Source organism: Eretmochelys imbricata, chromosome 4, assembly GCF_965152235.1.
Source record: "Eretmochelys imbricata isolate rEreImb1 chromosome 4, rEreImb1.hap1, whole genome shotgun sequence".
Classification (NCBI taxonomy): Eukaryota; Metazoa; Chordata; order Testudines; family Cheloniidae; genus Eretmochelys; species Eretmochelys imbricata.
This window is the reverse complement of record NC_135575.1, coordinates 97,489,575-97,749,589: the sequence shown is the minus strand read 5'-3', so window position 1 is coordinate 97,749,589 and position 260,015 is coordinate 97,489,575. Positions and strand designations below refer to the sequence as shown.

Genomic DNA, 260,015 nt, shown 5'->3' with positions numbered 1-260,015 from the left:
CAAATTAAAATCTGTCAGGTCTTCAATTCCCAACAGGTCAGGGAAGTTCCAGTATCTAATTGACTAGAAGGAGTACAGTTCAGAGGAGTGATCCTTGGAACCAGAAGAAAATTTTCATACTCCTGATCTCCTGAGGAAATTTCACCAAAGATACCTTGACAAACCAGGGCCATTGGACCCCTAGGAAGAGTCCTCAAGCGTGGTACTGTCAGGAACTCATCTGGTTCCGGGCATAGTAACCTAGTAACCCAGTGAGCTCAGCTGGGCCCAATAAATCCTCACTAAGTGACTGTGCTCCCCGATTGGATAGAAGGGCCAGAAGATCCTTATTTAAGCCTGGTAGAAACAGCAGCAGAGTGCTGCTCAAAGCATTCCATGCTGTACAGCTGCACAGACCTACTTCCTGTCCAGCCCTTGCACCATCCCTTGACTGATCTGCTCCAGACCTAGTCCCCATCTACCTCTGAAGCCCTTATTCCTGACTCCAGGATCTGATCACTGGTCAGCTTGTCTCCCGCTCTGCCCTTTGGTTCTGTTCTGACTCCTCACTCCAATTGGCTTGGCTCATGGTCATTCCTCCAGTTCTGCTCTGACCACTAGGTTACACCACCTACACATTGGTGCGTGATACCCATATGATAAAATGAATGATCAAGTAATACTTCTGGAGTGTTTATGAAAAACGGCCATTGCGGGAGATGTGGTCATGATGAGAGAAATACAGTTCTTTCAGTAATGAAACACAGCCATGCTGTGTGCACATGTGCCATTTTACATATAACCACCAAGGACAGCTGGGGTAGAGTCAACAGCAATGTAGGTGTTATATGCCCCAGAAAACAGTTTTGCTATTTTCTGCATTTAGCATAAAAAAAACTGATGCTCTGAAGGACACTCCTGTGCATTGTGTCTTTGCCTTTTCACTTTGGGAAACCCTTGAGCGACAACTCACTGCTTGAGACGTAATCTATTCATGGGGGCATTTCTGGACAATTGCTCTTATAGGCCGATCTCTAACTCTACTCCAGCAGGAGCCACTGAATAACTTAACCGGCAACCTGGAAAGCAGCAGTGCTAATGCAGAGCCAGCTTGTAAGTAAGTGACCACATTAAGGGACTCAGAGTGGTGTTTAGTGTAGCAACCTGTGAAGTAGTAGACAAAAAAATATATAACCTTCATTGTTGCTCTCATGAATTTGCTATCCTTTAAGATGTACTTATTTTTTTTCAGACAGGTGGTCCTCACATAGCGCGGGAAGCCTCAGGGGCATTCCAATTTCAGTCATGGGACTACTTATGCAGTGCCAACGATTATTCAGTACACACCTTACTATGGAATTTTAATGCAGGTGGAACGTATCACTGTGTTGTTACTCTGCAATGCTTTGCAGATTTATATGCACCATTTGCACAAAGATTGAAAAGTAAACAGATGTATACTGTACTCATCCTTTATTGTAGATTAGTGTTATTTAGTAATACCTTCCTCTGGTAAATTGACTCTCTGTGCAAAATGCACAAGAGCATTTTAGAGAAGATCACATTATCGCTCCTATTTCTGAAAACCAAAGTGCTATTCCTGCTTTTCATAAGGGACAACTGCCTGTAGCATTTTCCATTCTGCAGCGTGTCAAAAGTGGACTCCCACCATTAGGTTGGCAATTCAGAAGAGCTAATGAATGTTAATGCATGAACACATACAATCTAGTGCATCAATTTATGACCCCAAATTTTCAGGATATTGTTTCCTGGGACTGTTTCACTTTAATATGCCATTGTACACATCCTGTACAATAGGGGTCCCGATTCTCTTTGGCACCTTTAAGCACTACTGAAATACAAATAGTACTTGTATTCATATTTACAGCTGGGTGAAATTTTTCAACCAACATTTTTTGGTTAAAAATTTTAAATTCAGCATCACAAACATTTTGTGAATTTGGGTCAATTTCAAATTATTTTGGTCAAAAATTCTGAAAAAAAAATCAAATTTCTGTGACAGATATGGCAATTTCCTACAATATCCTTGAAAAACCTTAATCAATTAAGTTTAATTATCTTTGATGTCCACTGTAATAAATGAATAGTTTTGTATTATTGTGAGCAGGGAGTCCATGTAATCTTTCTGTAGGGGAGAGATTGATGTGAACCCTGGGAAGTATTATGAACTTCAAAAGACTATAAAGGAACAAAGTGCCAGACAATAATGGACTTTTAGGACAAACAGTGTCAAGTCATTTTCCTGGGGAAACTCTAGGGGGAATATGAATGCAAAATTTCCTACATCTAGTTATGCACAAACTCTGTCTTTTGAAGCTATGTACTGAGGAGAGGACCATTGTCTGTTGATTACCTGTTCCCAGCATCTGAGTATCAAAGGCCTCACCTGAATAAAGGAAAGACCGAACTACTCATGGAGGTGTGAGTTCTGAGTGTAGGTAGGGTTGCCAACTTTCTACTTGCACAAAACTTAACACCCTTCCCCCACCCCCTTCTCTGAGGCCCCGCCCTCGCTCACTCCATCCCCCTCCCTCTGTCGCTTGCTCTCCCCACCCTCACTCAATCATTTTCACTGGGCTGGGGGTTGGAGTGCGGGAGGGGGAGAGTGCTCTGGCTGGGGTGTGGACTCTGGGGTGGGACCAGAAAGGATGGTTTCGGAGGCTCTGGGCTGGGGCACCGAGGGCATGAGGGCTCTGGATGGGGGTACAGGCTCTGGTGTGGGGACAGTGATGAGGGATTTGGAGTGAAGGAGGGGGCTCCAGGCTGGGGCTGCGGGGGTTCAGACTGTGAGAGGAGGCTCTGGGCTGGAGTAGGGGCTTGGGAGGGGAGTGTGAGGGCTCTGGCTGGAGGTCCAGACTCTGGGGTGGGGCTGGGGATGAAGGGTTTGGGGGGTAGGAGGGTACTCTGGGCTGGGACCAAGGGGTTTGGAGGGTAGGTGGAGGATCTGGGCTGGGGCCTCCAGCTGGGGGTGCTGGCTCTCATGTGGGGCTGGGGATGAGGGGTTTGGAGCATAGGAGGGTGCTCTGGACTGGGACTGAGGGCAGGAGGGGGATCAGGGCTCTGGGGTGGGGCTGGGGATGAGAGGTTTGGGGTACAGGAGGGGGCTCTGGGCTAAGATGGGGATGGGAGGGGGTTAGGGGTGCAGGCTCCAGGTGGCACTTACCTCTGGCAGTTCCCAGAAGCAGTAGCATATCCCTTCTCCAGCTCCTATGCAGAGGCACAGCCAGGCAGCTCTGCACACTCCCCCATCCACAGGCACCACCCCTGCAGCTCCCATTGACTGCAGTTCCTGGCCAATGGGAGCTGCAGAGCTGAGGCTTGGGGCAGGTGCGGTGTGCAGAGCCCTGTGGCTTCCCCTACCTGTAGTAGCTGGAGTGGGGACATGCTGCTGCTTCCGGGAACCGTATGGAGCCAGGGCAGGTAGAGACTAGCCTCCCATAGCCCTGCTCTGCTGCTGACTGGACTTTTAATGGCCCGGTAAAGGCTGATGAGACCTGCTAGGGTCCCTTTTTGACTGAGCATTCCAGTAAAAAACTGTACACCTGACAACCCTAAGCATAGGCTGTTATGAACATGCAGCCATAGAGGAAAAATAGCCAGCACACACATACCCCTTTGCAGTGTTTGAAGAGCCGATTCCTACCAGACCCTTCGTTGGAGGTTGATCTCCGATAAACTCATTACTGTGCATGCAGGTTCTTTTACTATTTAATAGGTTCTCTCTAATGTTTTCACTTTAAGAATAAATGTGCATGTTTATAAGTTACCACACAGCCCTTTATAACTGCTGGCTATTACAGCTGTTCAAAGCCTTCAAAGATAGGCTAGTGTCTGTGCTTTGCCCTGTTTAGGCTGACTGGCTTGCTGAGGAGATCAGAGTGTTGGCATGGAATTCTGTTAGCTGCACACTGATCAGGTGTTTTCAGAGAACTATCCACGATGATGCCAAGATCTTTCTTGAGTTGTAAGAGCTAATTTAGACCCCATTATTTGGTGTGTATAGTTGGGATTATTTTTTGAACTCTGAATTTCCCAGTTTGTTGCCGGTTTTATGAGATCCCTTTTAACTATGCAGTCAGCTTTGGACTTAAGCATCCCAAGTAATTTTGAATAGTCTGCAAATTTTGCCACCTCACTGTTTATGTCATTTTCCAGATTATCCATGAATATGTTGAACAGCACTGGTTCTAGTACAGATCCTTGGGGAACCCTATTATTTGCCTCTTTCTATTACGACATCTCTCCCTACTGATGGGTTTTGCCAGATCTTGGCTTCAGTACTCAGAATTTCCCTTCAAGTCAATAGGTCTCCTTCTTCCCCTTGGGCAGGAGGCTGTCTCCTGTTCCCTCTCCTCAGCTATATAGGGAGATAATTTGATTCCTCTTGGATACTGTGAGTAGACACACACATCCTCTCCCTATCAAATACTACATTACAAACTGGTAACCAGAGAAAAAGCCCTTGGAGGGATTTGAAGGACTGACTGTGACCAGAGCCCTTGCTGGAGTTAGGAGGTGATCTCTGGTAAGCTAATGCACGTAGGTTTTTATGGTCTTTAATATGTTCTCTCTGTAATGGTTTCACCTTATGAATATATGTGCTTGCTTACAAGGAGTTGTGTGATAACTTAACTAGGGGCAGTTACAGCTTCATAGCCTTCAAAACGAGAGCAAAGGATAGACCGTGGCCAGTATTGGCAGTCTAGCTTGCTGGGGATAGCAGTATAAGAATGAAACTGTATAGCCTGGAAGAAATCACAGTTCGTAGGGAGACAGACATAAGTCTCTAGCCAAGAGAGACTACCCATAAGGAGCCAGGAATCTCAAAAGAGTGCCCACTTGGTGGACCTCGGAAGGTGAAAATATAGGTGCAGCTGCCCTGAATTGTGACATTTTCATTTTGATATTTTCAAAACAAAACATTAGAAACCCTTTAACTCTGAAGTTTCCCTTAATTTTAAAAAAATTAAATATTCAAAATAAAAATGTTTAGCTTCAGTTTTAACAAAAACATTTCATTCAACTGAAGCTTTTTGATTTGCCAAAACTTAACTTTTGGGAAAATGTGTTTGACAAACATTTTTCCAGAAATCCCAGGGAACTGAAAAATCCATTATTCACCCAGCTGTCTTCAGAGCACCCTTTAGAGGCTCTCCAGACCAGTGCTATTTGAAACAGTGGTCCACGGACCAGTGCCAGTCTGCAAGCCATCGGCTGCCGGTCTGCATGCACATGTGGGGGAACTGGCAATTTTTTTCCCCACATCAGATAGCTTGAGAAGCGCTGCTCTAGAGCACTCCTGCTGGTCCCCTCTGCATTCCTAAGTGTACTATCTGACTAGAAGAACAGCCTCTCTGCCAGCCTCAGGATCAATTGAAAACTAAGAGATGCAACTGCTAAGCATTGGCAGGGATTTTCATTTGATAACAATGTCTATTTCTCTGAATATTAGCTTTGCTACAAATTAGCAGAGGTGTATTAAAAAGCTCAGAGGCATTACAGTCCCACCTCCCAGCAGCTCTCACTAGTATTTAGGCACTTAGCTGCCCTGTGCCTTTGAAAATCTGCCCTTGGCTGCTACAAAAAACTTGATTTACTGCCACTCTTATTGTGTTTTAAAAGTGTGTTTTGTTTTTCTGTGTTCACTTCTTGCTCAATATCATTATATTTGGAATTATGGCAAAATAAGTGATTGTTTTCTTTAATTACAGATAAAGTCTTTCTGTTGCAGTGTGTGTTGTTCACAATTTTTTATTACTGCAACAGTGTAGCAATCACTATGAATTGCATTGTTCATTTGGTTCAGTGATGCAGCACCAAGGTCACTGGGTTTCTTTAAGCTAATGATGGACTATAACTCTAGAAAATGTGCATGGAAATCACAGGGTCACAGTGAGCATATTGTCATGGTCACAGATGTTATTCTTCTGAAATCACTTAGGGGCATCCAATATAGATAAACTACAACCATTGTGCACCTCACTGACTTCTAAAGATGGGCTAGCAGGAATCTCATGCAGGTAGACTATTGTTTAAACAGTTAAATCAAGGCTTGTAAGTAGAAAATCAATTATTGGCCATTGTTGGCTCTCCCTTCCTGCACAGCATTTCTAGCACCGTTTATCTAGCATCACTGGTGAGAACCTGTACATCACTGATGCTAAAGAGGTAACAGGAGCTCCTGTGAGCCTTCAGTTAGAAGGCAAGAAAGTGGGAGAAGTCAGCACATCAGCAGTCATTTAGCATTAGTTATCTGAGATTATAGCTATTTAGGGTAGCAAACAGTTATAGAATATGTTAGTGTAGCCAGGTTGCTACTCACTGCTAATATAACTCCTTGTGTTTCAGGCTAGGAATGCAGCTCTTGTTGCATTAGGTGCCCCCAGCAGCTCACTCTGCAATTGTCTTTTTTCTGGTAACTTGGCCCTCCAGCCAGGTTACCACATAGTTCACCCCTTCTGGTATTACAAAAGTGCTGTTGCCAGACAGCATTCACCCCCTCAGGCTGTGTAACACTATACCAGTGCTTGGCAGGGGAATCCAGGCCTACCTGCTACATCAGGCCTTAGCCCAGGGACCCTACAGCCAGCAATCCATGCCCTCAGTCCCCATGTAAGCGGGGGAATAGTCCCGCTACTGTGGGGAACTTTCCTGGCTTCTGCACTACCCCGGTGAAGTAGGCTAGCGAAAGGATCAGAGTCCTTGCTCCTCCTTCCTTTACCCAGTGGCCTCCCTGCCCTTGAGGGCTCCCCTTCCACTCTGTCTGGCAGAGTCCTCATAACCCCAACAAGGCTGGGCCCAGGATTCCTGGGGGGCTTGACCCCCAACCCTGCTGTGGACACCTAGGACAGGGGCTAGGGTGTCCCCACTCCAGGGTACTCTCTCTGCACTGGGCACTTCTCTGATCCACTGACCATTACATACAATTTAAAGCAAATGTCCGTTATTTAATCAATTAATTTTAAAAATAAGGAAAAATGGAAGAGGTTAAAGGAGACATCAACCTGCTCTGTGGCAGGGAACATCACAAACAGCGTCTCTGGAATGTCAGGGCAGTTCATAGTCTGTTCCTTGTAAGTCCCAGGCCTTCTTCTCAGGCCCTGGCTGTGCTACAGGTTGGACACTTGCTCTGGTGGTGGCCACATGCTCTCAGTGGTAGGACCCTTCTTCCCAGTGTCGCCCCTGCCCTGTTGGGGTTACGATCCAAGCCTGGCCGCAGAGCCTCTTGGCTGAGGCATCTCCCTGTGCTGGGCCCACTGCCCAGGGTCCCCCTCGCTCTCCGCAACTGCTTACTGCACCCAGCTCTGGACTGCTAAAGCCCCAGCTCCACCACTCTGTCTCAGCACTGCTGCTGCTCTGCCTCCAGCTCCCTGGGCTCCTTCTTTGGCTCCTCTGCTTCTGGTTGCTACAGCTCTGCTCCCAAGACAGGTCTGCTCTGCAGGCTGCTTCTATGACTCTGCTCCCAGCACTGACCTGCTTCCTGGGCTGCTTTTCTGGCCCCTCTGGATCTGGTTGCTGCAGCTCTGCGCCCAGGGCAAGTCATAGAATATCAGGGTTGGAAGGGACCTCAGGAGGTCATCTAGTCCAACCCCCTGCTCAAAGCAGGACCAATCCCCAATTAAAGTCCACTCTCTCTGGGCTGTGCCTCTAGCTTTAAGGCTGCAGCTCTGCTCCGAGGACAGGGTCTGCTCTCTGGGCTGCTTTTCTGGTCCCTCTGGATCTGGCACAGCTCTGTTCCCCAGCTTAGCTCAGGCCCCTGCTTGCTCCTTAGCTCAGCCCCACTCTGACTCAGGCAATTCCAGCTCACAGGGAGGACGGGACCCCCCTGGCCTCTTGACTCCCCAATTAGCCTGCCTGCCCTGTCATTCAGGCTCACCTGAAGCACTGGCCTCTCCCCATTGTTCCAAGGGACTGGAAGTCTCAGTGTCCCAATTCCCCATTGACCCTTCCCCCTTTTAGTACTGGCAGCTAGCAACTAAAACACCCCCACTGAATGTTAGTAAGGGGCAACAGTCCCCTTACATCCATCCCTGTTGCTATTTCTCTGTGCTCCTTCTTTCCATCCCTCCCTAGCTTCTCTCTCCTGGCTCTGGGTTTACCATTGGAGCCTATGGTGCTCCCTGTGGCTACTTCACTTCTCCTCGTCTCTTGCCAGACTCCATACTGCAGGGAACGATTCCAGTGCTTACGTTCCCCTGGGCTTGTTCCTGACAACCACTCTCCTTCCAGGTTTCAGAGTAACAGCCGTGTTAGTCTGTATTCGCAAAAAGAAAAGGAGTACTTGTGGCACCTTAGAGACTAACCAATTTATTTGAGCATGAGCTTTCATGAGCTACAGCTCTGATGAAGTGAGCTGTAGCTCACGAAAGCTCATGCTCAAATAAATTGGTTAGTCTCTAAGGTGCCACAAGTACTCCTTTTCTCCTTCCAGGGACTCACCATAGACTCCTTCCTCTATAGCCCCCTTCAACTGTCAGTCTCTTGGCTTGACAGTGCTGGCCCAGCTCTCCCCAGATGGGCAGCACTCTCAATTAACTCTAGCCCTCCTCTCAGGTGATGCTGGGTGACCTAATTGGCCTCTCAGGCCCTCATTACCCACATCAGGGCTGGCCAGAGTGGTGCACACCCCATCACAGCTAAGTCAAGTATTTAACATATATTTAACACAGTACAGTGGTGATCTGGGCTGGCTGCTTTCTGATAAGCATAAATGCTCTAGTTTTGCAGTTATGTCAACAACATTCATATTTTTCCATATATAATGTGTGCTTTACAAACTCAATAATTAGAAAACAAATGCAGTTTTCTTGGAAGAGACATGCAAGAGGTCGAATTAGCATGGAGTAAATGGGAGATTTGCAATGCACTTTGCCCTACTAGTCAGTGTATGCTGATCCAGGACATTTAACAGGATACTTTATCTTTTGTAACCCTGATGCATGTAAGGTGACTTAAGTGTGTGACATACAGGTGCTCATTACAAAGGACCATGGTACTACCAGAGATTTCCACAGACCTGTTTTCAGAGCATCATTCTTGCACCAATGCTTCCCCTTTTGCGTGGAACAGCCACATATGCTTAGACCACCACAATACAGTATTTAGGCCAGGATTGTTTTGAACAAGAGGGCAAAGGGTGCCCGTACAAACTTAACTTTGGCATGTTTTGATTTTGGGGTTCTTAACTTTGCAACCTTAGCATTTCCTTAATGTAGATTTCTTTGTATCTCTATTCAGGGCTTTTGCTAGAGCCTTTACACTTTTTTTAATGCCCTTCAGTAGATAATCTGGCTAGACAGCCCTGGGAAGTCAAAACTGGAACTGGCTTTATTTACCATCACACTGAAAATATTATCTGTTTTATGCTCAAAACTGATAGCAGTGCCAGGCTCCCATTACTTCATGTGGAAAACTTTGTGAAGGAAGCAAGGGCTCCTCCTTTAGAGAGTGTGCACCTAACTACACAGTGCAAGAGATAAAGGCCTGGATTTGCAAAGGTACTTACGCACTTAAAACTGAAACTTAGGGACCTAACTCACAGACTTAGGTGTCACGGTGACTTGCCCAACTCCCACTTGGCTGCCTCTTAAGACTGTAGGCACCTAAACTCACTCAGCACCTATATTTTTGAAGTAAAAGTTTCATCACCACCCTGGGCATGTGCACTCTAGGTATCCAGGCACCTATCTTCTGCCTAAGGCCCAGGGCAATCCACAAAGCATGGGGAAGAGAGGTGTTCATCTGCATAACTCATGTGTGGGACCCAACCCAGTAGGGGTGGTCAGAGGCCACCGAACTCCACACAAAATAGCCAGAGGGTGAAAGCCCTCCCTTATAAACTTTAGTCAAGCGATTAGCACCTTCCTACAGGAGGTGGGAGACCCCTAGTTCAATTTCCCCCTCTTCCTGAGGAGTAGAAAGGGATTGGACTAAGGGGTCTCCCACCCTTTAAGCAAGTGTCCTAATCACTTGGCTATGGAATGCTCTGATATGCGGTTCCCCCAATCTCTCCTATTGAGGTTGTTGCATTGTAATCAAATAATTGAATAATTAAATCATAATTTGATCAGACAAAGACTGAGAACGACTTTATAGTTCTCTGGTTAGGGAGCTCACTTTAGAGGTAGCAGATTAGATTCTGATCATCAAGAAGGGGGGCTTGAAATGGGGGTCTCCCACATCCTGGGTAAGTGCCCTTACTGCTGAGAAAGATTGTTATTAAATCCTTGCCCTCCTCCAGCTGTGTTGCATGGAGTTAGATGGCCTCTAAGCACACCTACTGTATTGGTCCTAGCGCATGACATAGGTAGCAGAATGCCCAGCTTCTCCCAGTTTGTGGGTTGCTAGCAGAGACAGGTGCCTCCCTGTAGCCTGGGCATAAGCCCCTATCTCTAGGGAGGGGATGGAGCTTAAGACACACCCCTCTCCTCTGCATCTCTCATTGGCTAGCATGCTGGCTTTGTGGATCACATTCTAAGATGCCCTTCTCTCCCTATTCACTTTACCTGGAGTGAAGGCACCTTACTTAGGCTTTGTGGTTTGCAGTGTTGTTCCTGTGGTTTTGCTAAGCACTTAAACATTAGACACGGTAACATCTAAGCCTCTTTTGTGGAGCTGGGCCAATGGCTACTGCAGAGCTCTTGCCTCATTCACAGAGTGCACTTATTGTGCATTTAAAAGTCCTAGAAATATGTAGTGAGTAGTATGGAGCAATTACTGATCCACACCTGCACAGTAACCAAAAGTTGCACTTATCCAGATTTTTTTAATATGCAAAAAAGATCTGACATGCTCATTGCAACACTGTTGGTATTGGCAGTTATTAAAAAGTGCTATTATCTTTAATCTACTGCAGATGTGCCATTCAAACCCTCCTAATTTGGCAAAGTCAAATGGGTTTTCTTTATAAAATGAAAGGCATCTCTCTCCTTAAGGGTTATCTTCCACCTCATTTCAACTTTTTGTCCCCAACTGGTTCAAAGCTAGAAGTATTAAAAAGGTTGCAAATTTGTTTTCAAGTGAGAAGAGTGTGCTTTTTTACTCTGTGTGCTCCAAAAAAGCCGAACAGTTCGTCAAACTTGGAAAAAGTAAGATCACACGACACCAAGGACCTTTTTTCCTACCACCAGTCTGGTAGTATTTTACACTCACTTTGCTATCCTCACTTTACACAGGTGTAATTAACCACACAAGACTCAAGACAGTGGAGAAGCAGGCCCAAAGCCTGGACAATTCAGCACAACAGGTAAAGTTTCAGAAAATTATAAGCAACTGAAAAAGGGGTCTTAGAATGAAAATGCTTAGGCAACCTTAGCTAAACCTGTTGCTCCAACTGTTATTTTTATCTCTCTCTCCATTACATACACACACACCCCCCAATAAACAAACAGGTCAATAAGAATGAAGGGCATGTTCTATTGGAGAAGCAATTAGAACACAGAAGCTTAGGACTTCAATTTAAGAGCTAATTACAGAGGCACAGTAAAACCTCTATATTATTTAAAAACTAATTATGCTTTATGAGTTTGCAGAAGTTCACTGAGAGTATGCAGGCAAATTAACATTACCTATACAGTAAAATATTATGGGCCAGATTTTGTGCTGGTGTAAGCTGACAGATTCTTTGAAGTCAGTGATGTTTTCTCAAGTTACAAAAGCAGAGAATTTGGCTCTCTATACAGAAGGACTAGAAAACAATTCAGGTCAATATCAGCAGATCTCACTCTCTCTACTGTCGGCAAGTAGTCTGACTTTCATTAGCCTCTTGTAAATAAAGCCATAGTCACTGTGATCTTAAACAGGATGAGACAAACTTCTTCTGTCAGGGGCTTCCCTTGTTCACTCTCTGAGCTGTTCTCTGGATTCTCTTTACACTCCATTCTATTTTAGAGGAGTCTCCGACTCATTGAGGGGAAAAGTAAATCAACATGCGCTTTTTGGACAGCAGGACACTCCAAAACATTCTTGGGCAGCATCAGCTGTAACAAACCTTTCAGTTTCTGGCAACAGCATCATTCACTTAATAGTCTAGTCTGAAGCCTCACAAGTACATGATAATTTCTCAGTCTAGTTGACCATACCTTCTACAGAATCTTCTGGAACCTTTCCTCCATATCCCTGTAACGTGACTGCCAATTTGCCTCTTGTACACCATATGTGCCCTGTTGAAATCATTGTTTGAAATGAGAGAAGAGAGGCTAAATAACCATGCTTTTTGTGTGTGCAGTTTGTAAATGTAGCAGGGTGGCCACCGCTCCTGCCTCTAAGGGCCTAAAACAGCCCTGGGAGAGGGCTGGGGCAAAGCTGGGCTGATTGGCAGAGCAGCCACAGCTGGGGGCCACACCCTAAACAGACCTAGCAGGCCTTATAAAAGCCAGGAGTAGAAGAACTCTCTCTAGCCCTGAGAGGGAGGGACCTGGCTGCAGAGACCTGAATACAGGCTCCAGTTTGGAGCAGGGCTGGGGAAAGGCCTAGGGAGCTCCAGCTTCGGAAAGCCCGAGGCTGCAGGCCTGGGAAGGCCTATTAGGTACAGGGGTTGCAGGGGCAGCCATGGATAGGCAGAGGTAGCAGTCCCTTGCCTGTGATGAGTGGCTTATACTGCAGTATGCCCCAGGGAGTGGAGGCTAGTTGGTGCCTCAGTCTTAGGCTACTGCCAGTCAAGGTGAGGCTAGTTAGTGCAGCGGTTCCCCTGGGAAGGGGGAGACCCAGAACTGTGGGGTACTGCCAGGGGGAAGCACCCAGTTAAAGGGGCACCAGGGTCCTGGGAGGGACACAGGAGCCAGCAGCAAGGTGAGACACCAGCCAACAGAGGGCACTCCAGAGGCTGGAAAGTTAATTCCCTGAGACAGCCAGCAGGAGGCACTGCCAGACAGTCTGTGCCCAGTTACAGTAAATATTCAAGCTTGAATTTTTACATTCATAGTGAGGTGTGGCAGGTCTGGCACCACAGCACCCCTTTGTGGCAGGGGTGGGTGAGGTGTCGGTACCTCACCACTCGAGTTCCCACACCCACCCTTAAAAGGGTATCCTGTTGTGGTCTAATAGCCAGTCTCCCCACATTCATCCCTTGGTCAGGGTGGTGGGCCCCAACAGCCAGAATCCATACTACTTCCCTGAGTCATAGGGCAGTGAGTCCCAACAGCCAGAGTCCATACAACTCACCCCACATGTCAGGGAGGTTAGTAGGGGGACCCAGACCCATCCTCTCTACCAGGTCCCACTAGTAGCAGTGTTTCCCTTGCCCCAGCTTAGTGGGGATCCACCCACAACACACCAAGCATCCTTACAGCACCAACACTATTCATCTCTAGAGTTCTCTTGGGGCACTTCTTACCAGAACCACTGGGTTCTCCACTTCAGGGGGTCCTCCAGTCTGCTCTCCTCCTGTGGCATCCTCCATCCGGGCTTCAGGGTGCATCCTGGCTACTGGATCCAAGAGTACTAGCAGTCTCCTCTCAAGGGCCAGCCACATGCCTCCTTCCCCTCCAGTGGTCAGCCTTGACTGAGGCAGCTCTGCAGGCTTTTATACCTGTTCTCCAGTTGGAGCATGCCCTGCAGGGCTTCCGGGGCATGGCTTCCTCTGCATGGAGGGAAGGGTTAACACCTGCGGTACCAGTGTGGGGCCACTCTGCCCCATCACATGAGGGTAGCGCAGAAATCAGAAGATAGACCATAAAAATGATTTTTGCTACTTTTTAAAAGTTAATGATTTTTAAGCTAATCTAATGAGTGGCTGGGTTCTGACTCATGATTATTGAACTATTAGTGGCAACGCTAAAAAAAACAGTTAAAAATTTGTGTGTGTGAATATGAGGAGAGGAGAAAACATGAATTAAAAATCACAGCGTGACCAATTATTATTTTATAATCTTCTCTTTAGCAAGTTGAAACTAATGGCCTACCACACTTTTCTTTAATCTTTCATGCAGGGATGTGGGGAAATGAAATAGCCTGGTACAAATAGTCCAGGGGGGGAAGAGTATGGTGCTGTTGGGTTGGTTTTGGGAGAAGCATGTCCAAAACAAAGCAATGTGATGGTGATATCCTGCCGTCACACATGCGTGTTTTGTAGTGATTTCACTTGAGGCCTGATCATTTTCAACCTATTGTCTCTTTACATTTCTGTTCCACTACCGTTACATATTGGAGAGTAGCACAGTGATGTTGTTACTAACTAAAGGCCCTTTAGAAGTCACCTTGGTAAAACTGACTAGAGAACCAAAGAAGATAAGAGACTAGAGGAATGCTAGCACCTTATAATGCTTCTTTCAGGTGGAAAAGATCTGAGGTATCATGAGTAAATTAGGGGGGTGGTCACCAATTCATGTGTTTTCAGTCCCAGCCTGTCTCAATCTGTAGGAGCCCCCACATCCATGGACTAGTGGCAAAGAAGCTTTTGCAGGTTCAGAGGAAGGGGAGGATTCTACAGTCACTGCCCCTACAACACACATTCACTGGCTTCTGGTCACACTGGTAAAGAGGAATATAGACCTAAATCTGCAAAACTTTGAAGCACACTGAGATGTGTAAGAATGAGACACTGCGTTATAGACACACTAACTCCTCTAACAACACACTATTTCACGTGCTTAGCCAACTGTGATAACACACACAAGTACAAGCAAATGCCAAGTTATTCTTTCCTTGGGTTCCGATTGTCATCTTCTGCAGGTTTTTCTCTTGGAATTAAGCTATTTGGGGTATGTTTTGTCTTCATTTTGACAAGCACATATTGGCGCTTAATAAGTAGAATCAAATAACAACAATAGTTGTATCACTTCGCATCACACATTTTCTCTTCTCGTTTGCATTTGTTCTGTCAATGGCCCTTTGATGGCAAAGTTGCAAGGTGTCCTTTATTTCCTTAAGTTATGCTTGTTGTTTATTAACATAAAAACATAATATGGAGGGCTTGTTTCACTGCTGCCCTGTACCTTCTGTAGTCATTTACCCTAATGCAGAGTGAGTGGAAAGTGGGTATAAAATGCTGCCAGGTCAGAATAAAAGCATTTTACACCTCTTTTGCATTGGTGGAAATGGCTATACAATGTGAATCAGGCTTTGATTGTTTAATTTTTTAAAATGGAAAACCTCTAAAACTCTCTCAAAACATAAACGCAGCCCTTAATAATTTATTTGAGTTGTCTTCTTGTTGCTGTGTTATGAAAAGTAAGTGAAGCTCTATGTGTATCTTTCCCTCTTGGTGGAGGTGGATGAATACAGCAAATATTTTTCCATAAATAATCAGTGGAATTTTTAAAAGAATTTGGTCAGTTCATGCTTGTGCCCCTTTTGTGTTTGTTCCATGACAACACTAGTGTGATCAAGGTGTGCTGAAGTTCAGCAAAACCAGATTTCAAAGTTGCCCTCACAAGCATTCACAGCAATCAGCTATTAAATTTTCAAAGGCAAGTATTTGTGCCAGAAGTGGTTGTGGGCTCCTTCAATAAGGAAGTAGAAACACATAGCATGTGGCTCATCTGAGCAATCACTACTAAGCCGGGCCCCAATCCTGCAAAGACCTACAAAGGTGATTAGTTTTACACACTCTGAATAGTTTCACTAAGGTCAGAGGGACTACTCACCCAGCACAGAGTTAAACGTGTGCATAACTCTTTGCAGGATCGGGGCCCTAGTCAATTCAGATAGTGAACACTGAATACCTACACACAACTCTTCGCTATCAATCCACAGAGGTAAAATACTTAACAGAAAATTCACTGAATAGTTTTCAATAATGAATACACTGGAAAAAATCAATGAATATTCCTCAAAGAGAAAAATGGGTAAAAACATTTATTACAATCTAGTTTATCATTATGTTTATTATTCAGTTCTGCCTTTACAGTGTTGTTTCTGGAGCCTTTTTATGACTGCATTCTTCAGTTTTTTTCACTAATAGAGGATTCTGCCTCTTAAAATGTTAAAACATACCCAAACATTTTATTCTCTTCTGATGGCTTGATACTCCCAATAGTACTTTTTGAAATATTTTATGCATTTTGTGCTCCAGCATTGTTACAAAATTGTTGGGTTGCTGTAATACTAACAGCAGTGAATAGATTTTTTTTTCCTGTATACAAAATGGGTGAGATCTGTACTTTGCTGGCACAAATGCAGTTCTGCCTTTCAGGAGACATATTTAGTAGTTACCTTTGCTTTGAGCAGTGTTTTTTTCTGCAGTGACAGCAGGCAGTGGTTTAGTGGCAATTTTAGACTCTAGCATTACTGTACATTATGTACAGTACAATGAGGCTTTGCAGAGCCACATTTATTTAAAAAAAGAAACCAAACAGAATGAGGTTTCTAGTTTGCTTACTTTGTATTGTAACAACTTTGCTCTTGCTGTCCATCTTTGGCAATTCTTCAACATTATAAACAAAGGCTGTTCAACCTCTTAAGAAAAAGGAAAGACTTTTTCTAATGTTCATGTAAAATGCCAAATTGAACATTACTTACATTAAAACAATGACTTTAAACTTTTCACTTGAGTTAGTATGCCTATAAAATACTGCATTGTTATTGCTTTTCACTTACCCCTTCCACAATACATATTATCCCCATCGAAACACTGCAAGTACACAATCATTTTTTAAAATGACATTTTATTTTGCAGATTTCCTCCCTAAAATACCTTATTTTTATTAGTATCGGAGCAAAATGTTTAAGATTTGAGACTTTTAGAATGTCATTATTAAAGTTATCATCCTGTTTCTATTTCTTTATCCATCATCGATTAAGAAAATAAAAGGTAAATCACAATCTATTTTTTGTTAATGGAGTTTAATGTGAATCTAGGAGGACTAAAAGTAAAAACACCCACACAAATAGAGTATAATCAGGCTGCCACAAAGTACATTTCAGAAAACAGTCAGAAGTGCAAAGAGTCCATAAAGTAGAGCACAGGGATAAGCCACGAGAAGCTGCTGGCCTTCCATGGCTAATGCAGAGATAAAAATTTTGGAAGCTGACAGACTGCACCATCCAATAATAATCAGAGCTAAGGAAGTTCCAAGTATCCCCCTATGAAGCAAAAATAAAACAAGGGGAATCCACTGGTTAACATGTGCAGAATGAAATCTTATCAGAGTCTAGTTCATGTCTAAGATCTTGTTAATACGGCAGTAGTCACTGGTACAAACAAGGAATGACTTATGTAATGAAAGTCAAGGTTGAGCAGTGAATTAAAACAATAAAACATCAAGCAAAATGGCATTGATCCATTTCAGATGGAAACAACAGCTCTGTCAATGGTATTACTTGGAAGACTAGCAAGCTTCCAACTACTTTGTCCAGGTCTGTAAGCAAAACTGGGTTCTGAGCTTTTAAATTTCAAAGTGAACAGAAGTCCCCAGCAGCTAAAAACAACATGCACAATATGTTATGATTTAAATGGAGCTATATGGATTTGCACTTTTTACCAAGGCAGCCTTATGGTCTAGAGGCCATGTGTGGTAGGGAATATGAGCTTGAGAAAAGACAATGTCTTGTATCACACACTTGTGATCACTCACACTGGCTCTTACATAATTCCTTCTCTGCCCCACTGGCATAGAGCACATACTAGAAGCATGTCAGGAGAAGGAAAGGATGTAGCAGGTGCATGCTGTGCAGTAGAAATTCCCATCTAGCATAATAGCACTTTGGGGGGCTGTCATAAATATAAAGGGAAGGGTAAACCCCTTTGAAATCCCTCCTGGCCAGGGGAAAGCTCCTCTCACCTGTAAAGGGTTAAGAAGCTAAAGGTAACCTCGCTGGCACCTGACCAAAATGACCAATGAGGAGACAAGATACTTTCAAAAGCTGGGAGGAGGGAGAGAAACAAAGGGTCTGTGTCTGTCTGTATGCTGGTCTTTGCCAGGGATAGACCAGGAATGGAGTCTTAGAACTTTTAGTAAGTAATCTAGCTACGTATTTGTTAGATTATGATTTCTTTAAATGGCTGAGAAAAGAATTGTGCTGAATAGAGTAACTATTTCTGTCTGTGTATCTTTTTTGTAACTTAAGGTTTTGCCTAGAGGGGTTCTCTATGTTTTTGAATCTAATTACCCTGTAAGATATCTACCATCCTGATTTTACAGGGGGGATTTCTTTATTTCTATTTACTTCTATTTTTTATTAAAAGTCTTCTTGTAAAAAACTGAATGCTTTTTCATTGTTCTCAGATCCAAGGGTTTGGGTCTGTGGTCACCTATGCAAATTGGTGAGGCTTTTTATCCAACATTTCCCAGGAAAGGGGGGGTGCAAGTGTTGGGAGGATTATTCATTGTTCTTAAGATCCAAGGGTCTGGGTCTGTAGTCACCTAGGCAAATTGGTGAGGCTTTTTACCAAACCTTGTCCAGGAAGTAAGGTGGAAGGTTTTGGGAAGTATTTTGGGGGGAAGGACACGTCCAAACAGCTCTTCCCCAGTAACCAGTATTAGTTTGGTGGTGGTAGCGGCCAGTCCAAGGACAATGGGTGGAATATTTTGTACCTTGGGGAAGTTTTGACCTAAGCTGGTAAAGATAAGCTTAGGAGGTTTTTCATGCAGGTCCCCACATCTGTACCCTAGAGTTCAGAGTGGGGGAGGAACCTTGACAGGGGCATTGAGAAAATGGTGCAATTTAGAGTAGAACTGTGGCTGCTCTGCTTTGCATTGGGGGCCAAATTGTCCACTCCAGTCTGGCTCCAGGATTGATAGTGATGGAAAGATGACATAAAGTCACCTTTTCCCCAGTCAGCCAAGAGCTGCTTAGCTGCACTTAAAGATTCAGTTCTCAGTCTCACAGCACATTTCTGCTGGAATAAATGGTTTAGCACCAGTATGGCCCTGGTGCCAGTGGTGTCTATGAAGGCCAAATCCTCAGGCACCTTCCAGGAGCACAAAAGTCTCAAAATGCAAGGAAAATGCTGTGCTTATGATGCATTGAAGGACTGGACAACAGAGCCTATTCAGGCAGGCTGCATTTGTGTGCCACGGAGCCAAACTCGGAGGTAGCAATTTGCACAGGAACATGGAACGTGGTTAGTACCAGGATAGGTGCTTGGGATCTGCACACAGCATGGAGCTACTGACCAGAGCACAAAGTTGGAGAATAATTGCTGACCACGTCTTCACATAGCCTGTAGATGGGCCCACATCTGTGCACCAGTTGCTGCAGACTGGGCCCGAGGATTCCATTCTTCAGCCTCATGCTCACTTACCTTAGCACACAGCCCAAATAAATGGGATATTCGCTCTGTTCAAGGATTTTGTCTAAAGAAGGGTTTTCGGGGTGGGGATGAGGAAGGGAGATCAGCAAACTGCTTATTTAAATCTATTCTTATCAGACACTATTACCCCTAGAAAATGTAATCAGCTTGTGATTAGGCACATTGCCATCTTAGATTGACATGAGTAGCCCTGTGAAAAACTGAATTTTGTTTCACAAATATTTCCATGAAAATTTTGGCCATTTCTTTTGTGCCATTTTGCACCCTCCTTATCCCAAATTTTATTTCATTCAAAGATAAAATGAAATTGCTAATTTTGCATCAAAAATATGAAAAAATGACAATTTTCATGTTTATGACCTAACAGCTATCTTTGCTAAGAGAATGAGCTCGGTTCCAATTACAGAATTCTCTCTGTAACTTATCTTAGGTAAATTTTCTGTGAAAAAGAGACTAAACTAAAGCTATTCACAAAATTTAAAATTAGAAATTGACAAAATGCTTAATCAAAATTTCAAACTTTGACCAAAGAAGAAAAAAAAAATCACAAAACAATATTATGTTTTCTCTGATGATTTTGATCAGCTGTATTTAAAAAACAAATAAACGCTTCCTTGAAAACTGCCAGTTGCCTTTAATAGCTTGCAGTTAGATGACCTCAGTATTTGTAGTATTGAAGGCATTTCCTATTGTAAGTAAGGACGCACAAGGGAACATTGCAGATACTGATGTAATCTTATCTATTTCTGATAAAATTGGCAAGCTTTAAGAGCTACCACTGTAAATATTTTTGGATTTCTAAAGATAGACTTTTAGTAGGTTTACAGCGTATTACAAATATACTGTATGTGCTTGGGGATTTTCTGAAGCAGACACCAGCACCCTGATCAACTGTAACAGCTGCTTTGGAGTTAGCCCCATCTGTACTGTAAATACATATGTGCACCTTTTATAAATCCAGATTATTAAACAGGTTAATCAAGTAAATATATAGTTGAGTCAACAGAGGGTTCCCTGACTGTCCATCATGTCAGGGAGAACATAGAAACTCTTGAATACATGGATTATGGCCAGGATAGACCATAACAGATCCATGGAAATGTGAGGCAAGGACACTGTCAGTGTGCTAAAAATGCTTATGCCAACAAAAACATTTGCTGAAAAACAATATTTACACTTAATTGGTGCTTTTCTAAATAAAGTAACTGAGAGCAGATTTACATTTTCTAGCTACCGTCTTCTAACTATGCAAGGCACATTCCATATTTTTTGGTGTTAAAAACAAAATAGAAATAAAATAGATCGGCTTTAAGTTTAATAAGTGGGGAGATACTATTTATTATCTATTTTGCTGTGGTGCCCAGAGGTTCCGGTCAGGGCCCTGACCTCCTTGTTCTTGGCACTGTACAGAGGCAGATACAGACCCTGTCTCAAAGAGCTTACAGTCCAACAGGCAGTCCAATATATGTATAGTCATACTATTTTTTTTAAACCTTGCAATTAGTTTTTTAATTATAGTACTTTTTTGCTGAGTTGCCTCAACTACCCCTCAGTCACCTGCTCTATTGCACCTTAGGCTAATCGTTAAGGGTTTGCTGATTTCTCATAGGTGTAACAACAGAGCTGGGTCATGACAAGGGATGGCAATGAGAGGATGTGATGCTGTCTGGAGTGGTTCACAACCATGAGTGTGCACTTCAGGGCAATATGTGTGAGGTAATATCTTTTATTGGACTAACTTCTGTTGGGGAGACAGATAAGCTTTCGAGCTTACACAGAGCTCTTCTTCAGGTCTGGGGATCATACTGTGGCACTGTAAGTACTTTTCCCAGACCTGAAGAAGAGCTCTGTGTAAGATCGAAAGCTTATCTGTCTCCCCAACAGAAGTTAGTCCAATAAAAGATATTACCTCACCCACCTTGTCTTTCTAATATCCTGCGATCGACAGAGATACAACAACACTACTGACCTCAGGGCAGACTGTTAAAACACAAGGCAGAGACCCCAAACTGGTTGTATAATCTATAATTAGATTTCACGAACCCAGTAACAAGTGTGAACTCCTAAAGCAGTATAACAATCTTACCATGGAGTCAGAGACAGTCCCCTTGGGCACTCCAATCTATCTTGCCACCCAGGAAAGATGGACTTAGTGATAGATGGTTGCTCTACACCAAAGATTACAAAATATTCAGATTATTCCCAGTCCCAAATGACTAGTCACTCACCCCAGGTCAGGTTGTACCTTAGATCTCACACCAAAGACAATGTTTGTTGCCAATCCTATAGTAAACTATCAAAGGATTTATTAACTAAGAAAAGAAATGAGGATCATTACAAGGTTAAAGCAGGCAAGCATAAATACACAAATGAGTTAGTCTTATGGTTTTAAAAGGTGAGAGAGTTACAGTAATCTGTCAGCTCGGAATGTCTTTTAGGGCTAACACAGACTGACCCTAGGGATTTCTGCTTCAGTTTTATAGCTCCAGCCTTGTGAGAGTCGAAACAGAAAAAAAGATTAAAATTTTTCTTTATCAGTTATTTTTATTTCCTTCTTCCAGAATTCAAGCTGATGGGATGAGCCCTTTTGCATATAGTCTTTGCATGGGTGCAAAAGGGCAATTAACAAAGTTTTTGTATTTTGATGGCCCATTTAGTTTTGATAGGCAGGAGACAATCCCTCCTGACTGGGTTCACAGTTTAAGAGCAAACATTTTTTACAGTTACAAAGCAAAAACTTAAATATTACCTTATAGCAGGTGATGAAGAAGTTATAAGCGAGGTTAATGTATGCAGCAACTTAATAAATTCTAAATACATTGTTATAAGGCCAATATCCATCTTAACCATACTAACACATAGGTGAAACAGGCTAGTTTCCAGCAATGAATTTGTCAGTGCTTGGCTGAGGCCTATAGCCTTGGCAAGAGTTGGCACCTGGTCTGCCGGTGTCACAGAGGATAGTAGATTTATGTTGCTGAAGGCAGTTGAAATTAGAGATGGGCCAGTACTAAAACTATTTACCCAAACCCACCCAAATACGGAGGGTTAGTACAAAAAAGTTGAAACCTGGATTTGAACCAGTAGTGGTGTGGTTTTACAAAACAAAAAACAGAGTAAAGGAGATCTGTCAAATCAAAGCCAGCCTCGGTTTTGAGCACAAATTTATTTTAAATAAAGATAGTTCCAAACTGGAACTATTTATCCAAATTCACCAAACTTTGGGGCTCATATAAAGTGGGACAGATCTCTGAACCATTCTAGAACTAAAAGTACACACACACACCCTCTCTCTCACACACACAATTTGCCCATTTCCACCTGAAAATACTAACATTCTTTTTCGTTCCTTCATGTACTGATATTTTCCTTCCAATTTTTAGCGATATAAAGTATCCTCTAGTCTTAGTATTAAAAACCTTTGTATAACGCTAGTCTAAATTATAGTAATCCTTATGGGTTCTGCCATAATACTCTGATACTTACTGTAGTGAGAAGAAGACTGCACAGCTGGACAGGACCACCATGGGTAGCAGGCAGTAGCCCAGTACACTGGCAACACAGCCATACGAGACACCTGCTATGCTCATCAGGTTCAGTAAAGCATGTATTCCTAGGCACCCAACAGCACTGATGCCATATACATAGCCAAAGTGAACTTTTCCTGCCTGAAATAAATATGAGTAAGTACAAAACAGCACACATGTACCATAAATCATGAAACACTGGGAGGAAACAGAATGAAAGCATGAGGTGTGATCCTCTTTCTGCTTATACATATTTTACACTTACTTCAGTTATGCCATTTTATGTGTGATCAGAATCAAGGCCAGTATTTTGGGATTTTTTCTCCCCTCAAATCAAAATATCCTAAGATAAATGTTTCATTAATAATTTATATTTTAATTTGCATTGAATGGATAGAAATACAGAACTCAATTCTCCATTTCCTTGTACTAATCAGGCTCCAATGAAGGACAGGAAATGGTTAGGGAGACTCAGGAAGGTGTTAGGAGTCCGAAGATAAAAACAACTAAATTAAACTTTTGGTTAAATATCAGGAAAATCTGTCGGATTAGGAGATGTGAGGCTGTGGGCCTCCCAAGAAAAGTGGTGGGAGGCCCGTCACTTCAGACATTTCATACTAGATTGGTTAGTGGGGATGCCGTACTACTTTTTTGTAATTATGTATCATTGTTTTCTTAAAAATTACCAAGGACACAATCTGTTTAGTAGATAGCAACACTTCTGTTTTCCTTTGTGCATTGGGGACATCATGTACCCTTTCATTACAGCAGTTTGAATCTTTCATAACAAAACACCATACTTGGCAAGACTTGGAGTCTCTTTCCCCTACAAACCCTAAACTCTGACCAGGCTTGATAAGTTTGTGAACCTTTGGGGGATGTATGTTGAATTTCAGGGTGAATTTATCCCTTCCTTCCCTTGGCTACGATAGGAAAGTCACTGTTTGCTTCTGAACCCAACCCTAGCATGTATAGCACAAAGTATTGTGACTCCGCTTCTTCATGGTATATGTTCTCTGCCACATTAATCTTTCCAGTAACCATCAGCAAATCTTTTTTTGCTCCATTTGGAGAGTGATTCTCCAGCTCTTTTTCAGAATTTCTTTTTAGTGAATGTAATGCTTGTGAAAGGTACCTGGCCTGACAGCTCTGGAGACATATCTTCTAATTTATCCACAAAGCAAGTACAATACAGGCAGCAGCCACAGCACAAATTTACTCATGACGTTCCAATTCTAATTTTGATGAATCACCTCTAGCTGTGAGAGAGTAGCTCAGTACCCATTCCACATGAAATGTTTGACCTCTCAGGCTGCTAACAAGTGGACTGAATGCTAACAGTTGGGGTGGTATTGAGATTTTGACACCTGTTTTTTTAGGAATTAGAGTTCTGGGTTGTAACCCAAGGTCATCAACTTTGCGCCTCTGGCACAATGGAACTTCTTACCATAAGGATAAAGCTTGTCTACGCAGGAGGCAGAACTTTCTCAGAGGCTGGCTCAAGATTGTAGAACTAACTCCTCAAGGAACTAAGGGCCATCACAAACCACACCACCTTCCACTCCAAGTGAAAGGCACATTTCTTTGACCTTGCTTTCTAAACATAAACATACTCCAACATGAGTATACTATATATATATATATATATAAATAAAATACATTTGTATAGATCGTAAAAAAATCCCAAATAAGATATTCTACTGAACACACAGTTCTCCCCCTGGAGAGACGATGAAAGAACAAACATGAGAGATGTTAGTCATTTTGCTTAACACATTCCGGGAATGTGCTCAGATACTACGGTGATGAGCATGGTATAAGTACCTATATGGATTAGATTAGAATAGAAATTGCACTGACCTCACCACCATCATTTCCAATAGTCCAATCAACAGTCTTTAGATTAGGTAGCAACAAGCTGCAGGCACCACTGATCTGTGCCAGATTTGAAACAGTGACCAAGAAGTAAAAAGCTCTATATCTCATTACTGACAGTATATCTACATGGGAGATGGAAGGTATAGTTTCCAGTTCAATTAGACATACCCAGATTAGCTCGCATCAAGCTAGTGTGCTAAAAGTAGAAGTGTAGCTGCAGTATCACAGGCAGCTAGCCTTCTGAAGTATGAGTCTATCCAAGAACTAACCCAACTCACCACCGCGGCTACACTGTTATTTTTAGTGCGATAGCTTGATCAGAACTAGCGCAGTTACGTCTACACCAGCTGGAAATTACACCTCTGGCTCAAGTGTAGAATACTGTATCTTTCTCCATCCTGATATAGACCATGCTGATACTGGTTAGGGCACCTTACCTCTTCTCAAGCTTCTGTTATAGCCCTTTCATATTAACCTAAAAGATATGCATATTTTTAAAACCCTAATTGTTACATCAGATTACTAACAACTACCATTGGAGTCATTGCAGGTTTTTAATAGGTTTAACATTTCCAATTGGTTTGGGCAATAGTTTTTAGAGATCAACTGATACATGCTGTATTGCAGACAGATGCAACAACAATCATCAACTAATATTTTATATTGTTTCAGAGTATTTAATTAATTGACACAGCCCTACTTGGAAGCTTAATCTAAGATTAACAAATTACTATGACAGAGACAAAAGAAGGGAGGTTAGCAGCTAAATGAAAATTCCACTTCGAGCACTGTTTGATTTACAGAGAATTTATGTCTGGTGCAGTAGAAAGGAGGGAAAAAAAGAGGATATAACTGAAGGTGATGGCCCTGATTTTCTTCTCACACCATTTTTGCACCAGTGTAGCTCCCCTGACTTCAATGGGGATAGTCCCAAAGTACATGAGATCAGAATCAGGCCCTACTAGTTTGGCAGAATTTGAACTGGGATGTGTTAAATTTAGTGCACTCAGTCTCGTAGAAGGAACAAAATTAAAATAAAATAAAAATCTTGGGCCTGGATTCTCCACTGCCTTTCATCTTGTGTTCTCAGACCTGTGTAAAGTGAGTATAAAATGCTACCACTTGTGCAAGTGAATGCAGAAGTTTGATTTGGTGGCATTTTATACCCACTCTCCACGAATGTGAGTACGCACGGTGCAGAGCAGTGGAGACCCAAGGCCTCTGGGTCCGATTCTGCTGTCTGTCACCTCTAACTGTAATGGAGTTGCCTGCAGGACAGGAGAATCAGGCATTACTCCCACTCTCACAATCCTTACTAGTGTCCTTCCTTTTTTACTAATCTTCAAAAGAAAGGCTATCATTTGAAGAACTTTTGCATAGCAATAAGCTTAAAACAAAATGTAATTTATAAATTATTTTCTGGAACAAGCCTTCAGTTAAATTATGTTACTATTCCTATTATAAGAGAATTATTTCATTCAGAGGTATACCACAGCTTGCAAGGCTGAAAAGCCAGTTCAGCATTCAAATATATCAGAGATAAAACCAAACAACTTGAAATTGTTAGATGGCATATGAAATCCTGCATTCTTACAGGTCAGAAGTTTTGACAATAGTCTGGCACAGCCATATGGGTTTGAACCATTTTTTGTTTACTGAACCTTATCATTAGCATGACTGTAATTCCTAGGAGCCCTAGTCATTGACTAGGGCCCCATTGTCCTACACACTTTACACAGAACAAAAGGATGGTTCGTGCCTCAATCTGCCCATTGGCCCTGATTCACTATCGCATTATTACAGTTTCACTCATTCATTGGAGTCACAGCAGGGGTGAAAGTAAGTTAAAGGACTTACCGGTACGCCAGAGTCCTGAGCAGGGGGCGTGGCCTCAACCGGAAGAGGCAGGACTTTAAATCCCTGGGCCCTTTAAATCTTGATTTAAAGGGCCTGGGGCTCCAGCTGGGAGCCCTGGGGTCAGGGGCAATTTAAAGGGCCCAGGGCTCCAGCTGCTGCTACCGCAGCAGAACCCTGGGCCCTTTAAATCACTGAGGAGCCCTGGGGGATCCCGGCTGCCACTACCCCAGGGCTCTGGGCTATGGCAGAGCTTTAAAGGGCCTGGGGCTCCACTGAGGTAGCAGCTGTTGGAGCCCCGAGCCCTTTAAATCCCCGCCTGAGCCCAGTTGCCCAAGCCCTGGGGTAGGGTCGGCTGGGCTCCATCAGGGATTTAAAGTGCCCCGGAGCTCCAGCCGCCGCTACTGCCCCAGCCCTTTAAATCCCCGCCGGAGCCCCGCCGCCGCTACCCCAGAGCTTTAAATTGCCATCTGGGAAAGCCGGTCCCGGTACGGCGCACCGGTATGCCGTACCAGGGCATACCAGCTTACTTTCACCTCTGAGTCACACTGGCCTAAAACTGGGGTAACAGGTGAATCAGGCCTCGTATTTCTACACCTCAGGATGAGCAGTCTCAGTGCTTACATTTCTAATGATGTTTTAGAATATAGTATTTTAGTAACATTTGCTATAAAAAAAGGTGGGGATGCAATAACTGAAAAAACAACAAAATAACGAATATTTTCTTTCCTCCTCTCCTTTTTTCTGGCATTTCCCACCAGTTTTCTGGGTGTAATCATAGGATTTAATAGCATTTCTCCTATGGCCTTCTTCTACCTGGCCTCCACTCTCTTTTCCTGTTGTTTCCTTACTTTCCCTCCTCACTCTTCTGCCTCCTTCCCTTCAGCTTTTTCATTGATATAAATAACAATACTCGCTATTTATACTGAAGTTTGCATGTTCAAGGCACTCCACAAATATTCCTAGGATCTGTAAGAGTGTTCTGATTCAGCAGTTTATCATAGAGGAAATAGAGAATTAGAGCCTCCCTGCCACCCCCTGAATTAGAGTGCCCCATTGCTAGGGAAGCACTCCATTCCTCAAAATTGCCACGCATTTTCACTCCCTTTCTGATATACAGTTGCCAACAACCAGTGCAATGCTTTAGTAGCAAAGGGGATCCCCATTGTCTCTGATCAATGGTTGAATTAGGAGTCTTTGGTAGCTTCTTGTTCAGCTTTCTACTAACTAGCTGTTTGATAGCAGGAGAGGGGTAAGGCAGGAGATGGGGGACGGGAAATAAGAAAGAAGGGAAGAAGTTTAAATACAGCCCATTTTTTACGCTTGCAAGGACATCTGAAAAAAAGTACTACCAACATTAATTGACAAGTATGGCGAATTTTGAAAACTAAGATATTTTGAAGATTGTTCACATTTTCATATTGACTGACTGCTAGCTGCACAAGGAGAGATTTTCAAGAATTCTTTCCTTCCCCACAATAATAGTGACAGAGGTCCATTTTGCAATAGCAACAAAACTGAGGGTGTGTGTCATGCTGGAATATCTTCCTAGTCTCATTCCAATTTCAGTGTGGCCCAAACCCCACAGATCGAAAATCATGAGTCAGATTCTCAAAAATCATGAGACTGGCCCCAAAAAAGCATGAAATTGTAAAATAACCATTATCAAATCACATTTTTCAGCTGTCTTTTGGCTTTAACTCTCCTCTATTCCTCTGCCAATGTGTGTGTGATAACTGCAGGCTGAAAAGCCAACCTTTAATGCACACAAAATTGCATGCCTCTCTGGCTGCTCAGATATAGACTTCACTTACCCTCTCCTCACCCCTAAGATAAGGGAACTGCCATCTGTTTCCTATTGCTGCCTCTTGCTGCCCCCTGACTTCTCTACCTGGGACCCAGCAGCACCCCTTCTCTGACTTCACCCTTCCCTGCCTCCTTCTGCCACAGGACCCTTTCTTTGCTATAAGCTCACACAGGAAGGCAGGACTCAGTGGTAGGACAAGTCTGTGTCCTTAGCTCCAAGGCTTTTACACACAACTCTGCCCAGCTCTGAAAATCACGGGATCAGAGGAGTTTCTCACATCATCCCTCCAAAATCCTGTGATTCGCGAACAATCTACATGAGTTGGCAATGCTGACTTCCCCTGGCTGCTCAGAGGGGACTCCTCTTACCTCTTACTCCTCTTACCCTGCCCTGAGGCTGGGGGAGCTAACATTCTATCCCCTCAATCTTCCACTCCATCACTGTCCTCTGCACCTCCCCCAGCCTCCCTCTTCCCCCCAAACCCCTCTTTACCCTATTCCCTTGCAACTCCTAAACCTTCTTCCTGTTTTCCGCAGTGCTCTGCCTCTCCTCACTCTCCCCATCCAACTTTCACAGTGTCTCTGCTGCTCCTCACAGTCCCTGGGTCTTGTTTAGCTTCTTGAACCACAAAGTGGCAGCTATTTTGCCTGTGGGGATGGCTTCAATCTCACTGGAAACAGGGGGAGGTGGCAGCAAACCTTGTTGAGAGAAGTCTCACTTCCACATGCAGACAGACTGTAGGGAAATGGTGGCCATCTTCCTTTTTTCAGCCCCTTTGACAATAATAGGAGATGGTGCCATTTTGAATAAGGGGGAATTCGTGACTTGGCACCTTTCATCATGTTTTCATGAGACAGGTAAAAAACCCCAATATCGCTAGAGTCACGTTAAAATTGCTAGAGTTGGCAGTATTGCAACTTAGGTCTTGATCCTGCAAACTGCTCCATGTGGTGGATTCCTTGTGAGTGAGTGGAGTCTCCTTGACACATACATTGTATAAAATCTCTCTCTCTCTCGGTGTATATCAAGCCTCCAGAAAATGTGCCCTGCTCTTATACTTTTATTGAAAGCATTTTACCTGTGTTACATCAAAGTGTAATTTTATATTTAAATACTGTATATACAAACTGTACAGCAAAAAGATGTTCTTATATCCACTCTCAATAGACGCTGAAGAAACATTTCATAGAATCATAGAATAGAATCATAGAATATCAGGGTTGGAAGGGACCTCAGGAGGTCATCTAGTCCAACCCCGTGCTCAAAGCACGACCGATCCCCAATTAAATCATCCCAGCCAGGGCTTTGTCAAGCCTGACCTTAAAAACTTCTAAGGAAGGAAATTCCACCACCTCCCTAGGTAACGCATTCCAGTGCTTCACCACCCTCCTAGTGAAATAGTTTTTCCTAATATCCAACCTAAATCTCCCCCACTGCAACTTGAGACCATTACTCCTTGTTCTGTCATCTGCTACCACTGAGAACAGTCTAGAGCCATCCTCTTTGGAACCCCCTTTCCGGTAGTTGAAAGCAGCTATCAAATCCCCCCTCATTCTTCTCTTCTGAAGACTAAACATCCCCAGTTCCCTCAGCCTCTCCTCATAAGTCATGTGTTCCAATCCCCTAATCATTTTTGTTGCCCTCCGCTGGACTTTCTCCAATTTTTCCACATCCTTCTTGTAGTGTGGGGCCCAAAACTGGACACAGTACTCCAAATGAGGCCTCACCAGTGTCGAACGATCATGTCCCTCGATCTGCTGGCAATGCCCCTACTTATACATCCCAAAATGCCATTGGCCTTCTTGGCAACAAGGGCACACTGTTGACTCATATCCAGCTTCTCGTCCACTGTAACCCCAAGGTCCTTTTCTGCAGAACTGCTGCCGAGCCATTTGGTCCCTAGTCTGTAGCAGTGCATGGGATTCTTCTGTCCTAAGTGCAGGACTCTGCACTTGTCCTTGTTGAACCTCATCAGATTTCTTTCGGCCCAATCCTCCAATTTGTCTAGGTCCCTCTGTATCCTATCCCTACCCTCCAGTGTATTTACCTCTCCTCCCAGTTTAGCGTCACCTGCAAACTTGCTGAGGGTGCAATCCATACCATCCTCCAGATCATTTATGAAGATATTGAACAAAACCGGCCCCAGGACTGACCCTTGGGGCACTCCACTTGATACCGGCTGCCAACTAGACATGGAGTCATTGATCATTACCCTGTTGAGCCTGACAATCTAGCCAGCTTTCTATCCACCTTATAGTCCATTCATCCAGCCCATACTACTTTAACTTGCTGGCAAGAATAGTGTGGGAGACCGTGTCAAAAGCTTTGCTAAAGTCAAGGAACAACATGTCCACTGCTTTCCCTTCATCCACAGAGCCAGTTATCTCGTCATAACTTTTTCATTTTGTACCTGCTCAGCATCTTCCAAAACTGCACATAGTTGTTATTTTACAGTTATGAACTTTACAATCTCATGACTTCTGCCTTACTGTACCAGTAGCAGTGTCGCTCCAAGGGCCAAACAGAAAACCATGGGCCCAGTCAGGTCTGTCTCATTCATAATGCTGCCATCCACTGGTTTTATTGGGTTTAGAACTGTTAATGTTTTCTGCCATATGTGATCAAAATTAATCCCAAGTTCTGCAAAAGGAAAGTTCCATAATTATCCATGATTTTTAGAAGCCTTTATATACAAATCCACTAGATACCACAAGTCCAAAGTAACAAAATGAGCCGCTTTTTTTTTTTTTCCACAAGGAAATAAGAGTGCAGTAAAATGTATTCTGATTCCAGCTTCTCGTACAGTGTCTTTAGGACTGAATTCTGACTTCAAGCTGGGATAATTTATTAAATTGAATCTTACGTGATAGACCAAAAATACTGACAACACTGTCCACATAATGTTTGGTTTTCCTATTTTTACAATATATATGTTTCTAAAATCTTATTAATGGAGACCTCAAATAATATGCTGATCAGCAGTAACTGCAGAATTCAAGGCTTTTTAGAACATCAAGGACATCAGAGATACATGCTTTAATTGTGGAAATCTGACAAGAGAAGTGTCTTAATGCTGTATTGCTAGAGGCATTTAAAAACATGACACACTTCCCTTGGAGGAAAAGCAAAAATAACTTATGTATGGTTTTATGGGTTTTTTGCACTTACACAATTATTCCTGTGGATTACTCAATATTGGATGAAATCCTTCCCCGTTGAAATCAATGGGAGTTTTGTCATTGACTTCAGTGGGGCCAGGATTTCATCCTTAATCTCTGCAGAAATATTCAAACTCTCAGGAATAACTTTTTTCCTGTAATGCTCCAGTGCGGGTTAGGACAATATTGGAATTGGATAGCCAGCATTTGTGGGACCAACACCCAATTCAAAAAGCAGATGTCCAAGTCTTGCACTCTGCCAGCCCATTGTTTTTGAGAGAGAACACTGAGACCAGATATACGGTCTATACTCTTTCTAATTATGCTACTGTAAATATAAATTTTAACTGGAAATGGGCCTGACCCACACCCCAGATCTGAACACCTCTGGAACTTTGTGGATCAAAACAGCCTTGTTAACTGCGTGTGGTGCTTGCTGCTTGCAGGTTTGGGACATCTACATTCTATTTACAATAGGCACAACAATCTGGCTCTTACGGAAGTCAATGGTAAAAATCCCATTAACCTCAATGGTGCAGGATCAGGCTGAATGTGCCTAGAATTTACTTTGCTTCATTATGTTGAATCAGTGACAAACAAGTCCAGTTTTACCCTTATCTATTTGTTACTTATAAAGCAGCAATATTTCTGTAAATAGAAAGAAATCTTCACCTGTTCATTAGCTAAAAGTATTAAGACTTGAACATACCTTGTTTATAATAAACAGCACCTCTTTTACAGTCTAATGGTCAACTAGCTGAAGGTATGCAGGGTGCACAAACTTTCTCCAGTTTTCCACTGAAATAAGCATCCTTAAGTCTTCTTAACTAGTAAATTTATTACTAGGTATGCAAACTATATTATAATACATGTTTATTAATTATAAGTACCCTCACATGATGTCTTATTGTGGGATATAAATACAGAGGGGGAAAATTGCTATGAAGCCTGAATACAAAATTTATTGTTATGCTGTCACCTAGTGGTAGTAAAGTATATGATCTATGGGCCATAAAAATGAATTAATACTTTTGTTTTCTATGCAAATTGTGGCACTGCCCTTCCAATCATAAACATGTGTCTATGTTAGAAATACAAGATAACAAATCAACAGTAAATTTTTCTGATTTGACAGTCTAGGATTGATTATTATTTCTTAAAATGCACAAGTAAGGATTTTGATTGTGTGTTGTCAACTAGCCAAAAGTTACAGTTCTTATACAAAAGCTTACCAAGTGAATTTGTAAAAAGTCTGGTTTTGAGACAAGGTATGCTAATACAAATGTAAATGAGGTGAGGTTTGGTTGTTTGTATTTATTTTGAAGAGGCTAGGGGATTTAATATTACTTCCAGTTTAGGACAATACCTAATACCTATTAATATGTGGCTCGGATCTGGGCCCTGGTACAAAGATCTGCCTGCATGGATGCAATGCAAGACCTTGGACACACTCTCCCTTTTTACTTCTCTAAACCTGATCCTGAAATCCCCACTAATGGGTATTTGGAGTGTGCAAGAACTGCAGGATCCAGCTTCTGGCAGATGTCCATCCTGCAGGATTCAGGGATCTTGGTTGAAGTGATGGAGAGGTACAGGCTAATATCAAGTCTAACAATTGGGGGCGGTGGCTCTGCTGGATATTAATATTTCTCTAGTGACTTTCATGAGTTAACAAAGAGAATGATATATATATATATATATATATGCAGCCACACAAAGTTAATATTTTAATTCTTTACCTTCTAGCAAAGGAGGTTCTTCATCAAAACTGTCAGCATAACTAGAGTGAGATAAAAACTCTGGATTGTATGTTGGGTGCAAAATCTGGCCTATGTAACTTTGAGAAGACGAAAGCATTTCTAGAGGGACAAAAGCACCAGGTTGAGGTGAATCCTGTGCCTGGCACCTACAACAATAAGTACAGTTAGACATCTGGGTAAGTACTAGTCAGTCAAACAGGCAACTTGTGACAATCAACCTCACAATAACCCAAAGCTGTCCACTGGTGTATTTCCTTTGTGATCAGACTACCAGCTCCCTCCCTACCTAAATACACTGCACTCCTTCCTCTTTCATTGTACCTTGCACACTGAATAAGGAAGGGGTCCCCAGGATAAAATTATCTTTAATTTCATGATTACAAATGATCATAATACAGGCACACACTAGGGCATTTAAGGTTGCAAGGTCAACCTGATTTTTTTTTTAAACTTTATAGCCTCAATGACACCTTCAATTTATTTATCTATTTTAATGGAATATATATAATTATATCTGAATGTATGTTTTTCTTAAACACCTGTAAAAAGTTCTAGCAATGTGTGATTAAAAATCAGTATTAATAACATGAAGCCTAATTATTTCCTAATTATTATTATGTAGTGTACTTGTATTCCTGTAATGCCTAGAGGCCCCAGCTAAAACTAAGCCCTCATTGGGCTTATATATAGCACTGCACATATATATATAGTGTCCCCAGAGACCTTACACTCTAGATAGTGAAGATAGACAAAAGGTGGGGAAAAGCCATGTTGCTCATGTGGCATGAGGTATAGAGAGAATAAAGTGATTAGCTCAAGGTCACCCAGGAGGTAAGTGGCAGAGTTGGGAGTTGATCACAGATCCCCTGATCCCCAGTCTTAACCCACAAACCATTCTTATTCCCTGTGAATTTCAACATAGATTCATAGATATTAAGGTCAGAAGGGACCATTATGATCATCTAGTCTGACCTCCCGCACAATGCAGGTCACAGAATCTTACCCACCCACTCCTGCAATAAACCTCTCACCTATGTCTGAGCTATTGAAGTCCTCAAATCAAGGTAGAGGGGGCCTGATCCTTGGATCACTTGTGCAGACTGGGGGACTTAATTGTTTCCCTGGCATCATTCCATTTAGCTGCAATAGTGTTGGGGATATGGAGATGGGAAAATGATTGGCTGAAGGCAGCAGGGAAAGGGCTTGTGGGGTGTGTCCCATAAACAGTGGCGGCTAGGGGAATCCAAAGGAGTTGTGCTGTCAGGGAGCCCAAAGGGAATGGGGGAGAGTGATTAACCTGGCTTTTAGTGGATCACCTTGCCTCTACAAACTCTCTGATTAAGGGGGAACATGGGCAAAAATCCCATCTGCTATGACAGCATCATTTTTGGAAAACTTGGTGATGGGAACCTCCCAGAGTTTTCCTTTCATCAGAGCCTCTCTCTCTAGGAAAGACTAAATAGTCCCACCTGTGCGGGAGGAGCGCGGGTGGGAAGGAGGAGGGAAATGTTCTCTGTCTTTCTATTGCTACTGCATCCATTTGGCTAGTCACATGAGACCTTAAATGCCATTGAACATTTTGACATCATTTCTGGCAATTAGACATTGTACTTTGTTGCTAAATGAAAACCCCCTTTTTTAAAATAAATCAATATTTTCTTCTTACATGGAGTACTTACTTTTGGCTTCCATAAAGATTTTCATGGGCCCCTGAATTGCTATAACCTTGATCTTGAATATCAGTGGCATAGACAGACTGGTAAAAGTCTGATTCAGATTGCTCAAAGTTTGACATTCTGGGGAAAAAAAGATTTATAATATTGATTAAAGTAAATCTCTATTTTTTTTTTGTTAGAAGTACTAAATTGAAATAACGAATGGTAAACTCTAGAGCCTCAAACTTAGATGCGTAGTTTCTCAAGGTGAACTAACATTAATTTGAAGTGACAGAAATAAATACAATTTGAGCTCACTTTTGGTATCACCATAGAAATAATTTCTTACCTGCCAGCTCTCATGTGTGCTAGTGTGTATTACTTTAAAAACTTAAGGAGATTTAAAAAATTATTAACTCTGAAGAAATCTCACATGACTGCCTGCCTGGCAGCATTATCAAAAGTGACTTCAGAGGCAACGTCTCAGTCAACAGTGGTTTAGAAGGATTCATTTTCCTATTTTAAAACAAAATGATGACCATGTCTGAGACTTAGTGAGATGAGCTATTACTTTTTTAAAAAGAGTGGTTTGGGAATTGAAGACAATAACTCATTGACTTTCAGGCCAGAAGGGATCATCATGATAATCTAGTCTGACCTCCTGCATATCTCAGGCCATATAACCTGACCCCCATACACACTCCTGTAGTAGGCCCAGAACCTGTGGCTGAGTTAGTGAAGTCCTCAAATCTTGATTTAAAGACTTCAAGTTACAGAGAATCCATCATTTACTCTAGTTCAGTGGTTCTCAACTGTAGGCCACTGCGTGTTCAGGGAAAGCCCCTGGTGCGCCGGGCTGGTTAGTTTACCTGCCGCATCTGCAGTTTCGGCCGATCGCAGCTCCCACTGGCCGCAGTTCGCCGCTCCAAGCCAATGGGGGCTGCGGGAAGTAGTGCGGGCCGAGGGATGTGCTGGCCGCCCTTCCCGCAGCCCCCATTGGCCTGGAGTGGCGAACCGTGGCCAGTGGGAGCTGCGATTGGTTGAACCTGCAGACACAGCAGGTAAACAAACTGGCCCATCCTGCCAGGGGCTTTTCCTGAAGAAGCAGTGGACCACAGTGGAGAACCACTGCTCCAGTTCAAACCAGCAAGTAACCCACACTCCTTGCTGCTGAGGGGGGCGAAACCCCCCAGCGTCTCTTACAATCTGATCTGGGATAGGATTCCTTCCTGATCCCAAATATGATGATCATGTGGACAAGACAGCTGGGAAAGAATTCTCTGTAATACCTCAGAGCCCTCCCCATTTCCTGTCCCATCTCCAGCCATTGGAGATATTTGCTAATAGTTCATGGATGGGCCATATGCCATTATAGGCAATCTCATTATACCATTCCTTCCATAAATTTATCAAGCTCAGTCTTAAAACAAATTAGGCTTTTACCCCCACTGCTCCCTTTGGAAGGCCTTCATCTAATTTCTAGCTTTAACTTATTGATGTCCAGTGTGTATATATAACTATTTTCTAAGTATTGCTTTTTTTAATATACTGCATGAGTATCATAAAATAATGGGCTGCTTAAAATTGGGAAATGGAAATTTTACAGAACTTGGTTATAGGATTTCTATATATCAGCATTCCAATTGGAGTATTGAAGTTGCAGGAGATGTACTTATTTTAATTGGTGATCTAAAAAGGGATGAAATATTGTATAATTTGAGTAATAAACTAGATATACAAAACCATTTACACTGGTTTTACACTAGTTCTCCTACCAGCCACTGCAGATGTGGCACAGGCCAAGCAGAGGACAGCAGGCTGCCTGGGACACTTTGTCGGAGAAAGATTTTGTTACATCACCCCAGGAAGGAGAATACATATGGTGACCCACTCGGAGGGCCGAGTCATGGAGAAGGCTGAAGTTCCTGGAGTGAGGGGGCAGCAGGACAAAAGGACAATGAGAGAGATACCGCCAGAGGAGGATGCAGCAGCTGGAAGAGCTAATCTCAAGGATCGCCAGGAAGAGGCACAACCAGCAGTGAGTTGACCCCAAGACAGGGGCCAGCCATGTCTTATTTGTTCTGTAAAGTGTCATACATGTTTATGGCATTATAGAAATTAATAAAATATTCTACACACTGTATACATCTTGCATTAGTAAGTCAGTAGCACTCCCAAATTTGACTGAGGTGCCTCTCTTATTCTAATTACAGGTAACTATGGTCCAATATACTGGTTCCAAACCTGCCACTCTTACTCACATATGGAATCCCTTTTTCTTTAATGGGGCCACCACAAGATTAAAGACTGAGTCTCTTATGTACAATTAGTACAAATATGCTGATACCCCATGATTGGCAAAGATGTTGACCCTTGTGCAGCCTCTCAAAATCTTGCAGTTCCTGCTCAGAAGAACTGCATTAGTTCATCTGCATCCAGGGACTTAGGCAATGCAGAGCCAGTGGGTGAGCAGAATTTGCCCCAAATGTGTAAATGAATATTCATTTGGCAAGCAGTCTAGAAAATGCCAGCATTTAAAAGGTTAAACTCTTTAAAATATTTATAGAAGTTAAGCAGCCTGACTTATAACCATGACTATGTCCGATTTGACTTCTTGCTGGATTTTAATATTTGACTTAGGATTCTGTATTATTTCTGCATTCCTTACCTCGCCCTGCTTTCTGTTGTCATCCCACATTCCTGATTCAAAATATGCTTTTCACCTAGACTACTGTACAATTGCTGCCTAGCCTTTACATGTCTCAAGCACATCCTGCTCACAGAAAAACTCTTTGCCAAAACAACTTATTAAAGTTAAAAATATCAGTAATTCCTTGGGGTGCATATGAACTGTATATTCAAAAGTTTCATATTACATCCCATAATCAGACTAATCTGCTAGAACCTGATCCCTTCATTTATCAGAAAAGTTTAAAGTAACAGACACATCATATATCAGTGTTTTCTTAACAGTAAACAAATCATATAGGTTTCCCTAATTTAGGAAAAACTGATTTATGTTTGCTAAATTGAGTAACACATGGTTTATTAGAAACCTGACACTAGTTCTGAGTTATGCACAATAAAAAATTAGGAGCTCAAGTGTAATAAATCTTAGAACACAATCTAAATCTTTTAAAGTTTAATTTCTAGCACATCTTATGCACTGAGGTGCTTTTCACATTGCTCTAAAGTACGAAACAACATCACAAGCCATTATTTTTCAAAGTATACTAAAATTCATGTATTATAGAAGATGTAAACTCAATTTCTTAAATGGTTAGGAACTAAATGTAGGTAACATACCTCTCATTATATTAAGTAAAAAATCCTCCTGTACATTGAACTTATATGTTGGAAAAACAACTACGATATCCTGTTGCATTAACAGAGATGAGCTTGTGCTATTTATAATGTTCTAAATTTGTCCTTTGAACAGATGCAAATGACTGAAAAGAACCTGTCAGTATCATGGACGACATTTAATACCACATGCAAGAGTTTACTAACAACAATACTAAGCAATCACTGGTGGTGGGGGGGGAGGGGGCGGAAGTTCTAGGATTTTTAAAACCCAATTTTAACTTAGATTGTAAAATCTTCAGGGGTAAAGTCTCTGGTTTTTTTACTACATGATTATATAAAACGCAGTAAAATGAAGTCCTCAACTAAGCCTCTAGGCGCTACTGTAATAGTAATAATATATAGCATGCATATAACATTCATAAATGCTGCATAAATGAATATACATATGGATGCGTGTTCTATAATCTGGGTTGCTACAAAATGTCTAGTATGGTAAGGATTTACAAATAGGGTACTTTAGCAATCCCCAAAGATAACTCTCGATTGGCATGCATTTTAGCACCAGATATTTAGCCAATCATAACAATCTCTGCCTTTCTTGAACCATTTACCTGATTGTGTCTTGATAAGCACTCGGGCGGATTAAGGAACAGGACATTAAATGGGATGTATTACTGGGTCATTAATCTATGCCTCAGGTGCATTTTAAACTATTCAAGGTTAAAAGCCAGATTACTTCAATTTCACATGAGATGTATTAATGGACCATTAATACATGCCCTACAGTGCTTTAAAACTAGCATAATATAGGTTCCATTTCATTTGAACAAGAAAGGAAAATACTGACATATTACACTTTCGCTGTATATACACCTCCAGAAAAATAGCTGAGAAGTGAAGGATAGGAGAAAGTAGGAGAAAAATATAATGTCAGTTTCAGCTAATTAAAAGGGTTTTCAAAAGTAATTTAAACTGTAATATTTATTAGAGCTGCTATTCAGGGCTTGTCTACATTGCCCCATGGTTCTGATCATGGGAGTGTGAACAGCAGTGTGCACCAAAGTACAGTGCTGTAACTCCATTGTGTGGATGCTGCAGGTGTGGTTCCTAGTTTGCATTTATGTAATCCTCTTCAAACAGGATTACTGTGGGTGAACTAGGAACCTTTTATTTTGTGCCTCCACATCCTTGTGGGGGAGTTACAGCACACTGCTATTCACACTCCCATAGTCTGAACTGTGGGGCAGTGTGGACATAGTCTTCTTAGACTTCCTCTTGTGATGCTAGGCTCCTTTTCTGCCATTGGTGCACTAATAGCATTCACTAGTGCTTCATCGGTCAGCTAAGTGCCTTTTCAGTTTCAATACGGAGTAAAGCAGTAAAAAATCTAATTGGAATGGTCCCAGCTTTGGTAACATGGACTTGATCCTGTTCCTGTTCAAGTCAATGAAAAAACTGCAATTTACATGAATGGGGCAGAAAGGAGTCCTATATTTTTAAGATGGTGAAAGTTTGAAAAATAGACATGGTCCTATTATGGGATGATATTGAAAGCCATGGTCCCACCTCCAAATCTTTGTTTAAATAAGAGTTTGTGTTTTCAAACTATTTCTTTCCTCATTTTCTTATTGGTGTGCCCAAACTTTTTTACCTGCGTACCTTAAAACGGTGTTGAGACTTGTATTAGAGAAATCCCAAATTTTACCTTATCTTATTGAATCCCACCATAACTAGAGCTTGCCAAAGCTCTACAATTTTGTGGTTAAAATTAATCTCACAATGACAGTATTTTTATGAGGAAACCTTCCAAGTTCTGGGAAGCCAAGTGGAATTTCACATTGGACATCATCAATAGAAACTTCATTATTACATGACTAAATAGGCACACAAGCACTGTACTAATTCATGGGAACAGTGCTTGCTTGGTTAACATTGTCAGTTTGAGGTTGAAAAAGATGACAAATTCCAGAATGGAATCAGCAGATTACAGCAGGACTCTTATGCACTTATACCAAGTCACCTGATGTTGAAACTCTAGAAGTCAGTTTATGCTGAAAAGTTGAAAAAATAATTTGTGTCAATCAAAATGGGACATTCCCTTCCCCCCCTCCCCCCAAAACAAACAAACAAACAAACCCACCAACAACCAACCTTCAAGTTAGGAGTAAGGATTGACGTTGATATAGGCTGAGAGACTTTGCCACATTGAGGAGTAACTTACGACCTGCTGAGAAGTGCTGAGCACCCATAACTCCCATTAAAATCCACTGGAGAGGCAGGTGCTCAGCACCACTCGGGACCTGTAACTGTGAGAATTGGGCCTCAGCTATGAAGGATTAAGGGGAGTGGTAAATAATGAAGGGGACAGGATGCAATCAAACAATATGCATTCAAATGCACTCACCTCTGAAATAAAACCTCTAGGAACAAACAGTGCAGGCCATACTTACAGGAAGAGAAACACTATCCTAGGAAACAGTGACTGAAAAAAAAAAATAGGAGTCATGCTGGATGATCAGCTGAACATGAGCTCCCAGTGAGACACTGCAGGTAAAAAGGCTAAAGCAATCCTTGGATATATAAACAATATCAAGTAGTAATATCAAGTAGGAATAGGGACATTATACTTGGTATTTGGCACCAGTGCGCTCACCAACAGAATACCGTATCCAATTCTGGTGCCCGCTCTTCAAGAAGGATGTTGAAAAATTGGAGAGGGTTCAGCGTAGAGCAATGAGGATGATTAAAGGATTAAAAACATGCCTTACAGTGATAAACTAAATAGATTGAGCTCCTTGAGTCTATCAAAGAGAAGGTTAAGGGGTCACTTGGTCACAATCTATACATATGTAAATGGGCAACAGCAGTTTGGTAACAGAGGGCTCTTCAGTCTAGCAGAGAAACGTATGACAAGATCCTGACTAGAAATAAAGTGCAAATTTTTAACAGTGAAGGCAATTAATCATGGGAACAATTTACCAAGAGTTATGGTGGATTCTCCATCACTGGACATTATAAATCAAGATATGCTCTACAACCACAGCTACCGGATATGAAGCAGGAATTAAATCAGGGAAATGCTATGTCCTGTGTTACGCAGGAGGTCAGATTAGATGATCACAGTGGTCCCTTCTGGCTTTAAAATCTAAGAAAAAGAAATTAGAATACTCAAAGAGGTTAGAAGACATGGAGAACCATTCTTGAAAGAATAATCTTAGACGAAGAAAGGGATCAGAGAGAAGTATTAATCAGAAGATGGGAGTCAGAGGTAAAATGAATACAATATGTTATCTTGTTACAAATGGCTCCAAAGCAATGAGCCTGAGTGATGGGACGACTGTACCCAGCAGTTATACAAATATTAGATGAATCACTAGCTGACTTGCCACAACAAAGGAGACCATGATACAACTGGATGAATTTGAAAACAGAAGTAATTACCTGTGTAGGCCTCATAACAGAATACCTATCTAATCTCGAGACTTCTATTCACAAGTATGAAAAATGTTAATAACTTGGGAACAGACTGTCATGTATAAGGATGAAAATTTTATTGTCTGTTCCAAGGGAAGGTGACAACTGGAACCACTAGAAAATGGTAAGCATGTTTTGTGGGGGAAAAAAAAAAGATTTTTTTTCTAAGGGAAAATCAAATTGGTTTTCAAAATCAAAATTTGTTTTTGTTTTCTACCTTCTCTCCTCCCCCAACCCTTTCATAAGTGACAAAGTTAAAAAGAGAAAGGGGAAAAAACAAAGTATTTTCAGTTTTCAAAAACAGACATTTTAAATTTTCAGCTTTTTGTGGGGGGCAAAGGGCAAAACAGGGAAATTTTCAAAATGAAAATGTTTGGTAAAAATATCTGTTTTTGAAAATTTTTAATTAAAAACATTTCTATTTGCTCTAGTGAGAACAAGAGAGAGCGATGACAGAAATGGATTGTTTTGGTTATAAAGCTGCTACATTATACTATATTCAATATTTTTCTTTGTTAGCACAGAGAATCAGTTATGATTATCAGAGCAGTTATTCTGTAGGTTTTTCAAATGTTTTGTGGGGGAAAAAAAAAAGATTTTTTTTCTAAGGGAAAATCAAATTGGTTTTCAAAATCAAAATTTGTTTTTGTTTTCTACCTTCTCTCCTCCCCCAACCCTTTCATAAGTGACAAAGTTAAAAAGAGAAAGGGGAAAAAACAAAGTATTTTCAGTTTTCAAAAACAGACATTTTAAATTTTCAGCTTTTTGTGGGGGCAAAGGGCAAAACAGGGAAATTTTCAAAATGAAAATGTTTGGTAAAAATATCTGTTTTTGAAAATTTTTAATTAAAAACATTTCTATTTGCTCTAGTGAGAACAAGAGAGAGCGATGACAGAAATGGATTGTTTTGGTTATAAAGCTGCTACATTATACTATATTCAATATTTTTCTTTGTTAGCACAGAGAATCAGTTATGATTATCAGAGCAGTTATTCTGTAGGTTTTTCAAATGATTCAATTCATCATATTAAGGAATAATTCAATAGTGAAAAGTAAGCTTAATTACTTACATTTACAGGCAAAATTGTAATTTTATAAATGAAGCATTATGAAAATATGTCACCATAGAAAATAGGGTAATTTAATTATTTAATAGTTATATAGTTTAATACTGCTATTAAATAATTATTTTCCTGAATTATTGATTTATCATATAAAGTGCACACTGAATTATTATTATTTATTCCCAGGATATGCCAGTTAACTGGGTATATGCTAAGGGTCAAAAAATTATTGCAGAAATACCCAAACTAATAACTTCACACTTATGGATATCTACAGAGCACAAACAGTTTGATAGACTTTGAACACACAAGTAGAAGATATGGGTTCCTGCCCCAAAGATCTTATAAAGCAAGGCAGACGTATACACAAAGGATAGGGGAAGTTATGGAACAAAAATTAGATGATTGACTAGCGATGCTTAGCAAGCCTCTTAATGTACATCTACACTGTGATAAAAGGCCCGCGGCACGGCTGCCGTTGGCCTGGGTCAGCTGTCTCAGGCTGGCAGGGTTTGGGCTGTGGGGCTAAAAATTGCAGAGGAACCACCTGTTGTTAGTGCTGCTGTGTGCCTTGTGTTGCTCCTCTGCTGTTCATGTTAGCTGCACCAGCGTAGCTTGCAGCTTGTTGATTCAGCAGACCTTGATGTTACTCCTAGAGAAAGACCTCAGGCTCAGTTCAGTGGCAAAGGTACTCGACCATGTTTATTGTCGTCAAAGCATGGTCATAGCGCTCCATAGAAGCTACACTAATACATGTATGCCTGTGACAAGATACCAGCTCAATCAGCATAATATGATGTTGTCCCCTAGGCCAATACAAAAATTACTTCTTTTATACATTGATACAAACAAGTTACATATTACACTCCAGATGTTGTTACCATCTTGTACCTCATAGTTCTCAAAAAATAGCCTCATCCCTTATCCTGTCATCCCATCCTTATCTTTGCGAGGGGTTGTGTGTTCTTGTACCATCCTCTCCTATCAGGAATTTTGTGGTTAGCCAATATCTGGATGTTACTATTCTGACAAGGCCTATTTTGGTTCACTCAGGGCATGCAGAGGAATAAAAATTTGGCCACTTTTGGGGGGGCACTTTCTATTCCCCTGAAGTGGAGAAGCTGGCTTTCCCCCCATCCCTTCCCCAGCAGCCACAGGAGATGGATCTCACCCCACAGCTCCATGGTCAGAGGAACTGTCATCTGCTGCCTTGGTCTGGGGCCAGAGGAGTTTGCTCTTCTCACCACAGTCCCAGAGGAGTTCTGTGCCCCCTCTGATTGGGATGCCTGTGCCCCTGCTTGCCCCCCCTTGCACATACCTCTGGTTCACTGCCTTTGGTTCATAGTGTTAACCATGCCTAGGGCTCCAGCAAAGCCTAATACAACCATTAACAACTTCAATTAAATTGGTGATGAAGACTTTTCTGCTGGATTCTTTTCCTTGTGCTACCCCCTTAGTGTCTACCCCTTTTGGCTCGCTGAGAATGTATTTCTTTCTGTGTTTTGTAGATGTGTGATCCATACCAGCCTCTACATTTGAGGAAATTAAATGACAAAATGATCACATACATCAGTTTGTAAGCATATAAAGGAGAAAGTGAATATAAACCCCAGAAGAACTTGAATGCTTCAAGGCTTCAACCAGCTACTTGCAAGAGTTGGGAGGAGATTCCCTCCTCCCCCCCACTATAAAAATTTATTCTGTTTTGGGTTTTTTTGGTGGGGGGCAGGGAGCTTGGTCTCTTTCCTATGAGCACCAGGGATGGCCACAGCTGGAGATGGGACACTGGGTGGGGAGGACTGGGAAAGTCTCCCCACCCAGTCTGAGGCAGCACTGAGCATTCTCTGTCTGTCTCAACTGTTTACCTGGCTGGTTCTTGCCCACATGCTCAGGGTCTAATTGATCACCTTATGAGAGGTTGGGAAGGAATTTTCCCCCAGGTCAAATTGACAGAGACCTTAAGGGGTGGTTTCCCCTTGCTGTCTAATGTGTGACTGTGGGTTGCTGGCCCATATTATTTGGCTATATCTCACTTAAACATTTCCCTGCCATTGCATAGGCCTCAGGCATTGGTGCGCCTCAGTCCCGCCTATTCTTTGCCTGTGGCACATAATAGTATCATCTCCTATGTGCTTGTAATTCTTTGGTCTACTTTTGGTTGTTGGGTTTAGTGTGCAGGTGCTGGGTGCTGTTGGTGGCCTTTAATATACAGGAGGTCAAAGTAGATGATCCCTTCTGGCCCTAGGACACTCTATGAATGTAAAACAGAGATTTATATCTAGGGAAGAAAAGAAGAGCATGGTTAATATTTGAAGTGTATTTGTTTCCATTGTAATTGTTTTCTCTTTATGTTGTATATACATGTATATTAAAATAATCAGTAATAAAAGGAATATTTCAAATAGATTCATAATAAAAGTAATAAGGGCTTTTCATCCATAGATCTCAACGTGCTTTCCAAATGAAGTAAGTATCCTCTCTGTTTTACAGATGGGGGAACTGAGGCACAGAGAAGTGAAGTGAAGTGCCCAAGGTCACTCAGCAAGCTAGTGGCAGAGTGGGAACAGAACCCAGGTCTTTTGAGTCCCAGTGCAGTGCTCTCTCCACTATTAAAAGGGGTATGGTGTTTTACTAAATAATCTATGACTGTTTCTAGAAGAAACCTTGAACAAACTCCTGGGACTGTTTGCAGGCAAAGCTGTGACATTATTTTGAAAAACACTATTAAGAGACTCAAGTTAATGTTTGAAAAATAGGCTGCATAGTATTTTTGCTTTTCACGACATTCTTAGTGGATCCACAACTGCTCGAATCACACATCCTACATAATCATCATGGTCCCACTGAAATTGTATTGGGATCAAGAGACTTGGCAGCATTTTAATGAAAGTTTCTTATACCCTTCCACTGAGGTTAAGACTTCTAAGGTAGCACTGTAATGATTTCTTTACAATAGCATGCACAAACACTATATACTACATTAGCTAGAAAAGAGCAGGTACAGGATTCTGTGTTAATAATCAGTGGATTAAGAGTTGCCTAAAGGGAGTGTAAACTACAGAAGGTTTGTTCTAATTTTTGGAAAAAACAACACATACCCAGGCCTCATACCCCTAAGGGGAGGCACAGCAGCATGGCAATTTTGGAATAAAATCTCAGCTTCCTACCTGAACTTAAGTAGGGGCAGATGAGCATAGTTGGGCTCAGAGCCTCATAAAGGAGGTGGACTGCTTTCAAGGGAAAAAGACAAACTGGCTGTTTGTAAATGAGGACAAGGAACTCTGGAGACATAAGTTGCTTTGTATATATTGTATTGCTTTGGGTTTGTATTGCTTGCTTAGAATTTAAACAATGTTACACTTTGTGAACCAAATATGGCTAGAGACTGTTGGTTGGTGTTGTTTTGGTTCCACCTGGTGGGGGAAATGAGGAACCCAAACCTTGTGAATAAACCTAAAACACCAGAGACAGTTTTCACTGATTAATCTGGGACTCCTGGTGAATTTCTGTTTAGCTGAGTGGATCCTGACCTTGTCAAAAATTGGAACACACAGATACAATGCAGGTTACAGTGGAAGGAAAACAGTCAGCCAAAACTGAATCACTGGTAGGAGAAATATGAACCAGGGAAGGCCCATGAGCTGCACATATGTAGTTCATGGCTACTTTGTCAACTAGTCACTAGAAAGAATATGTCAGCTGGGGTGAAGTCTTCAAGCGAACAAAGACATATGCTGTGTTCCTCCCTTCCAACCAAAGGAGTAAGAGAGGGCCAGTAGGACTGTGTAAGGAGTTACATGGACAAGCACTATGGACATGAAAAGAAATGGAACCACATACCAATCAAGAACCAAAGTCTTTAACCATTATTGCACAGTAGGGTACCAAAACAGACACCAAGGAGAGCAGAGAGCAATGAAAGCAGGAATCTGACCCTCCAGGATCGTGATGGAAAGGGCACGGCCTTATCAGAAGTAACATAGGTCATAGAGTGTATACCCATCAATCACATTCCAAATAACAGATTGGCATTGAAGCAGGACACACTGTCAGTAAAGGCATAGTTGGTAGCACCATCTATAGTTAAAGTTGACCAACACTCTCCATTATAAGAGCTGGTTTTCTGTTACTTTTAACTTTGCCAAATCTTAAATGCTCAGGTTGAAACTTTCCATACCAGGAGTCTGCCTCAAGGTGAATATTTTTTTTAAGCTTCAGCAAGAATAATTCACCCATTACTGAGAATGGGTTTAGGGAAAAATATGTTGTGGAAAAAACGGTATGTGATCTTGCAATACAGGCTATATTACAATGCATACTCACAATTATTGTTATTTATTATTTGTTTTTATTATTTGTTCAAATTAAGGTTGCATGGAGAAACGTAAATTCTGACATTTCCTAACTTTTGAATACTTAACATGCAATCTTAACATTTTTTATGTAGTTTCTTGTGTGTATTTATCAATCATTTATATTACAGTAGCACACGTAATTTGTTAGATGATATCCATACCGTTAGGATCACACCAATTGGCCAAAAGTCAATAGCAAAAGTTTGACAGACAATTTTGTCAGAGCACCTACAGAGCAGAGACGAAGTTATCTGCAGCAAAGGACAAATACCAGGTTTGTTGTGTGAATATCCAGAGGCAAAACTGGCAGCGGGAAAAATGCACTTAGGAGTGTTTATTATAATGATCATTGTTCAATGTAAACTTTGCTAGAGTTGGTTCCAAATGAGAGAGAAATCAGTCTGAGTTTAAACTTTGCCTGGCAATTAAAAGAAGAGGAAGAGGTAAGAAAGCTCAATTTATGGTCCAATTTGTATCAGTTTACCACTTCCAAAACAGGTATATCTGCTAAAACATAGTTATTTTAAGAAAACATGTCATGATCTATTATGTTAAACAGTTCTTGATTATTATCATTTAGGGCTCCAGCAATGCCCCCAAAATGTGCTGTTTCCCAAAACTGTGGCAGACAGAGTACCTGCCCTGAAAATCATGCAATCTAACCAAAACAGATATTGCCCTCTTGTAGGAAAGTCACCAATCATAGGCCAACCATCATAAACTTAAGAGAGACTGAGTGAGGGAAATCTTTGCTTAAACTTTCTCTGGAAAAAAAAACAAACAGTGTATTGCAATAATCATCCACAAGATGGTAGGATTTTTAGAATCAAACCACTCTGGACAGAAAGGATCCTTCAAGCCATTCCTTTGGGATATCTTTAATATTTATATCTCTTAGAAGCAATCCTCCCTCTTCAGAATGCTCAAAAGCATTTGGTTTACTTGCAACTCATATCTGAGATTACCAGCAATACAAGATTATAACTGACCGCCTCTCCTCCATTGGCTAAATCTAGCTGTGTAACACAGACAATTTACTCTGAGAGAAAAGCAATTAAAATAGGGATTAATTAGCTTGACCTGATCTGTGTCTGGAGGGAATTAAATCGAAATAGCAGGGAACATGGATTTTATTCCTTCAGACATGGATCATATGCACCCATAGATTACTGATTTGATCCTCCCAAATGTCCCACATAATGTGACCTCATGTACAAGCAACAAAATGAAAATCTCTGATCATGTCATAATGTGTCATTTATGTTTCCATTTCAGGCACAGAAGACCTAAAGAAAAGAAGGTGTGACAATACTTTCCTCTTCAGTAACTTTGGCTGGTGAATTACTTTAAAGATATATTTAATTAATAGAAGCATAGTGACTATATTACAGGAACCAAATTGTGTTATACCATGTGACTATTGCACTAAAGGACATTCCCCAGTATGGGAAACTTTCTTATGTGGATGGGCTCTTGGGCACAGTAATGAAATCCGAAGGCCATGGTTTTTCAAACTTGAATATTTAAATTTAATTGCCTAAATCCATATTTAGGTACCCAAATAATTAGCCTGATTTTTCAGAGACAATGGAGCTCCCACTGATTTCAATATGTCCTGACACCAATGCATGTTGTGTTCATGGTTGTAACATTTATTTTGCTGTCTCTTGACAAGCCCTCCTCAAAATCAACCACCCCTGGCTTAACAAATGGTTGAGTGTAAAAGCCTGTTGAAACGATATATTTGCAAGAGGGTAGATGAGAAAGCTGGATTCCTTTGTGGGCTTGAAACCTGCATCTGTACTGCACAAAATAAACACCTATATTCTGCATGGGCCACCATAATGCCAAGTGTCATGCACAGGCCTGGGATTGTGGTTGACTTCCCCACTCTCTTCATTCAAATACTTCTTATAGACCCACTTCCTCTGTGAGGCCCATGTATTTAAAAAAATTAATATACAGATTACATGAAACCTTCTTGTGGCCATTCAGTGCATTTTTTTCTATGTCTGTGTCTCAGATGGTGGTATCTCTTGGGCTGTAAACTGGGACACAACTTCCGTACAAGATTCAAAGTCCTTGAGTCTCAGTGGTGTCATAAAACATGGCATGCTTGCTGTGTATGTGCCAAAGGGTCAAAGTACCACATCAGCAACAGTGATCGAAGGACCACCCTTTAATGCCACCAAAATATTCTGTGCAAAATGACAGAAAATAAGGACATTACCATACCCAGAAGCTTTGCAGAATGACAGGTGTGTGCGCTACATCACTGCTGTGGGATTGTCAAGGTTCCTTCCCCACTCTGAACTCTAGGGTACAGATGTGGGGACCTGCATGAAAGACCCCCTAAGCTTATTCTTACTAGCTTAGGTTAAAAACTTCCTCAAGGTACAAACTTTGCCTTGTCCTTGAACCCTATGCTGCCACCACCAAGTGTGTTAAACAAAGAACAGGGAAGGAGCCCACTTCGAGAGGTCTTCCCCCCAAAATATCCTCCCAAGCCCTACACCCCCTTTCCTGTGGAAGGCTTGATAAAAATCCTCACCAATTTGCATAGGTGAACACAGACCCAAACCCTTGGATCTTAAGAACAATGAAAAAGCAATCAGGATCTTAAAAGAAGAATTTTAATTAAAGAAAAAGTAAAAGAATCACCTCTGTAAAATAAGGATGGTAAATACCTTACAGGGTAATCAAATTCAAAACATAGAGAATCCCTCTAGGCAAAACCTTAAGTTACAAAAAGACACAAAAACAGGAATATACATTCCATTCAGCACAGCTTATTTACCAGCCATTTAAACAAAAGGAAATCACATTTCTAGCTAGATTACTTACTAACAAGTTCTAATACTCCATTCCTGTTCTGTTCCCAGCAAAAGCATCACACAGACAGACAGACAGACCCTTTGTTCTCCCCCCCTCCCCCCGCCTCCAGCTTTGAAAGTATCTTGTCTCCTCATTGGTCATTTTGGTCAGGTGCCAGCGAGGTTATCTTAGCTTCTTAACCCTTTACAAGTGAAAGGGTTTTGCCTCTTGCCAGGAGGATTTTATAGTTCTGTATACAGAAAGGTGGTTACCCTTCCCTTTATATTTATGTCAGGGACTGTGTGCCTTTATTCATACCTTACATTACAAAGCCTTCAACTGTCATGATAGTCAGACACTGATTAGTTAGTTTATGTTGTTTTTCCAATACAGACATAGGAGGGTCACAGAGAGAGAGAGAGAGAGAGAGAGAAGCACAATATAGTTTGGGGAGAAATGCTCCTGGGACCAACAAGCAAAAATGCTGTTAACAATTTTCTGCACCACGGGTGTCGAGTAGGTAGGGTGTTAATAATTGTATGAGTATGCAGTCACCAAGGATGGCTCTCTCTGAACTAACTACCATCAACCAACCCAACAATTATAGACTTCCATGTAAAAAATGACTGGCCTCTTGTCATTGGCTACTCCATATGAACGTATCTCAGTTCCTTTGTCCTTTCCCTTCACTGCTACCAACTAAATTAAGGTAGCTGTTCCCAGTGGATCAGGAGAAATTGCTGCCATGGGCCACCATCTGTGGCATGTATGGCTTTGTAATGGTTCCCAGTCCACTTCTTTATGGCATCATTTATGTTGTATCTCACTGACTGATAGAAGTCCTTCCTGTAGCATTCATAGCTGGCGAGCGAGCTCTCCAAATGGCTCTCTTCACATATTGTGAGACACTGCTCAAACCTGCGCAGAACAGAGTACTCGTTTTGTTTATCACCTTCCCCATGATGATGTTATGTCTCATGACTCATGTCTAAAATTGAGGTTTGTACACTCTCCTTCTCTGCATTCTCCCCAGTTTGGCCAAACACAACTGGTATAGAACCATTCTGGATTGTGCTTGGAATTTCTGCGGGGAGAGTATTGTACACTCCCAACAATGGATTCTTTGAGAGGCCAAGTGCCTGTGGAGCCATGGATGTCTGTTCCATAGGCTCTTCCACTTACTATAGCCTGACACAACTAGGTGATGCAAAACTGTGGGATCTGAACATAGAGTTTGCAACAGCAGAAAGTAATGTTTTTACATCTTTCACGAGGAAATTGCATCACTTTTTCTCAGATAAGGACCTAGACATTGTCATACAAACTTTGATGTACATCTTAGACCAGTGGCTCTCAACCTTTCCAGACTACTGTATCCCTTTCAGGAATCTGGTTTGTCTTGCATACCCCAAGTTTCACCTCACTTAAAAACTACTTGCTTACAAAATCAGACATAAAAATACAAAAGTGTCACAGGTCACTATTACTGAAAAATTGCTTACTTTCTCATTTTTATCATATAATTATAAAATAAATCAATTGGAATATAAATATTGCACTTACATTTCAGCGTATAGTATATAGAGCAGCACAAACAAGTCATTGTCTGACTTCGGTAGTGCTTTTTATGTAGCCTGTTGTAAAACTAGGCAAATATCTAGATGAGTATCCCCTGGAAGACCTCCGAGTACCCCCAGGGACATGTACCCCTGGTTGAGAACCACTGGTTTAGACTACTGCAATTCTCTCTACCTGATGTTGAACAACCCCCCACACAAAAGTTGAAGTTGGAATAGCATATACACCTCTACCCCGATATAACGCTGTCCTCGGGAGCCAAAAAATCTTACCGTGTTATAGGTGAAACCGTGTTATATTGAACTTGTTTTGATCCACCCGCCCCTCTTTCCCCTCGGAGCGCTGCTTTACCGCGTTATATCTGAATTCGTGTTATATTGGGTCACGTTATATCATGGTAGAGGTGTAGTAGCATACTTCATATGAAACAAAGGCAGGTGCCAACACATTACACGTGTGCTTCACAAACTCCGCTGGTTCCCCTTTCTCTTCAGGGCAGATTTCAAAGTCCTGGCCTTAATTAATAAAGATCTTAAATGGATTATGATTGATTACCTGTGGGCCTGTCTCACCCTGCAAGACAAATACAGTTCACAGGACAATTCAGATTGAAAGTCCAAGCTTAGACTATCGGGGTCTATGGGCATGGTCGGATAATGCACTTTATGGGGTGTGATTTCTAAAGCACACTAACGTGCATTAATTGGTCTGTGTAGAACCTGCTGGTGTGTATTAAAGGCTCCCTACTGTACTTTAATATAGTACTACTTCAAATATCGCTATGTTAAAGAACACCAGCAAGGTGGACCAATTAACACACAACATGTTTGTGCACTTTAGAGATCACACCCCGTACAGCTCATTACTCCATGTAGACAAGCCCCAAGTGGCAGGACAATGGCTATGGAACTTCTTGCCAGTAGATGTCAAATTGATATCAAGTCTGACTGTATTTATGTCTACACCTTTTAAAGAAAGAATAGCACCTGTAATAGGGCCCAAAGAATAGTGTCTATACATGATGTTCCCAAAAAAACCCACCACCACCAAAATAACATAAAACCTTACCATTTAAAATCACACACTCCTGTTCATTGGAAAGAAGGAAAGAACATCATTTTCTCTATAGACTCTGACACTTCTTAATCTTAGATATTGGGAACCATAGTGACAGGCATTTTAGAAATACCTAAAGTAGATAGATCTGTAGATTAAATTAAAACAGGATGCATCACTGAGCAGACCTCTGGTATCTTCATGATACAGCTCCGGGCCTTGCCCACCGGTGACAGCAATGATGCTCAAAAGAACAATAACCCATTAGAAATATTTGCTCTTGCTGAAGGACAGGTAATTACAACAATCAGTAGGTACACTGACAGAGGCATCCCTTCTAAATGGGAACTTAAAATAGCAACATCCATATTGCACAGTAAAATGACACTCAGAATGTAGAAGATGTTTTCATTTTGTTGGTGCAGATTCTGTGCAGCAAACCAGAGATCTCCTTACCAAAATATTTTTAACTGGTTGGCCCTCAATCTCTTCAGCTTCTGGGCAGTCTATGGTCCTGCCACTTCATTAATTAATGCACTCTGCAGCTGAATGGGGTAGAATTATTAACTTTTTAAAAAAATATTTATTGAGATTCTATCTAGCCACACTTGCAGGACTGATCTCCTATTCCATTCCTCCTTTTCCCCCTTCCTATTAACTTCTGGAACATCTGCTTTCCAATTGTACAGTCAGTAACTGTGATGACATTGGTGTGCAATAAAATTAGTTACATCTGATCTGGAAAAGATGCTTTTAAAAATCAAAGAGACAATTTTTTCTTTAGAGACATAATTCCCATTGACATCACTTGAGATTGGATACCTGTATGTAAAGGTAGAATTTGGTTCTATAGCTTAGGTTAATGCTAGCCAGTTTACAGATATCATCATCAACACTTTGTTGTACATCTTTTTCTTATCCTACTGCTTGAGAGGATAAGGAAAGGTAAGTGCAATGCCAAGGCTTTGTGTAATAAGTCCCCAAATAGTTTTTAAAAGTTTGACATGTATTTATTAAGTGGCTAAAAGAATTGGGATGTGACCGACAGAGACGGTTTTGTGGTTTAGAAGCCAGGAACACTAGCATTCTAATTCAGGCTCTGAAAATGAATTTCCTATAGCGCTGAGCAAATAAATTGACTTGTCTACCTCAGTTTCCCCATATGTAATAACAGTACTCTTTCCCACAGCCTTCTTACTGTAATGCTAACACATAATTGGTAATCACTAAACTGTTACGAGAGCAACACCTTATTTAAAGCAGGCAAGTTTTTACAAAGGAAAGGATAAGGAAAAGCAAAAATTATTTCTATTTTAATTAACTTGCAGTATAGTTTTGGGTGTCCAAGTTCATACTGAAATGGAAGTAAAATGTTAGCAAGTAGCATTCAACTCCTTAAATGCTCAAATGTCTGGTTAAGGAGCTCCAAAAAAAACTTAATTCTATATCTTCCCTATCCCTAGGATTATTCATAATCCTGCTAGGCTTTTTTATTTGTTTTCCTTTCACCATTCTCCAGCAGTAATAGAGTCTCAGGACTGCCCTATATATTACTTATATCAATGACTCTAAAATCCAGAAGTAGAGTAAAGGCAATAAATTGTTTTTGTAGTTATTATTTTTAACAGGCCCATGGAAGAGACTGCATTCTTTTGTCTCCCCCATCTCTATTTGTAACAGTAAACAGATCTACACAAACTATTCAGACTGAACCTACTATAAGTTAATTTTAGAGGTTTGATTTTTTCTGGGGGGTGGGGGCAGTGGCAAGGATAGCCATTAAATCAAAATAAAATAATAATTAATAATTAATAAAGAACTGAAAATGTTTTACACTAAACCACTAACTGTAAAAATCTGTAAAAGCCATCTGTAAAATTTAGAACCTTCTTGAAAGATTAATCCAATAACACAAGGATGAAAACACACTTTAAAATGTCACATTACTATGCAAAAGAAGATTCATAAGCAATAAAACTCTTCTAATCAATAATGTTTACAGGGCAAATATTCTCTTCAATATGCAGTTTGTTAAAACGATGCAGCCTATAAATATGTTTGAACTATTTTGAAATCACAAATCCAGAAGAATATGACAACGCTCATTAGGCACACCCAAGGAATTCTAACCAGTTCTAAACCAAACTGGTTAGCTCATGTAAAGCCACTATGTCAAGGTTGATTCCCCACTCTGGCACTTCGAGTGCAGAAGGTGGGGGCCTGCAAGGATTTTAAAAATTAATACTTGCCACTCCAGGCTTGTATTAAACTCCCAAGGTTACAGCTTTTCTCTGACCTTGGCTTGGTAAATGCTGCCACCACCCAAATGCAACCCACCCCCCTTTTTGGAACCCAGGAAGGTGCACTTGGGAATTCCCTCCTGTGGGGTACCCTCAAGCCCTTTCACCACCAGCCCCCTCCAGGGAAGAGCTGAGAAAGAAAACAAAGGAACTTAGCTGTTGCCCACAGCTAGTTAAACATATACACAAACCTCTTCGGACACCAAAAATATCCAATCCTGTTCTTAAAAAAGGTAAATTTTCTTAAAAACAGAAAAAGAAAATACATCTGGAACTTAGGCTTTTGCTAGATTTAAAAAGAGCACTTCCAAAAACTAAGCAGCCAAAATAGCTCTCTTGAGGTTCAGCTTAAAGGTTACAAGCAAACATAAGGATCTGGGGTTAGCACAGAGGAGTTCACTAGCCAATAAGAAATAATCCTAATTGCATCTTCTTAGACATTCCCTGATTACTTACATATTTGGGGTTTCAGATAAGCAATCTTTAGGTATGATCTGATGATTTCTCATACCTGGCTTTCAGGTTCTCAAAGCATAACTGCTCCCTGTTCCCCTCTTTCCTGGAGAGCCACACAGACAAAGGGAAGTTTTTTCCCAATTTTAAAAAGTTCTAGCCCTCCCATTGGCTCTTTTGGTCAGGTGCCCACTCCTTTCCTTTTACCTGTGGGCTTGTTAGCCCTTTACAGGTAAAGCAAGTAGAGAACAGCTTCTAACAGGGGTTTTATAGCTAACTGGCTGGCTGGGTGTCCATAAAAGGGAGCTACCCCCCACCCTCCTTCATTTATCACACACTAATTATACTTTACATCCTAAGAACTTAATTTGGGGTGTGGGGAAGAAATAGCCTTCCGTATGGCTGACTAGGATGTGTTGGAATTATGAATGCTAGAAAGTAAATTAGAAAATAACTGATACACTGATATTCCACCAAATGGACTGTAGAGGATGAATGCCACATAAGGAGAGACCTTTCTGACTTCTCCTTTGCTTATCAAATACCAGATTTTCTTAATTTTCTCTGGTGTAGCTAAGAGGATTTTTGATGCCTAAAGGGTAAAGCTTCTGCATTTAGGGATATTACAGTATCTATTGATGGTCTCCCATGTGGGAACTTGGTACAGGCTTGCATTTTATAAGTAGCTAAGTGACACTCTCATTTTGGTACCCAAAACGTTGTGCCACTCCTTCCTTTTCACATATGTTCACTATTCCCAGAGACTTTCTTTAATTCAAGGTGGCATATTCATGCTGATCAGCAAGATAAAAGACATCATAGCCTTGTCTTGCAAATTTCTACTCATTTACCTTTCACACTGACAACAGGATTCTAACAATTAGAGCACCATTAAGATACTCTGGCGCCTTAGCACACAATGACATGCCCCCTCAGGGCCGGCTCTACAGTTTTGGCCGCCCCAAGCAGTGAAAAAAACTGCCACCGCGAATGGCAAAACAAAGAAGCTGCCGCCGAATTGCTGCCACGGCGGGCGGAACAGAGACGCTGCCGCCGAATTGCCGCTGTGGTCGCAGGAACTGCCGCCCCTTTCTAACTGACGCCCCAAGCACCTGCTTGGAACGCTGGTGCCTGGAGCCGGCCCTGTGCCCCCTCTTCCCATGGTTCTGTCCCTGTGATCCTATCCTCCCTCTTAGATTGGCAGTGGGATCCCCTCCTGGCAAGGCAGGGGGAGAGGTGCGGGCCCTTACTTCCTCTGGAAATGGCAGAAGCCCCCCACACACACACACACACACTTGAGTAGCTGAGGAAGAAACACTGGTCTTTTCTTCCCTACTCTGGAGACTGAAGAGCAGCAACAAGAGAGCCCCCTGCTAGAACTTACCCAACAGCCAAGGTATTTCTGCTGGGGTAGGTGGGTCAGGCACATTGCATTTTTCTTCTCCTGCTACACAGTGCTCTGTTGGGATGGCATTGGCATCTGCCCCCAACCTCCAACCACTTTTGGTGTGGTTGATGTTCTATTAGGATGCCCGGGGCAGTTCACATTTCCCACAGTGATTGTTTCAGGCTGGCTACACTCATGTTTTCAAGCATTTCTTCACAACCACAAGGGCTAGAGAACTTACCTGTTTTTTAAAAAATGAAAGCTAAGATTCTTGACATAATCACATGACTCCAGAAACTGAGGCCGTAGGCACAGGCCTATATTATCTATGCCTTATTCTGGGCCTGCTGAGAAATGCACCTTTTACATTGATCAAGAGGTATCCCTCCCTTCATCCCTAACCTAAAATGTGACAAGAAAGCAATCCTGCATGCACTCAGTGTGGTTAGACTTAAATTTTAACTGGAAAGAACAGGAATATTTAGACTTACTGATTGGCATTTAGTGTGTTTTGGAGCAGCAAAAAATTGGAAAGCAGCTTCCAAAGCCTTGATTTCCCAATGGATTTACTGAGCTCTTCTTCAAGCACACTTTATTGAAAGCGTCCTTTGTTTCCTATTAGTCAAAGCCCATCAGATCATGGGTCTTGATCCAAAGGGGCCTGCCTCTGTAAAAGAGATTTGCAAAGTGGTCTCTTGGCATTCCACCTACTCATATATTAAAAATTAGAGGATATATGTTAGTATCTTGTCTCACACACTGCATGGCCGGGGTGTTCTAAGGGCTGAAATTCAGTAGTCTTTTCTTTCTCTCTTTCAAGACTCAAAAGGTATATGTTCCCCTCCTTAATTCAGCTCCTTGGCAATGCTGTTTAAAGCCTATGAATATGGATTTGGAGCTATCCCCAGCTGAAAAGGGTATTTTCCCTTTACCTGTTATATCACTTCACTGTGAGATTAGTTCAAGTTATCCTTATGCCTGCCCAGTTGTTATTCTGAACAGCTGACATTTGATGTCAACTCATTTTGTGAGTGTTAGTTGTAGAGAAGTGACTCTCTTTTGTGTGATGCCCTGTGGAGAGGGCAGAATCCATTACTCTCACAGAAACCCATTTGACAGATTAAAAAGAAAAATACTTTTCCTTTTACTGGCATCCTGGAGACTATTTCTATTTTTACCTTTTCATCTCCATAGTTTCACAGTACTACGACAGATTGCTCCCAAATACTTGTATCTGATTGAATTGAAAGTGGCATGTTTTATACTATGCTTAATAGATACTATCAGTTACTGATCTGTTTGTTGTTGTGTATGCATCTATATCATGCTAAGCAATTTTGACTGCATTTAATAAGCTTGTATATTTCCATCAGGGGAAAAACTTGTTTACTATTTATAGGTTTCAGAATAGCAGCCGTGTTAGTCTGTATTCGCAAAAAGAAAAGGAGTACTTGTGGCACCTTAGAGACTAACAAATTTATTTGAGCATAAGCTTTCGTGAGCTACATCATCAAATGAAGTGAGCTGTAGTTCACGAAAGCTTATGCTCAAATAAATTTGTTAGTCTCTAAGGTGCCACAAGTACTCCTTTTCTTTTTACTTTTTATGTTATGTATCACATTACTGTGTGCTATTTTATTTCATATACTCTTTGACTAGTTGCACTTATGAGCATTTTGTTGATGAATAAGATTACTGGCTTGTATAAATGCTCACTTTTGCAATGTGGTCAACTTGTTGAAAAACAAAACATAACACTTCTTGTCAAACCTGAGGTAATTCAGGGTATGACAGCATTTCAATTAGGAGCCATATTTGCTTCTATTGCTTTGCATTGCCAATACCTCATGAGAATGAAATTGCAGTGATGAGCACAAAATTGAATGCTAATTGATTTTAAACTCTGTGATAAAAACTTATTAACCCTTTGATTCCAATAATTATTGACAGTCTTTTCAACATTTCATCAGTTGTAGTGTGACGGGGCAAGGCCAGATGGCTATAGAAAAGTAATGGGAGATAGATCTATTAGCTCCAGGCTACACAAATCCCTGGTACCAGGATAAGTTAAATGTCAGCTGCTCCAGGTCAATTAAGACACTTAGGGCCAATTAAGAACTTTCTAGAAGTTGAGCTAGGTTGATTGGGACACCTGAAGGCAATCAGGGACTGGCTGAAACTAGTTAAAAGCCTCCCAGTTAGTCAGGTGGGTGTGAATGTCAGAAGCTGTGGGAGGAAGTTGTGCTGTTGGAGAGACTGAGCAGTACACATTATATCAGGCACAAGGAAGGAGGTCCTGAGGTAAGGGTGAAGTGGAGCTTGAGGAAGTGGGGGAAGTAGCCCAGGGAATTGTACAGGTCATGTTTCTAAAAGGTCAGCTACCATAGTTGATACTATTAGGGTTCCCGGGCTGGAGCCTGGAGTAGAGGGTGGGCCTGCCCCGCGCAATTAATCACTGAGCCTGGGAGACAACAGAGACTGTGCAAGGGAGGATAGCTTCTCTTCACCTCCCTTGCTGGCCTATGATGAAAATGGCCCAGTAGACTGTGACCCTTGTCTCTAGAGAGAGAAGGGTTATGTGGAGGGTCACAGTGAGCCTCTGAGGCTAGCAAAATCTGCCAGGAAATGCAGGACCCACAGAGACAAAGAACAGAGCTTTGTCACAACCGGTGTTAGGAGGGGGATTTTGTTCACAGCTTGGTGGAAGAAAGAGGCTTAAGAAAAAGTGCACTGGGGTTTTGGATTTTTTTTGTTTTGGTTTGTTTGTTTGCTTTGTACCACAATGGAGGATGTGGTAAGAGCTCTGGTACAAGCCACAGCAGCCCAGCAGGAGGCCCTGGGTTCAGGCAATGGTGCAACAGGAGTCTATGTGGCTACAGCAGGAAACCAATCAATTATTGATGAGCCAGGTGACCCAAGATTGTGCCCTCTTGAGAGAGAGGTGGTGGACCAGCTGAAGATGTTCATCACCCAGGCCAGGGGTCTAACAGGATGTGAACCCTGAGGGCCACTGGTTGTCTGCCAAAGATGATGTCAGAAGATGACGTAGAGGCATATCTCTGCTCATTTGAAAGGACTGCTCAGAGTGAGACGTGGCCCCAGGAGCAGTGGGCCAGCATTCTTGCCCCTTTTTTGTGTGGAGAGTCCCAGAAGGCCTACTTTGACTTGCCTGCCACTGACTATACCCATCTGAAGGCAGAGATCCTAGCACAATCAGGGGTGATGGCAGCAGTAAGGGCCCAGAGGTTCCATGAATGGAAATACCAGGAGAACAAACTCCCCAGGTCCCAGCTATTCGACCTCATACACCTCGTGCAGAAGTGGTTACAGCCCAAGGTGTGCAGCCTGGAGGAGATTTTGGAGACCCTGGTCATGGACCATTACATGCGGGGACTGCTGCCAGATCTCCACAAATGGGTAGGCCAGAACGATCCACCCATGTACGATGAGACGATCATGCTGGTATAAAGATGGCTGACAGCCAGGGAACTGACCTGACTACCCAAGGAAGGCCCCTTTCGAAGCAAGCACCCAACCCTGGAAGGTTGGGCAGCCAAACCCCCAGGGAGTCCTAGGTGGAAGAAGGGGGGGCCAAAAACCAGCGGTGACCTCAGAAGGAAGGGATTGGCCTGAGTGGGGGGAACCCCAGGACTAAAGCCGCTAACCCCTGGGATAGGGGAGTGATTAAAAGCAATTATAGATGTTATGCATGTGGGGAGTGGAGACACATAGCAGCACAGTGTCCCAGCACCGAGGAATTTATGCAATGTAACTTGGGGGATTGGGAGGTCCCATGCTCCCTTATCCACCTCGCGGGGATCGCATTAGCCCTGCATAATTACACCAGGCCAGTGAGGATAAATGGAGCAGAGATTACAGCGCTTGTGGACTCTGGGAGTGCTATCATGCTATATCAGGTAAGCTGGTAAAAAGTAGTCAGCTGCTACAAGCCAAATGCGTAGCAGTGATGTGCGTGCATGGGGCCGTGAGCCATTACCCCACCATCCCAGTGGAGATAGAGGCTCAGGGGAACCCCATTGAGGTGACCTTGGGTGTAGTTCCTAAACTCCCATATCCTGTAGTCATTGGGAGGGACTATCCAGGGTTTGATAATTTACTCCCCCTGGAGAGGCTGGAGGGAGGTGGGGACCCTGAGGACAGCGACTTGTCACTGGGGGAATGTCAACCCCCGATGTTTGCTGAGATTTCTCAGGATCTGTTCTCAGCCCCCCGAAAGACCCGGAAGACAAAAAAAACCAGGAAGGCCATGAAGACCTTGGGAACCCGGATCCTGACCCAGGGCCAGAAGACCTCCCTAGTAGACAGATGGACACGAGCAGCCAACAGAGAAACTTCCACCACAGAAGGTGAGCCAGAGGCTGCCCCCAGCCATGACAGCGGCGAACCGTTGGAAGAAGCAGAAGCTGGCCTCTGGGAGCTTGGGCAGATTAGTTCCGGGAGAGAGCCTTTCGGGCAGGACCAGGTGGAGGACCCCAAATATGATAACGCCAGGAAAGAGGTGGCCGAGATCGATGGGATACCCGTGGATGGAAAGGTCCGGGGTCCCGGACCTTATTTTATAGTGAAGAAAGATTACCTGTACCGTGTGGTGCAAATGCAGGAGCAAGAGATACAACAACTTCTGGTGCCACGAAAACATCAAAAAACCATATTGAGTCTCACCCACAGTCACCTGTTTGGAGGACACCTAGGGGTAGAGTAAACCCAGACACAGATCCTGCAGAGGATCTTCTGTGGTGAGGTTCTTCAGGAGTACATGAAGATGTCCGGCGATACTGCACCTCTTGTCCAGAGTGTCAGTTACATAGCCCTTGCCCACACTTGTGGGCTCCTTTGATACTTCTTCCAATAATAGAGGTTCCTTTTGAATGGATAGCCATGGATCTGGTAGGGCCCCTAGAGAAGACCGCTCGGGGCCACCAACATGTGCTTGTTATACTGGACTATGCAACCCGGTACCCGGAAGCTGTTCCCCTACGCAACACAGCTTCCAAGACAATAGCTGAAGAGCTAGTACAGATCTTTGCCCGTGTTGGGCTACCCAGGGAGATATTGACTGATCAAGGGACACCTTTCGTGTCCAAGTTGATGACAGATCTCTGTTCGTTGCTCCATGTACAAGCCCTACGGACCTCTGTATACCACCCGCAAACAGATGGCCTTGTGGAAAGGTTCAATAGGACCCTCAAGGCCATGATCAGGAAAGTGGCGAGCCGGGATGGGAAAGACTGGGATACCCTCTTGCCTTACCTCTTATTTGCCATCTGGGAGGTTCCGCAAGCCTCCAAGGGTTTCTTTCCATTCAAACTACTAGATGGGCGCCACCCCCAGGGCATATTGGATATAGCCAGAGAAGCCTGGGAAGAAGAGCCAAATCCTGAAAGGAACATAGTTGAGCATGTACTGCAGATGAGAGATCGGATAACCCGAGTTATGCCCATTGTACGGGAACACTTGGAAAAAGTACAGGAGACCCAACGAACCCATTATAACCACCAAGTGAAGCTTCGACGGTTCTAACCAGGGGATCGGGTGATGGTACTGGTGCCCACAGCAGAAAGTAAACTGTTGGCCCAGTGGCAGGGACCCTATGAAGTAATCAAAGCCGTGGGAGAGGTGAACTATAAGGTGCAGCAGCCAGGCCGCCAAAAACCAGAGCAAATTTACCACCTCAATCTTCTAAAACCTTGGCACGATTGAGAGGCATGCTTAGTCATACAGGAGACCCTTCCCCAGGAGGATAACTTACATGAGCAAGTGAGGATATCATCTGACTTGACGCCGATCCAGAAGATCGAGGCATCACAACTGAGATGTGCTCTCTACAAAACCAGGGAGGACGACTGAGACCTATCACCATATCCATACGATCCCCGTAGCTAAGGTAACATTGAGACCCTATCGAATCCCAGCAGCCAAAAAAGAAGAAATCAAGGCCAAAGTAAAGAAAATGTTAGAATTAGGGGTTATTGAAGAATCTTACAGTCAGTGGTCCAGTCCAATTGTTCTAGTGCCTAAACCTGACGGTACTACAAGATTCTGTAATCACTTTCGCTGACTGAATGAAATATCTCAGTTTGATGCATACCCCATACCACGCATCGATGAACTGGTTGACCAACTGGGTCGTGCCCAATTCTTGACTACACTGGGTCTGACAAAAGGGTACCGGCAGATTCCTCTGACTAAAGAAGCTAAAGAAAAGACCATGTTCTCCACCCCAGACAGGCTATTCCAGTACACCGTCCGCCTTTTGGGGCTACATGGGGCCCTGGCCACATTCCAGCACTCACAGCACCTCATGGATAAGCTGCTGCGCCCCCATACTAGTTATGCAGCAGCATACCTAGATGTCGTCGTCCATACGCCAGACTGGGGAACCCACTTGGAGAAAGTTTGAGGCAGTACTGTACACCTTAAGGCGGGCTGGCCTCACTGCTAATCCCACTAAATGCGCCATAGGGCTAGCCGAGGCTAGGTACCTGGGATATATTGTGGGAAGGGGCATAGTGAAGCCCCAAATGAATAAGCTAGAGGCAATTCAAAACTGGCCCCGGCCTACCCGGAAGAAGCAGGTACACGTGTTCCTAGGCGTGGTAGGCTACTATGCCACTAGGGCAAGTCCCCCTAATGGACCTGATGAAGGCCCGAGGTCCAGACATGGTAAAGTGGACCAAGGCAGCAGAGGGGGCATTCACAGACCTTCGGACGGCCCTCTGTATTGACCCCGTACTCATAGCCCCGGACTTTAACAAGGAATTTATTTTACAAACAGATGCTTCCGAGGTGGGGTTGAGGGCGGTTCTGTTGCAAATGGTGGGAGAAGAGGAACACCCAATCCTCTACCTAAGCAGAAAGCTTCTCCCAAGAGAACAGAAATATGCAGTAGTCGAGAGAGAAGGCCTTGCTGTCAAATGGGCTATGGAGACACTGCGTTATTACCTCTTAGACCAACGATTTATTCTTGTGACGGACCATGCACCCCTCCAGGTGATGCAGCAGAATAAAGAAAAGAATGCAAGGGTCACCAGGTGGTTCTTATCCCTCCAACTATTCCAGTTCCGCATACGGCACAGGGCTGGATGCCACCATGGCAACACTGATGGTTTGTCACGAGCATACTGCCTGGCATCCCAAGTTGCCCAACTCTATGGTGTTGAACAGTGGGGGGGGGGGAGGATACGTGATAGGGCAAGGTGAGATGGCTATAGAAAAGTAGTGGGAGATCGATATATTAGCTCCAGGCTACACAAATACCTGGTACCAGGATAAGTTAAATGGCAGCTGCTCTAGGTTAATTAAGAACTTTCTAGAAGGCAGGGAGATTGCTAGGTTGATTGGGACACCTGAAGCCAATCACGGGCTGACTGAAACTAGTTAAAAGCCTCCCAGTTAGTCAGGTGGGTGTGGATGTCAGGAGTTGTGGGAGGAAGTTGTGCTGTTGGAGAGACTGAGCAGTATACACCATATCAGGCACAAGGAAGGAGGTCCTGAGGTAAGGGTGAAGTGGAGCGTGGGGGCTGCTGTGGGGAAGTAGCCCAGGGAATTGTACGTGTCATGTTTTTAAAAGGTCAGCTACCATAGCTGATACTATTAGGGTCCCTGGGCTGGAGCCTGGAGTAGAGGGTGGGCCTGGGCTCCCCCCTTTGCCCCTCCCCCCCAATTAATCACTTGGACTGGGAGACAACAGAGACTGTGCAAGGGAGGATAGTTTCTCCTCACCTCCCTTGCTGGCTTATGATGAAAATGGCTCAATAGACTGTGACCTTTGTCCCTAGAGAGAAGGGTTACGTGAAGGGTCACAGTGAGCCTCTGAGGCTAGTGAAATCCGCCAGGAAACATGGGACCCATGGAGACAAGGACAGAGCTTTGTCACAGTAGCTACATGAATCCCTTACCTTGTGAATTACCCAGGAAATTAAATCAATATATATTTGCAGTACATGGTATGGAGCTAGCTAATTTACCCTAAATATTGTGGGTTTTACATTTTAAATCCTGAATATCAGTAAGTACCTGAATTTTTCAAAACATGTAGCTGATTTCATGTTATGCAAAATAACTAAAATAATTTACATAGACAACTTTTATTTACAGTACCTTCATATCCCCAATAATGACTACTGCAGTACAGAATATGCAAATTGCAGTGGTATGCACATCAAATGTAACAGGATTATAAAGACCCTAAATTCCAGCCATGTACCACTTCTAAATTTATATGTAGGGAAGCATCTTGCTCTCTAACACTTTAGCATGTGTTTTCTTTTTGAATGGGACATATTTTTGTGACCTTACTCATGGATTGTGTATTGCTCTGTATTGTGCTGTATACTGTATCATCTCCTCACAGACCTCCTGTCATGATCCTTGATGTACATCTTGTAGTGTTTACTTGCACGTGTAATGATTGCGTGTTAATCTGCTGAATGCAATATTTAGCTGCACCTGTGGGAACTTTTTTTCTAGGCTCCTCTCAGATCTCATATACATGCTGTGTTGTGTACAGTGCTGTGGTGCTTCAGCCCATTGGCCTACGTAAACGCATGAACACATCCCTTTAACACACTCAAACACTGTGTCTGGTGATTTTGTATCTTCTTCTGCTTGAACACTCTTACGATGTGTCAAGACAATACTTTGGGAACAGATACTGCTGTATGCTCAGTGAGTTCAGTTGAATGGAAGGTGTGTGGTTCTTCTCATGTTAAATTTGGTGTAGGGTACCAGCTATTATTGGATGGCTCTTGCAGTGAAAGTGTGTATATATGTTCTGCATCATTACACTCAGTTAAATCAACATTTTCAATGCATCATTCTAAGTTATCCACGTGCAGCAGAAAAACGACTGATCTACTCCTCATCTGTACCCTACGGATCATGCTTTTCTGGATTCATGGCCCTTGTCATACCCATTCTCCATTTCCAGAACACCTTTATCTTCCCCATATCATCTCCTGGACTTGCTTTATTTGGCATGTCTTTAGACAAAGAATCTGATACAAATCTCTGCAATTGTCTTAGCTGAGTGGCATGCTGGTATTACCTAAACATTTTATTCAATTACAGCTGAAATCCTGATTAGACGGGACAAGTGAGAATAGAAAATCAAATATATCTAAACTGAGTAATTAGTGAAATTAGACTCATAGATGTTCACCCCTGTCTAGGAAACATTTACACAATATTTCCATAGAAGAAAAAAGCATGGACACTAAAAATAAATGATAAAGTTTAAACTGGGGGAGGGGAGGGTTTCAAGGGTTCCTATAAGATTCAAGATTAAACAAGACATCAAGTTCTCATAAAATGATATGAGACACAGAGAGAGCGAGACCACCACAAGCTGGTCTGAAATATGTGAAAGATTTGATAAGATCAATTTGCAATAATTAACATGAGGAAAAACAGATAGGAGTGAGTTTTCTTTAAATACTCTTCTTGTAAAAAAATTTTTGATTATTAAAGCAGAATGGACAAGGTTAAATATCTATGCTTTGGGTTAGGTGTAGACAGATGACACATGAGATAAAAATATTAAATGCTTTCAAGGTAACAAACTATTATTTGTACTGTTGTAGCATTTAGGGCTTTTAATTAGGAATCAAGGTTCTATTGTGCAGGGCACTTTAAAAACAAATACAAACAAGGCAGTCCCGTCTTGAAGAGCTTACAAGTATAAGATGAAAGACAACAGGTGGATGCAACAAACAGATGTGGGGAAAACAAGGCAATAGTGAGACAGTAATGAACAAAATGTAACTGTCTGATAACACAAATGATTTGGCAAATAGTGAGAACACCACACACCACCAGGATTCCTGTCTCACAGAAGGAATTTCAGTGCAAGTCTATTACCAAGTAATTTCAAACTATACATAGCATAGTATAGTATAAAACCAGTGTAAAGTTCTCAAAAAAACTGAAGGAAATGTAATCAGAAATGATCACAAAAACATATCTGGGGACAGCTTCTGAAGCTGTCAAGAGAATCCTGGTAATAAAGAAAAATATATTACTTTAATACATGGGAATAGAGAAAGTGCTTTCCTAGATTTGTTATACTATGTATTTATATTTTTTGAAATTGAAAACAAAAACTATTTAGAATGTTGACTCACATTTTCTCTACACTGCCTATATTTTTGTTGTGGTTAACAGATAAAGAAATTTTAAAAATTAATTAAATGTAATACTTCAAATGGATTTGTACAAGACAGTCCATTATGTGTACCTTGTTTTGGAAGACTAGGATGGCAGATTAAGAAATTAACAGTTGGGCCAAGTTACCTTATTTCTCCATTCATAGGTAGGAAAGTTTTCTATAGCAGAGACTTCCTTGTACGTATTCTTATATATTATTAATAAACCTTATATTTCTTAATTACCTTTCATCTGAAGTGCTTTATAAAAATAGGCCCAAATCCTGAAAAGGGATCCACTTAATGGATCCTTATTCATATATGTACCATTTGTGGATTAAGGCCAAAATAAGACCCCTCTTGCAGAGAAGAATTTCATTCTCACTGCTGCACTAAAAATGTTGCTGATGAATTTATAATTTCAAATATGATTTAACTGAAGTCAAGGTTTCCAGTAACATGGCAACTAAAGACAGCCTTTAAACTAAATGTTGCTTCTTCTATACAAATGTATTTAATCAGCTATTTAGATTAACATACATTTATTCAGATTCTTCATTTTTACATTATTATTATTTTAGTAATGGTGAAGGATGCATTTACTTAATAGATGATTGATTTTGTACTTGTGATTTGTGTCAAGCCACATGTGGATGGAAATTGGGATTCAAATAAAAATGCACAAAACCAGCATTTTTAAATTGTTTTTCATTAGTTAAACAAACCCCCCTTAAGTAAGTATGTTTATCAAAACATGTTTTGCATTTAAAAATAACAAATTTATTAACAAAGGAATAATGATCTCTAATTAGGGAATTGGGTGGGATCCACAAATGGACTGAGGTGCTTAACTCCCATTTTTAGGCACCACTATGGTCCACAAAACTCCCACTGAGCTGCCACCTAACCCTGTAGGGGCCTATGATTTTACCTCTGGAGAGGCACATGGTAGCCTCACTGTAGCTGACCATCTTAGCAGGCACACTGCTGCCTCATGATCGGTATCCGGATACCTATCATCTCCCTCCTAAGACCCAGACTGGTTCACAAATTGGGAAAGATAGGTGTTTAGCTGCCTAAATTGCATGTGGGGACCAGACCCAATCTAGTAGGAAGCTTTGCCTCCCTTTGAGGGACCTGCTGCATCACCCAGATGGGAGGGGCAGCAGGGACTAGAAAATGGGACTGTGATGCGCCCAGCTCCATGAGGAAGGGCTACTCAGGCTGAGCAGTTATCACTCGCTGTGGTCTACACTGCAGTTACAAAAGGAGGACTTGTGACACCTTAGAGACTAACAAATTTATTTGCGCATAACCTTTCGTGAGCTACAGCTTAGGTTGACATAAGTCGGCTTAATTTGACCTATATCCGTGAACACACTACGGCCTTGGTCCTGCCAATGTAAAACCCTACTTACACTGACCTCCGTGAGAGGTGTAGGGCTTATGTCAGTGTAATCAGGGTGATTCACCATCCATGTAGACACTAAAAGAAAAGGAGTACTTGTGGCACCTTAGAGACTAACCAATTTATTTGAGCATGAGCTTTCGTGAGCTACAGCTCACTTCATCAGATGCATCAGATGTAGACACTGTGTTACTTACACCAGCTGTTATTCTTTCTTGACTTTCCTGTCCAATTCCATAGAGACCTAAAATTGACAAAGTCCACCCTGCTCTCAGCCTGGCTGCTGACAGGGCTTCCCACTTGGAAATGGGCTGCTCCCCGCCTGGCTGCTGCCCAGGCTCCCCCCTCGGAGTTGGGCCACTCCTGAGAGCGCGGGCGGCGTCAGGATCCCAGCAGGGAACGGAGGGGCGGGGGCAAACCAGTGGGGAGCCAGGAGCCCCAGGGGCAGCCCGGCTCTGAGGGGCGCGGGAGGAGCTGCTTCAGGCGGGAGAAGCCAGGCTCGCAGCCCGCCGCACTGTCCCTCTTTGGAAAGCGAAAACAGCCCCGGTGGGGACACGCCCCACCCCCAGAAGGCGGCTACTGCAGGCATGCGCTGTACGTTGCCCTTACGGAGGTTGACGGAAGGCCGCGGGGTAGACGTGCCCTGAGGGGCAGGACTGGGAGAAAGGGCAGCTGCTTCCCCCACCACCCTTAAAGCCGACTCCGCGCGTGCGCAGTTGCTACAGAGGCCGCTGCCCCTCTTGCCCCCCGGCTCGCCCTTGTGCTTCCGGGTCAGCCTCTCACCGGCGCACGCGCAGGGGCCGGTCTGGGACTGGGGCTTTGGCCCCGGGCAGCGACTGGCTCGTGCGGCTTGGCGGTGAGAGCCCCCCGTGGCGACCGGCCCCGGCTCCGCGGGCGCTGCGCCAGCCGTGCGGGGCTAGCAGGGAGCGGCTGAGCCGGGCCCCCGGGACAGGGACGCGCTGACAAGCCGGTGCGGCTGGCCGGGGAGCGAGCTCGCGCCCCTTGGCCCGAGTGTGACTCTGCTCCCGTCTCTCCTGCCGCAGGCTCCCGCCGCTGCCCCTGGGCGGGGCAGGTCCCGCTGAAGCTTCCCCTGGATGGATCCCGCAGCTCCCCTGAGCCGGGCGGAGCGGAGGCGGTTCTGCGGAGCCCGCGGCTGAGCCCCGCGTGGCCCTGCCTCCGCGCGGGCTGCGTGCGATCCCTGCCCCTCGGGACAGCATGTTGTCGCTTGTGACCAGGGCAGCGGGGGTCTGGGGCAGGCTGCGGCGCGCTTGTAGCGCTGCTGCTTTGTTATGTCCTCAACCGTGGATGGAAAAATGCCCCGCGGATCATGTTGTGTTCTCCAGTCCCTATAGTTCTCATAAGAAGGTGATGAGTTTTTTTTTTGTTGGAAATAGATACAATATTTGAAAACTAGTACTACTGTAGGGTAGGGGATGGCAATCCCTTTAACCCAAGTGGATGTCTCCTTGGCCCTTTAACTTTTATTTCTTCTCTTAGCAAGAAGGCCTAACTCATGCTGTTTGCGAGGATTAACCCCTGTTTGCATTTAATGCATATATCTGTTTGCATTTAATGCATACATCAAACAGAGTGAGTTAAGCCTTCCTGTTAAGCAGTGTTCTCAAGCATTTCTATGTTGTGACCCCTTTTCCTATTTAGCAGTATGGGATAGGCAAGATGGCTGCGACTTGCTGACATGTTCTTGACACACCCCTCCCCCAGCATGAGAAGACTGGTCATAAAATAATTACAGGAACAGGTTTCAGAGTGACAGCCGTGTTAGTCTGTATTCGCAAAAAGAAAAGGAGTACTTGTGGCACCTTAGAGACTAACCAGTTTATTTGAGCATGAGCTTTCGTGAGCTACAGCTCACTTCAGCGGATGCATACCGTGGAAACTGCAGCAGACTTTATATACACACAGAGATCATGAAACAATACCTCCTCCCACCCCACTGTAAATCTAGGTCACTTAACAGTATTCACTGCCAATAGCAGGGATCTCTGTGCATATTCAGTGGCCAGCATCTGCCTTTCTCCTCCCTGACCCTGGTTGTGTATAAGCCCTGGTCTACCTCAAAACTTAGGTTGATCTAGCTATGTTGTCCAGATTTTAAGCCCTGTGAAATATAGTTAGGTTGACTCCCACAGTAGGCACAGTGAATCGATGATCTAGCAGCTGCTTCTGAGAAGTATTTAGCTATATTGACAGAAAAAAAAAACGTTTACATGGACCTATGAAGTGTCTATAGCTGCACAGCTGCAGCACAGTAGTTGCAGTGTAGATTCGGAATGTTTTAGTAAGGAGTTGCTATTTGTGGTTCCTGGTTCAATTTCCTGTGTTGTTTAAAAAAAAAAAAAAAAAAAAAGTTTATTGTCCTTAGTAAGAGAACAAGCAGGAACATCAAGGAAATTTGAGTATTTTCCATACATAGTAGCTGGGATGGTTCATGCTCCCTCCCTTCCCCAGCTCAGAAAAAAAACAAAAAAACCCACACAACTCAAGCTTTTACTTTCATGAGGAAGAGAGTGGGGAGTCTTCATCGTTGGGCTGGCACTGCTATGTATATCTGTGTTCTGTATTTTCACCCTTACCTTAACTTACATCAGTTCTAGTAAAAGGCGGTTTATGCTATGTTCTTACAACTGTCTCAGCTCTAGTCACTGATCTTGCAATACTTCCATAAACCTTCAGGATTACATACTGAATAGTTGATTATCTTCACGATGATAGGTAATTTTATTTGTACAAATTTAAATAAATGTAAATTGTACAAAATATGTAATTGTCACCCCACGGAAAAAGTATCAAGCTTTGTATTTTTCATAAAAAGTGTGGTATGTCCAACATTTACAGCAAACTTAATGATTGATCTAGCACCTTTTAAAAATTAAGGTGGCTTACAAGAATGTAACAAACAAACCGAATTTCATTGGAATACAGCAGAACGGTATTGAGCTGGCATTTTTGTAAGCATAACTATGGTCAGTTCACTGCTTCAAAAGATAGTATATTCATATCAGTCATTTCCCAAAAATGTTGTTTTGGTGCTTGCCTATTTTCAGTCAGTTGGATTTTAATGTTTGCTCTGGTTCTAAATAAAGTTTGAAACTCAACTGTGTCTAATGGTCTGAGCTCAAATTGGGAGCTAGGTACTTGAGTCCTAATTGTGGCTCTGCCACTCATTTGCTGCGTGGGCAAGCTCACCTATGTTTCCCCATCTGTAAGGTGGGAACTCTTACTGAACTTGTGGGTATTTGAGGTGTGATTAGTCAATATTTGCATACTTTTAAAACAAAGCAGAGTGCTAGTATTACCATAGCTTAAAAGGCTCCAAAATGTTTGGCAATAGACATGGAAGGATAGCTTATCTATTTACTGTTCTGAGTTTTTTATGCATTCTTTGCCTTTTAAAGAACAAACAAAAAGAGGTCCCATTATTTCTGCTGAACATAGTGTGATAGCATATTGCAGCAGCAATATTGCTTTTTTGCTTCTAACAGTACTCTAATTCAGTGCAGTTGGAGACTAAGCAGTCCCTGAACAGTGCATGGGTTTTGTTTTTTTGGGGGGAAAAAATGAGTTACAGCATGCATAACAGTGCCTGTTACATGGCCCAGAAAATGGCCTATATAGGAGACTTAGGATCTGATCCTGCAGTCTTTATACGGATATCACCCATGGAAGTGAGTGGGAGACCTTTTTGCCTAAAAATTTACATAATTGGGTTCTGAGACTCAGTTGCGCAATCTTTGTAGTTGAACGAAGGCTAAAAGTCAGCCACAGAACAAAGTTTGCTTCAGAAATTTATAACATCCCTCCAAAAAGGACTTGATTGGCCACTTGATGTACTTACATGGCCGGCTGGCATATTCACATTCTGCAGAATTTAAACTTTTATTAAGGTTAAAAAAGTTGTAAATGTATTTTCTAAATGTAAGCATTTATACACTGTTTTCCTGCATCTGCAGATAGTTCAAAATAGCTGTTAGGTGTTAACACCCCACAACTCCAATTAAACTTATTGGGATGTTAATACCGAAGACTGTCACTTTAAAAGGCAGCATTTTATTTTGCAAGTATTAGCAGATAGGATGGGGAAAGGGTTGGGTGGGGGTAAATTGCTGCAGGAAAGCAAATATAGATGGGAGAAAGAAGCAGAGGAGGCAGTGAACCAAAGTAGTATGAGGAAGGAAGAGGCAGAAATAGGAGGGATCATGAAGCTGAGCATATTTTCTTGCTGAATGGGTCAATAAAATATTGACCAATTAACGAATCTTAATACATAGCGGCATAGTCTTCCCTGAGTCTTTGCACGCTACCTGCTGATATTAGTGAGAGTTCCACTTCGGATTGCTCATATGCATGCCTCAGTTTATACCCTGGTTCTCCCTACAGCTAAAAATGCAATTCAGTCCGCTTCAGGAATAAGTTTGACATTATTTGACTAATATATACAGAGAGTCATAAGCAAGAACCGTGTCCAGATTTATTTTTATTTTGGTTTAGGTGACTTGGTCCTCTTCCATCTGTCACCTCGTTCCAACTTTCTACCTCCAGTGCCTGAACTGGCGAGTTGGTGACCAGTCTGTCTTTGAAAAGCTATTTGTGTGTCTTTTCTTTGCCCTCTAACTCTCCTTCCTCTTGGTAGTTCAATAGAATTGATACTTAGTAATTATTGGGGGAATGGTTCCGAAAAGACTAATTGTGTAGTGGAATTAATTGCTCAGGTTACACTTGCAGCTGGAAATGAAACTTCACAGAATGAAAAGGTGAGCCATAGCATAATCTCAATTACCTAGTGTCTGAAACACTTGCACTATTTACCCTATTCCCTAGCTTGTCCTCAGAATTATTTTAGAATGCATAAACATGTGCAAAGCTGCTTCAAAATACTCTATTTACATTTTTGTCCCGATAGAACATTGAATAGATTTAATGGTAGCTGTTCATGTACTAATCTCACAAATGTTTGTACAAGTTACTGAAACAGACTTCAGTGGCAATGCAAACCCTGATGGGGAAAGGAAGAGGAGATGGAGGAGAAGTAACGATGAAACTATTTTTCAAGTTCCAAAAAAACAAGGGAATGAGGAGTTACTAGTTTCATGTATACAGTATCATTCTGCACCCTGGTTTGTGAAATTACACCCTAATCTGTTTGTGAATAGGAATCTCTACATTTTATGTTTTTCAGGAAAAACTGGATACGTCTATATTTCCTGTTGAAAATATTAGAAATTTCAGTATCATAGCTCATGTAGACCATGGCAAAAGCACTCTAGCAGACAGGCTATTGGAAATTACAGGTAAGCATTGTGATTAGACACGGTGTTTTTAGTTATCTGTACTTCTTATGTGGGCAGGCACTGTGCAGACTTCCTAGTACAGTTCTACCACAGCATCTCTAATATCCATGCTGTTCTAGTCCTGGGCATCTCATGTACATACACCATCAGTTGTACAGCAAGATAGATTTTGGTGTATTGCAAAATAATCTCAACTAGACAAACAAAAAATAAAACGAGGAGGGTGGAAAAGAACCAAGGAGGGGATGTGTTGGGGAGTGGGATGAATAGATTATATTTAGAAATGTAGTGGTCTCTGTGCAACTCCTGACAAACAATAAGTAGGTCAGTACCTACAATATTTATTGTACTTATTGTCAGAGTTTGAAGGGCATAGAAAATTTTGGGCAGTCAGAAGGGGACTGTTAAAACCTGGAAATTAAGAGAATGGTTTTGAGGGGTAAAATTTAACACAAGTACTTCAGGGTCATCCCTCCCATTTCGATGATGGCAGATATTGCTGACTGACTTTGGAGCAAAAAAATCTTTTGTATGTTCTTGTGAAAATGGAATGGTCAGGGGAAGGTATGTGTCACATACTTTATAGCTTGGTGTACTGGGCTGAGATGTGGGAGATCCAGGTTCATCGCTCTTCTCTGTCTGATTTAGTTCTTCTCTCTATGTGCCCCAGGCTCAAAAACCTTCCTGGCAAAATTTTGTGGAAATGCTACATATCTACAAAATATTTAGGCTTTAACAATATAGCACATTACACAGAAATTTCATTTAGATGAAAATGTTTCAACCTGCTCTAGTTCACATCACTCTTAGGAACAAGTAGTGGACCTTGTTTCATGATTATGGCGGTGTAGCTTTAGTGAAATCAGTATGGCTATATTATATTCTGGGTGAGTGTATGCTGGGAATGCACACCCATTTGTTGACCTGTCTCTGCAGTGTGCACATTAAGAATTCAGTGCAGATCCTGTGGGGTCTCTGCTGTTTTGCAGATCTGCTGACTGTTTCATGCCCCAAGTAGAAAGGGTGCAAGTGACAGAGATGCTGCTTCATTTGTGAGGTTGGATTTCTAGTAGACATGAAGGAAGTGTGCTGCTACTGAATGATCCAAGGGGTAGGAATTCCTTTGACCCCGACCCCAAAGGAACTCCCAGGCTATGGTCTGGAGTATGATTTATAGGTCTTCAGCCTCCCTCAGGGTGTCTGTAGCTTCAGAAACATAACACTGCATCATTTCACATTACAAAAATAACTTCTTGTAATCACAAGATCTTGAAACTTTTATTTTAATCAAAAGCTTAGATTCTGCATAAACTGATGGATAAGCCCCACTCATGAAGGAAAGTGTCCTGTGTGCCTTTGGAAAGTGGATTTGTCGAGCTTTGCTCTTACATAAAGTCACCATTTAAATCTATATTTAAATTTTGGGGAAGGAATCGTTTCCCCTTGGATCACTCAGTAGTTTGCTATGGTCTGTATTAGAAACTATCATACTCCTTTTAGACAGTGCAAAATTATACTTGCGTAAAATAAGATCCTAATTCAATTTTTAAAACATGTGTTTTTAGGAACAATTGCTAAAACTGACCAAAATAAACAAGTGCTGGATAAACTGCAAGTGGAACGGGAAAGAGGGATCACAGTTAAGGCACAGACTGCATCTCTCTTTTACAGTTATGAAGGAATGAACTACCTCTTAAATCTCATTGACACACCAGTAAGTTAAGTATTAAATATTGCTAAAAATCATATGAACCCTAAATGTCCTTACTTTAAAATACTCTTACTCTTTTGAAATGTTAGGTTTGCCCATCATTCTGTGCTATTAAGTTTGTAAATTAATCCTGAATATTTTTCCTCCACAGGGGCTTGAGCTGATGTGTTAATACCATACAGATGAAATCAACCAGACTCCTACTGCAAATGATTCTAGTTAAAGTTGTACGTGGTGTTCTAAATACCAATTTTTCTTCACAGGGTCATGTAGATTTTAGCTATGAAGTATCACGGTCACTGTCTGCCTGTCAAGGTGTCATTCTTGTAGTGGATGCAAATGAGGTAGAGTTCCAAATTCTTATATTCTGCGTAATAAAAAGTATTACCTTATAAGTTTTCCTAAGTCGCTTAAACTTCCACTTTTTTGTTACCCTTTGGAAAAAGCGCTATTGCCACCTCAGCAAAGAATGAGAAAATGACTTAGGAAGTACCAGTTAGACATGCGCCTGTGGATATGCTAGTTCTATGAAATGAACATGTAATAAGCTTAACCAGTAATATTGCAGGATTAGCCCCTGCTTCCTACAAAGTGCTGAACTCATCCTCTGGGCTGTTGAGTGCCTTCAACGCCATTAAAGTCTGTGGAGATGAAGGCACTCAGCTTCTTCCAGGAAGTGCTCGGCAGCTCACAGGATAAAGCCCCCCAGGGCCAAGTTGATTCTGGAATTCTGATACAGTAATAATGCAAATCAGACCAGTGTAAGACAAGTATACTCATTTTGTTTAGTTTTGGGATACAGTCAGCAGCACTTCAAACTGTTAGATTTTGAATTTAAAATTTTGCTTTGGGGAGCAACTCTATCTATAGGATAGTATTGCTAAAAACTATACTAGTTAACTAGTAAACTAGTATACTAGTTTAGCTATACTAGCTAAAAACATAACTTTGGTATTTGTGCCTCTTCAGAGGGCCAGAGTAGATATTTAGTAAACAGTTATTTTCAGGAAAATTCATCTTGTTAAAGCAACAGGATATCAAATAACATTAGATGTTGCTATATTTCTGAAAGTGCACCCAAGTCAGTAGTTGTAGGCAGGTAAATAGTGTTAAACTGTGTTTGTTTAAACTTTAATTTCAAATAGGATGTGCAGTTGAAACCTGAAGTGCTGCCCAATAATGGAGCTATAGAACACTGAAATGAGATTGATTTGTACAATTATCTGTCATACTTTATATTGAGGTTTCATTTATAAATAGTTTATAAAGGGCTAATGATTATTAGCAGTTATAACCATGTTTCAAACACTAATATCTGCAAACTAAGTGTATTCTCTGCCATTATCCAAATCATTTATGAATATATTGAATACATAGGTAGTGAATTATGATATTTTCTATCTTATCTATCCCTTTTCTAATGGTTTCTACCATTCTGTTTGCTTTTTTGCCTGCAACTGCACATTGAGCGGATGTTTTCAGCGAACTATCCACGATGATTCCAAGATCTTTCTTGAGTCGTTACAGCTAATTTAGACTATCGCTTTGTACGTGTAGTTGGGATTATTTTTTCCAGTGTGCATTACTTTACACTTAACACTGAATTTCATCTGCCATTTTGTTGCCCAGTCACCTAGTTTAGTGAGATCCTTTTTAAGTCTTTACAGTCAGATTTGGTCTTAACTATTTTGAGGAATTTTGTATTGTTTGCCACCTCACCACTCACCCCGTTTTCCAGATCATTTATCAATATGTTGACCAGCACAGGTCCCAGTACAGATCCTTGGAGGACCCTGTTACTTACCTCCCTTCATTGTGAAAGTTGACCATTTATTCCTATCCTTTGTTTCCTATCTTTTAGGCAGTTGCTGATCCATGAGAGGACTTTCCCCCTTATCCCATAACTGTTTATTTTGCTTAAGAGCCTTTGGTGAGGGACCTTGTCAAAAGCTTTCTGAAAGTCCAAGTATGCTATATCCACTGGATCACCTTTAGCCACATGTTTGTTGATCCCCTCAAAGAATTATACTAGATTGGTGAGGCATGATTTCCCTTTATAAAAGCCATGTTGATCCTTTCCCAACATATGTTCATCGAAGTGTCTGATAATTCTGTGTTTTTGCTGTAGTTACAACCAGTTTGCTGGATGCTGAAGTTAAGCTTACCAACCTGTAATTGCTCCCCGCTGGAGCTTTTTTAAAAAATTGGTGTGACTTAGCTACCCTCCCGGGGTCACTCACCACACTGGTGCCTCCTGCTTGGGCGTCTCAGGAATTAACTCAGTCCTAGAGGGTGCATCCTCAGGTGGTGGTGGCTCTTCCATCCTCTCCTCCACCTGCAGACCCGTCATGGCTCCTTTCTCTTGGCATCTGCTTCCTGGCACAGCCCTCCGGCCATGTCAACAGCTGGTCCCCCCAGGGGACTCCAACAAGAGTCCGGCCACTCCTCACAGACTTGGCAGTCCACAGCTGGGCTGCTCCTTCCTTGCTAGCACCCGGCCATCCCCGGTACTGGTCTCTCTGTAGCCCTCTAGGATGCCAGTCTTCTCCCTAGGGCTCCCTGCAGTAGACTAACTCACTCTGGTCTGCAGCTTCCTTTTATATGGCTGGCTGGGCCCTGATTGTCTGCAGCCACTGCCCGAATTGGCTGTTTCCCCTGCAGCCACTCCTTTGGCTGCCTGCCACTCAGCCTGGTTATCTGGCTGGTCACAGAAGCTGATTTAAGCAATAGGCTATGTAACACAGTAGTTCTGTAATACCATGTTAGCATTTCTTCAGAGCTCTTGGGTGGATATCAGCTGGTGCTGGTGACTTCTGTTTAAGTTATCAATTTGTTCCCAAACCTCCTGTATTGACACCTCAATCTGTGACTGTTCCTCAGATTTGTCACCCAAGACATCAAATGGCTCTGCTGTGGGGATCTCCCCCACATCCTCTTCAGTGAAGACCGATGCAAAGAAATCATTTAGCTTCTTGCAATGGCCTTGATTTCCGTGAGTGCTCCTTTAGCACCTCAATCATCTGGTGACCCCACTGATTTTTGGGCAGGCTTCCTGCTTCTGGTGTACTTAAAATTTTTTTGCTCTTAGTTTTTCTGTCCTTAGCCAGTTGCTCTTCAAATTCTTTCTTGGCCTGTTACCTTACACTTTTATGCTTGACTTGCCTGATTTTATGCTCCTATCTATTTTCCTGAGTAAGATTTGATTTTCAATTTGAAAGGATGCCTTTTTGCCTCAGACTGCCTCTTTTTACTTTGCTGTTCAGCCATGGTGACATTTTTTGGTTATTTTATTAGGTTTTTTTGTTTGTTTGGGGTTTTCATTTAGTTTGAGCCTCTATTACAGTGTTTTTAAGTTGTCTCCATGCAGTTTGCTGGCATTTCACCCTTATACTTTTCCTTTTAATTTCTGTCTGTGTAGCTTCCTCATTTTTGTGTAATTCCCCTTTTTGAAGTTAAATGGTACTCTGGTGAGAGTTTTTTCATTCCCTCCCCCCAGGATGTTTAAATTTAATTACTGAGCGGTTCAGCTATATTCACCTTGTCAATCAGATTCTCTGTTCCATTTAGGATTAAATCAAGAATTGCTCCTCCTCTTGTGGGTTGTAGGACAAGCTGCTCTAGAAACAGTTGTTTATGGTGTCAGCATCCCTTCCTTAGGAGACATAATTGAAATCTGTTACTGTGGGGTTTTCTGTTTTTGTAGTCCCTCAAATCTCCCTGAGCATTTTACAGTCAGTCATCATCCTGGTCAGGTGGTAGGTAGTATATTCCTATTGCTATACTGTTAGTGTTCAAGCATGGAATTTCTATCCTTGAGATGCTATGGTACAGTTTGAGTCATTTAAGATTTTTAGTTTGACTCCGTGCTTTCTTTCACATACAGTGCCACTCCCCCACCAGAATGACCTACTCTGTCATTTGTGTATATTTGGTATCCTGGGATTACCATGCACCATTGATTATCTTCATTCCACCAAGTGTCCGGGATTCCTGTTACATCAATATTTTCATTTAATGCCAGGCATTCCAATTCACCCATCTTAATACTTAGACTTCTAGCATTTGTATATAGGCACTTGTACATTTTGTCAGTATTCAGTTGCTTGTCTTCATGTGTGATGTTTAAATGGAACTGCTTCATTTGACTGTTCCACACTAGCTCCTACCTGTACTTTATCAAAATCTTTCCTATCCTCTTTACTTGGATATAGAGTTCCCCCTTTAATAAATTCATTCGTAAATAGAGTGACCAGATGAAACCAACAGAATACTGGGACACATGGGGGAAGCAAAAAAAAAAAAAAAAACCGGCCGAAGTCGAGTTGCCGAAGCGCAAAAAACCCCCCAAAAAACACCAGAGCGTCCAAAGCCGCAATATTGGGACGTCTGGTCAACCTATTCTTAAAGGACGTCTTTGCCCAAATAGTGTGTACCTCTGCACCTGTTGGCTTTCCCCTTGCCCTTACTTTAAAAAATCCTCTACAATCTTTTAATTTTACATGCCAGCAGTTTTGTTCCTCTTTGGTTTAGGTGAAATCCATCCGTCCTGCATAGGCTCCTCTTTTCACAAAAGGTTCCCCGGTTACTAGTAAACCTAAACCCCTCCTCCCTATACTATCATCTCATCCATTTGTTGAAACCTTCCAGTTCTGCCTGTTTTTCTGGTTCTGTGTATGTGTAAATGGAAGCATTTTGGAAAATGGTACCATGGAGGTCTTGGACTTAATCTCATACCTAGCTGCCTAAATTAAATTTAACAATGCCCAAAACCAAAATTTTTTTTTGCAAGTTGAATGGGATGTTTTGTTTGACCTGAAATTTTTTCCAAATTTTCGATTCACTGGAAATTCTGAAAAAATTCAGTTTTGGTTGACCAGAAATGACTTTTTTTACAGAACTGCCAACCAACTAACAAATCAGTTATTTGTACTGCTCTAGTTATAAATACATCAGTAGTAGGTGATTATTGACCTCCTGGATTCTCTAACAATTGCTTTATTAAAATATCTATTACTTTTTAACCTTTTATAAACAGAACCTTAATATTAGGTGTCATCCAATTATCGTTTAAACAGGACTAGGTTCATACACTATCATAGAAGGGAATTATTTTTCAGCATTAATAAATTTACTATTACATTATGAATATCCTCTGTTACACTTTTAGATAATGGTAATATAAACAGCATGGAAATAGGTCTATTATTGAAAACCAATTAAAGAAAATAACACCTCCCAAAAAGAAGGGATGTGTGTAATAGGAAAATAGGCTTCTTATCTGTTAATACCCCAAACACAGAACGTAGTATTGGGTAATAAAACACAGTAGCATTGGGTAATAAAATGTTGTTTATGAATACTTTTCAGGGTATTCAAGCACAAACGATGGCAAACTTCTATCTTGCTTTTGAAGCACAGCTGGCAATAATTCCTGTTATAAACAAGGTAATAATGTTTTAGACTTATATATAATAGCAGTTTTTACATAACCGTGACAAAATTATGAAATACAAGAAATGTATCACCAAATTGAAGAATGCAACAAAAGATGGAGTGAAGTTTACTCGTGTTTTAATTGGTCAATCTGAAATAAATATAGTTGCAAATAGAGAGTTATCCCCTGTTTAGTATTTTAAGCTATTTGCAGTGAATTTTAGTTGCTGTGAAAGGTGTCATTTTACACAGTATGAGAGGTAGGAACTTTACTTGGGTGACAGCAATGAAAGATTCCCCACACAGTGGACGTTAAGCTTATACAGCCTTGTCTATGCTAGTGTTTTAGGATACGTCGGAGTTCTAGCTAATGTGTTTTAACAACTCCCTTAAATCCTAGTAAAGGCAAAACCAAACTGGAGGGTGTAAGTTTGGAGGACTGGGCCAAAAGAAATCTGATGAGGTTCAATAAGGATAAGTACAGGGTCCTGCACTTAGGATGGAAGAACCCAATGCACAGCTACAGACTAGGGACCGAATGGCTAGGCAGCAGTTCTGCAGAAAAGGACGTAGGGGTGACAGTGGATGAGAAGCTGGATATGAGTCAGCAGTGTGCCCTTGTTGCCAAGAAGGCCAATGGCATTTTGGGATGTATAAGTAGGGGCATAGCGAGCAGATCAAGGGACGTGATCGTCCCCCTCTATTCGACATTGGTGAGGCCTCATCTGGAGTACTGTGTCCAGTTTTGGGCCCCACACTACAAGAAGGATGTGGATAAATTGGAGAGAGTCCAGCGAAGGGCAACGAAAATGATTAGGGGTCTGGAACACATGACTTATGAGGAGAGGCTGAGGGAACTGGGATTGTTTAGTCTTCAGAAAAGAAGAATGAGGGGGGATTTGATAGCTGCTTTCAACTACCTGAGAGGTGGTTCCAGAGAGGATGGTTCTAGACTATTCTCAGTGGTTGAAGAGGACAGGACAAGGAGTAATGGTCTCAAGTTGCAGTGGGGGAGGTTTAGGTTGGATATTAGGAAAAACTTTTTCACTAGGAGGGTGGTGAAACACTGGAATGCGTTACCTAGGGAGGTGGTAGAATCTCCTTCCTTAGAAGTTTTTAAGGTCAGGCTTGACAAAGCCCTGGCTGGGAAGATTTAATTGGGGATTGGTCCTGCTTTGAGCAGGGGGTTGGACTAGATGACCTCCTGAGGTCCCTTCCAACCCTGATATTCTATGATTCTATGATAAGTTAAACTGTCCCCTCAGCTCGTTTACTGTGCATCTTTAGCTCGTTGGGGTGTAAGTTATGTTAACTTAAGGTACTTAGGAACATGTAACTTGCATCACTTCTGAGCTTGACTCACTCTGAACCTTAACCTGGAGAAACACAGAAAAACAGCATTGTGGATGAGATGGTGTTCCCTTACTCTGTTCACTCAATTACTTCTGCTGAAACTATGAAGAAAGGTAAATTAATGTTAAATGTGTTGGTACTTTTTCTTGATGGATTTGCTCGATAATATTGCAGGCCATCATGATGAAAATGCATTCATTTAAAACACTGTACATCAGTCTGTTACAGAATTCTCTGTCTTTATTTTAATTTCTGGTAAATCACACAGCCAGCTTTCTACAAAGATCACTTAACTTCCACCATGGTGTTCATTGTATTCCAGCATGCATTTTCAGTCCCGCCACCCCTTCTATTTTCAAAGGTGATACGTGTGTGAGAGTATTTGGCTTATCTCTTAATCAATATTCAAGAAATATACTTTAATGAGCTTTTAAGAAAAACACTCCACAAATGACAAGATCTACCTGTAGGGTAGTGTGGGTGGAAAAGCGAGCGATAGGTTATTGTTTCACTAGTTAAGTGAAATGTGTAGACGTAAAAAATTTTTCTCAATATCTGCGCTGGAAATAAGGCTGAGTAGTGTTTTACCCTTGTGCTAGATGCAGACTTGCAACATCACATTAATTTTTCCAACTGAGGTACAAAATCTACTTGCCTTCTTTTTATTAATAATTTTTTGTTGCAGTAAAGCATTCCTTTCAAAGGCACCAAAGGGGGGCGGGGGAGAGTCTTGCCAGAGGTGAATAAGCAAATAGACTTTTACAGTGCTGGGCTATAGTGTAGTTTATAAAGCTATTTTGAAACTTGCGCCCTGTCTTTACCTTACTAGCAATCTTGTTAGCGCTATTCTATAAGAATTGTTGTTATATGCAGGTCTTTAAAAGATGGGAGGACTGTTTTAAGACTCATTTTAGGGAACACTTTAGTATGGATCCTTCTGATAAAGACAGCTGTTTATTTACTTGCAGTATTCATGATCTCATTTTTTATAAAATTTTATTTTGGTGAACTAGAATTCTGACATGCAAGAAGAGTGTGTGTGTGAGAGGGAGAGAGACTAGTATTTCAGATGTGTAACAGGAATATTGTTTTGTAGATTGACTTGAAGAATGCAGACCCTGAAAGAGTTGAGAAACAAATTGAAAAGCTATTTGATATCTCTAAGGATGAATGTATTAGGGTAAGATCTTTTTTAAAAAAATTAAAAATCTGGATGTTTAGCAACTGGATGATTATTAAATTTCTTAAAATCCTGTCTGGAGCTGAAATGAAAAATGTGCACTCTTGAAAAAAGTAAATCCATTCCTGAGTTTTTTTTCTTTTTCTTTTTTGATATGCAGTGTATATTTCGTCTTACTGTGTTAAGGAGAGGGCAAAGGTCCTTTTTGAGATTAATGTCCATCTAGAAAACAGAAGAGTAATGAAAACACTTTCAAATAGTGTCAAATTTTGGGGACTAATGGATAGAGGCTTCAAGGAAAATTCTGAATTTTCCTGTGCTGTGGGTGCGCCAGATTCTATCATGTTCTCTTTCCCTGACGTCTTTCCTCCTGCGTGAGATGTGTCTGTTTCTCTACTATGGAATGCTTAATAGAGTTTAACAAAGTCTTGAATTAACATGCCCAGCAGCTTGCCCGTTGAGTCTGTAGCTGAGCATCATACTTTTAACATGTCAAAATGAAGATGGCATTGTCCGTTTAATAGATAATGTATATCAGCAGACTTATTCCCAATAAAACTTTTTTTCTGAACTTGTTCTAGATTTCTGCTAAACTAGGAACGAATGTGGAAAAGGTGCTTCAGGAAGTTATTGAAAAGGTTCCAGCGTAAGTTTTGGTGTTTTATGGAGCCAGAGGTAGACTCTGCCTATTTATGATAGTAACTAGCTTTTAGTAACTAGACAGATTTTTGAGCTGCCCTTTTAAATTCTTATACCAAATCCATTCTGCATGAAATTTTTCAATTTGTGGTTTCCTGTTACTGGAGTGGAAGGGCAGGAATCTTATTTTTGAGGTGAGTAGGACAAGATTATTTCATTTTGAGAAATGAAATTTGGAAAAGAGAAATTTTTCATTGCTTGGTAAATCCTTTCAACCGTGTGTGTATTTACTCTCCATCCCACCCCCCACTGTATATATGGGAATTATTAAAGATGAATATAACACAAAAACCATTAACATAGGTAACATTATATGAAGTGGAGAGAGAAAGAAAATCCATTACATTTGAACACTACTGATGTAAGCCCACAAACGGGAGCATAGAGAAAGCAAGACAATTTTTAGAGTAGCAGCCGTGTTAGTCTGTATTTGCAAAAAGAAAAGGAGTATTAGTGGCACCTTAGAGACTAGCCAGTTTATTTGACCATAAGCTTTCGTGAGCTACAGAAATGAGCTGTAGCTCACAAAAGCTTATGCTCAAATAAATTGGCTAGTCTCTAAGGTGCCACTAGTACTCCTTTTCTTTTTGCAAGACAATTTTTGTGATTGGTTATTTAAATTTCCTTTTTAGAAATGATGTACTTTTCCCAGATATTATTTTGTAAGTAACTGGAGATCAATCCCAGTATGATTCAGGGAAGCACAAATTTCTAAAATATTTATATTTAATCAAATGTTTTAGGTTTTCATTCTCTCTTCTGAGCATTACATTGTTTAGTTAAAATTGTTGCAGGGGCCCGAGTTACGAATACGTATTTTCAGCTTGTACAGCCTGAAGTGCAGTTTAATCAAGACTTTTATTTGGAAATTTGACCATTGTCAGCATGTCAAGAGAGGCTGCTAAATCCCAGTTCATCTCTGAATCAGTATTTTGCTTTTCATTCTGTTTGTTTCTTATTATGTATTACCTACAGTGATAAATGCCAAACAGAACCCAAATGATAATGAAGTCAGTGGGGGATGGAAGAACTGTATCAGTGTGATATTCTTGAGTATCAGAACTTTCGTGGGGAAAAAAAACACTGCAATGGTTTAAAATTAATGTCTGCCATCCTGCAATAAAGCTGAGAGACAAGAACAAAATATACACTTAATTTGGAACATTAATATTGTTAAGAGAACAATCTGCTGGCACAGGTTTACGATCAGAAATAGAAGTGTGGAATGGCTTAAAAATCTTCTCATAATATTCTGTATGCCATAAATAGCCAATCTCCTATTTCACACAGCTTCAAGATTTTTGTTTGCTGCACTTAGACTAGCATCTATTTTTGTAAGAACATTTTGTTTGAATGTTTTGAAATAGATGGATTTACATTTGACTTTCAATGAAAAATAGTGTACAGTTCATGCTCTTATTTAATACATATTAAATGTATTTTGTACATTTTTCTTAATAGACCCAGTGTTAACATTAGTGACCCATTGAAAGCCTTGGTGTTCGACTCCACCTTCGACCACTACAGGGGCGTCATAGCTAACATTGCGCTCTTTGGTGGAGAGGTTCAGAAAGGACATAAGATTGTGTCTGCTCACACAAGGAAGACCTATGAAGTTAATGAAGTAGGAATTCTGACCCCAAATGAACAGCCAACTCATAAATTGTAAGTAAGAAGTTCTTTAGGGGGAAAAAAATCATAAAGGAGTATTGGAATAATCAGATATAATGTCTTGAATCTCTAGATCATCTGTTCAGTTTTAGCCTTGGACAGCAGTTGAGGCGGGATTGGGGAGGATTTTTGAAAGCACTCAGCATTGTTTCTCACTGTTCCATTTAAAATTAGGCCAATGCTGAGCATTTTGAAAATCCCACTCTGAAATTCTCTGTCTAGGAGCTTCATGGCTTGAGTTGCTATTCTCAGTCCAGTTCAAGTAAGCAAGTGTTCACAACACATAAATGCAAACCACCAACTTCACTGTTGGGACCCTTCTTTGCAGTGTGAACAGAGAAATCAAGGACTGAATGGGTTTGGTGACAGAACTACCCTTTCATCTATAGAGCTGGTCTCCCTACCAGTATGACTTAGGCACACGTTTAGGTTAGGAGCTTACTGCATAGCTGTTGCTCATTGTATACCAGTTCTTCAACTAAAAGATGATTTAAAACTGCCTAAGTGACTTAGGAGTGAAAAATATTGTTGTCTTTCAATGGGAATTATGATCATAAGTCACTTAGGCACTTTTGGAAAAACACCTTCAGCCTCCTGAGTTATCCATCCGGCACCTTTAATGATCAATCAATTCACATGTTTTTAGTGTGTAATGGATGATAAAAGCTTTACTTTCAAGGACACACAATCCCTCCCATTTGACTACACAATGCATTGCCATCAAACCAAAACGTTTGGCAGTGTGATATCACATTAATATAATAAAAGTGGCAGAACAAAATGAAATGAGCCACCCTCTAAAAATTCTGAAGTCTGATTTGTATTTTAAAACTATATTTATGATTTTAAAAGGTTTTCAGACTGCATAACCACTCCTATGTATGGTGAATCACAACCCCTTGAGATAAAATAATGAGAAGAGAATAACGGCTAGTTGGTCTGGGAGCCTCCTGCCTGCTTCTTTAACAATCATTGGCATTTACTTGGAGTTGGAGACTGTCTACTAGGGGAAGAGAGGTGAAGGGGAATGGGCATTTTAGGCGTAAAAATAGGTAGAGGTTTTATTTATTTAAGGTAGGGAAACATGATTTCTTTTTAAAGGGTGTCTAGAGCTAAATGGGCAGCCTAACTGCTGATGGTATTTTAATTGTGAAAGCACTCATAACTCTGGTGCTCACACTTGTTATGGAGCAAAAATAAATTGTGCACTGGGTTTTTCAGGGTTTATTTTTTTTTTAATTTTCTAGTCCTTTTCCACCTAAATTTTCTGGGGGCACTGATCTGATATCTGGGGCACAGAAGCTATCAGAGCAGTGCTTGAATAGCATGCTGAACATGTAGTCTGAGCCTCCAGTTGACCCATAGAAGCTGTCTTGGGTAAGAGTGGAAGTTGGGGGCATCATCTTATAACTGCTGCAAGGACACTCATTGAAGTTCTGTGCATAAGTGCAATGCAGAACAGCATGGAGAGGGAGTGTGTGATTGATGGTCAAAGCAAGTGAGGCAGGAAGCTGTTCATCTACCCAAACAGGGAAGGCCTTTAGTTTGTCTCCAGATGCAACTGCTGTTGGAAACTAGTTCATCTTCCCGGCAGCGTGAGAGAAAGCACGTTGCCATAGTCAAAGAGTGGAGGTAATTTCTGACACCATTTGCAGATGAATGCTGATTAAAGGCCCTTCTCAGAGGTTTTCAGTGATGCTGGGGAAGGCTGAACTACCTGCTTTGCTAACTGCACAACTCTACATTTAACCATCTCCCTTGGATTCTCATACCACCAGCAGCATACGATGGTGATCCACCTGCTTCCACAACCCAGGTAGTTACTGGGGTTTGAGGGCAAACAGAGGGGTGACATTGCTCCTTGCCCAAGCAGTCCTTTCCTAGTATCTGAAACTGGCTTTGGTAGTGTGTGGGTATTGCTTACTTCTGTGTCCTACATGTCAGAAAAGTACCTCCCAGCCCCTGCCTTCAAACAGGAAACTGGGTAGGGCTGGAAATCCAAAATCTCAGCCTCACAAAGACATTTAACCTCTAGTAGTAATTAGGTCCTAGATCCATTTGTAAAGAGTCTCTAGGGATATGTAAACAAGGGAGGAACAATTCGGGGTTGAGTATGTGCACTTTGGGGGAGAACATATGCTCGTATACCTGAGGGGGCTAACTGCAGAGGGAAAAACTTGAAATATTGTTAAATACAATAAATATTTCGACATAATGCCAATTTTATTTAGATATGCTGGACAGGTGGGCTATCTGATTGCTGGGATGAAAGAGGTTACGGAAGCCCAAATAGGAGACACGCTGTATTTACATAAGCAGCCAGTGGAGCCTTTGCCAGGCTTTAAATCAGCGAAACCAATGGTCTTTGCAGGTGAGGAGTATACCAATTCAGAAACTGGAAGCAGTTTTATGTTCCCTACAGGAGTAGGAGAGCTACTCAGGCAACGGAAATTTATGAACATGCATCCACATTAAGGGGATGTGAAAACAGCACACTAGCAGAGTGTTACTCTAGAATAGGGGTGGCCAACCTGAGCCTGAGAAGGAGCCAAAATTTACCAATGTACATTGCCAAAGAGCCACAGTAATATGTCAGCAGCTCCCCCCCACTCCTAGCACCTTCCACCCACCAGCAGCAATTGCGCCGTACCTCCCGCTGAGCTGTTTCGCGGCGTGCAGGAAGCTCTGGGGGGGAAGGGTAGGGGGCAGGAAGGGGTGGAGTGGGGGCAGGGCCTCTGGCAGAGCCAGGGGTTGAGCAGTGAGCACCCCCCCCCGGCACACTGGAAAGTTGGCGCCTGTAGCTCCAGTCCGGGAGTCGGTGCCTGTACAAGGAGCCGCATATTAACTTCTGAAGAGCCGCATGTGGCTCCAGAGCCACAGGGTGGCCACCCCGTTCTAGGGTGGTATGTGATGCTTATATAACCTTGTAAAATTTTCCTGTCTTTCACTTGGGTAGACAAGACTAAGAAAACTTGCCAATGGTTTTTAAATAAGATGCTAACACTTATTTTCACTACGGGAGGATCATCTTAGCTCACATAGGCCTTTCATGGCTGAAAATAAACTTGTACATCTTCACGAATCGTGTCACTAATTTGGACTTGTTCCTCCTGATAAGCAATTTCTGCTGTCTATTATGAAGCATTTTCCATGGGAAAAGCCTTATTTTATTATTGGCAGCCCTTGTTTCACACTTTTTTTTTTTAAAAAAAAAAATGTGTGACCAAAACTGATTGTCAAAATGATCCTGCAAAACATTTAAGTATGTGCTTAACTTTAAGCATGTGAGTAATGACACTGACTTTCTGTCACTGCCTGTTCTCGTAAGTTTACAGGAGGCAATATTTCTGTCTACAGAGGATGAGGAAATAATTGTAAGGAAAAGCAGCAGAAGAAAAGAGCCACATTAATTACCTTCTGAACCTGTATTGAGAGAATGGGAAAAGTTTATTTATTTCCTCAGATGCCTGATCATATTGGAGGCTATAAACTAAGATCATTATCTTGGGATAATTTGCAATGTGCTTCTGTAGTCCTTTTCTCATTTGCCAAAACATGAAGCTAAAATGTATCTTTATGAAACAACTGTGAATCTAATGTAAAAGTAAAAAACCAAAAACAAACAAAAAAGAACCCTCAGAATTTCAGGGGTAGGGAGTTCACATACAAGTCTTCCTTTCTTTAAAATCTTCTGCTCAATCTTACCTTTGTGACAATTGCTTTCCTTTGAAGTTGGATAAAAATCTGAGTGTCTTCTATTCTCATCACGGGCCCTTAGGCTTTTGCTAGGCTGCTGCTTGACCATTTGCATCTTTAACTATGTTTGAGGGGAAGGAGTGGTTTACCCATCTGAAACACAAAGGAATGGAACAGGAACAGTTAATTCTGGCATGTCTTAAACTTTTGAGGGTTTAGCGTTGAAACCTTAATAATGTCCTTCTAATATTTTTTAATGGAATAATATATAGAGTCATAGAGTTTAATGCCAAAAGGGATCACAAGATCATCTAGTCGAGCAGTTCTCAGACTTCATTGCACTGCGACCCCCTTCTGACAACAAAAATTACTTCACGACCCCAGAAGTGCGGACCAAAGCCTGAGCCTGCCCGAGCCCCACTGCTCTGGGTTGGGGGGGGCAGGGGGGGGGTAAAGCCTGAGCCTCACCACTCTGGGCAGGGGAGCCAAAGCTGAAGCTCAAGGGCTTCAGCCCCAGGCAGGGGACCTGCAACCTGAGCCACGCCACATAGGGCTGAAGCTCTCTGGCTTTGGTTTCGGCCCTGGGCAGCGGGGCTCAGGCTTCAGCCCTGGAACCCATCAAGTCTAAGCCAGCACTGGCAACCCCATTTGGGGTCCCGACCCACAGTTTGAGAACTGCTGATCTAGTCTGATCATCTGCATATGATAGACCTCTGCCACCACCACCATTGTCACCCAGGACCCACACACTAAATCCAACAATGGAAATGAGATCAAAATAAATGAGACCCACAGGAAATTAGACTATTAGGTGCCAGAGGCAAGTGAATAGGACAGACTGAGGTGCATCAGTGAGTGAGGCCCCAGCAGTGCCCGGGAAACGATTAAATGAGATATACTGAAATAATCCTGGTAAGTGACCTGCACCCACATGCTTCTGAGGAAGGCAAAAAAAACCCCAAGGTCACTGCCAATCTGACCTGGGGAGGGGGATTCCTTCCCAACCCCACTTATGGTGATCAGTTAGAGCAAGAACCAGCCAGCCAAGCACCTGAGAGAAAAATGCTTGGTGACACCTCAGAGCCCTGGCCCACCCTGCCAAGTATCCTGTCTCCAGCTGTGGCCATCTCTGATACTTCAGAGGAAGAAGATATAAAAAGGCCTCCCAGAATATATGGGCACATGGGAGGCGGGGAGATCACTTCCTGATCCCTGCAAGTGGCCAGCTAAATCCTGAAGCATGAGCTTTCAGAACATAAACTGGAAGTGAGCCCCAGGGCTGCTGTTCTCTGTCCCCCACCATCACAGGCAAACCTGTCATGCAATTGCACTCATAAATGTGTCCTGCTCTCTCAAAACTAAAGTGTTTGCCCCCACAGCTACTACTGGGAGGCTGTTCCAGAATCTCACCCTTCTGATGGTTAGAAACCTTCTAATTTCCAGCCTGAATTTGTTCGTGGCAATTTTATATCATTTGTTCTTGTGCCAACATTGTCCTTTAGCTTAAATAGCTCTTCACTGTCCATGGTACTTACCCACTTGATGTATTTATAGAGAACAATCATATACACTTTCACCCTTCTTTTTGTGAGACTGAACAAGCCAAGCTCTTTTAATCTCATCTCATAAAATAGGCCTTCCATTTCTCTATTCATCCAATTAGCTCTTGTCTACACCTGTTCCAGTTTGAATTAATCTTTCTTGAGCATGGGTGACCAGAATTGTACACAGTATTCCAGATGAGGTCTGACCAATGCCTTGTACAATGTCATTAATACTTCTCTATCTCCACTGGAAACGTCTCCCCTAGTATGTCCTAGGATTGCATTTACCTTTTTCATGGATGCATCATGTTGGTTGCTCATCCTCTGATTGACCTATGCACCCAGGGGTCTCTCCTTCTCTTTCATTTCCAACTGATGAGCCACCAGCTTGTAGCAAAAAGAAAAGGTTTCAGAGTAACAGCCGTGTTAGTCTGTATTTGCAAAAAGAAAAGGAGTACTTGTGGCACCTTAGAGACTAACCAATTTATTTGAGCATAAGCTTTCATGAGCTACAGCTCACTTCAGAAATTCTGATTATTAGACCCCAAGTGCATGACCTTGCATTTTGTACTATTTAATTTCATCCCATTTCTGTCACTCCAGTCTTCAACGTCATTCAGATAATCTTATGTACTAATCTGATCCTCCTCTGTATGATGATGCCTCCAAACTTTGTATCAACAGCAAATTTCAAGAGCACACACCTACTTTTTGTGCCAGGATTATTAACAAAAATATTGAATAAGATTGGTCCCTAGACTGATCCTTGAGGAACGCCACTAGTATCCTCTCTCTAGTCCAATAATTCACCTTTTCACCTAATCAATCTTTTAGATAAGCGAAGTGCAGTAAAAGTTATTTTCTCAAAAGATGAAATTAGGTTATTTCAGCATGATCTACCATTGGTAAACGCTTTACCGTTTACCTGTATGAATTTAATTATTCTTTCGTTCACAATTTGTTCTCAAACCTTGAATACTACTGAGGTCAGTCTAGCAGGTTTGTAATTGCCTGTATCACTTTTTTCCCCCTTTCTTAAAAATAAGTACAACATTAGCTATTCTCCAGTCATATGGTTCTACCCCTTCGTGAATAGATTTATTTCCTTAAATCCTTGCTACTGGACTCACAATCTCATGTGCCAGTTCTTTCAATATTCTGGGATGGAAGTTATCTGGTCCCCCACCCCTACCCCCTTCCTCCCAACTTGAATGCATCAAACTCTTTAAGTTTTACTTCCACCTCAGTTCCACCTCTAATTTCCATTTCTTAGACATTCATTTCCATCAGCCATTGTGCCTTCGTGAACATGTTCCATATTATCCTAATAATTGAAAACCGAGGCAAAGTATTCATTTAGTTTTTGGGCCATACTTAGATTATCTGTAGTCTCCTTCCTAGCCACACTGCATAGCTGCAAACATCATCCTTCCTTTTTCGCTTTTTTATTTATATAACTAAAAACCTCTTCTTTTAATTTCTTTGGCAAGAGCTAATTCAGCTTGACTTTTAGAAATTATCACTTTATTCCTGCGTTTTCTAACCATCATGATGTAACTTTCTTTGCTGGTAATCCCTTTCCCCATTCCTTATAGGCCTCCGCTTACTCTTAATAACCTTTTTGAGGTGGTTATTCATCTAGCTGCAACTGGAGCCTTTCCGTTCAAGTTTTTTCCCCTTCCTTGGGATGCAGATCTCTCAGATAGTTTTTGTATAGTTCATTTGAAGAAATTCCAAGACTTCTCCACATTTAAGTCATTGAGCTCTTCAGTCCAGTTGACTTCTTTGGGAAATTAAGGTAATTAGTTAAAATCTGCCCTTTTGAAATCAAAATCCGTAGTTGACAAGCTGGTTTTGATTATCCTTCTATTTAATGTATCAATTTGTGATCACCTGATCCAAAGCTAGTTCCTATAACCAGCTCTTCCATACTATCACTTGTGTTTCTTTACAACAGAGGTTCTCAAACTGTGATGTGTGGACCACCAGTGGTCTGCAAGCTCCATTCCGGTGGTCCGCGGATAGTTCCTTCTAAGATGCATGCCTGGGCGCCCACACATAAGAGAATGAAGGGCCACCCACCTAATTATTGGAGCCGTGCAGGCATGGCTCCACTAATTAGGTGCCTGGCCCCTGGAGAAGACGCACATGTAAGGTGAGGTGGTGGCCTTGTGGGCAATAGGGAGTAGGTGGGAGGGGGAAGTGTGGTGATAAAATTGGGTAGGGGGAATTCGGGATGTGCAGGGCTGCGGCAGCCAGAGAAAGACGCGACTTTCCCCAGCTCTAAGGCTGCGGCTGCCGGGGAGAGACGGCCCTCCTTGCCAGCCTCAGCTTGGAGGCTGCCACAGTGGGGGACAGAGGGAGAGACACCCCTCCCTTCTTCCCAGCTCGGGGGCTGCCGTGGCGGGGGAGAGTGGGCACTTCGATTGCATTAGAAAGATAAAACCACTAATATTAAAATATGAATTGTGTGCTTCTATTTGAAGAATAAAAAGTTTGTTTTTTTTTTTTTTATTATTTAAAGCGCTTTACAATAGTTAGCTAACAGTACAAGCAACATTTGGAAAGATCATTAAGTGGTCCGCCGAGACCCTCAGCAATTTTCAAGTGGTCCGCGAAAAAGAAAGTTTGAGAATGACTGCTTTACAGTTTACTGCTTCATTGATGTACAGTTCCAAACATGTTTACCTTTTATTTCTCTCTTCTTAACCACACATACTCTTCAATGCCTGTATTCCAGTCATGAGTGCTATTCCACCATGTGTCTGTAATCCCTATAATTTCTGGTTTGACCTCCTGCAACAGTAGTTCCACTTACTCCATTTTATTGCCCAAACTCCTTGCATTCTTGAATAAGCATTTCAGTTGTTTCCCTGGGACCTCACCTAGTTTTCTAGCTTGTGGTGTTCCATTATCCCTTACTGTGTCTTCTTTTAGCTGATTTTCCTGCTTCTATGTATTGATGCCAGGCATAGAGATATTTTCAAATCTCTCCCAACCTTATTCCCCCATCTTATTTAAAGCCATTCTTATCAGTCATGCCAGCCTTAATCCCAGAAGATTAATACCCCAGGTACTCAAGTGGAGTCCATTAGTTGAGAAGAGTCTTGTTTCCCTAAATGCCTCCCAATAGTTGATCATCCCAAATCCTTGTTGCACCAATCCTTGAGCTATTTGTTGATTTTAATTGTCTTGTCATGCATTCTCCCTCCTTCTCTAGGGACCAGAAATATTCCACTGAAAATCACCCGAGCTTCCTCTTAGCATCTTACTGAGCTGAGCATAGTCATCCTTGATCTATTTCAGTGGGAATCTAGCAGTGTTCTTCATCTTGACTTGCAGTACAACTTGTGGATTTTTGCCCACTCCTCTCAGGATCCTCTTCAGCTCCATATCCACATCTTGGCGCCTGGGACATAGCACACTGTTCTGTTCTCTGGATCTGTTCTGGTTATAGGCCTGTCAATTCTTCTGAGTATAGGTCACATATACCTGATCATATAGACCTGTCTGTTCCTTGTATTAGTATGAATACTTGCATGTTATCCTCCATTTTCCTTAGGCTCGGGTCCATCATCTCTTCCTCTTTTTTCTGCAGGAACTGGTTTCCCTTCTTTTCTTTCTTGCCACCGCATCTTCTGCCTGTTTTTTCTTCTCATTCTCCAGTGCAGCAAAACTGTTACTTAACTCAGTTTCACACTAGGTGGTCTCTTCCTCTGCTTTGTCCTTATGGTTACGTTTTCGCATGGATCTGGCAGTCCTCCCTTTAGCTCCTTTTGTTTGGCAGGTGTCCACAGATCTTTAGTTGCTGTACCACCTTCTGTGTCCTCTTCTGCATTATACCTTCAAATCCCCTTCTAAATTTCATCATCTCCAGCTTCATCTCTAATCCTTGGATCTTCTCTGCCATGAGCTCTGTCAAGTGACGTTTCATACATAAGTAGCTCCCACCAGATGTACGTCCCCCCAGCTTCTGCATCTAACCATCTTCTTTCCTATCCTATCCTCCGTAGGAGCCTCAGTAGCCATCATTGTTTTCTCTTCCTATGCACTATTCCTGGTGGTGGGAGGGGGGAGAAAGGGAAGTATGTGTGGGGGTATCTCATTCCCCAAACTCTGCTGTTAGCTGTTCACTGCTCCAATGTTTGTTAGTAACTGGCTTTTAAATCTGACTTTTATTGGAAAGCACAGTAAACACTTATGGCCCAGATTGTGCCTAGGCCTTACATGGGCATGTGCAGGTAAATGGAGAAGTAGTAGAGTGGTACTTCCACCATGTTTGGCCTGGCAGTGTGCACCAGAGAGGGTGGGCCATGTTGTTTTCACTCCTCTGCACTGTTCCTCAGACCTATACCAGCACCACTAATACCATTTGAGGAAGACAGCAGAGCTAAGATACCCCCTACATTGAGAACTCCAGGAGGTAATCTGTGTCCAGGAGGGGAGCTTCTTGGAGCAGAGCAATCTACACTGTTCGCAAAACATGGCTGTGCCATAGAAGCACAACAGAGCCTGTAACTAGCACGAATTATGTGAACCATTTGTCACCCCGACAGTTTCACTATTTAAATGTTTTCACTTCTTATGATTTGATGTGGCACATTACTTTCTTGCTTTTTGTGCTGCACATGTATTTGGAAGGAGCATCTTATCGAAAGGCATTAATTCTGTTTGTGTGGTGTAAATTTATATGTGCAGGGCAGGTTACAGCAGGAGTTATATAAAACTACAGATGTTGTTTTATTGCTTGGGAGGCATTTGAATATTAATCCCTTACAATAGGCCAAAAATGTGTGGGTGTATCTTTCAGAACCATTCAGTTTCTCATAGAGCAATCTTATTTGTTGGGTTTGAATTGTAACTATTTTTCATGATCTTTCTAAATCAGGGGTTCTCAAACTGGGGGTCGGGACCCCTTAGGGAGTTGCAAGCTGTCAGCCTCCACCCCAAACCCTGCTTTGCCTCCAGCATTTATAAAGGTGTTAAATTAAAATATGGTTTTTTTAATTTATAAGGGGGGGGTCACACTCAGAGGCTTGCTATGTCAAATGGGTCACCTGTACAAAAGTTTGAGAACCACTGTTATATCTGAAGTAATCCTAAAACTTTAAAGTTGCAATTGAAATGTATTCACCTCGTCCTGGTGAATTTCTAAGAATGTGACCATTTCTGGACATTCAGTTCTTTTGAACTCTTTCATATGAGATGCATATTTCTATAGAACAGGTGAATTGGAATGGAAGAAAGGTATTTCTAATTCACATTTCCCTATTCATTACATTACACATACTTAGGGGTGTAAATTAAAGATAAACTCTGTCAAGATGTAGCTAAATGGCTCGAAAGGATAAACTGGTTCAGCAAAATCAGGTTCTTTATTATGTCAAGTTTGATTGAATGATGTACAGTGTAATGTGTTTCTACAGGAATGTACCCGGTAGACCAGTCAGAGTATAACAACCTGAAAAGTGCTATAGAAAAACTGACACTAAATGATTCCAGTGTAACTATTCATCGGGATAGCAGCCTTGCCTTAGGAGCTGGATGGAGGTGAGACTTACTACAATTACTACACTTTAATTTTAGGAAGTGTCTTATAATATATGGGGGGCTTGTTGATGGTATAGGTCTTTTACTTCTGGGGATTTTAATTCTAATTCATATTAGGCCTAAAGTGAGTGCTTGATCTTATTTCTAGTCCATTTTCGTGTACAGCACACAATTTGTCTTGATTGGCAGTCTTCCTTCAAGAGAAGCCCTGGAGTAGAGCTGGGAGAAATTTCTCAGATTAATAGTTAATTTGCCAAAAAGTTCAGTTTTTGGGGTGGGTGTGTTTGTTTCTGTGTATGTCTGTCTCACTAGCCACTGGGCTAAGGGTTATAACACAATTGGGCTGAGAGGAGATTTGAATCCACATCTCTGACCTACCTTACCTACCACCCAGGTGAGTGCCCCCGTTTGCTGGCCAAACCAAAAAAACCCACAATTATTTGCTTGGCTCTATCCTGGAATCAGAGGGCATAGATATCATTGGTCAGGATTAAGGATTGCCTTTACTGTGCTTGACATTGCCATATAATTTAGTTTCCTAGCACTGTATTAATAATGTAAAATAATAGAGTGCACATTTTGAATAACAAAGTATTATTTTTTTTAGGTTGGGGTTTCTTGGTCTTCTACATTTGGAAGTTTTTAATCAGCGCTTGGAGCAAGAATACAATGCATCTGTCATTTTGACTGCACCCACTGTTCCATATAAAGCTGTTCTTTCCTCAGCAAAACTGATAAAGGTATTGTAATTTAGTTACAGGAGCTTGAAATGAACAGCAGCCTAAAACCTTTTCTAAGCTACTAAAATAAATTGTAGATCAGTATCTTATAGGTGAAGCAGCAGCGTCTTCTCCCTTGTTTAGGTTCCTTAGCACTATACCTTAGAAAAATTCCTCAGGCTGTGGGTTCAAAAAAAAAAAAAAAAGGGAACTCTAGCGTCTCTGCGGCTTGCAGCACAGCATTGAAATTTGGCAGGGATAGTTCTGGGAAAAAGGAAGCTCTTTTTGCTGGCTCCTTGTGCACATGTACAGAATTGGCTGAGGTACAAGCTCTTGAAAATTGCCATTTATGCCCTGCGTTTGTCTTGATGTGAAAAACCCTGCATGTTCTATATGTGCCTGGTAGGGCTGTCAAGCGATTAAAAAAATTAATAGCAATTAGTTGTGCTGTTAATAATAGAATACCATTTATTTAAATATTTTGGATGTTTTCTACATTTTCAATTATACTGATTTCAGTTACAACACAGAATACAAAGTGTATAGTGGTCACTTTATATTTATTTTCATTACAAATATTTACACTGTAAAAAACAAAAGAAATAGTATTTTTCAATTCGTCTAATACAAGTACTGTAGTGCAATCTCTTTATCATGAAGGTTGAATTTACATGTAAAATTTTAGAGCCTAGAAGTCCACTCAATCCTACTTCATGTTCAGCTAATTGCTAAGACAAACAAGTTTGTTTACATTTGCAGGAGATAATGGTACCTGCTTCTTGTTTACCATGTCACCTGTTTTGGATCGTTATCGAGCAGAACCTGTCATCGGCATGGACGCAGGTCCTCTGGAATGGTGGTTGAAGCATGAAGGGACATACAAATCTTTAGTACTTCTGGCACATAAATACCGTGCAATGCTGGCTACAAACGTGCCACGCAAACACATTTCTCACTTTCAGGTGACATAAATAAGAAGCGGGCAGCATTATCTCCTGTAAATGTAAACAAACTTGTTTGTCTCAGCGATTGGCTGAACATGAAGGAGGACTGAGTGGACTTGTAGGCTCTAAAGTTTTACACTGTTTTGTTTTTGAATGCAGTTATGTAACAAAAAAAAAAATCTACATTTGTAAGTTAGTTTCACGACAAAGAGATTGCACTACAGTACTTGTATAAGGTGAATTGAAAAATACAATTTCTTTTGTTTATCATTCTTACAGTACAAATATTTGTAATAATAAATACTGTGAGCACTACACTTGTATTCTGTGTTGTAATTGAGATGAACGAATTTGAAAATGTAGAAAAACATCCAACAATATTTAATAAATTTTCAATTGGTATTCTATTGTTTAACAGTGCGATTAATCACAATTTTTTGAGTTTACTGTGTGAGTTAACTCCGATTAATCGACAACCCTAGTGCTGCGTCATAACTCCATAATTATGTCTGTGGGGGCATGCAAACCTGATTGATGAGGAAAAACCTTCTCCATCTGGAGACATGCTCTTCTGTTAGATTTTGTATTGCAGCGGAGAAGCATTCATGTGGAGCTGCTGACAGATAAAGGATTCTCTCCCCTTCACTCCCCCCTCCCCCCCCCCGGTCATGTCTGTCCCCTCATCCAGTGTCAACTTCCAACTGAGCTTAACGAAACAAGGCAGGTAATACACAGACTTTGTTTGGAAGCAGTTAGGGTTGCTACACACTTCACATGCCAGGTGTACAAACCCATAGAAGCAAGGAAACAAAGTTAAGCCGCCTAACAGTACATACGATCTATCCTTGCACCCACAGGTACATTATCACTATTACAATTACAGACCACGCATCAGAACCATAACTGTTCATCTACTGATGCCAGCCTTCCATGACACCTTTTATCTACCCTGCAGCGTACATCGCTCCTTGCTAAACTTCCTTTTAGCATACCAAACATCCACAATTGCCAGTGTTGGAGAAAACATCTGGAAAAAGGATGTGTGCAGAAGGGTGCAAACAGGGAAAAATTAAGGCTGCAATCTGTGGCATGTGGTATTACACTGTTTGTGGTAATGATAAGTTGTGTGCTTGTGCGTGGAGGGGTAAGCTAGTCATATTACAGTAACTCCTCACTTAAAGTCGTCCCGGTTAACGTTGTTTTGTTGCTGATCAATTAGGGAACATGCTCATTTAAAGTTGCACAGTGCTCCCTTATAACATGCTTTGTCCACTGCTTGCAGGAAGAGCAGCCCGTTGGAGCTAGCTGGTGGGGGCTTGGAACCAGGGTGGACCGGCAGCCCCACTATCAGCTCCCTGTTCCCCTAAATTCCCTGTGCGGCAGCTGCCCAGCAGGCTATCAATTGCCAGCGGTTCAGCTGTCCCTCCCCCCATTGCCATGTGCCACACATAGAACACTACTGGGGAACTGATAATATAGATTCTGCACCTATTGCTGGTGGGAACCAAAGAGACATGAGCTCACATCTCGCTTGTTCTACAGACTTGTGCCCTTCAAAACCCTTATTATTGAGCAAGGCCTCCTATCCATTGAGAGTTTACACAATGGGTTAGAATCTAGGTCTCTGATATGGAAGGACCCTGGTGTCAGGCTGGCCATTCAGTCACACTGTCTATAAAAAGAAAAGGAGTGCTAGTGGCACCTTAGAGACTAACCTAGTACTCCTTTTCCTTTTGCGAATACAGACTAACACGGCTGCTACTCTGAAAACTGTCTATAAAAATTTTCCAAATCTATCTACTCAGCTAAGCTGTCTATAAAAATGGGACTACTGCATATTTAACCCTCTGTTTGAAAAACATAATTTGTGGTCATGTAACTCAAGACCCACATCATAATGCATCTGCACAAGGGGGCAGAATTAATGTTGCACAGGCAGGCAGCTTTAATTCTGGTACTTCCTAACTTCAGGCTTATGAAGTCCAGCACTCAAAATAACATTATTTTATTTTTATGTAATTAAGTCTACATTGTGCTGCCTGTGGGAGATCCTGTCTCTAAGTAACTTCGGATCTTAGTGCTGAGAGACTGATATACAGACCGCAATTTCTCTCTGACAATATTTCCCACATTTTTCTCTCCCAAAAAGCTGTAACAAGATTTGAATTGAACGATGAAAAGACTCTTGTGATGCATCTGTATAATATTTGTTTTGGCAGGAGAGACAGAGCAGAATTATTTTAATTGGAATACTGTCAAGAATAAAATGGCAAACTTTTCAGTTGTTCATGAGTTTAGTGTACTGTCTCATGTAAAGTGAAGGACTTCTGCAGCGTGCCACTCGAGCTCATAAATTTCCCATTGATTTTAATTTAAAATTAGTGAGTACCTGTTCCATGGGAGCAATTTACTTTTCAGCACACCTCATCATGGGTTCCACAGATAATGTTTCTAGCGATACAATTATGCAAAATATAGAAATTGCATTTTCTCTGAGCTGTAGCCTTTCAGTTACAGTTCAGCACAAACAGCATGCAATGGGATTCCATCTCTTCTCACTTTCCTGAAAGTGACTAAAATTGGCATTCACTGAAGTTCAAAGATGAAGGAAGAAATACAGTCATGCCATGAAGCAATTTCTCATAATGCAGGTGGTTATGTGCATCCTTTTAGATACACACAACCCCTTGATGAAAAGGTGACTGTTTCAGAAAAGTGATGGTCATAAGGATTAAAAGTTATGTTGGCCTGAAGTCCACAACTTGTAAGACCAATGATAACACTCCTGGAGCGATGGGAGTAGTGACTGATTTCAGGTTCATTGTCTTGCAAACCATTAGGGCTATAAAAATGAATGCTATACAGTGCTGGACAGCTTGAAAATGTACCAGTAATTTCTTAGCTTACTAGATCAAGATATCCAACTTCAAAATAACATGTTCTGAGTATCATCTTGCCTTTTCCCAGCAACTTCAATTTTCAACTGATTTTGGTGGCTGCTGTCTCAAATTGTTTAAAACCAGAGCCAATTCTTTATATCATCTAAAAGTCTGGAATCCCAGCAGTCAAATAGTGTAAAGCATTAATCTGTAACTCAGCGTTTGAGACTCCTGCCTCTTACTTGTTGCAGAATTTAGTCAATATGCAGTGAATAATGAAAGTGCCCTTTTCCAGTCTGGGGATTGGATGTTATGCAGTGAATATTGAACAATGAGGATAAAAAATAAATATTGAGCAAATGCTTTATTCACTGGTCACCTTTCAGCCTTAATGATCTTTTAATGTAGTTTTTGTGTGAAAGTCTTCTTCATTGGTATTCATAATAATCTTTCTACATAATGTTTGGACGGTGCATGAATTTTCATAGTGAAAACGAGAGGCTTTTAAAACCATCTTTTGCAGAGGTACAGTGCTCTTACATTTCAGCTATTCCTTTAATCTAATATTAATATTATGATAACCATTGACAGTAGACAAGACTGTATGGTATTTAGGAGATTTTAATTACATTGTGTTTTATTCCTATCCTTCTGCATTGATGGTAAATCTGTTTTTCGGTTCAGTATTTAAACATACCAATTTAGATGGCTGACATTTAAAAATATTCCATTCAAGTACTTTTATGTCTTTGACTGAAATGCGATGTCTGGTAGTGCTTTAAAATCATATTTGCCATGAATTTGAGATAATCACATTTCTCACAAGTGTTTCCCCAAACAATTGCAATATACAACAAGGAGTCCGGTGGCACCTTAAAGACTAACAGATTTATTTGGGCATAAGCTTTCATTGGTAAGAAACCACTTCTTCAGATATACGGAAGAAGTGGTTTTTTATCCACGAAAGCTTATGCCCAAATAAATTTGTGAGTCTTTAAGGTGCCACTGCACTCCTTGTTGTTTTTGTGGATACAGACTAACACAGCTACCCCCTGATAATTGCAATATAATTTATATAATCTCACAGCATGAAATTTTGTGAAGCTTCCCCCCTTTCATGTATTTTAAATGGGAAAAGTCTTCTAGAAATACTGCCATTGACAAAAAGGGTGGGAGCTAGTGATATTCGTAAGCGCGGTATAAAAAGTCATTTATATATATGGAGGTCAGAGTAGATGATCATGATAGTCCCTTCTGACCTTAAAGTCTTTGAGGCTATGTGTTTTTTATGTGACAATTTTTCATCCATTGTAACACCCCTGTAGATTTTTTTACAATTAAAACTAACTCAATTTAATAAATTGAAAAATTGAGCACTGATGATCCTTCTTTACTTTCAGTGTATTTTAAATTAACCAGAATTAAGACTTACATGTAACAAAAAGATACACTTGTCTATTGTAAGCCACCACAACATTCTGAAGAGAGGTTATAGATGCTCCGCAGCAACGCTTTTATTCATTCAAAATAAACATTGATTTAACTTTCTGTGGACAAAGGGCTTGCTTCTGGGAGTTTTGTGTGAGAAATGCTTGCAGAATTGGGATCACAGTCATGATGCCTAGTTTTTAAAAGTAAACACTCTATTTTGGTCTGCTACATTTGGCACAAAAGTAAGGTAGAGGTAAAATTGTGTGTGTTAATCTACTTGATATTGGAGATAGTTACCTGCCTTACTGTACCAGACAATCATTAATACCTGAGGCTGCAAAGGTAGCTTTACATTTTAATGTTGCTGCTTCCTTATACTTAATGAACATCAAAAACTTATGAAACAAGAAATAATAATGTAAGTGTTCTTATTTTCATAAATAAATTTCCAGAAATGTCTTTTCTCTAATCAGTGGTCTGAGAATAAAGTTCACTAGAAGTACTTGTAAAGGGACTCTAGTGGAAGCAAGTTCTTGATTCAGTTGATGTCTTTCCTTTTGTAGGAGCACGGAAAAGAGGAGATTACTGTTATCAACCCTGCTGAGTTTCCTGATAAATCTTCAGTATCAGAATATTTGGAACCAACCGTTTTGGGGACTATCATAACACCTGATGAATATATTGGAAAAATAATAACTCTCTGTCAGGTTTGTATAGAATTTTAGTTTTGTGATTGCACTCTTAAACCAGATTGGTATCTAGATACCACAGTGATGGGTACCATAGGAGTGTTTAGTAATAATACTGTCTCAATAATATAAAGATTTAAAGCTGTCAGGTCTGAATGACATCACTTTTCTGAATTATAAGGTCATCTAGCAAGGTAATAACTTTTATTGGACCAACTTCTGAAGAAGAGCTCTGTGTAGCTCGAAACTTTGTCTCTCTCACCATCAGAAGTTGGTCCAATAAAATATATTACCTCGCCCACTTTGCGTCTCTAATGTCCTGTGACCAGCACGGCTACGACACTGCATACAAGTTCATCCAGTGAAAGATAGCTACTCAAGCTCAACCCTGGAGAGTCTTTTAAACAATTGATCCAGCTCCCAATTAAAGAGATGGGGTTTTGCTAGTTTGTTTCACCACTAAGGAGGGGAATCACCAATGGGAGATGCTGGCTGTATTAGGTACAGCATATGTAGGAGTAATTTAATTAAATATAATTTCTATCCACAGACCTGAATAACAGCGGTTTCTCTTGCTTAACTTAGGAAGTTTTGCAGTTTCTTGTCTCTCTGACAAGTGTTGCAAATATGATATGTTTTACCTGACTCTGCCATGTACATATGTTGAACAAAGCAGGATGATGGAAATTATAGTCAATGATTCAAATAATCCCATTCTGGTAGAAAACTAACATTGTTTCCATTGATTACATCTGCAATACACATTTTAAAAGCTTGATTCTTTACCCAAACACCTTCCCCTGTTGCATGTGCAATATTTTACTCTATTTTTTTTAAATGTGTACATTAATAATAAATGAAACACTGTTCCTAAAAGCAGTATTTTATATGGTTTTGTATATACAAAATTTGTCACAAAATGTTTTGTAGTATACAAAATTACAGTATACATAATTCAGGACAGTATACTACTATGTCTGTTACATTAGTGCCGAAAGTATATATGGGATGAAGACATTGTATAGTTAAATAAATAAATATATAAAAATAAGACTATTGAAAGGAGTTGGGCCCTGATCCTACAAGCGCCCCATCATGGCTGGTCTCCTGTGTCTAATAACCTTGACTTTATTGGGGCTGCCTGTAGATATAAAGCTCACCCACGAAGAACTGCTTGCAAGATTAGGACATTAGGGAGCAGCAGCAGAAGCTCTTAAGATTTTCAGTGATGAGACAAGAGGCATTAGGAAATATATGCATGGGATGGATCTCTAGACCATTAGTACAAAAATGGCCACTTCTTGAATTATGATGCTGTAATTCTCCATGAATTCTGGGAATCTAAACAAAACTACTTAAAAAAAAAAAAAAAGGTTCTGGCAACAAGCCATCAGACAGTTTGAGCACTTTCTGTATAATAATAGCCCCATATTTGCCCGTTTGTTCTGTATTTGTGTTGTGAGATTTTTCTGCTGAGGAGAGTTCATTCTTTTAAAGTGTCATATTTATTAGACTCGCAGGGCTGTTCAGAAGGACATGGTGTACATTGATGAGCACAGGGTTATGCTGAAATATATCTTCCCGCTGAATGAAATTGTGGTGGATTTTTATGATGCTTTGAAATCACTCTCTTCTGGATATGCTAGGTAATTTTTTTTTCTTAAAATACAGTGTAAGAATTTTGAGTGAGATTTTCAAAGACACAAATGAGAAGTAAGTGCTCAACTCATTATTATCATTAAACACCGTATTCAGGGAAGCATAGCCATGTGTAATAGCATTTCCTCAAGGAGTTTACAATGTAGATTAAACATAACAGAGAAGGGGATGACAGATGGTGGGGGTGGGGATATGGCAAGGACAAGGGATACAACAGTGAAAGATTGGATAAACTTACTGTTATGTTCATGTTTGACTAAAACAAATACATCTTTTCTCAGACTGCTACCAGAAAGCTTAAAAAAAAGTGGGGGGGGAGGTGAATGGGGTGGGGAGAAGGTTACCAGTAGATGTTGAATGTTTCACCAAAATAAGATTTTGTGAAATGTAAGAGATCTAGACTTATGTCTGTTTATAATATTGTGTGTGGGTGCGCGTGGGCGCGCTATGAATATTTTGCATACTTAGTAAGGGCAGTGTATAACAATGTTAAAAATAAAACTATTAAAATCTAATGTTATTAATAAAACTCTACTACAGCAGCTTCTTTCATAAAAGCTGTAGAACGTTCCTGTGGAATAGGAAGATATTAAACCCATTTTGCAGATGAGCAAACTGAGGCAAGGCCATACTGTACATCACGGACAGAACTGGGAATAAAACAGAAGAAACCCGACTTGTAGAAGAAGAAACTCCTGACATTCCCTTTTCTTATATATCAGTTCTGCAATAACAATGGTTAAATGACACACATTGTAGAGAGAAACCATGTATAAGGTATAAGTACAGTAGCTTCCACCCATTTTGGGTATTGTGATTGTTATTGGGAATGGAATTTCCTATTATCAGTTCTTCATTAAGTTACACTCAGACCTGCAGGCAGGGGTTTGAAAATCCCAGCCTAATAAATCAGGTCATGTTATGAAAATCAGTGGCAGTCAGTTTAGAAATCAGCTAACATAATTTACTGTGTTATATAACTATCCCCTTGCCAGCTGTACATTATGCAGTGTCCAGTGCTCTAATGTGAGAACTAGCATTATCTACCTGTCAAAGGGAACCTTGACAATGTACTTTTATTCATTAGTTCTTCTTTCCAGTGTGAGAAGGAAACCTTTCAAAATGTTAATTCATTAATACAAGTCTGAAGCCCAGATGAAGGGATATATTCTCAACTTTGTTCTGAGAATTAAGCAAATAATTTTCTGCATATTGAGATGAAATTTTGTTCCTTTAGGTAAAATAATCTTTACATCTGGTAGCTATAAAAATGTGCATATACTTACCAGCAGCCTTTAGGAGTTTAGGTGAAAGGAATATGTTGCGAGATAAATGGGATTTAAGCCAACAAACCTGCCTCTTATTATTGAAACCTGATCTTAGGAGTTTTGGTAGTAAGATGCATTATGCTTTGATACTGGTCTCATGATTTACTTTTTAATATCCACAATTGTGTTAGATATTTTACTGGCATAAGAATAACAGTTCCCTGCCTAAAAAGATTGCAGTTTAATCAACGTTCATATAATTCAATGGGTAGCAAGAGAGAACTCTTTGATTTACAGTGACAGGATTGCAAGATTGGTGGTTCTGCATGTTGTAGTGAAGTTTTTGGTTTTGTCCTTAAATATGTTTTATGAATATAGGTTTGATTGGATGTTGGGGTTTTTTGTGTGTTGTGTGGCTGAACTGGTAGGGAGAAAGAAAACAGGGAAGGGGAGAGGGTGCATAGAAAGAAAAATGAAGGGGGAGGAGAGTCAGAGGAGGGAGGGAGGTGATTAAAAAGGGGTGTGGTGGAGGGTGGAAATGAAGGTGAGAGAGATGGGGAGAAGCATGATGGCTGGGGGTGGGGGTGAGAGAGAGGGAGGTCTGGAAGCAAATTGAGCATTGGAACCTGACAGGAGTAGGCAGAGAGCAACCAATTAGTCAAATGGAGTGCATATAAAAAACAGTTTGGAGTTTGTTTTGAGGTTTAGGATTCTCATTACATCAGAATATATAAAGGCTCTGCTGGAGCCACTTGGAGGGGAAGTTTCAAAGGCTGAGGCTTTAAGGTTGGTCCAAAGAAGCTCCTCACACTTGTGCTCTCATGTTGGCTTGGTGGGAAAGAAGTTTCTTGGATCTGGTATCCCTGAGTGGCTCCTGGAGAATCCAGTGGGGATGGTGGGTCCTGAGGAGAAGGTATTCTATTGGAGGAGAAGGGGGTCCTATAAAGGTAGCCAGCGAGTCAGGCAGTGGCATAGACAGCTGCAGTGGCACAGGAGCCAGCAAACAGAGCTGTAAACAGGGGAGTTTGAGTGGGAGTTCTGTTGGAGGAGAAGGTATTTGACTTAGGTGAGAAGGCTATGACAGGTGCAGAGGCAGCAGTGGTAGTGACCCAAGCAGCGGAAGACACAATGAAGATGCCTGGATGTAGAAGCTGTGGCATGTACATGATCCTGAGGTGGTACCTGAAAAGAGTTTCGTCTGCATGAAGTGCCGCTTGATAGAGCTGATGGAAAAAAAGATCTGAGGATTGGAGATGCAGGTGGAAACTCTGGTTGAGTTTAGAAGAGGGTTCGAGTGGATGATGGAGCAAAGACATTAGCAGGACCCAAGACCTCTGAGGGGAGACTACTGGGTGAGAAAAGTGGACAGTGGAGGCATGTGACTAAGAGAACCAGGCAGAGGAAAAGATGGGCTAGTGAAGTAGAAATGGAGCTCAGGAACAGGTTTGCAGAGTTGGAAAATGAAGGGGCACAGCAGGTGGTCACTGAAGGTGAGAGGGCAAGGAAGAAGAGAAGAGCACCTAGTCCTACAGGAAGAGGGGAAGAGTCAATGGAGATAACACCAAATATGAGCCCCAGGAGGATACGGGATGGGTTGCAGAGGATTGCAAGGGACAATAGGAATCGAGAGGACTTGCAGCCAGAGGGAACAGGTGATAGACCAGAGAATCGCACCATCACCAGGAAAAGGCAGGTCTACATGATTGGGGACTCCTTACTGAGAAGAATAGACAGGCCTGTAACCAGAGCTGATCCAGAGAAAAGAAGGGTGTGCTGTCTGCCAGGTGTGAAGATACAGGACGTGGACCTGAGGCTGAAGAGAATCCTAATGGGAGCGGGAAAGAATCCACTGATTGTCCTTCATGTGGGAACAAATGATACGGCTAGATTCTCGCTGGAACATATCAAGGGAGACTATCCCAGACTGGGGAAGATGCTTAAGGAAATTGAGGCTCAGGTGATCTTCAGTGGGATTCTGCCTGTTCCTAGAGAAGGGCAACAAAGGTTTGACGAGATTATGATGATCAATAGATGGCTCACGCAGTGGTGCTATAAGGAGGGCTTCGGGATGTATGGCCACTGGGAAGCATTCATGGACAGAGGACTGTTCTCTCGGTATGGACTTCACCTGAGTAGGGAGGGAAATAGACTTCTAGGATGGAGGCTGGCACAACTGATTAAGAGAGCTTTAAACTAGGAATTTGGGGGAGATGGTTGGGAGATGTCCAGGTAATCTCCACGCCAGATTTTAGCATTGAGAGGGAAGAAAACGAAGTAAGAAAGGATACAGCCCTGGGTAGGAGAATGGACATTAGGAGGAAGGGTAGTGTAGATACTAGTCTAATAGGTGATACTGGCAGTAGAATGTCTGTGCCTAATCGGGTAAAGAATGTGAGAGAAGCCAAACGGCAAAAATTAAGATGTTTGTACACTAATGCAAGGAGCCTAGGTAACAAAATGGAGGAACTAGAGCTATTGGTGCAGGAAGTGAAACCAGATATTATAGGGATAACAGATACATGGTGGAATAGTAGTCATAACTGGACTACAGGTATTGAAGAGTATGTGCTGTTTAAGAAAGACCGAAATAAAGGCAAAGGTGGTGGAATAGCATTGTATATCAATAATGAGGTAGACTGTAAAGAAATAAGTGATGATGGAATGGATAAGACAGTCTGTCTGGGCAAACACATTGGGGAAGAAAGCTACTAGAGCCTCCCCGGGATAGTGCTTGGGGTATGCTGTAGACCACCGGGATCCGATTTGGATAAGGATAGAGACCTCTTTAATGTTTTCAGTGAAGTAAATACAAATGGGAATTGCGTGATCATGGGAGACTTTAACTTCCCAGATAAGGACAAGTGCTAGTAATAATAATAGGGCTCAGATTTTCCTGGATGCGGTAGCTGATGGATTCCTTCACCAAGTTGTTGCTGAACCAACAAGAGGGGATGCAATTTTAGATTTGGTTTCGGTGAGTAGTGAGTACCTCATAGAAGAAATGGTTGTAGGGGACAACCGTGGTTCGAGCAATCATGAGCTAATTCAGTTCAAACTAAATGGAAGCATAAACAAAAATAGATCTGTGACTAGCCTTTTTTATTTCAAAAAGACTAACTTTAAAAAATTAAGGAAATTAGTTAGGGAAGAGGATTGGACTGAAGAACTTGTTGATCTAAAGGCGGAGGAGGCCTGAAATTACTTCAAGTCAAGGTTGCAAAAACTATCAGGAGCCTGCATCCCAAGAAAGGAGAAAAAACTCATAGGCAGGAGTTGTAGACAAAGCTGGATGAGCAGAGAGTTGATTAAGAAAAAGCGGAAATCCTACAAGGAGTGGAAGATGGGAGGGATCAGCAAGGAAAGCTACCTTATTTAGGTCAGAACATGTAGGGATAAAGTGAGAAAGGCCAAAAGCCATGGAGAGTTGGACCTCACAAAGGGAATTAAAACCAATAGTAAGAAGTTCTATAGCCATATAAATAAGAAGAAAACAAAGAAAGAAAGAAGTGGGACCACTAAACCCTGATGATGGAGTGGAGGTTAAGGATAATTTAGGCATGGCCCAATATCTAAACAAATACTTGCCTCAGTCTTTAATGAGGCTAATGAAGAGCTTAGGGATAATGGTAGGATGAGAATGAGGATATGGAGGTCGATATAACCACATCCGAGGTAGAAGCAAAACTCTAACAGCTTAATGAAACTAAATCGGGGGGCCCAGATAATCTTAATCCAAGAATATGAAAGGAATTGGCACATGAAATTGCAAGCCCATTAGCAAGAATTTTTAATGAATCTGTAAACTCAGGGGTTGTATCGTATGACTGGAGAATTGGTAACATAGTTCCTATTTTTAAGAAAGGGAAAAAAAAATTGATCTGGGTAACTACCGACCTCTTAGTTTGACATGTGTAGTATGCAAGGTCTTGGAAAGGTCAAGGAAGGAGAAAGTAGTTAAGGACATTGAGGTCAATGGTAATTGGGACAAAATACAACATGATTTTACAAAAGGTAGATCTTGCCAAACCAACCTGATCTCCTTCTTTGAGAAGGGAACAGATTTTTTTAGTCAAAGGAAATGCAGTGGATTTCAGTAACGCGTTTGATACAGTTCCACATGGAGAATGATTAGCTAAATTGGAAAAGATGGAGATCAATATGAAAATTGAAAGGTGGATACGGAACTTGTTAAAGGGGAGACTACAATGGGTCCTTGAAAATTGAACTGTCAGGCTGGAAGGAGGTTACTAGTGGAGTTCCTCAGGAATCAGTTTTGGGACCAATCTTATTTAATCTTTTTATTACTGACCTTGGAACAAAAAGTGGGACTGTGCTAATAAAGTTTGTGGATGACACGAAGCTGGGAGGTATTGCCAATACAGAGAAGGACCGGGATATCATACAGGAAGATCTGGATGAGCTTGTAAACTGGAGTAATAGTAATAGGATGAAATTTAATAGTGAAAAGTGCAAGGTCATGCATTTAGGGATTAATAACAAAAAATTTTGTTATAAGCTGGCGACTCATCAGTTGGAAGTAAGAGAGGAGGAGAAGGACTTGGAGTATTGGTTGATCATATGATGACTATGAGCCGCCAATGTGATATGGCTGTGAAAAAAGCCAGTGCGGTCTTGGGGTGCATCAGGCGAGGTATTTCCAGTACAGATAAGGAGGTGTTAGTACCGTTATACAAGGCACTGGTGAGACCTCATCTGGAATATTGTGTGCAGTTCTGGTCTCCCATGTTTAAGAAGGATGAATGCAAACTGGAACAGGTACAGAGAAGGGCTACTAGGATGATCCGAGGAATGAAAAACCTGTCTTATGAAAGGAGACTCAAAGAGCTTGGCTTGTTTAGCCTAACCAAAAGAAGGCTGAGGGGAGATACGATTGCCCTCTATAAATATATCAGAGGGATAAATACCAGGGAGGGAGAGGAATTATTTAAGCCCAGTACCAATGTGGACACAAGAACAAATGGATATAAACTGGTCATCGGGAAGTTTACACTTGAAATTAGACGAAGGTTTCTAACCATCAGAGGAGTGAAGTTCTGGAATAGCCTTCCAAGGGGAGCAGTGGAGGCAAAAGGCATATCTGGCTTCAAGACTAAGCTTGATAAGTTTATGGTGGGGATGGGATAGCCTAATTTTGGCAATTAATTAATTAGCGGTAAATATGCCCAATGGCCTGTGATGGGACACTAGATACGGTGGGATCTGAGTTACGTCAGAGAATTCTTTCCTGGGTGTCAGACTGGTGAGTCTTGCTCACATGCTCAGGGTTTAGCTGATCGCCATATTTGGGGTCAGGAAGGAATTTTCCTCCTGGGCAGATTGGCAGAGGCCCTGGAGGTTTTTCGCCTTCCTCTGCAGTGTTGGGCACAGGTCACTTGCTGGAGGATTCTCTGCATCTTGAAGTCTTTAAACCACAAGTTGAGGACTTCAGAAGCTCAGAATAGGTCAGGGGTTTGTTACAGGAGTGGGTGGGTGAGATTTTGTGGCCTGCATTGTGCAGGAGGTCAGACTAGATGATCATAATGGTCTCTTCTGACCTTAATGTCTATGAGTCTATATGAGACTAACCCCTGTTCAGTAGCTAGAAGAAAGGGTGCTGCCTTCCTGCCTGCATTTTAGAACAAGCTTTTGCGCACAGTGTACTTATAATTCAGTTTTGGAGAGAGAACGGATTTATTAAAATATGGTTAAAAATTGCAGTACCTCTCCTGTAATGAAAATCCAAGTGTTTTATTAAAATGTGTATACAAAACAAATGCTAAAGGTCTAAAAGATTCCTGGAGTAGAGACTATAGTATCAATTACAAGGTTGCAGTTGACTTTTTTTTTTCCTTTAGTTTTGATTATGAAGATGCAGGATACCAGGCAGCAGACCTTGTCAAAATGGATATTCTTTTAAATGGAAACTCTGTTGAAGAATTGGGAACTGTTGTACACAAGTAAGTAGATGAACTGGAGAATCCCAATCAGTGAATGAAAATGCTGCTGCTTTATATTTTCAGCATATATTAGTGAAAAAGCAATGAGGATTTCATCCTGCAACCACCTTCAGGAATGATCTGCAAAGGAAGAGAGATGTTTTATAATTAGGAAAGAATTAAGAATCACATATTTGTGATTTTTAGAAAGAGATGCAAATACTTAACTAGAAAAACAGGAAGTGGAAGTTGTAAAAAGGAGGACAGGTAATTGCCTGTAAGCAAAAGGTTCACATTAAGGAAAAAAAGCGTTAATCATTTGAAGAGAGCTTAAAAAAGGGGACACAGATCTTGTGGAGAGGATTGTTGAAAATAAGAGAAGCAAACTTACCAAAGGTACACAACTGAAAGTTGTCAGTTGTTTCATGCTCCAGATTACATCAATGCCATGTAAATTTAATATTATCTCAGTTTAATTTTGTAACGAGACATTAGATGCAACATTTTGAAGCTGCAGAGGAATGTATACATTGTAAAGTCAGGTGTCCTGTTGCAACTTCCTGCAGTACATGATGTTCTGGTTGTGTTCCTCTCGTTACAGCTTTCCACTTGTTCTTCCAACTACTGTCTTTACTAGTGTCCTTAATTCTCCTCTTCTTTTAGTTTTTCTCTTCCTTCCAAGATGTCTGAACCTTAATCTGCAGTTGCTGAAATTCATATTTACACTTTAGTTATTTTCTGTTATGACAAACTACAATCTTTCCTAAATTCTTTGATTTCTTAACTTCAGAGGGTCAGAATAACAAAGCAAAACTGTCTTGCTCCAGGAAGATTGTTTCATTCATCCTTGCAATCAACTCTCTCTGATTTAATCTTCTGGCTTTCAGAATTTTCCATGGGTTCCCTAGTCTCTCACATTAAGCCTATGCCTACTCATTTTCCCACTTGTTCATATTGCTCCTAAAAAATTGATATTTTATCTCTCATCTGCATCTCTTTGTAGTTGATTATTGCTTTTAAACAGGTACTTCTCTATTTGGGAACTCACTGAACTGCTTCCTTTCATCAGAACTAACCTTAAAATCATTGTTCCCATTATCCTAAAATTGACACTTAAATCCCACTCAGTATCATTTCCTCTTATCGCTGTATCTTTCAATCTCTCTCCTCACGCTGTAACTAGATTGCATATATTATAATGGAAAGTGTTATGTAACCTAAATACGGGGATTGCTACCAGCATCACCTATCATAAATATACACACCCATACGCATCTTAAATATATACATTTATAGCGTTAAACTGTAGCTATTTATTTTACTGCATCTATCTATTGTACAGATAAAGGGAAGCTCAAATGTTGCTATATCAAACTCTGTAAAGCATATATTTTCAGCTACTGCTTGCTATAAAATGTTTTGATACAGGACAATATAAAATTATTATTTTTTTTTTTTCCAGACCACAACAAAACTGTCAACATATAGCTTTGTCTTCTAGCCTTTTTGGAGCTTTTCAGTGTAAATTTGCTATCTCTGTCATTTCATGCTTTCAAAATCTGAAATATGTGCTAGTGCAGAATGCCTTTAGATAATGTCTACTAATAAGTTAAGAGAAACATTTAAAAATGTTTCTGAACGTAACTGTTTTGTGAGTAAATGTTTGAGAGGACTGTACTGACCTATTAAACCTCTAAAAGATTAAACATCCACCTCCCCTTGTAAAGATCTAAGAAATAACTGCTGAAATTATAATCTTATTTTGTGTGTGTCTGGATTATGCCTCAATCTATAGAGGCAGCCCTTTTATTTCAGTTTATTAAGTTCCTAGCCAAAGTCTGAGCTATACATTTTTTAAAAACAAAAGATGTACAAGCATGCCAATTGAAGTTCTCCACCTCACCCCCAAAAATGTGTTCCCCTTCAACACATTATCACCCACACTTCTTATCTTCCACAAATAAAATCCTCCCATCTCAAACCCCTGAGACAAGTTGAATTTCTTCCAAACATACCCCCAGGCTAGCCAAACACATTCTCTTTGCTATCACAGCATTATTAACTTTAATATAGAGTCCAGGGATTTGAGGAAGTCAAAAAAGGACGAGAATTCTCAAATTATATACCTTTATATCAAAATGCTCTGAACTATACTAAACTTATTTGGGTTAAGTATTCAATATGATACATGTTTTATAACAGTCTACACATTTAATTACTGAAGATTATTTGAAAAGCGCTTTGTTAATGTAATCAAATTATCATTTATCTTATATGAACTGATAGGCTGCAGGTGCAATGGTCTTTCTCCTCACCTTGGATAGAGTATTATGCTAGGATCAGAATATCTTTGATTTTAATAGGGAAATAGACCCTTTTCAGGAACAATACTTACTGTCTAGAAAACTGTTAATGATGATTCTCAAGTGTTTTCTCTCAGACTGCATTATTCTCTCAGAAAACAGTAGTGAATTTCCCTTTCAGAGACAAAGCTTATGCTGTTGGCAAAGCCATGTGTGAACGTTTAAAAGATGCTGTTCCTAGACAGTTGTTTGAAATAGCCATCCAGGCTGCTCTTGGCAGCAAAGTCATTGCAAGAGAAACGTAAGTTACACCTTTTTTCCCTGGCTTTAGCTATCTTTTTAAGATATGATGATGAGGAAATGTTTTATTTGTTTTTAAATATTTTTAAAATTTGTCCCTTCAGCCATAAACAAACAGATTTTGTTGTAAAATCTAGTCTGTTTAGGGGTAAACAGCAGAAGGTGCTGGCCCTCACCTGCAGCCAGTGGGAAAATTACTTGTGGTGGCCTACATTTTTTTTTTCTCTCATTTATATAGTACTAGTCTCCCAAAATAAAACAAATATTCGATCTTCAGATTTGAATCTAATATTCTTTTGATGGCAGTAAAGTTGAATTGTCATATTGTAATTTTATTCAGTATAAAACCAGGTAATGTTTCTTAATGGATCAAGCACAGTAAATCACAAGGGAGTGTGACGGGTAGAATAGTTTCTCTCCAACAAAATCAGGTCACAGTGCTGAGTACGTGGTGAACACTAGGACCCCGGGGACTGAGCAAAGGTAGTTGTTCCCACATACTCACTCCAAGGGAAGTCTAATGCAGGCTCTGCAAGCTAGCTGTTCCCCTGCCAGCACCGACAGTACTCCCACTCCAAACTAACCATGGTTTCTTGGCATGACCCCAGTGCAGTCAGCTTTTGTAGCTGCAAAGGATTGTGGGATTTGGGTAGTGGTAAATAAATAACCCTGGGTGGCTTTTGGGTCCTAAGTGGAAATAGATTCTAAAATGTATGAATAGTAAGAATCATAGCACATATTTAATAAGCTAATCATACAGATGGTAGGGCATTATCAGTTCATTTGCAATAACACTGTGCCACTGGCTCCATTAGGTTCTATTTTTTGCTTAGTGACAGTATTGTAAAGTTTTGAGTGTTAGTCAATTTGAAATAAGTCACAGGTAAGATCATTAACTAGAAAAGGGATTGTACTGTGCTAGTTATTTTTATATATACCCTTTAATGGATGCTTCCAGAATTCAAAAATATCAGACAGTTTGAGGCTTAGCCTCCTAGCTGACTTGGACTGGAGGATTTTAAAAGAAACACTAGTGATCTGTATGACAATACCCAAGCATCCTAGACAAACTACCTAAAAACATTTCGCCACCCATAGATTTGGGTTAGTACTGGCTACTTCTTGGAATGTATTAGGGCTTGTGTGTTGGAAATGTACTGACATGTTGATGATGTATACAGATAGTATATGGTATCTTCTCTCTTACAGAGTGAAAGCCTACAGAAAGAACGTTGTGGCAAAATGCGTAGGTATTTTTCAATTCGGGGAGGGGGGTATTTCTGATATTTGAATATAGACACTTTCAGTGGTCCAGCTAGGGGGATATGGTCCATCTCTTTACTCTCCCATGTCCCTCTCTGTACCACACTGTTTCATTTTTGTACTTTGCTGTTTTCTGGCTCACTTGTCCCTCTCACTTTCAAGCTCCAGTGACAAGGTCCTCTTATTTATACAATTATGTTGTTTAGATTTTCATTCTAAAGTACAATTTTCCCTTTATTCTAAAATACAGTTTTCTGATACTGATTCTGTTGTCTGCTTGCACTATATTTACGCTGTGGTTTAGAGAAACTGACAGCTTTTTCAAAGCTGCACATCTACTGTATACCTAAGAGTCTCAAATTCACTATCCCTCAGTCTTTCCCAAATGACTTGGCTGAGTTATTGTGAAACAGTTTCCCTGTAGAGACTCGTTGTGACTAGGCTTGACTTTGGGTTTTTCATTGCTTAACCAAGATAATACAGATTCAAGAATGTAGTGCATAACTGTTCACAGAACTAGAGAGAATTACAGAAAAAGTTGATTATGCTTGTCAGAGGTCTAAGGACATAAGTTACAGAAGAACCCTTTACTTTCCTTAGTGATGGTAGATATCTCATGTGATAAATGAGATAATGGAAGCTCCTGCCTGTGTAAATGCTTAAATTACAGGTTGTTCACTGGCTTCTCTTCTCCCTCTTAAATATTGATAATTTAGGATGAGTAGTGGGAGTTAGATTTGACCTGAGGTTACATCTAATATAATTACTTTTTTCAAAAACTGATGACTAAATAGCTACTGATACTGTATTGCACAGCTCTTACTGTTTTTTATACTGTACTATCTATACCATATACCAAGTTAACACATCTTTCCTTTTTAATAGTATGGTGGAGATATTACACGGAAAATGAAGCTTTTGAAGAGGCAAGCAGAAGGAAAGAAAAAGATGAGGAAAATTGGCAATGTGGAAGTGCCAAAAGATGCCTTTATAAGTGTTCTAAAGAGACAATCTGAAAAATAATTGGAGACCAAAACTCTGCAACTCTGATGCTTCTATCTAGCTTTTGCTGGGCAAATGACAGGATGAGGTTAATGTATAACTTATTGCTGGGGGTATGTTTGTGTTATCTTATATTTAATTTTGTACATATGGCTACAGCTATATGGGGAACAAATTTTAATTGGAAGAATGTACTTGACGTCTACATTTCAGTTTTTATTACCATACGTTATTTTGTAATGTGTACAGTGAAATTCAGCTAGAATGACTGTGGGTGATTATGGAATCCAGTCCCAGGAGGAGCTTGCTTTAAAGCACTGCAGGTGTGGCCAACCCCCAACTTCCTTTTCTAACTCTGCACACAAGAAGTAATAGATGGTGCACTTTAGATCTCAAATTCCTGGAAGTACGTTATTTGAAGGTCAGGGCAATATAATTGATTTTTATGTAAGTACAAGGAAAAGGGCACACCAGCTCCACAGTAGTGAAACAAGCTAGACTGTTACTCCACCAGCAAGTGTAAAACAGTCATTTAGGAACTGACAATTAGGAGAGATCATATACCTCAACACAGAGAGTTGGCTCAATATTAGGAGACCTCAAGGCTTCTGAAAACAGCAACTGTAGAAGACTAGGTACTGGGCATTACTGATCCCATGTAATTCCCTTTCCTATCACCTATTTAATGGATACAGGTAAGTGGCAGCACAGAGGGCATACACCTTATCTAGGTCAGAGTGAAGACATACATCTAATTTATGGCAAGAATGTGAAAGACAAGTATGAGGTGCTTAATTATCTGATGTCTGTTTCAAAAATGGGGGATGGGGGGCAGGGAGGAGTTGCATAATTAGTCTTTAGTTTGCTTCTTAGGAAGTAAGGGTAGATGTTTCTAGCTCTGTCTGTAGAGGGAGCTCACCCACATTCAGCAAATGGTATAACATGCCTCACCTTATAAGGTTAGGAACAACCTCTAAAACACAGTTTAGAAAACTGTCATGCTTACAGGAATGAAATCCTTAATTCCAGCCTGTTGAAGGGGACATCCTGCTCTGTGGAAGTGTTATAGGACATGACTTGAGCAAAGAGGTTTTACTACAGGTGAGAAGCCAGCTATTCTGTATTAGGCTCCAACTAAACTTGATGCACTCCAGACAAATTGAGGGACAAGTGTCCTTTGAATAGAAAACTTGTTTCATGCAGTGTTTTAAAGTGAACAGATTAGGAGAAGGTTACACATGACCTCCTGTTTTAATCTAAACAATACCAAAAGAGGGGTAGTGTCAAACTTTAATTACAGCTATAAAACAATCATGTTACTATTACTGTGAGAAAGTATTCTCAGCCAGAGGATTGAAATTAATCCTTTTCACAACTTGTCTTCACAAGCTGCTATTTTAGAAAAACTGCATAAACCAGCAGCTGTTTGGCCAGTTTTAATAATCAGTGGTTCTCAAACTTTTGTATTAGTGACCCTCCTTCACCCAGGAAGCCTCGGAGTATGACCCTCTCCCTCCCTCCTTGTAAATTAAAAACACTTTATATTTAACACTGTTATAAATGATGGTGGTGAACCAGGATTTGGGGGTGGAGGCTGACAGCTTGTGACCCCTCACATAACCTTGCAAGCCCCCTAAGGGGTTATGACCCCCACTTTTGAGAACCCTTGTAGTAGATGAATGCTGCAATAGCAAAAAAACAGAATCTGAAGCATGTAAAATCCTCAGCGTGCTCACACACAGTTCAGTGTAGGGTGGACCACACTTAAATCTTTCTGGAGGTGTTAAAGTAGGATTCTTCAGCCACTCCAGCAAAGTGAGAATTTGAAGTATGAAGTACTTGAGCAGGAAAGATTATTTTTGCATTTAGTTTCTATATAGCAATAGTTAACAAGAGGCTGGTATACTTGATTTGTGTTTGATGCTTTAATAGCAAATTTTACTTAAGTATGTGTTTTAAAGGAGAGAGGCAGAAAAACAGCAGTTTACTGGTCAGTGCCTGCTTAACTATAAATCCACATTTATGGCTAAGGAACATTTTTTTCCCACTGTAGAAAATTACTATTTTGAAAGCCAAGACTATTTAATTATTACAATAGATGAAGAGGAACATACCATCAGATCCAGCCCATCTCTTTCAGTGGATATTTTAAAAGGGAATTTACTGCTGGCATAAAGGAGCTGGTCTGGCACAATGTGTTAGCTTTGCCCATATCTAGAGAAAGGTACACTATCCTTTCACTAATCCTTTGGTTTTGAAACCTGAAATGTTTATTCTCAGACTACAGTTCACATCAAAAACAAAACAAACATGGTAAGGTTTTTGTGAATTTAAGCTTTACTTAGAGTAACAGTAGAAAAGAGTGGCATTCTTAGTAACAGTTCAACATTTATAGCAATCTACAGTGCAAACTAACCATTGTACTGCAAAGTGGTTCTGTTTACATTCAGACTTGTTTCAATACTAGCCATCTGGATTTTTAGGCATTCTTACTGCAATTAACCTCCCTTTACAATTATTGGATCACAACATCATGTAACTAGGCCATTCATCTCCAAAAAGGAACATATTGAATGTATTCATTATCTATAGCGTTCATAATTACCAAAATATAAAATTCCTAAATAAACTTGAAACATGTAACAAAAGTGCTATGGCAGAAGTATAATATGCACATAATTGAATAAGTTATTGTAACTGTTCGAAAGGGTCCTCTATTTTTAGGCAGTTTTCATACTTTTATATGCCTGAGTATTGTACAGTAGGACTTAAATGCCCAGAAGCTATTGGTATAAGATTAATTTAAGGCTACCAAAGTGCAAAAGTTCAATGCGTATTAGATATAAACAGAGCACTTCATAAGCAAAGTTGTGCATCTGTTACAAGTCCATAACGTTTGACATGTGAAAGCCCAAAAGCATTTTGCCTATAGTGAGACACGAAAAAATGAGAAGTGTATCTTGTACTGGTGGAGCCGTGGACTTTTGCTTAAGCTAAAGTATAATTTTCTCCCACACAGTCAAACAGTACATTGCTGTGTTAAGAATACACTGCTGTTTATTTCTCATAGTATGTAACTGCCATTTACATTTGCTCTATTCTTGTTTACTTACTGTAACAGCTAATGAAGTCATATATACAAAATATTAAAACATGCACAATACAACAATGTATAGAGATGGAATGTAAATAGAGATACTGGATTTTTTAAAAAATACAGTACTTAAGATTTCCCATTTTAGCCAGTTTTCAGCATATTGCATAGCAGTAAGTTTGTCTGCTACCTAAAAATGGTGTTTACCCACATGGAGTTCCTCAATTCCTTCTTCAGTTTTCTTCTTTCATACTGTACAGTGGGTCCACAAGTTTATTGTGAACATGCATTAAACCTTGGGGGGAAAAAGCAACAGTGCCTGTTTTACATTAGTTATCAGCACACATTTCCTATCTACATTGTTTGCTGTTTTTAACTGCACATAGGTATATACATTAACATATGCATTGAACTAGAGAAAAGCAGAATGGGCACTCAAAAAAAAATTTAAGATCAACTCTATACTGGCACCTAGCTATTAATTCACTTAGGCTGAAGGAGCAACATGTTGTTCCTGTATTATTTGTGGACATTATACCATGACTACATATGAACGAACTGAATAGGGACATGAATGGGAAATGTAACAATTCTGTAATCATCAGATATGCATGCAGGACCATTATTTAAGACTTGTTTCAATTTAATTTCAAGTACACACTGATAAAGACTAACAAAAATAGCTGTGGGTTTATGTCCAAGTTAGAGAGTGCACAATATTGTTGCATGATTCTCTTAATCTATAGTTTTTCACCACCAGAAATTTATACGATACTTTGATATGCTCATAACAACCTGAAGATGTTTATGACTACACCTTATGGTATCAAACTCTCAGAACAAAGACCAATTATCTGAAAGGTCAAGAATATACAAATAGAACATATTTACATACATATGAAGTGGTCAATTAACTTGCTACAGAAACAGTAATATGTATTTCCTTTAATGTTCAAGTATGCAACCTTTTATCATGGATTACTTTGAAAAGGAATCATATCGAAGAACCTGCTTATGCACAGTCTGCTCATTTAATGTCATTCAAGGTCATCAATTCATTTAATGTCAAAGTGCAATTCTTACTAATTTTCACTCATGTTAACACTTTGGCACTGATACAATTAGGAAATCAAGCTAAAGATCCAGTTCCATTTTGTGGCTGATCAAGAGAATTGTTTACTAAACTTCAGTCAGTTCTTTCTGTGTAAACCTAATGAAGGCAATATATGATTATACACATTCTCCTAAACACATTATCTGAGGACAGTGGACTTGCTCAGGTTTAACGAAGCATATATTACTTATTCTGAAGAATCTTTATTACTAGTGCTGATGTGAGAGGTGGAAAAAGCCAAGCCCAGAGCCAAGGCTATAGTTGTAGGGCTAGCAGTTAAAAAAAAAAGTAAGTAGGAATATGTTAACCGAATGCGTTTGATACAAAAGATGGTCGATACACAGAGAAACCCACAGTGATACTTAAGCAACTCTTAGAACATGAGAGCTGTCACATTGAGTCAGACTAATGGTTTATCTAGCCCTATATCCTGTCTTCCCACAGTGACCAATGCCAGGTGCTTCAGAGGGAATGAACAGAACAGGCAATCACTGAGTGTTCCATCCTGTCATCCACTCCCAGCTTCTGGCATAGGCTAGGGACACTCACCGCATGGTGTTCCATCCTGGCTAATAGTCATTTATGGACCATGAACTTATCTAGTTCTTTCTTTGAGTGCAGCTATAAGTTTTAGCCTTCACGGTATCTCCGGCAACAAGTTCTCTGTGTGGTGTTCTTCTTCAGAGTGGAGCCATACTTTAAATTTGCATCTACACTTCTTGCATTTGATTGCCTGGTTCTCTTTTTGAAAAAAGGGGAGAGGGAGCATATGCCCCAATTTGTGTTTCCCAAAGGAACAAATAGTATTTTTAGATAAGTGCTGCACTGCTGCTTTTATGAAGCATATTTAATTTTCCCATTAGTAGATGTGCATTTCAGGGAGAGCACATTTAGAGGCACGAGTCTGATATTTACAAGCTCTACATATTAGAGGAGAGCAGAGTGAAGATCCATTCTCCACAAGGGCAGCAGAGTTTAGCATCAGGATCACCCTCCCAAGAGGTACCAGCTGGGGACCCACTTCCTGGTTCCAGATTTCACGTTTCCTAGATTTTACAAGCCCCAGTCCATTCTGGGGCAAAAAGCCCAAGGTACTTGAAACAGCTGATCCAAATGATTATGCATTTAAAACATTACCTGGAGGAGGAGAAGAGGCTTAAATTACTGGATGGCTTGGATAAGGGCCAAGTGAACTGAGAAATATTGGACTGTCCACTTTCCTGTTAACCTCTGTTGGAAAGTATACACTTCCTGAGTTGTGCAGGCAACCAGAGTCCTTCTTTCCTAAAGTGTGTATCCTACAGATTCAGAAGTTTTCTGTGTGTACACATTTTAAAAGTGCTCTTAAAAGTTTAAGAACTTAAAGCATTCACTCCGCTCCTATGAGGATTATTTATATGCCAGTGTTCAGAGTTCAACTGATTTTGCTGTAACCAGATTAAGTGTCTGGTTATTTGTTTTGGGCATACATTAAGTTTTTGCATTCTACAACAAAAGCAGATGAAAAGTTCACCTTCCCCCCACCCATGTACTTTCTAAAAAACATTGTTAGACATCAAGTATGGAAGACTGCAACCCAAAAACTTGAGGTTTTTGGAAAGTTATGAATGAGTGAAAAGAGGACGAGGGGCTACAATTAGAACTAGCTGCTCCAGTTACTATTGACTTATCTCTATAAACCATAATGCAGATGTTACTGTGCTATAGTTTGAGGTATAGTACCACATATCTGAAATTTTACAAAAATGACTCAAAGTTTTGGAGATGGTGAGAGGGTGGTAGGTAAGTGAAACAAATAGGATAGGCATTTTTGAAACATATCTATTGAGGCCCCGAAAAGAGTTAATCAGAAGACCAGGATTAAGAAACTCCTAATTACTAATCCTGGCTGACATTGCCTTTCCTCTGTGGCCTAAAGTGAGAAAACCGTCTGTCTCCCCATGTATAAGTTGAGGTTGTAAGTTTAAAATGATTAACAATATTTCTAAAAATTACATACACAAAGAAGCAGTACATTATAGTGTAACTGATCAGAGTAATTAAGAAAAAGTATGAACACCTATTCATACACACTATGTATGTATCTATATATATGTGAGAGCGGTATTCCCATTAATGTCGTAAGTCTAATTATATGTTACTAAGTTTGTAAATGACAAGATTATTAATCAAGAGCTATGTGAACTAGTGCATTGAGTCAAAGGAAGCAGTTTTAGTATTCAGTATGTCCAGGCAATCTTGACTAGAATTCTAGATTACAAAGACTAATGATAAAAACTACATTCAATAGAAGTTCAACACTGATAAACACTAAATTTACTTTTTCAACGAATAGCCAAAATATACACATAAAAGAGTAATGAGATACTCATAATTTAAGTCAAGAAGTGAGCTACCAATGATATTGTGGTAAAAAGAAAACCCAGTAGCTTGTGGAAATCCCAAAATATGGCCTTTCTTAAGTTGACAGTGTCCATTGAATTGTGCGTTTAGAAGAAAAAAATACTTTCAATTAAAGTTAAAAAGCCAGCAGCCCAGATCTCATGGACACCTCAAAATAGTAAGTGTTCATGCCCTGGAGAGAAAGAGGTTCAAAAAATAAACAAACTTCAATTTCTATCTACCGTAGCATTAAGACTGGGAAAATGATTACACGAATTTCTTATCCTCAACATCCATAGCCTAATTAGTAAGAGAACAATAAAACAAACCTGATTGCTGTGAAACAACTTTGTTATAAGCAGCAATTTATGTAAGTATAATTTTAAAAAGGCACTCATTGAAAGTGCATTAAGGATCAAACAAACAAGGTAGTGCAATTAGTGCTCAGAAAACCACTTTATGCTAAATATACTTGATTAATTATTGACATATAAAGCCAACATAGGAATCTCACTAGATTACATAGTGCAGATTTAGTTATAGAAAACACATAGTAGGCAAAATGTCTTCACAAATGATTTCGAAGGCTTGAATAAAACATTTGGGCCTTAGCAACTTCAAAAGTCTGGTTTACTGAACAAATGCACAACAAATAAGTCAGAAACGGAAATATACAGCAAACCATAGCAGAAGCAGCAGCTTGAAATGATTTGGGATTAATCTCCATGATTTATCAAAATTTTCTATAACCTGAATTTCACTTTGCAGTGTTTCTGAAATCAACAAATTACAGCAAAAAGCTATGTCCTGTAAAGTCAGGTCTCCAAGATGCTGCTGTTGATGCACATGGCTAATATATTAAATTGCAAGTAGCAAAGGATATAGATTACATCAAAGAAAGTTTACACGAGGGACATATTAAAGAAGGATTCTGTACTTTGCTTCTTGCATGAAAGGAATGCAGCTAAGCTGCTTAGCCACTGTATTACAGACGCTCTTTGTTAGTCTCTAAGGTGCCACAAGTCCTCCTTTTCTTTTTGTGGATACGGACTAACACGGCTGCTACTCTGATCCCCGACTTACGCAATTGTTCCGTTCTGGAAAGCCTTGCGTAACTCGAATGTTGCGTAAGTCAGAAATGTATACCCGAATGTTAAGCAAAAAAACCCACAAAACCAAAAAAACAAAACAAAAAACCCTTCCTATTTCTAGCTTACGGAACTTTTTCCGTAAGTGCGAATTTGTGTAAGTTGGGTCTTGTGTAACCCGGGAAGCGTCTGTATATTATATTCAAATACAGAGTTCAGCATTTCATATTTGAATATGGCAACTATTTTCAATTGTACATGGTGTACTTGGAGACTAGAATTTAACCCCCAGTCATTTTTAACTTATTAGTCACACAAGAACCTATTCTGTTTCAATTCAGTGCTCACCTTTGAAGTATTTCACAGTTTTAACTCTTAGTTCTAAAGTAGCATCTTCATCACATACGAAGATCGTGCGGGGGTGCTGCTGGAAAGCAGAAACTGTCCACATATGATTAACCCCTTCTTCAATTGCCTTGTACAAAGCAAAAGCTTTATGGGCACCTGTTATGAGAATCATAACCTGGAAGATGAACAACACCACACACACACACAAAAGAGAGTGAGTTTTCCATTTACCTTAAATTCCCGAATCAGTTTTTAATTACTAGTTAGATAATGGAAACCTACAATATTTAAACATCTTAAGATGAACAGTTCTTTAACTTATACTCTACTGAAAACCTACCACTTTTCAGAGAAAAATATACCTGCATATTTTAACGTGCCCATCATCATATCTAATATCCAAGCACTAACATGTTCCCACTTGACTCCACATTATGAGATGTCAGCCAAAAAAAGGTGATACCTAACGGTCAAGAACTGCCAGAAGTGCCTCACTCAAGATGACACATCTACACGTACAGATATCATTCAACGCAATTACCCAGAGTATTCATTATTATTATTACTACTACTGTAGTGCTAAGTGAAAGTCAGAAAGTATGCCAGAAAACCCCTTTGGTTTAGACTTTCATGCAACAGCCCCTAACTATACAGTTACTAAAGGTGACCAGTAAAAGCTAAGATATCAAGTTCTAGTAACTCTACCAGTAATGTACTTATTGTCTCAGTAAGCCAGGCCAAGAAGACATTCAGAACATTACCTGACAACACTTATTTCACAGTTCCATAGATGGCTGTACAAGTCTTCCTTATAATAAAAATCTTACAGTATTTTTATATAAAATAAAACCAGATGTGGCTTTTAAAAAAAATACAGAAACTATACACAGGATTAGCTTAGCCATCACTGAAATAGCCACCTCTGGGAAGAAACAGTAACAGCTGCACAGGAAACCTAAGCAGGAGTTTCAGAGTGGTTAATTCTATAATTCCCTATTAAAATTACAGGGTGAATTTAGGTTGACAATATGAATGAGAATAGGGCCAAGACACTTTGATTTTTTTTTGTAAATGAAGAATTCTACAGGTTCTATAGTCATTATAAGTGATCAGGATCTCTCTTTTAAATCTCATCTGAAAGAGGTCTCCAAAAGCACAGTGGTCTGTACAGGTAAATTTGACTAGTTATACTGGTATAACTTCAATCTGTATAACTGTCATGTTGACCCACTTATTCTGCTGTAAGTGTGGTACTCTTTAGTAGAAACCAAGCCTCTATTAAAGCAACATAAGCTAAACTGAAAAAAATCCCAGAATACCATAATATGTCACAGGGTGATGCCAGTACAATTATATTGGTTTAAATTCACCCTGAGATAACACAGAAAACACTTTCCCCATGTATGCAAATCAATGCTGGGGAACTGGTTCAGAAATGGTTTGGAAGAGCAGAGTATTATTGGTGTTAACATTTAAAAAGTCTGAAAAACCAGGCACTGTTAAAAAGGATCCTTTACTCCCTATGGGCCTTCTCAATGGAGCACCTAAATGCTTAGACTGATATGTTGCCATGTTTACATTATAAGGAATGAACATGTCACCATTAAGAAATGTATCCATTCATAGCATTCTAAAGAAGCCACAAAAACTTGTAATAATTGCTTACTACCAGATGCCCAGTTTAAGTAAACCTCTAATTAATAAATAAAAACTTATTGAAATCTAGTTGCAGATTCAGTAATATACTGTTAACTGGTGATTTATTCATTTCAAGATCCTTCGCATTAGCTCTAATATGATTTCAAATGACAAAAAGTAACATTGCATGTAATTTTACTGATGCAGCTTTGTCATAGCATTCTGAATATAGACACATGCAAATTAAACTAACAATGAGTTCTTACTTCTCTAGCATCCATCACTGTACCAACACCAACAGTTAGTGCCATAGTTGGCACTTTAGATAAGTCTCCATCAAAGTATTTAGCATTTGCCAAAATGGTGTCCATTGCTAAAGTCTTTAACCTTGTTCTTGAAGCCAAACTTGATCCTGGTTCATTGAAAGCAATGTGGCCATCTGGACCAATGCCTTAACAAGACCAAAAAAAAAAAAAAAAGTCAGTGATTCAGGGTTCCTGATAAGGCTACAAATATTGTAAGAAAAGATTCATGGTAGAGTTTCCTTACTTATTAATAAAAAAATAAAGCAAGAGTCAAAGCTAGTATGCTATTAAATTAGTTATTAAAATTTGGACACTAACACTTCTATAATTTCTGGTTCAAACTGATTCTCCATGTTAGTAGTAGAAGCCTCCCTTTCTTAAACTGTCTGCGTCAAAATGAGATACATTTGTAGATACGTTTTGGAAGTGATGACATAAAGGGATTCAATACATGTATTAAAACTATGACTAGCGATCACTGCTAGAGTGTTTTCTCATACCTCCAACGAACAGATCAATTCCCCCAGCTTCTTCAATTTTTTTTTCAAATGCATCACACTCTGCCTGTAGGTCTGGAGCATTCCCATCAAGGATGTGAGCATTATTAGGATCTATGTCAATATGCTTAAAGAATTTATTCCACATATAAGAATGGTAACTCTCTGGATGATTTCTTGGAAGCCCTGGAAACATTTAAAACGAAATGTAAATGGATTTTACTCAAATTAAACTTCCAGATTTACATTAAAACATATGCTGGGCAAGAAATATGCAGTGAATTTCTTAAATTCTGTCTCACCAGATCAAATAAACTGAAGCATTTTATAGACTGGCTAGGATTCTCCATTTCCAGGCACCTTATGTATGTATACACTCACTTTGCACAAACATGCATGACTATACAAAATATAAGACACAGGAAATTTTGGCCCAATAATCTGTTCCTAAGTACCTTTAATAAGGAAGTTTCAAACACTTCACAAACATTGAATTAGCCTCAACGTCCACTTCAGTTGGGTAAGTATTATTCTGATTTTGCAGATGAAGACATTGAGCAGCAGGGAGGTTAAAGAAACTTGTGTAGAATTACACAAAACTTGCAGCAGAGGCATGAATCTCACAACTCTCAGTCCTATGCTTTATTCAAAACACAAGAATCTGATTTATAGTTTTAATGCAGAAAAAAATTATTTGAATAGGTAGTATTTCTTAACATGAGAGATATAAAACTTACCTACATATTCATCCATATTGAAAGTCTTTACATATTTAAAAGAAAGATCTCCATTCTTGTGATATTCTATCAGTTTTTTGTAGCATCCCAAAGGTGTGCTCCCTGCATAAAATAAGATTATTCTAACGTTTTGTATGCCAGTAAGACATTTTTAGATGAATTTGCAAAGCTATAAAGGATAAACTCTTTATAAGTCAATTCCGCTACGACGTTAGTTTGTAAACGCAGTGTCAATTCCATATTTAAAGTTGTGATAAACCTTATCCTTCTCCCCAGGGGGAAAAACTCAGTGAGTTTTTTCCACTTTTCTGAACTATGACCCACTGAAATATTTACAAGAACATAACATTTAAAGTTTGAATTAGGCATGTTTGAACTTTTATATAATTACGTACCTATCTAATTTCTAAGACACCTATTGCTCTGGTTAACCAGGCACCAAACATTTCTGTAGCTACTGAATTACATGAGTTTACAACAAAAAAAAGTATTACCTGTTGGTAAACCAAGCGTAAAATACCTTCCCTGGCTTGGTTTGAATTGGATAATACGATTACAAATGTACTTTGCTGCCCATTCACTTGCCAAATCATAGTCATCAAGAATTACCAGTCTCATTCTGATGGTGAACCGCTTACAGGAAAAAATGAGGTTAAACCTGTGAAAAACATTGAAAACAATTCTTTTTAAAGTCTCATAACATGAAAAACAGAACAAAAATTTAGGTAGGTTTAGTTTACCCTTAGATGTTATTTTAAAAGACTGCGCAGATCTAAAAATCAAGCTTCAAATTTCTAGAATATAATTCAGGGTGGACAAAAAGCATGTTTTTTATGCACTCAATCAATAACTTTAGAGGGGATTTCAAGCCATCTGTCTTCCCTCAGGTTCCAGTTGGACAACAAATTGCAACATTTGCGTCACTGAAAAGGCTACAGAAGATCAGGAAACAAAACTTGATCAGTAAACATAACCTATTGGTCCATTAATTAAAAAAACCTACTGCACAGGGCAAAACTGTGAAAGAGTAAGAGAATGAGGGGATAGACCTTTTGAAACACAGTACTCTAGATCCCAAAGTTTTAAAGACTTACACTTTGATCTTGCAAACACTTACACACAGTTTTATGAATGAATACTTCCACTGAACTCAAATGAGTTCAAGGGGACAACTCACACAAATAAATGCTTGCAGGATTAGAGACTTAATCTGTCCCTCACTGGAAAATGGGGGCCTGGTCAGTTGCTTGTTTTATGATTATCTGAGAAAGCAAAAAAAATCAAGAGTTGCATAGCGTTGTCAGTACAAGGTGAGCTACCTTACCTTTGTTAAGTAATCTTTACAAAGGATTTTTTTTTTAGAACTTCTTGTTATTCCATAACTGGTTGAATTTGAGTGCCTGAAGTTAACTAAGAAGTGACATGCGCTACCTCTCTGTTTCTAGTTCCCCATCAATGACAGGAAGTGGAAACAAAAGACTGGCAGGTTTAATCATAATTATATCATTAAGGTCCAATAGCACATGACCTGCTAAAGTAGAGGTGGGATAACTACGGCCCGTGGGACTGTCCTGCCCAGCCCTTGAGCTCCCAGCTGCGGAGGCCAGCCCCCCTCCCCGACAGCCTCAGCTCGCCATGCCGCCAGTCCTCTGAGCAGCGGGGCTGTGAGCTCCTGCCGCGCAGCTCGGCGGCATGGCTGGCTCTGGCTGGGCGGTGTGGCTGCCAGCCCTGGTTCTCTGAGCAGCATGGTAAGGGGGTGGGGAGGTTGGATAAGGGACAGGGAATCCTGGGGGGGGCAGTAAGGGGACGGGGGGCAGTCGTATAGCCGTGGGAATCCCGGGGGGGCCTGTCAGGGGATGGAGGTGTGGAGTGGGGTCGGGGCAGTCAGGGGACAGGGGGTGGTTGGATAGGCATGGGAGTCCCGGGGGACCTGTCAGGGGGTGGGGGTTTGGATAGGGGTCAGGGCAGTCAGAGGACAGGGAGCGGGGGAGGTTGGATAGGGGTGAGGTCTCAATGGAGGGTGGTTAAGGGCGGGGGGGTCCTGGGAGGGGGCAGTCGGGAACAAGGAGCAGGCGGGGTTGGATGGGTTGGGGATTTTGAGGAGGGCAGTCGGGGGCGGGAAGTGAGAGGAGGAGGATAGGGGGAAGGGGCCAGGCTGTTTGGGGAGGCGCAGCCTTCCCTACCCAGCCCTTCATACAGTTTCGGAACCCCGATGTGGCCCTCAGGCCAAAAAGTTTGCCCACCTGTGCTAAAGCTTAGAAGAAGACAACATGATTTAATTGCACCTATAACACTCCTGAGTAAGCAACAGTTCCTTATATCAGTTAAGGACAAATGCCCTCCAGGCATAGTGGCTATGGTGCTGAAAGTTGTGGGTTCGAGTCTTGCTCACTCTCACACTGAAAGGCCACCTCCAGTTCACTCTACTGTAAAATGGGTACCTGACCCCAGGTTAGGGCAGTCAAAGATGGTCAGACATGATGCTAGCCATATCACTTGTACAGTTAGCTACGAAACTGATGTGCCTTAACTGTGTCAGGCCACTGCGCCATGTGCTCGGGGGAATTCTGATTACCACCAAAGGAAATTATACACTACTTGCATTCACTTAACAGTCAGGCTGTGAGATGTCAGAGGTAGTACAGAATGTACCGAAGACCTTGTATAGTAATTTCTCCTACGGAAGGAAAAAAAAAGAAAACCTTTGGAAAAGCTTCTACAGATGCATTACCTAGAAGTTCTACAGAGCTTTAGCAAACCATTCTGATACCCAAATTCAAGACAGATTAATTCAAACTGACACAGGTACAGAGAAGGGCTACTAAGGAAAATCAGGGGATTGGAGGACCTATCTTCTGAAGACAGCCAAAAGAGCTTGGGCTTTTCAGCAAAAAACAAAGGCTGAGAGGGGATATGATTACAGTCTATAAATACAACAGGGAGGGAGAAGAGATATTTAACAGAAATGTTGGCACAAGAAAAATACATATAAACTGCGAGGTTCTGGAAAAGCACCTTAATGAGGGGGGCACAAACAACTTAGCTAGTTGTAAAATGGAGCTTGATTCATTTATGAATGGGATTATATAACAGGGTTGCCTATGAGAGCAAGGGACTGGACTCAAAGACCCAAGAGGCCCCTTCCAATCACACATCCCTAAACCAGGAACTACCACTATTGATCTCTATAGACTATATCACACTAGAAATGGGGAACAGAACATGAAATAGTTCAAGTAACATAGGTAGGTAGCGATGCTATTTCTTTTTAAGTTTTATACTATCAATGAATAGCACAGATAGATTAGTAGGAAGAAATGTTTATGAAGAAACATTTATGCTCACACCATCAATTCCCTCCAGCCATTCATTCGTACTCACAAAAACATACATAGCTTGTGACAATGAGGTACCAAAACTTCTTATTAAATTCACTTAGTCAGTCCTGTTTGCACCAAACCCAGAGATGGCTGAAGAAACACATATGCAGAAAGTTAACCCCTCCTTCAATATAAAACTCAAGAAGGTTTAAGAACTTTGTGGAGCAGGAACCATGGTTGGCAAACCAGAGTAATATGCAGACACACCTGGCAATATGGAATCTTTCAGGGTGGATTGATTTAAATCAGCACTTTAAATAAAGCGGAAAGCCTCCATTTAAAAACAAAAAAAATCCTTTTCCGTTTGTATATCAGTTACTTTCTAATGAAAGGTGCATTCGCACTGGTTGATATAAGCATCAAAATATGTTGATTTAAAACTAAATAAAACCTTTATACTAATTTCATAAATCTTTTTGTTACCTCAGAGGATATACTATAACTATATACATTTAAGCAATTATATAGCTTAATATTTGCAGATTCTGTACATTTTTAGTGTTAGAAAGTGGTGAATGATGTATTGTTTATTTTACTAGATAATTAACTTTATGCTCGTGACGTGTGTCAAGCTGCATTAGGATGGTAATTAGAATTAATTAAACCCACATCATATAAAATTTATTTTTATTAAACAAAACTACCTTATATTTTGGATACATAAACTTCTCTTATCAAAACATGTTTCACATTTACAACTAAATAATTTATTAAAGGAACAGAGGGATTAACTATAGACAGGACTGGCTTTAGGGAAAATGGGACCTGTGCAAACTTGTATTTTGGTGCCTCTGACACCAGCATTCACTTAACAGTCAGGCTGTGAGATGTAGAGATAGTACAGAATGTACCCATCACCCCTGCTGCTTCCCCGGGTTCTTTCCCCGCCCCATCATCCTCAGGCCCCGCTGCCTCCCCAAGCTCCATTCTAGTCTCGCACCACAGGCCCACCCCACTCCTTGCCTGTTGACCACGACACCTGGGCAGTCACCCGCCCACAAGGCCAGTCTTGGCTGTAGACTGTATATTAAACAGATTTCATGTCAGCCTAGGAAATTTTTCAAATATGCTTAAATGTCAGTGATTTTCAACCTTTTTTCATTTATAAACCCCTAAAAAATTTTGAATGGAGATGCTGAACTCTTTGGAAATCTTAGACACGGTCTGCAAACCCCAAGGGGTTTGAAAACCACTGGCCTAATTGAAAGTTACTTAAGCTTAAGTTCCTAGATACCTAAGTCTCTTGAAAATGAAACAGTATCCTAAGTTGCTTAGGCTGTCCATCAAACTTTTAAAACTAGTAGATCTCGTCCCCTCCCTCCTTGTTTTTATTCATAGACTGGAAGAGAAAGACATGACTCCCTGCTTTTTCAAACTCCCAATTGATTTTTCAACTTAAAATACTTTATTTGGACTAATTAATTCATTCTGTACCTGCAGAAGAGGTTACTGCTGTCAAAAGCTGATTTAGCACTTCCACAAATTCTGCTTTTGCACTGTAGTATTTTGTTTGTGTAGAGAGAGAGATGTAGTTGAGAAATTAGTGAATTTCTGTTTGTATCGCTGTATATGTATGCAAGGAAACAGAGGAGGGCCATTTACTTGAATGCCCAGAACCATCCAAAGGCAAGGGCTAGCAGTTACTGGGAAAATAAGTGTTCTTCCATGAGCAGGAAAGTTTTCATGATGGGTGGAATTATAAATATTCATAATTTGAGAATTCAGTCAGAGCTCAGGTAGTGAGAAGCTATAAATAGGAGTATGAAACCACTAAGGCGAGCTCAATGAATGGTCATCATGAGATACATGATGGTCTCTAGAGTCACAGACCAGGTTCCAATGCCTGTGATGCCTTTGCCAGTCTCTTGAACCCAGTAGCACAGTTCCTGAGTCCCCTACAGGATCAAGCCCTTAATGCAACACATGACCTACTGTGCCATATTTATGAAGCTTGACCTCAAAAGAAATGGTTCCCCCCTCACTCTTCCTTTATACAGACAGGAAGCCTTTAACAATAAGTGTTTGATAGAAACTCATGGATTCAGCATAGTTTTTTTTTTATTTAAGTGTTTTAAGAGGTCATGAGAAGTTTAGGCCTTAACATATTTTACATTAAATTCAGATTTTGTTTTAATCAGATTTTTAACAAGAAAAACATAGTTATTTAAACAATAAAAAAATGATTTAAATGTTAAAAGTCTATTCCCCCTTCCCCCCCAAAATATCAGTTTTTACCTACCCTGGAATCTTTAGTCTTAAAGAAAAGAACATTGCCTCATTCAGCAACCTAAGCTGGGTACCTAGGCCTGTACCCCAATGACACCACAACCCCACACCCCAACTACAGTCCCCCCAATAGCCCCCATTACCCAGCTACACCCACACTTCCCTCGGTCCCAGACCAAAACCTCCGTACCCCCGTGACCCACCACAGCCCCCCTCCGACCAAAATTACCGCCCTGACCCACCACAACCGCCCCCCCCATGCCCCTGGTACACCTCCCAATACCCCTTGCGTTACCCACCCCAGCACCGCTCGATTTCAGACTGACCCCTCCTCCTTCTCGTCTCCCCCCACAGCCCCAGCCACCTCCTGCTTCCCCTCTGACCCCATCACCCCTCCCAGCGCCGGCCAGCCCACGGCCCAGCCACGGGGGCAGCACTCACGGGGAGCAGGAACCCCGCCACCAGGGTGACCAGACAGGGCCCCCGGCGGGCGAGCAGAGCCAGGACCGCGCTGCTCCCGGGGACAGAACTAACCGAGCTGAGAACGAAACCGACCCGATCTCAGTTCAAGCTGAAGCGGGAGTGACCCGGAAACAGCTGTGACGGACCGGAAGTGACGAAAGAGCGAGAGCGAGCGAGGGAGGAGCAACGCGCATGCGCTGGAGTGACTATATCTGCGGTGGCCCGCGCTCAGGCAAGCCGTTGGGTTGAGTAGAGCGCGGGAGCGTGGTGGTGGTTGTAGGGCGTGTGCGGGGCAGATGTCGGCTGGGTTCTTGTAGGCGCAGCGCAGGGGCTGTGGGGACGGAGGCTCGGCGGTAGCGGCTACCCAGTACTGAGTGCTCCCTGCTGCGGGGCACGGCTCACGGAGGGGAGGAGGCCGGGTCCTTGTTTGTGAGATCGGGACGGACAACGGCCGTGTTCTGGGGCAAGGCCTAGGCCGTAGGAAAAATCCTCCCAAATAAGCCCCTGCCAGAGGCGCGCGCGGCTTGGGGAAGGGGACATGGCTGGGGGGTTGCAGGCATAAGCTAGGGGTGCAGGGAAACAGACACAGGTTTAGCTATTTGCGGTGTTGGGGTCGGCCTGTTGGCCCCAGGTTTTTAGACAAGGGGGGTAAGGTAATATCTTGTATTGGACTAATTTATGTTGGTAAGTTAGACAGGCTTTCAAGATACATAGAACTCTTCAATCACTGATAAAAGACAAAAGCAACATATCCTCCTTGGGTGAAGAGTTTTCACGGAATGATCACTGTATCTCCTCATGCTGCCCTCATCATCAAATGAAACCTGCACAGCGCTTCAAAAGATGATATTGGGGGCATAAATTCACTGTTAAACACTAAAAATCATGAATTTAAGAGATTGGGTTTATGGCTCATTACTCATTAACAATCTGACACGCACTAATCCTCCTTTGCGTTTTGACTGCAGACTTGTTAACTATCCACTTCACCTTGAATGATCTTTTACAACACATTAGCGCCTTGTGGTCTTTTCCACCTTGCCGTTAGGGGAGAGGGTCTGAATGCCTTTCCCAGACCTGAAGAGGTCTGTTAGTTCAAAAGCTTGTCTCTTTCACAACCAGAAGTTGGTCCAATAAAAGATACTGTCTCATCCACCTTGTTTCATTCATTTAGAAGATACATGTCAGACATCTTTTTGAAAATATAAACTGTAATTCATAATACTCTACAACAGGGGTCTCCAAACTTTGAGACAAGGGCCATATTAGATTTTGGGCCGAAGCGACTGAAAAAATTAAATATATGCAATATCGTTTAAAAAAATACTTTAGGATTAGTGAGAAGTATGATACTGATGTTTTTCTGACAAAATTGCATTTAGCTGTGGTTCAAAGTTAGTGTACCCTATCATCAAAATTGATTGTACATATTCATCAGACAAGCTCGAGCTGTAGTTGGATTTCACATATTTCATCATTGAAAATGTTTTTTCACGCACATAAGTAGTGCCAAACACTGACATTAATCCACAGACAAAGTTTTTTACATGAGCATATTGATCACTTGGCAGGCATTTATAGAACTCTACCAGATGTCCTTCCTTATATTTGTCCTTCAACAAGTCATTGGATTGTAGGTCAATCACTTCCATTTGAAGTTCAGGTGGCAGTTTTTTGAGATCGCAATCAAATGGGTTTTGGAAGATCTGTATTTCTCCTGCATTCACATCAAGGTCAGAGAAAAGCTCCTGGAACTGTAGTTTCAGATCAGAAATGATTTCTTGTGCAAACTTAGCTGGGAATCGTGATTGAGTTTCCTGGTTGAACTTTTCACAACATGTAAAATGAGCAAAGCAGTCCCTCATCAGTTGGGACTCGAAAAGAACTAGTTTTTGCCTGAATGCTGTCACCTGGGTGTACATGTCATAGATAGGCCCGTTTTCCCCTTGTAGTCTAAGATTGAAGTCATTCATGTGCTTGGTCAAGTCTACGAAAAAAGCTAATTTCCAAAGCCATTCACTGTTTGTGAGTAAAGGTAGAAGTCCGTTTTTTTATTTAAGAACATTTCAATTTCAGTTCTAAATTTGAAAAATCGCAAGAAAACCTTTCCACAGCTAAGCCATCGAACTGAAGTGTGGTAGGGCAAATCATGATATTCTGATTCTATTTCCACCAGAAATGCTTGGAACTGACAATGGTTAAGTCCGTGCGAGCGAATGAAATTCACGGTTGAAACTATGGGTTCCATAACGCATGACAAATCCAAATGTTTCCTGCACAATGCTTGCTGATGAGGAATGCAATGAAGAATCATAGGCTTGGCACAGCCCGCACTTTCACAAGCTTTGTAGATTTGTCCAACCAAACCTTTTTTTGAACCGCACATGTTTGTACCTCCATCGGTTATAACGCACTTCAGTTGTTTTCATTGCAAGTTGTATTGAGAGAGTGACTTTTCAACTTCTTTGAAAATCTCTTCACCTGTGGTTGTTCCAGGCATACTATGCACAGAAGCTAGTTCTTCCGTAACTTCAAAACTACTGCTGAGCCTGCGAATAAACAACAGCAACTGCGAAGTATCGGAAACATTGGTTGACTCATCAAGTGCTAGGGAAAACCACTCAAACTTCTTAGCCTTTTCATTCAGCTGGAAGATTATATTACTGAGAATGTCCTCGATTCTGCGAGCACCTGTGTTCGCCGAAAGACTAATTGTCTTAAATAAATCTACTTTTTCTGGGCATATTCATATTTGGATGCTTGAATCATACATATTTTAACTAGCTCGCCATTAGTAAATGATTTTCCTCGTTTTGCTAATAGGTGTGCCACTTGGAACCTGGCTCTTGTTGCAGCTTCATTCCCGGTTTTCTTCTTAAATATAAACTAGTGACAATAAAGCACGTGTCATGGATTCTAATTTATCTGAACGTAGCTTTTCCCTAAATTGAGAGTAGTTTGACAAGTGCTTGGTTTCATAATGTCTATGAATGTTGTATTCTTTTAGCACTGCGATAGTTTCATTACATATTAAACACAATACTTTACTACCTGATTCGATAACGAAATAGTCCATACTCCATTGTTCTTTAAACACGCAACATTCAGAATCAACCGTATTCTTTTGTCCTTTTCCCGACATAATCGCCCCAATAGCAATGGACTTAAACACAACGAATATACGTTTGTCACTAGTCTGACATGCGCTAAGACAAAAACCGAGGGAAACAACGACTCATCACACATCCAGTTCCTTCTGCCACTACTAACCTACCTACTCAGTGTTCATCAGCTCTGCGACCCTGGAAGGAATGCAGTGACATCCTGAAGTTCCACCGCCGCTCTGGGGTTTCCACTGCTGGCCCCTTGCCAGCAGGGGTCCCGCTGCTGGCCCCACCCAGTGCCCGCTGCTGGCCTGGGTGAAGAAACCCAGGCTGGCAGCAGACTGAGACCCTGGCTGGCAGGAGGCCATGGCGGGAATCCCAGGGGTCCCGCTGCCTGATGCAGTGTTGGTTGGGTGGGGGTCGGACAAATCGAAGCCCACGGGCCGTAGTTTGGAGACCCCTGCTCCACAGCATGAGTATAATTTTGCAGTTCTGATCTCAAAAATGATAGCAAAATACTTCTACACATTAAACCAGACTGGGGCTATCAACAAGCAGTCTGTTACCTTAGGTTAGAATTTTAGACACCATTACCAGCACAACTGACAAGTGTAGTTTCATACCTGTGCATGCAATTTGTTGTGCACTCCTGACTTCTGCAACATACTTGCTGCTAGATGCATATTAACAGGATGCAGCTTTGTGCCAACCATTCAGAGTCTGCAGGGGCCAGGAGATCTTTCTTCTGTCTGGGGAGTTTAAATATTTCCTCTATTGGGGAGATTCCAGAAAGTGTGTTTCTCCCTCTGAGGATGGCAGCATGAGCTAAGTGGATTCAGAGCTGTCAAAAGAAGTTGAATCTGCTTGTGCAGCACAGTCAAAGAGAAGAAGATAGTTATGTGTGGTACCAGTTTGCACAATGGCTATTGTGGATCTGGAGACTTCATTTGGGCTGTATATATGGAAAATCCCCATTTGCTGAGCATATCAGATGGTTGGTCTATAATGTGCAGATACTTTGTCATAAATATAAAGGGAAGGGTAAACCCCTTTAAAATCCCTCCTGGCCAGAGGAAAAATCCTCTCACCTGTAAAGGGTTAAGAAGCTAAAGGTAACCTCGCTGGCACCTGACCAAAATGACCAATGAGGAGACAAGATACTTTCAAAAGCTGGGAGGAGGGAGAGAAACAAAGAGTCTGAGTCTGTCGGTATGCTGCTTTTGCCGGGGATAGACCAGGAGTGGAGTCTTAGAACTTTTAGTAAGTAATCTAGCTAGGTATGTGTTAGATTATGATTTCTTTAAATGGCTGAGAAAAGAATTGGGCTGAATAGAATGACTGTTTCTGTCTGTGTGTCTTTTTTGTAACTTAAGGTTTTGCCTAGAAGGATTCTCTATGTTTTGAATCTAATTATCCTGTAAGGTATCTATCATCCTGATTTTACAGAGGTGATTCCTTTACCTCTATTTACTTCTATTTCTATTAAAAGTCTTCTTGTAAGAAAACGGAATGCTTTTTCATTGTTCTCAGATCCAAGGGTTTGGGTCTGTGGTCACCTATGGAAATTGGTGAGGATTTTTACCAAACCTTTCCCAGGAAGTGGGGTGCAAGGGTTGGGAGGATTTTGGGGGGAAAGACGTGTCCAAACTATGTTTCCCAGTAAACCCAGTTAGAGTTTGGTGGTGGCAGTGGATATTCCAAGGACAAAGGATAAAATTAATTTGTACCTTGGGGAAGTTTTAACCTAAGCTGGTAAAAGTAAGCTTAGGAGGTTTTCATGCAAGTCCCCACATCCGTACCCTAGAGTTCAGAGTGGGGGAGGAACCTTGACATACCCCAAAACACTATCATGTCTTTTTTTAAGAGATGGCTGTTGGGGTGTCAGGAAATGTTTAGACACTTAGACCTAAGAACCTCTGGATGCCAACTCTCAGAAGGAACTGGGATGTATAAGGGTACAGGGTTCTCCTGGTTTCACCAAAAGAATATCATATAAGGTCTCATGAAAGCATGGGTCATATGGGTCCACTTTCTTAATCTTTACAAGATGGATGGAGGGATAATATTTGAGGAGTTATGTATTTCTATATAAATTATGTTCTTAAAGCATGTAAAGTGACATGCCTCAGAATGATTTAACTAGACAGAAAGCACATCTGAATGAAGTATTCTAAGATTTACAATGGAGGCACATTTAAATACTGAATCAAATGCTAATAGAAGGATATGAAATCAAATTGAAAGATGCACACAGACAGAAACAAGCTGCTGGAGGTTTATCCTGTTTCCAAACTAAAACAAGGATTTGGAGATTATTACTAAGGGGTGCAGGTTGAACTCCCAATTATTTCTTCAGTCTGTGAGGACATGCTTCTGGCAGGCTTGCAATTATGAAAGGGGTATCAACCAAACTAGAACTGTTGATTAATGGTAGTTAACTCACATGATTAACTCAAAAAATTAATCGTGATTAAAAAAATTAATCACGATTAATCACAGTTTTAATTGCACAGTTAATAGAATACATTTTCATATATATTGTAATCTGTGTTGTAATTTAAATAATTTTTACTACAAATATTTGCACTGTAAAAATGATAAAAGAAATAGCATTTTTCAGTTCACCTCATGCAAGTACTGTAGTGCAGTCTCTGTTGTGAAAGTGCAACTTACACATGTAGATTTTTTTGTTACATAACTGTGCTCAAAAACAAAACAATGTAACACTTCAGTGCCTACTCAGTCCTACTTCTTGTTCTACCATTGCTAAGACAGATAAGTTTGTTTCCATTTATAGGAGATAATGCTGCCTCTTCTTATTTACAGGGTCACCAGAAAGTGAGAACATGGCACTTTTGTAGCTGGCATTGCAAGGTATTTACGTTCCAGATATGCTAAATATTCATATGCCCCTGCATGCACTGGCCACCATTCCAGAGGACATGCTTACATGCTGATGAAGCATGTTAAGAAAAAAATGCATTAATTAAATTTGTGACTGAATTACATGGGGGAGGACTGTATGTCCCCTGCTCTGTTTTACCCATATTGTGCCATATATTTAATGTTATAGAAGTCTCGGGTGATGACCCAACACACATTGTTCATTTTAAGAACACTTTCACTGCAGATTTGACAAAACGCTAAGGTACCAATGTGAGATTTCTAAAGAGAGTTACAGCACTTGACTCAAGGTTTAAGACTCTGAAGTGCCTTCCAAAATCTGAGAGGGACGAGGTGTGGAGCATGCTCTCAGAAGTCTTAAAGAACAACAGTCCAATGCGGAAACTACAGAACCCGAACCACCGAAAAAGAAAATCAACCTTCTGCTGGTGGCATCTGACTCAGGTAATGAAAATGAACAAACATTGGTCCGCACTGCTTTGGATGGTTATCGAGCAGAACCCATCATCAGCTTGGATGCATGTCCCCTGTAATGGTGGTTGAAGCATGAAGGGACATAGGAATCTTTAGCACATCTGGCACGTAAATATCTTGCAAAGTCAGCTACAACAGTGCCATGTGAATGCCCGTTTTCACTTTCAGGTGACATTGTAAACAAGAAGCAGGCAGCATTATCTCCTGCAGGTGTAAACAAACTTGTTTGTCTGAGTAATTGGCTAAACAAAATGTAGGACTGAGTGAACTTGCAGGTTCTAAAATTTTACATTGTTTTCTTTTTGAATGCAGGTTTTTTTGTATGTAATTCTACATTTGTAAGTTCAACTTTCATGATAAAGAGATTGCACTACAGTACTTGTATTAGGTGAATAGATAAATACTATTACTTTTGTTTTTTACAGTGCAAATACTTGTAATCAAAAATAAAGTGAGCACCCACACTTTTTGTATTTTGTGTTGTAATTGAAATCAATATACCGGAAGATGTAGAAAACATCCAAAATATTTAAATAAATGGTATTCCATTATTGTTTAACAGTGCGATTAATTTTTTTTAATCGCTTGACAGCCCTAAACCAAACTGTTCAAAAATGCAGAGGAAAGAACTTGGGGTAAGCTATCTTGTAGGAGATAGGGGAATGCCTAATTAGTTAACAATAATCTAGAGAAAGTGTATTATGATTGTTTTATATGTAACCATTTGATTCCAAAATTCACTATCCCTTGAATTTCTGTTCTTTGATAAACTTATTTTCAGTATATCTTTATATAATATTGATGGATATCTGTGTTAAGTAAACTAGTGATCATGAATTGAATCTTACAAGCCTTGTGTACTATTCTTTTTTAGAATAGTGGATCTAAGGGCTGAGCACTCCAGAGGGGCGTGCAGAGGACTTGGGGCTTGGTGTTTGCCTGCGAGTAACCTGTACACAGAGTGAGGCCTGCAGAAACCTAGAAGGCAGCTTGTGTTGCCAGAGGCTGGTAGTTTCAGGGAGCTGATCTGTAGGAGGCACAGGCAAGAGTTCCTCACATTAATGTCTACACTACGAAATTAGGTCGAACTTATAGAAGTCTATTTTTATAAATTTATTTTATACAGTCAATTGCGTATGTCCACACTAAGTGCATTAAGTCGGCGGAGTGCGTCCTCACTACCGCGGCTAGTGTCAACTTTCGGAGCGTTGCACTGTGGGTAGCTATCCCACAGTTCCTGCAGTCTCCACTGCCCACTGGAATTCTGGGTTGAGCTCCCAATGCCTGATGGGGCAAAAACATTGTCATGGGTGGTTTTCAGTACATGTAATCAGTTGCCCCTCCCTCCATGAAAGCAATGGCAGACAATCATTTTGCGCCTTTTTTCCATGCAGACGCCATATTGCTGTCAGCAGACGGTGCAGTAGGACCGCTAACTCTTGTCGTCATCCACCACTTCCGCTGCAACTCTGCTCTCCTGGTGCCATGAATCCACCTCACAGGTCCTCTAGTCGTTCTGTATAAATATCTATTCTCGTGGCATCCGTCGTCATCCATCGCTTCCGCTGCAACTCTGCTCTCCTGAAGATGCCATACCACGGTAATCATGGAGCCCCCTCAGCTCACCACTGCTGTTGTGAGCATTGCAAACACCTCGCACATTATCCTGCAGTATGTGCAAACCTGCAAAACCAGACGAGGAGGCGACAACAGCGCGATCATGATAGTGATGAGGACGTGGACAGAGACTTCTCTCAAAGCACTGGCCCTGGCAATTTGAAAAAAAGAAAATCAACCTTCATGGTGGTAATGGGGCAGGTTCATGCTGTGGAACGCTGATTCTGGGCCTGGCAAACAAGCACAGACTGGTGGGACCTCATAGTCTCACAGGTCTGGAATGATTCCCAGTGGCTGCAAAACTTTTGCATGCGTAAGGGTACTTTCATGGAACTTTGTGACTTGCTTTCCCTTGCCCTGAAGCACAAGAATACCAAGATGAGAGCAGCACTCACAGTTGAGAAACGAGTGGCGATAGCCCTGTGGAAGCTTGCAATGCCAGACAGCTACCAGTCAGTAATCAATTTGGAGTGGGCAAATCTACTGTGGAGATTGCTGTGATGCAAGTAGCCAACGCAATCATTGAGCTGCTGCTGCTGTCAAAAGTAGTGACTCTGGGAAATGTGCAGGTCATAGGGAACCCCATTGCAGCAAAGCCATCCACTAATTGTGGTGGGGTGACAGACGGAACACATATCCCCATTTTGGGACTGGACCACCTTGGCAGCCAGTATGTAAACCACAAGGGTACTTTTAAATGGTGCTGCAAGCACTGGTGGATCACAAGGGATATTTCACCGATGTCAATGTGGGATGGCCGGTAGAGGTGCATGATGCTTTCATCTTCAGGAACTCTGGTCTGTTTAAAAGGCTGCAGGAAGTAACTTACTTCCCAGACCAGAAAATTACTGTTGGGGATGTTGAAATGCCCATAGTTATCCTTGGAGATCCAGCCTACCCCTTAATGCCATGGCTCATGAAACCATACACAGGCACCCTGGACAGTAGTAAGGAGCAGTTCAACTATAGGCTGAGCAAGTGCAGAATGGTGGTAAAATGTGCATTTGGACATTTAAAAGCTTGCTGGTGCAGTTTACTGACTAGGTTAGACCTCAGCGAAACCAATATTCCCATTGTTATTGCTGCTTGCTGTGTGCTCCACAATATCTGTGAGAATAAGGGGGAGACGTTTATGGTGGGGTGGGAGGTTGAGGCAAATTGTCTGGCAGCTGATTAAGCAGAGCCAGACACCAGGGGCGATTAGAAGAGCACAGCTAGGCACCCTGTGCATCAGAGAAGCTTTGAAAACCAGTTTCGTGACTGGCCGGGCTACGGTGTGACAGTTCTATTTGTTTCTCCTTGATGAAAACCCGCCCCCTTGGTTGACTCTACTTCCCTGTAAGCCAGCTGACCTCCCCTCTTTGATCACCACTTTCAGAGGCAATAAAGTCATTATTGTTTCAAAATCATGCATTCTTCAGTGGCTCATCACACAAATAGGGAGAAAACTCACAAGGTAGCCTGGGAGGGGTGGGTGAGGAGGGAAGCAGCGGCTGGTGTGGTGGATGAGGGAAGGCGGGAAGGACAAGGCCACACTACAGTTCAAAACGTATTGAATGCCAACCTTCTATTGCTTGGACAATCCTCTGGGATGGAGTGGCTGGGTGCCCGTAGCGCCCCTCCCCCCACGTGTTCTTGGGCATCTGGGTGAGGAGGATATGGAACTTGGAGAGGAGGGCATGTTGTTATACAGGGGCTGTAGCAGCAGTCTATGCTCCTGCTGCTTTTCCTGCAGCTCCACCAGATGCCTGAGCATGTCAGTTTGCTCCCCCATTAGACTCAGCATTGCATCCTGCCTCCTTTCACCGTGCTCCTGCCTCCTTTCATCGTGTTCATTTAATGCTTTCCTGGGCTCTGCCGTTGTTTGTCTCCATGCATTCTACTGAGCTCTTTCAGTGCGGGAGGACTGCATGAGCTCTGAGAATATTTCATTGCGAGTGCATTTTTTTCGCCTTCTAATCTGTGCTAGCCTCTGGGACGGAGATTACTGGGGGAGTGTAGAAACATTTTCAGCTGTGGGAGGAAAAAAAGGGAGAGTAGTATTTAAAAAGATACATTTTAGAACAAAGGAAAGACTATTTCACACTTAATCAAGCGATTCACATTACATAGCACATGTGCTTTTGGTACAAGGTCACATTTTGCTTCTTATATTGAGTGCCTGCCAGTTTGGTGTTGGACATCACACACACTCGGCTGGGCAACAGAATTCGGCTTGCAGGCAGCCATGGTAAGGCAAAGGATTTTGGCTTCTTCAACCTTCATAACATGTGGCAACGGTTTCAAACAGCAGCGCCCTCCTTTCCCATACCAAGCAAAGCCCATTGGGTTGGCTATTTAAAAGGAGGGGCTGTGGTTTTAGGGTGAATGTGCAGCACAACCCAACCCCCACCCCAATTCTCTGGGATGATTGCTCCCCCCCACTGCATGGCTAATGTCAGGGAGGATCCCTGTCAGCCAAACGTGAACAGCTCAGCATGAACGGGCCTCCCCTCACCGCGTGGCTAACAGCGGGGATGATTTCTTTTCAGCCAAAGGCTAACAGCCCAGTAGGAACGGGCACCTCTGAATGTCCCCTTAAACAAATTTCCTGTATTTCAACCAGGTGACCATGAATGATATCACTCTCCTGAGGCTAACACAGAGTGCCTCCAGGAGAGCTTCATGGAAATGTCCCAGGAGGATTTCCACTACATCCCCAGACACGTTAACAGACTTTTCCAGTAGCTATACTGGCCGCAAATGTATCCCAAGTCTTCAGGGCAAATTAATCATTAAACATGCTTGCTTTTAAACCCTGTATTATATTTACAAAGGTACACTCACCAGAGGTGCCTTCTCTGGCTTCATGGTCCGGGAGCCCGCCTTGGAAGGGTTGGAAGGGTATTGGCTCCAGGGTGATGAACAGTTCCTGGCTGCTGGGGAGAAGGGATTCTCCGCTTGCCTGCTATGTGCTATCCTCCTCCTTCTCCTGCTCATCCACAAAAGCCTCATCCCTGTTGCATGAGACTCCCCCCTTGTAGGTGTCCACGGACAGTGGTGGGGAAGTGGTAGGAACTCCCCCCTAGAATTGCATGCAGCTAATCATAGAAGTGGCATGTATGGAGCTCTTACCTGGAGCGACTGTTTGCATCCTTTGTTTTTTGGTAGGCTTGCCTCAGCTCCTTAACTTTCACGCAGCACTGCTGTGTGTCCCTATTGTAGCCTCTGTCCATCATGCCCTTGGAGATTTTGGCAAATATATTGGCATTTCGTCTTTTTGCCTGCACGGATTGTTCTCCCCATACAGTGATCAGATCCAGTACCTCCCATTAGGTCCATGCTGGAGCTCTTTTGCTATTCTGGGACTCCATGGTCACCTGTGCTGAGCAGCTCACCACGGTGGCCAAACAGGAAATGAAATTCAAAAGTTCCCAGGGCTTTTCCTGTCTACCTGGCCGGTGCATCTGAGTTGAGAATGCTGTCCAGAGCTGTAACAATGGAGCACTCTGGGATAGCTCCCAGTGGCCAATACCGTTGAACTGCATTCACACTACCCCAAATTCGACCCAGCGAGGTCGATTTTAGCGCTACTCCCCTCGCTAGGGAGGAGTACAGAAATTGATTTTAAGAGCCCTTTAAGTTGACAAAACAGGCTTGGTTGTGTGGATGGGTGCAGGCTTAAATCGACCTAATGCTGCTAAATTTGACCTAAACTCGTAGTGTAGACTAGGGCCAAGAGCAGGTATTGGTGAGGTGCTTCACAACCCTGGGTACCTAGCAAAGGAAGTGTCACACTTGCCAAAGTCTGTCCTTTTTACAGTGCAGTTGGCTCTGAAATCCCCTGTTGTGGAGATCACATATGCTTCCATCATCTAAAGTCAATGGCAGCAGGGTTGAATCTCAAGCTGTTTTAATACTACAGATGGATATATTTTATGAAAATTTCTTCTGGTCTCATTAAAAGGAACCATAGAAACTGAATCTTCTCAGGACCATCAAGATGAGAGGAATATTGCAGAAACAATTTTTAAAAGATTTATTGTGAAAGCATCTCACAAATGAGAGACAGGAGTAGTAATCTACAGTGACAATGTATTTCCTGTCATTGAAAGTGAACAGGCCTGTTCCAACCTTTCCCAAGGTTGGGATTTTATAAGGCTGTAGAGTCTCCTGTGGATCAATAACCTTTGCACACAAAAGAAGCTCTCCCGTGGTGTTACCCCAAAATTCAGACAAAGCACCCCACAGTGGCCTTTCTACTCTAACAATCCAGTTGTCAGTTTGGTCTGTTTTGGGACATAATAGGAGGTGGCCTTCCCTAGAGGAATTCCCCAGGTTTTCCAGGGAGTTTGTCTCTGAGCAGTAGAGGGCTCCCCAGAACAGACTAGTTCCATTAACCCTTGGGAGTACATGGATTCAGTCTGCTCAAAGGTTTAACACTCAGGCAGTAATTTCTTCTAAAACAAATTCTTTATTTAACACAATATTCCCTAATACAATAAGTCTAATGCATATATTGAAAGAATAAACTCAACATAACAGCATGAATTAGAATACCAGCAAACTCTATCAACACATATACATATTCAATATTATAATATTCAAACACCCAATACTGTGATACTATACAATTAACAGTTTTCTTGGTTACATTCTGTATGCAATGGCCAGTCACAAGCCTTGCTAACAGCAGTCTGCATTAAACATATAGAGGCATACACACATGGAGATCTAGCTTTATTAACTCAGGCATATGCATACAAATACATGCTTCAATTGAAGGCTAAAAATCATTAGGCTTACTTCTTCTGATGTCTTGACTCCCTCTGAAAGGGTCTTTCTGATCTGTCAAAACCTGGTGGTGTTGCTACTGCTGCCTTCTTTCTTCTCTGATTTTTAGCTTTTAGTTGCTTTTCTTCTGATGTGTTTCTTCCTTTCACTCCAGTGCAACTCCCTCTCACTCCAATGAGTAAGCCAAGTCTCACAAGATAATAAAGCTGCACTGCCTTTCAAAACAAGCTAAAAACGAACCAATCCCTGTACCAACAAACAATATTGGACATTGTTACAGTAAATAGGAATAAAATATCTTTCAGTACTACAAAACCCCTGTACCAGACCAACCGGCCAGCCCTGTACCTAGTAATTCAGGTGGCTGCGGCAGCCAGCCACATGGAGTAGGCAAGGGGGACACATGGCAGGCAGTGAGTAGCACGCAAGCACACACAACTGCTATCAGTACCACCCCCCCCAGATCCAAACAAACTACAAACCCCCCTGTACCAGACCAACCAACCCCTCTTTACCAGGCAGGATGTCAGTGGAAAGAGAGAGTAGGCACTGCAGGGCACACAAGAAGCAAGCACATGTAGCAATCTGACACTCAGGAGGAACAAGTTCCAAACTGCCTGAAAGCGAAAGGAAAAAAACCCAGAAACTAATTGGGTTAATTAATTAGCTAATTGGCCAGGGCTGGGAGCCAATCACACTGTCCTGTGGGAAATTAAAAAAAAAGCAGCAGCCACCTCCCAGAAAACCCCCAAAACAAGCAACCAGCTACGTAAAGAAATAAGCCAATGCGCTTGCTTTAGGCAGACTTGGAAAGCTGTCAGCACTCTGGCTTATATACATTGACCCACCAATCAGCAATGAGCCCTTTAGAATGTGGACCTGATTGAAAACCTGCACCTTTAGAGCTGGACCTGTTTGAAAACTTTTGTGTTCTACCTGCCTGACCTTCCCTTCAGGAGTTTGGAGTGACCTTTGTTTCACCGCAATCTGCCTGACTGCCACTGGCTGAATATTCTAAGGCCACTACTTTGGTTTTCACAACTCTGATTGATTGTGGTCACCATCTTGTTTCCCCCACTGTGACTGCTTAAACTTTCTGATAATTATCAAACAAATTACATACTTAAACACAATGATAAGGTGTGTATCACTGTCACCACTCCCATTTTTCTAATTTACATAAGCCCAAATCTTGATCTTTTCTCTGTTTCAGTTAATGGTGAGAGATCAGCACCATTGATGTTGGACAGCGCCTAGGGCTGAACAGCTTCAGCTCACAGAAAGCAGCTGAAAAATCCTCTGTATAATTGGCTTCTTCACAGAGTCATGCTCACCACTGCTTCTCTCCCTGTCTGCTGGTTTTCTTGTAGCTTTCTGGTTGCTCTCTGTCTCACACACAGCTGTAACCAAATCAATACCCCAGCCCCTGTGTTTACAATCAGTTCCCAGGGAAACCCCTCAGCCCACATGGCTAAGCCTCTGTTCAGGCCTTGCTATACTAGGTAGTGCATTGGGCAGTGGCTTGTATAGTTTCAACTGTCACTAGACAAAAGGACATTTAATTGTGGCTTCCATTTAGCCTGGTTAAAGGGTGGTCAGTACACCCATGAGCTTTAACAGGTCTGTGATTGATGGCAGCCATTAATACCTTCCAACAAAACAATACACTTCCTGGCTCATATCAGGCCTGGTGTGAAGTGAGTATCTGTCTCATGTTGGGTCTTAAATCGGTTGGGATTGTTACCCTTTAAACAAAATTCTGTATTGAACCCAGAGTTTGTATCTTGCCTGATAGTATAGGGTACCTTCTTGTGGCACTTGCTCTTTGTGTTATGGCCAACCCTGGAGTTTGTCATTTTGCTGCCCGTAGCGCTTCATCCTGGATGGTCCTTTGTTGGTTTGCCTGGAGCCTTCCATTAAAGATGTGAAGGTATGGTAGCATGTTGATAGACTCTGGTCTCCTGTTTCACAAAGCCGTCTGTGTTATACTCTGGCAGGTATGCCCTGCTCAGCTTATCTGCTACCAGTACTTTAACATGCACTGCAGTCAGTTGGCTGTACTCAGCAGTATCTTCTTTATGATGATGTCTCAGAGTTTGATCAGACTGCACCCAAGATGCCCAAAGGTGAACTGATAGAATCAGTCTGTTGCAAAGAGCACAGCGAGGAAGTGGCTTCTTTTCTCTCTGAGCAATCCACTTTCTGTGTTTGTCAGGGCTCTGTTACCAAAGGCTGTGGGCTACAGGCTCTGCGTCAGTGCTGCTCCTATTCTTCCTCCTGAGGCATCACACTGTAGCTCTAGTTGCTCTGCAGAGTTATAGTACTCTAGGACTGGTGCCTCATTAATGATTTTATTTACTCTTTCAAATGCCTATTCTTGGGTCTCTGGCCATTCCCATGCTGCATGATTGTATATTAAAAGTCTCAAAGGTTCACAGGTTTCTGATAGATGTGAGCAGAATCTGGAAAGATAGCCATGCCTACAAATTGGTGAACTTCCTTCACATCCTTTGGTTTGCCTAGTGGCTCTGCTTCTCAGGATCAGACTGGAATCCCTTGGAGGTCAACAGATGTCTGATTTAGGGGACCTCAGTTCTCTTCATCTTATCTGCATTCATCCTAATATCCCACTTCTGGCACCTGTTTCAGAGTTGTTGCAGCTTGGTAAATGGCCTTGGATTGTCTCTTCCTTGATAGCTCCTTCACCTACAATAAGAATATCTTTAGCTACAGTCTTAATGCCTGGAAGTCCTTTAGTACCTATTCAGTTTAAACCAAAACACCTCTGGGGCCAGGCTGATGCCCACAGGCGTTTGTATCCAGCAGTACCTGCTAAAAGGTGTAGCAAAGGTTGTCAAGTGGCTGGATGGCTTATCTGGCTCAATATACCAGAAGTTAGAACCCATTCTTGACATCACAAAGAGTGAACACTTCTGCCCTGGACAATTGGGCTATATGTCCCCAGTTGTTTTTAAAGGGTAGGGACTTTTATTCAGTGCTCTGTTCACTGGAGATCCTCTGTTTACCTGAAGGTTCTCTTACCAATGCAAGGCTGCTGATCCACTCTGGGCTAGTTTCAACAGGTGTAATAATGCCTGTTCTTTGCAAGCTTGGCAATTCCTTCTTCAGTGGCTCCGCTAAGGCTAATGGAACTTTACATTTTGGTAGACTCACAGGCTTCACATTGGGGTCTGTTTCTAACTTTAGTTTGCCATCTAGGTGTCCATCTCCTTGAAATATGTCTTTATAATATGTCACAGTGGTGGCCAAGGCCCACAGTGACTGTTCTCCCTGCTCTCTCAAATTGAGGATATTTTGGTTTTTTACTGTGATCACATTCATGACTTGCGCTGCCTTCCTTCCCAACAGTTGGCGGTATCCTGTGTGTGAGCACAAGTGTAACAGAGCCAATCTATGCCCAGGCAGAATGATACTATAGGGAACTGAGCATGGATCAGGTGCATGCAATTCCCTACATGAAGAAAGTCTCCGCCACATGTGCCTTCATGTCCAAGGACCAATGTGTATCCATGCCCAGACACAGATGCTTCATCCATATCATCTTCAACCGCTTCATCTGAGGAGCACTTTAGCATCCTCAAAGAGTGATATATATAATGGGCCCCGTCTGGGTTGTGGAGCGTGGCACAGCAACCAAATACCTGAAACTTCTTTGTGGATGCCAGCAACCATTGGCTTCCACAGCATTGTAAGGCTCAGAAATGAATCTTGATAAGGCCAAATGTATGCTCAATGTGTCAAATGCTCTTTCAATGATGGTTCATGTTATATCATATTTTGGAGGCAGTGCAATGTCAGTATCCTCTGTCTCCTGTGAAGGTCAAATGTAAAGTGAAATGACAGTACAAGTCAGCATTTATGAAGGTTGGTGCAGGAAAAGAGGAGAGTGACTGGTGGAATGGACTGTGCTCATAGTGGAGTGAGGATCCAGAGGCAACGTTGTTTCAGAATGGGGAGAGGAAGCATTTCATACCATCAGCCAGTCCCCACGATCATCATGCTAACAATGAAGTGCCTGGACAACAAAGCTGGATATTGACTAGGTGTAGGAGACATGATAGAATCCTGGGCACCTGGCCACCATGTCTGTGACTATCAGGCATGCATTGCAGACAGCTGTCACATTCAATGGCTAGATCCCACTTCTATTCATGTAGGCATATGCATCTTTTCTTGAATTCCTGTGTTAACACACGTTATCTATTGCTCCCAGTACTGATGGGATGTTTTCTATTTCATAGAATTCCCTCATGCTTGTTCCTGAGTGTGTGTTTCAGTGTCTGTGTCAATCAACATATGTCTCAGGAGGACCTGTAGAAATTGGAATGGTATATATTTTCACTTGAGATTTTCACTAAGCAGCAATTTGTTCTTCTACGTGATTTCTGATTGTACCAGCACCTTCATTTTTTTCCCCTTACAGAAAATGGAACTGGATGCAATGTGTAGCAGGCAATCCCTTACTCATTTTTACAATCTGATTTTTAAATTCAGGATCTGATAACCAATGTTGAAAGGAAATTCTTGGTTTGATTTCTTCTTAACAGTTGATGCCTCTTATGTATCCTCTTTGTGTAATGACCCATCCACTCCCAGGCTCTATTCAAGCCTAAGTTAATTGTATACAGTTTGCAAATTAATTCCAATTCAGCAGTCTCTCCTTGGAGTCTGTTTTTGAAGTTTTTTTGTTGAAGAATTGCAACTTTTAGGTCTGTAATCGAGTGATCAAAGAGATTGAAGTGTTCTCCAACTGGTTTTTGAATGTTATAATTCTTGACATCTGATTTGTGTCCATTTATTCTTTTACGTAGAGACTGTCCAGTTTGACCGATGTACATGGCAGAGGGGCATTGCTGGCACATATCACGTTGGTAGATGTGCAGGTGAACGAGCCTCTGATAGTGTGGCTGATGTGATTAGGCCCTATGATGGCGTCCCCTGAATAGGTATGTGGGTTCAGTTGGCAACGGGCTTTGTTGCAAGGATAGGTAAGTGGCTCGCCCTAAAGGAATTTCCAGGATATTACCAGGGTGCTTGTCTCACTTATACAGAGGGCTCCCCAGAACAAACTCGCCTTCTGTTCTGTCAGTAAGAGTGTTGTCTGCTTCACTCTGCTCCTTCCCTCGCTGCTGCCGAGTTAGCCTCTCAGTGCTGCTGAGATAAAAGTTGTCCTCCAGTGGCAAAGACGGAAGCCTGCTTGGCTGTTGGGGTAGCTGCTGCTGCAGCCCCCTGCTGGCTGGGTTGCTGGAGCAGCTGTTGTCCATGGCAAGCTTGGACTTCTATGGTTGCTGCTGCTGCTTCTGTTGCTCCTTTGCAGGCAGCCTCTCTTCTGCAGAGTTCTATTGCTGCTGCTACTTCTCAGGTGGGGCTTCTTCCTTGCAGGTCTCTCCTTCAAGGTCCCAATCCCACTACAAGGCCAGCCTGCCAGCTGTCAGCCTTATATACTGGTTGGTCTCTGCAGGTCAGCCAATCAGCTTCCAGATTTTCTTAGCTCTACGCCCTAGCCCCGCCCAGTCATGTGTACCTACATGTGACAGGAAGTTTCATGTATCCCTAGGGAAGGGCTTTTCTGCTGAGTCATTCCCCACCCGAAGTGATGCAATACTCTATCTCTATTGCATCATCCCTCTATCTGCCATTACTGGATTTTCTAATTTTAAACTACTATTAATTCTTTTTTAATTAAAACTTTAATCTTAAAATTAATTACTGTTTTATGTATTTCAAAGGGTCCTGATACTATCACCACTCTTTAATTGTCTAATTAAGAGTTATAATTTCCCCAAATTGTAAATCCCTTCCTAGGTTTTTCTGCAAGCTTTTATTTAAGGTGTTTATAAGGTAATTCAGCTAGCGAAAGGCAAAAATCTCTTGCTACATTACCACTAATCCCTCATGGACAGAGTGGAACCACGGTATTGCCAGATTGGATATATAACAAAAGGTTTCCCCAAATAGGACAGTATGGTGGTATATTCTAAAGGGTTACCTATTCCTCCAAGCAAACACTTTAAAAATGATCGTTTCTGCTCTGTTTGCTTAGGCAGATGCTGGACCTTTTTTAAAAATAGGAATTGTCCATGTGAATTATCAACCGTTTCATCAACTTGGGCCCAAGATAAAGAGCCCAACAATCTGTGGCATAAGCAGCAATAGATCACGGGTCTCCACAGTCTCAAACCTCTGCACCATATCCACTGGACCATGCTTTTGTCACTTTCCCTACATTATCGTAGGGGATTTTTTAACCTAAAAGAGAATGTAATAATGAACGTGAGGAACAATAAAATTTTATGTAAGCTTGTAAATCACTACATTCAAAAGGTTAATATATTTAATGGTAAAATAATTCAATTTTATTGTACTTTTATATGAAAGTATGTCAAGTCAGAGATACTTTTAGTATGACAGGTGGAAGTAATTCAACATAATTTTAAAAAGATGGACAGTACTGTCTGAGAAGCAGGGATGTGCTGTGCACTGCCATACTGGAATTAGACTAGTAGTTTTTGGTTATGTTTATACAGTGACTAGCAAATTTGGTGTCCTTATCTCTATGTGCTACCACAGTACAAATAACCTATTGTAATACAGTAATGTCTGTACTATGGCTAATGCTAGATATTTCTTAGGAAGACCTATCCTCTCATAATACACAAATTGTGCTGTGCCATAGGAAGTTTCTTCCTGACCACACATGATGATCAGTTTATGCCCTGAAGTGTGACAACTGGTAATCTTTGTGATTTTGTACTACATTGCTATCATACCATTTGCTATTTTATATGGTGTAACTTTGTCATAACTTCTCCTTTCAAACTACAATAAATACACCCGACCATTTTGATTTGTCCAGGTGGTGAAGTAATTCTGAGGAAGGAAACGTGTTTGCCAGAGGTGCATGCATTCTTTCTCACCATACTTATGGATTTGTGTAGGGCAATGCTGTTTTTCAGAGATAGTACTGTTATCTGAAGATTTGAACCCAACTCTTTAATTTAAGACTCTATTTTCAGTTTGCCTATTCCAGTATTAAAGATTATGGCCCACCAATCAAGGTCAGCTAACTTTCCCCTTGAAGGACACAGATATAGCCCTCCGATCAAGAATAGGCAGCAAGTAGTAAATTCTTCGAAAACCAAATTAATGTATTTTGAAGTGAGAGGTTACAATAAAAAAAGAGGAGAGATAGAAGTAAAAATAAAAATAAATAAAACAGTGAAGGTTACAGATACAATGTAAAGGAAGCAGCACGATAAATAAATACACAACACAGCAACAACAATTCCATTTAACTCTATAACATATACTCTAACAAAAGATGGTTACTTACCTTTGTAACTGTTGTTCTTCGAGATGTGTTGCTCATATTCATTCCAATTAGGTGTGTGCACATGCCGCATGCATGATCATCAGAAGATTTTTACCCCAACAACACTTGGTGGGTCGGCTGAGGTGCCCCCTGGAGCTGCGCCTTCATGGTGCCGGATATATGCCCCAGCCAACCCAGCGCCCCCTCAGTTCCTTCTCGCCTGCTACTCCAACAGAGGGGAAGGAGAGCGGGTTTGGAATGGATATGAGCAACACATCTCGAAGAAGAACATTTAAAGGTGAGTAACCGTCTTTTCTTCTCCGAGTGCTTGCTCATATTGATTCCAATTAGGGGACTCCCAAGCCTTACCTAGGTGTTGGGGTCGGAGTGAGATGTTGCAGAGTGAAGGACTGCTGAACCAAATGCAGCATCACCCCTGGACTGCTGAATTATCGCATAGTGAGCAGCGAAGGTATGCACCGATGACCAAGTCGCTGCCCTACATATCTCCTGTATGGGTACGTGTGCCAGGAAAGCAGAAGATGAAGCCTGAGCCAGCGTGGAGTGGGCGGCAAGGTGCGTAGTTGGAACACCAGCCAAGTCATAGCATGCACGGATGCATGATGTGATCCAGGACAAGATGCACTGGGAGGAGACCGGAAGGCCCTTCATCCGGTCTGCCACACCAACAAACAGCTGTGACGTTTTCCTGAAAGGTTTCATTCGCTCGATGTAGAAGGCAAGGGCCCTGCAAACATCCAGGGAGTGCTAGCTATTGTTCCCATCAAGAGGTGTGTGGCTTCGGGTAGAAGATGGGGACAAAGATGTCCTGGTTGAGATGGAAGGCAGACACCACCTTAGGGAGCAAGGCCGGGTGGGGTTGCAGCTGTACCTTGTCCTTACGGAACACCATATACGGTGGTTCTGATTTGCGTGCCCTGAGCTCAGACAAACGCCTCACCGAGGTGATAGCTACAAGGAAGGCTGTCTTCCAGGAAAGGTACAGGAGCAAGCAGGTGGCCATCGGCTCGAATGGGGCAACCATGAGTTTGGAGAGGACCAGGTTCAGATCCCACATAGGGACTGGTTGTCAAATTCGTGGGAACAGGCACTCCAACCCCTTGAGAAATTTGCTGACCATGGGATTGGAGAAGACCACACGCCCGTTTTTGCCCGGATAGAAAGCCGAAATACCTGCCAGGTGCACTCTGATGGATGATATTGCCAAGCCCTGCTGTTTTAAGGACAGGAGGTAGTCCAAGATGATAGGTACTGATGCCTGTAGTGGGGCTGTAAGACTGAGTGCACTAGCAGGAAAAATGCTTCCACTTGGCTAATTATGTGGCCCTGGTAGAGGGCTTCCTGCTACCCAGAAGGACCTGCTGTACCAAGCGAGAGCAGCACAACTCAGATTGAGTTAGCCATGCAGCATCCACGCTGTGAGGTAGAGAGATTGCAGGTCAGGATGACAGAGTCGTCCATGGTCCTGAGTGATCAGGTCTGGCCACAGAGGGAGTGGAATTGGAGTGTCCACCGACAGCTCTAAGAGAGTGGCATACCAGTGCTGTTTGGGCCATGCTGGGGCGACCAAAATCAGATGGGCTCTGTCATAAATATAAAGGGAAGGGTAAACCCCTTTGAAATCCCTCCTGGCCAGGGGAAAGCTCCTCTCACCTGTAAAGGGTTAAGAAGCTAAAGGTAACCTCGCTGGCACCTGACCAAAATGACCAATGAGGAGACAAGATACTTTCAAAAGCTGGGAGGAGGGAGAGAAACAAAGGGTCTGTGGGTCTGTCTTTATGCTTCCTTTGCCGGGGATAGACCAGGAATGGAGTCTTAGAACTTTTAGTAAGTAATCTAGCTAGGTATGTGTTAGATTATGATTTCTTTAAATGGCTGAGAAAGGAATTGTGCTGAATAGAATAACTATTTCTGTCTGTGTATCTTTTTTGTAACTTAAGTTTTTGCCTAGAGGAATTCTCTATGTTTTGAATCTAATTACCCTGTAAGGTATCTACTATCCTGATTTTACAGAGGGGATTTCTTTACTTCTATTTACTCCTATTTCTATAAAAAGTCTTCTTGTAAGAAAACTGAATGCTTTTTCATTGTTCTCAGATCCAAGGGTTTGGGTCTGTGGCCACCTATGCAAATTAGTGAGGCTCTTTTTTATCCAACATTTCCCAGGAAACGGGGGGGTGCAAGTGTTGGGAGGATTGTTCATTGTTCTTAAGATCCAAGAGTCTGGGTCTGTAGTCACCTAGGCAAATTGGTGAGGCTTTTTACCAAACCTTGTCCAGGAAGTGGGGTGCAAGGTTTTGGGAAGTATTTGGGGGGAAAGACGTTTCCAAACAGCTCTTCCCTAGTAACCAGTATTTGTTTGGTGGTGGTAGTGGGCCAATCCAAGGACAAAGGGTGGAATATTTTGTACCTTGGGGAACTTTTTGACCTAAGCTGATAAAGATAAGCTTAGGAGGTTTTCATGCAGGCCCCCACATCTGTACCCTAGCGTTCAGAGTGGGGGAGGAACCTTGACAGGCTCTGTTCCTGTGCAGCTTGAGCAGGACCCTGTGGGCTAGCGGGAATGGAGGAAAGGCTGTATTGGGAAGGCATCCAACAGGGAACCCGTAGAGAGTGTCCTTGTAGAGAGCAGAACACTTGGCATTTCCTTTTCTCACGAGAGGCAAATAGGTCTATCGGGGAAAGCCCCACTTCAGGAAGACAGAGTGGATGACGTCCAGGCGAACTGACCACTCCCTGAGGTGGTCTGCTAAGGTGTTCTGGACTCCTGGGAGACACGATGCCACCAGATGGATCGAGTGGGCTATACAAAATTCCCACAGACAAGTGGCCTCCTGACGGGGGGGTGATGACCGGGCTCTCCCTTGCTTGTTGATGTAAAACATCGCCGTTGTGTTGTCTGTGAGGACTGCAACACAATGGCCTTGAATGTGCTCTCGGAATGCTTGACATGCCTGGCACACTGCTCTGAGTTCCCGTACGTTGATGTGCAGGGATAACTCTCCTGCCAACCATAGCCCCTCTGTATGGAGGTTCCCGAGGGGGGCTCCCCATCCGAGGGATGATGAATCCATGACTAGGGACATGGAGGGTTGTGGGGCATGAAATGGCACCCCTTCGCACACTGATTTGGGGGTTCAGCCACCAGCATAGAGAGGCTAATATCCCTGGCGGGATGGTAACCACCATGCTCAAACTGTCCCGACCTGGGTGGTATACTTTTGATAGCCAGGCTTGGAGTGGACGTAGTCGCAGCCTGGCGTGCATGGTCACATACGTGCAAGAGGTCATGTATACCAGGAGGCATAGGCATGTTTTCACAGTCGACGTCGGGAAGCTTTGCAGGCCGTGGACGATGTTCGCCAGGGATTGGAAGCGTGCTTCCAATAGAAGTGCCCGGGCTAGGCCTGAGTCTAAGACTGCTTCTATGAATTTTATCCTCTGGGTTGGTACCAGAGTGGATTTCGCGACATTGAGCAGGAAGCCCAGTCGATTGAACGTGTTCATTGTGAGCTGAACACGAGACTGCACCTGATCCCTGGAATGACCCCAAATAAGCCAGTCGTCGAGATATGGGAACACTTGGATCCGTTGTCGACGAAGGGAGGCAGCCACAACAGCCATGCACTTGGTAAACACCCTGGGGGCCGTGGACAGGCCGAAAGGAAGGCCGGTGAATTGAAAGTGCTGTTGATTGACCAAAAAGCGAAAGAAGCATCTGTGTGCTGGGTATATTGCAATGTGGAAGTACGTGTCCTTCATGTCGAGGGTGGCATACCAGTCTCCAGGATCTAAGGAAGGAATAATGGTCCCTAGTGAGACCATGCGGAACTTCAACTTTACCATGAATTTGTTGAGTTGGCGTAGGTCCAGGATGGGCCGAAGCCCACCCTTGACCTTGGGGATTAGGAAGTAGCGGGAGTAAAAACTCCTGCCCCTTGACTCTTGGAACCTCCTCTATCGCTCCCACAGCTAGGAGTGATTGGATCTCCTGTTGAAGGAGGTGCTTGAGAGAAGGGTCCCTGAAGAGGGATGGGTGGATGGGGGGGAAGCAAATTGGAAGGAGTAACCCCTTTCCACCTTGCGTAGGACCCAGTGGTCTGATGTTATGTGAGATGACGCGTGGAGGAAAGGGGAGAGATTATCTTGGAAAGACGGGGAAGGATCCTGATTGGAGACTGGTGCTCCGTCCTCAGGCGTACCTTCAAAAGTTCTGCTTAGGCCCTGCTGATGGCTTGGGAGGGCCCTGGCGGCCAGTTTGTTTTCTTTTACCACCTCGGCCACATCTTCTAAAGAAGTCCTGTCTTGGCCGAGGGGGAGGGTAGGATCTCTGAGGCTGTGGTCTGAAGGGCCTTCTCTGCATTACTGGGGTATGCATTCCCAGAGAGCGCATGATAATTCGAGTCCTTCAGACTCTGCAGCCTTGAGTCTGTCTTTTTGGAGAATAGGCTCTGGCCATCAAAGGGCAGGTCTTGGAGGGTCTGCTGCAACTCTGCTGGTAAGCCAGAGACCTGCAGCCACAAGATGCGGCGCATGGCTATGTCTGAGGCCAGGGTCCTAGCCGCTGAGTCCGCTGTGTCCAGAGAGGCTTGTAGGGAGGTTCTGGCCACCTTCTTGCCCTCCTCTACTAGAGCCCCAAATTCCTCTCTGGACTCCTGTGGAACCAACTCTTTGAAGTGTTCCATAGAGTGCTACAAATTGTAATCATATCGGCTCAGGAGTGCCTGCTGGTTGGCCACCCTGAGCTGCAAGCCTCCGGCCGAGTACACCTTGCGCCCAAACAAGTCTAGGTGTCTAGCGTCCTTTGATTTAGGCGCCGGGATCTGCTGACTGTGCCGTTCCTTCTCGTTGACCAAAGCCATAACAAGGGAGCACGGTTGGGGGTGCGTATAGAGCTACTGGTATTCCTTTGAGGGGACAAAGTACTTCCTTTCCATCCCCTTGGCCGTAGGTGGAATAGAGGCTGGCTCCACCACCTCCTCTCCCTGGAGGTTCATATTGCGCACCACCCTGTGGAGCAGTTCCTGGTGAGTGTGGAAGTCCATAGGAGGAGGGCCTGAAACCATAGTCCCTGCCACTGCCTCATCAGGCGAGGACGAGGAAGATACCCCCGGCACTAAGGGATCCTGCATGAGGTCCTCTTGTGAAGGATCTTGTTGCCCAAGGTCCACCACACTCGGGGGGTGGGCCTGTATTGGTGCTGGAGCAGTCACCTCAGAAACTCCCAGTGGGGGGCAAGACACAGTGGCCTCTGGTACTTGAGGCTCCAAAGGGGCGGAATAGGAAGCCAAAGGGGCCTGATGGTATGCCCAGGGGATCCAAAAAGACCACTGTGGAGGTCCTTGGCCTGGGTACTGGCCTTTGTCCATCCACTGGCCTGCACCGTCCTCGCCCTGGTCCTGGGTGTGGTGGCTACCTTGTGAGCGTGACAACGTGGAGGCAGAGCGAGACGGCCAAGGCGGTGCCGTACATATCGGTGCAGAGTCCTCCGGTGTTGTACGGTGCCATGGTCCGGTGGTGTGATGCAGAATGGTACTGAGACATCAATCAGTGCCTGCAGTCGTATCGGTACCGGGAACCTGATCTGGATCTCGATAGCAACCTCCGGCAAGATCGGCGCCAGGATCGACTCCAGGTCGAGTGCCACTCTGACCGGAGCTGGGAGTCCAATCGGTGCCGGCACACCGCTATTCGGATCGTCGCGAGGCACAGCGGTGTAGTGAGTACAACCGATGCCGAGAACGATATCGGTGCCGGGACTGTGAGTGACGCCATGAAAGGTGCTAGGACCAAGATCGGGACTGGAACCGGTGCCGTCTTACTTCACTTGGCGACAGTGGTCGTATCAGGGACGGTTTTCCCTTTGACAGCACTGCCCGCACCAGAGGTGCCACTGGCTGCAGAGGAGTTGGCTCTGTGAGCGCAATCAAGTCCTGCGCTGTTGAAAAGGTCTTTGGCGTAGAGGGCAGCCTCAGGTCGACCGTGGTGTGCACCGGGGAGCTTACATGCACCGGACTTGCCGGCCCTTGCGACTCCGGAGTTGACGGTGCAGGAGCTAATTGACATTACTTTTCCTGTGTGCTCCGGCAATGGATGCGGCTCCAGCTGCAGTGTGGGAAGTGTCGATGGCTGTCGAACCAACAAACAAGGAGGAGTCGGCACCTGCTTGGGCTGCTGCTTCTTCTGGCCTGGAGATAGGGACTGGCACCGTGGTGGTGGAGGTGCTGGGGAGACCTGGCGCTGTGAGTCTTAGAGTCCGAACCCAGTGCCGGACTAGTCGATGCCACAGGGGCCCTCCGCACCGAAGACGCCGTCGAGTCCCAGTGCGCAGAGGAAGGGACCGGGCTAAGGAGCTACTTCATTCTAAAGTCCCGCTTCTTTTTGGTCCTTGGCTTGAAGGCTTTGCAAATACGGCACTTGTCTGCTTGGTGGGATTCCCCCAGATACCTTAGACAAGAGTCGTAGGGGTCTCCCATTGGCACTGGCTTCAGGCAAGCTGAACAGGGTTTGAAGCCCGGAGACCCAGGCATGGGCCCCGGTACCGGGATGGGGGAGAGGGGAGAAGACCCCGTTCCACCCCACTAAGTAAACTAAATCTAACTATACTAAGTAACATTTAACTACTAACAACTAATCACAAACTATTAACAGGTACTAAAGCGAATGCTAGGGAAAGTGGAGATGAGCTATGCTGTGCTCCACAGTTCCTTCTTACCGCCTGTGACGGTCATTGGAACTGAGGGGGCGCTGGGTCGGCTGGGGCATATATCCGGCACCATGAAGGTGCCTCTCCAAGGGGCGCCTCAGCCGACCCACTGAGTGTTGCTGGGGTAAAAATCTTCCGACGGTCGTGCACGTGGCGCACACACACCTAATTGGAATCGATATGAGCAAACACTCAAAGAAGAATATCTATATATTCACTTAATACTCTAAAGCACTGTAACAATATAACTAACAAGCATGTAACATCTATTACATATATAGCAATTAAACATCTATAACAATCAATTGTTATATATCAATTAACATCTAATACTAACTAATTAATGCTAAATATTTAGTAGATGCTGGCCTAGCAGGTACTAAATGGGTAGGGAGATCTCACTCAAACCGCATGCATCCAGCTTTATGGACCAGCAAAACCCATATGCTTCAGAATGTTAAAGAGAGATTTTAACTTACAGAAGCTTCTTTAAATTCCCTCTGAATCATCACAAATGGTCCTTCCTTCTCTGACGAGTCGTTTTTAGAGTGTTGTCCCTAGGTGGGCTGTTGGCAGCTGGGCTGTTCACTTCTGTTTCAGCCGGAGGTAAAACAGAGCCTCAGGTGGAGATGGTAGCCCTGCTAGGCTGCCGTGGAGGCCTGTTGCAGGTGGGGTGCCAAAACCAGCTATTGCCAAGGCAACCTGGGAGTCTTGGGGTGGACGGCTGCTGCTGTTACAGTTGCTGGCTTTCAAGTAGCTATGAAGTGAGCTGTAGCTCATGAAAGCTTATGCTCAAATAAATTGGTTAGTCTCTAAGGGGCCGCAAGTACTCCTTTCTTCAATGCAGTTTCTCAGGTGGCTTCGCTTGTGTAGGTGTCTGGAGTGTTCTGCTCTTTTGCCGGTCTGTATCCCTAAAAGGTTTTAGCCTGCCGGTTGCTCCCTTTATATATGACTTTGCAGCATTACATAATTTATGATCATAATTCAACCAATCAGCTTTCAGCTGAGCTCTGATGTCATCACCAGTCACATGTACCTACGTCACATGACAGAAGCCCCATTCAGTTCTATGGGCTACGATGTATCCCTATGGGATTTTGCTGACTCATTCTAATGTAACATTTCCTTCCATTGTATCCTTTGGGCTCCCATGTATTCCTATGGAGTTTTCTTAGCTGACCTTTGGATGAACCGTAGCTAAAGACCCGCTGGTTTCTATAAGCCACCATGTATCTCTATGGGATTTCCCACTACATTCTATGACCCTATAGCTGCCATTACTAGATTTAAGCTATTGTTAATTTCTATTTAATCAAAGCCTTGTTCTTAAAAATAATCACTGTTCTAAGCATGTCAAAGGGTCCACTTATTTTATGTTCAATTAAGCAATTTTATAATTTCAGCTAATTTAAACCCCTTCTGAGGTTTTTCTGCAGATTTTCCATTCAAAGCTTAAGAAGGCATTCTGGGCAACTGAGGCAAAATTCTCTCGTCACAGTACAAGGGTGGTATCATTGTCTCCTGTATAGCCCCAAAGTCAAGTGAGATGACAGCACATGTCAATATTTACATCAGTTAGTGTGTGAAAGGGGAGAATGACTGGAGGTGAGTCTAGAGACAAGACTAGTTCAGAAGAGGAAGGGGAAGTATTTCTTAACTAGCCAACCCCCCATGGAACTTGCTAGTGAAGAAGTTCCTGGACAGGTCAGATTTTGACCAGATGTAGTAGTGACAATTCTGGGAATCTGCCCACCATAGCCGTGAATCTCATGCATACATCCATGATGTTTATATAACAGATCCTTAGCTTATTTATTGTAGGCTATGCATTTCTTATGGGCTCCTGTTAACATGTGTGCTGTCAACTGCACAATACAGATGGGAAATTTAGTATTTCATAGAATTCTCTCATGTTTCTTTCTGTTGGTGGGGAACTCTGTGTACTTAATGCATGTCTCAAGAGGGATCTTAGAAATTGAGACAGAACACAGGAGACTGTGGACTGAGTGACACCTGAAGTCTGTGCTGTGACTCTGAAAGGATCCTGTGGCCCGGATTCTGAGTACAGTGGTTATCCTGATAGGCACTGAGAAGGCATAGAGTTGAATCCAGAAAGAAAAGTGAGACATCCCCAACCAATGAAAAACACATGGAAAAGAGTATCCAAAGCAAGGTACTCAATGGCTTTATTTTTAATTTTTTGACAATATTAGGGCTTAAGTCAGAGATTTGGAACTTTGCAGCAAATAGAATTTGTAACTGCATTAAACTCAGGGCTTGAGTACAGGAAAGTTTAGTTTGCAGCAAGCTCGGGTGTGAATATACCTGCATTACCCTGCTGCACACTAACTGTTCATGTGGGCCCTGCTGATGAGCACTACCAGTTCAACCAGTTGCATCCGATGAAGTGAGCTGTAGCTCACAAAAGCTTATGCTCAGATAAATTTGTTAGTCTCTAAGGTGCCACAAGTACTCCTTTTCTTTTTGCAAATACAGACTAACATGGCTGCTACTCTGAAACCAGTTCAACAGTGTTCTTTGATTGACCCCACTTTGAAATGGGAGTAGATTGAAGTGCCCTAATGGTCTGTTAATGTGCATCAGCAGGTTCCACATGGACATTTAGTGCGCCACCGGCTAGTGCTGTAGAGTGACACACCAGCTTGCAGTGAACAAAATGTTTGGGTAGACAAGTCTTAAGATTTACATGTCCTTCAAAGATTTTCCTGCTGCAACATTCTGCAGACTTAGATGAAAGATAATTTCAAAAGGTCCATTGCAAAGTACACTGAGTCATTAACACATCATTTTACTTCCAGATTCAGGAGCTTCTAGATCTTATTAATTTATGCTAATTCTGTAGATCAATCAAGAAGGAACAATGATGTACTGGAGGAAAATAGCAGAGATGATCTAAAAATTTGTTAAAAGTTTTTTAGAAAGGCACACCACTTGGATACCCACCCAGACATAATTGACTTTCACTTTAGTATATGTAACCTTTAATGCATTACATTTTTCATTGCTCTGATTCTTAGACCTTTAAAATTTCAGCTCAATGAGCTGCCTCAATATTCTGTTACGGACTTGTTGATTTCAGTTATGGGACCAGAGTATTTGACCTGCTCATGCATTGGCCCTAAACCTAATTTGGCCACTGGTAGCTTCTTATCCCTCCCAGGTAAGCTGGAATGGCTGACAAAGGGGGGAAAAAACCTGCTGATGTTCACACTGGAAACTTAAATCAGGGAAGTGTTCTATTGTAATGTTGACCCTGGGGGAGTAGAGTTCAGTTAAGTATCCAGAGAGTACACTTGCACAGTACACAGGGAAATTTGAAATTGCAGTGGTAGATTAATAGTAGCCTTGTATAGCTTTATGCCCTCACTGGCAGTGATGTGATTGACCCTCAGAAGGAAGACTAGCTTATATATCCTGACCTGTGTATGAACTACATTCAGTTGAGGGACTTTGTTGTGTAGATGCGTGTTGTGTTACGTTTCAGGTAACACATCTATGCAATTTAGTAGTCAGACATCCCCATCACATGGGCCATTTGCCCCCTTCCAAACACAGGCTTCCCTGGCCCATTTTCTTTAGGACCACTGTATCCAGTTCGACTCCGGGTTTTTCCATTTTCTCCTTTTAGTACCTCATAAGAAGCGCCAATCCCAGAGGACGCCACAAAGAGACATTAATTTGTTTTAAATTAAAACAAAAAGGTTTCAGTTTGCTACTGCTGATATTAAGAGTCAAGAGGGTAAAAGTTGGTTTGTTTTTGATTAATACGGAGATGTTTGCGGAGGTCTTTAGGCAGGCATTATAAAAAACACAGATAGTATAACCAACACCAGGAGAGTTAGGGAATTCTAAATTTAATCACATTAGAATAAAGCCATCTCCAGGAAATAATTTAATCAAGAAAGCTCAGCTGGCATCATAAACTATAAGATCACAGTAGTAGAGGTTTCTGAACGATAGACGATTTCAAGATTAAATAACTACAGAACTAGATATTAGAAGTGCATTGCTGTACTGTATATACACTTTAAAAAATCTGTTTTATGTAAAGAAATGCCAGAAAAATAATAAAAAGTTTCAAATTTAAATGGACTGAAAATCTTTAATATTTGCAACAGAAGTTAAGAAAGCTTATTGGGCATGGGAAGGGGAAAATCTTTTGAGTTGTACAAGTGGAGATGGATTATATTGGGGAAAATAATAGAAACGTGCAATACTGTTTTCTGGTGCTAGTTAATCATATTCTAATGACAAAATATTGAGTTGATCACTGTAATATTTGGAAAAAAGCTGGACAAGAACAGTATGTGTTGGACCAGCGCTAAACTTTTCACCCAACTACATTAATGTTCAGCTTGGTGTGATGCAGTATACAGTTCTTCGCTGTGTGCAATAAACAGGCATGAGGTTTCTGTCTGAAAGTAGGAGCCAAAAGCATTAACAGATACAGTTTTGTGATAATAGGATAATGTCTTGCAATGACAGAAAAACATCAGTTCATGCCACCACTGTAAGCTACTGGAAATTTAAGTGTATAATACACTTAATATACCTAATGCAAAAATACAGTGTGAAATATATTTACATATTCTAATGTTATACTACTATGTTACACCGTAGTTAAAAATTGATTTATAGGTGTGAATATATTCCAGCTGTAAAAAAGTGTCCAAGTATGTCCACTTAAGGGTTGAAAGACATGTTTTCATGCAATTTGAAATGATGATTTCATCAGTATTAAGATTACTTTTATTTATTGTTGGGTGTCTCATTTGTTTTTTGTTTTTGTTCTTGAGTTCTGAGATGAGAATGTTACTTGTTCAGATAATAAACTAGAAAATGTTACGTCCAGGTTACGGAGGAGTTAGCTGGGCAGATTTGTGAGAAAATCTGGAAGAGAGTTTCTGTATGTTCACAAAAAGAAAAGGAGTACTTGTGGCACCTTAGAGACTAATCAATTTATTTGAGCATAAGCTTTTGTGAGCTACAGCTCACTTCATCGGATGCATGTATGTTCACAGAAATGCTGAGAAACACAGAATACCTTTGACTGATGTTCATCCCAGTGTAGAGGGTCAGCAAGAGGATCTGAACACAACATAAGCTCTATGTTAACTGTGCACATGGTGTGTAAGGTCATGTGTGGGCTGTCAGCATAGAAAAGACTTCCGAGAATTCTATTTCTAAGAATAGAATATTTTAATTAAAATATGTTGTTTTAACCATTATAAAAAGAATGATGTAAATGGAGCGATCTGTTTGTTTTGTTTAATGAACAGTCAGAAAAGTGCAAACTGAATGAGGGAATTTATATTTGGTGTAGTCAAGTGATTAGGATCAGACATTACCTCTCAAGTTCTTGATCCACATACCCAATTTGATGTTTGTCCTGCTGCTGCTGCTCAGAAGCATGAGCTGACTTCTGATTTTTCCCTGCTCCCTCTTCTGTCATTTAATACCTCCTCATTTTTTCCACTTACTTTTCTATTCCCTTGTATGGGAATGATGCAGAAATTACCAGGTGAAGTTCTATTGGCTGTGTTATGCAGGAGGTCAGATTAGATGGTCATAAAGGTCCTTTCTAGCCTTAAAATCTGTTAATCATGTCTTGTTTCATGTAGCTGTGTAAACTACAAGTCAGTTATGGCTTGTTTTAAAATTCTCTTTAGGTCAGTACATAACAGGGAGAAGAAGAATGCAATCTCAACAGCAGACAATTTTTTACATTCACAATCAGGAATTTACTTTGCAGGGGGTATCAGATTTTTAAAAATTTCTCATACTTTAAATATTAAGTAAGAACAGCTGAGAAATTTTAAGATTTTGACAAGGCAATAAAAGCCTGAAAATTAACCCTTGTGGGTTGTGGTCACCACAGGTCCAAAAGCTTTGTGAATAGCAGCAGTGTTCCAAAGTGGTATTCTTATTTATTTGGATTGGGTTTTTTTTAATCTTAAACGTCTTTCCAAAACCTTCAGGCACCTTTGATATCCCATTAAATGTTCAAACAAATTAAACAAAATAGTACAGTAATTTTCTCAAGCCATAAAACTCCCTCCCCCAGAAACCATTAGTCCCAGACAAAGCACCTTTATTGCAGCAGCTGATTGATCTGTTATAATTCAGGCCAGTTATGCAACTAAATGGAATCTGTTTATAGGAGGGATGGCAGCTTCCTGGAGATAATTACTAAATAAGGTGATAGCTTATATGGGCATACAGCTTTGAAATGAGGCTAATATGGGAATCAAATTTCTTAGCCTTAGGTCATAACATACATAAGAAATCCATGTTTTAAAATCAACCCAGCTTAAAAATGGATACAAATTTTAAAAATACAAATACTAAAAAACACGAGATTAACTTGTCTTCTAAAATCAGTCTTCCTCCCTCTGAAGCTATATACAAAAATAAAGTAACAAGAGTTAAATGACTATATTTCATCTATGTCATAAGAAGCCTCTTTCACATACTTTTTTTCTTGAGCTTGTTGCTGACCAGGCAAATACAGCCACAGCCAATATAATCAAGACATTTTCACTATGTAATAGGTATTCTGTTTTTTGAGCTGGTGCAGTAAATGGCATCTAAGCCAGGATTTGGGCTTTTTCTCAAGAGACAGTACAGATTACAAAAAGATATATAGTGTGGAAAATCTTCAACCAGCCAGACTGCCATGGAGAAAGACAATTATGTCTCAATACCAGCATAACTCCCTTCCAGATAGGCTGTTTACATAAGACCTCCTTAACATATTATTCAAAATATTTATCGTAATTATGAATAACCTTTAAATGAGAAAGCTAAGGGGATATATTTATTGTATGGACAACGGCCATGTCTGGTTGTCTGCAAATATCTACTGCTCTAAGCTTGATTAGAAATTTTACACCCAAGCCAGGTCAAGTTCTAAGAAGCCTAAGGAATATGAAGAACAACGGATTTGCAAAAGCAAGGGGAATGGTAGGGAGTGTCTTGTTAAGCTATTTCTCCAGACATAACCTTGGAAGATGCTGTAGATTCATATGCTGAATATGCAGCCAATAATCAATATAAAGGCAGTGAGCTTTAGTTGAAATAGCACACTCCCCTGTCTCTGCCCTAAGTAAAGCAGCTATTTGGGGGGGGAATATTCTCCTTAAAAATTTGTTTTGCATTTTAACATCCTCAGGTCTTTTGAGCCCCAGATTTGTTCACCATATAATATTTGGGCATGGATTTTAACAACTCTGACTCTCAGTCCTATTCAAATAGTGCTTCATTTCATTGGGTCCATGGGGAAAATTTAGCCTTGAAAACTCTATTTCCTCTATATACCTTCTCTTATTCCATTGGTCATTATAAGGGAAATGAGTACCCAGATAAGGGAAAAACCTGACCTGTTCAATATATCCACCTTCCATTTATAGAGCATGTTCTGTGACCAGAGGAAATTACTTTAGTTTTCTGATAGTTTACGATCAGGTGTTCCTGTTGGCAAAAAGAGCTGAAATTCTCTTACATGCTTCAAATCTAGAGCAGTTTGGGGCAGCAAAAGCATATTGTCTACATAAAGAACGACTGACACAAATTGGTCCAAAACTTTGGGAGGGAAATACTACACCCTATATACTAAAATGTATATGGGAACATGATTAGGATGTGGTCCCCCGAAAAGCAAGGTTCCTCGGACCCTAACTGGAGAGAGAGGCTTTAGTGGGGGAGGGTGGGGAAAGAATGGAATACAATTTCCCTGGAATTATAGAAAGGCCGTTTTCCTCTTTGAACAGCATTTAGTTGAGACAGCCTAATGCACATATTTAGGGAGCTAGCTTGCAGATTCCTTATTATTATCAGGTTTCTAGTTCCAATTTATGATAGCATATCACTAATCTATTGTAATGAGGTGTGGTAAATCTATCAAACCCTGATTTAAACATATTTTAATATTAATTTTATTTACAAAGCAGTGCAGAAGCACTTGGTGTTTGGTTAGTTCTCATGCTTTTGCATGGACGGTATAGAGGCCACTGACTGCATTATGCTCCTACATGATGTTCTGTCCTGAGCCAAATCTAGCATGTTACAGGATAGGATGCCTGTGAGGGACAGATGTCTGTTGATGCCATCCAATCATCGTGTTTTAGATCTTCCAGAGGGTCTGTTCCATCCTGCTTTTATTGATTCAAAGTCAAAGATGATTTTCATGGGGTAGCTGGTAGGAATGTTGAGCAAATGACCCATCACCTTAGAGAGTGCTGGGTGACTGTTTGAGAGAGCATGGGATCTGTTTAGTTAGAAAATGGATCTCTTAGTTTGACTTGAATTTGTTCCATTTGATGTTTTCAGTCATTCAGAAATGCGTCAGTTGAATGGTATCCAGCTTCCTTTCAGTCTTGACAAGGAGGTGCCATGTTTCAGTCAATTAGGTCAGAATATTGGATTCAACCCCTTTTTTGCAGTAAAAGGGGATGGTGGCATTTCAAATATGGGAAAATTCTTGATGGCCAGCCTTTCGTAAGATGGGTAGAAAAAACACCAAACCATTGTATATCCTCAGCTTCATCTCTCTACTTATGGTGTTTGGTTTGTGAAAGATGTTCTTGGTGAGGCCCCCATTACTGAAGAACGTTTTGCAGTGTGGTTTTCAAGTTCTTTCAGTGCTGCCCATGTTATTGACAACAAAGCCAAGGTAGGTGAAATCACCGATAATCTTAACTGGGTGGTCACCCACAAAGTTGCTGTAGTCTGCAGCATGTTCAAAAATCTGACTAGAAGTTTTACCTCAATTTTCTGGCCAACTTTTGCCACTGAGGTTTCCAGGGCTTCAAGTGACAACTATCTTGTCTGCTGCTTCAGCAACTAGAGGTATGGCATCTGCAAAATTGATGTTGGTGAAGTTTTTATCATCAAAGCATATGTGTAAAAATAAATTTACTTAGTTTCTGGTCAAGAGAATCATATGCAGATTTGATATCTGCAAGAAAAATCTTAATGGGGTTCTTGAAATCTTGTACCTTCTTGATAAGAGGGCACACTGTGAAGATCTGCTCTGTCATTGAATGGCCGGGAGTGAAGTCAGCTTGCTGTGGTCTTCTTTTGCTCTTTAAGATAGCAGCAGCTGTGATACATAGAAGAATAATGCCATAATAGTTACAATAGTCTCATTTTCTGCCTTTATTTTTTCAAATTGGTAAAATAATGCTTTTTTTACTAGATGGATGTGACCAACCATATTCTCCAGATAATATTGAACAGCCACAAGAAGATAACTGGTCCAGTGCTTTAACAATGCCAAAGGAATTTTAAAGATTCTTGCAGCCTTATTTCCCTTAAGCTTCTTTATATCACTGTGTATTTTATCAATAGTGAATTCACCAGGATCATTTTGTGTGGAGTGGGTCAGCCCAACAATGTCCTTAATGTCAGGGGCCAAAGAAATTGTAGGTGCATTTAGCAGTTGGCTGAAATGTTCACTTCAGCATGGCATGCACTCAGCTTTTGTATTGATTAGCTGACCAGAAATGGAGTAGACCGCACTGAGTGGATGATCTTTCTCCTTGGTGAGATTGCACAAGTGTTTATATAAGTTGGTGGTGATGTTCCTGGGAGAAACTTTGAGTGTAATTTGCTTTGGCTTCCATAAAAGCTTTGCAGACAGTGTGTGCTGCATTATTACAAGTGCCTGTTATATTTCGATACTTAGGCCTGGTCTACACTACGAGTTTATGTCGAATTTAGCAGCATTAAATCGAATTAACCCTGCACCCATCCACACAACAAAGCCATTTTTTTTAACATAAAGGGCTCTTAAAACCAATTTCTGTACTCCTCCCCAATGAGGGGATTAGCGCTAAAATAGACATCGCCATTTCGAATTAGGGTTAGTGTGGACGCAATTTGAAGATATTGGCCTCCGGGAGCTATCCCACAGTGCACCATTATGACCGCTCTGAACAGCACTCTGTCCTTGGTCTGGTCTGTTTAAACAGACCAGAGTTCCTGAAGATGCGAGCATCATGAACCTTTTCCGGCCATCCCACATTGACGTTGGTGAAACGTCCCTTGTGATCCACCATTCAGCACCATTGAAAAGTACCCCTTGCGGTTTATGTACTGGCTGCCCTGGTGGTCTGGTCCCAAGATAGGGATATGCGTTCCGTCTATAGCCCCACCAGAGTTAGGGAATCCCATTGCAGCAAAGCCATCTAGCATGACCTGCACATTTCCCAGAGTCACTACCTTTGATAGCAGCAGCTCAATGATTGCGTTGGCTACTTGCATCACAGCAGTCCCCACAGTAGATTTGCCCACTCCAAATTGATTACCGACTGACTGGTAGCTGTCTGGCATGGCAAGCTTCCACAGGGCTATTGCTACTCGCTTGTGAACTTTGAGGGCTGCTCTCATCTTGGTATTCTTGCGCTTCAGGGCAGGGGAAAGCAAGTCAAAGTTCCGTGAAAGTGCCCTTACGCATGTGAAAGTTTTGGAGCCACCGGGAATCATCCCAAACCTGCAACACTATGTGGTCCCACCACTCTGTGCTCATTTCCTGGGCCCAGAATCGGCATTCCATGGCATGAGCCTGCCCCACTAACACCATGATCTCCAAATTGCCAAGGACCACAGTTTTAGAGAAATCTGTGTTCATATCCTCATCACCGCACTGCTGTTGCCTCCTCGCCTGGTTTTTCAGGTGCTGGTTCTGCATAAACTGCACGATAATGCACAAGGTGTTTACAATGGTCATAACTGCTGCATTGAGTTGAATGGGCTCCATGCATGCCATGCTATGGTGTCTACTTGGGCAATTCAGGGAAAAGGGCGTGAAATGATTTTCTGCCATTGCTATCATGGAGGGAGGGTTGACTGACGATATTTACCCGTAACCACCCGTGACAAATTTTTGGCCCCATCAGGCATTGGGAGCTCAGCCCAGAATTCCAATGGGCAGTGGGGACTGCAGGAACTGTGGGATAGCTACCCACAGTGCACCGCTCGGAATGTCGATGCTTGCCACAGTACTGTGGCTGCACACCGCAGAATTAATGTGCTTAGTGTGGACACATGCACTCAACATTATACAATCTGTTCCCAAAAATAGACTTCTGTAAAATTGGAGTACTTTCGTAATGTAGACATGGCCTTAGGCTTTTGGGGTTATAATGGATCACAAATTGTATATTAGTCAGCAAGGTGATGCAGTTGCAAAAATGGCTAATATTCTGGGGTGTGTTAACAGGAGTGTTTATGTAAGAAACTGAAAGAAATTGTCTTGCTCTACTTGGCACTGGTGAGGCCTCAGCTAGAGTACTGTATCCAATTGTGGGCGCCACACTTGAGGAAAGATGTGAAGTAAATGGAGAGAGTTCAGAGGAGAGGAACAAATGATAAAAGATTCAGAAAACCTGAGCTATGGGGTAAGATTACAAAAAAAAATCTGGGCATGTTAGTTTTAAGAAAAGACAGTTGAGGGGAGACTGAGCAAATAAGAACATAAGAATATGATAACTGTCTTCAAATATATTAAGGGCTGTTATAAAGAGGATGGTGATCAATTGTTCTCCTTGTCCACTAAAGATAGGACAAGAAGCAATGGGCTTAATCTGCAGCAAGGGAGATTTAGGTTAGATATTAGGAAAAATATATTAACTATACGGATAGTTAAACTCTGGAATAGACTTCCAAGGAAAGTTGTGGAATCCCTATCATTGGAGTTTTTTTAAAAACAGATTGGACAAACTCCTGTCAGGGATGGTCTAATTTATTTGGTCTTGCCTCAGTGTATGGGGCTGGACTTGATTATTTTCGAGATTCCTTCCAGCGCCACATTCCTATGATTCTATGATACATGACCATACCGCAGCTCAAACAATCCGTGTAATGCTGTTCAATGATGGTTCAGGTACTAATGGTGATCCAGAGCTTCTTTGCTCTTTTTTTTTGGAAGGGAGGGGAGGGAACCAGTGACAGACATAGCCACATCAGTTATCTGGGATCTGAAGTCTATCCAGGCAGATTCAGCATCAGGGTACTCTGGCAGGAACTCAATCTCTTCAAGATTTTAGTTACATAGCTTCAAAAATGCTTTTGATTTTGGTAACTTAATAGTCGCTTTGCCTGTGCATTCTAGGCAAAGGTGAAGGTGATCTCTGGACGTAAGGTATTGGGCAAACTTAGTTTGCCCCAGTGTTGTGGGTCATGTGTACTACTGTTGCAACATTGTGCTAGACTGAGAGAGTTCTCTGAGACAGACAACATAAGGGGGAAACCTTGCTGAAGCTGGACAGTTTGGTAACTTGCTGCTGGAACTGGGAGACATTTTTTCAGAAAAATAGTTTATTCAAGAAAAAAAAATGCAGATTTGATTGAACTGCAACTATTCACAAATTTGATCTAACTAATTTTGGCCATTCCGAAAAGGCTGGAGGAGGAGGTGGAAGTAGAGTGGTGCTGACTCCTTCCCCCCCTTAAAACCGTTAGCCCAGTAGGTCAGGCATTCACCTGGAATGTGGGAGACTCCCGTTTGAATCTCTGTTTTGCAAAAGACCCAAAACAAATTTTTCAGTTCTCCAAAAATTCAGAAAAATTTCAGATTCAGTTCAACCAGAACTGATTTTTTTTTTAAATTTTCAAAACTGCCACTGAACTGAACAATTAGTTATTTTACCCATTCTACTTGCTGCTCACATCAATGCTTTTGAAAAGGTCATTTCTACTAGGCAATTGCACACTTAGGGATTTGCACCTAAGTCTGTTGGACAGGATAATGCTGAGCCGCTTTGAAATTCTTTCCCTAAAGCTTTGACATTGTTGAAACTACTTACGAGGTTAAGTGTGCTTTCCCTGGCAAGAAGAATGGTAACAGAATCAAATACAAAAACCATAAGCAATTTACCATGTAACTCTATCTGATGGAATAAATCAATAGTTTTCCTTTAGAAAAAAAGTACCCATGAGGATAGAAGGATATAGATTCTGAAGAATACTTCTGATTTCCAAACAGTTGTATAAAAAAAGATTGATCTATAAGGAACCAAATGGGAGTATTTGAAAATTGCACTGAGTTGTTCTGACAGCAGTGTGTTCAGGTTATCCAATTAGAGAGAATCTATTTACTACATTTGTAAAGGTGTGTTTTGCATCTTCCTATATGGAGACAATGGTTCCTACCTGCAACATTGTCAGATGTCAAAATGCAATGCAAAATATGGGCCTTTGAAAAGAAAAATCTAATATTGTGTATTGTTCACAGTGATGTTGCACATTAATAAGAATCGTCCTTAGCATTAAAAAATAATTAGTGAAGGAAGTGACTTGCAGGTAGTCATTCAGCCATTCCCCAGTAAGAGTAGACAGTATATTATTGCCAAAGACCCATATATATGTATTTAATTTTTGCTTATCCTTTACAAGTTTAAAAAAGTATTTACCCCTGCTGGGCTGTTTGCCTGTGGCTGAACAGAAATGTTCCCCGCTGTTAGCCATGGGGAGGGTTGAGGGGGTAGCCACGCAGTGGGGGGAGGCAAAATGCAACCTTGTAACGAAAGCACATGTGCTATGTATGTAATGTTAACAGCAAGGTTTACCCTGAAAGAGTGTAGCCACTGTTTTATAAAATGTGTCTTTTTAAATACCACTGTCCCTTTTTTTTTCTCCACCAGCTGCATGTGTTTCAATGATCACAGGATCTTCTTCCCAGAGGCTAGTGAAGGTTAGAAAGAAAAAAAACGCACTCGTGATGAAATGTTCTCTGATCTCATGCTGTCCTCCCACACTGACAGAGCACAGATGAATGCGTGGAGGCAAATAATGTCAGAGTGCAGGAAAGCACAAAATGACTCGGAGGAGAGGTGGCAGGCTGAAGAGAGTAAGTGGCGGGCTGAAGACAGGGCTGAAGCTCAAATGTGGCGGCAGCATGATGAGAGGAGGCAGGATTCAATGCTGAGGCTGCTGGAGGATCGAACCAGTATGCTCCAGTGTATGGCTGACCTGCAGCAAAGGCAGCTGGAGCACAGACTGCCGCTATAGCCCCTGCGTAACCAACCTCCCTCCTCCCCAAGTTCCTTCGCTTGTTAGACCTCCAGTAAACTGGCAGGAGAGACTTCTTCTTGCCTTTCTAAGGCACCGGGGTTCTCAGCACGGCAAACAAGTATTGCTTTACACTTATAATCCCCTGATGTGTTGGTGCAGAGCAACAACGTGAGTCAATTTTTGGCAGCTTTAAATCCTGGTGCTGAATGCTCCTGCTGGGCGATGTAGGTTCTGGATGGTGTTCATTTCCAGAACAAACCTGTTTCATCAGCATTCAAAACCTGCTGGGTCTTGTAGTTATTGTCCTCATAATTTTTGCTAGCTCAGCAGGGAAGAGTTCTGCTTCTTGGTGGTCAGCTGATGCACATTCCCCTGTAAACTTCACATTATGGAGGTTAACGCACTTCCTAAAATTATGAAACCAGCCACTACCAAATGACATTCCTTTGGATGGTTCTCCTTCGTTCTCACACACAGCTGTGTATTATTTCTGCCCCTTCTCACTAATGACTGTGCCACAGACTGCTGCCTGTTTGAGTCTGATCTTCAATCCATGTGTTCAACAAAGTCTCTGTTTTATTTAGCCGAACATCCCACCTCATCATCCTCTTGATGGTAAGACAGCAATAACCTGCAGCCTTAACATGTGCTCTAATGCTATCTTTGCCTTTCCTAAAGGTGCAAATCAGAGTTTCATTCACACCATACTCCTGACCAACTGCGTTGACTTGGGCACCAACACGGAGCTTGTCCAGTATCTCTATTTTCTTAGCTAAACTCATCATTTCCCATTTCTTCTTACTTCTCATTCTCTTCTTCTCACTTTCTTTAGGACAGCTACTCCTCTTAGGTGGCATGATGAATGCAAATGATGAGGATGGTCATGATATAATGTCCAAAAACTTGGTACATGCAGTGTCAACAACACAAAGGCCGTGGGTACAGCTGGACAGAGGAGGGAGCCAAGTCAATGGTTCTCTCACCCAGCCTGAGTGGACAGGTCCATGTCACGTGAGAGCACGCTATATAAAAATAGTATGTGCAACATAAAGATGGGTCACTAAATGAAAACCGTGTTATGTCAAAAATGTGCTGTATAAATGTGCGTTATATAAGGGTTTACTGCATACCTCTACCATTCCTGTCAGGTATTTGCAGAATCTATTCTTAAAAACCTCCAAGAATGGGGATTCCACAGTGTCCCTTGGTAATATATTCTGCTATTTAAATATCCTTATATTTAGAAACATTTTCCTACTATCTAACCTAAATCTCCTTTATTGCAGATTAATTCTTGTCCTGCTCTCAGTGGACATGGAAAACAATTGATCACAGGACCTCTTTATAACAGCCCTTGCCGTATTTGAAGACTGTTATCAGGTTCCCCCGTTCTTCTTTTCTCAAGACTAAATAGTTTTTTTTAACCTTTTCTCATAAATCAGGTTTTCTGAAACGTTTATCATTTTTGTTGTTTTCCTCAACTCTCTCCAGTTTCTCCAGATCTTTCATGAAATGTGGTACCAAGAACTGCCCATGGTTCTCCAGTTAAGGCCTCACCAGTGCCAAGTAAAGTGGGACAATTGCCTACCATGTCTTATATATGACATTCCTAGTAACAAACTCTGGAATGATGTTAGCCTTTTTTGCACCTGCATTACATTATTGACTCTATTCAACATGTGATTCACGATAACCCCCTGGTCCTTTTCTGTAGCTTTACTGCCTATGCAGTTATTCTCCATTTTGTATTTGTGCATTTGATTTTTCTTTCCTAAGTGTAGTTCTCTGCATTTGTCATCATTGTATTTCATTGTAGTGACTTCAGACCAATTTATCAAGGATCTTTTGAATTGTAATTCTGTCCTCCACAGTGCTTGCAACCCCTCCCATCTTGATGTCATTCACAGATTTTACAAGGATACTCTTCAATTCATTATCTAAGTCATTAATGTGAATATTGAATAGTACTGGATCCAGGACAGACTTCTGTGGGTTTCCACTAGATACACCGTCCCACTATGACAGGGGACCACTGTTACATAATAGGGTGATAAGTAATAGCCAACATGGATTTCTCATGAACAAATCATGCCAAATCAACCTAAGTTTCAGTAAGACATTTGACATATTCCCACATAGCATTCCCAGAAGCCAACTAGGGAAATGTGGTCTAAATGAAATTATAAGTATGTTTCTTCAACCAGCTGTGCACCCACCTGATAATAATTTCAAATGCTTTACGGAAATCAAGATATATTGTGTGTGCTGTTTCCCCCTTATCCATTCATCCAGTAACCCTGTTAAAGAGGGAACTTAGGATGATTTGACTTGATTTGTTTATGAGAAATCCATGTTGGCTATTACTTATCACCCTATTATCCTCTAGGTCAGTGGTGGGCAACATGTGGCCCTCATGCCGCACGCGGTCCGACAGGGTAATCCGCTGGCGGGCTTCCAGACAGTTTGTTTACATTTGCATGGCCGCCTGCAGCTCCCAGTGGCCACGGTTCGCCATGGTGAATGGGACAGGTTGCTGAACAAGGCTTTCTAGGAAGCAAAGGTAAAATATCCAGTTAGCCATGAGAACACTCATCTCAGCATTCTGAAACTTCCACCTCCATGAGATTGAATGATGAGATAGGCAGCTACATAACACTTTCCCCAGCTACATAACACCATCTACCGTTTTGCTAGGCAGCAGGCCCACTTAGAGATTTTGGCCATGTGGTGTTGAATGGGACAGTACCTAAATGTCTCTAAAATCTGTTCCTTCGTGATTAAATATTTAATTTTGCTTATAAAGAACAATTTAAGAGATTAGAAATCTTTAAGAAAAAAATGAGAGAGAACGAGAACATGTTCAGATAGCAATATAACATCAAAAATACAAAATTCTTCATGCTCTCCTAGAGTGATTATTTACAGCAATATTTTACTGAGGGTATTTGTTCTTATTGTGAATGTTGGTATCATCATATGATATTAAACTTACTAATTATGTGACTCCATTTAACAAACAAACAAAGACCCAAACTTTCAGAGAGGAACCATTGCATCCTTATGCACCATATTGTAAAAGGTCAGAAGTAACTTTCATGGTGTCATTACAGGATGGAGTCAGGAGATGGCAGCATTGTGCCATTCTTTAGATGCTCGCTCTTCAACTGCTTCTGCGATTTCAGAGACTTTTAAAATGTAAGAATTGCCATACTCCATCAGTTCAGTGGTCCATCTGCAGAGACCAGAAGATGCTTCAGAAGAAGGTACAAGAGTAACCCTTGGAATAATCTGCCAATAGGGAAGATTTTTCTCCTACTTGTCAGTTTGTGATTGACTTACCCCTGAAGAATGAGGGTTTATATTCCTTACATGTTTTTTTTACCTAACATAACTGTGGATGTTTTCATTATCTATGTAAATGTTAATCATTTATTGAATCCTACTCAAGCTTCAATGATATCTGGTGGCTCATTGAGTTTCACAGGTTTGTTATGTGTTGTGCTTTTTGCTTTTTTCTTTTTTCTTTTTTAAGAGCAGCATTCTCTTTTCATGCCTGTAACTGCTTTTGTAGCCCATTTCTGGACCCCTTCTAGATCTGCTATATCTTTTTTACACATGGGTTCTTACTGAAAACAGTATCTCAGGTAATATGAAATTCTCAGCATTGTTTTCAAATCCATTCCTTACGTTGCTCAAGATTTTGTTTGCTTTTCTTACTCCCGCTTTTCTGAGAGGATCATTTAGAGAGAGGATTTTAAAATAGTCTACACGTTTCTCTCTTGCCTGTAGGCTTATGTCAAGGTTCCTCCACCACTCTGAACTCTAGGGTACAGATGTGGGGACCTGCATGAAAAACCTCCTAAGCTTATCTTTACCAGCTTAGGTCAAAACTTCCCCAAGGTACAAAGTATTCCACCCGTGGTCCTTGGAATGGCCGCTACCACCACCAAACTAATACTGGTTACTGGGGAAGAGCTGTTTGGACGCGTCTTTCCCCCCAGAATACTTCCCAAAACCTTGCACCCCACTTCCTGGACAAGGTTTGGTAAAAAAGCCTCACCAATTTGCCTAGGTGACTACAGACCCAGACCCTTGGATCTTAAGAACAATGAACAATCCTCCCAACACTTGCACCCCCCCTTTCCTGGGAAATGTTGGATAAAAAGCCTCACCAATTTGCATAGGTGACCACAGACCCAAACCCTTGGATCTGAGAACAATGAAAAAGCATTCAGTTTTTTACAAGAAGACTTTTAATAGAAAATAGAAGTAAATAGAAATAAGGAAATCCCCCCTGTAAAATCAGGATGGTAGATATCTTACAGGGTAATTAGATTCAAAAACATAGAGAACCCCTCTAGGCAAAACCTTAAGTTACAAAAAAGATACACAGACAGAAATAGTTATTCTATTCAGCACAATTCTTTTCTCAGCCATTTAAAGAAATCATAATCTAACACATACCTAGCTAGATTACTTACTAAAAGTTCTAAGACTCCATTCCTGTTCTGTCCCTGGCAAGAGCAGCATACAGACCGACACAGACCCTTTGTTTCTCTCCCTCCTCCCAGCTTTTGAAAGTATCTTGTCTCCTCATTGGTCATTTTGGTCAGGTGCCAGCGAGGTTACCTTTAGCTTCTTAACCCTTTACAGGTGAGAGGAGCTTTCCCCTGGCCAGGAGGAATTTCAAAGGGGTTTACCCTTCCCCTTATATTTATGACACGCCCCCCAAATCTCAGCTAGGATGAAACACTGGCTGGGATTTCTTCCTGGAGCTCTAGGAAAAACAGAGTTAATAAGACACATGCATCTCTAAATATACTACCAAGTACATAAAGACTAACAATATTTTCCACATCTTAAGGACGATTTTAACCAGTTGATTCTGGGAAACTTTCACGGGAGAGTGCATCAGCCACTTTGTTAGAAGCTCCTGAGATGTGTTGGATGTCGAAATCAAAATCTTGGAGAGCTAAACTCCACCGAAGAAGTTTTTTGTTAGTTTCTTTGACGGTGTGAAGCCATTTTAGTGCAGCATGGTCGGTTTGCAGGTGGAAACACCGTCCCCAAACATATGGGCGTAGCTTTTCCAGAGCGTAGACAATGGCATAACATTCTTTTTCAGTGACTGACCAGTTGCTTTCCCTCTCAGACAGTTTTTTGCTGAGAAACACTACAGGGTGGAATTCTTGATCAGGTCCTTTTTGCATTAAAACTGCTCCCACACCACGCTCGGATGCATCTGTGGTTACTAGGAACGGTTTGTCAAAGTCTGGGGCCCTTAGTACAGGGTCAGACATGAGTGTCGCTTTAAGCTTGTTAAAGGCCTTCTGACACTTTCCGGTCCACTGAACAGCATTTGGCTGTTTCTTTTTGGTTAGGTCTGTCAGTGGGGCAGCGATTTGGCTGTAGTGCGGTACAAATCGTCTGTAATAACCGGCCAAGCCTAAGAAGGATTGAACCTGTTTCTTTGACTTTGGGACAGGCCACTTTTGGATAGCATCCACTTTGGCCTGTAGGGGGCTGATAGTTCCTTGACCCACCTGGTGTCCAAGGTAAGTCACTCTGTTTAGGCCTATTTGACACTTCTTAGCCTTAACAGTTAGTCCTGCCTCCCTTATGCGCTCAAGGACTTTTTGTAGATGTTCCAGGTGGTCTGCCCAGGAATCCGAAAATATGGCCACATCGTCAAGGTAGGCGACTGCATATTCTCCTAATCCCGCTAGGAGACCATCTACAAGTCTTTGGAAAGTGGCGGGTGCATTTCGCAGCCCGAAAGGGAGTACATTAAATTCATACAGCCCGAGATGTGTGATGAAGGCTGACCTTTCCTTGGCAGATTCATCTAGCGGTACCTGCCAGTACCCCTTTGTTAAGTCCAAGGTAGAGATGAACTGGGCCCGTCCCAGTTTCTCTAACAGTTCATCTGTGCGTGGCATTGGATAGTTGTCTGGGCGAGTTACAGCATTTAGCTTACGGTAGTCCACGCAAAAACGTATTTCCCCATCTGGTTTGGGAACTAGAACCACTGGAGATGCCCATGCACTTTCAGAGGGGCGGATTACACCCATCTGTAATATATCCTGGATCTCCCGTTCTATAGCCGTTTTAGCTTGAGGAGACACCCGGTAAGGTTGGACCCTAATTGGGTGAGCATTACCTGTGTCAATGGAGTGGTATGCCCGTTCAGTCAGTCCTGGGGTGGCTGAGAACGTTGGCGCGTAGCTAGTGCACAGCTCCTGGATCTGCTGTCGCTGCATACGCCCAAGGGTCATGGAGAGGTTCACCTCTTCCACACCACCAGCACATTTCCCTTCGTAGTAGACACCTTCAGGCCACTCAGCATCATCTTCTCCCTGGGCTGTAAACTGACAAACCTTTAATTCTCTGGAATAAAAGGGCTTTAGAGAATTAATATGGTACACCTTAGGCTTTCGGTTGGAGGTGGGGAATGCTATGAGATAATTAACAGCTCCCAGGCGCTCCTGGACCGTGAATGGCCCTTCCCACGATGCTTCCATTTTATGGGCCTGGAGCGCCCTTAAGACCATGACCTGGTCTCCTACTTTGAAGGAACGCTCTCTGGCATGTTTATCATACCAGGCTTTTTGCTCTTTTTGAGCATCCTGTAAGTTTTCTTTAGCAAGGGCTAAAGAGGTTCGGAGGGTGTTTTGTAGGTTGGTTACAAAGTCCAGAATGTTAGTTCCTGGAGAAGGTGTAAATCCCTCCCATTGCTGCTTCACCAACTGCAATGGCCCCTTAACCTCACGGCCATATACAAGTTCAAATGGGGAAAACCGTAAACTGGGATGTGGTACAGCTCTGTAGGCAAAGAGCAACTGCTGCAACACTAGGTCCCAATCATTGGAGTGCTCATTTACGAATTTACGTATCATGGCCCCCAAAGTTCCATTAAACTTCTCCACCATGCCATTTGTTTGATGGTGGTAAGGAGTGGCAACCAAGTGATTTACCCCATGAGCTTCCCAAAGGTTTTTCATAGTTCCTGCCAGGAAATTAGTCCCTGCATCTGTGAGGATGTCGGAGGGCCAACCTACCCTGGCAAAAATGTCTGCTAGTGCCTGGCACACACTTTTAGCCCTGGTGTTGCTTAGAGCTACTGCTTCCGGCCATCGGGTGGCAAAATCCATGAAAGTCAGTATGTACTGCTTTCCTCTGGGTGTCTTTTTCGGAAAAGGACCCAGAATATCCACAGCTACTCGCTGAAATGGAACTTCAATGATGGGGAGTGGCTGTAGAGGGGCTTTGACCTGGTCTTGGGGTTTTCCCACTCTTTGGCACACCTCACAAGACTGGAAATAGGTAGAAACATCCTTGCCCATTCCCTCCCAGTGGAATGATCCCCCCAAACGGTCTTTGGTCCTGTTCACCCCAGCATGGCCACTAGGGTGATCATGGGCTAAGCTCAAGAGCTTGGCCCGGTATTTAGTTGGAACTACCAACTGTCTCTGAGGATGCCAGTCTTCCTGGTGTCCACCAGAAAGAGTTTCCTTGTATAAAAGTCCTCTTTCTACAACAAACCTGGATCGATTAGAAGAGCTGAGAGGCGGTGGGTTGCTCCGTGCCGCCGTCCAAGCTCTCTGGAGGCTTTCATCTGCTTCCTGTTCGGTCTGGAACTGTTCCCTTGATGCTGGGGACATCAGTTCCTCATTGGATTGTGGACCTAGGCTTGGTCCCTCTGGAAGCGATATAGGGGATGGAGCTGTTTCTGTTGACTGTGAACCGCTCTCCGCTGGTGCACTATGTTGGGACTCAGGCTCCGGCTGAGCCTCTTGTGTAGGGTTATCGGCTGCTGCCAGTTCAGGTTCGGTGGGGCCCTCTGGTGTTGAGGTTGCAAGTACTGGATTCAGTGCTGACACAGGGTCTGGTGTTGGTTGTTCGGCTGGTTCCGGTTCTGGGACTGGTTCCGTCTGGGTCTCTGGGACTGGATCCACTACTGCTGTTGCAGACATTGGCCTAAGGTCCAGGTCCATCACCTCTGACTGGGTCCTGATAGCAGTTTCCGGAACAGAGCTAGGCCTCACGGCTTGTTTAGCCTGGCTGCGGGTGACCGTTCCCACCCTCTTGGCCTGCTTCACATGATTGGCCAAGTCTTCCCCCAACAGCATGGGGATGGGATAATCATCATAGACTGCAAAAGTCCACATTCCTGACCAGCCCTTGTACTGGACAGGCAACTTGGATGTAGGCAAATTGAAAGAGTTGGACTTGAAGGGTTGAATCGTCACTTGGATCTCTGGGTTGATTAAATTGGGGTCCACTAAGGAAGCATGGATAGCTGACACTTGTGCTCCGGTGTCCCTCCACGCAGTGACCTTCTTCCCGCCCACACTCACAGTTTCCCTCCGCTCCAAGGGTATCTGGGAAGTATCTGGGCCTGTGGACCTCTGGTGTGATCCCGGAGCAATGAACTGTAATCTGTTGGGGTTCTTGGGGCAGTTGGCCTTTACATGCCCCAGCTCGTTACATTTAAAACATCGTCCAGCTGACGGGTCACTGGGGCGAGGAGGGTTGCTGGAGAACGGGGTGGCAGGACGATAAGGGGTCTGGAGGGTTCTTTGGGAGGTAGGTGGGGCCTTGGGCGGCCCCCGGTAATAGGGTGTGGTCTGGGGTGGTCCCTTCTGGTCTCCGCTCCAACTGCGACCAGTTTTCTTCTTCTCTGCCACCTCCACCCATCTGGCTCCAATCTCTCCTGCCTCGATTACAGTTTTGGGTTTCCCATCTAGGATGTATCTTTCTATTTCCTCAGGAACACCCTCTAAGAATTGTTCCATTTGCATTAGGAAGGGCAAATTTACTGGAGATTCAACACTTGCTCCTGATATCCAGGCATCCCAATGTTTCACAATGTGGTAGGCATGTCGGGTAAATGACATGTCTGGTTTCCACCTTAGGGCTCTGAACCTCTGACGAGACCGCTCGGGTGTTATCCCCATTCTGACTCTCGCCTTGGATTTAAACAGTTCATACTTGTTCATGTGTTCTTTAGGCATTTCAGCTGCCACCTCAGCTAAGGGTCCACTGAGCTGCGGCCTCAGCTCTACCATGTATTGGTCAGTAGAGATGTTGTACCCAAGGCAGGCCCTTTCGAAGTTTTCTAGGAAGGCCTCAGTATCATCGCCTGCCTTGTAGGTGGGGAACTTTCTGGGATGGGAAGTGGTACTTGGAGAAGGATTACTAGGGTTTGTTGGGATATTCTGCTGAGCCTTTATCTTCTCCATCTCCTCCACATACTTCCTCTCTTTTTCCTTCTCCTCCAGTTCTTTGTCCCTCGCTTCCATAGCTCTCCTGTGAGCAGCCGCTTGGTGTTGTTCTGCCTCCCTTTCTTGTTCCTTCTTCAGCTGCATGAGTTCTATCTGTCTTTCATGTTCCCTTTGTCTTTCCTCAGCCTGAAATTTGGCTAATTCGAGCTGTAGTCGAGCCGCGGATTTTGCCATTCTAACCTCTCTGTTTTTAACTAACTTTACACCCGAGGTTTAGAAATAAACAAACAAAACTTGGCTGTAAAATTTTGCTGTGCTGGAATAGAATACCTATTCTCTGATAGTGATTGTCAGCCTACAGAAAAAGACAATTCCCTTGTCTCTGCTCTGGGCCCAAATTAAAGCAAAAAACCTCCAACTACTTGGAAACCTGCTTACCCAGCCCAAAGAAAAAAAAAATTCCCTTTCAAACCTGTGCTCCTTGTAAAACAAAAAAATCAAAATCCTAAAAAAAACACCCTGCCACTTTTGTCTCCAGGCAAATGGGTAGAGCACACCCCCCCTATTTACTTTTTGGAAGAAAAGAAAAAAAAAAAAACTCTGGGTTGGAAGACTGTGAATTTCCCTGCAGGAGTTAAGTACCCTGCCTCCAGGCAAAGAAAACCTGCAATTCACAAAGATAATCCCCTTTTGTCTCTGCTTGGCCACAAAGCAGGGAAAACCCAAGCTGCTTTCAGTTTCAAAGCTGCTTCAAAGCCACAGGAAAAAAAAATTCCTTTTTAAAATCTGTATTTCTAGTTCAAAAAATCTCAACTGGATCTCAAAATGATTTCAGGTTAATCCCACCACTATGCCACCATGTCAAGGTTCCTCCCCCACTCTGAACTCTAGGGTACAGATGTGGGGACCTGCATGAAAAACCTCCTAAGCTTATCTTTACCAGCTTAGGTCAAAACTTCCCCAAGGTACAAAGTATTCCACCCGTGGTCCTTGGAATGGCTGCTACCACCACCAAACTAATACTGGTTACTGGGGAAGAGCTGTTTGGACGCGTCTTTCCCCCCAGAATACTTCCCAAAACCTTGCACCCCACTTCCTGGACAAGGTTTGGTAAAAAAGCCTCACCAATTTGCCTAGGTGACTACAGACCCAGACCCTTGGATCTTAAGAACAATGAACGATCCTCCCAACACTTGCACCCCCCCTTTCCTGGGAAATGTTGGATAAAAAGCCTCACCAATTTGCATAGGTGACCACAGACCCAAACCCTTGGATCTGAGAACAATGAAAAAGCATTCAGTTTTTTACAAGAAGACTTTTAATAGAAAATAGAAGTAAATAGAAATAAGGAAATCCCCCCTGTAAAATCAGGATGGTAGATATCTTACAGGGTAATTAGATTCAAAAACATAGAGAACCCCTCTAGGCAAAACCTTAAGTTACAAAAAAGATACACAGACAGAAATAGTTATTCTATTCAGCACAATTCTTTTCTCAGCCATTTAAAGAAATCATAATCTAACACATACCTAGCTAGATTACTTACTAAAAGTTCTAAGACTCCATTCCTGTTCTGTCCCTGGCAAGAGCAGCATACAGACCGACACAGACCCTTTGTTTCTCTCCCTCCTCCCAGCTTTTGAAAGTATCTTGTCTCCTCATTGGTCATTTTGGTCAGGTGCCAGCGAGGTTACCTTTAGCTTCTTAACCCTTTACAGGTGAGAGGAGCTTTCCCCTGGCCAGGAGGAATTTCAAAGGGGTTTACCCTTCCCCTTATATTTATGACAGCTTACTATACCTAGTTGGTATGAGCTGTCCAAAATGGTGCCCTCTGTAGTCTTTCTTCTGAGTAGCTATAGCAGATTTAGAAGTCTGCGTACAAGTAATTCAGATAATTTCTCCCAATACACATTACCTTGTGTTTGTCAACACTCATCTCATGTTTTGTCATGTTGCCCATTGTTCGTTTGAGCCACCTCAGTCTATGGTTCAACTTGGAAGTTATGGGTTTACAAAACTAACTTCTTCAAAAAATGTCCATGAAAATCAAGTAATGTATTCAGACTGGCCTAGTCAGCACATTTACTGTTTCTACTCTCCCAGAACTTGCCTGAAGCTGCAGAACATGTTGGAAAGTATGCACGTTTGTGTAAATGAGAGATGGTGACACAACACCCCTAGACTGGGTGACCATATTTCCCAAAGACAAAATGGGACACTCCCTGCCGCTTGCCTGAGGGCCCTTACCTTGCTGCTGCCTGGTTGCTGGAACCCTACCCCACCCCACATCAGGCTGTTGTCTGGTCGCTGGAACCCTGCAGACCCCCTCCCTCCTGCATCAGGCTGTTACCTGGTCCCTGGAACCCTGCAGGGGGCTCTGCATGCTGGAATGCTGCTCTCCCCTGCCCTGTCTCCCTCCTGCAGGGGGCTAGCATCTCCGCTGGTCCCCTGCACACCTCACCCCACTTTTTTGATAGACATGGGCATTTGTCCTGTTTGCTCTTGCCAACTGATCAAGGCAGCAAAAGCAAATGAGACAAATGCCTCCTTTTGGAAAAAAAGTCGGGACAGGCAGGATAGGGCTTAACAAAGGAACTGTCCTGGCCAAAATGTGATGTATTGTCACCCTACCCCAGATATGCCTTGGTTTGCTGTCCGAACACAGAGCAATATGCAGATTGAAAAAAAAATCTGACAATTGAATACATCTCAGGGCTTTATTAGCCTCATTGCTGGAATTACTGTGTCTCCTGGGAAGAGCAGCCACATCTTGCAATGGCTGTTATTGCCGCTGCCATTGTCTAAGGCATTTCTATCTTATGTCAATTCTCTGCTTTTACACAACTCTTTTTGTTGTACTCCTCTGGTAAGATTTCCAGCTAAGGGAAAGGTTTTCCTGCTGAGATGCATATGTGGCACATTAAACTAAGGAGTTCTCTGCACTGAAGTGATGACTGGAAATATGCTCATTGACTGCTGATCTAGTTTGCAACTGCAGCCATTTGTGTCTATACATGCCACCTGTGGCTGCTTGCACTCTGTAGTCAATCTTAGGCTTGTGCTGCAGCAGACATCTGTTGTAGTAAATTTGCAGCCAATGTTCCCAGTGTGTTCCGATAATTGCTGCCGACCACTGAAGCAGCCACACTGTGTACAGGAGTAGATATTCCTGCCGACTTCAATTTAGGCAAGACATGAATCCACAAATGAGTCACCATAGAAACTGCAAAGAAAAGAAGTGAGTCAGTCCTTCGCTGATGATCACCCGGGGATAGTAGAGATGTGCTGGTAATGGGCCCAAATTCACACTTTACCATGCAGAGGACCACCCTTAACTAATGAATTCTCTGCTGATCCAGGAACAGCTCAAAAGTTGCATCCACCTCTTCAGCTGCTTTTCCATAAATTACATAAACAAATGAAATTAAATAGCCCACAGAACACCAAATTCCCTTTCCCCTTATAAGTCTGATTTGCCCTTGAAAGCTCACCTCCTCAGCATCCTGCACAAATAAATGCACCTTACAGTGTAGGAAGGAGAGGAGGTGGAGGGATAGACAGGGAAACAATCTCCCTTGCCTGATCCCAGGGGCTGTGGCAGCAGCTGCTCTAGGCCTTCTGGGTCCCACTCTTGCCTCTGTCCCCCCAGACATGCATACAGTTACTGCCTCCCCATTGGCAGAGGTGTGTCCTGGCTCACCTGCTTGGACTCTCAGCTCCCAAACAATCAGGTTCTGGCCAGCGCATCCTGCCCCCAGCAGCAGGAGGGGAGGATCACACCTTGCCAATGGGAGACTGTATCTGGAGAGGGGATGGAGTCTGAGGGGAAGCGGAGCCAAGTAGGGGTGGGAACATAGATGTGGGGGTGGCAACATAGATTAGTCCCAGCTATATTTCCATTGTGTGGGTGTTGGCTGCACTTTGCTCTCTCATCATGGAGGTCAACTGATCTGGGCTATTTTAGATCACAACAGCTGAGAACCTCTCACATAAAGAATGCTTGACAACCAGCCACTCTCCCTTAAATTAAGGAGGCTTCAGCTTAAGTATCTCTGCAAATCACAACTGTGGCAGGATGTCACCAGGAGAGAGATTGTCTCTAATAGGAAGGTCCCAAAACTTAAATCTGGAATCTGACAGGCAGCCGCTGTGTAGATCATGGAGCACCAGTGACATTGTGCTGCCCCTGCGTAGGAGATGGGACATTGCAATCTACACTCAGAAGCGTATTATTAACTGCAGAAGATTCAGTGCATGCTTGAGGTGTGAAGATTATTTTCAGTTCATGGTCTTGCAATTACAACAAAAGTAACCTCACTTTTGGTGGTCTTTGATCTGAGGATAGGAAATAAGAAAGGAGAGCAGACCGTATATCCTATGCTTAGCTGATTATTTCATGAAGACCTAGCCATCTGGTAGGAAAATTGTTTTATGATGATGAGTGTGGGTTTGCATTAGTAAAGAGAGAAAATTCTTTCTGACTGGGAACATGGGGAAAAGGGCTATCTCTGAGCTTCATTAGTCAACAGGCAATGATAAAGATTTTACACCAGATTTTGCTGGAGATACATGGCTCATATTTATAATATTTAGATTTGCTTCTTTTATCTCTGTCAGGACAGAGGTTGTTTCCCAATCAGTAAGGCAGCAGCATATGATGTGAGAGCAACGAGGTTTGTAACAGGTATATTAAACTTCTGAAGTGTTTCCGTTAAGCAGTCAAATATATCCTCTTTGGCTGCTGATACACATCAAGAAATGGCATTGCAGCCTTTATTTTCGTTCCAGAAACCCAGGAGGATAAACCAGCAGTTTCTTAACCCCTTTGTAAATAGTGTGATTCATGTAAACACAAATAGGAACATAGCAGCAGACAATTTCCACGTCATTCTGGTACCATAGCCGGGGTACATTGATTGCAATGTGTCTTGTTTATAGAGCAAGCTGCACTTTAGATCCCTTTTTGTCCCTCTTGAGTGCACTGCTCCTTCACCTTTCTCAAGGGTGGAACCATGCATTTCTAGGCCTGGATATCTGGGCCGCAGCTTCCCTGTTCCCCTACCGTGTTAACGTGACAGGCCCAACTGGGTTTGGTACCTGTAATTCCAGTACTCTGGGAGCCTGTGACAGCAGCTGATAAACGTTTCAAACAATAGTTTCTACAAAGCAAAGCATTATTTATTCCTTCACTCAGAAGTGCACAGCACACAGACCAAAGGATTAAAACAAAAGGCCCATATGCCTGTTTCCCCTTACCTATACCATAATCTTTCCTTCCACACTTCTATTAGTTCCCTTCAGCCCAATAGGAGTTCAGTGTCTAGGCAATTTTGAAAATCTCACTGGGCACCTGTCTGCATCTGTAGGTGCCTAAATCATTGGCTTGGGAGGGAGGGGCAGGGTATGTGGGCCATGGCCCCAACTACCTTTTGGCCCACCCAGCCCAGCTCAGGCAGGCAATCTTGTGTCAGGATTCCTTCTTCTCCTTCCTGGGAGTACAGCCAATAGGAGGGAAGTTAGATTTTTCCTGCTGCTGGCTGCATCTGGCACTGCTGAGCAGCTCTTGCCCCCCCTTCAATAATTGTTTGGAAATTCCACACTTCAGAGGGACGTGGGGATTGGTTTCCCCTGTGGCACATGACAGAACTTCCTGCACAGAGCAGCCTTCCAAGCAGCCCAGGAACCAGCTATCAAAGACTGGGGAGATACAGGAAATCCCCCAGATTTGGAAAGAGAGAGGAGGGGGAGGTACTATCTCTGAATTTAGCATTTAATTTAACCCTTGGAACTTAGGAGGGATGTGTGTGTGGGGGGGGAGAATAACTCACTGTTCTATGGGATGCCCCCCAAGCAGGTGACTTCTTTCCTCAGAGCTGAAGTACTTCTAACAAAGGGATGAGGGTGCGGGGCAAAGAAGATATATCTCTTGCTCTTGTGATGTTTCTGGGGCAGCAGGACAGGTAAACAGCCCCAAGATCTGCAGGAGTTCTTACAAAAAGGGCAGGGGAATTGATGGCACTGGCCCTTGTGGTGATCTCCATTAAGTTTTCTTCTTCTCCATCTATTGAAGAGTCAGTGAACACCAGAAAGACAACGCCACAAGGCAGTGATAAAAGATATGAGGGTAGGAGAAGGGGAGAGGGAGGTCCTGCTACCTTGGTTTCACTTTCTTTGGGGAGAGGTTTTTCAAAGGCTCCCCTCAAGCCAGCACAACCCTTTTTCCAACTTCCATGATTCTAAGTACCAGCACAAAAGTTTAACCCTTCAAAGTGTTTCAATTTTCCTAATTTTGGTGGCTGCATCAAGTAGAAGCAAATGGTTTAGGATAGCTAGAAAGCTGGAAAAAGAAACAAGCTCATATAAGAAAAGATAGCTCATCTGTGCAGTCAGACAGGAAGCAGAATCCATTTTCAGGTCTTTCCACTTCACCAGTAGACAAGATGAAGATGATCATGATTAAGTGCTGAAAAGATGGGATGAATATTTTATATCCTACAGGGATACATGAAAGAGCATGTTTCTATCAAATACGTCAAGATGAAGGACAGGCAGCTGAGGTTTTTGATGGACACCTTTGCAAATTAGCTGAATCTTGTTTTAGAAGAAAATCTAATGTAAGAGGAATAAGATCTATTTAGAAATAAGAAGTTTTCCAACAAGACAATAGAAATAGCTCATCATCAAAAACTGAAAGCCTAAAGTGCATGGAGGGGATTAGAGGACTGAGCTAAAACGTTGCATCTGTATGTCTTTGATAATTATCAGAAGTCTGTATAACGTGTTCACTGTTTGGCCATTTGAAAAGCACAAATCTACCATCCCAATTTCAACTGGTTGGTAACCTAGACAGATAATCTCATATGCAGGAGGCTTAAATTATTCTATCCCTAGAGCTGGTTGATGCTCATTAGCTGCACTTTTGGGGAATCTTGTGCTCGTACTGTGGATGGCGTCAGACTTCAGGGCTGTTAGCCGGGCATCTTTTCTGGAGTATGTATGGCTTTTTCTTTTAAATATTTTAATAAAAATCATTTAAACACCTAACATGCTAAATTTGTCAGGGGCTTGAATAAGATCACTCACAGTACGGAAAAGAGCAGGACAATGACAGCATCTCTTTTTTATTCTGACCCTCTAATGGAACAGACACCAGACGTAAGAATAGATTCACCTATTGCCATGTGTAAGCCACATCACCATTTCTCCTTTGAAATTCTATTAGCATGCTCAACTCCTCTTAGAAATGTAATCTGCAGTGATCATGAGTGATTGACATAGATCCACAAAGACGCAATAAAAATATATGAATATAAATCACATTCAGCACTATCAGTGATACTTTGTCCTTGGAAGGGCTTCTGTCTATAGCAGGGGTTCATAGAATCATAGAATATCAGGGTTGGAAGGGACCTCAGAAGGTCATCTAGTCCAACCCCCTGCTCAAAGCAGGACCAATCCCCAATTAAATCATCCCAGCCAGGGCTTTGTCAAGCCTGACCTTAAAAACTTCTAAGGAAGGAGATTCTACCACCTCCCTAGGTAACGCATTCCAGTGTTTCACCACCCTCCTAGTGAAAAAGTTTTTCCTAATATCCAACCTAAACCTCCCCCACTGCAACTTGAGACCATTACTCCTTGTCCTGTCCTCTTCTACCACTGAGAATAGTCTAGAACGATCCTCTCTGGAACCACCTCTCAGGTAGTTGAAAGCAGCTATCAAATCCCCCATCATTCTTCTCTTCTGCAGACTAAACAATCTCAGTTCCCTCAGCCTCTCCTCGTAAGTCATGTGTTCCAGACCCCTAATAATTTTTGTTGCCCTTCGCTGGACTCTCCAATTTATCCACATCCTTCTTGTAGTGTGGGGCCCAAAACTGGACACAGTACTTCAGATGAGGCCTCAATGTCGAATAGAGGGGGACGATCACGTCCCTCGATCTGCTCGCTATGCCCCTACTTATACATCCTAAAATGCCATTGGCCTTCTTGGCAACAAGGGCACACTGCTGACTCATATCCAGCTTCTCGTCCACTGTCACCCCTAGGTCCTTTTCCGCAGAACTGCTGCCTAGCCATTCGGTCCCTAATCTGTAGCGGTGCATTGGGTTCTTCCGTCCTAAGTGCAGGACCCTGCACTTATCCTTATTGAACTTCATCAGATTTCTTTTGGCCCAATCCTCCAATTTGTCTAGGTCCCTCTGTATCCTATCCCTGCCCTCCAGCGTATCTACCACTCCTCCTAGTTTAGTATCATCCGCAAATTTGCTGAGAGTGCAATCCACACCATCCTCCAGATCATTAATGAAGATATTGAACAAAACCGGCCCCAGGACCGACCCCTGGGGCACTCCACTTGACACCGGCTGCCAACTAGACATGGAGCCATTTATAACTACTCACTGAGCCCGACAATCTAGCCAACTTTCTACCCACCTTATAGTGCATTCATCCAGCCCATACTTCTTTAACTTGCTGACAAGAATACTGTGGGAGACCGTGTCAAAAACTTTGCTAAAGTCAAGAAACAATACATCCACTGCTTTCCCTTCATCCACAGAACCAGTAATCTCATCATAGAAGGCGATTAGATTAGTCAGGCATGACCTTCCCTTGGTGAATCCATGCTGACTGTTCCTGATCACTTTCCTCTCATGTAAGTGCTTCAGGATTGATTCTTTGAGGACCTGCTCCATGATTTTTCCGGGGACTGAGGTGAGGCTGACTGGCCTGTAGTTCCCAGGATCCTCCTTCTTCCCTTTTTTAAAGATTGGCACTACATTAGCCTTTTTCCAGTCATCTGGGACTTCCCCCGTTCGCCATGACTTTTCAAAGATAATGGTCAATGGCTATGCAATCACAGCCGCCAATTCTTTTAGCACTCTCGGATGCAACGCGTCCGGCCCCATGGACTTGTGCACGTCCAGCTTTTCTAAATAGTCCCTAACCACCTCTTTCTCCACAGAGGGCTGGCCATCTACTCCCCATGCTGTGATGCCCAGCACAGCAGTCTGGGAGCTGACCTTGTTAGTGAAGACAGAGGCAAAAAAAGCATTGAGTACATTAGCTTTTTCCACATCCTCTGTCACTAGGTTGCCTCCCTCATTCAGTAAGGGGCCCACACTTTCCTTGGCTTTCTTCTTGTTGCCAACATACCTGAAGAAACCCTTCTTGTTACTCTTGACATCTCTTGCTAGCTGCAGCTCCAGGTGCGATTTGGCCCTCTTGATTTCATTCCTACATGCCCGAGCAATATTTTTATACTCTTCCCTGGTCATATGTCCAACCTTCCACTTCTTGTAAGCTTCTTTTTTATGTTTAAGATCTGCTAGGATTTCACCGTTAAGCCAAGCTGGTCGCCTGCCATATTTACTATTGTTTCGACACATCGGGATGGTTTGTCCCTGTAACCTCGACAGGGATTCCTTGAAATACAGCCAGCTCTCCTGGACTCCTTTCCTCTTCATGTTAGTCCCCTAGGGGATCCTACCCATCCGTTCCCTGAGGGAGTCGAAGTCTGCTTTCCTGAAGTCCAGGGTCCGTATCCTGCTGCTTACCTTTCTTCCCTGTGTCAGGACCCTGAACTCAACCAACTCATGGTCACTGCCTCCCAAATTCCCATCCACTTTTGCTTCCCCCACTAATTCTTCCCGGTTTGTGAGCAGCAGGTCAAGAAAAGCTCCCCCCCTAGTTGGCTCCCCAACACTTGCACCCTACATTTTCCAAAAACTTCCTGGATTGTCTGTGGGTTCTCACCACAAATTTTTTGGTGGTGGCCACACTGACACTTTTTTCTAAAATTATTTAAGAAAAATAAATAAAGTAATATGCACATACATACATCCAAATCATTGTAATTAATTTATGTAAGCTTTGGGGTTTTTGGGTTTTTTTGCAGACTCAATAATAAAAATAATGCACAGTTATCTCTATGCTTTACTGGTCCGAACAGAATAGAAACATAAATAAAGTGCTTTGCACGTTCTTGTCTTCTTTCTTATTGACAGGTTTCAGAGTAGCAGCCATGTTAGTCTGTGTCCGCAGAAAGAAAAGGAGGACTTGTGGCACCTTAGAGACTAACAAATTTATTTGAGCATAAGCTTTCATGAGCTACAGCTCACTTCATCAGATGCATTCAGTGGAAAATACAGTGGGGAGATTTATATTCACAGAGAAAATGAAACAATGGGTGCTACCATACACACTGTAACCAGAGTGATCAGGTAAGGTGAGCTATTACCAGCAGGGGAGCAGGGCAGGGGAGGAACCTTCTGTAGTGATAATCAAGGTGGGCCATTTCCAGCAGTTGACAAGAACGTCTGAGGAACAGCGGGGGGGGGAGGGGAGGGGACATAAACATGGGAAAATAGTTTTACTTTGTGTAAGACTGGGAGTGGATGTGTCATTACACAAAGTAAAACTATTCCCGCCCCACCCCCCTGTGTATATAATCTGTGTATATAAATCTCCGCACTGTATTTTCCACTGAATGCATCCGATGAAGTGAGCTGTAGCTCACAAAAGCTTATGCTCAAATAAATTTGTTAGTCTCTAAGGTGCCACAAGTCCTCCTTTTCTTTATTATTGTTTCTTTTGCTTTTTTGGTAAAAGTGGTTGTCTGTACAACAGTTTTGAAGTAAATTTAAGAGTGCTTTGAAATAAATAGGTCCAAATTTTTTATTTCAGAAAGACAAAAAATCAATCCAGTTCAGTAATAATGATAATACTAACAATAAACATAATCCTATTATATTGTGTGTTAGAAATACAGTGTGATAATAAAAGTTCTGGGTTATACACATCCATTGTGTGGATCAGATTACTTGCAAAAATGCAGGAGCTCTTTGGAAGGGAAGTCTGCATGATCTCAAGTCTCCTGTGAAATTAGAAGAGAATCTTTGAGGTTAGCATCAGTGAAGTGGTTTCGGTACTTGTTTTTCATAAAAAGAAGTACACTGAATGCCCTCTCACACAGCAGATGATAATGTTGATATCAAATGAATAAGACAATGACTACTCATTACATGGGAATATGTTGTAAACAATCCATACAAGGCAGTGAAAATTTAGCATTGTCCTAAGAGGAGACAAATCAGTCACATCATATTCAAAGTAGTTAGAAGGGAAAGAGTTATTGATTTGTTTGTAGGTGGTGGAAAATCCCACTCAGGACTCTGTTAGTAACAACCATTTGTTAGGAACAGTGTATGAGAGAATTTAGATATATTTCATAATACAGATACATTAACTGAAGTGTAGGTATCTTATAAAAACACCATAGCTGCATTATGGCTGTAACTATTTACATGTACACAGGACTCTGTGAGCAGTGACATCAGTTAGGGGCAAAGATAAAAGGTTGGTGAAGAAAGCCCTCACCTTTGCTCCGATCATATCTGGATCTATAAAGCGGTGACATCTTGTGCCAAGAGGCAAGTGATGTGTTTTGTGGGGGGGGTTTTGGCATTCGTCCTCTTCTCCAGGGCACAGAAGTGGGAGCAGAGTCTGTCTCCTGAAGGTCCTGAATATATGAGCAAACAAATACACCCTGGGTCCAGTGTCATCAAAGACCCAGAGCTCGTCTTGCCTCTCCAGCAGCTCTTTGCAGAGGGATGGATTCTCATGGTCAGTGGTCAATTGCCTCTCCAGCTCCATCAGCACCTTACTTTGGTGCAGTCTTTGTGCTTATGGCTGTCTCCTAAGTCATGATTGCAGTGGGAGCGATGGAATCCTCTGGCAGGGATGACAGGATAAGGACTAGTAAGGATGGAGACAGCACCTCAGGGCTATCTCCTCCCTTTAGCGGGTGTTGCTCTGTTTCCTTCCGCTCCGAGGATGCCTCCCCCACCCCCATGTAAATAGGAACAGAGGGGTGACCTACAACTACAGCTCCAAGTTTAAAAGGACTCAAGGGCTGTAAAAACTGCAATGGGTGTATTTGATTCTCTTCAGGGGCTCTGCCCATGAGGACAACTAAGATCTCCCCCCAACCAAGGAGAGGATTTTAAAAAATATGGAGGTCAGCTGAATGTCTTGAAACTGCAAAAAACAAACAGGAATGGGAATGAGGTCAAAATTGTAAAATAATGGATCTGGAAAGGGACATTGAGCAGAGAATCCCAGAAAGCACCTCTTGCTCAGAAAAGACACCAAGAGTGTCATCAGGTACTGTCTAGAAGAACTCTGCCTGGATGTGCGATCTAAAAATGGCAAGGAAGTAGGCCTCAAAGTTATATAAAACTGCCTCCTTCTTCCCCCCTTTCCCCCCTTCCCCCTCCAAGTATGTCTTTCTAGACTGAGAAATGGCAGTTTTGGCTGGTCATATACCTGTTCCTACTCCTGTGCAGGTGGAGGTCTCTGGACTATGCGGGGCTGAGAACAGGATGTGAATAAATAAAAAGGTGAGGGGTAAAGTGCAGCAAAAATCCTAATAAAAGACTGTAGAGGAAGCAGAAAAAGAACTGCAAAGCTGGTGTGCCATGGTCCTCTTCTCACATGAAAAGGGCAGGAGTTGGAGGACTCAGTGAACTGTACTAAAAGCACACCCATGTTCACTGCTCCATCATGGAGTTATCAATCCATGCCCCTGGCAGGCTGTGAAACCAAGGTCAAAGGCAGGCTGGCCCACAGGGGAGCTTTACCTCAGGAATTTGCAACTGGTCCTCCCACTTGGTATCAGGGTGGGACATGAGGGCAAGAAAATGGGCAGTATGGAGCACAGGCATGTATAACTGTTCCTGAGGTGTGGTTTGTAGGCAGATCAGCTGGATGTCATTAAGCTGGTTCAGATGATGTGTGCCTGAGGCAGCAGGGATGGCTCATCGGGTAGAGGCTTAACATTGAGTTCTGGAGGACCAGGAGATACAAGCAGGTGGAAACCACCATCCTGCAGTGCCTGCTTGAGAAAATTAAAAGAGAAAAGGGAAATGGCAGTTTTCACCCCCTGGAGCACACAGTGGGGAACACAAAGATGAGAACCCTGTGCACTGTGCTTCCCCGCTCTGAGGACTCTACATGAGTAGGTACAGATATATGACTTACAACTACAGCTCCCAGTTTTAAAGGACCCAAGGGCACTCTGTGACACATGCCCCTGCTGCTAATATATACTTTAATTGTAATTTAATTAAAATGATGCCAACTCAAGAAATAAGTCAATGTTCATATTAACAAAGCTTTTCTACCTGCAAGGAAAACAGTATTTTACTTGCTAATAATGCATAAGAAAATAAATCTGTGGTTCATTTTTATGATGATGTCCATAATCCTACAAGTCTGAGGAGAATTTTATCATTACTAATAGGGACAATCCTGTATGGTAGATTCCACCTCCTCCCTACTACAGTTCTTTCCAAATAGGTATAATGAAATTGAGGCAATTACTGCCTCCCTTAATCAGCCCTTACTCTGGAAAAATCACCACTAAAATAAGGGTTTTATCACACCAAGACATAAGAATAGAAAATTGGGGTTTGGCCCTATATTATTCTTGAATACAGCTGCTACAACATGGGAAGCAGACCCACATATAGATGATATAAATCAGACATGCAAATTGTCAGGAAAATTTACCAACACAGATACTGCTACTGTTTGAAGTTGATGGGGTAAAAGTGTTACTCACCTGTTCAAAATAAGAAGTGACTTTGGATAAGCGGGTGAGTGCAAAGCTGACATACATGTATTGCAAAAACTGTGTATTTGAGAGCAGTTGTAGATGTAGAGGATGAGTGGATCAATCAGGACTTACACAGACATATATAGTGCAATTGCAGATGTAAGCACACAGATCAACCAAGCATTACATAGAAACAAGGACCAACTTTAAAATATGATACACTGTTCCTATTGAAATGGTTGTGCATAAGAAGTTTGTCTGAAAACAAGATGAAGGAGGAACACAATGTTGATATGGTAAAGCAGTTTTTTTTAAAAAATTTATTTTAAAGGTCTTCTTCCTTCACTTTAATCACTCGATCAGTTCTGAAGGTGGATATAGTTTCACCTGGTACAGTAGTTATCTTGTTATTAGCTTTGTCAGTTTTTATGATTTAAAGAAACACATTTGTTCCAGTCTTTGTTGATTGACAAGCTGTAGGAGCAAGGGGCACAGTACATGTGGGAAGCAAGAAATATGGCTTTTTTTTACATTTTGTGAAATAATAATGTATATGTGGGTGTTCATTTCTGGGTGCAATCTGCAGGGTAGGAGACAGCAAATGCTCAAGGTAGCACTGCCTGGAATAACTGTTTTATTTTTGTATTCACATGTCAACTTCCAATATTGAATATTAGTTTTTAATTTTGTATGTCTAGATTTCATATTAATGGAATGCTTAAAATTAATTACATTTTAAAACAAAAGGCTTATGGTTTTAAAGGGATATGTTCATATAACAGAAGACTAGAACATGACTCCATAAAAAATTGTCCCCTCACCTATCCTATATAAAATGAATTGTTTAAAAGTGTTATTTTGTTAAGTGTATACTGAGTTATATGGTGCAGGATCATGTCTTGCTGTCTCCGTTTGAATACACAAATACACTGTAATATTTCACTGTGTGCCATTAAAGACATAACTAAATAGACGATAGAAACAACTTCACAGTTGTCACTGTTCTACACAGCATGGCTACCTGGAACTCCATGTCAACACAGCATGGTGACCTTTAACTCCATGGCAACAGTGGGAAAAACCCCAAATTTTCCTGCTCCAAAGGCACAAGTTCCTTCTGTAAAGGAATGCCAAGTGGCATTATACTGTTCAGCCACTGGTGGCATTATAACGTACCTTATTTAAACAAACCTCAGCTGATTGAGCATTAAAGGATCTTATGATGAACACATCTGGTGTGTATAAGTAAGCTCTGTACCCCGTCCATATCTCTTGCAAAAGCATGACACTTTCCACCTGAGCCTACATGAGAGTGGAATCTCTATCAGCTGTTAGTGGTATAGGGTCTAGCGACAAATCGCTAAACAATTCTGGTTTCTTCCACAGATGGCTTCAGGATGGGTGCTTTTGCACATTCTTGTTTTGTAGATACACACATTCCTTTCATTGGCAGTAAGCTTTTGTTTTGGTTAACAAAATGGGGGTACAATGGAGTTACTTAGTTTCCAACTAGCTTTTTTGTAAAGAAAAGAGAAAAGCACAGCAAGAAAATGAAAAAGTCACACAAAACCCAGCCAGGCACCAGCTCCAGACAACTGTTTTCCCTAGCTCTTTGGTCCTAAGGTATGAAGAGCAGCTTATTTGTTTATTAACACTGTGAATCATTAAAAAGAGCATGACAAGTTTGTTTAGTACCATGTTCTGAAAGTTCACATGTTGGGAAGCTTTCATTATGTATTCACTGGCAGTTCTATTGCAAATTAAATCCTTTGATTAATTCGTGAGCCTCCTGCTTGCTGGAAGTCCTGGTGGTATAAAGTGATGTCATTAGTGACACCCTAGTAGCAAGGAAGCCTGTAATAAGAAATAGTAAACCATTTTCTCCTCTGTCTGAACACTGATTTAACAATCAGAAAAAATAACATTTTATGGGTATTTAATTATGTACCATCTGACAGTGATTTCTGAGAAAAACAGGTGCATCTGCCTTTAATTCTTGCATTTTCTTTGCGCTAATTGGTGTTCACATTTGCACTTAAATACGGCTTTTGATGGCATTCTACTTTGGTTTTGGAAATTGAAACTGAGCTTTGCTTATGCTACACAAGTGCTTTCCTAACTAACCCAACTATGCTGAAATCTCTCCCTCCTTTTCTACATATAATTCCATAATATCTGTTCTCCACTACCGTAGCCTACAGAGTAACATTCATGCAGTCTCAATTAATTTTACTGGGCTGTAATTGTGCTACTTCAGAGAAAGGAAGGATTACACAATGCAAAGCTAATTTACCACATGGCAATGAAAGCTTCATGCAGGCTTGCCTTGGAAGGGAGAAATATGCAGCCCCACCACCTAAAAAAGACACCCTGATTCATGATGTCCAGAAAACAGATTGGAAAATACCTTTTACATTCTAGACTTTGTTTGGTAAACACTATATAAACACTTGATAGATTAATTGCTAACTATTTTGGAACAGGGTTCTGATTTCACAGACAGAAATAGCTGGTGCTGCTCAAAAAACAAGAAAAAATTTGAATAATCAAAAAGCTAATTGTGCTAGAAACTTCCCACACTCGCACATCTATTTTAAGTAAAACCCTGATTACATTGGAAAAGTTTGTATGTCCATCCCCTGCAGAGGATGAATGGCTCCTTACTAGACTGAGAACACAAAACTGGAAGCCAGAAACTTCAGAGTTCTACACCCACTTCTATCAATGACTGACCTTAATACTTACGTAGAAGACACATATCAGTTAGATAGTCTACTTAGTTTTTATCTCATAATTCCAGAAACAAAACATATATTAGTTAAATGTGACTTTCAGACCTCTACTCAGACCCTTAAAAACAAAGAAATTCTGGCTTATGAACACCTCTTAACTGTACCTTAATGCCTGCACAGCACATTTACCCTGACAGTGATTGAATCTGCATCTTCACAAGGAATTTCCTTTTGCCTCCAACAGATTAGGAAGTCTCCCTATGCATGACACATTAATCTTCCTCATAGTATAACACTAAACCTATATTGTAAACTTAGCAGAACTAAGCAATATTCAATGTTGACACGTGCACAGGTAAGTGTACAGTATTTAGGTTTTTGTGGAGGAAGTGTGAGGTCATAATTAAGGTTTTGATTATACTGGGTTACCTCTTTTTGACCCAAGCAGATAGCTAAAGTTGCCTCCACTAGGAGAAGAAATTGATGATAGAACCAGATATTTTCTTTGATGCAGTTGTTACACCCTTAATGACAAGACTCAGTTTTTCAAAGAGAACATTGTTTATTCTGGGCATTCTAACTTTTTTTGCTTTAGGAGCTTCTTGCAGACAGAGACCTCTTCAGTGCACAGCTACAGTCCAGCCTCCTCTTGCAGTAACAGCACACACTCTGCACAATCTAGCTAGTGCAGTAACTCACTCACTGTGCCCTCAACCTAGCCGTAAAGGGCAGCTCTCATTTATCTCATTATATAATTTATATCACCATTAACAATATATATATATATATACAATAATAAACAAATATTCAAATTATTACTAAATACAAACAATATGAATTTATTTCTAAAACATCTATTCCAGGGACCTCACACAATCTTGTCTATACACAAAGATTATAATAAAGTCCCTGCTTCTCTGAATACAATAAGAATCAAACAGCAGGAGACAGTTCCTTTGCTTTCTGTTCTAAACCTGCCTTTCCAGCCAGCACTTTGTGCCCAAAAAGATTTCTCTCTCAGTTTTCTCTCAGGGCCATATTATCAATGCTTGTGTTGCTGTCATCTAGGCTTTCTAGGCCTGGCTGCTTCTGTGTCTCTTTGCTCTTTCTCTCTTGCCACAAAAACAATTCCACTAGCCAAAGCCATAGCCCCTTGGGCCATACGGTTCAGCTTCTACTTGAGCTTTTCCATGGGCTTGTGTTTTGTGTGCTATTGCTATTGTTTCAGTCACCTGGTAATAATGGCTTCTTTACATTTATTCTAAATGAAAGGCAGCAGTTACAGTTCATCCCAACCCACATCAACATGGAAAAATTGAAATATAATAGCCTTCTGAGGTAAAAGTCTGGTAAACTACAGTTGCTTAAGTTAAAGCTAGGGGCTCCTCCCCAAATAAGCTTAGCTTGAGATCTTAGGTAGAAAAGTATTTGCACTTATATCTTCTAATAACTTAAACTATGACCCTGGTCAGCCTTAAGAACACTTTTTCTCCACTAAGCGATTACATGGCAATTTGTGAAACCTGGTAACACAATTACTTTATCAGAAAAGAAACAAAACATCTCTCCACTAACTAAATAAAACCCCAGAGTGTACATGGAGTATGGCAAATGGATGCTGATGTAGGACCCCTCTTTCTTCCCATTGCAGTTCTCAAGTCTCTGCTGGTATTTGTTTGACTGACTTGAACTTAGGAGTATGTCTTGTGCCTTTAAGAGTGGAGCTTTAAGAGATGTTGGGAGCAGTCTAGTGGTAGCTTCACCAGATACACAGCTAGGAGCACATGACTCTGCTTTGTCTTACATAACTCTGTTTTGGTTCTAATAAAGCCTATCTTCCAAGAGTTCAGAGTGTGGATATGTCTACACTACGAAATTAGGTCGAATTTATAGAAGTCGGTTTTTTAGAAATCGGTTTTATATATTCGAGTGTGTGTGTCCCCACAGAAAATGCTCTAAGTGTATTAACTCGGCGGAGTGCTTCCACAGTACCGAGGCAAGCGTCGACTTCCGGAGTGTTGCACTGTGGGTGGCTATCCCACAGTTCCCGCAGTCTCTGCTGCCCATTGGAATTCTGGGTTGAGATCCCAATGCCTGATAGGGCTAAAACATTGTCGCGGGTGGTTCTGGGTACATAACATCAGGCCCCCCTTCCCTCCCTCCCTCCATGAAAGCAAGGGCAGAAAATCGTTTCGCGCCTTTTTTCCTGAGTTACCTGTGCAGACGCCATACCATGGCAAGCATGGAGCCCGCTCAGGTAACTGTCACCGTATGTCTCCTGGGTGCTGGCAGACGCGGTACTGCATTGCTACACAGCAGCAGCAACCCATTGCCTTGTGGCAGCAGATGGTGCAATAGGACTGGTAGCCGTCATTGTCATGTCCGAGGCAGACATGGGCGCAGGGACTAAATTTGGAGTGACTTGATCAAGTCATTCTCTTTAGTCCTGCAGTCAGTCCTATTGAACCATCTTATGGTGAGCAGGCAGGCGATACGGATTGCTAGCAGTCGTACTGTACCATCTTCTGCCAGGCAGGCAAGAGATGAGGATGGCTAGCAGTAGTATTGTACCATCTTCTGCCGAGCAGCCCTGAGATGTGGATGGCATGCAGTCCTTTTGCACCGTCTGCTGCCAGCCAAAGATGTAAAAGATAGATGGAGTGTATCAAAACAAGAAATAGACCAGATTTGTTTTGTACTCATTTGCTTCCCCCCCCTCCCCCATCTAGGGGACTCATTCCTCTAGGTCACACTGCAGTCACTCACAGAGAAGGTGCAGCGAGGTAAATCTAGCCATGTATCAATCAGAGGACAGACTAACCTTCTTATTCCAATAAGAACAATAACTTAGGTGCACCATTTCTTATTGGAACCCTCCGTGAAGTCCTGCCTGAAATACTCCTTGATGTAAAGCCACCTCTTTTGTTGATTTTAGCTCCCTGAAGCCAACCCTGTAAGCCGTGTCGTCAGTCGCCCCTCCCTCCGTCAGAGCAACGGCAGACAATCGTTCCGCGCCTTTTTTCTGTGCGGACGCCATACCAAGGCAAGCATGGAGGCCGCTCAGCTCACTTTGGCAATTAGGAGCACATTAAACACCACACGCATTATCCAGCAGTATATGCAGCACCAGAACCTGGCAGAGCGATACCGGGCGAGTAGGCGACGTCAGCGCGGTCGCGTGAGTGATCAGGACATGGACACAGATTTCTCTGAAAGCATGGGCCCTGCCAATGCATGCATCATGGTGCTAATGGGGCAGGTTCATGCTGTGGAACGCCGATTCTGGGCTCGGGAAACAAGCACAGACTGGTGGGACCGCATAGTGTTGCAGGTCTGGGACGATTCCCAGTGGCTGCGAAACTTTCGCATGCGTAAGGGCACTTTCATGGAACTTTGTGACTTGCTTTCCCCTGCCCTGAAGCGCATGAATACCAAGATGAGAGCAGCCCTCACAGTTGAGAAGCGAGTGGCGATAGCCCTGTGGAAGCTTGGAACGCCAGACAGCTACCGGTCAGTTGGGAATCAATTTGGAGTGGGCAAATCTACTGTGGGGGCTGCTGTGATGCAAGTAGCCCACGCAATCAAAGATCTGCTGATATCAAGGGTAGTGACCCTGGGAAATGTGCAGGTCATAGTGGATGGCTTTGCTGCAATGGGATTCCCTAACTCTGGTGGGGCCATAGACGGAACCCATATCCCTATCTTGGCACCGGAGCACCAAGCCACCGAGTACATAAACCGCAAGGGGTACTTTTCAATAGTGCTGCAAGCTCTAGTGGATCACATGCTGGAGCTCTTTTATGATTCTGGGACTCCATCATGGTCACCTCTGCTGATGAGCTCTGCATGGTCACCTGCAGCTTGCCACGCTTGCCAAACAGGAAACGAGATTCAAAAGTTCGCAGTTCTTTTCCTGTCTACCTGGCCAGTGCATCTGAGTTGAGAGTGCTGTCCAGAGCGGTCATAATGGAGCTCTCTGGGATAGCTCCCGAAGGCCAATACCATCGAATTGTGTCCACACTACCCCAAATTCGACCCGGCAAGGCCGATTTAAGCGCTAATCCTCTTGTCAGGGGTGGAGTAAGGAAATCGATTTTAAGAGCCCTTTAAGTCGAAATAAAGGGCTTCATCGTGTGGACGGGTGCAGGTTTACATCGATTTAACGCTGCTAAATTCGACCTAAAGTCCTAGTGTAGACCAGGGCTGTGCCTCCTTCGTATGAATTCATAAGACAACACACGGTACTGGAGTGTGGTAAAAGTGAGGACAGAGAAAAGAGGACTCTGTGAGGAGTAAAAAGAAAAGAAGGACTTGTGGCACCTTAGAGACTAACAAATTTATTTGAGCATAAGCTTTCGTGAGCTACAGCTCACTTCATCGGATGCATTTAGTGGAAAATATAGTGGGGAGATTTATATACACAGAGAACGTGAAACAATGGGTGTTACCATACACAGTGTAACAAGAGTGATCAAGTAAGGTGAGCTATTACCAGCAAGCGAGTGTGGGGTGGGGGGGACCTTTTGTAGTGATGATCAAAGTGGGCCATTTCCAGCAGTTGACAAGAACATCTGAGGAACAGTGGAGGGCAGGGGAATAAACAAGGGGAAATAGTTTTACTTTGTGTAATGACACATCCACTCCCAGTCTTTATTCAAGCCTAAGTTAATTGTATCCAGTTTGCAAATTAATTCCAATTCAGCAGTCTCTCCTTGGAGTCTGTTTTTGAAGTTTTTTTATTGAAGAATTACCACTTTTAGGTCTATAATCGTGTGACCAAAGAGACTGAAGTGTTCTCCGACTGGTTTTTGAATGTTATAATTCTTGACATCTGATTTGTGTCCATTTATTCTTTTACGTAGAGACTGTTCAGTTTGACCAATGTACATGGCAGAGGGGCATTACTGGCACATGATGGCATATATCACATTGGTGGATGTGCAGGTGAATGAGCCTCTGATAGTGTGGCTGATGTGATTAGGCCCTATGATGGTGTCCCCTGAACAGATATGTGGATACAGTTGGCAACTGGCTTTGTTGCAAGGATAGGTTCCTAGGTTAGTGGTTCTGTTGTGTGATTGCTGGTGAGTATTTGCTTCAGGTTGGGGAGCTGCCTGTAAGCAAGGACTGGCCTGTCTCCCAAGATCTGTGTGAGTGATGGGTCGTCCTTCAGGATAGGTTGTAGATCCTTGATGATGCGTTGAAACGGTTTTAGTTGGGGGCTGAAGGTGATGGCTAGTGGCGTTCTGTTATTTTCTTTGTGGGCCTGTCCTGTAGTAGGTAACTTCTGGGTACTCTTCTGGCTCTGTCAATCTGCTTCTTCACTTCAGCAGGTGGATATTGAACACCCTCAAATTACAAACCTAAATATGCATTTTAACCATTTGATCCCAGAAAATCAGAATCAAATGTTAACACCTGCATACATCATTTTATACCTCAATCCCCCTACTTCTTTTCAAAGGCCAAATGAAACAAATGGGCCCTTGAAGCATACGCTGGGAAAAACAGGTATTCTTACAGATGGTAGAGATAGGGGGAGTGTCTAGGGACACAGAGGTACAGGCCTGCAAGGATGAGTGAAATGCCTAAAACGCAGGCTACTAATATCTTCCTTGCAGCAGTTCTGCTCAATTTGGAGGTGTTTCCAAGCTAATTGGCTGAATGGAAACACATCAAAGGCCCCAGCATGGGGGGTGGGGGGGGATTTTATCATTTGAAAACCTAAATGTGGTGATAGCCATCAATGAGATTACTTGTCATCTGACCTGCCTTGAAAGTACCAGCTCCTAGTTTGCATGGCCCAGGGACCAGCTCTGAATGCATCCGATGAAGTGAGCTGTAGCTCACGAAAGCTTATGCTCAAATAAATTGGTTAGTCTCTAAGGTGCCACAAGTACTCCTTTTCTTTTTGCGAATACAGACTAACACAGCTGCTACTCTGAAACCATTCATATACTAGTGAATGATGAAGACTTTAATTTTTTTAAGCAATGGAGATAGTGATAAAAATACTTTTGTGGTGTCTTGGTTACAGTGCATCCAGCAGTACCTGGATAAGAAAGAAAAACTACTAAAAATGATTTAAAATATATATGTTTAATGTAAATGTATAATATTACAAGATATTTGGCGGACAGGTGGTCTACATGTGAGTGCCACATGCTTTATAAAGGTGGAAGAGCGTATTGCAAATGAGGAAGATGAATCACAGAGAGGTTAAGTGACTTGCCAAGGTCTGTGGCAAAACCAGGACTAGAAATCAGGCCTAACTTCTATTTTAATATCCCGACCATCAGGTCTTGCAACTTTTCATGACAGAGAATTGAGGTCTGTATAACATCCTGTCAGCTGTAGGTCATTTCTTGATAATGCTTGTTAACAAATGGAATATATTCAGAAAAAGTGGAAAGTAGTGATCTCCATGACAGTATTAAAGTGCAGTCCTAAAAACTATACAGTCCTTGTGAATCACTGGTATTTTAACAACCCCATATATCTAGTCCATATATGTCTGTAGCAAGTAGGACATGACAGCTGAGACTTTTCCTATGCACAGTGCTGCTGTAGCTTTATTTTCCAATCTTCTGGAAATAATGATACCGCTCAAGAATTCCCTTATTATGTGCAATAAAACATGGTCAGTAGAGCCTGTCTTCTTCCCACGCTGCCTTGAGCCTGTTCATTTAAATTTTCCTTTTAACTGCCCCATGATATGCTAGGTGTGGCAACTGAAATCTATAGTCACTTCAAATGCTCTGTCAAAATTAGAAATCTTCTGATTCCTGAACAAACTGCAGTAAGGAAACAAATTGTTTTTATGTCAGCTGAAGCAGGTGATTCCAAACAATTTTCACTGTACCCATTATGTGCTTGAGTGACTCCAGTAACAGTGCTGTGCCTGTCCAGTAGAGCAGTCACGTTCAACCCAGATCAGGACACATGTATATAACCTCCACTAAATGGAATGAAACAAGATAGTTGGCTTCTCTAGTGCCTGAACATCTTTAACTGTAAAAATGCCATTCAAATCTACAAAGAAAGAGTTTGATGTTTTAATTATAGTAAAACAGTGTAATGGGTGTATTAGGTAAATATCAATATATACAGACATTTGCAGTTGACAACTATGTAGTTGTGATTTATTGTACTAAATTGTGCTTTACATTTAGTAACACTGCTATTATTATGTCATTTAAATTCTAACTGATTGTGACAGTGTTAACAATTGTGTAATAAAAGTTGTTAAACCGCAGCAAACATATTTTGGCACTGTACTGAAAAGTTGGCAGAGAAGGAGGTCATTGATCTCCCTTGACTCATGAAGATCACAACTGCCTGTCTTGAGTGTAGGGACTGTCAGAAGCGCTGAACTAGCTGTAAGGAATTAATTAGATCCCCACATAACCGGGGGGAGGGGGGCATGCATTTGTGGATTGTGGATTGAGAGTCTGACAATGAGAATCACAGAGTAAAATTCTGTAGGAAGAGAGCAGAACATGCAAAGGAACCAGCAGCTGTTCATTTATTCTGTCTCTCTCAAACTCTCAGGACCTGAATTTAGCTGTGTCTTGTTCATTCTGAACATTGGCTGAAGCAAGCAACAACAGCCAAAATTCCAAAAACAAGTTAAGTAGTTTAGTTGTATTTGTGTTTTGTTTGGAAAGGTCTGGATACAGCTTGTTTCATGTTCAGTAAATCAGCCTCACGCTCAGCTGACTTGTACAGGCGTTTTCCTGATATGCAGCAGCCCTGACTGTCACAGCTGTTGATGCTCTCATGTTATTATCTACTTTGGCAAATGGCTTTCCTTTACTGACTTTTTCATTTGTAATGGGACAAAGAAGCGGGAACTTCATCTTAGTTGAGGTGTTTTACCCTGAAGTATGTCATTTTGGGGCTGAAAATGAAAGATTGCATCACCTCCTCTACAGGGGAAACCACAAAAATAAGCACAATTCAGGGAAAGGAAATGCAATCTGACTTGCAGTTGGATACAGTGTGTGAGGAAATCTCTGCAAGATCCTCAGAGTTAAAAACAACAACAATCAACCAACCTACCTCAACCCCCTGGAAGGAATGTGCTGTTGAGTCTACAGATAGTAGCATACTATTCAAAAACAGGTTTCTCTACCTTAGACTATATGTACTCTATATTGGTAGTATATGGCTAATCTAAGGTGTCTAATCACTCAGTTCAGTAGTGTAAATACGAATTTAAGATTCCTTCCGGAATAAGACAAGGCCTCTGTCCTCAGTGTGTCAGTACTGACAGTTTTATTATAAGCCAATGTTCAGGACTGCTGTTCTTTTAATTTAGTTGATAAATCTTCTAAAGCCTGTGAAATAACAAATGACTATGAGCCTATTTGAGGCTTAGAAAAATGAAGTGTTTCATTTTGTGGCCATTAGATTTCAAAGTCATAGAATCACTTATGGGATTTTCAGAGTAGCCAATTTGATTTATCAGGACAGTACTATGAAATATCTGTTTTTATGACTCTGGCCTGAATGTATGATGTGGCAGGGCATGATTCACCTGGTAATGGCAGTTTAGCAAAGCTGATTCTGGCTCAGACAGGATGCTTGGAAAAGATGGTTGTGACACCCATTGTGAAAAATTGGCTAGATAAAAGGAGTCACTTGGCTCCATTTACAAATTGTGTGACAGATGATGGATTGTAAGGTCATGGTCTGCATACAACCGGGGGGTTGGAGGTTATCCCTGCCACTAAATTGCTGCAGACTTTAACAAAACTTGCCACAGCAAATCATTTAGCTTTTCTGCACAAGAAAATAAGAGATGTTTGAGCGGAGATTTATTTGCACAAAATCTAATCCTATTAAGATTTATCCAGGCTGCTGAACTCTGAAGATGTCTTTGTCTTTTTCTGGGCTTACAATCCTTCTAATTTAGTACCATCCAAATTTTAATAGTGTAGAATTTACTTCTTTCTCCTGTCTCAAAGATTAAGAGAATTGACAGCATTGGACTCAAATTCTGGTCTTTGTGATAGTCCACTCAGGACTGCTTCCCACTTCAAGGTAAATTGTATGCATAAATGACCTGACCAATTAGATGTGTAAATGGCTATTTGCACGAGCAATCATATTAAGTCCATATGTAAGTCCATATGGAAATTAAGGTCACAATTATATATGCATTTTTGCATGCATAATTACATGATCCCGTTTCTGAAAATCAGGCCCATTATGTTCACTGAATTCCCTTTGTTCAGGAAAGAAGCTGCTGTTAAAAAATAATTAAGCTACAACATGCTGGGGAGAAGCTTCTTCCTAACATCAGGTGGTTGGCTTAAATCCTGATATTTCCTATAATGGTTTATCCTACTTACTATACTTATGGGTGACATTCTTATTATCCATATAAACTAATGCTTTTTCAACTTATACTCTGCTCTTTGCCTCAGTAATGTGGCAGTGAACTCTACATGTTAACTGACACTGTGTAAATAAATGTCTCCTTTTATCAGTTTTAAATACTGTTGCCTTTTAATGACTGAAGTCAACGGGAGTCTAGCCATCAACTTCTGTGGGGCCAGGATTTCACCCTAGGTATCTATTTTTTTGTTACAAATTATACCTGGTAGGACACGCACACAACTGCTGCGAATTACACCTGGTAGGACACGCGCACAAGTGCTACGAATTACACCTGGTAGGACACGCACACCAATGCTGCGAATTATACCTGATAGGACACGCACAGTTCGAATCTAGGCTGAGGCACAGAAATAAAGTCCACAACTGCAGAGTTCCCAAAAAACACTAAATTTATTAAGCTCGAGCGTGGTGCCCCCCTGCTAGCCAGGAGGGGACCCTGAATGCAGATTATACAAAGGTTATATACCTTTTAACAAAGCATGTTGCCCTCGTGCATCGGAAACCTTAGCCAATAAACAAATCCTTGTCTTATCTACCACCTATCCCTGCTTGGTGCATTCCTCGTGCTATACCAGTATGTTAATTACACAGCATGGTCCTAAAGCCATGCATCAGTAACTTTTATTATCAGGATGGGAGGCCTCACATCAAGGCCAAGAGACAGGGAGTTAGAGACTGACAAAAACCAGATACTGGGAGTCAAGGCAGGCTGGAGACAAGGAGGAGGATTTTCACAGGGATTCAGTATTTAAGGATTACTCCTCCTGGTGTATGATGTGCTGGCATTTAAACAATGGTGGGCCCCAAACCAAAATGGAGTCACATGTGCTAACTTTTCCTTAACATTTTCTTGTGTTATTTTAAATAGTAAATAGAAATGGCCCAAATTACCTCCGCACTATTCATTATCCTATAGAAGGAGGTCCATAACTAAATGAATAGAAGCAGGAGTTGTGGGGAGGCAATATGAATTCAAATGGCTGGTTGTGGTGGGAGAGGAAGGTTCTGATGGCCCTCTTGTGGCAAATTCTGAAATGCCAGGTAAAATTTCTTTCATTTTAGAAGACCTTAGACCAATATTCTAGGATATATTAATCCAAGATACCTTTATTATTGTTGAGCCACTTATACGCATTGCTAAAGAAGGGGTTTGAAGGACAAGAGGGTGGTACAACAGAGTGGGCATTGCATGGGCATTGCATGATCAACTGATATAACAGCACAATATTTCCAGTATTCTGTCTTGTTTGCTTTGTAATCAAATGTTTTTATTGAGCTCTCCACAATGACACCTAGGTCTTTTTTTGAGAGAGAGAGAGAAGTTGGTCAACATAGAACTCTTCAGTAGATGTGCAATACAGATTGTTCCTTGCAATGTCCATGAGCACATTTCTACACTGAATTTCATCTGATACCATATTATCAAGTTTGTGTATCTTTGTCAAGTCCTTGTCAAGTTCCTTGCAATCTGCTACAGACTTGACTAATCGAAATAATTTTATCGCCTCTCTGCTTGGTCCCTCTTCCACGGTGTGAACAAAGAAGTCATTTGGGTTTATAAGGTACAATCTGTTCTTCTAAGACCCATGGTGGTTGCTGCTTATTAAAAGCAGTTGTCTGCCTTGTGCTACTAGATTCATTTTTATAATTTGTTCTGTTGTTCTTACAAGTATTGACGTCTAACTAAGTGATAATGTTGTAGACTATTTCCTCTTTATTATACCATATTTGTACTTTCTCAGCTTGTTGTAATACACACACACTCTAATGCTTTCACTGTTTATTCTGCTCTTACTTCACTTTTTTTTGTAATTAAAAACAAAAAAAGTAACAGACTAAGTACAAATTTATAGAATCATAGAAGATTAGGGTTGGAAGAGACCTCAGGAGGTCATCTCGTCCAACCCCCTACTCAAAGCAGGACCAACTCCAACTAAATCATCCCAGCCAGGGCTTTGTCCAGCTGGGCCTTAAAAACCTCTAAGGATGGAGATTCTACCATCTCCCTAGGTAACCCATTCCAGCGCTTCACCACCCTCCTAGTGAAATAGTTTTTCCTAATATCCAATCTAGACCTCCCACACTAAAACATGAGACCATTGCTTCTTGTTCTGTCATCTGCCACCACTGAGAACAGCCTAGCTCCATCCTCTTTGGAATCCCCCTTCAGGTAGTTGAAGGCTGCTATCAAATCCCCCCTCACTCCTCTCTTCTGTAGACTAAATAACCCCAGTTCCCTCAGCCTCTCCTCATATGTGGAGAGTCATGTGCCCCAGCCCCATAATAATTTCCATTGCCCTCTGTTGGACTCTCTCCAATTTGTCCACATCCTTTCTGTAGTGGGGGCCCCAAAACTGGACGCAGTACTCCAGATGTGGCCTCACCAGTGCCGAATAGAGGGAAATAATCACTTTCCTCGATCTGCTGGCAATGCTCCTACTAATGCAGCCCAATATGCCATTATCCTTCTTGGCAACAAGGACACACTGCTGACTCATATCCAGCTTCTTGTACTCTGTAATCCCCAGGTACTTTTCTGCGGAACTGCCTCTTAGCCAGTCGGTCCCCAGCCTTTAGCTGTACATGGGATTCTTCTCTCCTAAGTGCAGGACTCTGCACTTGTCCTTGTTGAACCTCATCAAATCCTTTGTACTTATAAAATCTGGCCTTTTAATCTATATGTTTCTCTTTTCTAGATTTTCATTCACTAAGTTGATATCTGCACTTTCTGCTAGTTAACCAGAAGTTCTTTGCAATTTGAAAGTTTAGTTATGTAAGAAAAGTAAATATAGATGGGTATTTGCAAATAAGAAAGCTATAACCCGAACAACTGAGTGACACAGAATCACCAGTAACTTGTCAGTCTTTGAAATTAGCTATTTCCTAGCATGCAGTCTCCCACTGCTGAATAGAAAGGAGATCTGAAGCACTGCAGCTCTACAGAACACGTACAGAAAATCAAATCTTAAGCTAGTTTCAGTTGTGCAGGTCTGGTGGAACACAGATAGCTTGAACAGATTTGCTATCAGTTCTATCCTGGGAAGAATTTTTAGTGTCACGAAGTAATCTAGCATATTTCACACCATAAAATCTGGTCCTTCTTGGTTTACTTATGGAGAATAGAGAATGTGACAACTCTGGCTGAGATTGCTGAGGGTACCGGTCTAAGAATGAGTCTTGCTAAGAGCATTACGAAGGAGGATTACTGTTATTGCCAGTAGGACCATTCGCACATTCTTGCATCACCACCTAGTTGCTCACTGTGAAGAGGGCCTAGGTATTACTCAATAAGAGAATCCCAGAGCAGACAGAAGTAATTGGGAGTAAATGTTTACCTATACAAATGTTTCTGTTGGTTCCCCATAGATCTGTGGCAGGAGATTTCATGGTTATTCATAAGAATCCAAGATAATTGACTTTCTCTGTATTTTCATTTTGTTAATTCTGTATATTGTCTGTCAAACTATTTTGTTCTGTGAATGAAAAATGCAATAAAAATACAACTGCCTGCCAGCTAGCTAGTTATGTGTGTCCCTGAGATACATCTCTGGGACAGACCACAGAAAGATTGGTCCCATTATTAGGACCAAATCCCTATGCCACTGGCTTGCACATAGGTTACAAGAAAGATGGGTTGCAGGTATCCACTCTAGTGAATAGCGAAATGTTGATGCGATGAGCTAAACCTTCAGAGCAAATGAACTCATTACCAGCTAGCAAAGAGTCCGAAGGAACATTCTTTTAAAAGTACGTCACTTTCCTCTTAGATTAGACCCACCAACCTTCTGAAAGGTATCTTGAAATATACTAAGACAAACGTATAATGGAAATTAAAAAAGCCCTCTCTTAATGACGAACCAAGCATAGCCAGTCTTGTAACCTTTAAATCGTAATCTTTCCCCATTTCTTTGATTAATGAAAATAAAGAAACTTCACAAATAGCTTAAGGCACATATTTCCCTCCTTACTAATTAGTGCATTGACATAGTGCTACAGGCTGGAATGCTGACTGTTTTCTAACTGAGAATTATGAACTGTTAGATTAAGTATGCTCCATATACCTCTGGACTCTACTGCATAACAATTGTCTTCCAGGCTTTTATACAACATTTTATTTCCTTTTTAATTAAGTTACCATGAAAAATTACTCTTTTCCCTTGCTTCACCTTCACCTTATATTAATAGTCCCTTTCCCACCCTCCAAATACCGTTTCAGTTCTCCATCTTTTTTGTATTTATTTATACTTGAAAGACATAGTCGCACTTTTTTTTCCATGTCACCAGGATCCTCCATTCCGTTTACTTTGTATCTAAGCAGTTATTTTTAAACCATCCCTTTCTGGCATGAAACGGACATATTTTAAGAAAGCTGTGGGTGAATGGAGCATTACTGATAGAAGAGGAAAGCAGCTTAGTACCTCACAGCATGCCACTGCCTGGGGCTCTGCAGAGTTAATGAACCCAATTGCAGTTTTTGGGAGCCACCACTAACTAGCAACCTGTTCTAGTATTTACCAGAGGATCAGAACAGTGGCTCCCCATAGAAAACTATATTTTTATATGCTTCAGGGTTTCAGCTGGTTGCCTGGAGGGGTCAGAAAGGAGGTTTATTTTTCCTGGGTGCACAATTGGCTAATTGGCTATGTTGGGTGTTTTTTGTTTTGTGGGGGTTTGGGGGGAGGTTCGCCTCCCTCAGAAGTATCAGAGATTGGCTACTGCTGCAGATGGGACACAGGATTGGGTGGACTAGTGCTCTGAGGCGGTACAGAGAATCCTTTCTAGATGCTTGGCTGGTGGGTCTTGCTCACATGCTCACGGTCATACTGATTGCCAGATTTGGGGTGGGGAAGGAATTTTCGCCCAGGTCAGATTGGTAGGGACTCTTTATTTTATTTTTTCACCTGCCTCAGCATGGTTCGCTTGCTGGGATCACCTGGGCATCTCTCACCTGAACAGTTCCCTGGTAGTGCCTTGGCCCTCTCTCTGGCACACAGTTTCCTGAGGACTGAAAGTTTTAGTCTAACTAAAGTCCCTGGGTTTAATATATCATAATCTGGGTGAAAGATAATGGCCCGTGTGATGCAGGAGGTCAGACTAAATGATCTAATGGCCCTTCTGGTCTTAAACTTTGACAGAGTTTGTAGAGTTTAAGGTCTCTGTCCCTATTTTAAAAGGGTTAAATAGCTTGGGCCCAGGATACCTAAAAGATTTCCTTACCTTCCAGGACACACAGCAGCTTGTGAGAATTGTGCTCCTGAGATAAAATGGAACTGTCTCTGATAAAATAAGGGTTGTTTTGACCTTAAACTGATTCGTCCCCAGAGCTCAGAATTAGGGGGTCTGCATCTCCTAATTCTCCATCATATTTCTTGCCCTTCTAATGTCTGACAAACAAATGCATCATCAATTATATTTTCCTTTATTAATACGTGAACTAGTTAACATTTTTAGTTTCCTGTTAGTTCTAAAATAGGTTTTCTCCAGATGAGGTTGACAGTGTTCTGGTAGCAAGAAATATGTTTATTTGATTCCCTCGCTGGCCCCGACACATGAAAACCAGGGACCCAGTGTGATGGGTCCCCCCCGGCCGGGGTGCCACCTGGAACTGGGGTCCACTGAGCTCTCTGACACACCAGCCTGCACTCCCTCTCACACTATGCTGTTGTGACAAATTGCAAAACTCTCCAAGCTTGCACTGTCACAAGCATTCACACAGGTAGCGACATACCCAGCTGTAGTCACATGCAGGCTTTCTAACCACCAGCCTCCCACCCTGGGACCTTAAAGCAGTACCGTCCTGCCCTGGTCAAATCTGGCCAGTATGTAAGTTTAACACCTGGTCTGCTTCTCCCTCAATGTGAAGAGGACCATGCGCACTTGTGGTAACCAAGCTGAGATTTTCTCCAGACGCCTTAGTCAAACGCACATTGGTTTGTATTAAAACATAAAATAAGTTTATTAACTAAAAACGATAAATTTTAAGTGATTATAAGTGATAGCAACCAGATCAAAGCAGATTACCTAGTAAATAAATAAAAAATGTAAACTGAGTTTAACATACTAGATAGGTAGGATATGAATTAGCAGATTCTCACCCTGAGTGATAAACAGGCTGGCAGATTCTTAAGGCACAAGCTGCCTTGGCTTTGCAACTTGGGTTTCCCAGGTTTTCATACACAGGCTAGAAATCCCTCTAGCCTGGGACCATCACTTTCCCCCTATTCAGTCTTTATTCCTCAGGTGTTTCCAGGTGTGGTGTTGTAGAGAGAGTGAGTCCCCTCATGATGTCATTTATCCCCTTTTATATCTTCTTCCCACTTCTTCTTTTGCTGTGAACTGGGTCAAACAGTTCCCATTGAGAAGTGCTATCTCTGAGAGATTTCTATTGTACACAGTTCCTGGGGTAATCCTTGTGCTTGTGTGCATTTCCTCAATAACCCATTAACATTATTTGGCCTTTTTATTGTTGTACCTGAAAGGCTGCTTGTCGGTGTTTTCAACCTCACAACATGTTTCAGTAGCACGTACATACCAAACTTCCTTACTTCGTATACAACAATAGCACATACAATCCAATGAGATACTAATGTCTAGTAGATCAAGACTTTGATACCTCACCAGGCATACTTTTTACAAAACATATCCTAATTACATGACAGTGGCGAATATTGGGGTGACAGGGTATCAAACCCAGAATGTCTACCTGAACTGAAAGACTTGAAAAGTATATGGTCAAGTTCGTATCACTGTTCCAAACTCAGCACAGTTGTTTAGAAAAGGCCTACAGTAAAGGAAACCAGAAAATGACCCAACCTTAGCCCCAAGGTTCTAATATTTTAATTTACAGAAGGACCATAAATACACAATTATAAACCTGCTGCATCTCTCCTTATAATCTTTCTGAAAGACTTAATTATTCAGCCAATGGCCTACATACATTTCATACTACCTAAATAATATATTAGTAGTGTCATAAATATAAAGGGAAGGGTAAACCCCTTTGAAATCCCTCCTGGCCAGGGGAAAGCTCCTCTCACCTGTAAAGGGTTAAGAAGCTAAAGGTAACCTCGCTGGCACCTGACCAAAATGACCAATGAGGAGACAAGATACTTTCAAAAGCTGGGAGGAGGGAGAGAAACAAAGGGTCTGTGTCTGTCTGTATGCTGGTCTTTGCCAGGGATAGACCAGGAATGGAGTCTTAGAACTTTTAGTAAGTAATCTAGCTAGGTATGTGTTAGATTATGATTTCTTTAAATGGCTGAGAAAAGAATTGTGCTGAATAGAATAACTATTTCTGTCTGTGTCTCTTTTTTGTAACTTAAGGTTTTGCCTAGAGGGGTTCTCTATGTTTTTGAATCTAATTACCCTGTAAGATATCTACCATCCTGATTTTACAGGGGGGATTTCTTTATTTCTATTTACTTCTATTTTTATTAAAAGTCTTCTTGTAAGAAAACTGAATGCTTTTTCATTGTTCTCAGATCCAAGGGTTTGGGTCTGTGGTCACCTATGCAAATTGGTGAGGCTTTTTATCCAACATTTCCCAGGAAAGGGGGGGTGCAAGTGTTGGGAGGATTGTTCATTGTTCTTAAGATCCAAGGGTCTGGGTCTGTAGTCACCTAGGCAAATTGGTGAGGCTTTTTACCAAACCTTGTCCAGGAAGTGGGGTGCAAGGTTTTGGGAAGTATTTTGGGGGGAAGGATGCGTCCAAACAGCTCTTCCCCAGTAACCAGTATTAGTTTGGTGGTGGTAGCGGCCAGTCCAAGGACAACGGGGGAAATATTTTGTACCTTGGGGAAGTTTTGACCTAAGCTGGTAAAGATAAGCTTAGGAGGTTTTTCATGCAGGTCCCCACATCTGTACCCTAGAGTTCAGAGTGGGGGAGGAACCTTGACAAGTAGTTTTAGAGATTGGCAGGCTTTCTTACATAGATCAAGGCAACAGATCAAGTACAGCAAGCTTACTATGGCATCAAAAATACATCATCGTAGATGTAATAGTTAGCCAGTTATCCTTGGAATATGAAGTAAGTGTAGACAAGTTGTATTTCATTTGGGAGGTGTTTCTACTAAACCCTTTTGACCAACAAAAGAGGATATTAAAGTCTGTCAGAACAAGGACATGTCTACTTTGAGATCATTTAGGACCCTGAATGTTAGAAGCCCTAAATATGAATATCCTATGGATCTCAGTTGATTACCCAGTGCATTATGTGTAGAGAAGACTCCCCATATAAAACAGATCAAAACCAGAGCTATGAAAAATTATGCAGGTAAAGCTCAACTAGCAATTTTGAGACTATTTCACAATAATATTAGGAAAAAAAAATGTAACCTTTACAAGCCTAGACCAAAAGCATAGTGTGATGCAGCCCTAAATGATTTGGGGCCTTGGTTTGAGAAATAGCCCCCTCCCCATTTTATACTGCAGCAGCTGTGTTTTTCAGAAGAGCTGAAGGAGGTTCTGCTTGGTATAAAAAGAATGTCTCTCAGGGTGTTCCCCAAGAGGGATCCTCAACTATTGGACTCTCTTCCCCCTTTGGTCATGGCATGCACACCAGGGTGCTGTTTGAGCAGATTTTTATGCAGAGTTTAAGCTGTTTACTTCTGGTTTCTTATTTGAAAAATCATTGCAACTTATACTTAGCTTAACCTCTTTCTTACACACCAGTTAGGGATGTATTGCACTAGAGAAGAGTGAGTTTGTCTAAAAACCAGACATTTGTACAAAAATGCAAATGCTAATACATAAAATACACCAATTCGGGTTAAAGGTAGTATTCCTCTGACTGGTGCTATAGCACTAGATGAATAAGAAAATAATTAGGCTATGCTACTTTCTGTTTTGGAGCCTATATTCTCAGTTCAGAGTACACATTTTCTTAAGTATTAAAGCTACCACTGTTAAAAAATAAATTGATTATTTCTTAGCATGGGAAACATTTGTTCTATTGCATGATTTCCAATCTGTTCTTTTATGAAGTTTTTTTTTCAATTTAAGTCTTATGTGTAGGATGAAAATTACATGGTTGTGCTATTTTTTGCTATTAGAGTATTGTATGTTTTATTCAAATTATATGAAAGATTAATGTAAGAACCACTTTCTTCTTACATTTCCTGTTCTGAAAGATGGCTGCAATTTTTTCTCTGATATCCAAGTAAAAAAATGTATTCTCAGAAATGTGCTAAAGTAACAAGGGGCAGGTTCTGTTGTGCAACAGCAATAGAGATGTCTTTGTTAGGTTCCTGTGGTCTGTGCAGATTAATTCACTTTTATATGATCATCTGAAATTCCGTCTGATAGCTGATGCTTTCCATCAGGGAAATATGGCGGATTCCTCAAACCTGTTTAAGGAAAATGCTGACTACAATGGAAGTGCTCGGCTCTGAGCGACTGAAGAAGGTGGTTTTTCTGCTCCCTCATCTCTTGAACCTATACTGCAAGTGACACTGAGGTTTGCTTCCATAATGTTGTGCATGTTGACCACAGCTTGACAATCTCAAAGACGAAGCTGATCTCCAAAACACGAACATCACCACCTATAAGAGACATAAATGATGGTAGTACTGCTCACCAATAGTGGAACTATCTGCGGAGACTGAGGGTCAGGAAGATTTCTGTTTCCTCTAGGCTTTTACCTAACCTATGAAACCTGGACTTTCCCACAGCTGGTGAATTTCTAATTAGAACTTCATCCATCTCCTGTGTGCCAAAAACCCAAACCATCTCTGACACCACCCTGGTTGCCAAAAGCTAGAAGTGTTCCCTAACATAATGTCAAAATCTATATCTCCCTATCTTCCCCGCCACCATCCATACATACCTGAGCTGAAAGAGAGAGAGAGAATTTCCTATTAAGATGGAATGACAGAGAACAGAAGTATACAATGAACACTTATAATCCATCATCAATCATCATCATCATCATCATCAAAACTATTAGAATGAATAAGAACAGAAAGTCTGACTGAAGGAATTGATTGAAGGAAAAATCTGATTTAGAGGAAGATACATTTACCCATAAAAATTGGTGCCATCACAATCATAAGTGTGTGAACAGCTAGTGGAGATGAAAGTCGTAATGCAGGATACATTAAAGAGACATCTGAGACTGATATGAACATAAGAATGGACAAACTGAGTCAGACCAATCCATCTATCTCAGTATCCCATCTTCTGACAGTGGCCAGTGCCAGGTGCTTCAGAGGGAATGAACAGAACAGGAAATTATTGAGTGATCCATCCCTTGACATCCACTCCCAGCTTCTTTCAGTCAAAGGCTAGAGACACCCAGAGCATGGAGTTGCATCTCTGACCATTTTGGCTAATAGCCATTGCTGAACCTGTCCACAGGCACTGGCTTCCTCCAGGCCCCAGGGGTGCTCAACCCCCAGCTCTGTCCCTGCCCCCACCCGTCCCCTTTCCCCAAGCTCCCACTCCACTCTGCCTCTTCTTGCCCATGTTCCACCCCAGGTCTCACCCCCGCCCAGCCTCTTCCCCATCTCTTCCTCCCCAGTTCTGCCCCCTCCTCTGAGAGTGCCCCATTCCCGCTCCTCCCCCTCCTCCCAGTGCCTCCTGCACTCTGTGAAATAGCTAATCGGGGCAGGTGGGAGGCACTGGGAGGGATTGGGAAGAGTTGATCAGTGGGGCAACCAGAGGATGGGAGGTGCTGGGGGGAAAGGGGCGAGCTGGCTGCTAGTGGGTCCTAAGCACCCACTAGTTTTTTTCTGTGAGTGCTCTATCCCTGGAGCATATGGACCTATCCTCCATGAATTTAGCTAATTGTTTTTCGAACACTGTCAGAGTTTTGGCATTCACAACATCTCCTAGCAATGAGTTCCACAGGTTATCTGTGTGTTGTGTGAAGAAGTATTTCCTTTTGTTTTTTAACCTGCTGCCCGTTAATTTCATTGAGTAACCCCTGGTTCTTGTGTTATGTGAAAAGGTAAATAACACTTCCTTGTTCACTTTCTCCACACCATTCATGATTTTATAGACCTCCATCATATCTTCCTTTAGTTGTTTCCTTTCCAAGCCAAACAATGTTTTTAATCTCTCTTCATATGGAAGCTGTTCCGCACCCTTAATAATTTTTGTTGCCCTTCTCTATACCTTTTCCGATTCTAATATATATTTTTTGAGATGGGGTGATGAGAACTGCGTGCAGTATTCAAGGTATGGGCATACTATGGATTCATACCATTGATTTTATACAGGGAAATCAGAAGAGCTATCTGCTATATATCTTATATCACTTGTAGTATCTACAGTCATTGGATCTGACTGTATTATGTTGTGAAGTCTATGAAAAGCTGAGTGAAGTGGATGTCTAGGAAGAGTTGTAATAATGGTGGTATACTGAAGAGGATTTGAAGAATACAGTTGGAATACCCAAATATGTGAAAAGGGTGACACTTCGCCTCTGTTCCCTTTCACATATTCACTTGCATATGTATGAAAGATGGCAGTCCATTTTCCTAATGTCCTAGTTACCTTGGCCTTGCTGATTTTGTCCCCTTCCATCTTTCCTTTTCACCCACATCCTCTGTCCTACTTTCATGAAACAGAAGGGTGAACTCATCCACATACTCAACTTCCAACTTTTTTCTTTAGCAGCTTTTGACAAACGGGGACTAAGGTGTCTGTCTATTCCTGCATATGATTCTGATTCGCCAAAGCACAAGTTTCCCCCATGGGTTTCTCAGTGTGGGGGAGGGACTGAAGTGAGATGCCAGATTCCTCTTTGGGGCACAGTCACCATCCCTTCTTTTCTGCAGAAATGTCTGTGGCTTAGGTATGTTGCCCCTTGCAATTAGAGGAGTCTCCTTCCCTTGCACCTCTTTTTCAGCTGCTCAACTCCCCTGCTCAAAGGCAGGCTTTTGGGGTCAGTCCGTGCCCTGTTTCTGCACCCATTTTGCCCACTCTCTGCTGAGCAGACTTCCAGCCTTTTGTCAGTGATGCATCCAGTTCCTCCCATCTGCCACCCTGGCAGTGAGCAGCAGAGTGCACATCCACAGCTATCCCATTAAGGCATGTTGCTGGCCCCTTCTTATTCAGAGGGATGCTGGCAAATCCCACCCCTGCTACTCAGGAAATCTTAGTTGAGCTATCTGACTGTACCTGCTGAAATGGGGATGGGCATTCTCCACAACGGAATGAGATGAACCAAGTTGGAGGGCCATAATTATGGCACCGACATTGTAATTCACATTTCCATCTGTACCACTATTCTTTGCTTCCCCTCATACTGCCTAGTATAACTCCTTATGTAGTTTCTAAAATGTCGTGGTTGTCTTTCAGTTTTTCTACGAGTTGTTCAGCAGTTATGTTTTGCATGTGGGATGTAAGTTTTACAGAGTATTCAATAGTGCCTGACAAATTGTGTAATTCAGAGAACCATAGTAGACAACATAAATATTGTTCGTTTTTTGTAATCAGGATGGTTTAGAGTTCTGTATTCAAAACAACTTCTTAAAATAACAGAACTGTTTTTTTTTACTGATATATTCTTTTTTATATCTGAAATTTAGAAATATAGCAAAATATTACATAATGCGTATAAAAATGAAGAATGTAAAAATAGAGAGGAGTGGGGAAAATTTTAGTATACAATATTTTTCTCTATCATATGTTAACTCTTAAATTTTCAATACTTACATTTTTATGCAAAATTTCTAGGATTTCTTTCAGAATTTCAGAACGACCAATAAACACCTTTGTCTAAATGATCCAAATGTATCTTCGAAGTCCTGTTTAAATTATTCCAGCAATTGAGAAATAGAGGATTGCATTTCTGTTGTATTAAACTTACATTTCCCCTCTCTCTGAAATTATTCTCTGACAAGTCTGGTCCACATCTGCACATTCTTCTATTGTAGTACAGACTCTTGCTTTTGGAGCTTCCTCAGCTGTAATATTTCCCCTCTGGATCTCTGTTCACAACATTGTGATGTCCCCTAACTCCTCTTCTCAATAAACTGAAGTTTCTGATTTTAAAAAAATTGATAATATGTGATAATTATGACTACAGCTTGTGTTATGTGGAATATTAATTTCAGTTTTTATACATGCCAAAAATAATTTAGAGAGCCAACGTGGGTGATAGTTTGGACATACAAACTATCATTTCTATGCCTAATTTTGTTTTCAGTTATGCTTAAATATCCTTCTGTATTTGTCATTAACTTAAAAATTGATATCTTATATTTCATTAGTTATATATCACTAAATATAAATAGTCCTTCTTAATGAATCATGACTGTTACATGTTATATTCATTATGTTTACTCTTTACTTATAATAATCCTGTCTGATCCATCCTGTGTATGTGACTGCTCTCTCTCTCTGATTTTTTATGCACTCTGTGTGATTGAGTACATTCACCTGCAAAAGAATCACGTGTTTTCATGATTAATAATACATTAACACATTGCCTCCTATGTATTTTGTTACCAAGAAGAAGCTAACATATTATCATATTTATTTATAAATTACTTACAACATATTTATATTATATAAATACGAAACAAGATTATTACTAAGGAGTTATTGCTAATAATAATAATGCATTTGTTAAAATAATGCTTTTGTTAAGAAATTATTCTAATGATTATTTAGTATTATTATTTTTACATTAATTGAACCAACTTTTCTGACCAATAAACTTCCTATACCTGTATTTTGGCTCATTAATGGTAAGCTATACCTTTTTGTAAAATCAGGGGCAAGATGGCAGTATTTCAAATGCCTCTGCTTGTGGCCACGCTCCTCATGAAATTTCATTTAGAATGACGTGATAATATGCTCCATGCCCTCTGATTTTAAATTATATACCCTATCTCTCCGTGCATGGTGATTTGTTACAGTGGAGCTGAACATTAAAATTTGGTTAATGAGCACTTCATTTATGTAGTATAGTAAATGATGTATTTCTACTGCAGTCCAGAAAGGGCATCTTGTGCTGCAGTTTCTATTGGCGTTGTGATTACAGTTTTTCCTCAATAATTGTCTTATTTTCAGTCCATACTTTTTTGTCTCTGCAGCTGTTCTTATTTCAAAGGAATGAACATTGGTGGAGCGTAGTGATGTCACGTTGTTTACATGCTGAACGTCCCAACGTCGGATAGAAGCTAGGTCAGAATGTTACAACATATTGGGATTGGCCACATTGAAAACAATTGCACATATTTATTTAACCTTTTGCATCCATTTCCATATTGGCATTTGGACAGGTCCAATTTTAGGAAGCAATGAAAAAGGCAGGATGTACCCACTCGTAAATTGGGCAGTGCTATATGTTGGAAGAGAGTATGTGAAGAATCCTTGGTGACAAATCAAGTTTATATCCTGGAGGATAAGAGTTAATGACCAAGATATTTTTTATTTTATTTTGATATCTTCAATTACTCTGAATAGTCTTTAAATCGAGTTCCTTTTAAAATCCAGCCACAGTATTGCCTTGGTAGCTTTGTGTGCCAGTGAATTTCAGAGGTTTGATTGTATCATATAAAGAAGTATTTCCTCTTGTTGGCCAAGATGATTATTTAGTGATGATTTTTATTGTTAACATTTTACTGTGCATCAACAAAAGACTATAGTAGACATCATTTGTTCATTTCGTCACAGGCTAATAGAATAAAATATAAAATAAAGTATTTAAGCCGCTTTTAGGGCATGACTACATGAACACTTACTGCAGAGCAAACAGGATGTAAATCCACAGCTCTCTGGGTTGTTGCACACTAAGTGTCAGTGGGGAACTTTTAATGCACAGTAGCAAGGTCTACATGGACCCTGGAGCACTGTAGATTTACACCCAAGCTTGCCATACAGTAAGTGTTTTTGTCAACATGCTCTTAGAGCTCTAGGCACATCATGAAGTGAATAAAAACATTAAGGTACTCATATGCATGTCTGCAGCTTTGGGATCATAAATAGCAAAATATCAGTCCATAAAACATGCACTAGCTATCAGTGCTACCCTACTTCTGATCAGGTTGTGGGAGAGGAAACCTCCCTCAATCTTCTGCTACTTGCTGTCATTTCCCTGTTCCTAAACTGGTTGCCCCTCAAGTGTAGGCCCCTTCTGTTCCTGTGTGTGCATATATAATACGTGTGTGTGTGTGTTTGTAGCTTTTGTTGCTCCATACCCTGACGCTTGTATCTTATTTGTCAGCTGTCTTGTCTTTTAGACTGCAAGTCCTTGGGACAGCAATTATTACTTACTATACGTTTGCACAATGCCTAGCACTATGGAGCCCAAAGCTGGCATTATAAATATTAAATTACATTTATACCTATCTTTTTATATGCACATACACAAATATATATCTGAATAAATGCACAATTATTGACTTTGACATGCACAGAGAAACAATATATACAGTTAATCTAAGGCTGCAACTTCATTCATTCAATACACCAGTATAGGGACTGGGGCATGGGCAGTCATGCCTAATGGTTAGAGTCAGGTGCCAAGCCAAAAGTCAGAGTGGAAGACAGGGTCAAGTGCCAAGTCAGGGTCAGAGATGGAGACAGAGTCAAGGGGAGGGCATAGGAGCAGGGACCTGGAGTGAGGCAGGAACGGGGAACAGATAGGAATCTGGGATGAGGAGGACAGGAACAGGCAGGGTGGTAGGGTCCACAGTAGCAGCCAGCCAGAAATTCCTCTAGTTGCTTGGACAACTTCCTGTGCCTCTTTCTGGTTAAAATAGAGCTTCCCAGCTAGTTGGTAGTGCTGAATGTTTGCCCCAATCATGAGCTTTATGGACAGGGCCCTTTGTGAGCTAGCGCTTCACTGGCTCCTGTCCAGTTGCTTATGTGAGCTGCTTGGGTGGTGGCTGTGGTCTGAGGACCTATGAGCCTGCATTTGAGGCCTGTGATCCTTCTCAGCCGCTCGGAATTAAAAGGGGGTTAAATCACCCTCACAACTATCCAGCAGAATGAGGCCAGTTAGGAATCCAATGACCAAACCCTCATATAGTGCAAAAAGTCTTCACTTAGAGGATGCTTTCCACTCTATGTCCCTCCCCAACATAAAAAAAAGAGAGATAGATTAAGCCCTGCAGCCTAATTCCTCTGCTAGCCCTTCATGTGAGTGTTAGGGACACAGACAATGTGATGAGAAAAGATGAGTGGGATGCTTTGTCCTCACTAGACCTTAGAGAGACACACCTCCACAACTGTCAGTGCGTATTTGTATATCAGCTTGCAAATTGGACCATTGCACTATGCTTTGCCCTGGATGCTGGCCAAAGAAGGCTACCAGGTAGCAATATAGTGGCTCAGGCATTGCCTGAAATTAGTAAGGAACGGTTACACACACCACATTAACAGAGAGGTGAACGCCAAGTCATGAGTAAACCACTTACTTTATACTAATGTCTTTGTGCTTTCCCTGGCCCTGTTCAACCTAAAAGGCCTGGAGGTTTCTCTCTCTGAACTCTGCCCTGGGTCATACACACCTACAATGGTGACTTCTGGCTGACTTTTATCACTTTTTGTTTTATTTTAATAAATGCAGTTGACCCTTTGAGCAGTGCAAAATTATTCTTCTCCAAATGAATAACTTTGCTGTAGGAAAAACTTTACTGCCAAATTATGAATAAGGGCCATCAGCTGGTCCCACTCTTGAAAAAATACCTTAAGAACATCACTCATGAATCCCAACGGTGCTGCCTGGGATGCTGACAGCCAACTTGCAGGTCCAGACAATGCTGTGCTCGCATACCCAAGTGTCTGGTCAGTGACCTCTTCACTTGAACTGAGAATGCTGAAAAAAAGCACAAAAAAAGAACACAACCTAGCAACATCAGGAATCAGACTTGATTTTACCCTCTTGTTAATACCAGAAATGAAAGGTGCACATAAGAATGGAAACACTCCCACCACCACCACTTGATTTGACAATATGTTTCAGGCATCGAGCCAGATGGAAGCAGCAGATGTAGCTGCCCAAGTCTTGAATGAATACCTTTACATACCATTGACATAGGGAAAGGTAGGAGAGACGTTCTGGAGGCCAAATTTAGGCTGCTAGCTAGAAGATTAAAGTCCAGGAGCTCCGTGATAGCATTCTGTGGAATGCTTCCAGTTCCACACACAAGGCAAGTTCGACAGGAAGAACAGCTAGGTCTTAATGTGTGGATGAGACGAGGGTGTAGGGAGGAGGGTTTGGGGTTTACTAGGAACTGGGGAATCTTTTGAGAAAGGAGGAGCCTATGAGGGAAGGATGGGCTCTACCTAAACAAAAAAGGAACCATATTGCTGGCATGCAAATTAAAAAAGGTTGTAGAAAGTTTTTTAAACTAAGGGCTGGCTGAAAGCAAACAGATGTGGAGGAGGACACTGTTCAGAGGAAGACATTCCTTAGAGATGAATTTATTAAAGGAGGAAAGCAATATGATAGTAAAGAAGGTAGGGAAGAAGTTAGTAATGTACAGGTAGGAGCTAGTCAGGATCAGTTAAACATAAAGGAGTCCTATTTAAAAATAACACATTAAGGCAAGCAACTAAATATTGACAAAATGTACAAGTGTTTATACACAAATGCTGGAAGTCTGAATAGTAAGGTGGGTGAGCTAGAGTGCCTGGCATTAAATGAGGATATCGATGTGTTGGGCATAATGGAAACTTTGTGGAATGAGGAAAATCAATGGGACATGGTAATATCAGGGTTCAAAATGTATAGGAATGACAGAGTAGGTCACACTGGTATAGGAATGGTACTATATGTGAAAGAAAGCAGAGTTGAATAAAGTAAAAATCTTAAATGAATCAAACTGTACCATAGAAATCTGTATGGATAAAAATTCCATACTTGAACAAGAAGAATATAGCAGTAGGAATATACTACCACCCACCTCACCAGGATGATGATGGTGATTGTGAAATACATAGGGAGATTAGAGGCTACAAAGGCAAAAACCACAATAATAATCAGGAATTTCAACTATCCTCAGATTGACTGGGTATATGTCACCTCAGGAAGGGATGCAGAGATAAAATTTCTAGAAATCGTTAATGGTTGCTTCTTGGAGCAGCTTATCCTGGAACCCAAAAGATGAGAGGCAGTTCTCAATTTAGTCCTAAATTGAGCACAGGATCTGATCCAAGAGGTGACGATAGCTGAACCACTTGATAATAGCGATCACAATGTCACTAAATTTAACATCCTTGTAAAAGAAAAGAAAAGAACCAAAGAACCAAAGAAACCACCACAGTAGCCTTTAGCTTCAAAAAGGGGAACTACATAAAAATGGGAAGCTAGTTAAAAGGAAATAAAAAGGAACAGTCACTAAGGTGAAATGCCTGCTAATTGAATGAAGACTATTTAAAAAAAAACCCCATAATAGGTGCTCAAACTAAAGGTATACCCCAAATTAAAAAAAAAAGTAAGAGGACCATAAAATGCCACCATGGCTAAACAGCAGAATAAAAGGTGGTTAGAGACAAAAGGCATCCTTTAAGTATCAGAAGTCAACCCTAGTGAGGAAAATAGAAAGCATAAACTCTGGCAAGTCCACTGGGTTACCTGGGTGAACGGAACCCCGGGCCGGCAGCAGGCTGAGCAGGGCCGGCGGCCCGGACCCTGACTGGCAGGAGCCAGTAGACAGAATCCCAGACTGTGGTGGGTTGAGCCGCTCAGCCTGCCGCCGGTCTGGGGTTCTGTCCGCTGGTGTAGTGTATTAAATTTCTCCCCGTAGGAACGTGCTACTTGCGGAGCACCAGGACTGGCAGCCGTTAGTAGTACACCATAAGTAGCACATTCCTACGGGGAGAAATTTAACACACTACACCGGGGTAGGGAAAGCTGTGCCTCCCCAAACAGCCGGCCCACTTCCCGCCCCCTGACTGCCCCTCCTCATAATCCCTGATTCATCCAACCCCACCCCACCCCGCTCCTTGTCCCTGACCACCCCCTCCCGGGACCCTGAGAACCCTCCACCCATCCGTCCCCCAGACCCTCACATCCAAGCCCCCCTGCTCCCTGTCTCCTGACTGCCCCAACCCCTATCCACACCCCCGACCCCTGACAGCCCCCCGGGATTCCCATGCCTATCCAACCACCCCTGTTCCCCGTTCCCTTACCATGCCACTCAGGGCATCAGGCCTGGCAGCCACTAGTAGTACACTGTAAGTAGCACATTCCTATGGGGAGCAATTTAATACACTACACCTGGCCCCGCTCAGCCCACGGACTGCCTGGAGTTCTCAAAATATGTTCTCTCACCCCTTATCAAAAATTATACTACAATTAGCTTAAAAATTTGAAAACTTAAAAACTTAATAACTTTGTTTGTATATTACACTAATTGTTAAAAAATGTATAATGTTAATAAATACATCGGTTTGATGAAACAAAGTAGTTGTACTTATGTACCTGTGCTTAATTTGTGTTTTTGACGATTTACCTTCTAAAAAAAATCTTGCATGTCTTGCACCCCCAGAAAGGGCATCTCGCACCCCCAGGGGTGCTTGCAGCCTGGGTTAAGAACCACTGCACTAAACTGATAAGATCTGCATTTTAATTTAATTTTAAATGAAGCTTCTTAAACATTTTAAAAACCTTGTTTACTTTACATACAACAATAGTTTAGTTACATAATATAGACTTATAGAGAGAGACCTTCTAAAAACGTTAAAATGTATTACTGGCACACGAAACCTTAAATTAGAGTGAATAAATGAAGACTCGGCACACCACTTCTGAAAGGTTGCCGACCCCTGGATTAAAAAGACTGGGATTGTTCAATTTAGAAAAGAGACAACTAAGGGGGAGATATGATAGAGGTCTGTACAATCTTGAATGGTGTGGAGAAAGTGAATAGGGAAGTGTTACTTCTTTCCCTTAACACTATCTGTGAGCCCCTTCTGGTCTGGTCAGTCTGAGTACGTGAACGTGACGATCAAGGATTCACAGTCCCACTGAACCTGTAACCCAAGAGTCCTATCTGATCTATCACTTGCTGACCCAAAAGACACCAAAGAATGCAACTAATAAGGTAGCCTGGGAAAACACAGCGTTATAGGCAGAGCACCTGAACCTGGTCCAACCATACCAGAACTGTGATTGGACCCTGGGAGTCCTCTCCAGACCCACTTACTCTAGACCCAGCAGCATGGTATCATCAGAACCCCCCGCATAAATCAAGGAACCCAGCCACTCTACAAGAGGCATTCTCAACAGGTTGAATACTATAAAGGAGGAGGTGAGCCCACAGTGTCCCAATGCCACCACAAACTCCACCTCTTGTTACTCTGGTATCAGCTAGATCCAGGAGAGTCCAAGTGCTTAATGAACTCCATGATCACTGCTGTCTTTGGGGCAAACAAGCTCTCCAAAGTTTGTTTTTTCCTTATTTTCAAATTATTTATAGCAGAAATAATAATTGGCAGAGTCCTATATTGATGTATCATCTGTCGGGAGAAACTAGCAACATTGGCAAATACTAAGCAGTTTTTAAAATAGTTTTATTTGAAATATTTACATAACTAAATTTGCTTTGTTATGACCTGCTTTTAAGGGATGTTTGGGTGAAATTTTGTACCTCTGTGTTAGCTAGGACAGAATATGAAGAGGTAAACTACAATTTATAAAGCTTAAGATGTGTCTACACTTTTACCCTAAATTCCACACTTTCTATTACTGGTGCAGCTCCATCACTGTTATCAGTGGTGGGAAATTTTAGGGGGAAACATATTGTGTATTCATGGCCTTTAGTGGTAGGACCACTTAGATTATTGAGTCATCTAAACCATCTTTCAAACAGAGTGTGGGAACCACATTTAAGTTCAGTTTCAAAAAGATTGCAGATTAACCAGGTCCTAACACAGTTTGGGCTTTGTGAAAACTGACCACTTTAGAATTGTTTTAAGAACTAATCTACCTAAGCTACCTGTCAGTCAGTTTCTTTCGATAAAATAAAATGGGAGTCCAAGGACATTAAGATCATAGCTCAATTATTTGCTCTTCCAATTTACATACAGAGATGTTATATGCATTACTGTCCCCCGCATCCTCCCCCCAGTGAGTAGCTGGTATTACTTAATGGCTCTGTTTGTTTATATATGGGATAGATAGCAGTTTTGACAAATTAATACCCAAAGGTTAAATTATTATATCAAAGGCTTTTGAATCTTAGTAATGGAAAAATATTGTAGATGACTAGGATCAGTTTTATTACTTAAATATTTAAAACCAAAATAGATTAAACACTAGAAAATATCATTTTTATTTAAATGTATCAAAAGCATCTACCCCAAAATCCTTAATTGTTTGTACACAATTATACTATTAATAAAAAATTTAGAACCACAAATCCATTCAGTATTGAATGTGTAAGGGATGTGGTTCAAATGCTCTTTTTTTGTTCCAGCAAATAAAGACTTAGCAACCCTTTTATTATGGATGTACATTGAGAATATGCTTTGAAGATGATTACTGAGAGTGAACTCCCTTGAATCATCATACAGTCAGAAGGTTTATGCATACAACATTTACTTATCATATTTCATAATGCTGAACACAAGAGGAAATATAAAAATAAAACAAATTATATAGAAACTGCATTTTGCAGAACTAAATGATGGACTGCTAATGCTAATGGAAGACTGGATATATTTAAACCTTCCAAGACTGGATATATTTAAACCCAGTCATTGAGGGTCTGACTTTGTTATACTCACTTTTTATGCCTTCTCAGTCCATCTCTTCTGCTTTGGAGTAATAGCTGGCAGTCTCTTCCCCCGGTTAACCAGTAGGTCAGTTTAAAATTTCCTAACTTGTTTTGCATAGAGTTTTCCTTATCATGTTCCTGATTCTTGATTCTAAAGATGTTTTCACCTTGTTGTGTACAGACTACAAATTAATGACTTCACAATACACTTGGTACATGAAGAAAAAAATCACGTCCACACCTACTTCAATCCCAGTCTAGTCTTTACTCTAACCAGCCTTCTTAGGAACAACAAATAAACCCTTCCCACAACTCACTTTTATGTCAGACCAAGCCTGCAGCGAGGTTCAAGATGAGTTAGGCCCTATCCGTACTACAGCTAGAACCAAGTCTGGGGTTCTGGTTACCGTTTTGTTTAAAATTTTAGAGTAGATAGAGCACAGCTGTGTTCCCATAACCAGTCTAAAGCCTTGAACAACACAGGAAACTGCAGATCCTGGTGAGTCAGACTTTTTGGAGGATAACAGAATACCGGCAGAACATGTTTGGCTTGGAAGATGCTATCAATTAGCTGCTCAAATATCTTAATCCATATTTTAGAAACCTGTACTCCATATCTGAGGGGAAAATTGAGCACAGAAGGTATGGAATGTAATTTACTGTAACCACTACTTTGATTCTCTTCAATAAGTGCAGTGACATTTTTGTTACTATTTTAGAATCTGTTGTGTCTAATGGGGTGAACAGAGAAGTACTTACATTTTTCACGGAAAGCTACAGGGGTTTCTTGAAACCTCGGGAAACAGCAGGCGGCAGTTCTATTTCCCAGCACCATCTGTTCTTTTGGTTTGAAATGATTTGTGGGAGTTGAAATATTCAGTTTTTTACTGTTGATATAAAGAAAAGGTGACGGTTCAACTCTGGCAATATGTGCACATAGAAGACAATGGAGTCTAAGCACATGCACTGGGAGATGCTGATAAATTTGTCTTGATCTTGGCTAAACATAATCACAGTAGGTACTTCCAGTACTCAAACACTCCTCGAGGTAAGCTTTCTAGTGCTCTTCTGTATCTGAATTTCTATGATATGCCCAATGCTTTCTTTTGTTGTGGAGTAAGAACTCACCATGAGGAAAAGTTGCAGAACAAGGCCCCTAGTGAATGTGCTTGTGACATGCTTGTAAAATGTCTGTTGCATTCTCCTTTAATGACTAGTTCACAGAAAGTATATTGCTATTACCAATGAATGGGATTATTCTTTTAGCTCAAGTAGTAGATGTCTGTGCTTTGGTGCTGAAGTACATAGGTTCCTGAGTGTTCCCACATTACTCTGCTCTTGCAAATTTTATAGCAACAAAAAGTTTCCTCACTCCTTATTTCTTTTTCAGTCTCTTTTCTGATCTTAAGGACACTTGAAAAAATACTGCATGTTTATGCACAGTACATTGTCTGAAGATAAAATGACTGTATTTAAGCAGTTATTGTACTCAGTGGCAGATGCTGTTTATGCCTTCAAAGTACACTAGTGTGAAAGAGCTTGAGTCCAATGTTAACAATCATTGAAACATCATGTGTTTAAATTAGACATACATAAAATGTAATGTGTTACACATTGAAGAGATTATGAAAACCTAATCTAATCTCTTGATAAATGAATGCTTCACCTGCTGAAACCAACTGCAATAGCATGGCTGGTTATGCACAAGAGTAAACGAAACACCTACAGTATACACCATTCATTCTTCTATTGTAGTCACACAGATATTATTGTCATTATTAAATGAATGTCTGTTCGGATGAGTGGATTTTTCAGTGGTTGTAATATATTTAAATTTCATCAGGAACTGGCCCAGCAGTCTAGTGGTGTAGGGATCTGTTCCCTTACGCACTGGGGAGGAAAATTTTGTATCTCTTTCTAGTGATCCTGTCTGGATAACTGAGTGAGCTGTGCCCGACTCTCCTTTTTCCCAGAGCTGATTTCTGTGGTGAGGAGCTGTGTGGGATGGGATGAAGTAAGGAGGAATATATGGAGTGTCTCCCCCAAATTATGGGGATCCTAACACATCTGTCTCCTTCCATTGAAATAGAAACCTTGACAAATCTTCCTCACTGTATTTTCCACTGAATGCATCCGATTAAGTGAGCTGTAGCTCAGGAAAGCTTATGCTCAAATAAATTCGTTAGTCTCTAAGGTGCCACAGGTACTCCTTTTCTTTTTGCAAATTACCAGTGTAAATTTTATTCAAATTAATAATACAAACAATACAGTTCTGTTTAATGCTATGTCATAAAACATAATCAAGCTGTTAAAAAGCTGAATATTAATTTGCAGGCTTCAAATACACCTCAGACTTTAAACTGAATATAACACAATCCAATTGATCAACACATTTTTAGTTCAACAGTCACAAGTCTACTACACCACACCATCTGGCAGTCTAAACCACAGACTAGTCGCATAATAAACTTGGTACTTTGAACACCCGCTACGTTAAGAACATTACTAGTTAGAGGCATTTTACAGTAAGCAATCCTACATCTTCAAAACATGGTATGATTAAAGTCAAAGCTCATTCTAAAGCTTTAATATTCTCTGGGCTAGAATTCAAATATACATGAACTATATACACTGATAAAGCAGCATGTCAATTTTCATCCTTTATCATTTAAACAAATTCCGAAGGGCTCTGATCTACAGTGGGGTACATTTGAGAAGAAAGCCAAGGAAAGTGTGGGCCCCTTACTGAATGAGGGAGGCAACCTAGTGACAGAGGATGTGGAAAAAGCTAATGTACTCAATGCTTTTTTTGCCTCTGTTTTCACTAACAAGGTCAGCTCCCAGACTGCTGCGCTGGGCATCACAAAATGGGGAAGAGATGGCCAGCCCTCTGTGGAGATAGAGGTGGTCCAAGTCCATGGGGCCGGACGAGTTGCATCCGAGAGTGCTGAAGGAATTGGCGGCTGTGATTGCAGAGCCATTGGCCATTATCTTTGAAAACTCGTGGCGAACCGGGGAAGTCCCGGATGACTGGAAAAAGGCTAATGTAGTGCCAATCTTTAAAAAAGGGAAGAAGGAGGATCCTGGGAACTACAGGCCAGTCAGCCTCACCTCAGTCCCTGGAAAAATCATGGAGCAGGTCCTCAAAGAATCAATCCTGATGCACTTGCATGAGAGGAAAGTGATCAGGAACAGCCAGCATGGATTCACCAAGGGAAGGTCATGCCTGACTAATCTAATCGCCTTTTATGATGAGATTACTGGTTCTGTGGATGAAGGGAAAGCAGTGGATGTATTGTTTCTTGACTTTATCAAAGCTTTTGACACGGTCTCCCACAGTATTCTTGTCAGCAAGTTAAGGAAGTATGGGCTGGATGAATGCACTATAAGGTGGGTAGAAAGCTGGCTAGATTGTCGGGCTCAACGGGTAGTGATCAATGGCTCCATGTCTAGTTGGCAGCCGGTATCAAGTGGAGTGCCCCAAGGGTCGGTCCTGGGGCCGGTTTTGTTCAATATCTTCATAAATGATCTGGAGGATGGTGTGGATTGCACTCTCAGCAAATTTGCGGATGATACTAAACTGGGAAGAGTGGTAGATACGCTGGAGGGGAGGGATAGGATACAGAAGGACCTAGACAAATTGGAGGATTGGGCCAAAAGAAATCTGATGAGGTTCAATAAGGATAAGTGCAGGGTCCTGCACTTAGGATGGAAGAATCCAATGCACCGCTACAGACTAGGGACCGAATGGCTAGGCAGCAGTTCTGCGGAAAAGGACCTAGGGGTGACAGTGGACGAGAAGCTGGATATGAGTCAGCAGTGTGCCCTTGTTGCCAAGAAGGCCAATGGCATTTTGGGATGTATAAGTAGGGGCATAGCGAGCAGATCGAGGGATGTGATCGTTCCCCTCTATTCGACATTGGTGAGGCCTCATCTGGAGTACTGTGTCCAGTTTTGGGCCCCACACTACAAGAAGGATGTGGATAAATTGGAGAGAGTCCAGCGAAGGGCAACAAAAATGATTAGGGGTCTAGAACACATGACTTATGAGGAGAGGCTGAGGGAGCTGGGATTGTTTAGCCTGCAGAAGAGAAGAATGAGGGGGGATTTGATAGCTGTTTTCCCCTACCTGAAAGGGGGTTCCAAAGAGGATGGTTCTAGACTGTTCTCAATGGTAGCAGATGACAGAACGAGGAGTAATGGTCTCAAGTTGCAGTGGGGGAGGTTTAGATTGGATATTAGGAAAAACTTTTTCACTAAGAGGGTGGTGAAACACTGGAATGCGTTACCTAGGGAGGTGGTAGAATCTCCTTCCTTAGATGTTTTTAAGGTCAGGCTTGACAAAGCCCTGGCTGGGATGATTTAACTGGGAATTGGTCCTGCTTCGAGCAGGGGGTTGGACTAGATGACCTTCAGGGGTCCCTTCCAACCCTGATATTCTATGATTCTATGATTCTATGAGAGAGCTGGGTGTGGAACTCAATAACACACCTCAGAAGATGCATAAATGACTGAAAACGCCTTGTGCTTTCACATCCTTTGGTGAAATTCTAGGGCCTATGCTACTCACGAGGTCAGACTAGACCATCATAATGGTCCCTTCTGGCCTTAAAATCTGTGAGTCCTGCCATTGCACAGTTCTTAACAGTTCTATTGCAGAAGCCAAGGGTGGACAGGGCAGTCACTATCATTTTACAAACATTGAAAAGATACTGGAAAGGTAATGGAACAAATTTTTAAACGATCAATTTGTAAGTACTTACAGATAATAGGGTAATAAGGAATTGCTAGCATGGATTTGTCAAGAACAAATCATGCCAAAACAAACTAATTTTCTTCTCTGATGGGGTTACTGACCTGATGTGGGGATGACACCTAGCTGGAAGGAGTTGCAAGCACTTTGGAGAACAGAATTAGAATTAAAAATAACCTTGACAAATTAGAGAATTGGTCTTTAGTGAACAAGATTGCACTTATCTTTATTGAATTCAAAGGAAGGAAAAATCAAATGTACACCTACAAAATGGGGAATAACTGGCTAGATGGCAGTACTGCTGAAAAGGATCTGGGGATTTTAAAGGATAACAAATTGAGTATGAGTTAATGTGATGTGATGCAGTTGCAAGAAAGGCTAATATCATTCTGGGGTGAATTAACAGGAGTGTCATATGTAAGCCAGAGGAGGTAATTGTCCTTCTCAACTCTGCACTAGTGAGGCCTCAGCTGGAGTACTGTTTCCAGATCTGGGTGCCACACTTTAGGAAAGATGTAGATAAATTGGAGAGAGTTCAGAGCATAGCAACAAAAATGATAAAAGGTTTAGAAAAACCTGACCTGAGGAAAGGTTAAAAAAAACTGGGCATGTTTAGTCTTAAGAAAAGAAGACTGAGGGGGTGGGGGATAGCAGTCTTGAATTATGTTAAGAGATGTTATAAGGAGGACTGTGATCAATTGTTCTCCATGTCTACTGAAGGTAGGACAAAAAAGCTTAATCTGGAGCAAGGGAGATTTAGATTAGACATTAGGAAAATCTTTCTAGCTATAAGGGTGTTGAGTTCTGGAATAGGTTTACCAGGGAGGTTGTGGACTCCCCACCTGTGACGTTGCACTCCATAATGTTTTATGGAAATATGCTTGTGAGTGTAAATATGATATAACTGGAATATGCTTCATGCAAACGTTCTTTTGTAAGGCATCATTACAAAGTTTATAATCTACTGAGTGTGTTCTTTCTATTTGTATATATGTATCATTCTTGTATCTGAAGCTAGAAATATGAAGTATAACTCTGAGGTCCTATTGTAATTATGCAAAGTGTGGGCTTTTAATGGTGGTTTAGAATTTTGATGGGTTCCATTGACTAGGACAATTGGTTGTAAATGGCTCTGTTTACTTGCAAGCCTTCCTGTGTTCATGTGAGACAGCCCAGGAAGAATGGTGGAATCCATCTTAAGCCTGGTGCTTTTCCATTTAGAAGGAGGGGTGGGGATCCAGAGAGACAAAAGATTCCCGCCTTGTGCCAAAGCTATAAAAGGGTGTTGAAGAGAACAAAGGGGGTCCCAGTCATGAGAAAGCCCCTGCTTTTCACCTAAGATGCCTGCTGGAAGTAACAAAGACTGTACCAGGGGAAAGGATTGGGCCTAGACTAGGAAGAAGTCTAGTCTGTGAAAGAAGCATATTGGAACATCTCTGAGGGTGAGATTTTACTTGTAATCAGTTTCTTAATGTATTAGGCTTAGACTTGCATGTTTTGTTTTATTTTGCTTGGTAACTTACTTTGTTCTGTCTGTTATTACTTGAAACCACTTAAATTCTACTTTTTATTCTTAATAAAATCACTTTTGTTTATTATTGAACCCAGAGTAAGTGATTAATACCTGGGGGAGCAAACAGCTGTGCATATCTCTCTATCAGTGTTATAGAGGGTGGACAATTGATGAGTTTACCCTGTATAAGCTTTATACAGAGTAAAATGGATTTCTTTAGGGTTTGGATCCCATTGTGAGCTAGGTGTCTGGGTGCTGAAGACAAGAGTACCTGCTGAGTGGTTTTCAGTTAAAACCTGTAGGTTTGGGGGTGTGGACCAGACCTGGGTCTGTGTTGCAGCAGGCTAGCGTGTCTGGCTGAACAAGACAGGGTTCTGGAGTCCTGAGCTGGCAGGGAAAATGGGCTCAAAGGTAATCTCAGCACATCAGGTGACAATTGCAAGGGGGTATCTGTGACGGAACCCATCACACCATCATTAGAATTTTTAAGAACAGGCTGGAAAAACACCTGTCAGGGATGGTCTAGGTTTACTTGGTCCTGCCTCCGAGCAGGGATGATGACTTGATGATCTTTCAAAGTCCCTTCTTGCCCTACATTTGTATGATTCCTCCTTTTGATGATCTCTGACTTGTCCTTTTCCTACTTATAATGGAATACTATGTACATGTGAGGTTCTCCAGAGGCTCCATTTTACAGGCTATCCAATCAGTGGAACCCTCCTTCCATTTCCTGTGTTTCAAACTGGTTTGCCAAGACAAGCACCACACGTCCTAATACTATTAGTATTATTTTCTGAAGGAAATGCAGATGGTGTAGATAACTGATGAACAAACTTTGCACGAAGAAAAGGCACCTTAGAGACTAACAAATTTATTTAAGCTTTCGTGAGCTACAGCTCACTTCATTGGATGCATTCAGTGGAAAATACAGTGGGGAGATTTATATACATAGAGAACATGAAACAATGGGTGTTACCATACACACTGTAACAAGAGTGATCAGGTAAGGTGAGCTATTACCAGCAGGAGAGCAGGGTGGGAAGAAACCTTTTGTAGTGATAATCAAGATGGGACATTTCCAGCAGTTGACAAGAACGCCTGAGGAACAGTGGGGGGAGGGGGGAGAATAAACATGGGGAAATAGTTTTACTTTGTGTAATGACACATCCACTCCCTGTCTTTATTCAAGCCTAAGTTAATTGTATCCAGTTTGCAAATTAATTCCAATTCAGCAGTCTCTCATTGGAGTCTGTTTCTGAAATTTTTTTGTTGAAGAATTGCCACTTTTAGGTCTGTAATCGAGTGACCAGAGAGCTTGAAGTGTTCTCCGACTGGTTTTTGAATGTTATAATTCTTGACATCTGATTTGTGTCCATTTATTCTTTTATGTAGAGACTGTCCAGTTTGCCCAATGTACATGGCAGAGGGGCATTGCTGGCACATGATGGCATGATATCACATTGGTAGATGTGCAGGTGAATGAGCCTCTGATAGTGTGGCTGATGTGATTAGGCCCTATGATGGTGTCTCCTGAATAAATATGTAGACACAGTTGGCAACGGGCTTTGTTGCAAGGATAGGTTCCGGGGTTAGTGGTTCTGTTATGTGGTGTGTGGTTGCTGGTGAGTATTTGCTTCAGGTTGGAGAGCTGCCTGTAAGCAAGGACTGGCCTGTCTCCCAAGATCTGTGTGAGTGATGGGTTGTCTCTCAGGATAGGTTGTAGATCTTTGAAGATGCGTTGGAGAGGTTTTAGTTGGGGCCTGAAGGTGATGGCTAGTGGTGTTCTGTTATTTTCCTTGTTGGGCCTGTCCTGGAGTAGGTAACTTCTGGGTACTCTTCTGGCTCTGTCAATCTGTTTTGTCACTTCAGGAGGTGGGTATTGTAGTTGTAAGAATGCTTGATAGAGATCTTGCAGGTATTTGTCTCTGTCAGAGGGGTTGGAGCAAATGCAGTTGTATTGAAGACCTTGGCTGTAGTAATCACATCAGCCACACTATCAGAGTCTCGTTCACCTGCACATCTACCAATGTGATATATGCCACCATGTGCCAGCAATGCCCCTCTGCCATGTACATTGGCAGGTGTCAAAAACTGGCCATAATTAATATCTTGAGTGTCTTGGTACAGTTCATCCCTAGTTCAGGAAAGAAGATGGGGCTCCAAGTTAAACAAAGGCAGCATAAAAAAGTACCTATCTTTGGGGACTTAAACCATTTGGTTTGCACTCGTTAGCTCACTCGTGACACAATATTCTTGGAATATTCTGTGGTAGACGGAGAAATATAAAGCATGAGAAATTTATTCAACGCCTAGGAAATAAGGATGACTGAAAAAAAAAAGCACATTATTACATCCTCAGGATATATGAGACCCTCAAGAGGTAGATGCCGTGGTATGTCATGAGTATGGATACAAAACAAAATAAAACCACAATGTTCATATAATTATTGCAAAAATACATAGAATCATAGAATATCGGGGTTGGAAGGGACCTCAGGAGGTCATCTAGTCCAACCCCGTGCTCAAAGCAGGACCAATCCCCAATTAAATCATCCCAGCCAGGACTTTGTCAAGACTGACCTTAAAAACCTCTAAGGAAGGAGATTCCACCACCTCCCTAGGTAACCCATTCCAGTGCTTCACCATCCTCCTAGTGAAAAAGTTTTTCCTAATATCCAACCTAAACCTCCCCTACTGCAGCTTTAGACCATTACTCCTTGTTCTGTCATGTGGTATCACTGAGAACAGTCTAGATCCATCCTCTTCAGAACCCCCTTTCAGGTAGTTGAAAGCAGCTACCAAATCCCCCTCATTCTTCTCTTCCGCAGACTAAACAATTCCAGTTCCCTCAGCCTCTCCTCATATGTCATGTGTTCCAGCCCCCTAATAATTTTTGTTGCCCTCCGCTGGACTCTTTCCAATTTTTCCACATCCTTCCTGCAGTGTGGGGCCCAAAACTGGACACAGTACTCCAGATGAGGCCTCACCAATGTCGAATAGAGGGGAACAATCACGTCCCTCGATCTGCTGGCAATGCCCCTACTTATACACCCCAAAATGCCATTGGCCTTCTTGGCAACAAGGACACACTGCTGACTCATATCCAGCTTCTCATCCACTGTGACCCCTAGGTCCTTCTCTGCAGAACTGCTGCCTAGCCATTCGGTCCCTAGTCTGTAGCGGTGCATTGGATTCTTCCATCCTACGTGCAGGACTCTGCACTTGTCCTTGTTGAACCTCATCAGATTTCTTTTGGCCCAATCCTCCAATTTGTCTAGGTCCCTCTGTATCCTATCCCTACCCTCCAGCGTATCTACCACTCCTCCCAGTTTATTGTCATCCGCAAACTTGCTGAGGGTGCAATCCACACCATCCTCCAGATCATTAATGAAGATATTGAACAAAACCGGCCCCAGAACCGACCCTTGGGGCACTCCGCTAGATACCGGCTGCCAACTAGACATGGAGCCATTGATCACTACCCGTTGAGCCTGACAATTTAGCCAACTTTCTACCCACCTTGTAGTGCATCCATCCAGCCCATACTTCTTTAACTTGCTGACAAGAATACTGTGGGAGACGTGTCAAAAGCTTTGCTAAAGTCAAGGAATAACACGTCCACTGCTTTCCCTTCATCCACAGAACTAATTATCTCATCATAGAAGGCAATTAGGTTAGTGAGGCATGACTTTCCCTTGGTGAATCCATGCTGACTGTTCCTGATCACTTTCCTCTCCTCTAAGTGCTTCAGAATTGATTCCTTGAGGACATGCTCCATGATTTTTCCGGGGACTGAGTGGCTGACTGGCCTGTAGTTCCCAGGATCCTCCTTCTTCCCTTTTTTGAAGATTGGCACTACATTAGCCTTTTTCCAGTCGTCCGGAAAGCAGCTATCAAATCTCCCCTCATTCTTCTCTTCTGCAGATTAAATAATCCCAGTTCCCTCAGCCTCTCCTCATAAATCATGTGCTCGAGCCCCCTGGAGGGGGCTGAAGGCAAGGAGTTCTCACTGAAGGGTCTTCAACTCTGAAACTTCCTTACTTTGTTGCCCTGCTAGAGCTGATATTTGTGGAGAAAAGACGTTTGCTGATCTTTTTTCCCATGCTTTTTCAGAAAGTGGCATGACTGAGTGAGGCTTTTATTCTCAGTACATCTAGGTTACTGAGCTTTTGCATATCCTGGGCCCTGAGGCTATGTTTTTAAAAACATTTTGCATAGGCACCCAGAGCTTTAGATGTGTACATTTTAAAATAAATCTAAACAGATGAACAACACTGGCCTCTTTGAATATTTGAATGAGCTCTATTAGCATTTTGATAGCTTCCTCCTGGGAATAATCTTTTGTTTTTGCCTAATTTTTTTAGCCTCAATCCTAAATCTGTCATCTTTTTATAATAATTATAATTCAAATTGGACAACCAAGGCTTAGGTTGTCACAGGAAAACAGAATAAACATAAATTATAGCAAGTTCTTCTCTCAGATAATAGTAGCACAAATGTGTCCTATAAATCATGTTTGTAACATGTAAATTACCAGGAAGAGCATATTGGTAAAAGGAAGCTGGCTTTAAAAATCTAGAATATGCAAACCCCCCTGAAATTTCAATTTTTCTAAAAGATGTGTGACTTCTAGCAGCATTTTTTGGATGACTGATGCTTTTAGGGAGCCAAAAGTCATTTGGCTATGTAGAATGAACTTGAGTAGCAAGGTCTGAAGATAGCTTTGGGGGTTTAAGTGATTAAGAGGATGAATTTATCCTGCTCCAACATTAATAGGACCAAAGTTGAACTAACTAATAATAAATACTCTCTTAATTGCTGATTCAGTGTAAGTGATATGCAGCTCTCAAGGCAATACAAAACCCGTCACAATATATTTGAGTGGATGCAATAATATAATTACTGTTTTTCCTGTTTGTGAATTAATCCTTATTATAACAAAGTTATTCATTTCTATATTTGCTCGCCTCTCTTTCTCTAATTTACTGTGTATTCTTGGCTAGAATCAAATAACTTGGTAACTTGCTGAGCATCTGGGTTTACTTTGCCTCAGACTGTTTTCAAGTGTGAATTTCACAAAGTAATGTATGTATTCTTGGGGACACACTTGAGGCAACTGGCATCAGATATTTCTGCCTTCAGTTGGCCACCATAGATCTCTGTGTCATTATTTTAGATGTTTTGGACTATAAGGTGGATAGAAAGCTGGCTAGATCATCAGGCCCAAAGGGTAGTGATCAATGGCTCCATGAATGGAGAGCACCTGGGACCTGCGGAGAGCCATCCTACAACCCTGGGTGTTCAACGCTGTAATGGTGAGAGGTGTCATGGGGATGGTCGGGGGGGTCCTCACTGGCAGGGACGCTCGCATCTACCAGCGGGCCGCGCAGCAGTCCGTGACACATCCCGTAGGTGAGTAATTGTTCACGGAAGACGCGGACCCACCAGTAGGCCGCGGCATCCTGCTTCCCCGTCCCTTTACCCTCCCCCATGAGGGCCCTTGTGGCCCGGAGGATTTGAGGAAAGTCCCCCCATCGCTGGAGAGCAAGTTGTACCTTGTTGCGGGAGCCACGGACATCCTCTAAAAACTTCCGCAGCTCTCCTCGCAGCTCATGGGGGGGTGGGGTTACGGTTTTCCGGTTGTTCCCCGGTGGGGCCCTTGGTGCAGCCCTGTGGTCCACTAAAATGGACAAGCAGGGTGCGGACCCCCGATGGGGTGCCCGATGGGCTGGAGCTTCTAGGCCTACCTCAAGCTCTGGGGTAATAGGGGGCAGTGGAGGGAAAATAGCAGCTCTTAATGGGTTGGGGCAGGAGAACACAAAGGCCGCTGGGGGTCATCAGTTGGGAAAGGGAAGGAGACAGCCCCGGGGGGCGGCAAAGACTTTGCAGGAGGTAAATTGGATAGGAATAGGGATAGGGGCAGGGGCAGAGGCAAGGTTCTGGGTTTCGGGAGGCAAGCAGCTGGATGGTGGCACCTCCCGATCAGGTTCAAGGGTTAAGGCGGTGTGGCAGGGAGCTCTCAGTGACACTGGGCATGCGCTCTGTCGTGGATTTAGCGGCCACAGCATCAGGAGGTGGATTATCTTCTGTAGGGCCCCCGCCCAGGAAGGAAGTCGATTGCTCCGCACCAATGGGGCGTGCCCCTGGCGACTCGCGTCCCGGCCGCGTGGCACCAGCTGTCACCTGAGCAGGCTCGGTGGTCGTCAGCGGGGTGCCATCAGCGGCTGGGTCAGTGGAGGAATCCAGGGGCTCCTCGGAGGTGGGAGCGGAAGCAGCAATTAAGGGGAGGGAGCATGGGGAAAAGAGGGGTGGAGTGAGGTCGCCCAGATCAAGATTTGCTGGCAAAAGGTTGTCCTCCCCTTGGGCGACCGGGGTCAGATCTAAGGCCTCAATCTCCTCAAACATGGATGAGAGGACACTTTCCGCTGCCCCAGGGTTCTCCCCGCTGGCACCTGCCATGACGGTTGCCTCGGGGTTCACGGGGGCTTCGGGTAGTGTCAAGACAAAAGGGGCTTCCTCGAGGGTCTCAGAGGGGAGGGTCTCCCATGGAGGGGAGACACTACCCTCCGGTGTTGCCACGTCTTTCCTGGCTGACACCAGTGGATGGGACGCACTCGTGGGCAAAGTGGAAGGTTCGGCATCAGTGCCCCCTTCCTGGTCTTCTGGGGGGCCTCCGCCTCAGGTAGATGAGGCAGAGCTCGAGTCTTCCTCTTGCCTCGCTTCCCCTGCACTAGGGCCCAGCCCTCCATGACATCATCGGGGGGCTGGTTAGCAGGGGTCGTGTCAGGGGTTAAAGGCAATGGCTCAGGGACTTTGGGGGGGAACGGTGGGGCGAGGTGGGCACCAGGAGACATCAGACACCATGCTTCCTTGTCATGGTGGGAAAGGGGCCCCGGCCGCTATTGATGGTGGCGGAGGCAGTGGGTGGGAGAGTCCTGTTTGGTTGGCTGGTGCTTCTGGCCCACGCGGTGGAATCAGGGCGAGCAGCTGAGTCCAGAGGCAGATGTTAAACAGCCAGCAAAGACAGTAGAGGGGCCAGTGGTGAAGATCGTAGTGTGGGGGTTGGGAGGACACAGATGGATCGGGGGGCAGCTCTGTGCCACACCCCCGTGTCCCTATAAACACAGTTAAGACACAGTCAAGGCCTCCCCCCACACGAGAGCACAGATTGAAAGTTACTAAGTCTTAGGCCCCCTCCATGGTGATTTGTAGATTCCCTGGGCGGTGTTCCTCCGGTGGAAGGCTTTTTCTCTGTCTGTTCCTGGCTTTCTTTTTTGCATTCCAGAAATGCCGGAGCAAGTGATAAGAATCCTCTCGACCGGAGACGGGTCCGCAGACAAACAGCAAGTGGCTGGGTCTGGGGGCTGGGTCCTTCCACTCCCCCACCTGGGGAAGTGGGCTGGCAGGCCCCCCCTCTCTCGGGGGTGTTTCAGCTGGAGTGGCAGCAGCGTCCGAGGGCAGGCGAGGGTGCGGGGGGGCTAACAGCCGGCCAGCAGCCAGCCAGCACTCTAGCAACAGCAGAGAAAGAATAAAAAACAACAAAAAGAAAAGAAAGGGGGGAGAGCGTCTGGCCCGGTTGGGGGGGAAGCCAAAAGCAGGGGCAAAAAGCAAGGAAAGCCCAGGTCAGAGAGCAGCAGCAGGAGAGAAGGCTAAGTAGGTCCCTTTTCCCTCGGTAAGGGAACAGGGAAGGTATTTTTTTTTTTTTGAAACAGAAAAGAAGTTTATTTGTAATACTTACAAAGAATTACCAAAGGAAACAAAACAAACTATGCAACAAAACAACGCAAACAGAAGGTATAACACAGCAGCTTTCAGGAGGGAGAAGTGTTCAGGCTAGCCTGGGCCCAGAGCGGGGGGGCTTCCTCAACACTCGTGGTCTTCCACCCCCTCGAGTTACCTAGTGCCGCGCCCAGTGTCACCGATTATCCCTCTCCTGAGAGTGCCTGGCAAGATGGGCACGGCTGCAGGGTGGGCAGTTTAGGGGTGGGGGGGGTAGACACCCATGTATTATAGGACCCCTCCTAGATGACAGTAATGATGGTATCCACAGCGGCAACGGCTGGGGCTGGCGATCTCGCTCTTCCCCTCAATCAAAGGGTCAGACGGAGGGAACCGGACGGGGTCACCGAGCAGAGAACCCCGGACAGCGCCCACCACTCCTCTAAGGCATCAAGGGAGTCGGTGGACGCCGCCCAGAGGAACTCCGCCCGGATATGTGAATGTACTGAGGATCGGAAAAAGGCCCTACAATCGCAGGACGCTTCATGGGCCAGCCTCCCCTCTCTGGTTTTATAAATGGCTGTTTTAGCCAAGGCTAGGAGGAGGTTAACCAGGAGGTCTCGCGATTTTGTGGGGCCACGGATGGGGAGTGTATAAATAAAAAGGTGAGGGGAGAAATGAAGCCAAAAGCGCAATAAAATATTTGTGAGAAGCCGGAAAAGGGGCTGCAATCTGGCACACTCTAGATATACGTGCGCCAGGGTTTCCCTAACATTACAAAAAGGGCAAGTATCCGGGATGGGGGTAAACTGTGTCAGAAACACGCCCACGCTCACAGCTCCGTGAAGGAGCCGCCAACTGATGTCCCCGACGGGCCTCGGGACCAAGGTGGAATACAGGCTGGTCCACCGAGGTTGCTCACCCTCCAAGGGTGGCAGGAGGTCCTGCCACTTTGTATCGGGGCGGGAGACCAGGGTGTGGGCGTGAAGGGTGTGAAGCGTGAGTGTGTATAAATATTTCCGTGGTGCGATTTGAAAACTGACCGGCTGCAGTTCATGCAGCCGGCTTGCAGTGAAAGGGTGAGGGGTTTGTTGGGATTAGCAGGGTAGGGGCCCAATGGAAAGGTCCAGCGGGCCTGGGGTAGAGGATGGGCGGGGTGCGCCCTCGCGCAAGGCTCGGTTGACATAAGCCCGAGCAGCGGGGGTCAAGGCGGCCTTCACCTCCTGAAGTACGCGCCGGGGGGTACGAGGGCTGGAGAGCCCCATGTGCCGAGCGAGCATCAGGGGATCCAGCCAGTCTCTCCGGTCGTAGTCCAGGAGGTCTCCGACCCTCGTGACTTCCGCCAGGACCAACCTCTGGCGCACCGAGCCACCTGCACACAGAGCTGGGGGTTGTGTAGCAGGGGCTCCGTGAGGAGATCTGCTCCCACGGTGGCCGCCATGGACCTGGTTGTTAGAAACAGTTTCCAGGTCCGGAGGAGGTCCTGGTAGAAGATCGGCAGCCCGGAGAGGTCTCGCGGAAAACCCCTCGGAGAAAGATAAAAGAGCTGCCGGTCATATCGAAGCCCTTGGAAATGGCGCAGGAAGGCGTGCGCCAATATGCTCCACGCCGAACTACTTGCACTATAAAAGAGCCTCTGCAGGGCCTGGAGGCGGAAAACGCGGACCTGAGTGTACAGACACTTCAGGCCCTGCCCTCCCTTCTTCAGGGGCAGATGAAGAACTCCAACAGGGGCCCAGTGCATTCCTGACCAGAAGAACTCTAGAATCAATCTCCGGAGGTGGGTCAGGAAACCCGGGGCCGGGGCCAGGGTGTTGAGCCAGTACCAGAGCGTGGACAGGACTAGTTGGTTAAGCACCAGTGCTCTCCCTCGGAGGGAGAGACATCGGAGTAGCCTCGTCCATCTCCGGATCCGCTCTATCACCCCGCCCTCTAAATTTTGCCAGTTCTCCGGCGGGGAAGGATGCGTGGCGGAAAGGTAAACACCAAGATAGAGCAGTGGACCCGCGCTCCACCGGATGGTCTGAAGTGCGGGTGGGAGGGAGCTTACCTGCCGCCAGTCCCCCACCGCCAAGCCAGAGCTCTTGACCCAGTTGACTCGGGCGGAGGAGGCTGCCGAATAGATGGCTTGGCATGCCTCCACTCGCGCCAAGTCGCCCGGGTCCTGGACCACGAGGAGCACGTCATCGGCGTACGCCGACAGGACCAGCCGCAGCTCCGGCTCCCGCAGCACCAGCCCTGTCATCCTCCTGCGGAGGAGACAGAGGAAAGGCTCGATCGCCAGAGCGTACAACTGGCCCGAGAGGGGGCACCCCTGCCGCACTCCTCGCCCGAAGCTGACTGGTTCAGTCAGGGTCCAGTTGAGCCTAACCAAACACTCCGCGGAGGCATACAGCACCCGGAGAAAACTCACAAACTGAGGTCCAAATCCAAACGCCTGCAGAGTGCCCAGGAGGTACCCATGGTCTACTCTATCGAACGCCTTCTCCTGATCAAGAGACAGGAGGGCGAACGATAGACCATCTCTCCGCCCGAGTTCCAAAAGGTCTCGGACTAGAAAGAGGTTGTCGAAAATGCTGCGACCCGGGACAGTATAGGTCTGGTCTGGGTGGACACACGTCCGCCATCACGGACCCTAGCCGCAGCGAGATTGCTTTCGCTACGATTTTGTAATCCGTGCTAAGGAGTGAGACGGGACGCCAGTTTCGTAGATCGCGGAGGTCCCCCTTCTTCGGCAGCAAAGCGAGCACCGCTCGCCTGCATGACAGAGGGAGGACCCCGCTCTGCAAGGACTCAGCCCAGACGGTGACTAGGTCTGGGCCGAGAATGTCCCAGAACGCGCGGTAAAACTCCACTGTCAGCCCGTCCATGCCCGGAGATTTATTGGTGGGCATGCGATGGAGGGCTTCCGAGAACTCGGCCAGGGTGAGAGGCAGCTCTAGTCGGTCTCGGTCGCCCACGCTGACCATGTGGAGTTCCTCCCAGAGCACCTCGCAAGCGTCAGGATCGGTCGGGTCCGGGGAGAAAAGGCTTGTGTAGAAGTCACGGGCCCTCCCACACATCTCCTCCGGATCCGTGAGGGGGGCGCCGTCTTCCGCAAGAAGGCAGGTGACGTGTTTCTTGGCCCCCCTCGTTTTCTCCAGGGCATAGAAGAAGCGGGAGCCGCGGTCCATCTCCCGAAGGAGGCGGATGCGGGACCGAACGAAGGCACCTCGGGCCCGGTGGTCCTCAAGGGCCCGGAGCTCCTCCCGCTTCTCCCGGCACGCTCCGCAGAGGGACGGGTCCTCGGGATCGGCGGCCAGGCGCCTCTCCATCTCTAAGACCTCCCGTTCCAACTGCTCTATCGCCGCATTTCGCCGTCGGCTGGTGCCCCGAGTGTAGTCACGGCAGAAGAGCTTGGCGCGCACCTTCCCGAGATCCCACCATCGCCGCACCGAGGGAAAGGCACGCCACTGCTCTCGCCAGGCCAGCCAAAACTCCCGGAAGGACATGACAAAGCTCTCGTCCTCCAACAGGCTGTTATTAAAGTGCCAATAGGCCGGCCCCGGTCTCTCTGCACGGAGGGAGACCGTTACGGTGACTAAATGATGATCGGAGAATGGGGCCAGCCGAATGGTGGAGGAGTGGGCCTGTGAAAGATGGAAACGGGATAAGTAAATACAGTCCAAACGAGAGTGGTGTGACCGATGGGCCTCCACCCGGACAAAGGTGAACGTGGAGGTGTCATCTGGGTGATGGTCACGCCAGACGTCCACTAGGGAGTGATGGTCAACTATCCCTTGGAGAATATTCGCAGCGGCCGGACTCGGTTCATCCAGGGTGTGAATCCAGGGTGCCGAGAAAGTCGGACACCTGCTGATAAAATTGTGGCCGCCTGGAGCTCATTTGCGGGGCATAAATGTTAACAAGATTAACCACGAGCCCTTCCATACGGACTCGAAGGTGCAACAGGTGGCCCGGCACGGCCTCGTTGACCCCTAGCACCTCAGGCCGTAGGTTGGGGGAGAACAGGGTCGCCACTCCAGCTTGCCAGGTCGCGAAGTGGCTAAAGTATACCCCGTCCCCCCACTCCAGCCGCCACCTGTCCTCGGCGGCCGGGTCCGTATGGGTCTCCTACAGAAAAACTACAGAGTACCTCCCTTCCCGAAGGTAAGAGAGCACCTGGGACCTGCGGAGAGCCATCCTACAGCCCCTGGTATTCAGGGTCGCAATAATAAGAGGCGTCATGCGAAGGGCTGGGGGGGTGGGGGCCTCGTATTGGCGGGGGTGTTCAGGGCCCCCGGCGGGTTGCACAGCAACCCGTGACCCATCCCGTGGGTGAGTAGATCGCATCGGAAGCTGCGGGCTCGCTCGTAGGCCGCAGCACCGCGCCTTTCTTGCCCCCTGCCCTCCTTTATAAGGGCCCTTGTGGCCTGGAGGAGTTGATCAAAGTCCCCCCATAGCTGAAGAGCCAGCTGTGCCCTATCGCGGGCGCCACGGGTGTGCTCTAGGAACTTCCGTAGCGCATGCCGCAGCTCATGGGGGGGTGGGGTTACAATTCCCGAGGTGTTCCCTGATGGGCTTCCTAATACAGCCTCGTGGTCCGCTAAGGCGGGTAGACAGGGTGCGGACCACCGACGGGGCGTCTGACAGGCTGGGGTTATTAAATTCATTTCACGCCTTGGGGTGGAGGGAGATGGCAGGGGAAAAATTGCCACTCCTAATGGGTCGCGGCTAGAAAGTGCAAAGACTGCTCCCTGGGGGGAATCTGCGAAAGGCGGAAAGGAAATAACCCCAGGGGCGGCATTAACATTGCAGGAGGAGGGAACTTGGGCAGGGGCAGGGGTGGGGGCAGGGGCAGGGGTAAGGCTCTGGGGTGCAGGAGGCAAGCAGCTAAAGGAAAGTGCCTCCTGAGCAGAGTCAAGGGTTAAGGGGTAAGGGAGGGGGCTCCCAATAATGCTAGGTGCTGGCTCCATAGTGGTCTTAGCGGCCATGGCATCAGGTGGTGGACCACCTTCTGCAGGGTGCTCACCCGGGAAGGCAATTAGGGGGAGGGAGCATGGGGAAAGGGAGGCTGGGGTAAGGCTGCCCAGCTCGAGGCCAGCCGGCAGCAGATCATCCCCTCCCTGGGTGACCGGGGTCAAATCTAGGGCCTCAATCTCCGCGTACATGGGGGAGAGGCCAACTCCTGCCACCCCGGGGGCCTCTCCTCTAGGGCCCGCCTCAACGGTCGCCCCGGGGTCCGCGGGGGGTTCGGGTAATGTCCAGGCAGAAGGGGCGTCCTCAGAAGTCTCGGAGGGGAGGGTCTCCCGTAGAGGGGGGATTCTACCCTCCAATGCCAGTCCGTCTTCCCCTCCCGACACCAGCGGATGGATCTCGCTCGTGGCCGTGGCGGGAGGCTCGATAGCAGTGCCTCCTTTCCTGGTCTTCCGGGGGGCTTCCGCGTCGGGTGGATGCAGCGGAGCTCGAGCCTTCCGCTTGCCTCGCTTCCCCTGGACTAAGGTCCAGCCCTCCATAGTGTCATCTGGGGGCTGGTTAGCAGGGGTCATGTCGGGGGGCGGAGGCGATGGTTTAGGGGTTCGGGGAGGTAGCAGTGAGGCAACATGAGGGGCGGGGGTTTCTCCTTGGGGAGGGCCCTCTCCTATACCCGATAATATCCTTGCCACACCCTCCTCCATAGGCTCTGTTGGATTAGTACTAGCAAGGGTGGAACTCCCTTGCTCGCCCGGGCGTTGTAGGGAAGGTATCTCTTGGGCCCGGACGGGAGCAGCGATGGGTCGAGTAGGAGGAGGGTTGGTTTCAGGTGCTGGGCAGCCAGGGGCGTCGGCAGCGACGGGGCCGATGTCCTGCCGGGTCCCGGGGGTTTCGGGTGCCCCTCCCCCCCGGGCCAAAGGGCAGTCTCTGCGGACATGCCCCGCTGAACGGCAGAGATAACACCGGGCCTCTCCGGTAGAATAAAAGACCCGATAGCGGGCTCCCTGGTAGGGAACTAGAAAGGACCCCTCAAGCACCTCTTCGTCACGCGCCCCTGCCGGTGGTAGAAGCTGCACTTGCCGGCGGAACGAAAAAATATGACGGAGGGTGGGGTCCTTGCAGCCCAACGGGAGAGGGCTGATGACAGAGACAAGTTTCCCCAGGGTGGAAAGAGCGGGTAACAGGGCAGCATTGGGTAAGAAGGGAGGAACGGAGGTAAGGACGAGGCGAACGCCCAGATCTTCTAGGGGGACAAACACCCCCCCCACCGTCAGGCCCCTCTCTACCGCCTCCTGGGCGGCATCCTCTGAGGCTAAGAAGAAAACGACCTTCCCATACATCTTGGAGGCCGCCACAATGGCCGTGGGTCCTACCACCTTCGCCAACGCCTGCACGTATGTTTCCACGTGGGGCGAGGCGGGCACCAGGAGGCAACGGACGCCGTGCTTCCTGGTCAAGGCGGGGAAAGGGCCTCGGCCGCTGGTGATGGTGGCGGAGGCGGGGGGGGCGAGATGACGAGGCGGCAGGCAGGGGGGAGTCCGCTGCCGCCCGGGCATACGTCCTGGGGGCCGGGGGAGGGACAATCGCAGAGCTGGTGGAGGGAAACGCAGGGAGGGGCGCCACGGTTGATGACGAGGCCACAGCGGTGGGGGCAGCCCCTGCCATGGAGGGCTCAGTGGTTTTAGCGGGGCCCTTTCCACCCGCCCTGGCCCTTCCGGCGAACCGGGGGTGGTTTCCTAGAATCTGGGGGGGCGGTGGGTGCAGCAGCAGCAGCAATCACCCTGGTGCCTCCTGCTACCGGTGCCCCAGCAGGGGGGGTGGCAAATATCTTGACAATAGTGGTGGGGGGGGACCTTGGGGGTCGGGCAGGGGTGGTGGTGGGGGAGGGACAACTAATTTTGTTGAAGCAGTCTCGCCCCTCTCGTTCCCCGCCATTGTGAGCAGGGAGAGACAGGAAGACACCGGAAGGAGGAGGGGGGAGGGGAGAAGGCAGAGTAGCCCCTCCTTCCGCTAGGCTGCGGGCAGGGAGGGGGGGAATGCCGAGGGGGTTAAACTGGGGGAGGGGAGGGAAAACAAAATCGGGGTCCAGTAATAGGGGCAAGCTGTGGGATAAGCAATCCGGGGTGGGGGGCGGGTGCAGACCCACACACGTTTGTCCAAAGAGTCTCGGTTGGTCGGCTGTTCTGTCCGGTCCGGAAGGCAAAGTTCAAAGCGAACAGCTGGATCCGAAGGGAGATGGCAGGTTGCCAGCAGAGACAGACGGCGGGGGGGCCGTGACAGTTGTAATAACGATGGGGGGGGGCACCGATGGATCGGGGGTGGGGGTCTCCACGCCACACCCCTGTGCCGCCACAAACGCGAGTAATCACAGTCAAACTCCCTCCCACGAGAGTATAATTCAGAAAATTACTCAGTCTTACGGCCCTCTCACGATGATTTATATTATTTCTTCTGTCTGCTGAATCTTCTTCTCCGGCTGTGTTGGCTGTGTTCAAGCCCTCCGGCATGTTAAGAATGTTGTAAAGTCCGAGCTGCTGGCAAAACGGCTGGGTCTGGGGGTTTCCACTCCCCCCTCCGGACAACAAAATCGGCAATCTTCCCCCCCCTCCTCCGGGGGCTCAGCTGAGGCAAGTAGCTGCGCCCGAAAGCAGGCGTGGGGGGGGGCGGGTGCTGGCGAAGGACGTAGACGGGAAAAAAAAAACCAAAGAATCAAGAAAAAACAAAAAAAGCGTCTGGCCCGGTCAGGGGGGGACTAAGGCAGGTGCAAAAAGTAAGAAAATCCGGGCCAGGGGGCTTTAGGAAAGAACAGAAAGCAGATAGCTGAGGAGCAAGCAAAAGACGTTCCGTTTCCCAACAGGGAAGGCTCCAGAACAATCAGGAACCTTCTGGAGACAATTAAGACACGCTGATTAGAACACCTGCAGCCAATCAAAGGTGTTGCTGCTAGAATCAATTAAGGCACGCTAATCAGGGCACCTGGGATTTAAAAAAGGAGCTCACTTCAGTTTGTGGTGTGTGTGTGAGGAGCTGGGAGCAAGAGGCACTAGGAGCTGAGAGTGAGAATGTGTACTATTGGAGGACTGAGGAGTATAAGCATTATCAGACACCAGGAGGAAGGTCCTATGGTGAGGATAAAGAAGGTGTTGGGAGGAGGCCATGGGGAAGTAGCCCAGAGAGTTGTAGCTGTCGCACAGCTGTTCCAGGAGTCACTCTAGACAGCTGCATTCCACAGGGCCCTGGGCTGGAACCCGGAGTAGAGGGCAGGCCCTAAATCCTCCCAACTCCTGGTCAGACACAGGAAGAGTTGACCTGGACTGTGAATTCAGAAAAACAGCCAAGCTGAGGGCTGCTGTGAAGCTCCAAGGTGAGCAAATCCTTCAATAAGTGCAAGACCCACCAAGGTATTGCAGGAACTTTGTCATAGAGCCCATGGAATGATTATCTGCTGTGTCTATGCATCACTAAAAATAGCCTTTATGTCTGCCATGGAAAACACAATGCTTTTGCATAGAATTTTTTTAAAATTTACTGGTCTGATGCATCCTAAGAGAGTGAGTAACATGTTATTGCCGTCACTCCATTTTTCACATGCCCCAATAACAAAGCCATGAAGGGGGATGGTGTAACAACCAGAGATCTTCCTTATCTTCTCCTCCAGCTCCAAATAATACTCCAGCTTTGATTGGTGGGCTTTCTCCATGCTCTGGGCAGTAGTCTCCCACCTGACTGTAACATCAACACCTGCCGCCTTCCGAACCTGCTGGTTTGTGGAGTTCATAGAATAAGTGTCGACCCCAATCTCATAACTTTATTTACCAAGGCCCCTAGTATTCTGTTATGCTTCTGGAGTCTAGCATCTTTTGTTTTGTAACATTGACCAGATATGCAGAATCTTGCACCACCTGCAGTAGAAACTGTGTCAGGTTGGCCCCTTGGGAAAGTCTCTCTCTCACTGGGTACACTTTTGATCTCAAATGGAGGGCTGAAATAAATGATGTTCTAATAGAGAAAAGGTCATTTGAGGCAGTTATTCCTAACAGCATCGTTGTTACATTAATGAATTCCTATCCCTTGTCACTGGAGGGCGCACTATCTTCTGTGTTTCTCTTCATGCCAGGTTTTAGGGTTAAAAGAAACAGCACATTTGTCTACAACTTTCTGTACTAGATCCCCATTGTCCTAAATGTAGGAGGGGCTGGCTCAACTATCTGTTGAAACAATAGGTCCTTTTCATTTTCTAACCAATATACTGGGTATCAAGATGGCAAACTTAAGAAGGGAAAGACACCTGTCCTGAATCCTAGAATACATTAGTTCATCAGTAACACATAACTTTCAGGATTTCTAATTTCTGGGCAGGTTTAAGTGGTATTTTATCTAGTTTATTGCACCATTCAATTAGATTAAGAGAAGGTGACAGATGTATTATACCTCTCAAAGGACCAATTCAAGCTTCCAGCTATTTTTCAAATGAACATGGCTCTCTGTGATCGATTTCACTCTGCCTAACTTTCCAGTGTTCATTTGCATTAACAATATATGTTTTATGCCTGGATGGAAGATAGAACCCTTTTATTTTCCTTATGTTTATTTTAATCGCAGTCCTGGAACAAAATTGGGTCAAAAGAAAAGGAGTACTTGTGGCACCTTAGAGACTAACCAATTTATTTGAGCATGAGCTTTCGTGAGCTACAGCTCACTTCACGGCTGTTACTCTGAAAATTGGGTCAGTAACTCCATACTGGTCTAAGAACTGCTGACAATAGCAATGTTGTCAGCAAAACCCAACTGCCTATCCTCTTTTATCCACCCCTTCTTTCTCCAATTTTCAGAGAAGATGGTCTAAGGCAATATTAAATAAAATCAGGAAAAATGGGTTACCTGCTTGACCCCACTACAAATCGGAATATTGTTGGTGGTATTGGATCCAGTGTGAACCTTAGTGGAACAATTTTGAGTCTTTAATTACTTCTATAAATCCCTCTTTGACAGGGTTTACCTACCCAACCCTGGCCCCAAAAGGGTTAACTGTGCATTGCAGGTTGAGGAAGCCGTGCCCTTTTGCCTCTGCTGGGCATGCTCAGCCTGGAAGCAAGATCTAAAAGGAAGCAGCCCCGCTCAGTCTGGGCAGGCTGCTGAAGAGAGAGGCTGGAGACTGCAGACTCTCTCCAGGGAGCTGCTACAGGCCCTGACCCCAGAGCCAATGTACGCAGAGCCCCAGATGGATACCAGGCAGCCTGACAAGCCCGGAGAGGAGACCGTGCCATCAGGAGCTAGTTCTACACTGCCTGAGGATGCCAGAGACCCATGGGGACTGTGGACCATGGCTGGCGAAGACAGGGTAGGAAGTAGCCCAGGGGACTTAAGACTTTGCTCCTGCGGGTGAACCAGTGAACCTGTCAGCATGTTTCGGGAGGATCCCTGCTGACTCAGTGGTGAGTAACCCTGCCAGTGCCCTGGGCTGGGGCTCGGAGGAGCAGGGAGGGCCTGAGTCCCCCTACCCTGGGCACCATACACCCCTGAATGGCACCCCACTTCCCCAACGGGCCAATAGGCCACACAATCCCACAGAGGGGGGCGACTTTGTTGACTCTGGCCATTAGGCCACGCTGCCCTGTGTGGAAGGGTGACTTTATTGACTCCAGCCAATAGGCCGTACTACCACGTTTTATAGTAAGGGTCATCGGAATAGGCCCTAACCAGCTGCGGTATAGCCTCTTACTTTTCTTTTGACCACATATGACCCGACACCCCGGGACAGGGTGTACCTACCCTGTGACACCCTCACTAATGTGATGTCTTTTGAGAGCATGTATAAGTGGCCATGCGCCACTGAATCAAATTCTTTGGCCAGGTCTTCACATGCTACAGCCAGTTCATTGCTGTTATGTTTGGTGATGATGTTACAGAGGATAGATAATTTTTTTTCACAACCTGGGGTCACTGCAAATCCTTTCTGATGGTCACATATTATAATGGAATCTGTAAAATGGGCATGTGGAAATTTAGCATATAATCTTATCCATTCCCAACTGCTTATTAAAGGTCTCCACTTGGAAATATTTAAAAGCTTCTCCTGATCTTAGGAATACAAATGGTCCCATTTTTCTTTAAGGTGCTCCGGAACTTGCTACAAGTTAAACCATAAATTAAAATTCTTTGTATGATCTCTGGGTTTAAATTAAAGTTATGCTGTCAGGACCTGGAATGCTACCCCTATCAACTGTTTCAAGAGGATCTCTAATTTCATCTACAGAAATCACTCTAATTAATGAAGTGTTAATAGTGAAACTAGTTACTGGAAGTCACCCTGCTCTCATCCCAGGTTCTGGGGTACAGAAATAACCATTTAATTTTGTCTGAGTTCTTCTGCAGATACAGGACAGTTAGTATTATTTGGTTCACCCATAATAATTCTTGAAAGCCTCCTGCGATCTTTATCGAAAAGAGTTTGATAACATCTAAATTGTGCTTTTTAGTGACATATTTCTTCTTTCACACATCCTACATGTCCCACTTATTCAGATTGTAATTGCAGCATCTATGATACTGTCACACAGAAAGGACCATGACATGTCAATGTTGTTTTCCTGTGGTGGATCTAAATCCTATAACATCTGCAATCTGTTCTTCAGTTCAATTTGAAATTGCTGCTGTAATGTCTTGTCTATTTTGCCATCAATTTTTTTAGTGCTTTGAAGGAGAGAGGATTTTTTGTGTTTTTGAGTTTTGATCTTCAATCTTGCCACGCACAAATGATGGTCACTTCCAATGTCAGCTCTTCAGTATGCTCTGACATCCTGGAGAACTGATCTACATTTTCATTCAATACAAAGATGGTCAGTCTGGTTCCTCATGACTCTGGGGAACTACAAGTTACTTTATTCCCACACAAAGATATCCATAGTGTTCCATCAGTTAGGAGCCCTGATAGCAGGCACAGTACTCTCAGTCTTTTATCATATTCTGATTTTAGGAACATAGACTACATTTCCCCATTACTTTCTCTACTCAGTTGTTGACATACCCTACATTAGCATTGAAGTCCCCCATTACTAAGCAGGTGTCATGCTTGAGGAAATTATCAATCAGAGTTTGTAGAGAATTGTAGAATTGATCTTTGATATTATCATCTGTTATCTGTCAGTACTTAGCATTGTATAATTGTCATTTTTATGTAGCATGTTTGAAATCTAGCTCAGAGCAATTGGCAAAAGTCTTTTGCTTAATGAAGTTTTATCTCTGGACGTGTATAGAGATGAAAACTCTTATTTAGTTAATTTTGAGAGAGCAGAATAAGGATTTTTAACTTCAAATGTTCACTATTTCTATTGAAATGTTAACAGCATTGAATAAGGCAGAATAAGAAGAAACACACAATCTGAGCCAGTTAACAAATAAATTATATAGGTTAGCAGAGGGGTGACACTCTGACACAACACAGCTGAATGCCTGGTCAAGCATATCACAGTAACTCCATTAGTCTTAATATAAATGGAGTCGCAATAATATGACTTGACACATTAAAGCACAATGGGCCAAATACCTTCCTAGTAGTTTGCTTTCAAGAAATTAAGAGAGATAAAGTTTTTTGACTAGTTAAAACATGCTACAACAAGCAAAAATTGAAGGTAAGGATGATTACATGGATATTTAAAAATATTTATGTGACACCCTAAAAGTGTCTAGTTCCTTCTGTGACTGTCTGGGGAATAAGCCTATGTAAATTTATGATTTCCATTTTATTTTATGAACACTATTTATGATTATAAACTTCAGTGTGGATTAGAACTTCCACAATGAGACATAAAACAGACTGTCTAGAGAACTAAAACAGGGCCATCATGAAGTCATCAACACTGCCGCTATCTGGGCAGTACCATAGGCTACAAACAGAGACATTGACTTTTAATGCCCATCTGTCAACATTCCTACTACGGAGCTGGAGACTGGAAATCCCAGCGTAAGAAGAGAAGCTGGAAATGGTGTCAGCCCCTGCTTTTAAAGGGACAAAGCTCTCTAGCCAGGTGGCCAGATCGTGGCCAGAGCTAGAAGGCTGAGTAGAGGTAGCTGGCCTTTCTGAAAGACACTGACCAGGACCCAAAAGACTCTCAGGGGAGGTGAGGGCTCTGAGGGAGGTAACTGCCTTGAGGTGTTTGTTGTTTTTCCATAGATCTGTAACGCTCTTGTGTTGTCTATGGGGAAGTGTGTGTGTGTGTGTGTGTGTCCTTGCAAAACTTTTGTGCTTTGCTTTAACTGTCACGTGGTCCTTGAAGAGTTAAACTATAATTCAGACTACCCACAAGGGTGGAGCTCTGGAAATAGTGTACATAAGTTATTGGAGAGACTTGGAGGGTTCAGTACTGGTGCCCAAGACAAGGATAGTTAGACTGTGAGGTCCAACTTCCCATTGAAGAGGTGCCAGAGAGCATCTGCACCCCACAGTGCACCTGAGAGGCCAGAACTAGAGATAGTGTCTGAACACTGCTCAGACTCAGTGGGCTTGGAAGCACCTGCGGTCCAGCACAGCTAACTGTTGACCATCACAAGGCTTTTATTTTTAGTTCTGAAACTCACTAGTGTTTGAATTTTTTGAATATATTATACCCTTTTTATTAGCACTTCTCTCTCTTTGGAAATGTAGGGTTTTTTATTTGTTTGCAAAATACTGATGCCAATGAGATCCACCTTCGAAGTCCCTGCATTTTTGCTCTTCTAGACTTCCACTAAACCTTTGATACAGTAGTTCAAATATTTTTAAAATTTCCCCTTTGGCCTAGTTAGTCTTGCTCTAGCAATTGTGCAGTGTCAGTACATTTTAATAGCATACTTTCACCCAATCTACATATGCATGAGCCAAAATATTACATTAACATATATAGTCATCAGTAATTTGAGCCTTAACCCAATCTCGTAAGTGACTTTCAAGAGCCGTTTTTTGACTTTGAATTACTCTTTTGTAATTTAATTCCTTTTCTTCTTTTAAAGCAGCTACTGTAGCTTCTATGCCCTTTCACAATGTATTATTAATTTAAAAGTCAGCACATACACTGTTCAATTGCCTGGATGGTGACAGAGAGAGAGAGAGAGAGAGAGTGAAAAAGAAAGACTCATTTGGTAAGTAATGATGACAACTTCTGTTGCTTAGTCTGATAGCCATCAGCTGCAGCTCCAAAAGCTAAACTAATAGCTACTGTCCTGGCTTTTGGGCAGTCAAGATAAGTATGGCTTTCTGGAGAGGTTAATTCCTTGTTGGGATTCAAGTGAATGGGCTTAGCTCAAGGATATTTTTTTCCAATCTATTTTGTATACAATATGCAAATAGTTCTAAAGAGTTCCTGTTATTACTTTGAACAAAGATGGATAGGAAAGCAGAAGCTCTGGCAAAGCTGACATACACACAGCTCCAGTTTAGGTCTCTAGCCAAAATGCAGCTCTGTGGTCAAGTTTTCAGTCTAG

The 260,015-nt window shown here is 42.5% G+C and overlaps 3 protein-coding genes and 1 long non-coding RNA gene across 15 annotated transcripts; 2 read left to right on the top strand and 2 right to left on the bottom strand.

Annotated features, from left to right (window-relative positions):
• Positions 1-16,660: 16,660 nt before the first annotated feature.
• On the bottom strand, positions 16,661-68,865 carry YIPF7 (Yip1 domain family member 7). The gene is made up of 6 exons (XM_077814590.1): positions 68,387-68,865; positions 34,856-34,972; positions 33,156-33,322; positions 30,753-30,898; positions 22,679-22,860; positions 16,661-17,022 (listed from the first exon to the last, which is right to left on the bottom strand). The coding sequence occupies exons 2-6, from the start codon at positions 34,969-34,971 to the stop codon at positions 16,860-16,862; spliced, it is 774 nt and encodes a 257-aa protein (XP_077670716.1). The 5' UTR covers position 34,972; positions 68,387-68,865; the 3' UTR covers positions 16,661-16,859.
• Positions 68,866-68,971: 106 nt separating this feature from the next.
• Positions 68,972-119,376, top strand: GUF1 (GTP binding elongation factor GUF1). 2 transcript variants are annotated; one of them, XM_077815705.1, is made up of 17 exons: positions 68,972-69,554; positions 73,387-73,498; positions 75,064-75,212; positions 75,473-75,553; positions 80,577-80,654; positions 83,092-83,175; positions 83,757-83,821; positions 85,336-85,539; positions 87,777-87,916; positions 96,212-96,335; positions 96,943-97,075; positions 102,872-103,015; positions 104,510-104,643; positions 111,780-111,881; positions 114,345-114,464; positions 115,673-115,709; positions 116,612-119,376. In XM_077815705.1, the coding sequence occupies exons 1-17, from the start codon at positions 69,405-69,407 to the stop codon at positions 116,747-116,749; spliced, it is 1,995 nt and encodes a 664-aa protein (XP_077671831.1). In that variant the 5' UTR covers positions 68,972-69,404; the 3' UTR covers positions 116,750-119,376. The 2 variants fall into 2 exon arrangements, with proteins under 2 accessions (XP_077671831.1, XP_077671832.1); XM_077815706.1 differs by lacking the exons at positions 68,972-69,554; positions 73,387-73,498 and having other exon boundaries at positions 75,087-75,212; positions 75,361-75,553.
• GNPDA2 (glucosamine-6-phosphate deaminase 2) lies at positions 111,657-134,136 on the bottom strand. Of its 11 annotated transcripts, XR_013345992.1 has the most exons (9): positions 133,979-134,114; positions 128,426-128,589; positions 127,932-128,033; positions 127,198-127,380; positions 126,659-126,843; positions 124,755-124,929; positions 112,252-120,117; positions 112,089-112,135; positions 111,657-112,001 (listed from the first exon to the last, which is right to left on the bottom strand). XR_013345992.1 is itself a non-coding variant. In XM_077815714.1 (8 exons), the coding sequence occupies exons 2-7, from the start codon at positions 128,547-128,549 to the stop codon at positions 120,056-120,058; spliced, it is 831 nt and encodes a 276-aa protein (XP_077671840.1). In that variant the 5' UTR covers positions 128,550-128,589; positions 133,979-134,114; the 3' UTR covers positions 111,657-112,567; positions 120,013-120,055. The 11 variants fall into 11 exon arrangements, 7 of the variants coding, with proteins under 7 accessions (XP_077671840.1, XP_077671839.1, XP_077671834.1 ...); XR_013345990.1 differs by having other exon boundaries at positions 112,089-120,117; XR_013345991.1 differs by having other exon boundaries at positions 111,657-112,135.
• A 44-nt stretch (positions 134,137-134,180) lies between these two features.
• Positions 134,181-136,740, top strand: LOC144264197 (uncharacterized). Its single transcript, XR_013345988.1, has 2 exons — positions 134,181-134,231; positions 136,176-136,740. It is a non-coding gene; the product is annotated as an uncharacterized LOC144264197 (long non-coding RNA).
• The last annotated feature ends 123,275 nt before the right edge of the window (positions 136,741-260,015 follow it).

Excerpts from the sequence above, each read along its gene's own strand:
- GNPDA2 (XM_077815708.1), bottom strand. The coding sequence starts at position 128,549 with ATGAGACTGGTAATTCTTGATGACTATGATTTGGCAAGTGAATGGGCA. Across the intron at positions 128,034-128,425 it reads TACGCTTGGTTTACCAACAG|GGAGCACACCTTTGGGATGC; the intron begins GTAATACTTTTT and ends TATTTTATGCAG. Across the intron at positions 127,381-127,931 it reads CAATATGGATGAATATGTAG|GGCTTCCAAGAAATCATCCA; the intron begins GTAAGTTTTATA and ends AAATGTTTCCAG.
- YIPF7 (XM_077814590.1), bottom strand. The coding sequence starts at position 34,971 with ATGTCAAACTTTGAGCAATCTGAATCAGACTTTTACCAGTCTGTCTAT. Across the intron at positions 33,323-34,855 it reads AATCTTTATGGAAGCCAAAA|GTGCCAGGCACAGGATTCAC; the intron begins GTAAGTACTCCA and ends TTATTGTTGTAG. Across the intron at positions 22,861-30,752 it reads TTGGAGCGACACTGCTACTG|GCAGGAAAAGTTCACTTTGG; the intron begins GTACAGTAAGGC and ends TATTTATTTCAG.
- GUF1 (XM_077815705.1), top strand. The coding sequence starts at position 69,405 with ATGTTGTCGCTTGTGACCAGGGCAGCGGGGGTCTGGGGCAGGCTGCGG. Across the intron at positions 69,555-73,386 it reads CCTATAGTTCTCATAAGAAG|GAAAAACTGGATACGTCTAT; the intron begins GTGATGAGTTTT and ends TATGTTTTTCAG. Across the intron at positions 73,499-75,063 it reads CAGGCTATTGGAAATTACAG|GAACAATTGCTAAAACTGAC; the intron begins GTAAGCATTGTG and ends ATGTGTTTTTAG.